Consider the following 271,242-nt stretch of genomic DNA (forward strand, 5'->3'; position numbering starts at 1 on the left):
CTACTCCACTTGCACACTTTGCAACTTGTTGTCCTGTTGTCCTGAAAACACAACACACTTCTGCTGCTCTTACATAACTTGCACCACTATGCCACTTGCTTACTTAGGTCAAACAGAACTACCTCAGCCATTTATTGGCCTGACTTTGCACTATTATATTGACTGTCTATGCACAATTGCACAATTTCAACCCAATTTTGCTGCTCTTATTTCTTCATTGTATGTGCCTTCTTATGTACTTTTTATTGTTTACTTGAATGTTATATTTGTCTGTGGACTTAATTGGTAAAATATGTCTTGTCTCCACCGTGGGATTGTGAGAAACGTAATTTCGATGTCTTTGTATGTCTTGGCATGTGAAGAAATTGACAATAAAGCACACTTTGACTTTGACTTGACAAGGTTAGGGACTGTACAATATTTACGGGGGGGGGAGAACAAGACTGTTTTTAGTGGCAGGCTAGCACATACCGTTGACTTGCGCTAGCCTAGCACCTGCGAACTCTGCAATTAGAACGATTGGATGAAACGTGTTGAAAACGGTCTCCACTGATAAATATCACACTTGCTTACTTGGAAATGAGGTCCTATGTCCAAAATCCTGAACCACCCCTTTAAGAACCAAACCAGATTTTGTTCAAATCTACACACCCATGAAAAATGTAAGGTTAATTTATCAAATGTTAATTTGAAGTATTAATTGGGCAGACTTCGGACTTGTAACCAGAGGGTTGCCGGTTCAAACCCCGACCAGTAGGAAGCAGCTGAAGTGCCCTTGAGCAAGGCACCTAACCCCTCACTGCTCCCCGAGTGCCACCACTGTTGTATCAGGCAGCTCACTGCATCGGGATTAGAGTGCTTCACCTCACTGTATGTTCACTGTGTGCTGAGTGTGTTCCACGGATTGGGATAAATGTAGAGAACAAAATTCCCTCACGGGATCAAAAGATATATACTTATACTTAATTTAAATGAATGAATGAATTTTTGAACGTAAGGGGCGGAAATTGGTGCTTTTACGATACATACGTTTCCAGCAAGTTCCTGCCTGGAGTTTTCGCGTCGCTCTGCAAATGTCACCCGGTTCGTTGGTCAGATTGGTGAATGACTATCCAATTGCGTACAGAGTCAATTGAACTATGCCCGTTGATCACGCCTCTTGTGCAGTAGAATATACATAGCAGACTTCCCAGCAGGGCTCCGAACCGGTTCAAGGAACGAAAACGAAAACCGAAAACGAACGGAATTTTACGGAATTTTACGAGGAGCGGAAACGGAAACGAAAACAAAATGGTCTTCAACTGTTCCGGAACAGAAACGTTATTCTGAAATCCACAAAACCGGTTAATAACGTTTTTTTTTTTGTTCTCTATATAACAGCTTAATAATTTGATTTCTGCAGTTTGAAATAAAAAAAACGAATAAATGGACCTTTGGTCCAAATGGGTATATTTTGTCTTGCTGTTGTAGTGTAACCTATCCGTCTGCCACTTCGGATCTTAGGCCAGCTCGTAGCGTAGGCCAGTGTTTCTCAAAGTGTGGTCCGGGGACCACTGGTGGTCCGCAAGCTATCCCAAGTGGTCCGCGAGCTGTTGTAAAAAATAATATAGATGCGTTGTTTGCAATATTGAACCAACTTGTATGTAAATCCAAAGTTCTGCAATACTGCCTATGTAAGCTATGCCAATTTAAATCATATGAATCCTCTGACACAATAAGCAAGGTGCAAAGACAATAAGCAAGGTGGGTTCAGTGAGTAGGCCTATTGTGTCTATTAGCTATGTGGTCCGTGAGGTTTTTTCTAATGGTTAAGTGGTCCTTGGTCTGTAAAAGTTTGAGAAACACTGGCGTAGGCTACTGAAACTGATTTGGAAATTGTTTGTAGCCTATGCGTAATAGCCTATTTTGCCTGTCCACGCCTTGTCGTTTTAAAGTCGGGATTTGAAATGTTTGCGCAATTATAGCCTATTCTATGTAGCCTAGAAGAGTTAAACAGGAAATTTGAGATAGGCCTTGTCAGCAACAGACAGGTTCGTTTATAAACAGGGTTGGAATTATAGCGCAAGCTTTTGAAGATCTCCATATGGATAAAACTCCAAAAGGCTACAACCAGGTAAGGAGTTTAGCACGTATCCAGAAATATTTTTGATAATAAATTATTTATAGGCATAGGTTAGGCCTACAGTAAGTCTGTAGGCTATGGGATGGATAGCCCATCTGAATGTTTTTGGATGCCGCCTGTGATTTATTATTTTTGGCCATAGCTACGGTATAAGCTAAATCAAGAGGAAATAATGAGTAGCCTACGTCTATTCTAAGGTAAAGTCCACAAAAATAGACTTGATAGGCCCGCCAAACACTGCCGGAACTTTAAGAACGAACGATATTTTGCGTTCCGAACCGGTTCAGGACCGATATGTTGGTGGCGGAATGCATGCAAGAACGAAAACGTTAAACATAGGCCTATCTGAACCATTCGGAACGGAACGTTTGAAAAATAATTTCGTTTTCAAGCCCTGCTTCCCAGACCAATGGTCAATCTTAAAAGATTGAGCTTGGTCTGGTGATAGCGAGACTAACAATACTCCAACACCCCACAAAAAAAGCTAGTGTTTGGAGTGTTTTGTAAATGTATAAAAAAATAAAAGACTGAAATATACACTTGCCATTGAGCTCTGGTGCATCCTACTTCTATCAATGATCCTTGAGATGCTTCTATAACTTGATTGGAGTCCACCTAAATGAATGCCTAAACCAATTCAATGGACATTAATAGGAGAGCCACACATCTCTTTATATAAGGTCTCACAGTTGATGGTGTACAGTATGTCAGAGTGTAAACCAAGCCATGAGGTTGAGAAAATTGTCTTTAGACCTGCGAGACAGGGTTATGTGAACACACAGATCTGGGGAAGGATACAAGAACATTTCTGCAGCATTGGAAGTGCCCAAGAGCATGGCAGCCTCCATCATTCTCAAATGGAAAAGTTTGGAACAACCAACAGTCTTCCTAGATCTGGCCACTCAGCCTAACTGAGTAACCCAGAACGAAGGGCCTTGGTCAGACAGGTAACCAAAGACCCAATGGTCACTATGAATGAGATCTAGAGTTCATTTGAGAAGATGAGAGAAGCGTAAAGAAGGACAAAACAAAGACTGAACTATTTGGCCACAATTCCCAATGGAAGAAACCCAGCACTGAGCTGCACTAATGTTTGTCCTTCTTTACGCTTCTTTACACTACCAAGGCCCTTCGTCACGGATTACTCAGTTAGGTTTTGTTTTCAAATGTTTTCATGCATGTCTGGATAACGGGTGAGGAATGTTTAGGAGACAGACTATCGTAAATCCTCAAAATATGGCTGGGGTCTTTTATTTACTTAGGTTGTTGCACAAACTAAGTCCAGGCCTTTATTTTGGGCAGGCTTATATTCGAGGCAGGCTTTATTTCTTACGTACGTTTTATTGTGAGACATGCGTTTCGTTTGGAGCGGCATACTGGTAGGCTATCAAAAGCAGAATATGTTCGGTTTGGTTTGGGATTTAATTTACTTTTGGACTGTTTGATTATATTGCTAAATGTTGGGACTGATGGGCACTGAAATCTGGGGGGTATTTGATGGTTCACTGTTAAGTTGAAAGAGTGTTGGGTATGGCTGCAGCTATCGATTCTTTTTGTAATCGATTAATCTAGCACTTTATCGATCGATTAATCGATTAATCAGATATTTGTTCTTTTTTGCATTTTTAAACAACCAAAACAAATAATGCATAACGAAAATGACATGGCTGTAAAATGATCAAGCAATTGGCACAGAGGTATTTAGGCCAATTCTAACTCCAACATTTGGCTCCAAAACTAAGCCCATTTATTGCAATTTACCCATTTAGTGTTTATAAGTGCCAGTGCCAACAATTAAATAATGTTAAAAATGTTCTCTGTAAAATTGCAGCCTCTTGTGCATGACTTAGCTGTCCATACTATGTTGTGAAGTGCTGAGAGGGAGAAGAGGGAAAGCAATTTCATGTATTAATATGCACAAGTTCCATGATGTAATCTAGACCTGACATTAAAGTAAATATCTGTTTTATGCAGATTTCTACACCTGCAGCATTTACCATTAGGCTACTAACAAATATTTTTACCATTAGGCTACAAAAAATAATTTCTGGGGTGAGCCTATTTGCTATGGTAACCTAGCAACCTGTGTGTGTGCACGCGTGAGGTGCGTGAGGGAAGATGAGGGTGCATATGGTAAGGGGTTCTTTTTTAAGCATACTGTCTTGCAATTGAACGTGAATAAGTTTACTACTTAAAAACATCAAAGCTAAACATATCACGACATCGCTACAAATACAGTATGTGATTAAAATCAGCCAACATCAATGTAGGCTATAGGCTACGCAGATAGATGATAGATAGGCTACATAGATTGATAGATAGCCTACTTTATTGACCCTTGGTGAAACAGCATGGAGTGGATGTTTTCGGTTCAGATGCTTGTTCTTTTACTTTTTGAGTATGTAATGATCCCAAAACTTTACTTGAAAACTTTAGACATTTTCTACCATTTATAGACATCTTGACTCTGCCGGCAACAATTGTGTTTAAATGTAGGCTAGTACTGCTTCAGCCTCTGGCAAGCTCAGATGGGGGCAGCAAGAGAATGCTAGCTGAGAGTGATGTTTTGGAGACCCAGTGTAGGACCATGGCTTTTCTTTGGCAACCGTATTAAACCAACCAACAATATAAAGTATTAAGAAGAGCTCTTTTATTTCATTGAGTTAAATCGAAACAATCTAGGCAATTATTAGATATAAATCGCCAAACTATGAAAAAAAGTGTGACTTTTAGTCCGGAAAATACGGTTAATCATTTCTATTTCCTGAGAAATACAACATTGTGTGACTGGCATCATAACCTTGTATCTCACTTTACGGCTTCGTAATAAACTTTTTTTCCGAAACCAATGCTAAAATTATGTCATGAGCATGCGACTTTCAATTGCACATGAGAGAAGTAACCGTATTCTCTGGATAAGAAACTCGATGGCAGTCTTTGTGAAAATCCGAGAGAAAATGCTGCAAAAAATGTAGGCTATGCTGTTAAATATGGTGCTTTGTCACTAAGGTCACTCAGTCTAAGCTTTCTCATAAAACCCTTTCTAATCCAGAAACTCTAGCCTTATTTGTTCGTGCCACATTGATAACACAATATTTACATATAATATAAGTTAATATAATGTCATGCTGTACGATCTTGTGAGGATCCTTGGCTTTTTCCGGACCTAGAGTTTGCATGGCTGCTTTTGTGCAGGCGTTCTGGGACCTCTCTGTGGACGCCGCTTGCAGGTGGCTCGAAGTGGATGAGATGAAGTGAAATGAAAGAGTAAAGAGAAGTATGAAAAGAGTTGGGTACAAGTTGGAGGGAGACAGATGGGATGATGGGAAAGTGAAGAAATGAAAGTGAAGTAAAGACGAAGTAGAAGAAGTTGAAGCCTCGATCTACAGGAAAAGTTGCCCTTTAAAGGAGGAAAACTCCTCCCCTAACAAATAATTGGCTACTTAAAATCCATAAATCACAGACATCTCTATAAATGTTGGATACAATGGAGTCAAATCAAGTCCAAGACATTTTATAGAGTGCTGGTTACAATAGAAAGAATATAAAATATAAAAAGAAACAAAATAAGATATGATTGCATACATCTTCAATTTAACCTACACACAGGATACATCATGAATGCAGGTCTAATTCTTATAAAGGTGGTTACTGTTTTTCATTTAAGTAGGTTTGCATTACAGTTCATAAATGGCATTAGCATAGGTTACACTAGTATACTGTATGCCTCAATATGAAATCCTTAAATCATTCAATTCAAAGATAAAATGCAGTACAGCATAGCATTATGATAGGCACTTTGCCTAGAACTGTAGACTTTTACAGACACAGCACATGTTCATGACTTAAGTCAATGGCATAGTGTGCGCAGGCTGAAAAGCGCATGGGGAAATTTGCCCAATAATGATTAAGGATTTATACGGACATGGACCTTTTTAGGGAATTGATCTTTGCCACTGCAGCCCTTTTGACATGAAATAGGAGGAGGTGTTGTTCGGGACACTAAGGCTCCTGCTCATTCCTACATTTGTATTCTTAACATTAAAGGAGAATTCCGGTGTGATATTGACCTAAAGTGTATTGAAACATGATACCGAGTGTGAACGTATGTCTCATAGCCCATCTCGGCTTGTCCCCTGCACTCCAAAATCTGGCGCTAGTTAGCCGATGCTACCAACAGCTTTTTCAATAGTGGTGCTTCGGCATCGGGCTAGCCATGCAAATAAATCACTGTTTTACACCCATTTACGAGGCTCAATGTATCTCCACACTTCATTGGTAGACTTCTGAGGGCCCTGACATTTAAAACGAGACATTGAGAACTTTGAAAAAGCACTGGTAGTTTACTTACAAGACGATTTATAGGCCTACAGACAGTATCTTCACGAAGTTTAGCGTTTGCAGCCATCTTGAATTTAGTCACGATAAGTCGAGCAAGGAGTAAGAATGAACAGGTATGATGAGGCATCAGATTCCACAAATAATTCAGTGGAAATGCATGGATTCCAGTTTCTTCCAGTAGCAGCAACTGGAATCCATGCATTTTCACTGAATTATTTTTGGAATCTGATCCCTTATCATACCTGTTCATTCTTACTCGTTGCTCGACTTATCGTGACTAAATTCAAGATGGCTGCAAACGCTAAACTTCGTGAAGATACTGTCTGTATAAATCATCTTGTAAGTAAACTACCAGTGCGTTTTCAAAGTTCTCAATGTCTCGTTTTAAATGTCAGGGCCCTCGGAAGTCTACCAATGAAGTGTGGAGATACATTGAGCCTCGTAAATGGGTGTAAAACAGTGATTTATTTGCATGGCTAGCCCGATGCCGAAGCACCACTATTGAAAAAGCTGTTGGTAGCATCGGCTAACTAGCGCCAGATTTTGGAGTGCAGGGGACAAGCCGAGATGGGCTATGAGACATACGTTCACACTCGGTATCATGTTTCAATACACTTTAGGTCAATATCACACCGGAATTCTCCTTTAAATTTAAAGTGGTGCTTGCATATTCATGATTACAATCTCATTCTCACACAAGCTCCCCCCCTAGCTGAAATAGTAGCTGTGAGTTCACAGTTGGTGAACTTTGCTCAATGAAGTGTCCATTACTTCTATTTGTTGAATCCATGTCTTCTATATCTCCTCCATAGACCTGCTGAAATAAAACATTTGAAATGATACTAGCAGGTTTTTAATTCATGCATAATATTTGTTATGAGCAGAAAGTTGAAATGGAATGGCCCCTGAAGTCATAATTCCTACCTGTCGGTTTGTTTAAACCCTGAGGGCCAGATGTACTAACGCTTTTGCGCCCATATCAGGCATATTTGTTTCGCAACGTGCGTGTAAAATCATTGCGAGGTATGTACAAACAGGCCACAATGATGTAAAAGCGCAAACTGCCTGTCGCTTTGCAGTTCAATGCGTCAATAAGAGAACCTTTGAAAGACAACAGAATCGCTATTTAGAGCACCAGTTTTGTAAGTATTTGTACTATCAAAAGCAACCTTAACTTTCGTTGGCCTTTCAAATGTCTTACTTTCACTTTCACGTCATTCACTTAAAGAAGCCCTATGCAGGTCTGGTTATTCCTTCGCTGTTTCTGGGTTTGGGCTCGCATTTTTCACGACATAGCTCTGAAACAACATGGAACTTCTTAAAGGTACAGCTTGAGCCCTTCTCCCTTGGTACACCAGTGTTTCCCATACATTGACTAATCTGTGGCGGGGCGCCATGAAATCAAAATCGGCCGCCACAGATTAATATTCTATGTTTAATTTAATTTAATTTAAATATAAGATCAAATCCTTGCATTGCCATTGAGCTGCGCTTTTTAAGCACGCAGCCTTTCCTTACCCTGCCCCGCTCTCTCTCGTAGCCCGCTGCCCCTCCTCTGCATACGCATTTAACAAAATATTCACCATTGTTGAAGGATCGTTGTTGCCACATAGAAGCATTGCATAGAAGACGTCTAGCTAAATTGCTATTAAATCCGCTTAGCATCGTGACCATGCTGCGCAAATTTGTTCAAAACTGCTGCATTGAAGTTAACTCTGCTAAGGTCTTATCACAACATAGTAGGCTACATTGAAGAGACAAAACTAAGTTAAGTTTTGCAATCAAGCAGTATCTCAAAGCTAACGTTAGAATACTGTTTGGATGTCGAATTTAGCATGCTTAGCCTACTTACAGCTGCTTGTCAATTTCGTTGAAGGGCTCATTTTATTGACCCTGACACTGAATGTTTGCAAAATCCCAATGTAAATGCAAAAGTGTTTTCCAAAATTCAAAAGTGCTTGTCCCAAGGAGAAGTACAAACCTTTATTTTAACTACTAGAAAACGTTATGAATTGCATCCACACATCAGCAGCCTTTTAACTGTGTTAGGCTACTCAGGAACGTCTTAAAGTGACCCCCTTCCCCCCACCTCTGACCTTGTCCAAGTCAGCTACTGCCACAAATTGAATCCAATTCAAATGTGGGAAACACTGTACACGTACATTTATTTTTTTTAAATTGCAAGGCAAGAAATTTAAATTGCAAGGCTCTCTGCCTGTGGGGTGCTTCCAGCTATGCTAGGTGCACGACTCTCCCTATTACAAGTTTGTGTACCATCAAAATTATTTTGAAGTTATTATATTAAACCAAAGTCCAAGTCAACTACTTGAAAGTCAAGTCTGACTTGAGTCTGAGTCTTGGACTCAAATAGCCTTGTTATCACACAGATCTTCACAATTATAATTGAGAGTGGGTCTGGAAAAGGTTAATTGACTTACAACCTCCAGCAGGTGTGTAACTAACAGTGAAATTTAAACTCTTACCAAAGTACGGTGTCTTATGTAATCCTGTTGGATTTTCTTGTGAAAATTGATTTTCTTTTTGCATATTTTTTCTAGTATAGTCTAAGGAACAATATATTATGTCTTCAAATTTTCACGATCCATTTTCACACTTAGATGACATCATCATTTATATAATGCATAATTAAGACTCGGACTATTATCACTTGGGGGCCAAATGTGAGAAAATGCTGGTAAATACGGTATTTTGCATAATTTTTGGGTGCTGATTCTGAATATCATATTTACTGATGTTTTAGTTTTAAACCTCCTAATTAGCATTTGTGGCCTAAAACTGGCAACATAGGCAACATAGAATAGGCAACATAGAATGGGTGAATAGAGTAAAAAATGTAACTCGTTGATATTCTTATGAAACTTCACCAGTGGATTATTTATGTTGAGACAATATTTTCTGAAGATATACAGTATGTTTATGGATGTAATTTAACAATATCTCATTAATTATGCACTAATTTGCATACATTTCAATAATATAACATCTGAACATTGCATAGTTAACAGTGGATGTAGTCAGGACGGAGACAGGCTTTTTCTGGATTCAGAGCCTTAAAAGAACGGTTTGTTCAACAATCCCCTCCAATACCTGCAGTTAGCGAACCTAGGCGCTCTCTAACAGCGCTGGGTTTCTCAGCTTGCCCTCTTCTACAACATCAAATATCGTCCTGGGACAGCTAATCGCAATGCCGATGCCTTTTCTAGGCTTCCCACAAGACCCACAAACACTTCGCGTCATCTGTGTCACACGGCCTGGACGTCCCCCTGTCGATTGCCAAAGCCAACATGCAAGCCTCGAGTACACCTATCCAAGACTCTTGGGTGGCAGAATCTTGTATGGTGGACACCATCCCTGTTCAGCAAACAGTTATTGTGTGCACATCCCACCTTCTGGCAGGTGCAGGACAAAAGAAAACTTACTTAATTGAAAAAATATAATGTCCGCAACACTGCTTTTGACTCCCATATATTTAATGCACAACAGGCAACGTTTTGACCCTGCTGGGTCTTCTTCAGGCAAAAAAAGAAAGACAGGTAAAGTTGAGTGTTGTCTGCATAACAGTGATGGTCAAATCCATGGGAGCGAATGGTCTCACCTAAGGAAGTGGTGTAAATAGAGAAAAGCAAGGGCCTGTTCGCCTATAATACCACTGTGCACCAGTCCACACAGCACTCCCCATACGAGCTGATGTTCGGTCAGAAGCCACAGTTACCAGTTGACTGCCTAATTGGAAATACTGGAGGTGACCACAGGGACAGTCCACCTACTGATTGGGTGGTGCAACATCAGAAGAGTACCTGACTTCTGTCTATGCTAGTACTAAGAGACACTTAGAAGAGGCTGCAGCATATCGTAGGCATGGTGGTCCTGACACCGTACCCATATTACCACCTGGCACTCTAGTCTTTTGCAAGAACCATTTTCACGGTCGCCACAAAATTCAGGATACCTGGGCATCCACCAAGTATGAAATTGTGGAGTGTCTGGATGGAATTGGCACACACTATAAGTATGGGGAAGAAGGCCCCTTTAAGACCATGCATCAAGATGCGTCAAGATTCATCCAGCCCACCAGCACTGGCTGCTCTACAGCCTCAGGAGGGAGCCAGGCCTCGGTAACCCTGTAGTTGGAGACCCGTTGAGGGTAGCCATAGTCCACACCAGGACTACTGCTTAGCATCACAGTGACAAAGATGGTGTCAACTCTAGCCATGATGAGCTGTTCCAGGCTCATTTGAAGGGCATACCCCCAGGTAACCCCCAACACACACACCAAGACCCCTGGCAGTTGGGTTAGCCCCTTGAGCTGTGGATCTGCCCAAGGTTTCTTCCTTGGTAAGGGAGTCTTTCCTTGCCCCTGTTGCTCTTGGGTGCTCCTTGTTGGTGCCCCCCCCCCAATCCCAATCCTCCCCCACCTTTCTTATGCAGCCCTTGCCACTTAATCTTCCAAACCCCTCTTCTACTGCACTTTTTACCCCCCCCGCCCCCCCCATAAATGCACAAATAGGCTGACACCAGACATAATTTCACTGCATTTCTTACTTCCAGTAGCTATATGCATGTGACAATAAACTTCCTTGTATCCTTGTATCCTTGTAACCCCTGAAGTTAGAGACAAGATGAGGGTAGCCGTAGCCATAGCTCTCATCAGCACTAGCACTGAGCCTCCCAGGGGCCAAGATGGTGTTAACTTTAGACTTGACCAACTGTCCCAGGCTCATTTGAAGGGTGTACCAGATGTCCAACCCCCCACAAACAGCGCCAGTCACCCAGCAGCGGCACCATTTAGCACAGACACTTCGGAAGAACCAGAGCTGGCCCCAAGCATAGCAGCAGGTGAAGATTTTCCAGTCGTGCGCCCCCTGGAGAAGTTGGGTCTAGACCCTGATCCGGTTCTATCCCTCCGACTTTCCACTCATAATACTGCCGGACAGCATTTAAACCCCAATTAAGAAATCGTTTTTGACATAGGCAACTAGGGAGGAGGTGTTTTTACACTTTTTTTCTGACACTCAAAATTTGAAAACTATGGATATTGTTTTAGAACCAACAACCTTTCTACATTAACTGGGGGTTTTGTGTGCAAAAAGTGGAATTAATTGTCAAAAAATTAGAAGAAAATGTGAAAATCACTTTTCGGACTAGATATAATTGCTTATTTTAAAACATACAGATAAGAACACTAAAGATGCATCGTAAAAATTTAAAGGAAAAAAAATCTTGTTCCTTAGACTCTATACTAGCAAAATATGCTAGTAGCAAAAAAAAAAAATTCACATGAAAATCCAGCGGGAGCCTATTTTCCACAGCGTACTGTACTAAGAAGTGTAGCAATCTTATAAACAAAGGTTTTAAATGCAGTTGTTCACTCAATTCCAAAGAAATACACGTCCATGCCAGATTAGCGATGTATTTGTGTGCCCGTATTTTAGGGACATTGGAAATGGGCTTCAATGGCCTCTTGGCCAGACAGACCTGCAGAGCAAATCCCAAATTTGCCAAAGGTTCGTATGGGACTCAAATACTACAAGCTTGTCTGATATGTTGCAAGCTAAATGACACTTTTGAAGTCATCCTTCTTTGTTTGACACCTACCTCAAAATGATGCTGTTGTTTGTCTCTCCATGGTTGAACAATCAAATATGGATGGGAATGAGCAGGTATTTGAGAAAAGCTCTGCAGGTTTAGTTGAACCTTCTCATTGGTGACCTCCTCATAGTCATGGCCAAAGGGTTCTATTCACAGTAAGACAAAAAAACGTGAACATATATTCCTCTAATATTAGTTATGCATGTCTTTGTTAAAAATAACAATCATGTTTTTTTTTTTTAGAAAACCAATTGATGAACTGGTGCGATCTTGAGGAAAAGGTAGATCAGCTGGAGAGAGCTGTGGGCTAGGTTAGAGTAGTACTGGAGTAGCTGCAGCTAATGGCCAGTACTCCCAGTGAGCTAGGTCAAAGATCTTTAATATACAAAGATAAAGCAGCACAGGCTTCTACAATGGAATGATCTATGCCCCGATCCTGCACATTACATATTTTTGCATTAGTTTGTCTCTGATGGCAAATGTGTAGTCAGGGTGGCGCTCAACGATTGTGTTGAATACATCAGTTCTGAGTAGTTTTTCTCGGATGGTCTTGCATGGTGTCCCTCAAAATAGCCGAGGGCTCAATTAAGTTTGCAGTGTCCTAATATTATTATTATTATTTTTAAAGAAATGTAGATGAGCTTCTAGTACAACTGTAATTGTGTTCCACCAGACAGTTGTAGACCAATAGCGCCAACAGCCTCACTAGCCACCCAGAGATATATGTAAGGATGTACAGTACGGGGGAGGAGGGGGCACTGTAACGTGGTCAGCTAATGGAAATGCAGATACTTATGTTTAGATTGTTAATACATAACGTTTTTGAACAGTTTACTTAATGAGCTTTTAACAAAAGTAGGCTGATATATATTTTACGTTTTGGCCCTTCAGTTGAGTTCAAAATAAAGTGGACACGTCGAAATAACAAATACTTAAAATAAATAAATATATAGATTAGTCTACTAATGAAAGATTAGTCATTAGAAAATTAGTTGTTAGTAGCACTAAAATGACCGTCATGTTTGCTAATTCTCTCCCCAGTTGCTGGACGAGCAGAAGAACGCTATGGATGGTGAGGATGAAACCGCGATGACAGGGAGGAATGAACTTGAACCTGTGTTATTCAGAGGATAAGTCAATGCTATGTTACAGTACATAGACTGTTCTGTAACTGTCAGCTCTTGTGGCCTTTCAAATGTATAGGGCAATTCCACGCAAAACTGTCATATCCATAACGGCAACACAATGCCATAGTATTTAGTTGCCATTATGGATGTGACAGTTTTGCGTGGAATTGCCCTATACAAGTTACAGACTTTCAAAGTTAAACATATCAAATATAATTTCATATAGGCTACTCACAATCAGACCTGAAGACTTCATGAAACGCAACCAAAATAAAGTTGAAACTAATTCTACAAAAGGCACTCCAAGGAAAAGCCTTTTTGGCTGCATTGGCCAACATGTTTCGACCAACAGCCTGTCACTATGAAACTCTGTAACTAGATTTAAACTTCCCTCTGTATGGAAAAAGATATCTATTATTCAACATCAGTTAACACACTGAGAATGATTTCTGCACTATATGTATTGTTCTCTAGCAACCTGAAGGTCCAAGACTCAATCCACTGAAGGCTCACTCTCGTAAGATGGTGGATCTGATGTCTGCTTTGTGGTCCTATAGGGCGACGCCATGGATTGGGGTCAGAGATGCGCCTGAGAAGTAAGTGTTTGTGTTTGTAATCAAGTGCTGTTATCACAATTTGACTGATGTTAAAACTGCAGTAGCGGATTTGAATGTACATTTATACCGTGAATTTAAGACATCAAAAAGCATGTTCATGGCCTCAAAGAAGTCAGTCGTAGTATTTGCCTCACTTGGCAGCCTCTCCAGCTATATCATAGTCTTCAGTCCTATTGTGTTATCACAGCATTTATAGTAGGAAGGATCATATTAAGCAAAGAAATGTGCAGGTGTAATAACTTAATTCCAAGAACGTAAGAACATCATTGTAATTCATGATGTATTTTTTTTTACTTTGCGGTGTTGTCTCTGTTTTAGGTGCTGTAAATGCTGGCCATATGACTTCAACCTTCATCCAACCAAACAAAGAGATCCTGCTTTCCTGCACTCACACTAATCCATTGAGGATGTTGGTTAACTACCACTCAATGCAATGCCATGTCTCAGCAGGACACATCTACTGGCAGTTGATGGAGGGGGTTTAGGGCAGTTGATTATTGTGGGAACAGCATCATCTGTAAGACGCTTTCTTGTTTGCTGTAAAATACATTATCAACAGACTGCAGAATATGGCTATGTATGCAGGTGTTAAATTGTGGGATTTGTTGAAAAATGTGGATTTCAAATAAAACCATACCATTCAAAGTTAGCCTCACACACTCCATACCCTCCTTTCCTCAGGTTTACTTGTTTGGATTGGATGGACAAGTTGGCACTCCTTATATTAACAAGCCACCTCTTTCTTCTACCAGTTCAGTAATATAGTAGCCTGGCTAGCGCCACCACTTCTCAATGAGACGTGGTCTGGGAACCAAACGTTCATTTTCTCGTATTTGAAAAAAATGCCCAGATCCGTTTATTGGGTGCCACGGATGTCTATCAAATGCGTCTGTGCATAGCTCATCATCGTCTTGCTTTCCCCCCTGTTCTGTGATTGGTTCCCTATCTCAGGCGAAAATTTGCTCCATGGTCTCCAGGCTGCCTTAGCAGCGTGAATCAAATCGCGCGCAAGGCAGCATGGGAACACCCAGGCTAGTAATATAGTATAGGAAAGAGAAATGCCAGTGTTCATCATATTATTAGCCTTACAGTATGTCAATGAAAAAATAAGTGATGTAGGCCTATTGTATTTCCATTGTAATTTGCGTGGGTAGTAGGCCTAAAGATATGGCCGTGTGGCGGCGCTGTGGGATACATCGATTGGCGCTTTATCAAACATCAGAGGCTAATTGAGAAAGCAGACATCTGGTTAGGTGTGCTAGTTAGCAACTTGTTAACCAGGGGCGTGTTTCCCATAACCATAGTTGCTAACTAAGTTAGCTACTTTGTTGGTTGCAATGCAAACTATGGTTTTGGGAAACACCCCTGGCTGTCCAGAATGATATGACCCACTGTTAAACAATAATATGCAATACTATAGTACAGTGGTTCTCAAATGGGGGTATGTGAGATTTTAAAATATACAAATAATTTGCAAAATATTTTTATATACATTTATATATACATTTAGTCATGGATTATTACAATTTAAAAATGTTCAAAATAGTTTTTTTTCCAAATGTTTGAATTTTGTAGGCCTTTGTGTTTATCAGTTTCAAAGTTTAATAAATTAGACACTGGCACAGTGCTCTGTTTTAAATCTTTATTTTTTTTCTCAACTAAAAATGCTTTGCGCTGGTTCATCACCGAAAAAAGGTTGAGAAACCACTGCCCTAGTTTATGTGTATGGCCGTCTGCGATATAGCCTATTTGAACGCAATCCAGACATCAAAAACGATGCTGATATGACTGTATGTACATGTCTGCGTCCTTAGGGAAGGAGAAGACAGAAAGGTGTCTGTTTATGCACCCAAAGTTTAGGCATTTTCGCGATTGAGTGATAAACATCGAAGTGGTAAGCAACGGTAACTTATTCCAGAGAACCTTCGGCTACCTAATAGATCGCGTGCCAGTGGGTTACAAAAACAGACAGACAAGTGGCAAACAGTCGTTTTTCTCCTTAACTGTTAATTTGAAAAACGCCATGTCGGTCTCAGAATGTAAGGAACACATGTGAATTACAGAAAATGCATTAAAATGTCCAATCTCGAACTGTATAATTAAGGGCTGGGGCATAATCTGAGAAAAAAATGATTTCTTCCATAGGGCCACAGTGTAAAGAATCTCTCGCTAGTCTCCTAAAAAGGCGTGGCGCTAGTGAACCCTACGTCATAGGGGAACAGGAAGAACCCTTCTGTGAATCGTCTCGCTTTATCAACCGTCTCTGGCTAGGTCTTGGGGCATCATCTAAATGTGCCTTTTTTCCTGTTAACAGGCTCAAAATGTCAAAAAAAGTTCTGTGCAACATGAACAGGGTAGCCTGGTCGTTACCATCCTACGTACTTCCGCCCTAAATTTGATTTAGGTCTCGCACGTAGTCTGGCCCAACCCACATTATACGGCTCGCTGGTAGCCGACCCATTCAGCGAACAGTTGAGTGATGACGTGGAACTTGCCTGCCGAATTGCTTGTAGTCCAGCGAAGCTTGTAGTTCAACAGCATAGCAACAATGGCGACGGAGGAAGAGACGCTAGACGCTATCCGCGAAGTTGTCTCAACTCTTGAGGGCATCACGCAATTAAAGCAGGAACAAGAGGCTTGTCTTGTCAATTTTATAAATGGCAAGGACGTCGTATAACTCTCCTTCCAACTGGCTTTGGGAAAAGTTTGATTTATCAGATGATCAGTGATTGATTTATCAGTGATAACTAAACCTAAACGCACAAGTGTACTACATGCATCAGTAGGCTACTTATCATGTTTTCAAATAAACGTTTGCTGCTCGTTATTCTCCCCCCTACTCTCAAATTACCGAGCGGGGCTCAAGACGAGGCGGTGTCTTGATGTGAGCTAGCCGGTTACCGAGCGAGGCTCAAGGCAAGGCTGCTGTGATTGTGCTTGACTGGGACTAGCGGTTACCGAGCGTGGCTCAAGGTGAGGCTGCGTTGTTTTATGCCGAACAACTCGCTACCTTAGAATAATAAGGTTCTATCTGCGTTTTGAGTAGTTCTGAGATATTCAGCTTCAAAGTTTTAGAATTCCATAGAGTTACATGGTAAATGGAACAAGTTCTTTTTGATATAAAGTCCAAATATGTACACAACTTTAAGAAACACCTCATCTGAACTTAAGAAACTTTCAAAGAATAAAAATATGTAAATAACTCAGATAGAACCTTATTATTCTAAGGTAGCGAACTGTTAGTTTAACCGAGCAAGCACCAGGTTAAATAACACGTAGGTCGTCAGTACAATCCAACTTATCCGAGAGTGTAGTCTGAACAGCCCGTGGAGGACAAAGTAAGCTCTGTAGCTCCGACAAAGTCACCGGGCTGCGTAGAACAACAATCGTCTGATAAGCGGCAAGAAGAGATAAGAGGAAAACTGCCGTGTGACAAGAGCTGATATAATCTCGGTGACATGAGGCTTTTGGTATACAACTCTCGGTATGTGGCTGGCGCAACAGAGATATATCCACTACGAAGAGACTGCCCTGGTGGTAGCCTACAAACTAGCCAGCGGTCTGTTTACTACTGAGAGCAGAAGTGGGAAGTGTCAAAGCCTGAACTGTAAGCGGAAGTGGTAAGCGTAAGAGCCTGAACTCCAGCGCACAGCATACGTCATTACCAAACGTTGCTGATTGGTTAAGGGAACTCCAATGATTTTAAACCTCAAAATAAGCATTCGCCCATTACGGAGACAGATTCTTTTTACATTGTTCCAGACTGTATGACGAAGAGAAACGTAGTCACAGGCAGTAAGGACCAGGCTATGAACAGGGCCCTTACGTGACAAAACGATGCATTTTCAACTCATTAATTGTGAAATTATGGTCCAAAATGATGGCCCGGTTGTAGCCACCACTGGTCACTCTGTGGCTCTGTCTCTGTCATCAGAAGACCGCAATGGGTGGTTAGGGATGTAAAGCTGGATCATAGAATTTAAATAGCAGGGAGCACATCCAGTAGGCCTAAGTATCCTATAGGCCAATGTGAGAGATTTACATTTTATTCTATATGAAGAATAACTAGGAGAAGAGTTACATGTGTCCGTTTAGGCTGATTGAAGACCATGCTGCAGTTGTAACTGTAACAGTTGTAATCAGACTGAAGTAACCTTAAGGCATGCAGAAGTCCAATGAGAAATGGTAGTGTCCTCAGGTGGGAAAGACAGGTAAAGTTGAGTATTGTCCACATAGCAGTGATAGTCAAATCCATGGGAGTGAATGGTCTCACCCAATGAAGTGTAAATAGAGAAAAGTAGGGGCCCTAATGAAAGCAGCGCTTAACAGAAAAAGCCTGGCTGGAATTGGCATAGACTTTCAATTGAGGCCCAAGCCGTTCCACCATTCTGCAACATAGTAACAGTTGTGCGGTGACGATCAACACAGTTTCAACACATTATATGCGATCTATTTGAAATATATAAATGTACAATTTCTACATATTACACAACTGAATATAAATAAAGGAGAGAAAATCATTAGCAATGTGTTAAGCCATTTTTGGTGGCATATCTCAAAATGATTAAGAAATATTTCTCTCTCACTCTGTCAAATTTACATTTGTGTCTCTATGTTTGTGACCTGATGTGTTTACACAAGTGATGATTTGTGACATGTGTTTGTATAAGTGCACGTCATGTAACCCAAAGGCAGAGTAAACCTGTGCATGTTTAGCTTACAGTGTCAAAAGAGAGAGGAAAGGAGAGGGGATAAGATCAGTTTATTCTTTACAAGAATTAAGTATTTCATTATATAATGATGTCCAATCAATTACCTTGGTGCCCTGCTCCGTCCATACAGGTGTGTAAAGTAGGATGTAGTTCTTCAATAGGATAATAATAGTGACAGCTCTCCTGTTTGAAAGCAATAATAAACAATAAATCCAGTACTCAAGAAAGCACTTTAGAATTGCCAAGTTACTAATGGCTATAGTAAGTAATCTCTTACCCCTGCATAGCTTTCATAAACTGTGCTGTTTGTTTCCATAGTACTTGCTGTTTGAGAAGTGGCTGCACTGATTAACTCTGTGTTTATGTATCGGCCAGGGAGATTTATAGACCTGCACACAGAACAATAACACACAATAGACCATGTGCATACAGTACACTATGAACTGTTCATAGTGCATACAGTACACTATGAACAGAAGAAAGACCCTGAACAAGTTCTATCTGAAAGGTGTGCAGAGAGTACACTGAAACACTCATGTATACTCATGCAATGCAAACATTTAGGTACATGAATGGATACTTTGTAGCCTAGAAATCTAGAATTACATTTGCTGCCAGGGCTAGTCTAGCAACTCTCCGTTGGCTTGTGAGCTCGAAAAATTAAACTTCTATCAGGCCAATCAAATCGTGTATAGAGTCGTTAGGCGGGCTTAACAATAGACCTCATGTATGCAAACGTGAGGGATGCTTACAGTGCCACCCTTCTTCCCCCACTGGGGAAGTCGGACCATAACCTCATTCATCTTCAGACAATGTACAAGCCAAAAGTTCAGAGGCTACCAGTTGCCACGCACACCTTCAGGAAGTGGACACCGGAAGCGGATGAGGCTTTGAGAGACTGCTTTGAGTCCACTGACTGGAGTGTGCTACTGAATGGAGAAAACTTAGAGGAGGTCACACATTGCACTACTGACTATCTAAACTTCTGTATGGACATTGTTGTTCCCACAAGGACTGTACGCTGCTATCCAAATAACAAGCCTTGGATAACCAGTAATGCCAAGACCCTTCTCAATAGGAAAAAGATGGTGTTTAAGGAGGGGGACATGGCAGAGCTGAGGCAAGTACAGGGGGAACTCAAGAATAAGCTGAAAGAGGCTAAGGAGGACTACAGAAGGAAGATGGAACAGAAGTTGCAAGAAAACAACATGAAGGAGGTGTGGGACTGTATGAAATCCATCACTGGCCTTAAGAAGAGCAGCAGCTCTGTGGAGGGAGACCTGGACAGGGCGAACCAGCTGAACCACTTTTACAACAGGTTCGATTACCCTGCATCAGCTCCAGGTACTGCTCTTGGTTGCGTGCCCGCCCCACCCCCACCTTCCAGTCTCCCCAGCTCTGCATCCCGGGGACATCCAACGATCTGAGCCCCCATCACCCCACGCCCTGCCCCTGCCTGATGCCTCCTTGCCTGTGCCTGTTGAGGTGTCCAAAACTCTGGCAACCTTGACAGGGACATCAAGGAGGTGGTCATCCCCCAGCCCCCACCCCACCTCATTACCAGTGCAACACTCACCCCCACCATCACTGGATATTGCACCCCTCTCCCACATGGCGACCACGAACAACGAGGTGACAACGACTTCAGTCAACAGCCATCAGACAAACAGACCCCAGATGCTGCCTCCCTCCCCTCCCCCCCTCCATCATCACTGCTGATCAGGCTATCGCACCTTGCCCCCACATGGTGACCACGAGTAGTGCGGCAACAATGGCTTCAGCCAACGGCCATCAGTCTCTAGCCACACGACAACCCTCTCAGAAGCACCCCTCCTCCTCCTCCCCTCCACTCCCCTCATTACAGCTGATCAAGTAAGTTATCTTTAAAAAAAACTTCATCCTCGTAAGGCAGCCGGGCCTGACAGACTGTGTCCAAGGCTGCTCAAGGCCTGTGCTGCTGAACTGGGGGAGCCACTGAAGCACATCTTCAACTGGAGTCTACCACAAGGACAAGTTCCAACACTGTGGAAGACATCATGTCTCACCCCCGTCCCCAAGAAACCACACCCCAGTGAGCTTAATGACTTCAGGCCTGTCGCTCTAACATCACATGTGATGAAAACAATGGAGCGACTGGTCTTAGGTATGCTCAGACCCCAGGTACGCCATGCACTAGACCCGTTACAGTTTGCATACCAGGAGAAAGTGGGCGTGGACGATGCCATCACTTATCTTTTACACAGGACACTTTCTCACCTAGACAAAGGGGAAAAGTGCTGTGAGAATCATGTTCTTTGATTTCTCAAGTGCTTTTAACACCATCCAACCCCTCAGACTGGGAGACAAGCTCTTGCAGATGGGTGTGGACACTCACCTGGTAACCTGGATTACAGATTACCTGACCGAGCAACCACAGTTCGTCAGACTGAAGAACTGTCTCTCTGACACTGTGATCAGCAGCACCGGAGCGCCACAGGGAACTGTGCTCTCTCCAGTCCTGTTCACCCTGTACACATCTAACTTCTGCTACAACACCGAGTCATGCCACATGCAGAAGTTTTCTGACGATACTGCAATTGTGGGGTGTATCAAGGACGAGCAAGAGGAGGAGTACAGGAGCCTGGTGGAGGACTTTGCGCATTGGTGCAAACTCAATCACCTTCAACTCAACACTTCAAAGACCAAGGAGGTGGTGGTGGATTTCCGCAGGTCTAAGCCCGCTCTGCTACCAGTCTCCATTGATGGGGTCAATGTGGAGCTGGTAAGCACCTACAAGTATCTGGGTCTCCACCTGAACAATAAACTGGACTGGTCAGCCAACACTGATGCACTCTACAAGAAAGGACAGAGCAGGCTGTACTTCCTGAGGAGGCTGCGGTCCTTCAATGTGTGCAGCAAGCTCCTCAGGATGTTCTACCAGTCTGTTGTGGCCAGCGTCCTCTTCTATGCAGTGGTATGCTGGGGGATGAAGCACAAAGAAGAAGGATGCTGGGCGACTTGACAGGCTGGTAAGGAAGGCTGGCTCTGTAGTGGGAGCTGAACTGGAGTGCATCACTTCAATATCTGACAAAAGGACCCTGAACAAACTGATCAACATCTTGGACAATGAATGTCATCCACTCTACAGCACTATTAAAAAGCAAAAGAGCTTGATCAGCTGGAGACTTCGCTCACTGCCATGCACAACTGAAAGGCTGAGGAAGTCATTTGTCCCCCTCACTAAAGGGAAGAGGAGAGATAGACTTCTGTGCGTAGTCTGTCTGCCTCTCCACCCTCTCCATGTTTGAGTACTGACTGCCCACTACTGCTTTACTACTGTTTTACTAATGTCCACAGCCTAATGTTTTCACGACTGTTTTACTGCTACACTGTTTTTCATGCTATATTAGCACACATGATCAATGGCTGCGGTCAGGCTTCTGCTACAATACTGAATGAATGAATAATAATAGTAATAACCCTATTACCTCAACCTGGTCTTGCACTGACATAGTTTTTTATATTACCTTGTCTCCTATTTGTTCATATTATTTATGCTGGTCTGTAGACCTTATTCTTTCACTGTTGCACTGTTGGACTAATGTTGGACTACTTTTTGCACCTTCACCATGACACTCACTCTCTTGAGCACCTTTCCATGCACACATAACTAAAGGACTATGGTTGGACTACTTTTTGCACCTTCACCATGACACTCACTCCCTTGAGCACCTTACCAGTCCCGGCCCTGTCACTACAAGCGTCTTATGCTTGATCACCCTCAAACACATTGGACTTTTTAATTTATATAGTGTATTTAGTATTTAGTTTTGTTAGTTTTCTTATCTTATACTGTCTGTATTGTACAGTGGAGTTTAGTTATATGTTTATACTTATACTTATGTTTACCATTTCTGCATGTTGTGTGTGATGTCTGTATGCCACTGAGACCCTTGAATTTCCCTTTGGGGATCAATAAAGTATCTATCTATCTATCTATCTATCTATCTATCTAACATAATAATTGATGGCAGAGTTGCGACGGTTTGGCTTGAATTCCCTGCGACTTGAAAACAAAGAAGATGGATGTTGCTGTTGGCGAACAGTGTGACACGAGTTAAGCTTTTTTTAAGTTGGCAAAAGTTTGAACTAGCCAACTAACTGGTGGGAAAATGCATGGGACTCATAGCGCTGTCCTATTGCGTGCAGAGAGAATTTGAAAGACAACCGATTATCCCGCCCAGGCTAGATACTTTGTCCATTGGTGCAGACTTGTCTTAAAGAGGTATTGCACAGATCTTTGTGACCTTGTAGAGAATATAATGATGAATGTGGCTTAAAAACACAAATATTTGTGTACCAAATTTGGTAACCCTTCGTTTTACAGTCCCCTAATTACTAGGTATTGACGTAGCAAGTATGTGGTAAGTTTTGGGGTAATTAGGCCTATAGGTAACATGAGGGTAGGTACAGAGAAACTACATGTGAAATACCAAGAAACACCTAAACTATTACCAACTAGATGTACCGCAGAGGGGTACAAAATATGACCGCCGCCCAGTCCAGCACATTTTTTCCACAAAAAGAAATCACGCTGAAAGGCCTATATGATTCTAACTGTCTCACTAAATTGCATTATCCACACTTAATTCTCACTGGTATCTGCTAGACAACAAGTACCAAAACATGATTAGTTCATAGATTTCACATGTAAAATTCATTTTATACAACCCCACCTCCATCTTGCCTGTTCATAATTCTGAGAAATTCTTGATTGTTTGTGTTATGTGTGTGAGTGTGTGTGTGTGTGTGTGTGCGTGCTTGTGTGTGTGCCTGCGTATGTGCCTGTGCATGCAAGCGTACATATGTCTACTGTGTGAGTATGTGTCATACGTATTATTACTGTGAATGTATGTGTGTGTGTGTGTGTGTATATCTGTTTGTGCACATGTGTGCACATGAAATGGGTTAACATGACCCCTGGAGGCAAACATATGGAAAAAAATGGTCATCCTAGGCCCTACAGTTCTCAGGATATTCACAGAGAACTGTGTCTGCCCTACCCTCCTTTCGGGGGGTCCAGTCCAGCGGGGGGGCTACAGATCAAAACGAAAAATGACGGTTCCATGCTATCCATGTGGGGGTACATGCCCAGCAAGTTTTGTGTACCCCGGTCTTTCAGTGTCCCGGGAATCCTTGTTGGTGTACGTCACTAAATGTACACATAAATTATTTTATTGTAAGGCCCCCCATGAACGAAAGTACACAAAACTTGGCATGCATTCGGAGGGTGTCATAATGATCCTACACTTTTAATTTCGTGCAGTTTGGACCTTGTCAGCCAGAGATCTTGTGATGAACACCTAATTTTTTGCTTTTTAATTTTTAACTAGGTGGCGCTATACATGAAATAAGTGGTAATGGGATGGGTTGACATGCCCCCTTAAGACCAACATACATAAAAAAGGTGGACCTCCTAGGCCCTACGGTTCTCGAGATATTCACAGAAAACTGTCTCCAGCCACCTACAGGCCAGTTCGTGTATAGTAACATAAATTAATTTATTGTGTGGCCCCCCATGAACGGAATTCCACACAACTTGGCTTGCATACAGAGGGTGTCATAATGATCCTACACTTCCAATTTCGTGCAGTTTTGACTATGTTAGGTCACAGATACCTTCAATTACAACACCTCATTTTTACTTTTTTGTGTTTAACTAGGTCGCGCTATACATGAAATGAGTGGTTATGGAATGGGTTGACATGGCCCCTTGAGATCAACATACAAAAAAAAATGGTCCTCCTAAACCCTACGGTTTTCGAGATATTCACAGAAAACTGTGTCTGCCCTACCCTCCTTTCGGGGGGTCCAGTCCAGCGGGGGGGCTACAGATCAAAACGAAAAACGATGGTTCCATGCTATCCATGTGGGGTTACATGCCCACCAAGTTTCGTGTACCCCTGTCTTTCAGTGTCCCGGGAATCATTGACGGAAATTTGGGCATGCAAAAAAAAATCTGACTAAACCTATATTTAGTTAGGCTGCGCAGCGGTCATAATAAATTACACAGCATTATTGGATGATTACTACAGGTAAGTACAGAGAAACTACAAAAACAAATACCAAGAAAAACATCCACTATTACCTATTATTACACAGCTCTCCACAATGCTAGTAGAACGCTCCATAGACTTGAATGGGATTTCCCAACGTTCTACAGTAAAAAATATTAATGTAGGGCTAATTACCGCTGAAACATAATAACCGCTGTCAATGGCAAAGGGTTTTGTGCTTTTGATTTACGTCTTTCATTTCACTTCACAAGTAGTCCGGTGACTTCTTGCAGTGGAACTTCATTCAAAAGTAAAAGCAGAGGGTTGATTAGCTGTGTTCTAAAGATTTTTTGATTCAAGTTCAGCGTGTGTTGTGAACTAGGCTATTTGTTTCTCAGCAAAAGCCACAATGAAACGGTAACAAATAAATGTAAAGAGACATATCATGTGGAGTTTATTTTTTAGCTTTGGCAAGTAGCCGTATAATAAGAGGGATAATGTATGGAATGAAAATAATTCCCTTCAGGGCCAAGCAAGTCTAGCCTGGTCCTATACCAGACTCTCGTACATTTCATAATGTACAGAGAGTCTAGCCACTTTCCATTGCAAATTGCGGTTTAACACTTTCAAGTAGCAGGCCTGTCAGACACTTTTGAGGTTGTCTGTAAAGCTTGACATTTTCACATATTTTACCTGTCTACAATCATTGACGCAAAAGTGGTATGCTCTTGAAATTTCACACACATCAGCAATCATATGAAAGTAAAATTAATGAAGCCTAATACAACACTTTATGTAAACATACACTTATCATCCAGGCTTGGTGACATGTCCTCTTTGGCTGATTAAAGACCAGGCGTGCTGCAGCATTCTGAATCAACTGGAATGGTCTCACTACACAAGCAGGCCAGCTAATGAAAAAATGCAGTAGTCCAGTTTTTAAATAATCATGGCCTGTACATGAAGTTGTGTGGCATCTTGTGGTAGGTAAGGTCTGATCATCCTAATGTTGTAAATGTTAAACTGACATGATTTTGAAATTGCTACATAGGCCTACTCAGAAAAGTTTAGTCTGTAGGCTAATGAATTATGACACCCAAATTACGTGCCGTACATTAAGATGAGCCAAGCAGCAGTGGTGGGTAGTAACGCGTTACAAGTAGCCCTAGGCCTAACGCAAATAAGTAAAAAAATACTTTTTTCGGGAAACGAGTAGCATGGGTTTCCCCATGCTGCCTTACACGTGCGATTTGGGGTTAGCCTGGCTAGGTAACAAGTAGGCTACTTTCCACGTTCTTTTTTTAAGTCTGTAATTTTACTCTAGGCTACTCGAGTAAATATTTGAACTAGAATTCCACTGTTTACTCAATTACACTTTCAATTGGGCCCTGTATATCTCTTTTTCTTCTCCATAACATTAAAAAGAATCAAACTTTAGCGATCATGAAATAATGGCATACATGATAAGATGTCAACAAGCAGGGAGATCATGAAGATCAGTAGTTCTACTCAAACTACTTGTGCATGTAGGCTATGGAAGATTGTGAAAGTTTAAGTGAATGACGTGAAAGTGAAAGTAAGACATTCGAAAGGCCAACGAAAGTTAAGGTTGCTTTTGATAGTACAAAGACTTACAAAACTGGTGCTCTAAATAGCGATTCTGTTGTCTTTGAAAGGTTCTCTTATTAACGCATTGAACTGCAATTTGGATTAACACCTGCTTTTACAAGGCGGAAGTATTTAGGCGCAGAATAGATGTACGCTTTCAGGAGCAGTCTTTGTACATACTGCGGAATACATAATTAGGCGCTTTTTACGCTTCCCCTCCCATCTCTTTATGTTAAACTCCCACTTTCCCCTGGATCCTCCCATGAATGCGTATGCATGACACGAAAAACGCAATTTGCCACGTTCAGCTCCCGCGACAGGTTGTTTGCGCTTTTACATCATTGCGGCCTGTTTTACATACCTCGCAATGATTTTACACGCAAATATGCCTGAAGTGGGCGCAAAAGCGTTAGTACATCTGGCCGTCACTCTCTTGGACATGCTGCGCGGGGCCGGTAGTTGCTAGGTGATGCTGATGGTTAAGGTAAACTTTCGTTTTGCAGGTCTGCATTACAACCAATCAAATAAGCGCATCCCTGCCTCTGATAGCTGGATACAATCAAGATAACTTAAGAAAAATAGTAGGATTGCAGGAGCGAAACGTAGGCTTTATTGAAAGTGAAAATAGGGAATACTTAAAAAAAAGTGCCTTTGCACCAAAAAACGGGACATTTGGTGTCCCGGGAAAGATTATCATTTTTCCGGGAAAGACATTAAAAAAAAGAGAGGCTTGCTCCTCTGGTGTAGCCAATGGAAACATATCTTTGCAAAAGTTCTGTGGCTATTCTGTGCTCGTCCCATACGGTTCGTGCATGATTGTTCAAGGACCGAAAAATAATTGCTTTAGGTCACGGGCCCTTTTTCCTCCGTAGCCTACTGGTGTAGCAATACCGCTGAAAATCTTGTGGCATGCATGAAGCCATATTACCTGGCGAAAAACAAAACCTTTTTTGTCAGATCATTTAGGAGGATTACCATCGCAAAAAAAGAGTGAGGGTCTGTTTGTTTCAAATGAGTAGCCCTCCATGTGATTTTGGGTCCTTCTGGTAGCACTCATTCCAAAAAAGGTTGGAGACCCCTGGTATAACTATATGCTCCAGGAAGGGTTTACAACAGAATGCAATTTGCTGAATTAATGCAGCAATTATGGAATTATGGTTGTATGGAATTTCGTACATTTTGTACAACTTAACCAAAGAACGGGCAAAACATGATAGCTAGAACAAGTTACCAACCATTGTTCTAGCTATCATGTTTTGCCCGTTCTTTCTCTCTCTCTGCCATTCTCTCTCTCCCCTCTCTCATCCCCCTCTGGTTAGTGTTTAATTACATTTTTAGTGTAAATTTGTTTGATGCCTATTGTTATTCTCTCTCTCTCTCCCTGCCCCCCTCATCCTCTGCCAGCCTGGTTAATGTTTCACTGGTAGTTGTGTTCCTACAAAGCTCTTGCCTTTTGTCATATGCACAGAGCTGAAGTTAAAGGACAATTCTGGCGCAAAATGAACCTAGGGGTTAATAACACATGTGTACCAAGTTCGTCCGTTCTCTGGGATATGTTATCCTAATCCTAATCCTAATCCTAATCCTAATTATGCTAATCGAACGTGACCAGTTTTACCACAAACCACTAATAAGTGTTTACAGCTAGTCTTCGGGGCACAAGCAAAGTCAAAATAAATCGCTATTTCTATACCAATAACAAGGCTCAAAATAGCACCAGACTTCCACAAGCATTGAGAACTTTGTAAGTGTACGGACAGTTTATTAAAAAGATAGTTTAGAAACAGTACCGTTCACGTATACAGGCTGGCGTCATCTTGGGAAAACAATCACTTGACAATTCAGCTCACGTTGCACGACGTTGGACTGGAGCAATGCGAGCTGAACCGTCACGTGACTGTTTTCCCATGAGGCCAACCATGAGGCCTAAAACTAGGGGGAAAAGAAAGAAAAATTATACCTGACACTTTAATATTCAAGTTTAGAGGTAAAGTAAGGATTTGTCCACCTACAGTGACCTTTACTTTGAAAAGGCCACTTCATTCACACATTATGTGACGTGAAGCTGCGTGAAACTGTAATATCACTTTCAGCCACTGTGCGTCACTCTGCCACTGTACGTCGCTCTGTCAGTAGCCCGCCTGCCGCCCCTTCTGAAAAATCAGGAGCCTCATGGCCTGACCACGACATATCACCCGCAGTCTAACCAGACAGAATGTGTAAACCATACAATCAAGACTGCAATCAGAGCGTATGCAGGACAAAAGCATAGGGACATAATTGTTGCCGAGAGGAATCCCAGCCTACAAATTCAATAACAAAATTAATCATGCATAATTAAAAATGACCTCGATTTAGGCTACTTGGGTATGGCATAAGGCTTGGCTACATAGTGTTAGAACTCCTACGGACTTTCCCCTAAAGATGCCAGCTGCAGCAGCAACATTTCCGGAAAGGTATCGCTGAGCTGCAGCGTCTAGCGTTTGTAGACTGTGCGCTCCTCCTCCGTCTACTGACAGCCAGGGTGTATACATTTCTTCTACGGCTGCAAACGGGATTCACTCGCAGTTGAACAAATATTTCTTTATTAGGGCAGGGCAGGCATATTTCTGGCTATTAAATTATTTCTAAACCAGTCTGCTAAAGTCTGTAGTGAAGTATGTGTAGGGTTTTCCATCCGCTGTTTATTTTGCGAGCCAATAGCCGCTTCATTCCTTCATTGAACGTTAACCTTAATGCGTAGCCAAGCCTTATGCCGTAGCCAAATAGCCTAAATTAAATTGAAACAATGCCTTCTAGTAGGCCTATTCATGGACTGATACTGTAGCTCTATTTGGGAAGGACACGGCTCCATTTCTTTTTACGAGACACTCTGCTCACAAGAGCCACCTGGTGGTTGTTTGGTTTTGCAGCGTCACTGGGGAAATACAAATTAAAGTTGCGTGAGGTCACTTTCCAAAGCTTGGCAGTGAAACCCGCTGAAGCGTTTGGCCAAGGGTGAGCCTTCAGACTGACCAAGTCACCGATATGGAATGAAATTCCTATGCGTTTCTTATCATAGTGTTTCTTCTGCGTCTTTTGACTGCTTGCCACTGATTCCCTCATGTGCTCATATGCCTCCTGCAAAGCTGAGGTAAGCTCCACCTTGTAATCATAAACCGAGTCTGCCATGCACCCAGGACTTGGTGCCAACCATAAATCAAGGGGTCCCTGCCTTACATGAGAAATGCTGGTGTGTCTACCGTACTCTGGTGTGGAGCAGTCCTCAATGCAAAAGAGATGAGAGGCAAGTGGAGGTCCCAGTCCCTATGCTTTTGTCCTGCATACGCTCTGATTGCAGTCTTGATTGTATGGTTTACACGTTCTGAGGGTTAGACTGTGGGTGATATGTCGTGGTCAGTCTGTGGTCTGAGCCAAAGGCTGAAACTACTGCTTCAAAAAAAATCACTCACTAACAAACTGAACACCCATGTCTGAAACCAGGTGTGCGGGAGCCCCATGTCTTGCACCTCTGAGACAAACTTACGTGCTGCAACCACTGCTGTAGTTTCTTTAACAGGATATATTTCCACCCATTTTGTGAAATGAAGACTAAAATGTACTCCTTCCCATGGCATAACCTGGGGAGGGGACCCATGATTGGTTGGTTTGGACAGCTGACACGCTACACAGGAACGGACATATTTCTTGACATCCCCCACATTCCTGGCCAGTAGACCCGCTTCTGTAAACACCCCAGAGTCTTAGTTATTCCCAAGTGGCCGGCCATGGGGTGGTCATGGAAGTATTTTAGCAGAGTTGCCTGCAGTACTTCTGGCGCATAGAAACGTAAATCCCTATCTGGATGTAATCGGCAGACTTGTCTATGTAGTAGACCACACCATCTTGAATGAAAAAGTCTGACGAATTCACACAGGAGCCGCTCTCTAGGTATAGCATATGGCTGAAATGACTTGGTCAGCCTGCTGGAGTAACTGGAGCTGTGTCTCGTCTTCCAACACCAACGCCGGCTGCCGCCTGAGGTTCAAAGAAGCGTCTGTAGCATAGAGTGGTAACAGGTCTACTGGTTCACTGGAACCACTGGACGGGTTACGGGATAGGGGATCAGGTGCTAAATTGACAGAACCAGGTCTGTGTATAATCTCAAAGTCAAAGTCCTGCAGTCGCAAACACCATCTGGCCAATCGGCTTTTGTGGGAGGGTCTTGTCATTAACCACCTCAAACAATTGTGGTCTGTCATCACTGTGACAATAGAGCCTTCAATGTAGGGTTGGAAATGCTCCAGAGCCCAGATCACCCCAAAGCACTCCTTCTCCGAGGTGGAATATTGGCGCTCAGATTTGTGCAGGGTCCTACTCGTAAAGGCAACAGCCGTCTCTAAGCCATCCTCTCTGACCTGAGTCAGTGCGGCTCCAAGGCCCACATCGCAAGCATCTGTGTAAAAGCCTTTTTGAAATCAGGTAACACAAGGATTGGCGCACTGACTAGCTGCTGTTTTAAGCAATCAAATGACTCCTGGCACTCATTGGACCAAACAAATGGGGAATCCTCTCTCATGAGGGCAATCATCGGCTCTGCAATACGGGCACACCCTGAGATGAACCTACGATAGTAACTTGTCATTCCCAGGAATTGGCGTACATTTTTAAGCGTCTTTGGTACAGGGAATTGTTTGACTGCCGCCACTTTACCCTCGTCAAGACCAATGCCTTCCAGAGTTACAAGGTAACCTAAATAAAGCATCTTTGGTGTACAGAAATGGCATTTAGACAGTTTTAACAGTTTTAACCCAACACCCTTCTAAGATCTGTTAAATGCTGGTGAAAGGTTGGGGAGGCCACAACAATGTCATCAAGATACAGCATGCAACAATTATGGGTGAGGCCTGCCAGGACTGTTTTCATCAATCTTTGGAAAGCTGCGGGCGCATTTGATAATCCAAAGGGCATCGCTTTAAACTGATAAAGCCCTTTGTGCGACACAAACACTGTCTTTGGTTTTGAGTCGGGAGCCACTATGAGCTACTTTGACCTGCCAGTAACCCCGTGCAAGGTCTAGAATGGAGATAAATTTACCACGTGCCAAAAAATCCAAAGAGTCATCCACTCTTGGGAGTGGGTAGGAGTCTTTCACTGTAGCCTTGTTAGCTTTCCTAAAGTCTACACAAACCCTTGGGTCTGTACCTGACTTTTCAACTATCACAATTGGGGAGGCCCAGGGCCCTGAGGTAGGTTCAATAATTCCATCTTCCAACATTTTGGTGATCTGTTCCTCAATGATTTTTCTTTTCCCAGGTGAAGCACGGTAGGGCGGAAGACGCACTGGTTTTGCCATCCCAGTATCCACCATGTGGTTGACTAAAGAAGTACACCCCAGCAGTGGTGGATAGCAACGCGTTACAAGTAATGCAAATGAGTAAAAAAAGTACTTTTTTCGGGTAACGAGTACTTTCCACATTCCTTTTTTAAGGCTGTAATTTTACTCTTACTCGAGTAAATATTTGAACTAGAATTCTACTCTTTACTCAATTACATTTCCCATTGTGCCTTCATTAAAATTAGTATTTCGATAGAAGTACACATATCTGAGGGACTTCCAGCTGATGTTCGACATGTAAGGCTGCGAGGTCCTGAGCTCTGCATACAACTTTTAATGTAATCTTTTTTTGAGCGTGCAGAATACAAATAAATATACCAATTAATCTTCCTAAACTCTTATAACTTTAGTCGAGTCACTTAGACGAAGATATAAAGCCTCTGCAGGGCATTTCGTTTAGTTTAACCCTCTATACCCCGTAACGGCCGTCGACGGCCGTTCTGTATTCTCCTGTAACGGCCGCGGCCGGCCGCAATTCTTAAAGAGACATCTGCTACAGTATAACCTTCATACATGAAATAATACAGCGTTAGTGGATAAATAAACACCAGACTTTTATTTTGACACACTTAAATGGCTAGGTCGCTATTGACATTTCTCCGGTATTTTTGAGTTTAGCCTGTTGACTGACCGGCTGAGGACTTACGGTGCCTCTGGAGTTATGGCTTCTAACAAGCGTCTGCGTCTTTTCTCATTAGATGAGATGGTATTGATGTGCATCCACCATGTTTTGATGTAAGTGACGATCATATTGATGTAAGAAAATGACAAAATAAAAACATGAAAGTGTAATAAATTTAACGTTAGCATCCTCCCGTTTGTCATGACTGACTTAGCTGCCTCTCTGGCATAAAAAAAATCGTATGGCTGTCACTGTGAAAGTCAGTTTGAGTTTAGCAGCACCAGCAAAATATAGGCATAATTCAATGATGGGTCATGGCCTAATTAACAATAAAGTTTATGATAAACCCATGCCAGGTTTATTTGCAGTTATATCTTAACACATAACATTAACATTACCCCTTTCTGGCATGTACAGTAAAGCTAACATTATCGTTATCCCACTTACAGATAGTTATTGCAAACTACTACTTATGTATGTCTCTCTAAATGAGTTTTTGTTGACTAATAACCAAAGCGGGAACCACCGTTGTGTTTTCTGCTTATGGATGTCAGGAAAATGTATTTGTATACAAGTAGGCAAATGTCTCGTCATCTTCGTGATTACAAAAAAGCCTGCTAATTTGCTACCTTCACTGATGTAACGTTAACGTTAGTCTGAGACTTGTAATGTTAGCACAGGATAGGTTGAAGGTTAGTGAACGAGTGCAACAGGTTCATTATTGTAAGAAGACGCTCATAAATGATATATATAGCCTCGGAAACATAGAGACGTCGAGCTATATCCTCACTTGAAGGAGCTTGTGTGGACAAATAGGGTGAAGAGTTAAATGGCAATGATATTATTATATACTCGTTAATCTGACTCCATTTGATTAATAATTTGTATCACCAATCAATTACCAAGTAACTAGTTTATCAGCTATGGAGGAGAATGGCATGGCACACTACGATAATTGAAGATACTATTGGTAGGCAAATGAACAATTTAATAGGCATTAAGTCTTAAAGGTAAATGTAACCCATATCACTTCAGTTGAATGTACAAGTAAACTCACATAGTCTACTGTAACAAAGTAGCAAATGATAACAAAGGAAACTTAACCAATTCACAGAGGTAAACTTGACAAGTTAAAGATAACAGATACACCAGATAAAACAATACAAACCCAGAGATAGAGAAAGGGGGAGAGAGAAAGAGAGAGAGAGAGAGAGAGAGAAAGACAAAGGGAGACAGAGAGAGAGAGGAAGAGAGAGAGAGACCCAGAGAAGAGGTCCAAGGTGGAAAAGAAGAGAAGATGGGAAAAGAAGCCCAAGATGGGAAAGAAGACAGAAGACAGAAGAAGAGAACCCCAAGATCGGAGAGAAGACAGAAGACAAGAAGAAAGAAGCACACTGTTGACCAGTTGCCCAGTTGACAGCGTGAGTCACTCATAAATTCACAGATGTCAAAATAAGACCCGTCGTCCATCTTCTCATTGTTGTTCATAGTGTCCGAAGGAGACTCTCAAATCAGTGCCATGCGTTTGGCATTAGTTATCCAGGTTTCCAGTCACGAGTCCTTTAGCTGTCACACTCTCTGGGTGCGAATGTCTTTGTCTTCTGTGTAAAGGTGACCTGGAGAGTTGAGCAGATCCTGGCAACGGCTCAAATCCATAACTGGGATTTTGAAATCAGACATGTAATATTGACATAACATCACATTACATTGTGGGCGAACAGCAACAGTCTTATTTTCTATAAGTTGGGATAGAGAGAGACAAGAAAGAGAAAAGATAGGGGAAAGAGTAGAACAGGCAAAAACAATATGCAAATTCTGGAAGAAAAGAAATAAAACAAGTTTCTGGTGTATCTCAGTTTGAAAAGGTTGTTACATAAAATAAATCATTTCTTGTTGATGAAAACATCAAAATTCAAAACCAAAAGAAAGTCAAATAAATCAAAAGGAAAGGCAAATTTTGTTTTTTCATGTATCTTACTCCCAACAATCCAAATTCCTCAATTTGTGGCGTTAATGTTAAGAAAATTCACTTGAATGTGTGTGTATGTATATGTGCTTTATCACTTCTGGACATTACAATCATAATCCTGTCGGGACTGTTAAGAATGAATATTTGAACATTTCTCCTGTCAGTTGTAAGGAATAATTTTACTACTTAGGTTATCTGTACAGTCTAGGTGCTTTGAAAACACAAAAAACCTACAGAGTCTATTGCTCTATACAGGAGCATACAACAAACCTAGTACATAAAATTGAGTGATCATTTAAATGTTAGCACTATGTGTCTGCCACACACCCAGTCAGCCATGTGTGGACGCCCTCTTGGCAGACTATTGGGCATAACATTTAAATAGAAGGCTAGTATAATCATGGAAATATCTGTTTCCGAATGTCTTTATAAATCTTATCAATTTAGAAGTAATAATCTGTGTTACCATGTTTTTGAGTGGCGAGAAGTATCAGTAAATCTTTTACATTGTCCCAGTGACAGTACACACAAAGCAATTGGAGCGTTAATACCTAGAACAATGGATGGTCTGGACTAGAGGTATGGAGATGCTAGGAGAACCACACATGTTAGATCTTTGTTAGGAATTGGCTAAACAGGCGAGTAAGGCGTGATATTTCATTTTTAACTGCTGTTTTGATCACGATTAAAGTTTCATCTTTCAGACCGTTTTGTTGTTTGTCAAGAGGCTCGTTCGTTCGTTCGCCGCGTCTCAGGAAATATGGCGGAGGTTTCCCCAGTCCAAACGTCCAACATTTTCGCTCGTCATGGCCCACTTTGTGGCACGAATGGCAGAATCTGCTGGCTTTCCTCGTCTGGCCTTTCCGCTTGTTGATCGGGCTTTGGCCGCTTGTGTCCATGCGTCGGATTGTAGCCACAGCGCATTCATCAGGTTGAGCTGTTGGCTTCGGTGCAGTGCCACTTTCAGAAAAGGTAGGCCCAAAGCTTTGGTTGCCTGCGAACGAGTCTTGCACAACATGGTCTGGAATCTCATCAGTAGCATTTCTCACATCAGAAAAAGTTTGCAAAGATGTTGGAACATCAGAATTATCAGAGGCTTCATTTGTGTTAACAGCAGCAGCATCGTCTCTCATATCAGACAAATCTGTGTTAGGAATTTCGTCTGTGTTAACAGCAACATCTTTCACATCCGCAGGCATTTTCACTAAACTGCGAAGTCTTTCAATTTCCTCTATTTTCTTTGTAAACTGCAAATATAGAATGCCTTCCATAAGTTGAAACCGTTCTTGTATTGGCTGACACGCTCCAGTGCGAAACCACCACTTATATATTTAATGATGCTGTGTGTAGTCATGGTATTTTGCACTGCTATATATTTTTCTTTTATGGTTGCTTGCTGAGCTTTGGGTCAATTTAGGTTAAGTTAGAGACCCAAGCTAGTGATTTTGAGCATTTTTCTCTTGGGGCTTATGCACTTTGTTTGGGATAGTGCTAGGGGTGGGGGGTAAGTGTCTTTTTTGTTTTTTCTCTGTTATTTTTCTTTTCACTTTGTCCACTTATGGTTGCACTTTACTTTGATTATTACTTTTGCCTGAGCCATAGCTGCCATCTGTTACAAAATAGATTGTCATGCTTGTTCAATATCTACATTTCCAAATATGGCTAATTTGAATACGCCCTATAGGGGGAGTGGGCAGTCAATAAAGTTTACTAATTGGAACGTGAAAGGACTTAATCATCCTATTAAGCATACCAAAGTCCTTGCTCACCTTAAACTCTTGAAAACTGACATAGCTTTCCTTACTGAGACTCATATACGTGGGTCTGACTATAGTAGCCTGAGGAGAGGCTGGGATTGGAAAATTTAAATTTTTCAGGGTATGGCCAGGGGTTCTGATTAATAAATCAGTACCATTCATACTATCTAAAACCAAATCAGACCCTAATGGGCGTTTTGTTATTGTGGTTGGGTAAACTCTACAGTCTGCCTGTGACACTAGCTTGTGTTTATGTCCCAAATTGGTATGACTCTAAATTTATGAGTAACTTCCTGTCAAGTATACCGTGCTTAGACACTTATCAACTTATACTAGCTGGTGATTGTAACTGTGTTGCAAAATGTCATTGTATGCTGACGTTGTCCTTCTCTATACATCTGACCCTCTTGTATCTATTCCGCATATCACTATCCTTAAAGACTTTGGCAGTTTCTCAGAGTACAAACTCAAACTTGGAAAAAGCGAGCTCTTACCAATTACTACAGCTGCCACTCAGACCTCACTTCATTCACTACCTTTCAAAGTGACTAATAGATTTAATTATCTTGGTGTGTGTGTTAAAAAGTCCCACTCTCAGCTTCTGAAGGCCAATTTTACCCCACTCCTAGAGCGTACCAAACAGGATCTCATACGCTGGTCCGCTATGCCCTTGTCTTTGGCTGGGCGAATCAGTATAATTAAAATGAATATCCTTCCCAAATTCTTATTTTTGTTTCAGTGCATCCCATATTTCCTTACAAAAACTCCTTCCTTACAAGCTTTCTTTACAAAGCTTGATAGTCTTATTTAATCTTTTATTTGGAATAACAAAACACCTAGGATCAGGAAATTGTTTCTACAAAGACCTAAAATACAGGGCGGGATGGCTCTACCAAATTTTCAAATCTATTACTGGGCTGCTAATATCAAAAGCTTATTGTGCTGGCGGTGGGATATATCACCCCTGGATTTGCCTGGCTGGTTACAAATTGAGTCCAATTCTTGCAGTCCAATCTCACTTTCAGCTCTTTTGTGTTCATCAGCTCCCCTGCCATCAGCTCCCCTGCCTTCACCCCAGTAGTTCTTCACTCCTTAAAAATCTGGTCTCAGTTCCGAAAACATTATGGGCTAGTTTCTATGTCAGTTTTATTCTCCTATTACAGGCAACCACTTATTCCCAGCCTCTTTAGATAATACTTTAAGAGGTGGCTTAAAAATGGAGTTTTAAATATCAAGATATAAGGATGGTGTTCTCATGTCATTTGATCAGGTTAAACAGGAGTTTTCCTTACCAACTAGTAACTTTTTCAGATACCTACAAGTGAGACATTTGATACAGAATCACCTCACTCAATTTCCCTCACTCAGAGATTTCAGTGATTCAGATTCAGAGAGATGTATTCATCACATACATAGTTATATTAGTAACAAGCAGTGAAATTTGTATTTGTTATTTTTTAAATGTATTTGTCATGTCTTGATGTCATGGGCACGCTGGCGACTACGCCGCTCCATCCGGCATCGTTTGTCTTGTTATGTGTCTTGTTTGTTGGAGCGCTTTGGGTTGCACATATGTGCATGTTAAATGCGCTTTAAAAATAAAATTGACTTGACTTGAAATGTAAGTCTGGTTAGCTTCATGACTGTGTAAAGTAGAAATAATCTAAGTAAACAGATAAGATTAAAAGCAGAAATTAATAATAAATCATTCAAAATAATAGAATAATAATGTGACATGAATAATAATAATAATAATAATAATAATAATAATAATAATAATAATAATAATAATGTTATTAAAATGGGATGGAGTCCATGGTGTTCATAAGAGTTGGCATGTCCATGTTGAGGAGTCTAATGGCCTGAGGGAAATAGCTTTTCCTTAGTCTCTCAGTTTTGGCCTTCAAACTGCAGAAGCGCTTGCCTGACTTCAACAAACTGAACAGACAGTTACTGGGATGGGTGGAGTCCTTTACGATTTTAGTTGCTCTGTTCTTGCAACGGCTGATGTATATATATCATGCAGGGAGGGGAGAGAAGTCCAAGAGATGCGCTCGGCTGAGCGCACCACTCTCTGCAAGGCGTTGCAGTCTTTCTCAGTGCTGTTGGCATACCACACAGTGATACACTGCGTCAGTATACTCTCTATGACCCCAGTGTAAAATGTTTTTAAAATCACTGGGGGGAACCTGAATTTCCAGAGTTGTCTTAGATGATACATTTGTTGTCTGGCCTTTTTAACCTGAGCTTGGATGTGAGTAGCCCTGGTCAGGTCCTCAGAGATGTGTACTCCCAGATATTTAAAACTACTAATCTCTACCTGTGTTCCATGAATCAAGAGAGAATTGTAAGTCTACTGCTGCCTCCTTCTGAAGTCAACAATTAGTTCCTTGGTTTTGCTAACATTCAGTTGGAGACATATTGCCTGACACCAGGCAATCAGCTTTTTCACCTCTTCCTAGAAGGCAGTCTCATCGTTGTCGGAGATGAGGCCCAGGACTACTGTATCATCAACAAACTTAACGATGGAAGTGGAGCTGTGAGATGACACACAGTCATTGGTGTAGAGATGAGCAGATGGTGTTTTTAATAAGTCTCTCAAACACCTTCATCACTAGTGATGTGAGGGCTATAGGTCGATAGTCATTCAGGCATGACGGTTTGTTATTTTTTGGCACCGGGACTATAACTGATTGTTTAAAACAAGTCGGGACCACTGACTGAGTTAAAGAGTAATTGAAGATAGATGTAAACACTCCAGACAGCTGATCAGCACAGGATCTCAACAGGATCTTAACATCAGGGCCGGCTGCCTTCCTGTTAACCTATTAACTCGTTTCAAAGCTTTCCTAACCTCATCCTCCGACACGACTCCCACCAAAATCTAGACTTGATTCAATCCTTGAAACCCCACCTGAGGCGAAGGGGACAGTGCCAAGGTTATATACAGCGATATTTGAAATGGAGGGTTCCTCATTGTCAATAATAAAAGAAAACTGGGAAAAGGATATGGATGCCAACATAACTGAAAATCAATGGTCTGCCATCATTCAAAGAATTCACTCTTCCTCCATTTGTGCAAGGCATCGTCTTATTCAGTTTAAGATTGTACATAGGCTTCATATGTCCAAGGTTAAACTATCTAAAATATTTCCAGGGGTTGACCCTATTTGTGACAGATGTAAGCAGGCACCTGCCACTCTATACCACACTCATGTTCTAGTTTAACAGCTTTTTGGTCCTCAATATTTGAAGTATACTCAGCGATTTCAGGTTTAACTGTTGACCCCTGCCCTTTCATTGGACTTTTTGGCGTTCCATCAGAGGACTTTCCTTTACAAAAGTCACAACTAAACTGTATAGCCTACTCCTCCCTTTTAGCTTGGCGACTCATTCTTTTAAATTGGAAGAATGACAAACCCCCTTCCTTTGGCAGATGGATCTGTGATGTCATGTTTTTCCATAAGATAGAAAAAATCAGATACACACGATCAATGGGAAAATGTAGTATGGCAACATTTTATCTCACATGTGGAACAACTTACAATGCACCTTGGCTCTAAATAGCGGTTGTACAAGATGACTTTGTAACTACTATGTGTAATGTATGGTTTTTATTTATTTTATTATTTATTAATTTATGTGTTTGTTTCTGGAGTTTTTGTGTTTACTGTCTTTGTGTATTTGTCTGAAACCACAATTAAAATACATTGACCAAAAAAAAAGAAGTAGACATATCTTCGTTGACTGGAATACAAACATACACGTTAGAGACACGCCTTTCCCTAGGTTGCAACATTGTTGCAATTACACAGCAGAGGAGACGAGGCGACCGTTATGTTGGGACTGAGGACTAGAAACGCCATGGATGCAGAGATGAACACAAGTAGCCTACTACCAAAAGCAGCCCCCCAATCGTGTGGTCAACCCCTGGCCACATCTGCCACACTGTTCCATCCCATGTGAAGGAAGGGAGACAACTGTATAATGAAAGGCTTCATTTGTCACCCTAAGATTAACAATATCAGCCTTCAAAATGTTGAGGTAAATTGCATTGTTTTCTTTCACTGGTTCTCGTAGTGCTACCTAGCGAGCTAGTCCTAGCTGCTTTTGACCTAGAACAAACCTAGCAGTAGGCTATTTCTTGACATAACTCTGGGGTCTCCAAAAATAGGTAGCCTGCGGAATACCTATATGGTACCTATACCTATCCTGCACTTTCTAAAAATAGCCAACAAATCGCCTGCAGATCACGCTCTAAAACATCCTCCATTATGGATTTTTTTAATAGATATTTAATTCTAGACCATACATCTGTAACATTAACTTGATATTGGCTATATTAGCTGTGTCCGTGTCCATCCCATACGGTTCGTGCATGATTGTTCAAGGACTGAAAAACAATTGCTTTAGGTCACGAGCCCTTTCTCCTCCGTAGCCTACTGGTGTAGCAACAGCGCTGAAAATCTTGTGGTTTGTATGCCAATAGGACTGTGTATTACCTGGCAAAAAACGAAACCTTTGTTGACAACAGAATGCAACTTGCTGAATAAATGCAGCAATTATTGTATGGGATTTTGTAGATTGCTTAATGAAATGTAATGGTAACTATAATACTAGCTACTAGCTATCATGTTCTGGTCGTTCTTTTTCTTTCTCTCTGCCATTCTCTCTCTAAAATAGGACCCGTTATGTCTTTTTCATTGATCCAAGCACTTTAATACAAAAATGAAAAGTAATTTGTATTTTGAGTAACTTAATAACATACTAAAGTACTTTTTTACTATTACTCGAGTAGGTTTGTCCAATTGGAATATTTACTTTCACTCAAGTAGATTTTGAAGGAAGTAATTGTATTTGTACTTGAGTATAGATTTTCAGTACTCTACCCACCACTACCAAGCAGGATGTTAATCTGTTGGGGAATAGCTGTATTAGCTGGTAACACCAAAAGCTCTGTTTTGGAGAGATTAAGATGGAAGTGCCAATCTTTCATCCAGATTGAAATATCCTTAAGGTATGCAGAAATATCAGTCCTCAGGTGGGAAAGACAGGTATCATCCGCATAGCAGTGATAAGCGAATCCATGGGAGTGAATAATCTCACCCAAATAAGTGGTGTAAATAGAGAAAAGAAGGAGCCCTAATACTGATCCCTAAAACCACACCTGTGGTGAGGTCATGAGACTTTGATACCTGTGCTTGCCAAGACACGCTGAATGAACGTCCTTTAAGATATTAACTTAGACAATGCTCAGACAATGTAGAGAGGAGAATGTCATGATTAACTGTGTCAAAGGCTGCAGATAAGTCAAGTAGAATTAACACTGATGACTGAGCAGAGGATTTAGTTGAGACATAGTTTGTACATGTGTTATTATGGTGGTTATTCTGCTCTTATAAGGTAACTGCTAATACACTACACATATTTATTGTATTTCATTTATATTACTGTAAACCACCTTCTGTAAACCAACTGTATACTACTGTCTACAATGCACTATATATTGTTCTGTCTATGCACCACCTGTCTATACTTTGTATGTCACATTTCACTTTTCTGCTTTTTTGCACTTCTGGTTAGACACAAACTGCATTTCGTTGTCTTTTTACTCTGCACAATGACAATAAAGTTGAATCTAATCTAAAAAAGCATAGGCCATCCAATCATTTAATGCGGTCAGGGTAAAATGATACAATTTGATAAAAGCTTAAGAGAACTCACCCCTCCATTTCTGTCTTCTCCCCTTTCAACACAATACCTGTAACATCTAGAGGAGGGAGTGAAAAAGAGACAGATTTTGTGGTAGGACAGAACAGCAACTAAATAAAGGAAGGCATGTACAAAAGTAAGGAAAGTAGCTGGATATCAGCCCTGCATACCAGGCTTTTTCATTTGAAAAAAAAAGCTGTCTTACCTATTTGATTTTTGTCTTTTCTCCATCTTACTAATATGAAGCAGCTCAGACAGGAAATGGTGAACAGTATGGCCACACCCGCAGCTACCATCAAAAAATAGTGCCAAACACCAAAGAATTCTGCAACCATAAAATGACACTGATATCTTTGAAAGAAAATAATGGCATTTAGATATATTTGACATAAGAATGTTTTAACAACTGTGCCAACATTCCTCAAATCTTAATCACTGACTTTCAACTCAAGGGTAATATCATAATAATTTATGATTAATTACACTTTGGATTTCAAACAAAATATCAGTGCACTCCTTAGCAATTCACAGAACTTTTAAAGGAATAATGGAGGAAATGTATTTGTATTGTATTTGTAGTGGCCATTGAGCTTAAAAAAGGAAGAAGATTGCCTTTTGTGATAAAGTTATTGTCCCCTGGAGAGTGTTGCTGTACGGTTGGGTCTTCTCCTACTGAAGAAAACATGAATATCTGTGTGAATATCAATAAGCCATGACAAACACTGCATGGAAACACTGAATCAATGGAAACTAGAATTGCAATTCCAAGGAATTACCAGTGCATGAAAATGCAAAAGTTGTGATGTAAAATATCATGTATAGTTAAAATAGATAATGCAGAGAAGGTTACTAAGGTGATGCTAGGATAGGCATGGTGGTTGCATAGCTTAATAAAAGTTGATAGTTTAAAAGTAGACAGTTTAAAAGTTGAATGTAGATAGCTTAAAAGTTGTTGACAGACAGATAGTTGTTGATGTTGATACACATAGTTTAATGGATGTTGATTGGCAGAAAGTTTAATGAATGTTGACAGCCATGTTACTTAGCTAACTTTTAGTAACAATTTTGATAACAATGGTAACTATAATAACAATGTTAACTATGCTAAACATGTTACTTAACTAACTTAGCTAATGTTTTCTAGCAGTTATGCTAACAATGTTAGCTATGCTAACAATATTAACTATGCTAACCATGTTACTTAGCTAACTTAGCTAATGTTTTCTAGTAGTTATGCTAACAATGTGAACTATGCTAACAATGCTAACTATGTCAACGATGTTACTTAGCTAATTTAGCTAATGTTTTCTAGCAGTTATGCTAACTATGCTTACAATGCTAACTAGCTACAATTGGTGGGACTCATAGGGGGCAGCCGTGGCCTACTGGTTAGCGCTTCGGACTGCCGACCAGTAGGCAAGGCTGAAGTGCCCTTGAGCAAGGCACCTAACCCCTCACTGCTCCCCGAGCGCCGCTGTTGTTGCAGGCAGCTCACTGCACCGGGATTAGTGTGTGCTTCACTTCACTGTGTGCTGAGTGTGTTTCACTAATTCACGGATTGGGATAAATGCAGAGACCAAATTTCCCTTACGGGATCAAAAGAGTATATATACTTACTTACTTAGTTGATGACATGACAACTTACAGTTGGAATGGCTATACAGTTAAAAAGCTGAAGCTGAACTAGACGCAGAAATTTGGTGGGAAGAATAATAATAACTAGAAAATGTAATTCCGAGGAATTACCAGTGCATAAAAATGCAAAACTTTTATTTTGAAAACGTTGTGGACAGAGGATACAGCTGGCGGGAGTCATAATTGATGACAACTCACAGTTTGAATGGCTGACCAGTTCAATAGTTGGATAGTTTAAGTAGTTAAATTATTTAAAAGGGAATTATTGTAGTGGGGACTTTTATTTTGAAGCAGTTCTGGGCAGAGGAAACAGTTGGCGGGAGTCACAGTTGATGACAACTGACAGTTGGAATGGGTGAACAGTTAAATAGTTGGGTAGTTTAAATTGTTAAATTATTTAATAGGGTATTATTATAGTGAGGACATTTATTATGAAACAGTTGTGGTCAGAGGAAACAGTTGGCGGGAGTCACAGTTGATGACAACTGACAGTTGGAATGATTGAACAGTTAAGTAGTTGAGTAGTTTAAATGGTTAAATTATTTAATAGGAAATTATTGTAATGAGGGCTTTAATTTTGAAACAGTTGCAGGCAGAGGAAACAGTTGGCGGGAATCATAGTTGATGACAACTGACAGTTGGAATGGCTGAACAGTTCAATAGTTGAGTAATTTAAATAGCTAAATTATTTAATAGTGAATTAATAGATTTGCATAGGTAGATAGTTTAGTGGATGTTGATAAACAGATAGTTGGTGCAGTTGTTTGCATTCTAAGTCGTTAATAGCCCTTGGAATGTGTCTTATATCCTTGTAGAATGGAGAGACACAGAGAGAGTTGGCCTAGTTGAGCAGAAAGCAGTTGATACGGGTGCAATCAGTTTAATTGGCTCTGTGAGGGGGCCTAGTTGAGCAGCTGGCAGTTGATACAGGTGCAAATCAGTTTGATTAGCCCATTGTGATGTCATAGTGCCAATGCAAAGTATATAGGGGAAAAATAAGCTTGATTTATGTTAATATCTCATAAAGTATAAAGTTTACAAAAACGAAAAATACATTCCTCAAGTGTCCTTTTCAAGACCTACGTTACAAAGTTTGAACAAAGTTTCTACGTTAAACGGTTAAAGCTGAATTAGATGCAGAAATTTGGTGGGAAGAAGAAGAAGACGACTTTGGATAACAGAACAGCAGTGTAACTAGAAAAGCATTTCCTGAAGGAAATACAGTGCATGCAAAGTTGTTGCTAGGTTGGTTGCTAGGGTAATCATGCTGGTAGCTAAATTGGTTGCTAAGTTGACATTTTGGAAGCAGTTGTTAGTTTGGTTGCTAGGGTATTTGAGATGGTTGCTAGGTTGTTGCTAGGGTAATTATAGTGGTTGCTATGCTATACAAAGTTATTTTCAAAATAGTTTAAAAAGTTATTGAAATTGGGAGAAATAGAGAGAGGACGTAAGAGAAAGTGAAGGAAAATAAGTGAAAGTGGGGATGAGAAGTTAGCTATCCAGTTCAATGGAGAGACACAGAGAAGAGGTTCCATTGAAGTTGCTGCAGTCAGTGAGAGAGCACAGTGCAGTTGATTGCATTCTAATTCTTTAATAGCCTATTATGATGTCATAAAGCCAATGTTAAGTCTATCAAGTTTTTATTTCTCAAGAAGTAAAAGTTGTAGAAATATGAAAAGTCAAATTAGGGCCTGGAATAATAATACTAATAAGAATAAGAATTTGAATATCAATACAGTGCATTTGCGTGCACTGTAATAATAATAAGAAGACTTCGGATAACAGAACAGTGCATTTTCATGCACTGTAATAACTCAGATTCTTTAGTTCAAATAATAGATGGTTATGGAATTTGGCAGACGCCTTTGTCCAAAGCGACACACAAACACAAAAACAACATAATATTTCAAATTTAACAGGGAACAGATTAAAATGTTGGTCAAACTATAATAAGGAGAATAGCAATAATAAACAACAATGTCAATTCAATCAGTAGCCTAATAAAATAAGTAATGAAAATGAGGGAAAAAGCAATAATAGACAATAATGTTCATTCAATCAATAATATAAAACAATGCCATGGTAAGACTACAGAGAATAGCAATAATAAACAATAATGTCAAATTAATCAACAGCCTAATGGAAATAAAACAATATTATACAAACCATAATGCATAAGAAGCGCTTAAAGAACTTAAAGAACTGCATGTTGAACAGGAATGTCTTTAGCCCTCTCTTAAATGACCCAAAACTACCACAGGAACAGAGAGCACCGGTCAACTCATTCCACCAACATGAGAAAAGAGTCTTGAATTAGACCTAGTGTTTATGACTGGTCGACCGCAGTGGGCGGTTGGGGATGTACGCCTTGATTATTGAATTAAAATAACTAGGAGCAGATCCAGTCAGTGTCCTATAGGCCAAAGTGAGAGATTTTTAAGACCAGGCGTGCTCCAGCATTACACAATCTTATTACACAAGCGGGTAAACCAGCTAATAGTGAATTACAATAGTCCAGCTTGGAGATGACCATGGTGTGAACAAGAAGTTGTGTGGAATCTTGTGTCAGATAAGGTCTGATCTTCCTAATGTTGTAAAGCATAAACCGACATGATTTTGCAATAGAAGCTACATGCTCAGAAAAGTTAAGTCGGTCATCAATTACAATGCCCAAGTTGGGGACAGTGAAGTTGAGTCAAGCTGGATGTTAATCTGTTGGGGAATAGCTGTTTTAGCAGGAAACACCAAAAACTCAGTTTTTGAGAGATTAAGATGAAGGTGCCTCCTTCATCCAGGCTGAAATATCCTTAAGGCATGCAGAAATCTGGTGGGAAACGCTAGAGTCATCAGGTGGGAAAGACAGGTAAAGTTAAAGGTAAAGAGTGTCGCCTGCATAACAGTGATAGTCAAAAAAAAGCAAGGGTCCTAATACTGATCACTGAGGCACACCTGTGGTGAGGTCATGAGACTTAGATACCTGTCCCTACCAAGACATGTTAAAAGAACGCCCTTTAAGGTAAGATTCAAACCAGTCAAGAGCTTTTCCAGAAATTCCTAGTTCAGATAGTATAGAAAGGAGAACTGACTGAATAGGGTCTAGTAGATTATTCTGATGAAGAAAGTCACATTGAAGACTACTTTCTCCAAAACCTTTGACAAGAAAGGAAGAAGGGAGACAGGTCTGTAGTTCTTCACCTCAGTTGGATTAAGTTTACTTTTCTTTAGCATAGGTGTAACCCTAGCCTGTTTAAAAGAATAAGGAACAATTCCAAAACTGAGTGAAGCATTAAATACATGTGTGACTGCCGGTAGAACAGCGGGTGCGATAGACTGTAGAAGAGTGGACGGGACAGGATCCAATGGGCATGTTGTTGGACGACTTCGCTGAAGCAATTGAGAGACATCATGAGGAGAGAAAGAGTCCAACTGAGCACTTATTTTAGCAACTTTTTCAGTGAAAAATGTTGCAAAGTCATCTGCTGACAGTGAAGTAGTTGATGGTGGTGGTGGAGGATTGAGAAGAGACTTGAAAGTGGAAAAAAGTTTTCTACTCTCAGTGGCGCTCTCAATCTTGCTTTGATAGAATGCCTTTTTTGCAAGTGTAACAGTGGATGAAAAGGATGACAGCAAAGACTGGTAGTTACTAAGATCATTTCCATCTCTGGATTTACGCCATTTCCTCTCAGCAGCTCTAAGTTCCTTTTTGTACTGAGACTATACTGTTCGTCAGCCATGGATGACGAGGTTTAGAACGAGTGGGTCTTGAGGAAAGAGGACATGCTGCATTCAGACAAGATGCCAGTGTAGAGCAGAGAGTCTCTGTAGCGTCATTAACCTCAAGTGCCAAGAATGAGCTAGGAGTAGGTAAAGCAGATGAATTGATGTTGGAGGTCATCTCAACAATGCCTTGTCGCTTCAAATTTGATACTAGAGTTTGTATGAAAAGCACCTTTGCACGTATCACCTACCAACCAGCTAGACTTTCATTACTTCAATACTTTAAGTTCAAACATGGTGATGTCCACTCACTGTCTTCATACTGTACATCCCACAGGATGCACAGCAAGAGCAAAATTCATTTGTAGGCAATCATTGGCACACAAAATTCCGCTGATTTGACTCTGACACATATTTATGAGGAGAACTGGACCTATGTTGTGCTTGATAACCCCAATGAATGGGAATAGGAATGTGTGTGCAAATAGTGCTATGTGAAATTGTGCAAGAAGATTGACACATTTTATCAAATGCAGTTTAAGAAAACAGCTTTTGAAAACTGTTTCTTCTACAAAAGGCAGTCATGTTATAGCACAATCACACACATGAAATGTCTCATACCTCTCATACTGACCTCTTGTAGTAACAGTGAGAACAGTATTGCCATCAGCGTAGTTACTCTCTCCCATGTTATTGACAGCATTCACAGAAAAATTATAAGTGGTTGCTGGCAAAAGGCCAGTGACTGTGTAGACTGTTGCTTTGGGTGGGAAAACATCCACATAGTGATAGCTAGAGAAGCCTTTCCAGTGATACCTGTACACAAATGTAAAATTAAAAGCAAAATATCCACTGCTTTTGGACACAATGACTTAATTTGGGTTGTATTAAGTGGATTAGCCTTGATAATCACATAAATAAGCATATACAAATGTAACATGATAAGCAGCGACAGACTGGCCGTATGGATTTTGGGCACATGCTAGAAAGGCCAGGTTCACAGGCCAATGTGGCCTTGGTGCCCCCTTCTTTCAATATTCTGCTTTGCATCCGACTCATAGCAATTTTTATTTAGCCTATGGCCTGTCAAAATAATCTTATAATTCAAAGTGCAAATTAATTTAGTCTTTTACGCAGTGGAGAAAGTAACAGAGAAACGGAGAAAGTAAAGTAAGAAAGAAAGTGCGTCCAAATTCACCCATTCTTCTCTGTTGAACTACTCCTGAAGTAGCACACAGAAATTACATGTATCACATCACATGAAAGAGCTTTTTCTCAACTTTTAAACAATGTTAGTCGCTAGTTGTTGTGGTAAACGGTTCGCGAGAAAAGTAACTTTAATTTAATCATATTATTTTACATACAGTTCTGCGCCCATCTACCCATTCATCTCGGTGGAATGCTTTACATCAGGATAAACAGCAGACCTTACCGAACTCAAAGGTGTAAAGCATTCCCCCTGTACACATTTCTACATGCATGTCTCCAACTTTGGGCTTTAAAGTTCACAGTCACAATGTGTTTAAATTGTTCAGTACATTATTTCATAACAGGCCAAATACAAAACAAATGTTACAAATATCGCCTAGATATCTGTAAATATTAAAATCAGAGGATATACAGCTGACTAAGAGTTTGTCAAAGTAGCCAATGATCACAAAATGTTAAGGATGCATCTAGGCTATTTGAGTTTCTTAAAGCTGAGCTGTGCTTAAATTGTTCAATACATGATTTCATAACAGGCCAAATACAACATGTTAAATATAGCCTAGATATTTGTAAATATTAAAATCAGATAATTCTGATCATATATCAGATGATTCTGATCATATTCTATGTAATATGTCATGTTTCATGTTTTTGTCATGTTTCATAGTGATGCAGGTCTACTGCTGTGAATAGGCTAAATACAACTTCGATCATTTTTATGTAGAATGCTGTATAGTTAAATTTGGTCTTGGTGCCCTGAAGTGTGGCCTTTGTGCCTCACGCCAAATATGCCCCTAAAATTATGAAATTCCAAGCTTGGTTATGACACATGAAAGCGTTGCTGAGACGTGCCACTTCCGGCTTCAATACTGATTTCGATTGGCTGTTAAAGGCAAATGCTTTTTGTCAATTGTTTCCAGTTGTTTTTGAATAAATCCAATATGGCGGCCGAATTACCAGACACCACTAATAAATTTTAATTCCAAACACATCAACAGCTACAGGCCAAATGTATTTTTGCTAATTGCAGCACCCCCTAGAGGTCAAAGGTCCTCCTAATGGGGTGATGAGTCCATGGACTAAGTTTGGTTTTGATACATGGAAGGGTTGCTGAGATATGAGCTCACTTCCCGTTTGCCGGCTTCGCCACCTATTTAGATTTCGGATTTCGAACGGTTTTAGATTTGAAGACAAAAAGCAACCTGTGTGAGGCACGGTCAGAAGATCATGTGTGTCAAGTTTGGTGTCGATCGGACAAAATTTGTGACTTGTGAAGCTTTAGTTTCACTTTTGATAAAATCCATCATGGCGGAAATTGACATCATAGGTTGCATAGTTGAACTCAGCTTGGTCCAAGGATTCCAATGATACCTCATTTTTGAAAATCGGCATCAGACATGAAATTTGGTGAAATGAATCATGGGACTGTCCCCAATCAGTGTGCTTAATTTCACAACTTTTTACCAGACGGTTCTATGGGCTACCATAGACTCCCATGGCGGAAGAAAGAATAATAAGAAAACATACAAACACAATGGGTGCCTACACAGCTTCGCTGCTTGGCCCCCCCAAAAACTTCTGCTGATATTGATCCTGCATATGATATGCCAACGAAAGACATGAGATCGTTAGTCTTGGAATTTTGATGTTTGATATAGAATTTTTTTTTGTGGAGATGATAAAGAACACTTCACACTTGTCACAGATGGCTCAAATGATACTGGTATGAGTTTAAAGAAGCACTATGCAGGTCTGGTTATTCCTTTGCTGTTTCTGGGTTTTTGCTAGCCTGGCGGGCCATCCTATATCATTGAAATGTATAGTCTGGAATCGAACCATTCACCTCGCTTAATCCAAGGGGCGGGCAGAGAATTGTCTTTCAAACTGCCTAGGCATGCAATAGGCCAGTGCTACGGCAAATACATCCTTCTTCGAAAGGAATGACTTAAGTGCATTGCGTTGCTCAACTTTCAAAGAAAAGCACAAGTCCAACTCCTCCAAAGTTGACGCCAACGTCAATTCAAACAACCGCTGTTCGTTCGCCATAGCCACCTTCCTTGTTGTTCACCGTCGCAGGACTGTCGTTATCCTGTTAAGCCCGCCTTAAGACTCTCTAACAAAATAGAGCGCTGTGTTTGGATGACGTCCACGGCGTCAGCCAATAGAAATCCCTATGGTTTGATACTAGACGTACAGGCTGAGCAAATTAATTTGCCGCCGCTAGGGTGCGTCTAGATTTCTAGGCTAGGTTTTTGCCTGATTTAAGCTCGCATTTTTCACTACACAGCTCCCCCTGCAGCTTCGGTAGCAAGTGACTGCTACGCTAAACCCCCACTAGCTAGCGAGCTAGCCATCAAGAAACCAAGCTAAACACATACAGGGCTCACAATAAAACCGTCAAGCAAACACATTGTTCAAGAGACTATCAAACCACATTACAAAGACGAAGTTCACCCAAGGGTCGGCTATTTACAATTTCAACAGCAACAAAGCCAAGTCAGTGTCCATTTTGCAGTCTTCTTCGAAACTACAATCTGACTACATTTTCGAGGCACAGTTGGATGCTTCCGCTGAGTCACATCCGGATTTACCCGGACCGGGTCCAGAAAGTTGCATATTCGTTTTTTCTGCGGAGAAGCGATAGGGGAAGACGAAGCACCCACCAAACGACCCAGAAAGTGTTGTAGAACCATTAGAACGACTCTCAACTTGGATAATTAAGGTAATTTTTGCTAAAATTGTTGCATAGTCCTTCTTTAACAACTACCAGTAATTCGTATTTTTATCCATTTCTAAATGCACACACATACAATTTTTGAACAACATGTAGGTTGGTGGAGTGATGCACTGATGTTTGTCCTTCTTTGCGCTTCTCTCATCCTCTCAAAGGAACTCTGAATGTCATTCATAGTGACCACTGGGTCCTTGGTTACCTGTCCAATTTTCCATTTTCAATTTCAATTTAATTTCACTTATAGAACGCATAGAACACATTACACATGTCTCATGGCGCTTTACAGAGTGTTAAAACATTCAGGCCCTTCGTCCCAGATTACTCAGTTTGGCTAAGCAGCCAGATCTAGGAAGACTGTTGGTTGTTCCAAACTTTTCCATTTGAGAATGATTGAGGGTAATGTGCTCTTGGGCACTTTCAATGCTGCAGAAATGTTCTTGTATCCTTATCCAGATCTGTGTCTTCACTTAACCCTGTCTCGCAGGTCTACAGACAATTCTCTCGACCTCGTAGCTTGGTTTTCACTCTGACATACACTCAGAGTGAAAACCAAAGAGATGTGTGCCTTTCCTAATAATGTCCAGCGTCATAACAAAGGGTGTGAATACTTATGTAAATGGAATATTCCAGTTTTTTATTTCTATAAATGTACAAAACACTCTAAACACCTGTTTTTTTGTGGAGTATTGTTTGTAGATTGATATGACAAAAAATGAATTTAATCCATTTTATGAGTCTGAAGCATAACAAAATGTGGAAAAAGTGAACCAATGTTGAATACTTAAGCAATATGACACGAGTGGGAGTGGGGTTGGTAAAGGTATCGCCACAGCTCTAAAAGGAAACCTTAAGGAGAATACTTAAGGGTGTTTGTCAAATTTGCTAACATGTTCATCTGGGTTTACCCAGGCTGGCTACCTCCTACCCCATCCTTCATTTTGTAAATCCACTAATACAAATATGAGCAGTTCAGTGTCATTATTAAAATATATAGTCAATTTAACAGCAAATTAAGTTTAACAGTTTAAAAGTTTGAAACAGTTCCATATTGGTGCTTAATTTTGTGAAGAGTACTTATCATCAGTGAGACTGTGATCAAAAAATGACCCTGGCACTTTTTTGATGTAGTAGTGTATTAAGATGATGAAAAGTAAAAAAAAAATAGATAATGGACAGAAGTTTCTGGGATTTAGAGAGATGGAATTCTCAAAAATCCACAATTCGTAAATCTATCCTCATATGCAAATTCGTTAATGCATTTGCATGCATATGCATATTAACTTTCACAAAATAATGCACATAATGCATATCTAGATTAATCTGGTGAAAGAATACCAATATTCTCTTGGATATGATGTAGAACAATTCATTCACTGATTTTCCTAATTTGCATACTGTATCTGCAATGCTACATAAAAACGCAACATTTTGTATAACCAGTTCATAAAATTCTAATGTGTTGAGGCCAAGACATGGCTCTGTCTACCTACAGTCAAATTATCAGTAAATGTCTTTGAGATAAATATCTGCTAATTTATTAAAATATGCAAATGTTCTAATTAACTATGCGTAATACAAAAATGTCCCAGGGCAAATGTCTTATATCAGGTTTCATCTCTGAAGATCGTGAGTGTATATAATGATTAAATAAATTGACATGATAAGTTGGCATACAGTGACTTTGTGACTTATTGCCAGACTATTTTATTATTTTTTGAAGGAACAAGGCAACTTTTGGGCAAATTACCTTATTTGCAGTCTACGTTAGTGTTAACCTAGCTTTGCATAATTCCCTGAAAGTAGTAAGGGTGCTAGGCTAACAGATGTAACCCACTTCCAGTGGGTGAAAATGTTCTTGTACGATTTATATCTAAAATATGTTCACAATAAAATTATGTTAATCAGTCCTCTTCCTACCTGATACGAAATTTCTGTGTCAAGCCGCCATCAAACCCTGGCTTCCACTCCAGTGTCACAGAGTTATTGCTGACATGCAGCAGTCTCAAGTTAGATGGGGGCTCAGGGTGATCTATGAAAGAAACAGAGACATTAGGGCCAGCTGTCCATTTGTGAGAGTGGAGTGCAAGTGGATTCTTGATTAGAAATCCCTAACTTGTGCCTTATGCTTATACCTGTCAATACAATTAGAGTGGGATAGGTTGATATATTTATAGATACTTTATCATCCTGGGAGAAATTTGGGGGAACAATTTAAATACTGATATTGGGACCTATAGACTAACAAACAACATTACACAATGACCCAGGGAAATACATAAAAGCCTACCTACAGACCTTTCCAGAAAAAAACAATGAAACATGTGTTGATGTCTTAAGTGTTTACAGTATAACATGCATGTTAATTAAATACAGAACCATACTGGTGCTGAGTAGTTGAATGTCCAAACTGTCCTCCCCCAAGTTGTTAGAGGCGGTGCAGGTGAAGATAGCATAGTCTTCTGTTGCGCTCACATTCTCAATGCTAAGTGTGCTTGTATGTACTGCTCCCACTCGAACAGTATGCTCCATATACCTGTAATCACAGAAAGAGAATGTGTGGTCTGTAACATACTGGCAACACTTTGACGCTGTTCCTATCCACGTACTTTAGTCAGTTCACTTTAATTTAGTACACTATGTGTGTGTTTCTTCTCGCATAGTGTGTGAATTTCAACAGGGTAGGGTCATCTCAAATCAAACACTCAAATTCTGTGCACTTAACAGAAATGACGATTGTAACATTTAAACATAACATTACTGGTGTTCAAATGCAGTTTTAACACACTTGTGCACTCATATTAGGTATTGTAAGTACAGGAGTATGTGAATTGGAACACCTAGCCTTCCTATAATGTAGAGTGGTCAGTTACTTATTACACAGAATGCAGATACCTACACATCTTCATTGTGTCATTTCAGAGAGGCATTTTTTTACTGTCCAAATACTTCATCACATCTACTCATGTATGGGTTTTTCTTTCATTTATAGGTTATTTTAATTATTTTTACATTGTAGAACAAAACTGAAGATTGAAACCTCCATATTGATAACTGGTTGGCTACTTTTTATTCACTTTTGTAAATCTAAAAGCATTCTAAGAAACTATCTTATGAAGCTGGTTATGATGATGCCAATACCATTATGAAGGTAAAGTGATGCTATTTGGAGGAACACAGAAAAACTCAAACAAAACCTTGAACATGTTTCTCCATTTAGCTGGCCAATTTGTTATGAAATTTGGTGAAAAGGTGTTGCCGGACTTAAAAAAAGAACCCATTGAATTTTGGAATAAGCGCATGGGGTGCTAATTTAATTTCACTTCTGCTAGGGTGTTGCAACATATGGCATTTGGCCATGGCAGAGGTCTGCACGCACCAAGTGACCTTCTACTGTAAATCTGAACCATGTTATGCTGAAGATGGAAGTTTTTTTTTTTTATTGTTGCCTTTTGTTCTTGAGAGGGATTCTTAAGGCTCTATTTTAACCAGAAACGCAGCGCAAAGCACAATGCAAAGCTTATTTTAAGCTTACACCCAGTCAGTGGCAGATTTTGCGCCATGCGCTTCACTTTTATTAAGACTTGTGCCCAGGGGTCTGGCAGAAGGTGTGGTCTTACACCGTCTAAAAATCATTATGCCACTGACCAAGAAAAACCTGGTCTATAGCGAAAGGCGCATGTAAAGTAGAGCTGAAGACTCACTGTCATAAGATGTAAGCAGTCCTTAGCAAGCAGTCCCAAACAACTTCAGTATCAGAATCAGAATCAGTTTTTATTGGCCAAGTATACTTACATATACCGGTACAAGGAATTTGACTTTGGTAGATGTTAAATCTCTGTACATTTAACAAACAGACATGTAGTAGTGCAACAGACATGTAGTAGTAAACATTCAATAAACAATAGTAATAAAGACACATACTGTACAATATAGACAACAATATACATGTTAACATAATATACAAATAAGCATAGTATCAATACAAGTACACATGGAGTGGAGTGGATATAAAGTGCAGAAGTAATAGTGCAAATGTATGCATGTACAGTAGGCGTTGCTTTCAAATGTCCGCTTCAGTCGCGCATTACGGGCGTGAAGCTGCGTGAAACTTTATTACCACTTTCAGCCACTGTGCGTCGCTCTGCCACTGTACATCGCTCTGTCGCCCCTTCTGAAAAAGCAGGAGGCTACCATTAAACATAATTGTTGCCGAGAGAAATCCCAGCCTACGAATTCAATAACAAAATAAATCATGCATAATTAAACATTACCTCGATTTAGGCTACTTGGGTATGGCTTAAGGCTTGACTACACGGTGGTAACGAAATAACTGTTCAGAATTAATCTGTAGCCTTGGGTAGGCTTCTGCAGAAAACAATGTTGTTGGCGATTTAATACTAATCTAGCGACGTTTTTAACAGGCTACGCTATAGAGGCTTAGACAACTATGACCCAAGTTTTGGTTTCATAAATTAATTTGCCCTACTTCTTGACTGCAGTGTAGTCAATTGACTGCTTGACATGTCATTTTTATTTTTCTGTACAATAAACAAATACATCTGCTTTATGCTGCAGAATTACGCACTTGGCCAGCCTATAGAACGGGCACATTTTGGAGAGAAAAGAGAATGTACGCACGCAAGAATCTGTAGGCTATTTGTGGCTGGTTACCAGCAAACAATGTTTAATGCATTAACTCAAGACGTCAAACGTTTTCAAAACAATACAAACAGAAAGGATGCAGCAGGCAGCAAATGTAGAAGAGTAATTTCCAGTGGAAGAACAAAATGCTGAATGAAGCCCAAAGATATGAAGGCATATCTGGCAAGTTGTTATTTTTTGAAGACGTAAATGGTTGGGCTATAGGCCTAGAAGGAGACATTTGCAAGAAGGAGACATAACGCGTGAGCATGCCACACTATCCACAGCTGTGGTAGCGGGGGGTAGGAGGATTAATGTTACCGCAGGATCAGGGCTCTACACTAACATTTTTTTTCAGGAGCACTTGTGCGCCCAAGTTAAAAAATTTAGGAGCACAGACAAAAATTTGGGCGCACAGTTAGTTCTGTACTTAACTTACACATAATCTAACATTATACTGCAGCTAACAGTTAAACATGCCAGTGCACCAATTGCGAATATTAAGAATGACTGACAACATTTAGGCTACAGGAAACAGGATTTTAAAGATCAATGCCTACTTTATTTTCAGTCTGTTCTATTTTCCTACATTTTGTTAATGTAAAATAATATAATACATTGCCATATTTGCATTTAGCCTGTTTATTAAGTATCCTGCCAAATGTAGGCTAATTTATTTATTTGTGAATCCATCTATAGCTAATCCAAATATGCCCATGGTGACCTATCTGACAGCATACTGCCTAATACTACTACTAAAACAGTCCATTTTCTCTTCCACAAAACCCAACATAGGCTAATCAAGGATATATGTTTTATACTTTTAGTTTTTATTTGAAATATCTGCATTGATGGGGCAGTAGGCAAACGTTAGGCCTACTTTCGTTTTGCACTTCAGCTTGTATTCGGTGTAAACAAACAAGCATGCGTGGAAGCCTGGAGTTGTCAGTAGCGTTCTACCTTTGAATAAAATGGGAGTATTACGGGAGGCTACTTTTGTGCCGGTTCGCTACAGCTATATTTTGCATATTGCAGCCAATATATCAACTGGGCTAAAAGGCATGTTAGGTTACCTTTGCTTCTCTCACTGCATTCTCAATATCTCATCCTGTTCCTCCTATATCGCTTTGAAGCACAAAACAGCACCTGCCCACAGAAGACCCATCCCCCTCTACATGAGCAGCCCCTGTGCCTCTCTGCCGACAGCGTGAAGAGGACACTTGCTGCTATCAACACCCGTAAGGCAACAGGTCCAGACAACATCCCAGGTCGTGCGCTGAAGGACTGCGCAGGGGAGCTTAAGGATGTCTTCACAGACATCTTTAACACTTCCCTGAAGCAAGCCATCGTCCCATCATGTTTCAAAGCTGCCACCATCATACCTGTGCCGAAGAAAACTGCTCCATCCTGCTTCAATGACTACCGCCCTGTGGCACTGACACCCATCATCATGAAGTGCTTTGAGCGGCTTGTCATGTCACATATCAAAGCCATTCTCCCCCCCACCCTGGACCCCTTCCAGTTTGCATACCGAGCCAAGCGGTCTACAGAGGATGCAATCTGCTCTGCCCTCCACCCAGCCCTCACCCACCTGGAAAAAAGAGACTCATATGTGAGATTGCTGTTTATAGACTTCAGTTCTGCATTCAACACCATAATACCACAACAACTCATCTGCAAACTTGACAAACTGGGACTCAGTACCTACCTCTGCAACTGGCTACTGGACTTCCTCTGTCAGAGGCCCCAAGTAGTACATGTTGGCAACAATACCTCAAGCAGCATCACACTGAGCACAGGGGCCCCCCAAGGCTGCGTGCTCAGTCCGCTGCTCTTCACCCTGCTGACGCATGACTGCACTGCAACCTACAGCAACAATCACATAGTGAAATTTGCTGACGACACAACTCTGGTGGGTCTCATCACCAAGGGCGACGAGACTCAATACAGGTTAGAGGTCGACCATCTGACCACGTGGTGCAGGGACAACAACCTCCTGCTGAACGTCAGCAAGACCAAAGAGATTGTTGTTGACTTCCGGAGAGGTCACACCCAACACCTGCCACTGACCATCGACGGTGCTGTGGTGGAGAGAGCGAGCAGCACCAAATTCCTGGGGGTGCACATCAGTGAAGACCTCTCCTGGACCACCAACACTGCATCACTGGCGAAGAGAGCTCAGCGCCGCCTGTACTTCCTGCGGAAACTCAGGCGAGCAAGTGCTCCACCAGCCATCATGACCACATTCTACCGAGGCACCATTGAGAGCATCCTCTCCAGCTGTATCGCTGTGTGGGGCGGAAGCTGCACTGAATACAACAGGAAAGCCCTGCAGCGCATAGTGAACACAGCTGGAAGGATTATTGGTGCTTCACTCCCCTCCCTGAAGGACATTTACACCACCCACCTCACCCGCAAGGCGACCAAAATTGTGAGTGATGCAAGTCACCCCGCTCACAATCTGTTTGATCTACTGCCCTCTGGGAAGAGGTACAGAAGCCTGCGCTCCCGCACTACCAGACTCACCAACAGCTTCATACACCAAGCTGTAAGGATGCTGAACTCTCTCCCTCCTCTCCCCCCTCCACCCTCAGCTACATAACATCCTGGACATTGGACCCAAAATGGCCGCCTGCACTACTCCACTTGCACACTTGCACACTTGTACACTTTACAACTTGGTGTTGTTGTCCTGAAAACACAACACTTCTGCTGCTCTTACATAACTTGCACCACTATGCCACTTTCTTTCTTACTTAGGTCAAACAGAACTACCCAAGCCTTTTATTGGCCTGACTTTGCACTAGTATTTTATTGACTGTCTATGCACAATTTCAACCAAATTTTGCTGCTCTTATTTTTTCATTATTATATGTGCCCTCTTATTTACTTATTTACTTACTTTTTTGTTTACTTGAATGTTATGTTTGTCTGTGGACCTAAATTGGTAAAATATGTCTTGTCTTCACCGTGGGATAGTGAGAAACGTAATTTCGATCTCTTTGTATGTCTGGAACATGTGAAGAAATTGACAATAAAGCTGACTTTGACTTGACTTTGACTTTGACTATATCCAATGAATTCGGTGGATAGAAGTACTAATTTCTTCAATCTTTGCATCTTGGCTGGCTAGTCTAACTTTCCGCCTTTTCTGCTCTTCAATTTGATAGAAGCGACTACTAGCGAGTCACAACGCGAAACTGCTAACGTTGATGGGAGGTGTAATGTTTCTCAATGTTGCGGTGTATTTTATAGACAAACATTGACACGGTTAGAAGTCATTCGCACCAGTGCGCCTAAATATTTTTTTGCACTCGCACGGCATCATTTTTACTCGCATGTGTGAGTGAAATGGGCACACTGTAGAGCCCTGCGCAGGATTTATATAAAATTCATCAACAGAAGGCCTGCCTCGAATGCAGGCTTGCCCAAAAAAAAGGCCTGTGGTTTGCACAGCCTACAATAAGTAGGTCTTAGTGAGTTAGGAGTCCTCTTGACTTCTTTTAAGCTGTCTCAGAGGTGGAAAGTTGCGTTCGTTGGGGGCAGGGCCGGATTAACAATTCATAGACTCTCGGAAACAAATGTCTGATGGCCCCCCCTGCCCCCCAGCCAACGTGAATCGGGCGGTCAGTTAATAGGCCTATATCGTGAAGGTTTTTCTTGCCATTTAAGGCACGAAAAAGTAGTAGCCCGTTTGTTTACAACTAACATTACATTTAATTAAACTGCTTATAGGCTATGCCGAAATAGTTTCAACATTTTGAATATCAGTGTCGGTTGAATTAGGAAATGTTCTCAAAGTAGCCTTATGCCTGAAAGCTGCTTGGGATCCCCCCTGTCAAGCAATATAACCATACAAATGCGTGGCCTGCTCACTCATTGTTTGAAAAAGAGTAATTTCGGCTTTGTCGGAACTGGCCATTGTAGGCTACGTAAAAATAAACTTCCAAAACTAACAAAAAAAAATCTTCTTTCAGTTAATTCAAAAGTTTCCAAAAACTTAAAAACAGATGACATAATGTGTGTAACTGACATAATGCGCAAATAATATAGCCTAGATATTCCAATATATTCGAATACATTATTTTGTTTATTTTAGAAGGGATATTCGAACGTAATTTTTGAGCAATTTTGACAGCCCTAGTCCACTGTAGGCTACGCCAATCGTCTATTAACACCTTCCACCTAACCCCGGTGAATGGGGGTCGCTATAATGCGTGTGAAAAAGCACCATTGAGTAGCCTATGCGAAATAGCCTTAAAATCGTTCCGGTGTTGTGTGCCTTTTGATTTCTCCACCTACTGGTTTCCTTGCACGTGCATGCGCTGCAGCAGTTGTCAGACATTCACAAACAAGTTGTTTTAGGCGGTTTGAAGTCGCTTTTCATACGCCATGAGTGCTCGGCTACATTACAGCCACTCAGACAAAAGACATGTAAAAAAATAAATGTTTTGAAAACTAGCATTAAACTGGATTTTCCGCAAAAGCAACACACACGTGACTCTCTCCAGCCTAATACCCTACTCCTTGAGCCAACTAATACCTGGCTGTTACGCGATACAATTAACTATTGTAGGCTACCATCAATTAATAACGTAGGCAACACCCAGGTAACATGTTGTCCAGGCTATCTGAAACAAGTGGTTGCCCTTCATCTACAACAACTGGTTACCTTGGGCTGCTACGGTTGTCAGTTAATAAACATTCTTAATTTTCGAATGTCTTTGTCAGAGAACATCTGACTTTTCAAAACCATAGGCCTGGTAGTCGCTCAGACAAGGAGTTATAAGATAAAGGCAATACCATTTGTGTCACCTAATGCAGTTCAGTGAATTAGCAAGATACCATCAGAAGCCAACAATCATAAAACAACTGTGCGCGCGCTCTCTCTCCCCTGCACATGAAGCTGTCTGCGTGTTGTAGGCTAGATTTGCGTGAGCTCTTTCTATCTGCTTCACTTTTGTGAGTTGCGACCACCTAGGCTATGTTCTATGAGGTACCAGTGTTTAGCTGTGTCACAAAACAATAAGCTTTGTCAGACTACTTTTAAAATGATATTCAGGGCTATATACATTTTAAACATTCGGGGCTGAAGACCCGACAAAGCCTTACGTTAATTCTTTAGGTGGGAAGTGTCAGGAATTTTCATACCAGAGACGCTCTCATTGGTGGTTAGTATATGGAGTAGGGGATTGATAGATAGATAGATAGATAAATAGATAGAGAGATAGATAGATACTTTATTGATCCCAGGGGAAATTCAAGGTCTCAGCAGCATACATACAACACAACACATTCTCTAACAGCAGAAAGAGTAATTAAAGTATATAATATAAAAACACAACTAAGCAATAAGGACAGTATAAGATAAAGAATATGCTAAATATACTAAAATACAAATTATACTAACTAAACTTAAATACAATATATAAAAATATACTAAAATACAAATGACAAAAATACAAATTATACTAACTAACACTTAATCTAAATCAATTTTAAAAACAGTATCCACATAGTGGTGATTAATCAATCAGAGGCGCTTGCAATGACTGAGGCAGGGACTGAGCCTGTGATTCTCTGTGCATAGTAAGGTATGGTAAGGTGCTCTGTGTGAATGAGTGTCATGGTGGTAGTGCAATGGTGATAATGGTCATGGTGATAGTGCAAGTGAGTAAGTCCAACAGTGCAACAATGCAGAAATAAAGTAAAGTAAAGTCTATATATCTATATATTTAACTATTTAAGAAAATGTATAAGAAAATGTATAAGTGTGGCCACAGTTTGGCTGTGGCATGGGGCTAATATAGCACGCAAACAGTGACAGCAACATAGCCAATCACATTATGAGAGATGCTGAATTTAACATCAACTGCGATGTTTGATTTTAAATGAATGTAAATTTAGCCGGGACTGTAAGCTGGCACACGTGGGTGCTCGATGTTTTCCACGGTATCGGCGCCTATGACAAGCGTATCTCGCGTTTGCATCCATTACAAACAAACATGCAATGTGAACGTCTGGGATTGGGGAGAGCACTAAATGCTCTACTGAATAAGCACAAAGTCAAACCTTTAAATGAAAAACACTCTTTAATAATCAAAAAAATAAACGCTAATGAAGTAAACTTGTGACCATCAAAAATTGTTTATCTCCTGTAACTCCGTGATAACAGGACATAACAGGAAGGCATTTGGCTGAGCAACGGAGGTTAATATGCTCTTTATTTTGTCCAAATGATGTCTATCATCGTTGCACTCGGAGAAAACTGGAATGTTTAATTTGTTCTGCTTTTCTTCTACGGCTGCAAACGGGATTCACTCGCAGTTAACCAAATATTTATTTATTAGGACAGGGCAGGCATATTTCTGGCTATTAAATTATTTCTAAACCAGTCTGCTAAAGTCTGTAGTGAAGTCTGTGTAGGGTTTTCCAGGCTCCATTTCTTTTTACGAGACACCCTGCTCACTTGAGACATCTGCCGGTTGTTTACAAATTAAAGTCGCGTGATACCACATGATCCCGCGCGCGGACCGCGAGGGAAGCTGGCCAAATCGAAGCACTGCCCACTGTAATATGTGCAAGATGCATATTGGGATGATAGGTATGTAATGTGAAGGATAACTGGGTGAATGGCAGGGGGATGACCCCACTTAACTGCAGTTCAGTACAGTGATGGCAGAGGGAAAGAAGCTGTTCTTGTGTCTGGTTGTTTTTGTGTGCAGGGATCTGTAGCGCCTGCCAGAGGGGAGGAGGTTAAAGAGGGTGTATGCAGGGTGTGTGGGGTCTTTGATGATGTTCTCTGCCCGCTTCCTGGTCCTACCAGTGTACAACTGGAGGGGGGGCAGGGGGCACAATGATTTTTTCAGATGTCCTAATTATGCGTTGGAATCTGTGTTTGTCCTGTTTTGTGGCGGCCCCAAACCAAACGGTGATGGATGTGCAGAGGATGGAATCAATGGCAGCATTGTAGAAGATGGCCAGCAGATCTTGTGGTAGGTCATGCTTCTGCCTTTGCTGAGCCTTTTTAAGGATAGCGTTGATGTTGGACTCCCACTTCAGATCCTGGAAAATGTTGGAGCCCAGGAACTTGAATGAGTCCACATTTCACTGGGCTGTTGGATATTGTGAGGGGGGGCATCCTGGATGGCCGAATGACAGTGGTGTCATCTGCAAATTTGAAGAGTTTGACAGCTGGGTCTTTGGAGGTACAGTCATTTGTGTAGAGGGAGAAGAGCAGTGGGGAAAGGACACACCCCTGTGGTGCACCAGTGCTGGTTGTACGTGTTCCAGATGTGACATCTCTCAGCCGCACTTGCTGACTCCTGTCTGTCAGGAAGCTGAAGATCCACTGACAGATGGCAGGAGATACAGTGAGCTGAGAGAGTTTGGTGGTGAGGATTTCAGGTATGATAGTGTTGAACGTGACATAGGTCCAGAATTCTGCAAAATTCCAGAATTGAATTGAAACTGGCTCTTAAATTCCAATTTAATTCTTGAATGTCACTTGCATTTCTATTGAGGTAGCAAACAGGAAGCAGAATTGCAATTTGAATTGTGCACAACCCTGTTGTTTACTGCATCATCTACTGACCTGTTTGCCCTGTAGGCAAATAATTAAATGGCCTTAGGATTTTTATTCAGTCATTCAAACATTATTGGGGTAACGGTTGCTTTTTTCAGGCTAGGTTTTTGATTGTAACCCCATGTCAATTAATAGTGAAAGAAAATAACTGTGCAGAACTGTTTTTCGTAAGAGACCATGGTGATGATTAGCCTGGCTAACACCAAACCCCATCTCATTGAGAACTACACATTCATTTTCTCGTATTTGAATCGTGGTTTGCAAATGCCCAGAGCCGTTTATTGGCCGTACATACGTAGCTCATAACCGCTTCGGTGTGTCATCATCGTCTTGCAATCCCCCCTCCGTTCTGTGATTGGTTCCTTCTTTGAGGGGAAAACAAAGTCCATGGAATCCAGGCTGCCTAGCAGTGTGAATAAAATCGTGTGCATAAGGCAGCATGGGAAAACCCAGGCTAGGTGATGATAGTTTCACTTTGCCTTTGAGTTCAAATAATAGGTGAGTGCAGAATGCATGTAGTCACAAACAGGTTTCAGTAAAGCAAGGTTTTGTGGAATCCCTGTGTTCTATGCACGGTTTCGCATGCAAACAGATTCCTTCAAATGCTCCGCTGACTGGCAAAATACAGATGCGCTGTTTGAAGTTGTACTGCTTGTTGTTAAAGGGAATGACAGATTTCACTTTCATTGGTTGAAAGGATGTTACGCCCAAAACACACCCATGACTGATTAAGAAACAGAAGAACAACCTTTTTGAACAATATGCACAACGTTTAATAACAAAACCACCTTGAATGTGAACTGGACAGCCCCCTAAATGTAGTTAAGCTTTTTGCCACTGACCATGTGTTTTATACCATCAAAAGACATGTAAGTGATTTTGAATTAGTTTAGATTATGCATGTTGAAACAAAGAGAATACATCCCTACCTGGGATTGCTGAAATCCATGATCATTCCATTCTTGGCCCAGTTGAAATGAACCTTGGGTATGCCTTCTGCTTGACATGCTATATCCACTGTGCTGACACCATCACCACGACTTGCAACCTTATTCCACTGAGGCCCCTTCTTCAAGTGTGGTTTAACTATCAGGTATTGACATTAAATTAAATACTTTGTTAAAATTAAGATATAAAAACAAAAATATCCTTAGCCTTACAAATTCAAATAAACACAATACAGACAAGATATAGTCCAACACATCAGTAAGGAGTTTGCATACACTTGGAGAGGAGATTAAACAAAATGTGGCCTTGGAAATTTTGAACAGCCCCATTTTCCCTCAACATACACCAATGTATTTTTCACCTAGATCTATTTTTTGAACACAGAGTACTGTCAGTATGGAAAACAATCAGTTCTACCTAGCTAAAGTTGCTGCAGCCAAAAGCTAGAGCCAGGCAGCTACAGTGCTACACTCTGGGGGCATGAACATGGGGGCAAATTAACATGCCCTCAGAACATGCCTCTCCTTTAAGGCTGCATGATTTTGGGGGGAAATATAGCTGTGTTTTTTTTTGACAGGTATTGTAGATCCAAGTTTGGTCACTTCTAATTGGCGAAAGTGCCTAGTGCATGAGGTGCACAGCACCTGTTACATGAGCTTCACTGTCTGTCACACAAGGAGAATGGCATTAATCTAGATAGATTAACAATTGGGACAGAGTTTGGGGCTGTTTGCCGAAGATCCTGACACTAACTTCATAATACTGATGCCTATAATTCCAAATTATAATTAATGACACAATAGACTGGTACTGAGTATGTATCTGTTTCTCATCAGCTTTGTCTGTGAATCTATCCTGTTGTGTTTCCTGCAAACAAACTAATTGTTTAATGATATCTTCAAGGGATTTTTCAACTAAAATTTATCTCATAATTATATGTAGTCCACTATTGCCTTTTAATAATAATATTTTTTTATTTAGTTTTATTTAGTTTTCTCCAACTTTTGCACATCTCCATAGAACTTTTTATTTATTATTTTTGATTTCTCCTCCATCTACCCATGTCCTTGATTGCCTAGCCTTTCTGCCCCCCCCCCACCCCCATCCCCAACACACACACAAAAAACACACACACTTACATCATCACTGTCATCACCTCACATACATACAGCACACTGCTTGCTACAGTAAGCCTCCTCTACTTGCTGCACATTGCCCCCCCCTCCCTACATACACAGCACATTGTCTTCAGGATCTTCTTCAACACACATCCTCTACATACTTACAGCACACTGCCCCCACCTACCCACACACACACACACACACCACACACACAGTCACTGCTACACTCCCCTCCCGCCCACACACACATCTTCATCACTCACATACATCATACATACAGTAATCTGCTTGCAATAGTAAGTCCCTTCACCATACTTGCAGTACACTGCCCCCCCCCCCCCCCCCCCCCTCTCCCCTACATACACAGCACATTATTTCATGAGGAAGCTTCTCCAACACACATATTGCACACTGCCCTCTCCCCACATACACAGCACACTATCCCACCATCTCCCTTGTCATCCCCCCAACACACACACCAAGACCCCTGGCAGTTGGGTTAGCCCCTTGAGCCGTGGATCTGCCCAAGGTTTCTTCCTTGGTAAGGGAGTTTTTCCTTGCCCCTGTTGCTCTTGGGTGCTCCTTGTTGGTGCCCCCCCCCCCCTCCCCAATTCCAATCCTCCCCCACCTTTCTTATGCAGCCCTTGCCACTTAATCTACTAAACCCCTCTTCTACTGCACCCCCCCACTTTGCACAAATAGGCTGACACCAGACATAATTTCACTGCATTTCTTACTTCCAGTAACTATATGCATGTGACAATAAACTTCCTTGTATCCTTGTAATTATTGATTATTGTGTTGTATATATTGCCATGTCATGAGAACAGCCAAATATCACACCAGTGCCGCTAGTACTATATTAGGCAGGCATACATATCAATAGTCATTACCATCATGGTACTACCTCTAAAATATGCTCCCTATTTTTACATATGACATATACAGTTAGTAATGCGAATCTTACAATAAACAATGAGTTTGACTTCTGCTACTGCAGGAGGACTGATTCCATTGTCGACATTGCACTGGTAAGTTCCAGTGTGGGCACGAGTAACGTCAAATAGGGTCAGCCATCCAGTTGTACCATCTTCATGCTGAGATTCTAGGTCTATCTCTCCATCTCCCTGCATCAAACACACACACACACGGTAACACTTTACGGTAAGGGTACATGACAGTGTTTCCTCTAGATTTTCTTTTAACAGTGGGGGCAACTTTTTAACTGTTCAGCCATTCCAACTGTCAGTTATCCGCCAACTGTTTCCTCTGCCCACAACTGTTTCAAAATAAGTCCTCACTAGTTAGCTAAGTAACACTGTTAGCATAGTTAGCTTTGTAGATAAGTTAACTTTCATAATACTGTTAGCATAGTTAGCTAATTAGCAACATTAGTTAAAATTAACTTCAGCCATTCCAACTGTCAGTTATCATCAAAGTTATCTACCTATACACAGCCATTAAACTATCTGTCTATCAACATCCATTAACCCTCTATACCCCATAGCGGCCGCCGACGGCCTTTCTATATTCTCCTGTAACGGCCGCGGCCAGTCACAATTCTTAAAGAGATATCTGCTACAGTATAAACTTCGTACATGAAATAATAAAGCGTTAGTGGAACACCAGACTTTTAATTTGACACACTTAAATGGCTAGGTCGCTATTGACATTTCACTGGTATTTTTGAGTTTAGCCTACACACACTGACTGATCGGCTGAGGACTTACGTTGCCTCTGGAGTTATGGCTTCTAACAAGTGTCCACGTCTTTTCTCATTAGATGAGATGTGCACCATCATGTTTTGATGTCAGTGACGATCATATTGGTGTAAGAAAATTACAAAAAAAAACATGAAAATGTAATATATTTAACGTTAGCATCCTCCCGTTTGTCATGACTAACTTAGCTGCCTGCCATTCGTATGGCTGTCACTGTGAAAGTCAGTTTGAGTTTAGCTAGCACCAGCAAAATATAGACATAATTCAGTGTCAATAAAGAATTATAAAAACAAAGGCTGAGCCAGATTTGGCAAAAGTAGCAGGTGTAGTATGATCCTAGGGAGACCTTAGATGTGTGGAGTAATTTTGAAAGTACTAGATTCATAAAGCTTGAAGCTACTTGAACTTGTTCCCCCTTAAAAATAGACTGAGCCAGATGTTGCCAAACTAGCAGGTGTAGTATGCTTCTTGGGAGACTGTAGATATGTGATGTGATTTTTTTCCCTCAATAAAAATATATTATAAATAGGCAGTCAGCTTTTACATAATTCACAGGTGTAGTATAGGGAGGAGATATAGATGTGTGGAGTGATTTTGGAAGCACTAGACTCAATAGGCGTGAAGCTATTTAATTTTGTCCCCAACAAAAATATTGTAGCGCCGGTGGATGTACATGTCTGATGTTGAGTGAGTGTCTCCCAGAATGCAGTGCGAGTGAATGCTATAATGTGTAATGTCGGTTATAGTAGTTGTATTTGCATTTACCATGTTGTGTATTTGTTAGCGTGTTAGTCTCTACGGTTGTACCTCATGTGTTTATCCCCGTATTGATGTGTGTGGTAAACCCTTATTGTGTGTTACATGTGCGGCTGAGACTACCCGTGTTGCCCTATGTAGTTGTCTGTGTTTTGCATTGATGCCTGTTCCAATAAATGGCCGTCCTGACCAAAGATGATTCTTGTCTGTGGGTTAGATCGCTACAATATATTATAAATAGGCCGAGACAGTTTTTCCCAAATTAGCAGGTGTAGTGTGTTGTTGTGGAGACCCTACAGTACTGTAGATGTGTGTAGTGATTTTGGAAGCACTAAGCTTAATAACAGTGAAGCTATTAATTTTTTACCCAAATAAAAATATATTATACATAGGCCAGCCAGCTTTTCCATAATTAGGAAGTGTAGTATGTTGATATGGAGGCCCTAGATGTGTGGAGTGATTTGGGAAGCATTTCAATAACAGTGAAGCTGTTTAAAAGTATCTTTGTATCCACTTTAGGTTTTGCACTTTGTAGACCAGGGGTCTCAAACTCCCGGCCCAATTCCGGCCCGCGACCTAATGTCAAAATAATAATGTAGTTCGGCCCTTGAGGATATTTTTAATTGCGACAAACAACAACACTGGTTAAAATAGACGATAGATCCACGTACGGTGACAAATCCCATGTGTACTCATCCAGAGCTTCGATTCAAGCCCAAATTCGCTGCACAGTTTTCAAGAAATACTTGTATTACACGCAAGAAACAAGAAGACGTGCATTTGTTTGTAATTATGCGGAAGCAATGCTGGCCATAGTTTTGCACAAATGGAAGCAGAAATAGGCCTACACCAAGTCTTGGGTAGGCTATGTTATTCACCTATTCTGATTCTGAAGGAGAATATCTGCCTTTTGGAGATTATGATCGCTCGTCTATTGACAGTGATAGTCACGGTGCATCTGTGAATTAAGGTGCGTCTTTGCGTGCATACGACGGTGTCCATGCTTATTTCGACCCTCTGCCCAACATAGCTGGAGGTGGCAGCGGTAATTGTGATGATAGTGTCCGTAATGGACGTGGTACAGACAACAGGGGTAGTAAAAATAGGGCTCTGAAGAACTACAAAGTCACCCACGATAGGAACTGATTTGACCAGGCTACTTTATTGTAGGCCCAGGGCTCTCAAGTTTTGAGGACAGGCAAGAGTGACATTCCCCGTCGACAATCACCCCCCCCCCCCCCCTCCCACACTGCCATTGGAGTCGAGCGCTCTAACCACCGAGCTAAAAGCCCAGGCTTCCAACTCAGCGGTTAGAAGCGTTCTTAAGGTTAGGAGTGTGAGGATTTACACGTGCAACTAGCATCACCAGCTAGCATACACCAGCTCCAGGTCAGTTACCAGTTGATTCAATATTAGTTGTGCAGAAATATAGCCCGTCTTATACACACCAATTGAATTGAAATAGAAATTGTAAAGATTTGTATTTTTTGTAATTATTCCATATTTAGTGTAGTCATATCAGAACCTGAAGTAGCCTACAATCCAAATGCAAGCATGAAACTTCAGAGTATTACCTTTCATTTGAGGCCAATATTATGCTTATGTGGGGTTCATATGCAGTAAGCATTTGATTGCCAGTATGCATTTTGGATAACCCAAAGTCCTATGGGGAGTTTTCACAGGGCATTTTACCAAATGCATGACCATACCTTGGCAAACTAGATGTACCGCAGAGCGGTACAAAATATGACCGCCGCCCAGTCCAGCACATTTTTTCCACAAAAAGAAATCACGCTGAAAGGCCTATATGATTCTGTCTCACTAAATTGCATTATCCACACTCAATTCTCACTGATATCTGCTAGACAACAAGTACCAAAACATGATTAGTTCATAGATTTCACATGTAAAATTTATTTTATTTATAATTAATTTAACCCCACCTCCATCTTGCCTGTTCATAATTCTGAGAAATTCTTGATTGTTTGTGTTATGTTTATGTTATGTGTGTGGGTGTGAGTGTGTGTGTGTGTGTGTGTGTGTGCGTGCTTGTGTGTGTGCCAGTGTATGTGCCTGTGCATGCAAGCGTACATATGTCTACTGTGTGAGTATGTGTCATACGTATGATTACTGTGAATGTGTGTGTGTGTGTGTGTGTATCTGTTTGTGCACATGTGTGCACATGAAATGGGTTAACATGACCCCTGGAGGCAAACATACGGAAAAAAATGGTCATCCTAGGCCCTACAGTTCTCAACATATTCATAGAGAACTGTGTCTGCCCTACCCTCCTTTCGGGGGGTCCAGTCCAGCGGGGGGGCTACAGATCAAAACGAAAAATGACGGTTCCATGCTATCCATGTGGGGGTACATGCCCACCAAGTTTTGTGTCAGCCAGAGATATTGTGATGAAAACACCTAATTTTTTGCTTTTTAATTTTTAACTAGGTGGCGCTATACATGAAATAAGTGGTAATGGCATGGGTTGACATGCCCCCTTAAGACCAACATACATAAAAAAGGTGGACCTCCTAGGCCCTACGGTTCTCGAGATATTCACAGAAAACTGTCTCCAGCCACCTACAGGCCAGTTGGTGTATAGTAACATAAATTAATTTATTGTGTGGCCCCCCATGAACGGAATTCCACAAAACTTGGCGTGCATACAGAGGGTGTCATAATGATCCTACACTTCCAATTTCGTGCAGTTTTGACTATGTTAGGTCACAGATAACTGCGATTACAACACCTCATTTTTACTTTTTTGTGTTTAACTAGGTGGCGGGTTTAACTAGGTTTTGTGTCCAGTCCAGCGGGGGGGCTAAAGATCAAAACGAAAAACGATGTTTCCATGCTATCCATGTGGGGTTACATGCCCACCAAGTTTTGTGTACCCCGGTCTTTCAGTGTCCCGAGAATCATTGACGGAAATTTGGCTTCGCTGCGCGGCGGTCATAATAATGGTCTAAAGTACTCATTTTGTCATTCTATATTGATCTACTTTTGCACACAGCATGACAAGACCTAATGCTAGATCTCAAGTCATATCAAGTCAAGACCTAGAGGGCTGAAATGTGGTCAGTTCAAAGATGCTTGTTATCCGATAGAAAAATAAAAGAATAATCTAGCCTTTGTAACTTTGTGACAGTACATCACACAGTTATTATGACCGCCGCGCAGTGCCGCATGCCCAAATTTCCGTCAATGATTCCCGGGACACTGAAAGACTGGGGTACACGAAACTTGGTGGGCATGTAACCCCACATGGATAGCATGGAACCATCGTTTTTCGTTTTGATCTTTAGCCCCCCCGCTGGACTGGACCCCCCGAAAGGAGGGTAGGGCAGACACAGTTTTCTGTGAATATCTCGAAAACCGTCGGGTTTAGGAGGACCATTTTTTTTGTATGTTGATCTCAAGGGGCCATGTCAACCCATTCCATAACCACTCATTTAATGTATAGCGCCACCTAGTTAAACACAAAAAAGTAAAAATGAGGTGTTGTAATTGAAGGTATCTGTGACCTAACATAGTCAAAACTGCACGGAATTAAAAGTGTAGGATCATTATGACACCCTCTGTATGCACGCCAAGTTTTGTGGAATTCTGTTCATGGGGGGCCACACAATAAATGAATTTATGTTACTATACACCAACTGGCCTGTAGGTGGCCGGAGACAGTTTTCTGTGAATATCTCGAGAACCGTAGGGCCTAGGAGGTCCACCTTTTTTATGTATGTTGGTCTTAAGGGGGCATGTCAACCCATCCCATTACCACTTATTTCATGTATAGCGCCACCTAGTTAAAAATTAAAAAGCAAAAAAAATAGGTGTTTTCATCACAATATCTCTGGCTGACAAGGTCAAAACTGCACGACATTAAAAGTGTAGGATCATTATGACACCCTCCGAATGCATGCCAAGTTTTGTGTACTTTCGTTCATGGGGGGCCTTACAATAAAATAATTTATGTGTACATTTAGTGACGTACACCAACAAGGATTCCCGGGACACTGAAAGACCGGGGTACACAAAACTTGGTGGGCATGTACCCCCACATGGATAGCATGGAACCGTCATTTTTCGTATTGATCTGTAGCCCCCCCGCTGGACTGGACCCCCCGAAAGGAGGGTAGGGCAGACACAGTTCTCTGTGAATATCTTGAGAACTGTAGGGCCTAGGATGACCATTTTTTTCAGATGTTTGCCTCCAGGGGTCATGTTAACCCATTTCATGTGCACACATGTGCACAAACAGATACACAAACACACACACATACATTCACAGTAATCATACGTATGACACATACTCACACAGTAGACATATGTACATACGCAGGCACACACACAAGCACGCACGCGCACACACACACACACACACACACACACACACACACACACACACACACACCCACACACATAACATAGACATAACACAAACAATCAAGAATTTCTCAGAATTATGAACAGGCAAGATGGAGGTGGGGTTGTATAAAATGAATTTTACATGTGAAATCTATGAACTAATCATGTTTAGGTACTTGTTGTCTAGCAGATACCAGTGAGAATTGAGTGTGGATAATGCAATTTAGTGAGACAGTTAGAATCATATAGGCCTTTCAGCGTGATTTCTTTTTGTGGAAAAAATGTGCTGGACTGGGCGGCGGTCATATTTTGTACCGCTCCACGGTACATCTAGTTCTAATTGTTTTCCAAAAGTGTCTCAGCCTTCCAAAAGAGAGCAGACGTTTGATTATTGGCTAAAGTATGTAGGAGCAATGCCCTCCTAAGTCAAAATGGGGCAAAAGTATAATTTATAATTGCTCAGATTTGCAAAAGAAATGATTTGACACATGGCACTGACAATTCAATAAAGGGCCTTTTCACCACCTCTGAGCATCCACTAACCTAGACCTTTTAGGGGGCTTTCCTCTCAGGGTGAATGAAAGGATGCTTAATTGCTTTTTACCCGATATTTTTGAATACAGATGCAATGATTAATGCATCCATGGCCAGGATATAATTATATAATATGACGTGATTTTAAAAGTGACCTATAACAATAGGCTATGCAATACACTTTAATTTGTTTAGTTCTAATAAAATGATTAAGCCTATTTGGAGAGAGAGATGTTTAGAATGTGACAATATGTCAGTCATCGTGTGAACGAAAGTATGACTAGGCATAGGCTACTTGTTCTGAGCAAGTGTTGTCAATGAACAGGCTGTGAAACTGTTGGCTAAGTTACAGACAGTCATGAACAACTGATGCTAATTATCTGGGAAACATTCTCTATAGCAGCAGTCACGTTGTCATTGTTTGTGTCAAACAAGTTGTGGATTTGTTGTAACATTAAAAGATGACTTACTCTGTGCTGAAACCATGAACTGATGCTCGAAGCTCCAAGGTGAACAAAACTTGGAAGAAGTAGGTAACAGGTTCACGTTCAACAATTCCAGGATACGCGTTTTTCATTGGTTGTTGCGTTAAATCTTACCCAGATACAATACAGTTATTTTCTGATTGGCTATTGTGTAGCCCCTCTCGTTATTTTTGATTGGCTTATAAGTGGCAGGCTCAACTCCAGGGGAGACGCGCTTGATTCCTGCCGGTTCCATAGTGAGAGTGGCGCAGCCAGAGACATTTTGGGCGCTGCCACAGTATATTAAATATATAGGCCTAAATAGTTTTTCTGCGTGAGAAATACAATGTGTGGCGGGAGAGCGTGACAAAAGACTGAAATGAGTCACTGTCACGCTCAATGCGTGACACTTGAGAGCCCTGTAAAGGCCTATAATAACGGTTTGTGGTTATAGTATTAGTTTACTTTTGTTGGTTTACATCTTAGGCCTACTGTTAATTTGTTATGTGGGTAATATGACAGAAAAAGAATAAACCTGCTCAAATATGTTCAACATCCAGTATTTACTGGAAGGTGCTGAATTTAAGGTGCATACCATCCAGTGGCAAATTAAATGGGTAAATGTACCCCCTTCATAAACTTTGGTTTATACTCAAAGATTTTTACATTTACAGTAGGACTTCTATCTATAACTATCTCTGACCACTTTCAAGTCTTTTGAAATTTTGATGTTAAAATCCATGTTGTTTTTCTAACCCTGGCGCCTAAAGTTTGCCAGGTTTAAATAAGTTATGAGAGGAACATATTTTTATTTGGTGTGAAACACACATACCTGTTTTTATGCGTTTTGTTTGTTTTTATCATTTGTATTAATATTTATTTTGCACTTGCAGTTTTGTGTAGTATTTGAGAAAAAACATTGCATTTTCAGAAATAGCCGTTCTTTTTTTGCATTATTCTTTAACACTGACGTGGCCCTCCAATCAGATGACGTTGGCAGAAGTGGCCCCCAGCTCATTTGAGTTTGAGACCCCTTTTGTAGACGGCCCCATGTCGCTCGGCTGAAAGCAGAATGCTTACAGGGATGCATTTTATTTATCCACATATTTACACGGTTCTTTCGGATGAAAACCGGGTTGTAGCTTGTTGTCTACCGTACTACGGTTAGATAGAGCTGCCTATTGACGTTATAACACATCCATAACATAGGCTAATGCGATCATAACACATCAGTGAATTTGCAGGACGGCTACTTTGAGAGGCTGCACTTTCTAATGCATAGCCTACATGGAACAAGTTTCTCCTTACCCTAGCACCTACTAACTGTGTTATTTTTACTGTGTTATATTTACTCGTGGTCTCCCCTCTGCATTCACTCATAAGTTCTCCTCATTTCAAAAGACTGTAAAAAATCCTGTAAGATTCTGGTCAACGATGTTCATCCATTCATCGCCTGAAAGTTCGGTCGAATCCATCTTGCTTGGACTTAGCGAGTTACTATGTAACGTTAGCTGACTGGTGGGGAGACCGCCACACACAATAATTCTAAATAAAACGTTCTCCCCTGCACAGAAAAAAATCCGATGTACCTTACAAAATGAATGTAAAACAAATTATGTGAATGAGTTACACAATTTATGAAATTCTAGTAAGGTCACTGAAGGCAACTGAAAAGTGATGACAAGCAAGCTCACTAATGGAGACAGTGATATCTATGGTAGTGAAGCAAAACAAAAAGTTGGTGAAGCAGTCTGATTCACTGTAATTCTCTGTTCCACCGCGGGTAGCCGATAGCGCTGTTGTCAATCACATAATTGATTTCAGGAAAACAGCTTGTGTTAGTGACTGTATTTCTGTGTCAAAGGACTAAAATTGGGATTATTGTAAGATTTTTTTTTGTTTTGTTTTTTCCTTTTGTTTTGGTGAAGCACTGCACCTGTAGTCTTAGGTATGAGCTACTCCAGGCGCGTAACTGAAGTGTTCCGTTCGCGTAGCGTCTGCTGCAACAATTAGCTGGCACTATAATCAATGGAAGTAGCTACACCAGACCTGATAGCGGCGCATACGTTCAAAAAAATAGACCATTCATTTAAAATGGATTTTACGCGTCGCGAACGGAACGCTTCAGTTGCGTGCCTGGTGTAGCCCATACCTATAGAGGCCTCCTCTGCTGGGCATGTGAATTACACATGTAAATATCATCACAATCATGATATCCACTATTTTGTAAAGTTTTAGATCAATCCATCAAAGCATTGAAAGTTGTTGGCACATTTCCTGCTTGCTTAGGTGGTGGAAATATGCCAGGCAGGCCCATTGGGTGTCTGGATGTCATCATAATCACAATATCTATTAACCTGAGAAGTTTAAGACCATTCATTCAATTTCTGGCACATTTCCTGCTTGGCCAGATGGTGGCGCTATGCTAGGCATGTGAATTACACATGTGAATATCATCACAATCATGATATCCAATATTTAAGCAGAGGTGGAAAGTAACGAAATACATTTACTCACGTTACTGTATTGAGTAGTTTTTCCTGTGTATTTTGTATTTTTTAAGTAGTTTATAAAATCAGTATTTTAAATTTTACTTGATTACATTTTGAGTGAAGTATTGTACTTCACTACATCAAAAATCCCATCCGTTACTTGAGTAAAAAAAAAAAGTTAAGACTAACGAAAACAGAAAGGGAGAGAAAAAAGCGCCCTAAACCACTAGCCTAGTGATAATGATCAGCATGTAGCCTACAACAGGACATTAATCAAGCTGGCGCCATGCAGTCTTTCTGAAAGTAATGGAGATGGAGCTGGATCACGAAATACATCAGATTACATGTGTAGCCTATAACCTATGAAAGTGTATTTTCCGCTAGGCTATTTCAATTGGTTGTCTCAGTTCATTTTAGCACTAATGATTGCGAAGATATTTAAGCAAACACCATGGGATTTCGTGTTTTGACGTTTGTGCTCTCCTTTCTTTGGAAAGAAGTTTATTAGCAGTTGTTTCCCCTTATTTTGATGTCTCTCTTTCCTGTTTTGGCCTTTGTTTTTAGTAACCTGACTTGGCTTTCTTGGAGAAAGACATTGCACCAGCAGCACAACAATTAGCGGTCCACTACTAGCGATGCTCAACTAAATAAACAAAAGATAGACTAGCCTACCTTATGAATCGTGCAGGCGGACTAAACCATTTAGCTCTCTAGCAAGGGAGAGTGAGAGTGACCTTACAGTTTTCACTGTGTTTTGTATACAAAATCCAGTCTGTCAAACTTTAAATTTCGTCTGACATTCATTTTGACATTTAATTTGGAAGTTAAAATATTCAGGTAAAATAAATATATGGTGGAAATAAGTATTGAACGCTTAAATTTTCTTTTCAGTAATTAGCCTAAACTTCCAGTGAGTCTATTCAAAATTTTCACCACACATTATATTAACACACATATAAAAAATCCAAACATAAGAGTTATGTGTATTAAAGTGGAATGACACAAGAAAAAAGGATTGAACGTGCCTACTGAAATTTCTTCAATACTTTGTGGAAAAGCCTTTGTTTGTAAAGACAGCTTCAAGATATTTCCTGTAGGCTTTGACAAAACGTATTAGTCGCAGTATCAGGTGATTTTGGCCCATTGTTCTAAACAGATTCCAGGGGTCCCTCTTGTGAATCCTGATCTTTAGCTACTTCCAGAACTGTTTAATTGAATTTAATTGAATTGGCTGCCTTCGAGTCTTTCTGGAGCTTTCTCCGAGTGGTCCTTGGCTCTTGGAATTGACTATCCTTCTGACTCCCTGGTCAGAAATATTGCGAGGAGATCCTGTGCATGGCCGGTTGATGATGCAGTGATGTTTCTTCTACTTGCAGATAATGGCTCCCATGCTGCTTACTGGAAGATTCTGAAGTCTTGAAATAAATGCATCTGTAACCAGTTTCATTGATATGTTTTGCAACAATAAGGTTGCAAAGGTCTTGGGAGAGCTTTTTGCTTTTATCCATCATGAAATGTTTCCTGTGTGACACCTTGGTAATGAAAAACATTTTTATAGCCCATCAATATGTAGGCTACTAACCAAGCTTATATTAATTTGCACAGATAGAAAGGATAACTACTCTCTAACTACTTACAGATTCCAGCTCGTTCCTTCCCTTTCCTTAGTGCTTTTTCTTAGCGTGTTCAATACTTTTTCCCTGTGTTATTCCACTTCATTACACATGACTCTACTTATGGAGTTGTTTGGATTTTTTATTTGTGGATTACCTGAGTTATTACTAATGCCTGGTGAAAATGTTGTGCCCCCCGTATTCCACTTTTCAAGGGCCCTCTCCTCAACATTGGCCTGCCTGCCTCAGCTGCCTGTGAGGGGCTTTTCAGTTGTGCTGGATTACTGTTCACTGCAAAGCGACCCAAGGATAAGTGCAACTAACTTTGAAAATCAACTACTGCTCATCAATCACTACTGCTCAACATCATTCATTTTCACATACAGAGCAACACTGGCTTGATTGGCTGTGTTCGAGTGTTCTCGTCGCTACTCTTTCATCGTATCTCGTATTAGCGCCTCTACTGGAGTGGTAGTATAATCAGTCAAACTATGATGAGCCTGTATGGCTCTGGGCCTCATAACCGTGGCTGTGAAACGAGTCAAACAGTTCGCTAGGTTCTCCGGGCCTCGTAACCGTGGCTGCCACACGAGTCAAACAGTTCGCTAGGTTCTCGGCAAGTTGTAATCAACCGATCACATAAGCCTTTCTAGTGCAAACTAGATGCTTATGTTCATGGAAATTTTATCGATGGGAAAGTATTATATCACATACCTACAAATACACATAGGCCTAATGTTATCTTAGTAGTCATGTTAAATAAATGCTTAGAAGTGAATGACTATAGGCTGCAGGCTGTCACGAGGAGACAGAATGAGACCGAATGTAACCGTGCAACAACCGCTGTAGCCTACCCTTTATCTTGCCTTGGTTCTCGGCAAGTTTGATTCATACCAGCCTTGTTAGTGCATCGTAGCCTATTATTTGTTCATGGCAATTCACACATTATCGATGGGGAAGTAGGCCTACATCTCATATTAGCCTACACGTCATATTATCTTAAAGTTATAAAGTTAAATGTTAGAGAAGTGAATGTTGCTTAGCCTCACGAAGACCGTGCCAGGCTGAACGAGACTGTAATCTAGTGTAGGTCAATATGAGTGTGTAGCCTATGTCAGCTAATTTCAGAGACATGGAGAGCATGACATTTGCAGCTTGAGGCTACATGTCTTGGAGCGATATGGCAGGGGAAGTAACGCGCGATATAACCCCCCCCCCCCGTTGCGCGAACCGGTGACCGAATCTATTAACTCGGTAGGCCAACCAACGACCGTCCGGTTGAACCGACTTGCGTATAAGAGTCGGTTGTCCCATCACTATCAGTTAAGGCATTGCCAATTTCTGGCACATTTCCTGCTTTGCCAGGTGGTGGCGCAATGCCAGGCATGCCCATTGGGTGTCAGATATTACGATTATAATTATATCCAATTAACCTGAGAAGTTTCAGACCATTCATTTAATGCACTGTGACTTTATGACACATTGCCTGATTATGTGGCGAGATATTAAAATCATAAAAAAATCATCTTGGCATCATGTTTGCCAAATTTCACATGAATCTGACAAATCATCTACGAGGAGTATGTTAAAATTGATCATGTGACATCAGTGTAATTGTCATTCTTTCTGTTGCTAATTGGTGGCGCTATGCCAAATATGCATTATGGGCATGTGAATATCATCATTACCATGGTATACTTGACATTAATTGGATCAACCTAGGAAAATGCCCATAACGCACAAAATCCCAATACCTCATTTCCTGTTGGGCATGGTTAATGCATTGTACATATGAAAGTTGTTCATCTTGGGGAGATACATACACCTACCAAATTTGGTGTGTGTAGCTGAAAGTATGTCATCTACTGGATGAGTCACATAAGGGTATCGCCCTGAGTATCGGGCGCTACAAATGACATGTGTACCAAATTTCCTGCGCTTTCGACCATGGCAACCAAAAAAAGGTCCCAAAAAAAGTGAATAAGAGAAAGAACAATAATCCTTACAAAAACAATAGGGCTTCCCGGCTCGTCCCAGCTCTGCACTGTCAGTGCTCGGGCCCTAATGACAGAACCTGTAATGATGGTTTTGTCAAGTTCAAGTTCAAATTTATTATCATGTACTCATAAAAAAGCATTAATCAGCATTGCAATTCCTTGTGCTCAAGAGTCCATTCAATTTCAAGAATACATTTAAAAAATACTATAAAAAATAGGATGGAGAGAGAAGGAGGAAGAGGGTAAAAAAGAATCCAAAAAAGTGCCATTATGTGGTGATTTTCAAGGATGGTTCAGCATCCTGCTGATTTGCGGGAAGAAACTATACCTTCATCTGCTGGTACGGGTCCTTATGCTCTTGTATCGTCTGCCAGAAGGCAGGAGGGTGAAAAGACAGTGGTTGGGATGACTGGGGTCAGAGACTATACGCTTGGCCTTTCTTCTGCAGTTCTGGCTGTAGAGGTCCTGGATGGATGGTAACTCAGTCCTTGTAATGCGCTGTGCTGATCTGACAACTCTTTGTAGCGATTTTCGATCCTGGGCAGTGCTGTTACCATACCATGTTGTTATGCCACCAGTCAGAATGCTCTCTATTGTACCGCGGTAAAAATATTTTGTTGCCAAATTTCCAGACGGTGCAGAAAGAAGAGCCGCTATCTAGCTGTCTTTGTGACCACACCAATATGATGTGTCTAGCTCAGATCCTCACTGATGTTTATACCCAGGAATCTGAAGCTTTTGACTCTCTCCACAGCTGCACTCCCGATGTGAAAGGTGTGTGTTCTTCTCCCTGCAGTCGTCTGTAATCCACTATCAGCTCCTTGGTTTATGTTACATTGAGCAGCAGACTGTTATCCCGACACCAAGATGTCATTGTTGCCACCTCTGCTCAGTAGGCAGACTCATCACCATTCTTGATGCAGCTGATTATGGTGGTGTCATCAGCAAATTTAATGATGGTGTTGGAGTGGTTAGTGGCTGCACAATCATATGTGAACAGTGAGTACAACAGGGGGCTTAACACAACCCTGTGGAACACCAGTGCTGAGTGTTAGACTGGAGGAGGTGATGTTACCTAGCCGTACTGCCTTTGGCCTGCCTGTTAGGAAGTTTAGTATCCAGCTGCACATCGAGGGACTGATGTTCAAGTCTTGCAGTTTCATGATGAGCCTAGATGGTAATATGGTGTTGAAGGCGGAGCTGAAGTTGATAAAGAGCATCCGTACGTACATGTTGTTCTGATCCAAGTGAGAGAGAGCAGTATTCAAGGCCAAAGCTACAGCATCATCTGTAGACCTGTTAGACCTATAAGCAAACTGGAGTGGGTCTAATGCAGTAGACAGACAGAATGTAATGTGGTCTTTGACTAACCTCTCAAAGCACTTCATCACAACAGAGGTCAGAGTGACCGGGCAGTAATCATTTAGACAGCTCGCTGATGGTTTCTTAGGGACTGGGATGATGGTGGCCCTCTTAAAGCATGTGGGGACGACAGACTGTAGCAGTGAGAGGTTGAAGATGTCTGAATACCGCTGCCAGTTCAGAAGCACAGGCCTTAAGAACACGCCCCGGGATGTTGTCAGGTCCTGGAGGTTTATGTGCATTCACTCTTCTGAAGGATTTGCACACATCTGTCACAGATACCTGAAAAGGGCAGCAGTCTTGCTCTAACAGTACCTCTGACCTGGTGGGTGTCCCAAACCGGGCATAGAAAGAGTTCAGCTCCTCTGCAAGAAAGACAGAGGTCGCATCTGCTCTGTGGCTCTTTCCTTTGTAGTCAGTGATGATCCTTAACCCACTTCACATATCCCTGGTGTTGGATCCCGTGTAATATGACTCCACTTTTTCTCTGTACTGTCTCTTGGCCAATTTAATGGATTTTCTTAGTTCATAACGGGCTATTTTGTACTCACTAGGGTTACCAGAATGATAGGCTGCTGTTAGGGCTTTGAGTGCTGAAGAGACCTCTCCATTCCCCCATGGTTTCTGATTAGGAAAAGTCCATACAGTCACTCGCGGTACAACATCGTCTATACATTTGCAAATGTAGTCTGATACCATTTCAGTGTATCCACCAGATGCCACCATTTCAGACATTTTCTTCCTCTGTCCCCTGACTTTGTTGGATTCACCTGTGTTTCATTTTGTCCTACTATTTTGGTTGGGTATATAAACACTGCCTTATTGTTCAGTCTTTCAGTGTTTCAGTTCTTGAGTCTGCTACCTAGTGTTACACAATGTCTCAATGTTTGTATTGTATGTTTGTTTTCTTTGAATCACATGTACCATCATAAATTATCTTAGATCAAATGTAGGACGCTACCACTGCCCCTAGTGTAGTGTATTTGCCTTGTGCATAGAATTGCATACTATGGACTTGCTGTGTGCCTGTCTTACATTGTTGGTCTAGGTAATTACAAACAGCTGTGAGAGACTGGACCATACATCCTTGGCTTAGCATTGGCGGAGTGCAAGACTGTGCGCGCTAGTTTTCATTTGGAAACGCTGTTCACATACTCTGCATTTTGAAGCATGGTGAAGTGTTTGTAAAAAAAAGATCTTATTTACAAAGGTTAGTTGGGCTATAACATTATATGCAGGCCTAAATAAGCATGGAAAGAGAATATACTTAATTTTTCTATACAATTGATTCTGAATATATCTTATTAACTACAATTAACCTAAACTGTAGTTACAACTTACAAGCCAACTCCAGGAGAACATTCCGGCGGATACAGGATTGGCTTCTACTTCACAAAGCAGATCTATGGTTCCACCAATGTCCACATACACAATATTTGATTTCATTCTGATCCTTGGTGCATCTGGAGATCAAACAAGAAAAGATACTGAATGTCAAGTCACCCTAACTCTACTGGTACACTACTCAGATAGTTTTCATTGTGAGATTACAATGCATCACCAAAAGAGGATTGTTATACCTATTTTAAGTCAAATTTATCAGGATAGGCCTAATAATAATTAGGTAACACTTTGCTTCAAGGTATCTACATAAGAGTGAAATGACACTGTCATGACACATGAACCCAAACCCTAACTCTAACCATAATGAAACCGAATATAACTTAATGACAGAAGCGTTATGGCATGAACGTATTTATAATGTTTATGATATGTTCATGACAGTGTCACGTCACTCTTATGTAGATACCTTCAAGTAAAGTGTAACCAATACTAATTCTGAAGAGCACTGTAACTTGTAAAGCTGTTACAGGTTAGAAATTACTTATAACCACTAACAGTACCTTTAACATTTCATCTCTCCTTATTCTGAATAATGGTAAAAACTGTTTATCTTCTACCATTGTACTCACAGGAAATATGTAGGTAGATTTGAGTATGGTTCTGCCCCTCGTCATTTGAACATTCAATGGCATACACTCCTGCATCATGTCTTGTCACATTTTTGATCTTAAGCACAAAATCATCATCCCAGCTGTATCGAAAGTCAATCTCTGAAAACAGAACAGCTTTAGTAAATTCTTATAACTAGAAAATAATAACACAGAAATTTCCCATAACATCCCAATCAGACAGGGCAGTTTTTACAATGAGAGACATCTTTTTCCATCTGTTTTGAGCAGCAAGTGCTATGTCCACTGAGTATGTGCCCAGGACTCCTCATGTTTTAAATGTCATTTTTGATAAACTGTTTGATAAACAGTTCTCCAAGCAAATGTGTAATTTGGCTAATTTAATTAAAATAATTAAATTTACTTATTTTTTTTGCTCCCTATAGTTATCTATTGTCCCGAGACCCTCTATCATATTTCAGATGGAACAAATTGCAAGAATTACTCAAATTAGATTTTTGTGTCACTAGACCAATTCAAGGGTATGATTGATGATATGGCTGTTGTACAATGTTCTTGCTTTGACTAATATTTAGACCTTTTATATCATTATTATTATTTATACATACATATCCCCCTTATTCTTTTCTTTCTATTCTGTTATTTTGATTATTGTTGTTGTATGTTTTGTAACTCAGGGCATTGCTGTAAAAGTGCTTGATGCTCAGTCAATTTAAACTCAATCCCTGAATAAAAAACGGTTGATGATGATGATATGTATGGGGAATGATCCCCCAGCCTGCTAAGGACTGTGGATAGACTTTAAGACACACTGGCATGCCCAGTCACGCCCACAGCAGATCATAAAGCACCTGTGTTGGCGTGCAATCACTGATTGTTTGATCTCTACTATTACGGTACCGTGTGAGGTTGTGAGTAAGAAAGATTTGTGTGGGTTTCAGTATTGTATCCGCTTACCTGTGTAAGTTTGGACATTCATTGGTATCACATAGGGTTCTGGTTATGAGCAGTACCATCTCCTTGTGGGTGTGTTAAAGAGTTACCCGTACATATGAAATATGTAACAGTGGAGAGAAAAAAAACCATCTCAATAAAAATGCTTTTATTGGCTGTTTGGCTGCATGCATCTGAGTCAGTGCACCACCATGCATAGTAGTTGGCCTAGTGGTACTAGCCTTTTAGAATGTTTTGGGGTTGTAAAGGTTTGAGAACTCATGTATAAGGCTACTGTTTGATTTGAAGGGTTGAGACTGAAAGCACATGACAGTTTCAGGTGAGCACATGAAAGTTTTACGTGAGCACATGAAACTAAACTTTAGATTTTTATTTTGCTCAAGTCCCTTTTAGGGGCTCTGTACATATTATATTAGTAGTGTGTGCAATGAATGTCCTACACTGGGAAGCATTATAGTTTGATACTGCAGCTGAAGTCAGACTTGAAGAAGAATGTGTCTGCTCCCCTGTTCCATTTTTAAACAGCCATTTCATTACTGATAAGTTGATTACATTTCTATATTAACATGTTCTATTAAAGAAAAGATAGAAAATAACTATTTGTGTGTGCTGTAAAGTGGTTAAAAGAAATGAAATCGGAATCGGCTAAAATCGGTATTGGTCCAAATAATTTCAATCGGTGCATCTCTAATGATGAGCACTGTCTCATGCTATTTTTTTTAAAGACATCCCCTTTTTATCAACCTGCCTTGATTAAACGCACGCAAATCAAAAGTGAATAAAAAGGACTTAAAACTGAATGGGAGAATATCATGGCCCAATGCCCATATAGTGCCATATCTATAACATATATATTTTTCAAAATGTACTACAATATACACTATAATTACAGTGCATGAAAATGCACTGTACTGTTCTTCCTAGGCAACTTCTTATTATAGTGCATGAAAATGCACTGTACTTTTCTTCCTAGGCAACAACTTATTTTTACAGTGTATGAAAATGCACTGTACTGTTCTTCCTAGGCAACTTATTACAGTGCATGAAAATGCACCGTACTGTTCTTCCAAGGCAACAACAACAACAACTTATTACAGTGCATGAAAATGCACTGTACTGTTCTTCCTAGGCAACAACAACAACTTCTTCTTATTACAGTGCATGAAAATGCACTGTACTGTTCTTCCTAGGCAACTTCAACAACTTCTTCTTCCGCTTACCACTTTTTCCGTACGCAATTTCTCTTGAACAGTTTAACTTAGAAACTCCGTTCAAACTTTGTAACGTAGGTCTTCAAACGGACCAAGCTGCTATGTCTTTTCAACTTTTCAACTTTTATACTTTTTAAACTATTAAAGAAAAACTTTTTAAAAATCCCCATAGACTTAACATTGCCGATTGTGACATCATAATACGGCCGTTAAGCAATTAGAATCCTATGGCAGGTGTTCAGGCCACCTGCAGCCTCAGGCTTTAAGCATACAATCTGGGTCAATTAAGACTACAGATCCTATTCAACTGTTTCCTCTGCCCAAAACTGTTTCAAAATAAAAGTCCTCACTACAATAATCCACTGTTAAACAATGTAACCCATTAAACTACTGAACTTTTTACATTCAACTTTTAAACGGTCTACTTTTAAACTATCATTAAACTATCTATCTATTAAACTAGCTGTCTATCAACAACTTTTAAACTATCTACATTCAACTTTTAAACTATATACATTCACTAGCTGTCTATCAACAACTTTTAACTTGTCATCAACTGTCAACACTTTTCATCAACTATGACTCCTACCCACTGTAGCTAGTTAGCATGGTTAACAAAGTTAGCATGTTAGCATTGCTAGCATTGTTAGCATTTTTAGCAAAACTGCTAAAAATGATTAGCTAGGTTAGCTAAGTCACATGGTTAGCATAGTTACCATGCTAACATGTTAGCATGCTAGTTAACATTTTTAGCAAAACTAAAAATAATTAGCTAAGTTAGCTAAGTAACATGGTTAACATAGTTAACATGCTAGTTAGCATAGTTAGCACAACTACTAAAAATGATAAGCTTGGTTAACTAAGTCACATGGTTAACATAGTTAGCATTGCTAGCATAGTTAACATGTTTAGCAAAACTGCTAGAAAATGTTTAGCAAAACTGCTAGAAAATGTTAGTTAAGTTAGCTAAGTAGCATGGTTAGCATGTTAGCATTGCTAGCACTACTATAAAACATTAGCTAAGTAGAATGGTTAGCAGAATTACAAATCTTAGCATAACTGCTAGCAAACATTAGAGCCATTCCAACTTTCAGTTATCGTCAAATATATACCTATACACAGCCATTAAACTGATTGAATATCAACATTCATTAAACTGCTAGAAAACGTTGGCTAAGTTAGCTAAGTAGCATGGTTAGCATGTTAGCATTGCTAGCACTGCTATAAAACATTAGCTAAGTAGCATGGTTAGCATAGTTAAAAATCTTAGCATAACTGCTAGCAAACATTAGAGCCATTCCAACTTTCAGTTATCGTCAAATATCTACCTATACACAGCCATTAAACTATTTGAATATCAACATTCATTCAACTTCCAGTCTGTCAACAACTTTTAAACTATTTACCTTCAACTTTTAAACGGTCTACTTTTAAACTATCATTAAACTATCTATTAAACTAGCTGTCTATCAACAACTTTTAAACTATCTACTGCCTATCAACAACTTTTAAACTATCTACATTCAGCTTTTAAACAGTCTACTTTTAAACTATCAACTTGTATTAAGCTATGCAACCACCATGTCTATCCTAGCATCACCGTAGTAACCATCTCTGTATTATCTGTTTTAACTATACATGATATTTTACATCACAACTTTAGCATTTTCATGCACTGGTAATTCCTTGGAATTGCATTTCTAGTTATTATTATTCCGCTTACCACTTTTTCCGTACGCAATTTCTCTTGAACAGTTTAAAGGAGCCGTATGTAAGAAAAATATTTCAATTAATCATAAAATGGCCCTGATATTTCACTAGACATGAAGAAATCATGTTCATTTCAAATACTTATATCACTGACAACAGTAGTCCGGCCAGGATATTCGTCATTTAAAAAGTGAAGTTGCAGCCCTCAACTGATGTTGATGTTGTGTTTTGTCATGTCATGTTGTGTTTTGGCCTGATGCGCCACCCTCCACCTATCTACTAATCACGAAGTCAGTAGTGTTTCGCCATCCGGGTTGGCAACCTCGAGTCAGGGGGGAGGGGGAGGGGATACACCGCTATTCAGTATTTTGAAAGTGATTGCAGTACCAGTTTTGGCCACAATCTTACATATGGTTCCTTTAACTTAGAAACTTCATTCAAACTTTGTAACGTAGGTATTAAAACGGACAAAGCTGCTATGTCTTTTCAACTTTGAAACTTTTTAAACTATTAAAGAAAAACTTTTTAAAAATCCCCATAGACTTAACATTGCCGATTATGACATCATAATACAGCCATTAAGCAATTAGAATCCTATGGCAGGTGTTCAGGCCACCTGCAGCCTCAGGCTTTAAGCATACAATCTGGGTCAATTAAGACTACACATCCTATTCAACTGTTTCCTCTGCCCAAAACTGTTTCAAAATAAAAGTCCTTACTACAATAATCCACTGTTAAACAATGTAACCCATTAAACTACTGAACTTTTTACATTCAACTTTTAAACGGTCTACTTTTAAACTATCATTAAACTATCTATCTATTAAACTAGCTGTCTATCAACAACTTTTAAACTATCTACCTTCAACTTTTAAACGGTCTACTTGTAAACTATCATTAAACTATCTATCTATTAAACTAGCTGTCTATCAACAACTTGTAAACTATACATTCAACTTTTAAATGGTCTACTTTTAAACTATCATTAAACTATCTATCTATCAACGACTTTTAAACTATCTACATTCAACTTTTAAACAGTCTACTTTTAAACTATCAACTTTTATTAAGCTATGCAACCACCATGTCTGTTCTAGCATCACCGCAATAACTAGCTCTGTATTATCTATTTTAACTATACATGATATTTTACATCACAACTTTTGCATTTTCATGCACTGGTAATTCCTTGGGAATTGCGTTTCTAGTTACAGTGCATGAAAATGCACTGTACTGTTCTTCCTAGGCAACTTATTATTATTCCGCTTACCACTTTTTCCGTCCGCAATTTCTCTTGAACAGTTTAACTTAGAAACTTCATTCAAACTTTGTAACGTAGGTCTTCAAACAGATCGGGTTGCTATGTCTTTTCAACTTTGAAACTTTTATACTTTTTAAACTATTAAAGAAAAACTTTAAAAATCCCCATAGACTTAACCCTCTAGGCGCCACAGGCGACTATAGTCGACAAGATGCGGTACTGAATAAAACGGCCGATTTAGTCAAATAGGGTGTCATATTTCGTTCGACTTCCACTCCACTAGATGGCAGACATGTCATACGTCATCCCCGAGTCGAAAAAAGGACACGCTTTAAACAAAAGTTTCTAGCTACAAGCGCATTGAATCAGTGCATGAAATACCGGAGCTAGTGTGCGTGTGAGCCACTTTGTCAGAGCGATATTGTCAACGTCAGCGAGTATTTGCATTAGATTATCGTCTAATGGCATCAAAAAAGTTTACCTGAAATGAAGTGTTGGGTCTTCTATTCGCGGACCCTGATTCTGAAGGGGAATATCTGCCTTCAGAAAATTACGGTGATTCGTTTAGTGAGGCTTCAGATGCGTCCCTGCCTTGCAATGATGCAGCTGGACAAAGTGAGAGTTTACTCCATAGTTTAGCTTACACCAAGCACAAACGTTGAATCGTTTGCCCAATGTCACTGGTGGGAATAATGTTTCACGGGTTCGGAGTGTTCATCGGGAAGTTAGCAGGGTGTTAGTGGTGTGGCGAACGAGGCTGGAGGTAGCCTAATATCCATAGCGCTAGCTTCTGTCTTCTGAACGTGTGCCTCTCCACAATCGCGGCGACAGTAACGTGGTGGAGCCTTTGTCTAATGCCACTGGGTATGTTAGACGAGGTCGAAGTGCTCATAGGACAGTTAGGGGGGAACGTAGTGGCAGTGTGGGGAGTCGCAATGAGAATGACAGTAGGCCTAGTCCGAGCTGCGCAAATTCTCTCCACTCGGCGCGCGCGAGGCAGATCTGGCCATGCTGCTCGCATGGTGGAGGTGGTGACACGCTCTCTCCCTCTCCCACACACACACACACATTAGGTCATGCATAGTCTATCACAAGATGATGGGAATGCCGGCCCTTTATGGATAGGGATAGGGAGTCATTATCTCTACAGCTAAAGGCCTGCTACATAAAAAAAAAAAGTCAGCCATTTAGTAATGATTTACACTGTTGATTTGCTATCTACTTCCCTGATCATTTAGGACATACAGTACACTATGTGTTCCTTTTTGTGTGTTCATGTCCTTGTGATGTGTGTGTCTTTGTCAGCTAAGAAAAAAAACAAAAAAACATCAACAAAAACAACAAAAAGAAAAAAAAAAATAACATTGTCTCTTGTCTTGTCTCGTCATCTCACTCCTGATCTGTGCCTTGCCGTGGCAAATGAGCTTTTGAACTAAACAGGTCTTGTCTACTTGTGTTTGTGTGTCATCTGAATAATATATATGTGCCCCATACATGGAATCAGAGTGCCTACTGTATGTAGTAAATGGAAAATCTCTACAGCAAAAGGCCAGTCTACCGCTACATGCATTTGGTTTGTTTCTGCCATTTATTAGTAATGATTTACACAGTTTGTTCACTACTTACTATTTACCTGAGCATTCAGTATTGTGCAATATAGCATACAGAAGGTGAGGGACATTTTGGGGGGAAAGAAGTGGTGCATTTTATCATTCAAACATGCAACTTTTCATGAAAATTCTATAATCCAAGATGGCCGCCACCATATGACGTCATAATATGCAAATTAGATATAAACATTTAATCTCTACATACATCCTTAATATTTCTCTAATTTACAGAAAGTCTCTATCTCTTATCACTTTTAAGATATAGCCTTTTGAAATGAAGATGTCAAAATTGATCGTTTCGGAAAAAAACCTCTGGCGCCTAAAGGGTTAACATTGCCGATTGTGACATCATAATATGGCCGTTAAGCAATTAGAATCCTATGGCAGGTGTTCAGGCCACCTGGATCAACTGCCAGTCTCAGGCTTTACGCATACAAACTGGCCCTATTAAGACTACACATCCTGTTCAACTGCTTCCTCTGCCAAAAACTGTTTCAAAATAAAAGTCCTCACTACACTATTTCACTATTAAACAATTTAACCCTTTAAACTACTGAACTTTTTAACTGTTCAGCCATTGTAACTGTTACTTGTCATCGACTATGACTCCTACCCACTGTAGCTAGTTAGCATGCTAGTTAGCATAACTGCTAAAAATGATTAACTAGGTTAGCTAAGTCACATAATTAGCATAGTTAGGATGTTAACATTGTTAGCATGCTAGTTAGCATAGTTAACATAACTACTAAAATGATTAGCTAGGTTAGCTAAGTCACATAATTAGCATAGTTAGCATGTTAACATTGTTAGCATGTTAGTTAGCATAACTACTAAAAATGATAACTAGGTTAGCTAAGTCACATGGTTAACATAGTTAGCATTGCTAACATAGTTAGCATGTTTAGCAAAACTGCTACAAAACGTTAGCTAAGTAACATGGTTAGCATAGTTAAAAATCTTAGCATAACTGCTAGCAAACATTAGAGCCATTCCAACTTTCAGTTATCGTCAAATATCTACCTATACACAGCCATTAAACTAAGTGAATATCAACATTCATTAAACTTCCAGTCTGTCAACAACTTTTAAACTATTTACCTTCAACTTTTAAACGGTCTACTTTTAAACTATCATTAAACTAGCTGTCTATCAACAACTTTTAAACTATCTCCATTCAACTTTTAAACAGTCTACTTGTAAACTATCAATCTATTAAACTAGCTGTCTATCAACAACTTTTAAACTATATGTTTAACTTTTAAACAGTCTACTTTTAAACTATCAACTTTTATTAAGCTATGCAACCACCATATATATCCTAGCATCACCGTAGTAACTATCTCTGTATTATCTATTTTAACTATACATGATATTTTACGTCACAACTTTTGCATTTTCATGCACTGGTAATTCCTTGGAATTGCATTTCTAGTTCAATATGTCACCTTTATCTAGCTTTCTTCCATGATAGATCCAGTCACATGTTATTTCTTTTGGATTGGCAGACACCATCAGAGGAAGACTGACTTCATCATTTTCTACAGCCTTCACCTCTTTGGGCTGGTCAGAGCTGAACTCAGGGGGAACTAGAAAAGAAGAAGGGGAAAGATTTACAAAAAAATCATATCATACCAAAGTAATTTTCTTGGGCAAGGGGTTAGAGATTAAACACAAACATATTCACTCACAAAGCACATTGAGTGTATAGGAAGAGCTGACTCCCCCAGAGAGCAGTTTGCTGAAAGCATTGCAGGTGACCCTCTGCTGGTGGTGCTGAGAGGTGAGAGAGAAGGACAGAGTACTTCTAAAGGACACACCACCATACTCTGCTTCTTTGCTATCTGTTTCCACCCCACTTAGCCTATGATTAAACAACAGAGAAGATGTAAAAAGAGAATGTTAGTATACATTAAAAGACTATTCTCAAGTTTCCAAGAAATTGGTGACCTAGCATGCATCACCCCCCACCTGGTCCTCTCATGAACACACTCTTAAATCATATTTCATCTCAGGAATGCTGAGATGACATACTGTAACACATGTGAATTGAGTTATCTCAAAGTTGGACAACAAACACCCGATGTTCCAGGAATGTTCCCTAAAAGTTCCCTGAAGGTCACATAAAAATAATTGTGTTTGTGTAGCATTGGAGAACGTTCCCGGAACCTCCTCTTACAGCTGTTTTTGTGCAACTGTCAGGGAACCTTTTGGGAACGTTCCCTGATGGTTATATTAAGGATACATTTTTTATCCTTTAACTGATGTTAGTTAAAGGTTAAAAAAAGAGGTTCCCATGAGGTTTTAATCCTTATTTTTGTCAAAACCATAAAATCATGTTTAAGGTACTTCCCTGAAGGATTAATTAAGGTTGAATTTTTGTATAGTCTAATCATTGAAAGTCAGCTGCCGCATTTATTATTGTTTTGATTTTTAAAAAAATATGGTTGAAACAGATTAGCCTTTTCTTGCTGGTGTTTTGAACAATAAGATGACGGGATATGCCCATTGAAAATGGTTTCGCTATCGCTGGCATGAGGTAAGCATAAACGGTAACACACAAAGAGCAGGATAAATATTAATAATGAATGAATGACTATTAGATTTAATATATGCACTTTGTCTCTCTCGTATCGTAGGCTGATATCTTCCAAATCAAATCATTAGGGGTTTGTCCGGACGTCACGTTCTGGGGGTCGTTTCTAGAAAAGTTAGCAATGACGTTGCTCAACCACCATGGTACGACGCAACTTGCGACCAAACAACAACATTGTTACACCTGTTTCCAGAAAGCATCGTACCTGTGTCGCAATTCGCTACCTCTGACGTTCGAACACTATAGTTCCAACAACGTTGTTGATGATGCAGCGATAGATATCATTGGTGGAAACAGTGGCAACGTGTAATACCCCACCCCCTAGAAATTCTCTGCCACAGCCTATGTTGACATTTTTCTCATTTAAAGGTGCCATGTGTAATGTCCGCCAAAAATCAATTCATACTCCACATTCCATAAAAGATGGGGGCAGTATACCTCCAGAAAGTGAGTTGGTCTACCCTAGAGTAACAACCAAGAAACGTGTATTGCAGTTTGGCTGGCGGTTATGTTGCCCGCATACCGCCTCCCATGGCCGAAACTGGTATTATGACACCTGTCGGGCTGTGACTAGTAATTTAGCATGCTAATTCAGGTTGATATCTCTGCAGCACTATACCTTGTCATTTTTTTAATGACATCATCACCCTTATTTCTTCTCATTCTTTTCATGTGTGTAGCTCTTTTTTTGGATATTCTTACCTCAATTCTTACACATGGCACCTTTAAACCGAGTGATTAATGCTGGCATTGTCATTGTCATCTGCAAAAACCTAAACCTATTAATTGCAAGTATATAAAACATTTTACTGAAGCCGACCAATAGCCTATGTGTCATTATTTGTGTTAAATATCTATGTTGGAAAAAATGTATAGCCTGGTCGAATGTCTGGGTATCAATTGTCTCGTGGCTTAAGGGCAGCGCGTCACTGCACTACGCGCTCGGCCGGAGTTCGGATCCTATCTCTTCTTTTCATCTCTGAGTAAGAGTAGGCCTACGAGACACAACAATAGGTTTTGACCATACATATTTATGTATATAGTTACTCTACATCGAGAGACCATAGGTACTAGACATCAGTCAAAAACAATTGAATCTACATGTCACACTAGTTCACCTGCAGGTAGCGAGAAGCAAGAGGACAATCTCACAACATAAGAAAATTGAACCTACAACGTTGGGATAATAAGTCATCTGCTTTAGCCACTACACCATTTATCACTACTGTTGTAAGGGTCTGTGAAGATTATAATACTAAAAGCAAGGCAATACTTGAATTACCATAAATAGCAAGAATGAACCAAGTAGGGGAGTCAGTGTCTTAATCAAAATTAAGCTACAGGATAGATCAATCATTGAGTCACGAGATAAATATCCACTTCGCAATTTTTGGTTAGGCGGTTGTAATTTTTGGTTAGGCGCTCCGGACACCAACAGGAACTACTGTCATGAGCTCTCTCTCTGCCTGGTAACACGTGCTGATTGAAGTCTGATGACCTCCACCTGTTCCTGCTCTGCTCTGCCTCACCCTCGTTACCTACCAGCTGCACTGCATTCACCACTCATCATGCCCTCTATATAAAGCCTTGCTTTTCAGTCCACACTTGTCAGATCGTCTGCAACCAGCACCAGTTACCTGCCTGTTTTTGAAAACGCCTCTGACTCTTTGCCTGTGATCCCGGACCCGCTCGACTACTTCTGTGTTCTCCAGCCCCGGTAATCTTGACCTGCCTTCCGTCCCTCTTCTACGAATACCGCCTAGTCCTTGACTGTACTGCTGCTTCGTTTCAATTGCTGTTGTGTGTGTGTGTTTCCCCCAGGACTTCCCGGATCATCCAGCTCCTGCCATCGCTGTTCGGCTACTGGGGGAACACACACACGCAGACTCTTGGAACTCCTGTACCCCCCCCCGGAACCCCTGAAACCCCCTTAACCCCCAACCCTTAAATAAACTTTTGAACGTGACGCTTTTGTGGTCCTCGTCCTGTTTGGTGTCTGACAGTACGATCTGACCAAACATGGACCCAGCGCACGGTCGAACCAGCATGGAAACCAACGAACCAGAACCACCCACCGCCATGCAACGCCTGGAAGAGACAGAGAGAGAGGTAAACCGCAACACTGCTGACATTGCCTCCCTACTTCAAGCCGGCTTGAGCCAGCGTCAGCAGTTCCAGCAGCAACAGCAACAACTTGCAATGATCATTCAACTTCTCACCAACCTTTCTCCTCTGCCTGCTCCCACCGGCCCAGCCCCAGCCAGCCTGCTCACCGGCCCAGCACCCGAGTCTCCTGCCCAGTCCACTGCTACCGTGGCTGCCGGAGCCCCAGAACCCAGGATCGGCAATCCAGAGCGGTTCAGCGGCGACCCAACCCAGGTACGGGCGTTCCTGACGAGCTGCCGTGTCCAGTTTACCCTGCAACCCAGGACTTTTGCCACTGAAGGGGCGAGGGTCGGTTACGTGATCACTCACCTGACGGGCCGAGCTCGACTCTGGGGAACGGCGGAGTTCGAGCGCCAGACCCCAGCATGTGCAACCTTCAACCTATTCGCAGAGGAGATGCTCAAGGTATTCGATTTGGAATCCACAATAGCCGAGGCATCTCAGATCCTGATGAGTATTCGCCAAGGCAGAAGGACTGTTGCGGATTACTCCATTGACTTTCGAACTGTGGCAAGTCGGAGCTCCTGGAACATGGAAGCATTGGTGGATGCTTTCCTCCACAGCCTGGCGGACTACATAAAGGACGAGCTGGTTTCCCATGATCAACCCCCCACTCTTGATGAAGCCATTGCTCTGGCTGTCCGCATCGACCGCAGGATCCAGGCCCGCCGTCATGAGAGAGGGCGCCAGAGTCCATCCACCAGCACACGGAGTGTCCCAACTGCCCTTCTGTCCGCACCTGCCACACCATCTAGCCAGCCGGACCAGTCTGAACCGATGGAGATCGGCCGCACCTCCCTAACCCCTGCAGAGCGCCAGCGACGCATCACCTCCAACTTGTGCCTGTACTGTGGTGGTGATGGTCATCGAGTCGCCACCTGTCCAGCAAAAGCCGGAGCTCACCAGATGTAGGAGGAATCCGGATGAGCTCAATGAACATTCAGCCCTCCATCAGCCGTAAACCCCTCATCCAAGTCTGTCTTCACCTGTCTGATTCCACCCACACCCTGGCAGCCCTGGTGGACTCTGGCGCAGAAGCAAACATTATTGACACAGGACTTGCTCGTCAGCTGGGCTTGGAAAGCCATCGCTTGTCCACTCCTGTTCCAGCCCGGGCCCTGGACGGTCACGTAATTGGCACAGTTACCAGCATCACAGCCCCCATCTCAATGATGGTGTCAGGAAACCACCGAGAGACCATCCGCTTCCACCTGCTCAGCTCTCCAGGCCAACCCCTAATCCTGGGCTACCCTTGGCTCCGTCTCCACAATCCTCACCTCGATTGGGCCTCCGGAACTGTGAAAGAGTGGGGAAATGCCTGCCACCTGACCTGTTTGCGTGCTGCCTCGCTGCCCCCCGGCTCAGTACCCCCCAGCACTGCCCCCGACATTTCTAATGTCCCTGAATGTTACCATGGCCTCCGAGAGGTGTTCAACAAGACCAAAGCCACATCTCTGCCCCCACACCGTCCGTACGACTGTGCCATTGATCTCCTCCCTGGGACTGCTCCACCCAAAGGTCACCTCTACTCACTATCCCCTCCTGAAAGAAAAACTATGGAGGATTACATCAGGGACTCCCTGGCAGCTGGACTCATCCGCCCGTCTTCCTCTCCTGCTGGTGCCGGGTTCTTCTTTGTGGGAAAGAAAGATGGTTCTCTTCGCCCCTGCATTGATTATCGAGGTCTGAATGATGTCACAGTGAAGAACCGGTACCCTCTGCCTTTACTCACCTCTGCTTTTGAATTGCTCCAGGGATCCACTATTTTCACCAAACTGGACCTTAGAAATGCTTACCACCTAGTGCGAGTAAGGGAGGGTGACGAGTGGAAGACTGCATTCAACACCCACACCGGCCATTATGAGTACCTGGTAATGCCATTTGGCCTCACCAACGCCCCAGCGGTATTCCAGGCGCTGGTGAATGATGTGCTGCGGGACATGCTGAATAAATTCATCTTCGTGTACCTGGACGACATCTTAATTTTCTCCAGAACTCTGTCCGAACACACCCGTCATGTCCAGCTGGTTCTTCGACGGCTCCTGGAGAACTCTCTCTATGTCAAGGCGGAGAAATGCGAGTTCCATGCTCAGACTGTGTCATTCCTGGGATACATCGTCGCTGAAGGCAATATCCAGATGGACCCCGCAAAGGTCTCGGCAGTTACCTCCTGGCCAGTTCCGGGGAATAGGAAGAAGCTGCAGCAATTCCTCGGTTTTGCCAATTTCTACCGGAAATTCATCCGGAACTACAGCTCCGTCGCCGCTCCCCTCACAGCTCTGACCAGCATCAAACACCCCTTTTTCTGGACCCCAGAGGCCAACACAGCCTTTCATACCCTCAAGGCCCGGTTCACCACTGCCCCCATCCTCCAGATGCCGGATTCAGACCGGCAGTTCGTTGTCGAGGTGGATGCCTCAGACGTGGGAGTCGGGGCCATACTCTCTCAACGGGCAGAGGAGGACAACAAGTTGCACCCCTGTGCATTTTTCTCTCGCCGGCTTTCACCTGCAGAGCGCAATTATGATGTTGGAAACCGTGAGCTGTTGGCTGTCAAGCTTGCCCTGGAGGAGTGGCGTCACTGGCTGGAGGGGTCCACAGTTCCGTTCCTGGTCTGGACCGATCACAAAAACCTCGAATACATCCGCAATGCCAAACGTCTTAACCCCAGACAGTCCCGCTGGGCCTTGTTTTTCACCAGATTCAACTTCACCCTGTCATACCGCCCAGGTTCTCGGAACACCAAGCCGGACGCTCTCTCCCGTCAGTTTCATAAGGATGACGCCCCTTCCCAGGAACCTGCATCAATTCTGCCCGATCCCTGCGTCGTAGCTGCCCTGACCTGGGATATCGAGGAGGAAATTCAAGAGGCCCTCCGTGACCGTCCCAGTGCATGCCCAGACGGTCGTCTCTTCGTCCCAGATAATTTGAGGTCCCGGGTCATACAGTGGGGACACAACTCCCGCCTTGCCTGCCACCCGGGCTCCGCCCGCACCTGCCATCTCCTTGCCCAGCGCTTTTGGTGGTCGTCTTTGAGAAGGGATGTCCGAGAATTCGTCCGTGCCTGCCCCACCTGCAATCAGAACAAGTCCTCCACTCGGCCCCCCGCTGGTTTACTCCAGCCCTTGCCTGTGCCCACACGACCCTGGTCCCACGTCTCCTTGGACTTTGTAACTGGCCTCCCACCATCAGGTGGGATGACTGTCATTCTCACTGTGGTTGACCGGTTTAGCAAGATGGCACACTTCATTCCCCTCCCTAAACTGCCATCTGCCAGAGAGACTGCCCAGGCTGTTCTTGATCATGTCTTCCGTCTACACGGGCTGCCCAGGGATGTTGTCTCTGACCGAGGCCCGCAATTTACCTCTACATTCTGGAAGGAGTTCTGCCGTCTTCTAGGGGCCACAGTGAGTCTCACCTCTGGGTTCCACCCCCAGTCCAATGGTCAATCCGAGCGGGCAAACCAGGAGCTGGAGAAGGCGCTGCGGTGCATGGTTTCTCGCAAACCCCAGGCTTGGGCACAACAACTGATGTGGATAGAGTATGCTCACAACTCCCTCACCTGCTCTGCCACTGGTATGTCACCTTTCCAGTGTGTGTATGGCTACCAGCCCCCCCTGTTCCCCAGCCAGGAAGGAGATGTGTCCTGCCCGTCTGCCCTCGCCTATGCCCGCCGTTGCCGTCGTACCTGGTCACAAGCTCGTGCCACGCTACTCAAGTCAGCTGTCAGCTATGCCACTGGGGCTAACCGCCGAAGATCGCCGGCACCCGCCTACCGTGTTGGCCAGAAGGTGTGGCTGTCAGCCAAGGATCTCCCACTGCGGGTGGAATCGCGTAAACTGGCACCTCGATTCCTCGGCCCGTTCCCTATCCAGAGGGTCATCAGCCCAACCGCAGTCCGGCTCCAGTTGCCAACCTCCATGAGGGTGCACCCTACTTTCCATGTTTCGAAAGTCAAGCCGACGCATGAAAGCCCGCTGGTCCCCGTGCCGCTTCCTCCTCCTCCTCCTCGCCTCGTTGACGGTGGGCTGGTGTACACCGTTCGACGCCTGCTTCGGTCCAGACGGCGAGGTAGGGGCCTCCAGTATCTCGTCGACTGGGAGGGCTATGGACCTGAGGAGAGAACCTGGGTGCCAGCCAGTCGGATTGTGGACCGGACACTCATCGCCGACTTCCACCGTCTGCATCCTGATCAACCTGCAATCCGTAGGGGCCGCCCCAGAGGGGTCCCTAACCGTCCTGCCCGCCCGGCTTCCTGTCATGTGCCTGACCCTGACCCTGTCTCGGTACCTGTCCCGTCTTCTGTCCACGACCCTCCAGCTCCCTCCGAGGATGAGGATGTTCACTCGGACCGCTCGGAGGAATTCTAGCCCTCCACCGGCTCCCCTCCGCCCTCCCGACGTGGTGTCACTCTTGGGGACTTCTGGGGCCGTCCCTTAGGGGGGGGGTTCTGTCATGAGCTCTCTCTCTGCCTGGTAACACGTGCTGATTGAAGTCTGATGACCTCCACCTGTTCCTGCTCTGCTCTGCCTCACCCTCGTTACCTACCAGCTGCACTGCATTCACCACTCATCATGCCCTCTATATAAAGCCTTGCTTTTCAGTCCACACTTGTCAGATCGTCTGCAACCAGCACCAGTTACCTGCCTGTTTTTGAAAACGCCTCTGACTCTTTGCCTGTGATCCCGGACCCGCTCGACTACTTCTGTGTTCTCCAGCCCCGGTAATCTTGACCTGCCTTCCGTCCCTCTTCTACGAATACCGCCTAGTCCTTGACTGTACTGCTGCTTCGTTTCAATTGCTGTTGTGTGTGTGTGTTTCCCCCAGGACTTCCCGGATCATCCAGCTCCTGCCATCGCTGTTCGGCTACTGGGGGAACACACACACGCAGACTCTTGGAACTCCTGTACCCCCCCCGGAACCCCTGAAACCCCCTTAACCCCCAACCCTTAAATAAACTTTTGAACGTGACGCTTTTGTGGTCCTCGTCCTGTTTGGTGTCTGACAACTACCAAGGAACGACACAAGTGCGACTGCCTAGGGGCAGTAGTTCAAACTACCAAACGTTGCGTCCTTGTTTTGCGATTGAGAGTTCGAACTACCCTTTCTAGAAACACCAAATCCAAGAACGATGGAGCCAACTACCAAGGTTGCGACGCAAGTTAGCAAACGATGCTTTCTAGAAACGACCCCCTGGGCGGTAACCCAGCTGCATGGCCATGTTGGAAGCATAAAGAACTGAATGAACAACAATGGAGTATTATGCACTTTGGATACTTAAGTGATTATAACCATGTCTAAACAACAGAAAAGTCCAAGAAACACGTCCAAGATGCAAAGGCAGGACTTGGACCATAAGAAAAGGCGCGATATTTCGAGAAATTGCGGTTTGTTGGCAGCGCAGGTCCATGTGAGTTGGGTGAGGGAGATGCAGTACCAAGTCCAACCACAAGCTCCCCCCTTCCTCTGATAACTTCTAGCATTATTTTCCTTTTGAATTGTTATTGATTTGTAATAACTTTTGGAAGTCGATACCTACTCCAGATGTTTTTGTCTGTCTAACCTATTGGTGCAACCTAAAGCACGGCAATAATTAACCATTTTCCTTGACGATGTTAGAGATTTATTCAGTGCCAAATGCTTTCTAATGCGGCGAGTATCTCCAATATGCGACGTCCTGATCTGGTGACACGGCGTGCAAACCCCTAATACTCAGTGTCTGCTTAGTAGGCTACGATTTTTCTCTGCTCGAATTTTAAACATGGTTCAAAGAACATTCCCGGAACCAAAGATTTAACCTTGAAGGATCATTCTGGCGTTATTAAGAGGACTAAGCATTTCACTGCATGTATCGCTTTGTATTAATGTATGTGACAAATATCTTGAATCCAGAGGTAGAAAAGTCTGACTCAAGACCTCAAACGTTTTCTAAACAATAAAAAGCAGAAAGGATGCAGCAGGCAGCATTTCCAGTGGAAGAACAAAATGCTGAATGAAGCCCAAAGCGATGAAGGCATATCTGGCAAGTTGTTATTTTGTGAAGACGTATGGTTGCTTTGCTTTCATTAATGGTTTAGCTATAGTCAAGTTTGCAAGAAGGAGACATAACGCGTGAGCAATAGCATGCCACACTATTTTCCCTCACGGGATCAAAAGAGTTATACTATCCAGGGACGCACTCACACAGCTGTGGTAGCGGGGGCAGGAGGACAACTGTTAGCGTAGGCTTTATATACGAAGAGTTTGGTTCCAAAACGCTATAAATCCAAAATTGTTAAATTGAGAAAAAAGGCATTTTCTTTCCCAAAAGACTGTTTGTATGAAAACTGTTATTTTCTGTTTCAAACTATAATATATCATTATGAGTTTGTAATAACATTAAAAAAATCAAATCCATATTTTGATTTTAAACATTTATTAAACAAATATATATTTTTTCCTCCAAAGTGCAATATAACCATAACACGTTTTTCCCCCAAAATGCTACAAATCCATTTCATCAACAAAAACTCACTTTCTGTATGAAATTGAGCAAAGACATAAGAATAAATAACAAGGAAAGGTTGTCTATACATATGACAAATCCCAAACTTGAACAACATCACTTATATTAAACCATTAAACCAATTTTTAAAAGTACATTCATCTAGCCGCCTTTTTCAGACTCCTACGGACTTTCCCCTAAAGATGGCAACAAAGATGGCAACATTTCCGGAAAGGTACTGGCTTGATGAAATTCATTCTGGACTCTCTATCCGACCATATAAAGACCTCGGGATACTTCGGTTTGGCTTTAGGGACCCTCTACTCACTACCACGTAAGTGTAATGTTGTTTGGAACTGTAGAAGAGGTATAAAAATAGCGTTTTGTAGCGGCGAAATAATATGCCCTTCTCACTTCCACGCTAACGAGTTTTGACTAAAAACGGTAAAATCGAACTTTCTCAAAACACATCCGAATTACATGATTTTGATGTCAACTCAACGTATGTACTCCCAATCATCCGTTAATTGATCTAAAGTGCATTTTACTCCGGATAATTCCTTTAAGCACATCTTTTCTTTTTGCATCCTTCACTGTGCTTACATTTGGGAGCTGACTCGGCTTGAAGTTTGCCCAGTTCTGTCCTCGCTTCAAAACCGAGTGATAGCAGAAGTCACTGTTGTACACAGTCTTGAATCCAAGTTTGACATTCCTCAATTCGAGCATTCTAGCATCACTGAGCTTTAATGACTTCTGTGGCTTTACAAAAACCTCTGTTGCCTTCTTGACGTTATAAGCTTGCCAGTCCTGGCCGTAGACATGGACATGCCCATGGTTCCGCAAAATGTCATAGTACTCCTCTGGCATGAGGATGGTATTGTGCTTTCGAATCTGCTGCTCAATCCTCCCGAAAACGCGGTCGACAGGAAGGAAACTGTGTCCCCTGATGGGAAACACATATTCAGTGATCATATTCGGAAAATTCTGCTTTGTTAAAGCAAACAACATTGACAGAATTGACAAAACAGGAATCACTGAATAACCTCAACTTCTGAACATTGCAAAGTGCAACATTCAATGGCTGCCGAAAACAATGGTTCAGAGCAGAAGCAGTCATATTACCGTCTCTTCTGTTCTCGTGTTCCATCCATGTGTAAAGATGGATGTCATCCTTGCTTTGCTTGCTACCTTTCCCAGCATGGACAACAACACCAAAGATGTACATGTAGAGCTGGCGGGAGTAGTACGCCTGACCAATGGGGGTTCTTGGGAGTACCAGATTCTGCATCATGTCGAAGCAGACCGTCAATGCTGCATTGTCACTTTGCCCAAGCAAATCATAAAACACCCTTGCTCTTCTGCGATGCAAAATGAAAGATGCTGATGCTGTACGCTTCTCCTCTTTGGGCAAGCTGGGGTTCTTTACTGTGAGATGAAACTTTGCACATGTAGAACACGCGTCGGTGGCTGGATGTCCAAATGCAAGGTTGAAACTGTATCGGAAAACACTGTAATAGAGAGAGTAGGTAACAGCGTCATGATTTTGCTGCTTGAACAAATCGTGCATTTTTTTCACGCTGAGGTCACTGGGAAGGTATTTCCGCCCAGGTGCTTCTCTTCTGCCATAGTGGCTTGGCCTACAAGTGAATGTTTGAATGTGATCCATCACAAGTTTCTTCTTTTCTTAATTTTCTGTAACTTTGCGAGCACCACCCCTACGTTCTGGTCTGGGTTCAGCATTCTCTGCATAATATCTTGCCACTCGAGCTACTCTATCTTTGCCAATACCTGCAACGACAAAAGTTAAAATAACATTTTATTTCTTTGTTAAGGGGAAACTGAGATAGCATAGGCTAGTGGCTCATCAGAATATACAGTGGCAGTCAACCACAAATCCATTTCAGCCTGAAATGGGTTGGCCTACAAACCAACAACTTGAGTAACTTTTTACATAATATCTCACTTTTAGCATGTTATTTATTTATCTATCTATTTGTGTATTTATCTATCTATTTATTTACTTATTTATTCAGGAACAAAACTATTATGGAAAATCACTAGGTCTAGGCTACCATGGCCTAAACCACGAATGTCTGTCTCTCTCTCTCTCTCTCACCACTCATCTGACAGACTGAGGTCTATATGAGTTTGTAAGTTTTAACCTGTGGTTGTAACAGTAACGTTGCAGTTATCTTGCTAGTTATTTTATGTTGGCTATTATGGCACCCTACAGTAGCCTACAAGCTTACTGTAGGCTAATGTTACAAGCTTACAAGTTTACTGGAATATAAATGTCTGTTTACAGTCTCCGAGCAATTGGTGGATGTGCACATCATAGTGTTATGTCCAGATAAAAAAATACCAATGTTTTGCATTCTGACATGCAGCACTAGGCTATTCTTGATAGATGTAAGGGTGTTAGTTTATGTCTGAAAGTGTAGTTTATGTCTATTGTTTTCCTCCGTTTCTTCTGGAAAGTAGGCTAATGTTCCAACATTTTCGTTCTTCGTTCCGTCATTGCTTTACAATGCTGACATGCTACAGGAGCGAATCAGAGCAACACTTAGCAACACGTTTCCTAGAATAGGCTACATTTTTGTACAGGCAGTGAACTAGTGTCATCAAATAAAACAAACAAACTCACCCAACGCTGCACAGAAAGTTGCCTTGCAGACAGGATCCTTCGTGGGATGATCCTTAGTGAGCAAGTAGTACTCGTTTGTGACCTCCCTCTCCTTCTGTGCATCTTCAATTTCCACCTTGGGACGTCTTCGCTGTACCCGTTTTACTGTTATCAGACGTAAAATTGCTTGGTCTTGTTCAGCCTTCGTTGTATGACAGTAGAGAGTGTCGAAGTTTTTAACAAGATCGTCAGCTGTCAGCATGACAAAAGTTTTTTGCTTCACTGTGAGAACAAGCAATCGCCGGTATTTTACCACCGCCTGAGTTTCTGATTTTCTTTCTGACTTCCCTATCGTGGTTGTCTTTTGACGGCTTCCGCTTCTTTCCCACAGACGACATGACCACTGGCTCCTCAATACCATCAAAGTTATTCATTTTAGTATATAGTATAAGTATAAAAACGAGTCCAAGGCGAGAGTTTACCGGCGTCTACTGACAGCGCGCCGTAATGACAGTTTGCGTCATAGAATGGTGTGCGGTGAATGGAACTGTCGGGCTTTGCGGAAAAACAGGATTGGCGTTTGTCTCTGTTTGGGAAAAAAGGGAAGGAACAGGGCAGCAAAATATGTCAGATATCGCGTTTTGTTAAAAACTTATTATCGAACTTTGAATAGAGAGTAAATGGGGAGCTTGTTTTTGCGGTAACTCGATTTTTTCAAAATTGGCGTTTATCGCGTTTTGGAACCAAACTCTTCATACATTTTTTTTAAGCCTTATGAAAAAAAGGCCTGCCTCGAATGCAGACTTGCCCAAAATAAAGGCCTGTGGTTTGCGCAGCCTACAGTAAGTAGGCTAAATAACAGACCCGCCACAATATGCGGTTTGATGATTTTTTACTAGCAAGATGTTTTTGGTGCCCTACGCGCACTGCATTTTCTTAAATAACAATGAAATATCATCAGTAATATTCAACCATTATTTTGTGATTTGCAGGGCCGTTTCAAGGAATTTGGGGCCCCCAAGCAAAAGTAAAGGCTGTTAAAAAAAGGACAAAAATCTATTATTATGCCTATGCTAATTACCTGAAAAAAACCTTTTCTTAGTAATTTCTTGGTAAAAGTCCTGTTCCCAACTTTTACTAAGAAATGCCTCTAGGATGCACATATCTCAAAAATAGCACTTGTCTAAAAAAATATTTTTATGCTTTAAATGTTTATTCCATATCGCTGTTGTAAAGGTGAATTTGGGTAATTTATTGGGCAACGTGCAATTGTTCGGTTTACTGTTACGACTGACTGTTAAACTGAATGTGTTTGTGTATTACAATATCACAAATATTCTCAGTAATTCCTCTCTTGGGGTGTGGCTGAAGTAGAGTATTGTTGTTTACAGTACACCCTACTATTACTGTAAGTTGGGTATTGTTGTGTACATCTGACTGGTTGAATATCTTTCATGCAGATTCATGCAGATCCTCAGAAATCTCTACGGGCTGTTCAAATTTTCTAGCATCGTATATGTGTATCAATACAGGTTGCCATCTCGATAGGTGTACAGTATATATAGGTGTATCAATACAGTTCATTCATCAATAGGTGATCAATACAGTTCATTCATCAATTCTGGCCACACCATATGCACTATTATTTCTTAATTGTCTTTGTATAGATGTAATTGGAATGGATTGAGACTGTTACCTGTTAGAGCCTACAGTCCAGGTAATATTAGCTTTTGGGTTGCTGCTGCCACACAAGCAGATCAGACTCACAGTTTCACCTCTGCGTAGAACTTGCGGTGTTTTTTCCTGCACCACTACTTTGATTTCTACTTTGATTGCTGCAACTAAAAAGTAAGAAAAAGGGAATTAAAATCAAATAAAGGAACATCTTATTTGATAATGCTATGGAATGTGAGTGTTTGTATGTGTGTCTGTGTGTATGTGCTTATGTGTGTGTGCATGCCTGTGTGTGTGTGTATGTGTGTGCATGCTTGTATATGATAGTGTTAATTTCGTCAGACGAGACGAGAGGAAATATGTTCGTCAACGACCTTTTTTTTCATGACTAAGACGAGACGATGACGAGACGGCAGTAATGTCCTGAAACACTGACTAAGACTATCTTAAGATGCATTATTGTTGATGAAAATAAGACTAAAATGTTTTGCATGAAATAAAAACTAAGATAAAATCTCTCTTCATTTTCGTCTACAAAATGAGAAGACAGAATATCTAGCTGTTATGTTTTCAAAATATTCCGAATGAGTTCATACGCAACAGCTTTCCTGTAGGCTAGTCTACGTGCTGTTGCTGCAACCCTGTGGCTGCAACACGAAACTACATGGAACAAGAACACTGGAGATTTCTGCCAGAGTTAGCAAGATAACTATCTAAGCTTTATGCCACAATGCTACATACCCATAACCTGACAATAGCCAGATGAATTTCGCTCCGCCTAGCTCCACTCATCCATCTGGAACCGATCCATTGAAGTGTTGCTTCAGAAGGCTGGGCCTAATCAAAAAATGCTTGCATATGATTGAATAAGCCACTTGTCCGTCATCTATTGACGTGCTACTTCAACCACTCACATCGAAGCCAACCCGTGACGCTGATAACAGTCTCACAGTCGCTTCTACGCTATGTCACATCTATGAAACTCCCGCCCTGCGTCCTGATTGGCTGAACCATAAAGTCGGTTGCAGAAATCACTCTCAATGGAAGAGGTCCCAGATGGATGGGAGTGAAGCTAGGCGGAGCTAAGCGGAACGACATTCATCTGGCTATTGTCAGGTTAACATACCCAGAAGTTGAAGCTTCTCTCATACAAATTAACATCCCCCAGAATGTCCATACGAAAATGTTCATCATGTAATGTCAACTATTTAACTAGTTAGACTGATGATGCAAAGTTTGCTAGCAAGTAAGCTAATATGGAAAGTTCGCTAGCAAGTTAGCTATGGCTAAGATGGAGAGTCTGTTTGGGGAATGTGTTGTGTTTGGACGCATATCGCCATCTAGCAAGGCGGAGTAAAACATTAATACTTTGGCCTATGACAGTGTTTCTCAAACTTTTTCAGTTTCAGGACCACTTAACTAACCCTAGCTAAAAAAAAAAAAGATTCGACCTACTTCAACAGTAGCCTATAATTAGTCTACACAATAGGCCTACTCACTGAACCACCTTGCTTATTGTCTTTGCACTTTGCTTATTGTGTGGATTCATACTGTATGATTTAACCTGGCATATCTTACATAGACAGTGTTGCAGAACTGTTTTTACATACAAGTTGGTTCAATATTGCAAACAACTCATCTATATTATATTTTACCATGTCTGCTTGCGGACTACTTGGGATAGCTTGCAGACCACCAGTGATCCCCGGACCACACTTTGAGAAACAATGGTCTACGAATATGACAGTGGTCCAGTCAAATCTTATACTGTCTATGGCCAAATCCCAGCCGAGCTATAACTATAGCTCGACTTACCTGTGCATGTAAACATACTGACTGACAAAAAATCAGAATGAGTAATTATAACAAACGAGTAGCCCTGTGGACACACAATATTGTTGGATAATTGAGATGTGTGAAACACTATTTGACTGAAATGGTAATCAGAAATAATTTGTTATAAAAAAAAAGACTAAAATGTGTTGACTAAAACTGACTAAGACTAAGATACCTTTAGTTTTCTTTTGACTAAAACGACGAGACTTTTATTAGACTAAAACTTGACTAACAAAAATGATATTTGAATGACTAAATATGACAAAGACTAAAAAGGACATTTCGTCACAAGACTAAGACTAAATTAAAAATAGTTGACAAAATTCACACTAGTATGTGAGAGTGTTTGAGTGTGTATGTGCTTATGTGTGTGTGCATGCCTGTGTGTGTTTGTGTGTGTGTGTGTTTGTATGTGTGCGTGTGTCACGGGATGACTAGGTGGGGAACAAGTTACTGGAGATTTAGTTCTCTATGGGAAAGCTGAGGGTGTGACACCAAGATGGCGGCCCCCGAGCCGTTCATTGTTTATGGGCCACAGGTGTGTTAGCTCAGTGGTGGTGGTGGTGATTGGTGCACTGTTTGTGGGATTAGCCTCTTAAGCTCATGATACAGGACGAAACGGGAGAGAGGGCTGAAACGAAGACATGCTCCGCTGAAACGGATCGAAGCCAGGGACCCTGGATGCCGGCGTACTGGATCTGGATCGACTGAACGCTGCTGTTGTGTTGACGTTACCGACTGGGCTGCGCCGCCGTGCGAAGGTCTATCTGCGTGAACGGATACGAGAGGGGTGGAATCGTCCGCCCCTCCATGAGCTAAGTGAACTCTCTAAAGCCTGTTTGTTACCGTGTAGCTTGTGCTATAACTGAGTGGTGCCCGATGTCTTAGGCTCTGGCCATTTGTATTCCTCCCTCTTCCAGAGGACCTAGCTTCTAGGTGGATACTGACGAGATCCCCGGGAGGTTTCCGGTAGCCTATACACTGCTCTGTGGACCAGGAGAGGGGTGAGGACGCTCACCCCTCACTAAGTTAAGTGACTCTTCTATAGCCTACTCCGGCTAACTGGCTCCGAAGCACACTCTCGCTCTTCCTGCTGATCCCTCCCCTCGATCGTAGACCTACTGCCTAGGCTAACGACTGGACTGTCCTTGTTTAAATCCTCCCGCTGTCATTCTAGCCCAATAGCGTTATAGTAGTGTGTTGTGTGAACTTGCTGTGCCTTATAGCCTTAATAGTGTGCTGTGTAAACGTGTGACGAGCCTATAGCTTGAATAGTGTGCTGTGTAAATTTGCTGTGGGTTGGGATAAAACAAAGAAATTATTCTCTGTCCGTATGTTTGCTACTGCATAACTCGTACTGGGCTAACTGCCCCTTAATAGGCTTACTGTGAACTTGGGTTGTGACAAGTGGGGGTGTACTGTAAAAGGGCTGAATCGCTGTGCCCCTCCATTCCTGTCGCACAGAAACCAACTCCAGTCGGAGCCCTGGGCCGTGACCGGGCCAGTAACAACATCTGCCTGGGCCTCGAGGTTGGTGACATCACAACTGGAGGTGGCTCTACCTCAAGCGCGGGCGGGTGCAGCTTGGACTGTGCATTGGACTACTGTTTTAATATATTTTTTCTATTGCATTGCCCTTTTAACTCGTGTATTAATAAATCATATATTTTTATACTGTATCTACGTATCCCCTGTTCATTGGGGCAAAGTGTACTCCCCTGGGTTCTGGTTGGGGGGAAGAAACATTTATTAGTGACCCCTGGTGGTGACAAGTGTGTGTGTGTGTGTGTGCGTGCGTGCGTGCAAGCGTGCCTGTGTGTGTACATTTCAACTTCCGGCAACCCTTTTCTCAACACCACCATCTGTAGGCCAATTTAACACATAAATTAATTAATTGTATGGCCCCCCATGAACAGAATTCCACAAAACTCAGCATGCATTCAGAGGGTGTTATAGTGGTCCTACAGGTAAAAAAAAACACGTCAGCCAAAGATACAGTACCTGCGATTACAGAGCCTCAGTTTTGCTTTTTCTTCTTTAACCATGTGGCACTATACCATAAATGAGTGGTTATGGGAGGGTTTCGAGATGGCTTCTGGAGCCCTATATACAAAAAACGGTCCTCCTAGGCTCTACGGTTCTCGAGATATTCACAGAAAACTGTGTCTGCCCTATCTTCTATTCGGGGGTCCAGTCCGGCAGGGGGGGCGATGGATCAAAGCCAAAATCAATGGTTCCGTGTCATTCTTGTGGGGCTACATGCCCACCAACTTTTGTGCAGCCAGGTCTTTCAGTGTACCGGGAATCGTTGACACAAAATTACTGAAGGAAAAAAAAGGAAAAAAATCCCCCCCCCCAAAATAATCTCTGTAATTCTGATTATTGAACTAAATATATATCATTTATTTTTGGCTCAAAATCGTGTGGATGAACAAAATAATTTTGGTCAAAAGGATGTGATGTGGTATTTAAATTAGATCTTACATTTTATTAAGTTTAATTTGTTTTAACCAAACCTTTCACTAGCTAACTTTATCACACCTTATTGTAAAACTATTAATTTCCGCCCCTTTCCTTTGAAAATTCGAAAACAAAGATGTTTTTTAATACTTCAAAATAATGTTTGATTGATGAACCTTTACATTTTTCAGTAGCCATAAGTGTGTAGATTTGAACAATTCTTAACAAGAGCTTTTATTGCCTAAATTATCCAATTTAGTTTACCATACTCAGAGTCTGGTGCTGGGCTGGTGGGTTCCCTATACACACCCACTCACTCGGCGCATCAACGGTTAGACCAAGAATTATCGTCGCAAAATAAAAATTCCACTGGAGCTACAAGCGGTTATACATGCAGCTTTACAACACTGTTTACAGCTCTTCAAGTCACTGTACAATGTCATTTAAGGTACAGAGATAATTGAGATATCTTTATGGGGTGGTTGCTTGTGTTTCTTTAGGAATCCTCCGTCTTGGTTTGTATAGAAATTAATATCAAGTCATACATACACGTAAAATGGCGAATACGGGCGGAAATAACTTTCCGATACCGCTTGCTTTGCCACACGTGCAACGCTGCACATAAACTCCCATTTTCACCCTCACATTCCGTTCTCAAACTCGGGCCCAGGAACTTTGCACCAAATCAGAGATGACCACGTTCTTTTTTGGAATTCTTTCCAGACAAAAGAATAAACAATCTTATCAAGACGCAGGAATTATGCTTTTGTTGGAGGACTAACTACATATTTATCTATTTTTACACTAAACTCTGTAAAAGTCCCCAAGTGACTTTACAATTTAGATCTGATTACTGAATTCAGCAATGTTGGGCTGGGCCTTCTCTCACTGTAGGAGTCAACCTTTCTTGAGTCATTTAAGCAGTATTCAATATTTTTCTCCTTACACTGTACTTTAAGCCTGGTCTTGACAGAAAGTACTTTCTTAGCCTTGTTGGTAGCATCACAGCGGAATGTGGCCAAGTTGTCACTGGGCTGTAGGATGAATCTGAGCTCTCGGGCAACACCTCTTTCTAAGGAGACTTGATTAGAGGTATCCTGTTTGGCTTCACCATTCTGTAGAGGAGCAAGTCCATCACTGCAGAGTAAACAAACTTTTGATACAATTAGGGTGGAACATAAAGCCATAAAAGTATGTACTTATACACATAACAAATGTGGTAATGAGAGTGCACAAAATCTTTGTCTAAATTTAATTTCAGAAGTCAAATCTCAAAATTCAAAATGTAAATGTAGCCCCTGGTATAAACCATATTGAGATAAGCTGGACAATGCTTTTAGTAACATACTAGCTAATTGACCTTTCGCGAAGTCCCGCCCCCCTTAGTTACTGTTGCTAAGTCCGACAGCTAAGACCGGCAAGTACACGTAGTTGACTAGAACTTCAATGGTAGCTGTAAGCCTGTCTGTAAAAGTTACAACCTAAGAGGGTCTTTTACAGAGCCATGGACCTGATTTCATTTAGAATCCGTTGAACAACTCCAGTATGGAGACACATGTATAAAAATTAATATCTAGGTTTGTTGGGTGACAAACTTAGACGGGGGGCGAGTGGGACTCACTGATATTAATAGCTAGCTGTGCTAGATAGACTTGCATGCATATTGCTAGGGCACCAGGTCATGTCATGTAAGGAACATGGTACTGCAAATAAACGGAAACATAGTCTACATTGCAGAGCGACTTCAACTTTATTAATTTTTGGTGAATAAATGTACAGCCCCATGCTTTTATGACGAGGCGATGCTAGCATGTTAGCAGCAGTTAGCTAACTATGCTAACCTTAGTCGTTTACGAGTCTCCTCTAAGTGACAATCATTTTATACATAATGCTGGCAGTGCTGAGAACAATAAACGATCTTCTTTATCTTACTTACATTGAGTTAACTGTTTGGCTTAATTCATAGAGTGGTGGAACACTGTTTCATTGTGGTTTGCTAAGGAGTAAGTTTAACTCTTTGCTTAAAATAGGGGAGAGCTGGAAGGAGATAATTTAATCTAATTTAACATAATAACAAAAAAGCATAATCAAGATTGAAAGCCATTATTCTGTGTATCAGTGTTGCGTTAATCCCACACATGTCGTTTGGTCGTCCCTTTTCCATTTATATCACTATACAATCCCATAAAACCGGAAAAAAATCACGGCTTCTAATGCATTTCTATGGAGCCATAAGGTGAAGCTGTCGGACTTTATCTACATGTGCGGAGCTACTGGACTGCCATTGGCTCATCCACGTTCGATGGGCGGGGCTTGCGATAGGTCAATTATTCAACCCACTTGGGCTTGATTGCATCCTGCGTTGTGTTGTGCATATTTGCAGATATTGGTGTCACTGTCTGTTGTGCTTCCCACTGCAGCAAAAGCAGTTTGTTGTGCATTTTGCAGATTCAAGTTAGGTCCCAGAGGGTGTATCTAGAGTTAGTGTTCTATTACTTAATGTTTAGTGTAACCTTGCTTGTCAGGTTACATTGTATGTGTTTACATTACATACAGTATATTTACATAGACCCACCTGTTGGCAGTGATCCTACATGTAGGCCTATGTAAATATATATTTTAATGCTTTTAAAACAAACAAACATTGTAAACAGTATCTGCCTAATTAGTTAATTTAGTCTGAGGCATAATAATGACTTTGTATGTATGTATGGTACAGTTTCATATGTATTCTCTAATGTATTTGTGTGTGTGTGTGAGTGAGAGAGAGAGAGAGAGTGTGTGTGTGTATAAGTATATAATATATACTCTTTTGATCCTGTGAGGGAAATTTGGTCTCTGCATTTATCCCAATCCGTGAATTAGTGAAACACACTCAGCACACAGTGAACACACAGTGAGGTGAAGCACACACTAATCCCGGCGCAGTGAGCTGTCTGCAACAACAGCGGCGCTCGGGGAGCAGTGAGGGGTTTGGTGCCTTGCTCAAGGGCACTTCAGCCGCTTCCTACTGGTTAGGGTTCGAACTGGCAACTCTCCAGTTACAAGTCCAAAGCGCTAACCAGTAGGCCACGGCTGCCCCTTGTGTGTGTGTGTGTGTATGTATGAATGTATTCTCTCTGTATTCATCTATAACTTTAAGGTCTCACTGCAGGAGAGAGAGAGAGAGAGAGAAAAGTCTTCAATCAGATTTGTTTCTTATGGTTGATACATTGAGATAAAACCATTGCATTGCGTTACTGTGGTGTGAATTCAACAGTGCTAGACATTGGCAGATGTTGCAAGTTGTTTACATTTGTTATGTTACATCACAGTGGCATGGTTTCAACACTACCTCACTTTACCACGCTTTCACATCACAGCATTTGTGATGTGTTGTTACTTTGACAGTCCAGCAGAGGTGGGCATTCCTTTTTGAAAATCTTTGTTGACCCATTACAGCAACATGTGTCTTGCAAACATGATACATTTTTACCTGTATTTCATACAGGGAATTTGTTAGTCAAGGTGGTAGGGTGGGGTATGCCATCGGGGGGCAAAATTATAGCAATTGACCTGTCGCTAAGCGCCACCCTTAGAGCGCTGATGAGCCAATGACAGTCCAGCCTCAACGGGACTCGGACATCAGCTCGGACAACTCCATAGGAAACAACAGGGAGGAGGCATAAAATGACAAATCATGGTTATTTGTGTTTATTAACTCAAAAAACCCCAACGGATAACCATGGTCAATCGTTTTGCATGGGGGACGTGTAATACTGATAGCCGGTACCCCAAGAGGCTAGAAAAGGGGTATATCGTCATCAACAGCAGCCTACAGGATGTCTCTCGCGTTTGCAACAGCTCAACGTAATGTAGGCTACTAAGCCAACAACGTGGGCACAGGTTCCCTGTTAAATCCCAAGATGAAAATGCTCATTAACCAACTATTATATTCTTACTACATCAAATATTAACATAACCTAACATATCTTAGCAGGGGCGCAAGAGATATTTTGAAAGTGAGGGGGACCAAATTGTGAACACAACACCCATAGTGAGATCAGATTTCCAGATATCGGATTGCCACCTCTGGCCCACTTTTGACCATAAACTTGCCATATTAAGATAATACCATTGATTGTTTTCAAAATATTGAGATGAGCACAACGCCAGATCTGCCCTTAGACCAGCTTCTTGCTATGTGCAATTCTACTTTTATTTTATTTTATTTTATTTTATTTATTTTAGATTTATTTCACACTATTTGGGCCAATGGTAGAATACTCTAAAAGCAACATGGGATGTTGATATTTTATGAAGCCATGAATGAATCATCATGCCTATCATCCAAACATAGTCTACATGATCAAATAGCCTAGTTAGGCCTATACTTAAATTGTCTGGTATAAACCAAATCAACTCTCCACTATGTGTTTTGCAGTTAATATTGATGCAACGTTAGAACATGTTGGCTTAACATGTTACCAGTCCAGAACACACAGTAAATTGCAACAGAAAGTTGACTTTATAATCAACTTCTATTTGTTCCAACAGCATTTAAACAAAGCATTTATAAAATTAAAAAATAAATACTGTTACTGTAGTAACTGTAGGCCTACCACATTATCCCAAGCTTCAAAGAACTCCCCACGTCTGTGACAGGCAGACGTGACACCAGACGTGACACTGCTAAATTATCAGCTTGTTTATACCCCACACCGAATGCGTAAGAACGCTATAGGCCCATCACTCTGGGGTGTGGTAGCCTGCTCTCTGGGATGTATGCACCAAGGTAACTGACATATCCAATTTGTGTCTTGAAATTATGTTTGAAATAAATGTCTTAGAACAAAAACGTTGAGTATAGACTTGTATTTTATAGTTAGGCTAGTAGTGAAAACGAGTTGATCAGTAGGCTAGTTTGTTATCAATAAACATAACAGCTAATGTCATGTTGAGCAGGAGACTAGGCTACCATAAATCCTCAAATTATGCCCGGGATTGATTCTATTTATAGCCGGACAAATAATGGCAGGTTCCCACATGACGGGGTAACAATTGCCTATACCAACAATTGCCATCAGTCCACCAGCACTAGAAGACATTGTTTCGATTTCAGTCAATGAAATAACACCTCTTCTTAATATTTTATTATATTGTTGGTTGGATTAATAGCCTACGGTTGGCAAAGAAAAGTCGTTTTCCTACCATGGGTCTCCAACACACGTTCTCAAGCTCACTCTCTTGCCGCCCCTTTCGAGGTAATTGCCAGACTGAAGCCTGGCTACTACATTTAAACACAATTGTTGCGCGACTCAAGGCATTCCAGCCTACGAATTTAATAAAAAGTACTAAATCATGCATATTTAAACAATAACTCAATTTAGGCTACTTAGCTACGCAAAAAGGTTTCTATTAGGCTACAGCACAACAATGAATGGCTGCCTTGTCTCGCAATAAACAGCTGCATTTGTTTCACTTCAATGTCACAATCCCAACACTTTTTCAACTGCATGAAACTTAACAGTGAACCATCAAATATCTCCCAGATTTCAGTGCCCATCAGTCTCAACATTTAGCAATATAATCACAGTCCAAAAGTAAATTAAATCCCAAACCAAACCGAAAATGTTATGCTTTGGATAGCCTACCGGTATGCTGCTCCAAACGAAACGCATGTCTAAATGCAGGTTAGAAATTAAAAAAGCCTGCCTCGAATAGCCTACCAGCTTGCCTCAAATAAAGATGCTGTGCTTTGCAAAAGACCCCAGCCATAATTTGAGGATTTACGCTAAGCAAGTAGCCTGGATTATTTTATGATAGTTGTTAGTAGACAAACTGGCTTCAGATATCCAACAGAGTGAATATGAGATTGTGCAGTCTTACACTGTAGATGGCTGTGGTTAGTGATGTGATGCTGTTAATGGGGAGTTTTAGTTAGCGCAAACCCTATAGGTTATTATTTATTTAGCGTAGGCCTACCTGTAAGGATTTTTTTCCTTATCAAAAGTGAGGGGGACGACGGCCGTCTCTTCAGCACTGCGGGGGACACGTCCCCCACGTCCCCCGTGCCTCCTGCGTCCTTGTATCTTAGTATCAATCTTCCACTAGCTAGCTAGCTAGCATTAACGTCAGTGGTTTTTGCACGGTGATTTGCACGGCCCCTCCATAGCATAATTAAAGGAGAATTCCGGTGTGATATTGACCTAAAGTGTATTGAAACATAATACCGAGTGTGAACGTATGTCTCATAGCCCATCTCGGCTTGTCCCCTGCACTCCAAAATCTGGCGCTAGTTAGCCGATGCTACCAACAGCTTTTTCAATAGTGGCGCTTCGGCATCGGGCTAGCCATGCAAATAAATCACTGTTTTACACCCATTTACGAGGCTCAATGTATCTCCACACTTCATTGGTAGACTTCCGAGGGCCCTGACATTTAAAACGAGACATTGGGAACTTTGAAAAAGCACTGGTAGTTTACTTACAAGACGATTTATACAGACAGTATCTTCACGAAGTTTAGCGTTTGCAGCCATCTTGAATTTAGTCACGATAAGTCGAGCGACGAGTAATAATAATAATAATAATAATAATAAAGCTTTATTTGTATAGCACCTTTCATACACAGAATGCAGCTCAAAGTGCTTTACATTTGAAGCATGTAACACAATAATAGTCAGTCAGTCATTATCAATCACTTTTCTTTGCTGTTTATGATCTACTCAGCAACATATCAAAAATATAGAAAATGACGTCATAAGACTGGCAGCCTTAACCCTCTTACCCCCCACAAGCACCCCATATGGCAAATGTGGCATGGAAAAACTCCCATATTCCAGGAAGAAACCTTGAGCAGAACCTGACTTAATAGGGGGAGCCCATCTGCTTCTGGCTGGCTGCGCCCTCCAATAGTAGCAGATGTAGAATAATCTGAAAATGTAGTCTACAGGATAAGATGAGTTAACTAAAAGCTTTCCTGTACAGGTATGTTTTCAGATCTTTTTTAAAAATATTTACTGAACTCGCCTGCTTGATGTACAGAGGCAGGGTGTTCCATAGTTTGGGGGCATAATGGATAAACGCAGCTTCTCCACTTTGTTTGTGGAGCACTTTGGGTACGATTAAAAGATTAGAATTGGATGATCTAAGTTTCCTTTGTGGTTGATAAGATATTAAAAGCTCAGAGATATATGAAGGTGCTATGCCATTCAGAGCTTTGTAAGTAATTAACATAACCTTAAAATCAATTCTATAGGAAATAGGGAGCCAGTGCAGTTCAGCCAACACAGGGGTGATGTGTTCTCTCTTCTTAGTCTTAGTTAAAAGTCTAGCAGCAGAGTTCTGTATGAGTGCCAATTTCTTTAGATGTTTTTTGGGAAGACCAGTGAAAAGTGCATTGCAGTAGTCTAACCTGCTAGTGATAAAGGCGTGAATTAGTTTTTCTGCATCTTGTTGAGTTAAAAAGGGCCGCACTTTGGCAATGTTTCTCAAGTGGAAATAGGCTATCTGAGTAACTTTACTGATATGGGGCTTAAAACTTAACTCTGCATCTAAGATGACACCGAGGCTTGTTACTTTTGGTTTGACCTGGTGTGCCAAGTTCCCCAGATTACTAAGAATAATATCTCGCTTTAGTTTTGGTCCAACCAGACGTACCTCTGTTTTGTCATCATTTAGTTTCAAAAAGTTTTTGCTCATCCACTGATTAATGGAGGTTAGGCATGCAGTGAGGGAGCAAAGGCCATCTGGGTTAGTTGGCTCCACAGAAAGATACAATTGGGTATCATCTGCGTAGCTGTGGAAGTTTACATTATGTTGACTTATGATGTTTCCCAATGGAAGCATATATAGAGAAAATAGCAGGGGACCAAGGCAGCTCCCCTGGGCCACACCAAAAGGCAAGTCATGTTTTTCAGATACATGATCTCCTAGACTGATATAAAAATCTCTGCCAGTAATGTAGGTTTGAAACCAGTTTAGAGCATTATCAGAGAGACCCACCCACTTCGCAAGGCGGTGAATTAGGATGCTATGATCAATGGTGTCAAATGCCGCACTCAAATCCAGAAGAATAAGGATTGAGACTTTGTTTGAGTCGGTAGCTAGTCTGAGATCATTGACTATTTTTACTAGAGCCGTTTCTGTGCTGTGATTTGATCTAAAACCTGATTGGAATTTTTCAAGGATACTGTTTTCGTTGAGGAAGGTATTTAACTGATTACAAACAACTTTTTCAAGTACTTTGCTCAAAAACGATAGATTGGATATAGGCCTGTAGTTGCTCAGATTGGTATGGTCAAGATTTGACTTTTTAAGTAAAGGTTTCACAACAGCGGTTTTAAAAGCAGTTGGAAATATACCTGTTTCTAATGAGGTATTTATTACCTTGAGAAAAAAGGGAGCTAAGCCATCATATACTTTTTTGAGGAATGTAGTAGGGATTGGATCTAAAACGCATGTTGAGGAGCCGGTTTGAGTTATAATTTTACCAAGCTCAGATTGAGTAATAGTGCTAAAGGACCTTAATTTTGGGGGGCTGTTTTTGGGTGTACTATCAAACATATTACTTGTGTTACCAATAGCCTCCCTTATAGAAATGACTTTGTTTTTGAAGAAGTCTGCAAATTCTTCGCATCTTAGAGAGGATGCCTGGCTGAGTGTATCAAAAGGTGTTTGATGCAATAGCCTATCAATGGTAGAGAACAACACCCTAGAGTTTCCACTGTTTTCAGCAATTACCTTAGAGAAGTGGTTCCTCCTCTCATTCCGAATAGCTCTATTATAATTTGCAATTTTTTGAACCTGTAACTTAGTTTTTCTCCATGTTCTCTCAGCTTTCCTACATGATCTTTTTAGATCATGGATATTTTCGTTCATCCAAGGTGTCAGAGTAAGAATGAACAGGTATGATAAGGGATCAGATTCCAAAAATAATTCAGTGGAAATGCATGGATTCCAGTTTCTTCCAGTAGCAGCAACTGGAATCCATGCATTTCCACTGAATTATTTTTGGAATCTGATTAAACGCTATATATATACACACACACTACTTTTATTATTGGGGTTTACATTAATTATGTGACAGATCTGCCAACCAATCACAAGGGATTTTTCTTGTTTGAAAGTTGTGGTTTCATCCAATACCGAGTTAGAAAATTCAAGCCTGGCCTGGCCAGGCGCGGTTTTGCTGCCAATCACGAGTGATTTTTCTTGTTTGAAAGTAGTGGTTTCATCCAATACTGAGTAAGGATATTCAAGCCAGGCCTGGCCAGGCGCGGTTTCGCTGCATTCATATGCTAATTAGAGCTATTAGCACTCTGCAAGCTCTCCACATACGTTTGTTTCCGACAATATGTGGCACAGACAAACGCGACCTTCGCAGGTTGCAAATTGTCATCAACTGCCGAAAATTAGGGAGATCTCCAGGCGTTTAGGGGGACGAAAATCACACTTTTCACGCAGTGATATCATACCCGTAAATCCTCATATTACGGCCAGGATGATAATTCCCAGTAGCCTATGGCTATCAGTCCATGTGCTCATAAAATACATTGTTTCGATTTAACTCAATGAAATTAAAGAGCTCTTCTAGGCCTGCTAGGCCTACTTGGCTATACACAAAAAGGTTTCCATTACAGCACAGTGCACGTTCAATGAATGAATTAAGCGACTGCCTATCTCGCATTAAACACAGCGGGTGGAAATCCCGACACTCAACTACATGAAACGTAATAGTGAACCTTCAAATACCCCCCCAGATTTCAGTGCCTTCAGTCCCAACATTTAGCAATATAATCAAACAGCCCAAAAGTAAATTAAATCCCAAACCAAACCGAAAATCGTATGCTTTTGATAGCCTACCGCTGGTATGCCGCTCCAAATGAAACGCATGTCTCACAATAAAACGTAGAAATAAAGGCTTGCTTCGACTAAGCCTGCCCTAAATAAAGCCCTGTGCTTTGTGCAGCCTAAGTAAATAATATAATTTTTTTTTTTATTTTGTATGCGTTCTGCAGAGAAGGGAGACTGGCGTTGGTCACAGTTTGAAATGAAAGGGAGAAAACAGTAGACCTGGAGTAAGGCGTGTGTTGCTAAGGCGGCCGCCTTAAGTGCTGCGGGAAACCTTGTTCATATATGAAGTAACCATGCTAATCAATGCACATGATTTCAGCACCACCCGGCACACATACTTTAAACCATGTGAGCTGTCCTCTAGGATTCCCTCCACTTGAAAAACACAACAGACGCAATGGATGTCCTGATTGGAGTGTTACATCCTCTGGGGGAGCATCTAGCCACACCTTTTGTGGTGGATCTGAATGAAGTAAAGAGAAAAGTGGTGAAATAAGATGTCTGAAAACAAATGGAAAGAAGTAAAAGGTTCTTATGGAACTTACATAACACATTAAGTGGCTTAGATGTGCTGCTGGAGAAGTGGGTGCCTTTGTTGAATGCCTCACATGAGAGCGGAAGACCATTCTCTTCACGAGAGACAGTATATGTAAGGTTGGACATGGTCATCATCCCCCCATTTTCACCCTGATAAAATAATATGATATATAAAAAGCGTTGAGATGGAGGAAAGTTTACTTCTCCTCATATATGGTATATGCCCCAAGTAAATTTCAAAAGCTCGCAACTTCCTGCATTTTTTTTAACTATTCATGTAGTTTACCTCTTTCAGAAACTCCAGACAACGTCTGCAAATCATTCATTAACTATGAATGTGATAGCAGGTCTTAATTGGGAACTTTGTTAATCTGGAATACCTATCAGCTATCGTTAATGTACGGTGGCCGAGAACGGTCACAACACATGCAAACACAGCAACTGCATATTCAGAAAACACCTCCAAATTCAGAAAACCTTCATTGTTTTCACAAAACGTGCGCTGCAAATGCCACAACACCTGCATATTCAGAAATCACCTGCAACTTCTGAAAACACCTTCATCGATTTCACAACACGTGTGCTGCAAGTACTTACAGCACGAGCAAATAGTGAAACCTACTGCAAGCTGCAAAGACAGCAACGGAAGTGTTTCCAGGGGGGACCATAATCAGTGACGGACCGCATCCGGTTTCCGGTCTCAAAGTCCAAGTACAATGACTTGATATGTTGAAAACACACAAAACCACTTCGGTATCAGAGCACATCAACAAGTCTGTCATAATAAAAGAGAAACATTTACCTCTTGTAGCACATACAACATACAAAGAAGTTTGTGATGGAAAAGAACCGCCAACCGGATACGGTCAAGCTGCAAAGACGACAATGGAAATGTTACCTGGGGGACCATAATCAGTGCCAGACCTGCATCCGGCTTCCGGTATCAAAGTCCAAGTACTGTAGGCCCATTCGACTTGATTCAGATCTGCTCAGATCTGACTTGATGTGATGCATGCTGAGTTGAATGCAATGCATACTGGGATGGACGCAATGCATACTGGTTAGAAATACTGTCCGACTTCTGGCAGCCAGAGGAACTTACCACCGTGTCACCATGTCACATAACCTTAAAATATCGCGGGAGTCTGCGCCTGCATCTAGTTCTTGCAGTTGTCTTTCCACGGACTGCACAAGCTGAAACCCACCCTCATGATGTCAGTTCAAAGACATAGATAGGCAGTTTGGAAGGAATCTCCCATGAGGATTATAACAGGTTTCTCATTCTGCTTCTTTATGTTGGAATGTGCAAAAATGAACATAAATCGAAGGGATACCTTCTTATATGTGATTTCTGCAACAATGGTAGGCTAGCCTACTGAAAACGTTTGGATATTCTGTTATTTTATGCTGTTGGTTAAACAGACACATACGGAAAACACTTTATTATAGATATTGAATTTATATGCTACAATGCAGGCCTGTTAACTGTATGACAACAGTGGTTTATTTAAACTACATCATAGAAATTTATTTTGTTAGTTGTCATGCTCATTTTAATGAGTAAAAATTAAAGTTATACTGTTTTATTTTTGGTTTATTATTTATTTATTGCACACAAAATTCCATGATATCTCCCACAATGTCTCCTGCGAGACACGCCAGGCAGACTGCAGCTGGTCAGGGGTGCGTTTTTAGAAAGCGTTGTTGGATAACTTGCGTCGCAACCTTGGTAGTTCGATCCGTCGTTCATGGATTTGGTGTTTCTAGAAAGGGTAGTTCGAACTCTCAATTCCAAACAAGGATGCAAAGTTTGGTCGTTTGAACTACAGTCTCTGGGCAGTCGCACTTGTCATTCCTTGGTAGTTCCAGTTGGTGTCCAGAGCGCCTAACCAAAAATCACAACCGCCTAACCAACAATTACGAAGTGGATGTTTATCTCGTGACTCAATGATTGATCTATCCTGTAGCTTAATTTTCATTAAGAGACCGACTCCCCTACTGGGCTCATTCTTGCTATTTATGTTAATTTGAGTATTGACTTGCTTTTTGATAGGCTTGTATTATAATATTCACAGACTCTTAATCAGCACAGTGATAAATGGTGTAGTGGCTAAAGCAGGTGACTTGTTGTCCCAGCATTGTAGGTTCGATTTTCTTATGAAGTGAGATTGTCCTCACTGGCTACGTGCAGGTGAACTAGTGTGACATGTGGACTCAATTGTTTTTGACTGATGTCATGTACCTATTTTTCTCTCAATGTAGAGTAACTATATACATAAATATTTATGGTCAAAACCTATTACTGTGTGCTCTCTCCAGTCCTGTTCACCCTGTACACATCTGACTTCTGCTACAACACCGAGTCATGCCACATGCAGAAGTTTTCTGATGATAATGCAATTGTGGGGTGTATCAGGAACGGGCAGGAGGAGGAGTACAGGAGCCTGGTGGAGGACTTTGTGCAATGGTGCAAACTCAATCATCTTCAACTTAACACTTCAAAGACCAAGGAGATGGTGGTGGATTTCCGCAGGTCTAAGCCCACTCTGCTAATAGTCCACATTGATGGGGTCAATGTGGAGGTGGTTAGCACCTACAAGTATCTGGCTCTCCACCTGGACAATAACCTGGACTGGTCAGCCAACACTGATGGACTCTACAAGAAAGGGCGGAGCAGGCTGAACTTCCTGAGGAGGCTGTGGTCCTTCAATGTGTGCAGTAAGATCCTCAGGATGTTCTACCAGTCTGTTGTTGCCAGCGTCCTCTTCTATGCAGTAGTATGTTGGGGATGAAGCACAAGGAAGAAGGATGCGGGGCGAATTGACAGGCTGGTAAGGAAAGCTGGCTCTGTAGTGGGAGCTGAACTGGAGTGCATCACTTCACTATCTGACAAAAGGACCCTGAACAAACTGATCAACATCTTGGACAATGAGTGTCACCCACTCCACAGCACTATTGTTAAGCAAAAGAGCCTGATCAGCTGCAGACTTCGCTCACTGCCTTGCACAACTGACAGACTGAGAAAGTCATTTGTCCCCAGGGACATTGAACTGTTCACTGCCTCACTTAAGGGAAGAGGAGAGATAGACTTCTCTGTATAGTCTGTCTGCCTCTTCTCCCCCTTCATGTTTGGTACTGTCTGTCCACTAGACACTTGTACCACTGTCTTTATGCCTCACTGTTTGCGTGCTATATTAGCACATTAGCACATGTGCATAACCCCCCCCCCCCCCCCCCCCCCCCCCCTCCATGCCACAGCCGAACTGTGGCCACACTTATACATTTTCTTAAATAGTTAAATACATAGATATATAGACTTTACTTTACTTTATTTCTGCATTGTTGCACTGTTGGACTTACTCGTTTGCACTATCACCATGACCACTATCACCATTGCACTACCACCATGACACTCATTCACACAGAGCACCTTAGAGCTTAGTCCCTGCCTCAGTCATTGCAAGCGCCCCTGATTGATTAATCACCACTATGTGGATACTGTTTTTAGAATTGATTTAGATTGTTAGTTAGTATAATTTGTATTTTTGTATATTTAGCATATTCTTTATCTTCTACTGTCCTTATTGCTAAGTTGTGTTATTATATTATATACTTTAATTACTCTTTCTGCTGTTAAAGAATGTGTTTGTGTTGTATGTATGCTGCTGAGACCTTGAATTTCCCCTGGGGATCAATAAAGTATCTATCTATCTATCTATCTATCTATCTATCTATCTATCTATCTACTCTTACTCAGAAGTGAAAAGGAGAGAAAGGATGCGAACTCCGGTCGAGCGTGCAGAGCACCGACACGCTGCCGTTAAGCCACGAGACAGACAATAAATCTAGCAATACCCTGAAATTCGTCTAGGCTATATATTTTTTTCCAATATAGATATTCAACATAAACATAATGACACATATTGCTCAGCTTAAGTAAACTGTTTTATATGCTTGAAATAGGTTTAGGTTTTTGCTGATGGCAATGACAATGCCAGCATTAATCACTTGGTTTAAATTAGAAAAATGTTGACATAGGCCGTGGTAGATCATTTCTAGGTGATGGGGTATTACACGTTGCCACTGTTTCCACCAATGATATGTATCACTGCATCATCAACAACATTGTTGGAACTATGGTGTTCGAAACCGGAGGTAGCAAATTGTGACACAGGTACGATGCTTTCTGGAAACAGGTGTTACAACGTCGTTGTTTGATCGCAAGTTGCGTCGTACCACGGTGGTTGAGCAACGTCTTTGCTAACTTTTCTAGAAACGTGCCCCTGTTCGGGATAAGCTGCCGTCTGTTGTAGCTCCTCCCGGCTAGCCTTTGAAGTTCATGTTGACGTACGAAGTAAGCCAAAGTAAGCCGCAGTTCATCTCGAATGAGGCTAATGAAAACACACAAAGCCACTTCGGTATCAGAGCACATTGACAAGTCTGTCACAATAAAAGAGAAACACTTACAGTGGGTCCCAGTTAAGAATTGACACTTCATTCACCATCAAGGTGATTCACGCAGCTGGGTGAAATGTAAGTACAACTGCAGCCGCTTGGGGGCAGCATAGTCCGCTGTGGCGTTCCACGGTCGAACCGGACGGAGCATTCGACAGCAAGGGCTGTGATTGGCCGAGTTTTCAGTGCGTTTCTCTGTGTTTTTAGCAGCCCCTGCAACATGCTAGTCCACTGTAGCCTATAAGCTTTGTACATAATGTTAAACATAGTTTTGAATTCAAGGTGTTGCTCCTGGCAATACTTGTTTATAAGACGTTTGGTGATTAGTTGATAGCTGTTTTTGGGACACGTTAAACGTTCTTTATAATGAGCGCATACAGGGAGTAAAACGACTGTTACGCGCTGTTACAACTGTAGGCTACAATGATTGCAATACAAAAATATGCGCGTGTTAGTTTAGTTAGTTTTGTGATGTTTTGCACTTCTGCCTCATGTGTTTTCAGGTTTGAGGGCTTTTTTGGCAAGATTGACCCTGGTTAGACTCTGCATATGCTATTTCTCCATATGGAAATGAAGTCAATTTTCGACACACGTCTGTTATTAGTTCAATAACAAGTGTTCCTTGTTAAAACATGTGACTAGTGAAACTGTTCGTTATACAAAAACATTGACACATCGAAACGTTAGTCAAAGTTTAATAATGTTCTGCGCCTTTACTAAAGAATAAAGAAGACATCTGAGCTGCACCGGCGTCTCTCCTTCTCTCTAAAATATCTGTCCTGGCCTGGTTGCACCGGATTGTCGCCAAACGACAGAAGCGCGGAGAACCCTCCTTTGTCTACCAAAAAGTGTTACTTTGTGCCCCGCGCTCCCCCACTGCTTGTGAAAGAAGGGGGTGGGGGAGGGGGGCTTAACGTGAAAAAGCTTAATGTCCCAAAACGGCAACAAGTCATAATGGAAGGCTACAGGAAGTGGGGGGAGGGTATGGGATGACCAGAGCCGTCTTCACTGTGCTATTCAGAAAGCATCTTGTATTGTCTTTCCAGGCGCACACAGCTCGTTACCATATAGCCTATCGAGTGCCTTAACAGATAGGCTCTGCTCTTGGGTTTGGCCTCACAGCGAACTCAACCCTCTTGTTGCTTGCAGTTTGTTAAATAAAGCGATGCAGATTATTATTATTTATTTCTGATTAATTGCGTCTTTTGATGTCTTTTGCAACATCTGCTTGTTAGGCTGAGCTACTGTCAATGTCCTGTACAGGTAAATGTTCAACAATTGCTGGTGTAGGCCTACAGGCTATAATCAGTTAGGGACTGTTTGTTTTTTATTTAAGGGGCTACCGTAGGAGTTTTGGGAGCGTTAGTCAAAAAAGACGTGACCCTCCCTGGCCCTCCAAAGTGATTGAGAAAAAACGCATGACCCTCCCCAGTCCCAACAATTTATTGATGCCTTCTGTAGGCTACTGGGTCAATTTGGGAGCTTGCATGCTACGACACCTTCCTTGAAATGCCTTGAAAAGGCTGTCGTTTGCACAATTTCACAAATAATCACCGGGACCGAAACAAACCTGTCAACTTTTCCCGGGTTTATTGCGTATTTTAACTTTTTCCTCGCTGTCTTAGGATGAGCTGCAGGGCCGTCGCAAGGGGGTGCGAGGCCCTGTGCGAACTTGACAGATGCATGCACTTACGTGCATGAAATCATGCGATAGCTTACTTTACACATAGCCAAGGCTACCGTCGGTGCATTTTAGTAGCCTAGTCTAATAAGCTACACCAGCTTGTCTTTAAGGGGAAATTGTATAGCCTATAACATTAGCTGAGTCACATATTTGGCCATATGGTGTTTATCATAGGCTACATCACGAAACCAAATAGTGTAACAAAGGCGAACACTTTAACAGGGGAAATTAATTGGGCATGAATCATTGTGCTGAACGGTATTTGTCAATGAGCAGAAACACACACGACATTCAAACTGTTGATAAGATATGCACTATGGAAACTGGTTTGTAGGCATTGGACAAATAAATGACACTGACTCGCCATATCCTGACTCTGAAAAAACATTGTCTTGCTTTGCCGCAAACTCAGCAATGAAATCATAGGCCAGTTTGCAGGTAGCATAAGGTCTTTTTCAATTCATAGAAGGGAGAGCCCAGTCTCTCCTGTGACATTGAGGTGCGCAAATAGTTTTTAATAGCCTGTTCAACTTCAAAAAGCTTCACCCGATGCCAGTCACTGATCGCAATTTCAAATTTCGGGAAGCTTCGTTCAATCTTTTTAAGTTTTAAGTGCAGTAGGCCCCTATCTGCCCCTTTTGGAATTATATCTCGAGCCTATTATAAGGTCCAGTGCGTTATGTCCTGGGATTCGGATGTGCTCAAAAAGAAAAGAAAAAACACTTTTTTATGGTTATGAGGAGCAATATGAGTCTGAACTCCGTGTCATTCAGACTCAACCCTCTTGTTGCTTTGATATCTTTTTCGTTGTCGTTTGAACGTTGGCAAGCAGGCATGTTGCGATTGCAATTTAAGTGAAATTTCTACAGTAGGCCTACAACATGCAACATGCTTGTTAGGCTGGGCTACTGTCTTGTACAGGTAAATGTTCAATAATTGCTGGTGTGCATGCTATAATCAATTAGCTAAATAATTTGTCCAGCTGTTTAAAAAAAAATCGTGCTACATTCAAACGCAAAAGGTGCTTTGATATCTTTTTCGTTTGAACGTCGGCAAGCAGGCATGCTGCGGTTGCAATGAATGAGGATAATTGGTTTTATCTGCGGATTTATTTTTTGCATTATTTTGAATATGACGCTCCAGTCTCAACAGCATGTCTACTTTTTCCACACGCATCTAAGTTCTAACACACACCCCCTCTCGCTTTCTCTCTTTTCATCCATGCGCACGGGGCTTTCTTAAAAGAGCTGCACCATTTTACAACAATTGCATCTACATTTTCATATTAGAATGTTTTGTCTGTTTAAGTGTAAGCTTAAACTACCGTGATCAATTTAAGTTCCCGTGCCCCCGCTGAAAGTCTCATGCGCTTATCGTTACACTATTACATCTATAAGTAACCGTGACAAATAGGGTATAAGATATATAAACTCACGCTATTGTATTATCATATATGTTTGGTAAGCTCACTGCGTCATGGAAGCAGTTAAGTCAAGTCGCATCAAAAATAGTAGTGGCAGAACTTCCAAGTGACACCTTGTGGTTGTTTGTGTCAATTGCAGTTTGTGCCATTTCTGCTGAGAAAATGGGGTGCATGATTTATGAAGGACTGGGACCCACTGTACCTCTTGTAGCACATTCAACACACAAAGAAGTTTGTGATTGAAAAGAACCACCACCACACCGGATGTGGGTCTGTCACTGATTATGGTCCCCCCTGGAAACCTTTCTGTTGTTTTCTTTGCAGCTTTCAGTTTGTTTCCCTATTTGCTCATGCTGTGAATATTTGCAGTGCACGTGTTGTGAAATCGATGAAGGCGTTTTCTGAATTTGGAGGTGTTTTCTGAATATGCAGTTGTTGTGGCATTTGCATGTGTTGTAAACCTTCTCGGCCACCGTATTAACTACATCCTGAGTGTAATGTAAAATGAGATCCAACTCGTAACTATGACAGGTCATAAAAGCAGGTCAACTAGTGAAAATTAATACATTGTTCCATATCAATCATTCAATGAAATATTGTCAACAACATGTAGGTTATAATTGCATGCACTTTTGCATTTCCTCACCTCTGACATAGATCTAACTGTTGTGTTAAGTTCCTTAAAGCCTAACCACCAACGTATCTGGACTGGAGGGTTACTGGAACTTGCATGGCAACATAATGTCACTGTTTTCCCCTCAATTGCTTCAAAAGTTCCCAATAAATTCACCTTGGCAGGCTCAACTGAAAGTGGAAAAATGAAAAAATGTGAAACATTTAAATTACCTGCCTTTCCCTTTTGGATCCCTGGAAATGCATATGGGACACACTTCATGATTAGCATCAAATGCTGTAAAATAGGCTTTATTTTTTAGATGAAATAAATTACCCTTCCCGTTAATGCACATAACTTTTGACCCATATGCCCTATCTATAATGAGGTAGGCCTACTGTTGGAATCCTTTTGGTGAACTGCACCTAATCTAGCCCACTCTTGCAGTTCTTCGGATATGCAATTCTAATGGGCTATTGTTAGTGGGTTTGATCAAGCTATTGTTCTTCTTAAGTTTACTTATTAGTGAGCTTGCAGCTGTAGACCATGTAAATAGGTTTTAGAGTGAGAAGCCAAACCAAACCTTGTCAATGGACAAACAGAGTTCAGGAGAGAGAGAGAGAGAGAGAGAGAGAGAGAGAGAGAGAGAGAGAGAGAGAGAGAGAGAGAGAGAGAGAGAGAGAGAGAGAGATGAGGAGACTTTAGCCATTGCAGTTGGGATAACTGCAGCCGGTTGCACCAGTTGAATGTAAGTTTCATCTTAGTTTAGTTCTAACGTAAACTGGCACTACATTGGAGTTTACGAGCTACTAAATATTAACGGGTTGCACCACGCAAAGTTATGACTTTCTTTTTTTACACCTCTCTCTAGGTGTATGATCCATCATAAATTGTTTGTTAACATACAGTAGTTTTCTCATTTAAATGGTTGGAATGTTAATTATAAGTATATAAGTAGAAGTCGAGAAGAGCTACATTATGTGACCGATTACACACTTTTAATTCACTTGAACAGTGTTTGAATCATGTTTGTATTCACTAGAAATCGTATGTACCTAGCAGTACAAATACCAAACATCTACCCATCATTAGCACACAAAGCACTACATTTAATTGTTGTTGATTGATCTGTTATCAGAGATTTCATTAGCATCTTAGAAATATGGGGGAGTGTTACCGTTACCTTAGCTAACTAGTTAGGCCAACAGTGGTGGCTGTAAAAATTCTCAAAGCACATATACAACCAAATAAAGTCTGTTTTTAAAAATACAGTGTTATTTTATTCCATACATCAAAGTAATTGCGGAGGAAGTCAAACCTAAATGGGGCTTTAGCATACAACGTTACAGCGAACGTTACCAACATGCGAAGTGCGAATCTGTGACGCTTTCAATATCATTAAGCAGTGATATTGATTGGTTGTCAACGGTAAAAACGTCATTCTATGTGACAATATTTTGATTTAGTAGCTACCTACTACGGTATACCTTAAGGACTCATTTATACATGTCTAGATATTTGTATAAACACATACTTTTGTATGCGCTTGGCCCTTTTGTTTACATGTAAACGGAGTTTTAGCTCCCTCGACGCATACTTACATAACTTATAAACGCACTCCAAAGTGAAGACGTCATTTCTTCAGAAATGACAACAATACTAGGCGGCTGAGTAACTCTGTCTGCATTTTAACACATTTTACGAATGCATTGCAAAATTCACATGTTAACTTTGACAGTATGTATGCCTAGTTATAACTAGGCTTCATTTTTGGTGTCCATAACACAATTTTACCGCCACCCAATGCTTTACTTACAATAGTCACGTTTACATGGACAGTTTTTTTTGTCATTCCGATTGAAATATTTGTGCTGTCTGTTTACATGGGGTACGTTCTATTCTGATCAGGTGCTCTCAAGCGCTTTAGAATCTTTGATCGGAGTAGCCGTTGTTGCCTACTTTTCCTTGAAAAGTTACAGCAGGCAATCCAATTGATTGAATACATGGCTGTTCAATCGGAATAGGACACACCACCTCTTTCATGCTGATTAAAATTCTAATCGGATCAGGCATTTTTATTCTGATTGAGGTATTTATATGATCATTTTTATTTCGATTAAGCCGTTATTCCATTTCTAATCGGATTTGATGTGTCAATGTAAACGTGGCTCCTGTAATGTTAACAGTCTAACTGCACTGTAATGCACCTCTATGTAATATGTAAGTTCATTGTGGGAAGTCAGCCTCTCTGGTGATGTTAACCAACTAAATTCTGTAATTGTGTACACAGGGGTGTGCTGAGCCACAACCCACAAAAGGGGTTGGATTCGATTATTGATGATTGGTTGGATTGTTTTTTTTTTGTCTTGGCAGCTAGGATTTTGCCATCACAAAAACAGTTACCACAACAAAAAGCAGGCCACCACAAAAAGCAGTTACCAGTGGAAACACACTTCATGCACATGGGCAAACTCACAGTACACAGTTAGAATATGGCTGATGTAGAGTGGAGCTAGGGACACCTGGTTGATACTTTCACACTGCAGAATGGCTTGATTATCCTCTGCAGTCACCATCAAGATTAACAGGCTCCTGGATCTTCTTTGAACAACATCCTCTTCCCAGCTACTTGACAAAAGTTTCCCATTCTTGGATGAGGGTAGGAGAAACAAAAATAACAATGAGGAATTGACTGATTTAAAGGATTATCAATTCAAAGGCAATACATTCCAGTGTTTCGTTTTTTTTTAGCAGAGGGGGTAGGCCATCCGCCATGTTTTTTAAATACTAGTTGCTTATCACACAATTTAACGTGATTTGAGAGGGACAGGATTCAGGAATAGGCTACTAAAGACAGGCCCATATTCTGTTTGACTCACGTCCCGTTACCCCATGCATTAAACCATGTCACTGTTTGAACATAGTTCACCTTGACAATGGAGAAAACGCTTTTCTTGGTTTCTGACAGAAATTACTTTCTTTGGTTATAGTCCGCGATTAACACTAGGCTATCACTGTGCATACAAAATGTTTTCCCTAAGTTGTGTGCTGTCTCCACATTTGCAAAATGACCTGCATCGAATCATGATCGAGTGTGCATCTAATGTAACAGCAGAGTCTCCGCAGAGAGATATCCACTCTCCAAATTTAATTTTCGCTGTTGTTTGCGAGCTAACCGGGCTACGATATAGTAAATACTTTGAAGTTCCCTTTGAGTAGGATCAGCTCCAGAAATTAACTGATTTTCCTTAGCCTGTGCTAGACCTTTCCACCAAGTTGTGCGAAAATTGTAGGCTACCCGTAGTTTTTGCGATGTTGACAAACATGCATAGCTGGAAGCTCTTGACAGCACATGCCACTGACCAGTGGTGGGTAGAGTACTGAAAATCTATACTCGAGTACAAGTGCAATTACTTCCTTCCAAATCTACTTGAGTAAAAGTAAATATTCCAATTGGACAAACCTACTCGAGTAAAAGTAAAAAAGTACTTCGTTAATAAAGCTGCAGTTGGCAAGTCTGACAGATTGAGGGGTCTTAGCCAAAATTTTGAATGTTTACAACTCTCATGCTCTTCCCCCACTACCACCGAGCACCCTCTCATCGAGTTTGCGCTCGTCAGTGCGCACCAGACAGTCAGATCTCACACAGCCCTGCTCTGATTGGAGCAGAAGAACTGGGAGCTGTGGATTTTTGCAAAACAAAATAACAGGCTCTAGGTGGAGGTAGAAGTGCAGGTTTTTTTCTAAAACCGGCTGATTTATGTTGTTCTGTCGGAGCATAGTGTCACATAAAAAAAACACATAATGGGCCCTATTTTGGTGATCTAACACACATGTTCACTAGCGAATAGGTTTGTCCAGTCCACATTCAGGGTGGCTTTGTTATCAAACGTCAGGCACCTGGAGCAAAAAGGCAGCTCTTATGTTTCTTAATCATATCATGGCTGTGTTTTGGGCGTAACATCCTTTAAACCAATCAGAATGACATCCGTCATTCCCTTTAATAGCAAGCAGTGCAACTTCAAACTGCGCATCGGTATTTTGATAGTCAGCGGCACGTTTGGCAGAGAGAGAGAGAGAGAGAGAGAGAGAGAGAGAGAGAACGAACGACCAGACGCGATAGCTAGAGCTAGTTACTAACCATTACTTTTCGTTAAGCAATCTACAAAATCCCATACAATGATTGCTGCCTTTATTCAGCTACAAAATCCCATACAATAATTGCTGCATTTATTCAGCAAGTTACATTTTGTTGTCGACCCTTACTGAAGCATATATTATACTAGTTATACCAGGGGTCGACAACTTTTTTGGTAATGAGGGCTACCTGAAGGACCCAAAATCATATGAAGGGCTACCAGAGGTGGAAAAAAGTACGAAAATATTGTACTCAAGTAAAAGTACCTATACTTTGATGAAATATTACTCAAGTAAAAGTAAAAAGTAGTTCATTTAAAATGTACTTTAAGTACAAGGGGGGGGGGGGGAGAGAGGGCTCTTGAAAAGTGGAATACGGGGAGCACAACATTTTCACCAGGCATTAGTAATAACTCAGGTAATCCACACATAAAAAATCCAAACAACTAGAGTCATGTGTAATGAAGTGTAATAACACAGGGAAAAAGTATTGTGTTACATGCTTCAAATGTAAAGCACTTTGAGCTGCATTCTGTGTATGAAAGGTGCTATACAAATAAAGCTTATTATTATATTAATATTATTATTATTGAACACGCTAAGAAAAAGCACTAAGGCAAGGAAAGGGAAGAAACGAGCTGGAATCTGTAAGTAGTTAGAGAGTAGTTCTCCTTTCTATCTGTGCAAATTAATATAAGCTTGGTTAGTAGCCTACATATTGATGGGCTATAAAACGGTTTTTCATTACCAAGGTGTCACACAAGAAACAAGAAGCTCTCCCAAGACCTTTGCAACCTTATTGTTGCAAAACATATCAATGAAACTGGTTACAGATGCATTTCAAAACTTCAGAATCTTCCAGTAAGCAGTTTGGGAGCCATTATCTGCAAGTGGAAGGAACATCACTGCATCATCAACCGGCCATGCACAGGATCTCGTCGCAATATTTCTGACCAGGGAGTCAGAAGGATAGTCAATTCCAACAGCCAAGGACCACTCGGAGAAAGCTCCAGAAAGACTTGAAGGCAGCCAATTCAATTAAATTCAATTAAACAGTTCTGGAAGTAAAAACTGTGTTCAGTTGGAACAGTGGACTGGAAGTGGACAACTGGAAGTGAAAACTGTCTAAGGTCACTCTCACTCTACCTTGCTAAAGAGCTAAATGGTTTAGTCCGCCTGCACGATTCATAAGGTAGTCTACCTTTTGTTTATTTAGTTGAGCATCGCTAGTAGGCCTAGTGCAGTGTTTCCCAAACTTTTTTACTGGGGACCCACTTTTTAAAAATGACAGACCATCGCGACCCATTTCACTTCAAATCTACCCTGCAACCATCAATATTGTTTTAGGCCACAGGTTCTCCAACTTTTCTATGCATTCCCCAACCATAAATTGCTATAGGATCTAGATAGATAGATCCTGCTTTGAACACGGTTGTGTTGCATTTTTAGCACCATCAGCGTGAACAGTTGGAAATGACTACTGAAAAGATACGTTTTAATGAGTTTGGGGAAATCCTCGCAATCCTCGCATGCGCAGTCGTCATTCGTCAGCATAGTAAGCTGTTCCTGTATTTCTAAAAAAAAATGTTGTAGGCTACGTTGCGTTGCAGACAAATGGGTCCATAACACTGTGGACGTCAATTCCGATGTAAACAGCAAATAATTCAAGTCGTTATATTGTATTATATTATATTGTATAGTCGTTATATCAGAACAAGAGGCTTTTGCGCAATAGCCGGAAGAATGCGCCTTTACTTTGGAGTTAGCGAGGTAAAAAACGAGAGGAATAGTATTTAAAATGTCCATTTAAATTGTAGCCTAATATAATACGAAACTATCTACATGCAAATTGAATGGCCTTATGTCCGGTCTATGGATGTCTGCTTTAGTTGACAGCACGGTCACTAGATTTTAATCGGTAAAGTTGAGGAGCTGGTATCTGTTAATGTTCGTGCAAATAGGCGGATTTATGTCCCTTGTAGTTTGCAACTGCGAGGTACATGGCAGGCGCCCCACAGAACGGTTTCATTTTGAGAGGTAGATATCCATGCTCTGGCACCTCCCTAGTTTCATGTGCCAGTTTTAACAAGCTTTTATGACAAAACCGTGTGGTAGTTAACAAACTACATCCTAATAGAAAACTGTTAGTTTTCCTGGTATAAAATGACAAATGGTATCAATTAGGCCTATAACACAACATAAATTGTGCTGGCGACCCAAATAAAATCTCCTGCGACCCAGACTTTGGGAAACACTTGGCCTAGTGGACCGGTAATTGTTGTGCAGCTGATGCAATGTCTTTCTCCAAGAAAGCCAAGTCAGGTTACCAAAAACCAAAAGGCCAAAACAGGAAAAAGAGAGACATTAAAATGAGGGGAAACAACAGCTAATAAACTTCTTTCCAAAGAAAGGTGAGCACAAAAGTCAAAACACGAAATCCCATGGTGTTTGCTTGAATATCTCCGCAATCATTAGTGCTAAAACGACAGTGCTGAGACAACCCATTGAAATAGCGGAAAATACATTCACATGTAATCTGATGCATCTCGTGATCCAGCTCCATCTCCATCACTTTCAGAAAGACTGCATGGCACCAGCTTGATTCATGTCCTGTTGTAGGCTAGCCTACATGCTGATCATTAAGTGTGCTTGCAAAGCAGCACACTTATTGTTCTTCTTAAGTTGTCTTATTATTCCTGTAAGCCCGATTTTTGGCCAGCTCCTGCTCCTAGACCTTTTGAGATATCGCCACCGGTCCAACTCCGGAACGTCCGGCCGGAACCGGTGTAGTGTGGAAATTGAAAATGATGTCACTGACCCCACTGACACTGTCATTCTTCCGCCATATTGGATTGAATAGAAAGCGAAACTAAAGTTTCACAGGTCACAAATTTGGTCCGAACTTTACGAAACTTGACGTACATGATCCTTGGACCAAGCCTCACAAAAGTTAAAGAAAGGATTTTTGATTATCAGAGGCGTTTGCCCGTCACAGCCAAACGAAATCGGCGGCGAAGCTCCGAAACAGGAAGTTGTCCTTATCTCAGGAACACTGTCACTTATCGATACCAAATTTTGTATATGAACTCGGGACTCCAATGTGAGGGTGCATAAGCTAAAAAAAGACAATATTCCAAAAGTTTCCAGCATTTGGCAAACCACCCACAGGTATTTGGTAACTATCACCTTTATCCTTTGCAGTTGCACTTCTACCACAATGCCTTCCAAGTATGCACAATGTCTCTGGCCAGCCTTGACCAATCATCAAATCCTTGCTCAGCCATGGGATAGTATGGACTTACGAACTGAAATGTTAGGGAGAACATTAGCTATTTATTGCTGACGTAGTACAGTTATTTTCACATTGACGGTATTCAAATTTATTTTTTCATTATTGTTAAATATCATGATGGGAGAGTATTATTAAAAATGTTACAAGTATGCAAATTCATATGTTTACGGGCAATTTTACTGTTGACGGGTTTTACTGTGTTGTTTTGTTGTAAAGACATGCAAGGCATTCTGGGCCATGTAATGAGTGGTGGTTGGCAGCACTCCATACGTATTAATATGAATAGTTTCTGTAAACCTAGGGACAATAAACAGCTATCTCTGTTACAAAAACGAGCTGGTAATCGCTCATTGAAGAGGGAACTATGATAAAAAGATTGTTTTCCTAAAAGCATGGAGTTGACGAAAGAATAAGCAGGAAATGTCACGTTAATGTTAAATACATCTGAACGCTAGGTGGCAACGTTGTATTTCATTTCACTAAATACGGTGTGAGCTTCACAAGTAAGGAAGGTGCAAATATTATGTAATTTATTATGGGAAATTATTGGAAATGTTATTTCTTGTTTATTCTAATTGCAAACCACACACATCCATTCGTAATCACACGTACACTTTTAATTCATGTGTTTCATCAGGTCCCTTTACACAGGTGTATTAATCAAGCACCATGCAGTCTGCATTCATAATCAAGGTGCATGATTGTATACACCTGTGGGAAGGGACCTGATGAAACCCATGAATACCTTGAAAAGACTCTCATTTCGTTTATTTGATGTTGCCTAGCAACGCAGCCTTCAGAGCAAAGATTCTAGAACAGGGCTTCAGAGAGACACGTTTTGAGTTTGTGGCCAAGAACCTAAAATATTGGTTTCGTGCTGGATGGTGTGCGTCCTTTATAAAACTAAGTGTTTTATACAGTTAACGTTACAGACATAATGAGTCATGTTGTAGTGGTCAACATAAATGTGCCCCTTCTGTTATTAGAATGCTAAGCGGAGAAGCATGCTAAGCAGAGATTTAGTATCATTAATTTCTTGTGTGGCTAGCTATAGGGAGGAGATGTATGTTGCTAATTGGGATTTATGTTGTTTAGCGTAATGCCATGGTCATTTGATATGAGCTGCTTGCACTCGTAACTTCGTCACTTGTAACTTTAGGACTGCTATTTTTTTTACAGTATTTCACGAAGCACGTTAGCCCTAAAAGTAGCACCTAAGTCTGTGACCGCTTAAAAGAAGTGGCGAGGACTCCTAACTCCTAACGCAATGTTTTGAAATGCGTCTACTATTGTCTACAGGAGCTTCCAATCGCGAGGGAACTTGCATTGTAGGCATAACTAAGGGATGCAATAACACCACCAACAACCAAAACGAGCCTACTCATTGTCAACATGTACATTAAATGTAACATTTCATGTGAATCAAATTAAAATGTTTTCTTTGCAAACGTAGGTATAGGCATATGGTGACAGATTAATTTAATAATGCTGCTGTGTGAATCACGGTAAGCACGAATGAAGTGGCCACTTCTTAATGGGACCCACTGTGGGCTAAGTAAAATAGAGATGTTTCAAATAAGATAAGGTTAATCCTTCTACGAATTCTACGATATGCCCGCTTGACAACGGCAGAGATAGAACTGGCCTTTGGCCATAGCAACCATCCATTTAGAACGATTGGCCTTAATAGCAACCAAAGATCTGAGCTGTGTTGCAATGTGAGGCACAGTATAGAAAGGTGATGAAATATACAGAGACAGGTCAAAAAATATAGTGCAATGTAGACAGTAGTATACAGTTGATTTACAGACGGTGGTTTAGAGTAATATGAAGTATTCCTTTATTCTGAGATACATCTGAGATAGGCTACATCAATAGGCTCTCAAAACAACCCCAGGCTCACAAAACAATCCCAAACAGACATAAGGTCTTTATAGAGCAAATCCATATAGATTATTTGTCAAATAAACCAGTAAAACATAATTTGTGGGATGGAATATATAAAATTCACACATATTTTTTTTAAATAAATCAGTGAAAAAGTATCCTGACAAACGGGAAATTTTATTGATTTGATCTCAGTCATAGAAGCTAAATTCGAAGGCAGGCCCAAAGGTAAAATCCAACGAACAGCATTCAACCCGCAAGCCAATAGTTGAATAGCCCTCTCCTAGAGGTTTTGAGATATTGCCACTGCTCCAACACTGGAAGGCACTGTTACAATGCCTGGATCAAGCCAGGTTCAGCATAGCATATGTCTGCTCACGTTGGTGACTGGACCAGGGCAAGCACACTTTTGCAGTTCCCGCCGGAAATGCAGTCTAGTTATCACTAGGCTAGTGGTTTAGGGCGCGATTTTTTCTCTCTCCCTTTCTGTTTTCGTTAGTCTTAACTTTTTTTTTTTACTCAAGTAACGGATGGGATTTTTGATGTAGCGAAGTACAATACATTTTTTACAGTACAATTTATTTTGTTACTTTCCACCTCTGAGGGCTACTCATTTGAAACAAACAGACCCTCACTCCTGTTTTGCGAGGGTAATCCTCCTAAATAGAAGGCCTATATTTTTTCATTTAAGTTATTAATATTATGTAGGCCTATGAGCCATATTACATGTAAGCAACTGTATTTTCATCTGATTCTTCAATACATCAATATCAATATGCAACACTGGCAACATTTTTGTTCAGTTTGTTCATTTCAAAGTTTCTATGGGGAATCTAATCTATTTTTTTAAATGAAAAAAGCAATCTTTAATGCAATTAATAATTTAGGTTACAATTTTTAACATTGCTTACCATTAAGAATTCAGAGGCGGTTTAAGTTCTGATTTCAGTGGACAATTCGGTTGTAACATTTCAATAGCAATCACCATCACCACCCTAATTTATGAAGATGCCTTTTATAGTTATTGCACATCTGAAATCTCTCCTTGATCTGACAAAAAAGGTTTTGTTTTTTGCCAGGTAATACACAGTCCTATTGGCATGCATGCCTCAAGATTTTCAACGCTACGGAGGAGAAAGGGCCCATGACCTTAAGCAATTGTTTTCCAGTCCTTGAACAATCATGCACGAACCGTATGGGACAAACACAGAATAGCCACAGAACTTCTGCAAAGATATGCTTCCATTGGCTACACCAGAGGAGCAAGCTTTTTTTTCTTTTACTGTCTATGTTTGCAAGCAGCGTGTATGCTCTCCTCTTCCATTGTTGTTTAAAGATTGAATAGGAAAGGAATTCGCAGCCAAACTAAAATTTAACCTACAATTTAAGCTACAATGTGTAAGGTATCATCACTAATATCACGTTATATATGGTCTACAAATAAATATATAAAAATGTCCACAATGGAGGCTGTCTCTCTGCACTACTATCCAAACTAAAAAATCATGGATTTGATCAACTGGGCTCTCAACGCAATTGACACCATCTTCTCGATGAGAAGCTTGGGTTCGGGGGAACCTGACTGCCCTGCCGGAACATTCGCAGCGGGCTAATCGATGGACGCATGGGAGAAGTGGCGGGTCGTGTGCCTGGCGGCTCTTTTCGTGGAGGACATTGAAGATATCTACCTATTTGGAACCATGATAACAGGTCTTTTGCTGATTGGATTAGGCATTGCCCTGGTTTATCGAGGAATTCAGAAAATGGTGACAGCTGTTCAAAGCCCCAATAAGGCTGCCCGTCATGATCGAAGCAGTGGGCAGAGCGGTCAACACTCAGACTGGGACTATTAACCGCAATATGAATTACATCATAGAGATGAACCGCAATATGGATAACATCACGGAGAAGCTCACGGCTTTGCAAAGGCAATTTGATCGATTTGGGGACCAGAATGGACTAAGAGAGTAATCGTGTAAATTGGAAGCGGCTACTCGCCCTTAAACCAAACAATCTCAATCTTATCTACTTTGGCCCCCCCCTCAACCAGCACTGGCCTTGGCCAAGGCCGCGGCTGGAACAACAACTCCCCTGGAAGAACACTGCAGTGAGACGCTCTTGCATTCCTTCCCGCACTCCACACAGACGCCTGCTAATTGTTGACTCTGTCTGGGGCCTGATCAAGGTTGTCTCCACGGCACCTTGCTGTGTTATCGCTATGACTATCCTGCGGACTGAGGCACCAAGATTATGGTGCCAGGCGAAGTGACTCTCCAGGCCTACACCTACACGAACTCATACGCTCACACATACAGATATGCAATCACCTCCCATCCCCCCATCCCCCGCCTTCGCCGCTTTGTACCCCCAGTCTGACAGACGGGTCTGTGACCAGCGTCGACAATGGCTGCAGGACCGGATGGCTGCTTGCCTGTGCTGGTTGTGGGGGTGTGGGGGTTACCCCCACACCCCTTCCCCTGTTGCAAGTCTTGTGATTTCATGTTGTAAAGTGTACTGTTTATGTGCTTATGTTGCTAAGGTGTTTTTTTCCCGTCCCCACACTGTTCTCCCTACATAGTCTGGGGGTTGCGTTTTTCTCCTCCTCTCTTTAGCGCCACCTACTGAATGCCATCACAGTAAAATGTAAAGTAGCAGAAAGTAATCTGAATGAACACCCTGAAACTTCTTAGGTTAGTAGATATTATGATTATGATAATATCTAGACACACAATCTGCCTGCTTTCCTGGCGCCACCACCTGGCCAAGCAGGAAATATGCCAGAAATGGGCAATACCTTAACTGATTGATCTGAAACTTTAAATATGGATATCATTATTGTGATGATATTCACATGTGTAATTTCCATGCCTAACATAGTGCCACCATCTAGCCTACTAGGAAGTGTATCAGAAATGTTCCTTGCTTAAAATGAATGGTCTGACATTTCTCATGTTAATATATATAATGATTATGATGACACCCAATGGGCCTGCCTTGCATTGCGCCCCCACCTGACCAAGCAAGTAAATGTGCCAGAAAATAACATGCAAAAACAAATAGCACACGTATCAAATATGTACATTTCACAAACCCACCACTGTCTCCCCTGTCTTGTCCAATCCTGTCTGTTCTAGTCACCATGCCTGTTTCTGTTCCAGTCACCGTGCCCGTCTCTGTCCCAGTCACCGTGCCCATCACTGTCCCTGTCTGTGTCTCTGTTCCCAGTCCCATCCCCAGTCACTGTCCCCGTTACAATCCCAGTCACCATCCCAGTCACTGTCTTCGTTCCTGTTCCTTCCCCTGCCCCTAAGTCTGAGTCTGTCGTGTCTGAGTCTGTCGTCCTGCCTGAGTCTGTCCAGACTTTGTCTGCTTGTGCCATGCCAGAGCCTGCCTGCCAGTTCCTACCTGTCCGTTTCTATTGGTCTGTGTATTTCTACTCCCCTGTTCCTCTGTCTTTTGTCAGTTTGTCTCTCTGTTAGTCCTGTCTGAATCCTGTTGTTTGTAAGTAAGTAAGTGAATTAGCAAGGTACTACCAGAAGCCAACAACCACATTAGAGCTGTGCGTGCTTTCTCTCCCGTGCAACTGAAAACGGTGTGCGTATTGTACATATCCTTGAGTACTTTCTATCTGAATGCCAATAGAAATATCTATTCCTATTTGTGAAGAATCTGGCAATATACAAATAATGATAGTGGCTCTATGGCTTAGCAATTGACAAAAATATAGGGTAATGCTTTAGAATAACATGTGCTTATTAGGTATTAACAGTGCATAATAAGCAGTTAACAATTCATTACTAACAGTTAGTTAACTGTTGTTATCCTTCAATAACATCAACTAACTGTTAACATGCAGCTTGTAAGTGTTAATAAGCAGCCTTTTAAGTTACTTACAAGCATATTTGTTAACAGTTGTAAGTGTTAACAAGCAGCTTGTTAATGCTTGTTAACCACACCACTTTTCCATCAGAAACATATTTGTAAAAAGCATAGCTAGTATGATATAGAACATCGGAATATAGAATCAAAATGAACATTTTCATCAGCAAATTAGGAACAATAGTGTAGCTCAACAAGTAGCGATGCACCCCCTGACGCGGGAGACCGGGGTTCGGGTCCTGCTCACTGCAACAATTTTTCACAGCTAAACCAAGCTAGATAGAGAGATACAGTATATAGAGAGATAGAAGGTTGGGCTTGTGGAACTATAGGCTACATGGTCCTCACTTTAGATTGGGGGGCTGCAAAATGTACTACAAATAGGTAAGAAAGGTCTTATAAGCGTATTAGTTATCCACCTCTTTGTCTTATACACCATTAACAAGCTGCTTGTGTAACACTTACAACTGTTAACAAATATGCTTGTAAGTAACTTAAAAAGCTGCTTATTAACACTTACAAGCTGCATGTTAACAGTTAGTTAATGTTATTAAAGGATAACAACAGTTAACTAACTGTTAGTAATGAATTGTTAACTGCTTATTATGCACTGTTAATACCTAATAAGCACATGTTATTCTAAAGCGTTACCAAATATAGCCTATATACTGACAAATATTTTATTCATGCTAAATAATTTTATTCACTGAAGTCTTCTCACTGAACCATTGGAGGAAGAATGTGCCTTATACTCCTGTGACCTGAAGTAAGCTATGCTTGCACATGTGAAGATGTCAAGTAGCCAAAGGCACAGTTGATCTGTGCATCCCATGACCGATGTTTGATTTTTTGATACGGAAAGAAAGTTCATTATTTTGGGTTGCTATTACATTAGAATTTCAGCCCAAAGTTTGGAGACCATGTAGAAATGTGCTGCAATGTCAATACTGAATTACTCAGTAATGACCTACTGTAGAGGACTGCTTTATATCCTCATATTCGTTAAAGAAGCCCTATGCAACAATTTTAGCAAAAATGACCTGAATTATGCAGGTTGAGAGTCGTTCTGATGGTTCTACAACAGTTTTTGGGTCGTTTGGTGGGTGCCTCGTCTCCCCCTAGTGCTTCTCCACAGAAAAAACGAATATGCAACTTTCTGGTCGCGGTCTGAACACATCCGGATGTGACTCAGCGGAAGTATCCAATCGCGCCTCGAAAATGTAGTCAGATTGTAGTTTCTAAGAAGACTGCAAAACGGACTCCGACTTGGCTTTGTTGCTGTTGAAACTGTAAGTAGCCTACCCTTGGGTGAACTTCGTTTTTATAATGTGGTTTGATAGTCTCTTGAACAATGTGTTTGCTCGACCGTTTTATTGTGAGCCCTGTATGTGTTTAGCTTGGTTTCTTGATGGCTAGCTCGCTATCAGAAACAGCGAAGGAATAACCAGACCTGGACAGGGCTTCTTTAAGGTCTAATATATGGTTTGCCATGTGATGAGTGAGGAGTTTGTGAGATATTCCACCGAGAGTAATGGGTGTGGAGATGGACACAGAGCTGTGTGTGTAACGGATGCCAGTTAGCTTAGCTGTGCTTATGGAACGTTGGTAAACCTCACTCCCCGACGCCTCAAAAGTGCTGCTGGCATGCGAGCCAGTAGCCTGGGCTATTGGCTCAAATGTTAGCGCGCTCGCCTCCCGATCCGAGGTGCTGCTGTTCGCGGGTTCGAGTCCGGGCGTGTGCAGGGCTGAATCGCGCAGGTTCAACACAATGCAGGTTACATGTGCAGAATATGATTACATTTCATGTAGATTGAACTTTACAGCAGTATATCGATAATATCGATTTCAGATTGAAGATACATTGTTGTTGCATTATGCATGAAGCAGTGTACAGCTATTGCAGTGTAGGCTGCCAATCTTGGAAATTTGTCCTTCATTTAGTTTAACCGAGTGGTGTCAAAATGTGGTGGGGACGAAATGAGTCATGACTAAAAGTAGTTGAATCACATCCCCACCTAAACTGATGCCTATGACCCCAATAGAGTTATAGGTCTAGTGACATCCCTGCTTTGGAATATTACTCTAATTCATATATACTGACCTTTGTCCATTGAAGGGAAGCCAGTGGGTTTCCTCCATGTGACAGGCAAACTAGTTTTAGTGTAGTCCCAGCTTTGACGGTAGTACTCTCCAGGCCTTCTATCACAGGAGCCTGGGGAGGGACTGTAAAAAGAGAGGGACAGATAAAAAAAATGTTATTACCATTCATCCGATTGATTTCAAACATGGAAGGTGTCTTGCTACGGGCATGAGTAAGTGCAGTGCCAAGTCTGACGTTGATTGGATTAGTAATGCAAAGATATCATTAAATATATCGGTAAAAAAGCACACATTGGCTATCTCCGCTCTACTGTAGCCACTCCCCCTCTCACACAGCACAGTGCAAGAACAGAGACAAAGAGGGTAAGTAGAGTTTTGGCAGCACTGAATCAGGGCAAAGCACGGGTCAAGATGCAAGATGTTTGGATGATTATCATGTCTGTTATCAACAATACATGCCAACAGATACGGGTATGCAGTGGCTAAAAAAATGACGTAAAAAGGATGTGCAATAAACTAACACTTCGAATAGCACAGGCTACTTTGGACTTGAGACTTTGAATAAACAAACGACAATTTCGATTACAAGGTCCCAAATTGAAACGAGCGATAGGCTAATGGTCCCGAATTTAAGGATGTGTCAGAATGCCACACAGCTAGACAACAAGTAGCAGACAAAGCGACATTTTACTTATGCTACCATAATGTTTATGGGCCTTATATTGGTGATTAGAAACAGATGGTCAGAGGCATAAAGTTTATAGACATTAAAGGGGGAATTCTCCCATGTGCATAAGGGTGCGTAAGTAAAAATAAATGCGTAACTAAGCGCTTTTTAGCCTGCGCAAATTCTTCCCTGCTAGTGCAGCAGATTAGTAAAAAAAATCACCATCAACAAACTCCTGAAACCGAGTGACATGATCAACAAACTGTTGCTACCCAACTTCAAACCCACCTCAACTCCAATAACCTCTATGTACCATTTCAATCCGACGTTATTTTTTGCAGTCACTTATACATGGTACCAATGGATAGCCCTGTGTCTCCTCTTTCTTCTGATATGCTTGCCATATCTATGCGATCACGGGGTCGCGAGAAATTCAAACAAGAGTAATCGGTGCACAGGTGAACGCAGAGAAGTATAGACTGTAAATATGATGCAATTTCATTTAATTTCATAATTTTTTTTTTTTTTTACATTTTCATACTTGATCATACAGAGAAGTGCGTAGTCTCATTGGAAAGCCCCACTTCTTCTCTGTAACGCAATAAAATCGCTGCGATTAACAGTTCCGGAGCAATGTAACAGAGAAGAAAGGGTGTGTTTTTTGATGCACTTTGCGTCAATCGGGTTGTAAGGGTTAAGCAAGCTCAATCAGCATTGAGGCATAGGGATATAATGGGCCATGTGCAGCATGGGTGGGGGGTGGACGCAAGTAAACCTAGGGGTGGACGCAAGTAAACCATTGTGAAGCAAGGCTTCTGCAGGAGAAAAGAAGAAAATGGTAGTGGAGGAAATGCATAGACAGGAGGAGACTGTAAGATGTACTAAAGTAGTGTCGCAGGCAAAACAAGGGCAGTGGGTGAACTGGGAAGGGGTGGAAAAAAGACGGATTAGATGGAAAGATCCCAATAACTTAAGTCAATGGTTTGGTGAGGATGATAAATGCATAAATTGATAAATTCGTGTGTGGGCAGCCTCTGCCATATCCTATCAGGGTGCAAGGTCAGTCTCACCCAGGGGCGGTATACGTGGTGTCACAACCAGGTATTGAAATGTTTGGCAGCGGCAATTGAGGATAAAAGGAGAGAAGTCAATTCATTAGCAGCTAGTAAAGGGGTCAGGCAAATTAACTTTGTACATCAGGGGGATAAACCTTGTTCTGCAAAGGCCAGGTGTAAAAGGCCAGGTGTGGGAAATGAAGGTTGGTACCTCCACATAAGTGAGTAGTAGATTAAGACTTCTGTGGTCGGATTCAGAGAAGATAGTTTACTTCATTGAACTTACTGTTCCTTGGGAAGACGACCAACCTAAGAGTATTTGGATATTTTATTGTGGTAATCTGGTGGCAACATGGGGCGTAAGTTAAGGTAAGCTAACTGGCTCATTTGTTTTGTGTTTGTGACGGACTGTGCCTAAGTTGATGGTGGTTGGCTAGGGTTTTTATGGTTATGGTTCAGTCCACATCAACGGGACGGACCAACCTAGACCATGCCTAGGCTGGTTAAAGGGATATTCCACACTATTTTGCTTTCTTTAAAAAAAAAAAAAACGGCTCCTTTCGTTTCATAAACAGACTAGCCTACAACTAGAAGTCACATGACTTTACCCTTCTCAAGGTTTGTTTATTCGCCTGGTTAGCGTTGACACTTAACACTTACTGCCAGCTCTTCATGTGAGAGCACCGCTTTCCGTCATTACAAAATCATTTTAAGCCATACGTTTTGGCCCTATTTATGTATCTAAAGGCTGGTGAAGCACTGTAGGGAGACGTTTTGTATCTTGTTCCAGTGATTGGTAGACCTCTATATCTAGGTGATGGCATCGTATATGCGTTAGCATGCACCCAACAACTGATGAAACAACGCCGCGGTCTTAAGGCCCAAACGACACAGTCTTAAGGCCCATTCACACCAAGAACGATAACGATAGCTATAAATAAATATCGTTCTCGTTAATATGAATGACTACGTTCACACATAAACTATAACGATAACGACATGAAGAACGATATCGTTGGGGATCACTTTCAGAACGATAAAAAGCTAATAGCCAATCAGAACCCATTGAATTTTAACTGTCACATTCATTAACACAAGGAGAGACTTTGTTTATCGTTCAGTGTGAACGCTTTTATCGTTATGGTTATAGTTATCGTTATCGTTCTTGGTGTGAATGGGCCTTTATCCTCCACTCCCTCACCTGTAGGCTACTACTGTAACTGACTGGGAAACCGAAGTTTTCCCAAACTTGCAATCTTAAAGAGACCTTTGTTGTGGGTCGCCACTGTCACATATGATCTAGGTCAGGGTACTATTTTATGCACAGGTGTTAATGCGCACTGGGGGGAGGTGTCGGAATATAGCGTGGGAATGATACCAAAAACCTCCCTTCCTACCAACCGGTGGATCCATCAAACGTCATGTCAAACGCCTACCAGCATGTTCATTGCTTTATCATCCAACAACAAATTTGTAGTCTACCTCTCCGGAGGTTTTATTTTTGGTGCATTTTGTCTTTAAACATAATTTTCTACTATCTTAGATTTTAGTTTCACATTGCAAGTAACGCTTAACATGACCAATAGGGCTACAAATTGTTGTACAAAACTAGTGTCGATAGCATATTGTGAGTAGTTGTGAACGATAGGAACTTTAATTGTAGCCTATAGACCAGGGGTTTCAAACTCCCGGCCCGCTGGCCAAATCCAGCCCAATCCCGGCCCGCGACGTATGTCAAAATAATAATGCAATCCGGCCCTTGAGGGTATTTTTAATTGCGACAAACAATGATACTGATTAAAATAGACGATAGATCCAAGTACGGTGACACATCTCATTTGTAGGCTACTCTCCTTCACTATTTGCTAGACATGCAGAGCTTGATTCATAACCTTGTAGCCTATTACACGCGAGAAACACGAAGACGTGCATTTGTAATGACGCGATGCAGGCTATAGTTTTGCACAAATTGAAGCAGAAATAGGCCTACACCAAATGTTGAAAAACGTTCACGTGTGATGAAGTCTTGGGTAGGCTATTCACCTATTCTGATTCTGAAGGAGAATATCCTTTTGGAGATTATGATCGATTGTCTATTGACAGTGATAGTCACGGTGCGTCTGTGAATGGAGGTGCGTCTTCGCGTGTATACGACGATGTCGACTAAGCATACCATGCTTATTTCGATAGCTCGGAGGTTGCAGTGGTAATCGTGATGATAGTGTCCATAATGGACGTGGTACAGACAGCAGGGCTAGTAGAAATAGGGCTCTGAAGAACTACAAAGTCACCCTCGGTAGGAACTGATTTGACCAGGTTTATTGTAGGCCTTGTGGTTATAGGCCAGTAATAGTTTACTATTGTTGGTATAGGCCTACATCTTAGGTGTTTTCCTGTTAATTTGTTATGTGGGTAATATCACAAAAAAGAAAGTAAACCTGCTCAAATATGTTCATCCAGTATTTACTGAAAGGTGCATAATTTGAGGTGCTTGCCATCCAGTGGCAAATTAGATGGGTAAATGTACCCCTTTCATAAACTTTTGTTTATACTCAAAGATTTTTACAGTACAGTAGGACTTTATCTCTGACCACTTTCAAGCCATGGCCTTTTGAAATTTTGATATAAAAATCCAATGGTGTTGCTTTCTTAACCCTGACGCCTATTGCCAGGTTTAAAAAAGTTATGAGAGGAAAATATGTTTATTTGGTGTGAAACACACACATAGCCCTACCTGTTTTTATGCTTTTTTGTTTGTTTTTATAATTTGTATTAATATTTATTTTATTTATAAGCTACAACTGCTAGCACAGGTGTCTAAAAATAGATACAATATTTGCACTTTCTGTTTGTAGTTTTGTGTTTGAAAATACAGTACAGTATTTGAAAAAAACATTGCATTTTAGGAAATAGACAGGTTTTTTTTTGTATTATTCTTTAACACTGATGTGGCCCTCCAATCAGATGACATTGGCGGAAGTGGCCCCCAGATCATTTGAGTTTGAGACCCCTGCTATAGACCCTTTTAAGAGAGTTCCATTATCAGCATCATAGTTGGCCCCACAAGGCTTCCGTTTTAACATTCCATATGTTATCTTAATGCAGAGGAAGTAGATTGGGAACCAAAAAGAATGTTAAAGCATTGTTTATGTTTTTATTGTTGAAAGGGTCCATAGCCAAATTGAAATAAGTGTGAATTTATGATAAGCCTGTCAGTTCGACTGGCGACCCACAGTTGGATAAGCAGGTTCCCTGAGCAGTCTGCATTGCTAGACACTGAGGGCTTCTCTGTCTGCTGATGTTTTGCTCAAAGGTCCAGGCGGTCCACAACAAATAGTCTAGGCTCCATGCCATTTCAGCTCAAAACACTTTCCATTTGTTAGCCTACTTAATAAATGTATCTTTATTAGTGGCAACATTACAGTATTTAGGCTATGTTAATCTCAAGCCACTCTAAGAAATGGCTGTAGGCCTACTTTTACAGTACAGCATAGCAAAATCTATTCAAGATGACAACAACATAACAATGCTTGTAGTATTCTTTTTCATTCATTCAATTCAGAAAGTATTTCAAAATACTCGTTCTTATAGAAACTTAATAACTAATTTTGTTCATTGTACTACATTTATGCTACACCAAGGGTTGAAATTGTGTTAGTGTATGGCTACAAATGTATTTGTGTGTCTGTGTAGTTGACAAAGTTTAGTTGGTGAAAATAATTGATGAAAACTCTTTAAGAGACCTGAAAATTACCATACAGTAGGGGTGTAACGGTACATGTATTCGTATTGAACCGAAACGGTACGGGCGTCACGGTTCATGAGAGTTACGAGAGTTCTTTAGCGACACCTAACGCTAATCTGTAGCCTCGCCTTAGCTCTGAAGCTCTGATTGGCGCCTATGTTATTTTTTTGTCAGGTCGTCGGTCGAGTCAGTCAGTCAGAGATAGCAACACTAAGCGAGTGGTGGCGACCCATAAGAGTTAGAGGACCCGCTGGTCTCTTTAAGATCGCAAGTTTGAGAACTTCAGTTACAGTAGTACAGGCGAGAGAGTGATGGATAAGACAACAGTTGTTGGGTATGTGAGTGGAAATATATATCGAACATGCAATTGCAATCCGAGGGATACATTTGTCCAGAAAACGTTGTTAAACTTAGCCTATAGGTTAGGATACATAATCACATATTTGGACATGATTTGAAGTGGGCTCATATGCTTCCAAAACGTATTGATGTAAAAAAGAGAAAATGTGATAAGGCCAGCCTATGGCATTTCTGATATCTCGCAGATATTTGGTTATAGTCCTGTTTTGCAGATGGTTATTACGCATAATAGTTTTAAGCAACAATAGCAATAGCTTGTCACTAATAACGACACAAATAGGCTAATTAATGTTCATTTAATGAAGTTTTAACATTGTACAGTATTCCTACATGTATTCATGTTCCAACACAAGCCTACATGTATCCATCATGTTCCTACAGAATAAGTACATGTTGCACCAATTCTGGGCATATGTTGGATACGTGTAAGTTCATGTAGGTATATGTAGACTGCTTATAAAAAGACAATTATTCTGATACATGTAAGTAAAGCGGGTGGTAGCCTATGACGTTTGGTTGGTCGATCGGTTGATTGATCAGATGGACGGTCGTAAGGTTTTTGCCACGATTCCTGCGCAATATCGGAAGGGGACAGCGGAAGGTGAGCCATTCACCTCCTAACAGCACACATGCTACCTTGTACTGGAGAGTTGACCAATAAAGTTTGAATAGAAACGTTCCTGTGGACCCTTGCATTGCTGTACAGCCACCACTCACCATTCCCATCCTTAGTGCTATCTCTGACTGACTCACTTGACCGTCAACCTGACAAAAAACTGTAACCTACATAGGCGGACCTTGGCTACCTAGAGCTTCACAGCATTCTCTGACAGATTAGGTGTCCCTAAAGAACTCTCGTATCTAACAGTAGTTCCTCATTGCAAGTTTTATTTATTTTTATACCTTGTATTCTCTGTGTAAATTCATGCACCGAACCGTGACACCCATACCATTTCGGTTCAATACGAATACATGTACCATTCCACCCCTAATGCCTTTGGGCAAATTCCACTCTCATGTCATGCTGCTTAAAGGAGAGCTCCAGTATTTATCAACATGGGCCCCATTGTTTGATTATTGTTGGACCAGTATTTAGATATAAGGCTAGAACCATAAACCTTTAAAAGGCTATGCAATTATATATAGCCTGAGAAGTTTACAGAAGAGGCCCTTGATTCTGTGTGGGGTTTTGTGAGTGTGTACTGGGGGTGCAAGATAACTTACTTTATAGGTAAAATACTGCCATGTTAAAAAGGTTAGACATGTAATCTTTAAATAAATTAGGGCTGTGTGAATTGAAAAGAACTTACAGTAGATTGTCATCAACTTCGTATCAATTATGGCAGCAGTTAGTGCAGAATTCATTGCCTGGCAGACCAACTGTCCTCCATGATCTGCACCTTCTGCCTTGACTCTAGAAAGAATAATTGTGGCAGATCCAAGATGACAACAACATAACAAAGCTTGTAGTATTCTTTTTCATTCATTCAATTCAGAAAGTATTTCAAAATACTCATTCTTATAGAAACTTAATAACTCATTTTGTTCATTGTACTACATTTATGCTACACCAAGGGTTGAAATTGTGTTAGTGTATGGCTACAAATGTATTTGTGTGTCTGTGTAGTTGACAAAGTTTAGTTGGTAAGAGACCTGAAAATTACCATACAGCAGGGGTGTAACGGTACATGTATTCGTATTGAACCGAAACGGTAGGGGCGTCACGGTTTATGAGAGTTACGAGAGTTCTTTAGTGACACCTAACGCTAATCTGTAGCCTCGCCTTAGCTCTGAAGCTCTGATTGGCGCCTGTTATTTTTTTGTCAGGTCGTCGGTCGAGTCAGTCAGTCAGAGATAGCAGCACTAAGCCAGTGGTGGCGATCCATAAGAGTTAGAGGACCCGCTGATCTCTTTAAGATCGCAAGTTTGAGAACTTCAGTTACAGTAGTACAGGCGAGAGAGTGGTGGATAAGACAAAACTGTGTGTCGGCGTTGTTCAACAGTTGTTGGGTATCTGAGTGGAAATATATCGAACATGCTACGCATATTCGATGCCATCACCCAGATGATGTAGGCTACCAATCACTGAAACGAGAAAAAAAAAAAAACTTCCCCTGCGCTTCACCAGCCTTTGGATTAGAGTGAGGCTACCCGAGGTTCGGACAAATATTTAGAAATTATAGTCGGGTTCGGTTTGGGTTCGGACACATGGGGGCGATATGGATTGGAAGCTTTACATTTAAAATTGCTTATTATGTTGGGTAACCAACAGGTCTGCTTTACATGATGCAAATGTTTGTTTTTTGAGAATAAAGTAAAATGTAAAAAAGACAACTTTCTTCCAGTGTGCAAGATTTATTTAGGCTATGTAGCCGTGACAACACATGTGCATTTCAGGCGGCATGTCTTGGGTGACGTTAAAAAAAAGTTGTTAGCCTATCAGGAGATTTTAAGATTATTTGCGTTGCATACTGTGGTAAAGACATAGGCTACCGGTAGGCTATAAGGGACTGTACGATATTTGTCAGGGGGGGGAGGGCCTAAGATATTTTTTTAAGCCTTAGGGGAAGGCCCAGGAGACATTTTTTGGCCTGGGGGGAGGGCCGAGGAAAATTGTTTTTTCCTGATCCATGATATTTTTTTTCCCTGATCAATGATCCGTTTTCGATATTTTAACCTGTTGAGGAGTGAATTCTTTAAGACAATGCCGTTCTGCAGAGAGTGAATTATTTTCCTGGTTCCTTCTAGAATTCTACACGAACATTCTATAGTTTCAGTGTTCTTAAAATTGATTAATGGCAGAAAAGTCCCTGAGGGTAATTGTTGCGTCATGGTATAGAACTTTTTTCAAAAACGTTCTAATCACATATTTTTGATCGTACTCCTCAACAGGTTAAAAGGTTTGTAGGCCAAAACATAATTCACGTCTCTTTGACAGAGTGGGCGAGTCCAAAAAATCGCAACCCTACCTCAATCTCCCACAACCCCCCTCGTAAGCTTGCAGGTCACCTGGGGTTATGAGTCATAAACAAAATATTTTAATGATATTCGGGTCATTTGCGGCCGGGTCAGTTAAAATTAATTAGATATATATTTTCTACAAATAGGCCTACTTAAAATATCACGAGAAGGCTAGCATCAATACAGTAAAGCATCAATACAGTAAAGTCAACAGTAAAGAAGCTGAAGACGCGAGTTAAAATAATAAAGACACCCCTTCAGGAAAAGCGATATAGGCTATGGGAAATATTGGGAAAAGTTCTTAAAGAAGATGACAGTAGGCCTAGTACAAGTTATGGTCTATGTAGGCCTACTTCTTGCGAAGCCATTTAAAAGTATGACAGCCGAAACGGGCAGCCTGCAGGAATAAATGTTATGGCACAGACTACACAGCCATATCTACGTATGTATAGGTTCGCGCATGCATAAAAGTTACCTTAGTTCGTTGTGTTTGTGCCTTTAAACAGTGGATGTGCTTTGGTAAAGCTGTGTGCTTCATTCAGCATTTTAAACCAGTTCTTACGCTAACGTTTTGACCAGCAATGTATCTCTCTTGCCTACCTTGCCTCACCATTTCTGTTTTCGAAAGAAAGATGTATGTCCATGGCCAAATCTTATCCTAGTGTTCTAATCCTTGGTGGTTGCGTGCATGCTTTGTGCTCTTATTCTCATTCTCTCCTGCGCAAACATTATGTCCTGCATGCCTACTGCGTGTAGTTCTACTGCATAAAGTTTCGCAAATAAATTAGTTTTACAGAAATGGACTACTGTCACACTGCATGCAGGCTATAACCAAAAGCACACATTTTGTAAATAAGCGGGTCGGATCGCGGGTCGCGTATAATTGTGTCCTAATTAATACTCGCAGTCCGAGTTGCGGTCGGGTTGATTAAAATATCGGGCGACCGCGGGCCGCTTGTGACCAAACCCGCGCAACACTGGTGTGTAGCCTACCCGTGTGTGTATGTGTGCTTATGGCATTTGCTGACCGTTTTAACCTTGTAAACGTCATTTTTCGACCAGTTTTATTTGATTCACGTAGGGGGGAGGGCCTAGGAGAATTTTGAGCTGGGGGGAGGCCCCTGGAAAAAAAAAAAAAATAACCAGGGGGGAGGGCCAGGCAGAACATTTTTAACCCGATCGTCTGGCGACCGGCCCTTACCCCCCCCCCCCCCCCCGCTAAATATCGTACAGTCCCTAAGGTCGTCTCGTTCAACTGGATGAGGATTATCTCGAATTGCCCCAATTAACGTTGATGCTGCATATGGATCAGTGACAGTAGTTTTCTGTCCGCGGTTCGGACAGAAATTTGCGGCCCGAACCGCACTCTACTTTGGATACACATACAAATAGAGCCAAAGCCAAAACCTATGGCTTAAAATGATTTCGTAATGACAGAAAGCTATGTAAATCGCGTGGTAATTACCTTTATGTTAGGGTAACTTGTACTTCTCACATGAGGAGCTGGCAGTGTTAAGTGCATGGACAGTAAAAGAAAGTGTCAACGCTAACCAGGTTAATAAACAAACCATGCTACGGTGAGTTAACATCGAAGGGTAAAGTCACGTGACTTCTGGTCGTAGTCTGTTTATGAAATAAAAGGAACAATTTAGTTTTTTTAAAAGAAGGCAAAATAGTGTGATATTTTCACAGTTAGTAGATTATTACTGTACACACACATCATTATTCTATGTAATTTGCACTTTCAGAAATAAGAGACGCTGTAGGCCTATTTTCAGTTTTATAGCCGATTGTCTTATTTTGTTTACAAGTTACAGATGGAGTCTGGATACTTATACACGGGTTTCCCGTTTACCAACAAAACTAGATGTGCGTGCAGCCGTGGGGCAGGAGATGCTTGGTGACCGGCCACAATGTTATAAACTTAACCTAATAGTCGGCTGCTGTAAGCTACAATCAGATTTTTTTGTATAGCCCTGTTGTCTCAATGATGATAACATCTCATTTCAGACTTTATTTCAGAGTTTGTCGTTTATTTGCATTATTTAGCCTATACAGTGGGCAGTGCTTCAACTTGGCCAGCTTCACTCGCGGTCCGCGCGTGGGATCACGCGGTATCACGCGACTTTAATTTGTATTTTCCCAGTGTGACGCTGCAACAACCCAAACAACCGGTAGATGGCTCAAGTGAGCAGGGTGTCTCGTAAAAAGAAATGGAGCCTGGAAAACCCTACACAGACTTCACTACAAACTTTAGCAGACTGGTTTAGAAATAATTTAATAGCCAGAAATATGCCTGCCCTGCCCTAATAAAGAAATATTTGGTTAACTGCGAGTGAATCCCGTTTGCAGCCGTAGAAGAAACGCAGGACAAATTAAACATTCTGGTTTTCTCTGAGTGCAACGATGATAGACAGACATCATTTGGACAAAATATAGAGCATATTAACCTCCGTTGCTCAGCCAAATGCCTTCCTGTTACGTCCTGTTATCACGGAGTTACAGGCGATAAACGATTTTTTATGGTCACAAGTTTACTTCATTAGCGGTTTATTTTTTTGATTATTAAAGAGTGTTTTTCATTGAAAGGTTTGACTTCGTGCTTATTCAGTAGAGCATTTAGTGCTCTTCCCAATCCCAGACGTTCACATTGCATGTTTGTTTGTAATGGATGCAACCGCGAGATACGCTTGTCATAGGCGCCGATACCGTGGATGCTCCGTCTCTCGGGCACCCACTGAAAACATCGAGCACCCACGTGTGACAGCTTACAGTCCCGGCTAAATTTACATTCATTTAAAATCAAACATCGCAGTTTATGTTAAATTCAGCATCTCTCATAATGTGATTGGATATGTTGCTGTCAATTCCCTACTTCATATACTAACCACCAATGAGAGCGTCTCTCGTATGAAAATTCCTGACACTTCCCACCTGAAGAATTAACGCAAGGCTTTGTCGGGTCTTCTGCCCCGAATGTTTAAAATGTATATAGCCCTGAATATCATTTTATATTAATATTTTATATCATATTTTAAGTAGTCTGACAAAGCTTATTGTTTTGTGACACAGCTAAACACTGGTACCTCATAGAACGTCTATAACATAGCCTAGGTGGTCGCAACTCACAAAAGTTAGCAGATAGAAAGAACTCACGCAAATCTAGCCTACAACACGCTTTATGCGCAGGGGACTGTGCTTTATGATTGTTGCCTTCTGATGGTATCTTGCTAATTCACTGAACTGCATTAGGTGACACAAATGGTATTGCCTTTATCTTATAACTCCTTGTCTGAGCGACTACCAGGTTTTTAAAAGTCGTTCCCTGACAAAGACATTCGAAAATTAAGAATGTTTATTGACTTGAAAAATACACTAATTTTTGCAAACTCCCTTCATTTAACCCTTGAAGACATTGCGGTCTGGTGCGCTATGTAGATCGTTTCTCGTACCATTTAATTTCTCAGAATTTAGGTCTACTAGGCCTACAATAACGTCATCACCAAATACATCTTTTATTTTTAGTTGATCAACCACAAAGAGTAGCATAGGCCTACTGTGCACAGTGTACTGACGACTGTAGCAGCCCAACGTAACCAGTTGTTGTAGATGAGAGGCAACCCCTTGTTTCAGATAGCCTGGACAACATGTTACCTGGGTGTTGCCTACATTATTAATTAATGGTAGCCTACAATAGTTAATTGATTCGCGTAACATATTAGTTGGCTCAAAGAGTAGGGAATCAGGATGGAGAGAGAGTCACGCGTGTGTTGCTTTTGCGGGATCGAATCCAGTTTAATGCTAGTTTTCAAAACATATATTTTTTACATGTCTTTTGTCCGAGTGGCTGTAATGTAGCCGAGCGCTCATGGCGTATGAAAAGCGACTTCAAACCGCCTAAAACAACTTGTTTGTGAATGTCTGACAACTGCTGCAGCGCGTGCACGCGCAAGGAAACCAGTAGGTGGAGAAACCAGAAGGCACACAACACCGGAACGATTTTAAGGCTATTTCGCATAGGCTACTCAATGGTGCTATTTCACACGGATTATAGCGACCCCCACTCACCGGGGTTAGTGGAAGGTGTTAATAGACGATTGGCGTAGCCTACAGTGGACTAGGGCTGTCAAAATTGCTCAAAAATGACGTTCGAATATCCCCTCTAAAATAAACACATGTATTCGAATATATTGGAATATCTAGGCTATATTATTTGAGCATTATGTCAGTGATGCGCATTATGTCATCTGTTTTTAACTTTTTGTATGGTTATTGCTTGACAGGGGGGATCCCAAGCAGCTTTCAGCCATAAGGCATTTCCTAATTCACCTGACACTGATATTCAAAATGTTGAAACTATTTCGGCATAGCCTAAGCAGTTTAATTAAATGTAATGTTAGTTGTAAACAAACGGGCTACTTGGTGAGGCTTGACCTCACAGATGCGCTCGTGCCTTAAATGGCAATACAAATCTTCACGATAGGCCTATTAACTGACCGCCCGATTCACGTTGGCTAGGGGGCAGGGGGGGCCATCAGACATTTGTTCCCAAGGGTCTATGAATTGTTAACCCGGCCCTGCCCCCAACGAACGCAACTTTCCACCTCTGAGATAGCTGAAAAGAAGTCTAGAGGACTCCTAACTCACTAGACCTACTTACTGTAGGCTGCGCAAACCACAAGCCTGCATTCGAGGCAGGCCTTCTGTTGAAGAATTTTATATAAATCCTGCGCTAACAGTAATCCTCCTACCCCCGCTACCACAGCTGTGGATAGTGTGGCATGCTCACGCTTTATGTATCCTTCTTGCAAACTAGGCCTATAGCCCAACCATTTACGTCTTCAAAAAATAACAACTTGCCAGATATGCCTTCATAAATTTGGGCTTCATTCAGCATTTTGTTCTTCCACTGGAAATGACTCTTCTACATTTGCTGCCTGCTGCATCCTTTCTGTTTGTATTGTTTAGAAAATGTTTGACGTCTTGAGTTAATGCATTAAACATTGTTTGCTGGTAACCAGCCACAAATAGCCTACAGATTCTTGCGTGCGTTCTCTCCAAAATGTGTCCGTTCTATAGGCTATCCAAGTGCATAATTCTGCGGCATAAAGCAGATGTATTTGTGTATTGTACAGAAAAATAAAAATAACCTGTCAAGCAGTCAATTGACTACATTGCAGTCAATAAGTAGTGCAAATTATGAAACCAAAACGTGGGTCATAGTTTTCTAAGCCTCTGCTGTGAGGCCAAACCCATGAACAAAGACGCATTGATATCTGCAATAGATATCAATTTTTTTTGGCGAAACAAGCTCACAGCCGAACAAGTCATACTGAAGGGAGAGGCAACTGGCATGTGATCTCCCCACGGGCCAATGGATGTACAAGTTTTCTCCTGTGCCTACGATATTTAATCCAGTGTTTTGTCAAGTTGCAAAATGCTATTCGTTTTAACAAATTTTTATGATAGTACCCTTGACCAATGGCTATTGCATCTGTCTATCGAAAGTGAGAATGTGGCATGTGATATACTGTGTAGGCTTCATAAAATAAAATAAACAGATTGCTAATGGCCTACAAGCTGATCTGGGGGGCGTTTCCCGTACAACTACGGAGGTTAGCTTTTTACTAACACGTGAACGGGCACCTGCACATACTTATGTGGCGCATTGCGTTAAGGCCGGCAGATGACAGCCGCCGTTGCACAGCAGTTACCAGTCCCCTGTCCAAGAGTTCGAATCTGGGTTAAGACGTTGACAACAATATTGACATCATTGTTTACCTAAGTTTATCTGTTGTGCAGATCATATTATCAAAATCAGAAGCCTTCTTGGCTTGGTTTGCGTAAACTAACAAGGACCCCCCCCCCCCCCCCCATGAAAATCAAAGGCTACATATTCTCAGCTGACTCGTCAAAAAGTGCGCACCACCTTATTATTATCTGCAAGTGTGTGACTTTTACTTCAAGGCTGCAAATTGACTTTTAATTTATGTATTTTCTGCCTTGGGCATTTTAAAAGATGGATGTATGGTGGTTAGAAGTGTAAATATCAATTAGAAACCTAAATATATTTATAATTATTAATTTGCAAACAAATAACTGGCGTCAGTGACGTCTTTGACATGAAGATCCCTGGAACTATGCTTCTAGCATTCTACCACAGGTCGAGAGGTGTAGTTGTAACTACACAACTTTACGATAGTGGTTGCGAACGTTCGTTGCTACTATGGTTTTGGGAAACACTAACGTAGTGGAACGATGCATTGGACTATGTAAGTTCCAAATATGAATGTAATTCTGCGGCATAAAGCAGATGTATTTGTTTATTGTACAGAAAAATAAAAATGACATGTCAAGCAGTCAGTTGACTACATTGCAGTCAAGAAGTAGGGCAAATTAATTTACGAAACCAAAACGTGGGTCATAGTTGTCTAAGCCTCTATTGCGTAGCCTGTTAAAAACGTCGTCAGATAGTATTAAATCGGCAACAACATTGTTTTCTGCAGAAGCCTACACAAGGCTACAGATTAATTCTGAACAGTTATTTCTCTACTGGCTCAATTATCATACCACTGTTTTGATTTCCGTAGTTGCGTTAACCCCAACACTGACAATAATGTAGACAGCAAATTTCGATTTCGATTTTCGTTACCACCGTGTAGTCAAGCCTTAAGCCATACCCAAGTAGCCTAAATCGAGGTAATGTTTAATTATGCATGATTTATTTTGTTATTGAATTCGTAGGCTGGGATTACTCTCGGCAACAATTATGTTTAATGGTAGTTCCTGCTTTTTCAGAAGGGACCGCAGGCAGAGCGATGTACAGTGGTAGAGCGACGCACAGTGGCTGAAAGTGGTACTAAAGCTTCACGCAGCTTCACGCCGTGTAATGCGCGAATGAAGTGGTCATTTGAAAGCGATGCCCACTGTATAACATCGTTTTTTGGTGTTTTTGGCGAAGACATGCATTCCGTTAGGGATATTGAACATATTGAACATTCTCTAACCATCGTGATTTCGAATTGGTGCAGGTTTCAGCACAAAAACTTAAGGTTACTTTCGTAACCCCGGTTCTTTGAGAATATGAGTGAGGTATCTCACATATAGGAATGCGCTCCGCGCATGCCCAATCACAGAAGCTCCAATGACACCACGTCTGCCTAAGCCAGACCAATGGCGTGCGCCGTGCTGGGGCCATGCCCCGGATATATATCTACACGCGCACGTCCATCTCGCCTCATTCTGTGAACATATCTCTTCTCGTGCGCAGCAAGGCGGGCTGTCTGGTGAGATACCTCACTCATATTCTCAAAGAACCGGGGTTAAGTAACCTTAAGTTCTTTTTCAAATATTCACTCGGTATCTCACATATATAGATATAGACAACTCCCGCCTTGCAGATACGCTCACCGAAGCAGCTCTCCCACAGACAGATCACAAGGTCACCTAGGTCCACCACTCCTAGAGTGTGCATCCTATCCCGGCTAGTTAGATCCTAGAACCGGATTCACAGTTAAAACAGACTGTGCCAGGGAAGGCCTAGTCACATCAAGTCTGTAAAATCTCAAAAAAGTGTCTGGCGAAGCCCAAGAGGCATAATCTCCTGCAATGATACACCCTTGAATAATGCCCAAGATGTAGCCATGCCCCTGGTAGAGTGCGCACAAACCGCCACCGGAGACTGCAAGCCACTCCTTACATAAGCCAATCCTATAGCGTCCACAAAATTTTGTGTTAACATTTTGAATTTGTATTTTCTGAGATAACTGTTCAATCCCCTTAAATCCAAAATAGGCCGTAGCCGGCCGTCTTTTTTGGGAATCAGAAAGTATCGGGAGAAAAACCCCTGAGTGCTTTGTGACTCTGACCACTCCTTTGCGTAACAGCGACGCAATTTCTTGCTCTAAAACGTGTTCCGTACCCACTCTCGCCACTTATTGGCGAATGCCGTTGAAGGGAGGTGGTTTCCGAGCAAACTGGAGTCTGTATCCCCTGGTGACGGTTCACTGCGCATGCACGCAGTGGCGAGCCTCGGGCTTGACTCTTTGAGCCGAGAGCTATTCCCGACTGAGTTTCGTTTTGAAACTTGTGTGTGGGATGCTTTATTTTTATTTCGTGAACAGGGAGGGTGTACGTGGGGAGTACAGTGCTTTTGCCACTTAACATCAACAATTCTTTTCCCTTTCCCAGACTGAACTTGAGCTGGGGATGGTACAATGTGCGAGGCACCTGAACATGTGCCTCTGTTACACAAGCATGTAAACAAACATTTACAAACATTGTTGAGCAGTCTTCCCTCCCTCGTTTGAGGGGAAGAGGTGAACAGCCCTCCTCCTCCTCCGAAGCCAAAGAAACGTCAGGGCTGTCGTTTGCGTTTCCCTTCGGCGGCCGGGGGCTGGGGTTTCTTCGCTGTAGCAGCCGCCGCTTCTGCAAAGGATTGCTTGCCCCAAGGCTTCGCTCCTGCATGACTGGGGCCAGGGCGCGGTGCCTCCTGCTGCCTAGGCTGAGGTTTCGGCCCGCGGAAGCCCATAGCGGCCGGCCTATTAGTCTGAGCCGCTGGGATGCGATTCACCTGACGAGGCTGCGGTACAAACTTGCGCGGCAGGTTGAAGGCTTCTCTCTCCTTATTTTTATCCTCCGACCGTTTCTGCATTTGACCCACTGCTTCGCCAAAGAGGCCTTTGGGGTCCACTGTGGCGTCCATGAGCTCCGCCTTGTCTTTCTCGGACAGGCTGGAGTGGTTCAGCCATAAACCCCTTTCTCCAGTGACTGACAGTGCCATGACACGACCACAGCCCTGAACACCTCCGCGCACCGAGCGCAAGATGAGGTCGTTGACCACCACAATCACCTCGAAGAGCTCAGGCGTAGCATCACCCTTCATGAGCCGCGACCCCAGTTCCTCCAGCTATTACGCTTGGTATGCGGCGAGGAGCGTAGAGACATTGAGTGCCCTCGCACCCTGGGCTGCAGCCCGATAGGAATTCTGGTGGATAGTGAACCGCTCCATTTTCCCAGGGAGGTTGGGCTCCTCCATTCGCTCCACATCATTCCCGTGGAAAGATCTGGCCGAAACATTCGTGGAGAAGGGGGTCATCCTCTGGTCCTTGAGGACTTTGAGCCATGAGGGGAGTGTGGCTTTCTTCTGCGCTTGGCGGAGAGGGAGCCGCTTTCCATCATACAGATCCCGTTGCAGGCCCAGTTCGCCCTGTGGGGCTGGCACAGTCGCGCCGCTGCTCATCGGCAGACCTCCAGGGTGTCGACCTCTGGGACTTTACTGGTGTCACCACCGCCGGACCCAGAGTTCGCTAAGCGTGGGCGCTGAGTGAGGGGGAGGAGGTTGTCCTCCTCATTTGAGCCTCCCAGAAGGGCTGAGGCGGTGAGTAGCTCGGAGACGCTATCATCATTGCCCTCTTCGTCACCTTCCTTTGTCACCTCACCGGCACATATGCTGGGAAACAGCTCCCGAAGGGTGACGTCGGGGGAGAGGGGGTCGTCCTCTTCCAACGATTCAGCCCATGACGCCTTGGCCTGCGGTTGCTGGGAAGCTTCCACGGCCGACGCCTCCATGAGGTTCGGGTCGGAGCCGGTTGAGGCAGCCACCTTAAGGCGCCTTCGCGGTCAGCGAGCGGCAATCCTCGCACCCTTCCGGAGAATTCAAGCTAGCTTGCACATGCTTAACTCCCAGGCAAGCGATGCAGTAGGGATGGGTATCCCGAGCCGATATAAGGAAACCGCAGCCCGATGGGCAATTGCGGGATTCCTTCTTCTCCTCCATGGTACCACGACTGCTGGAAACCACGCGTAACCACAGAGGAATGTCGTGTAAACGATAACTGTAAATGCTAGCTGGGTAGCTAACACTGAGTAACCGTATAGCTGGGAAGCTATTTGATTTTAGCTCAATTCCTGCGAGTGGTAGCTAGTCCATGTTCGGCGGAGGCTATCCTTAATGGGTCCTCCTAGGAACAGTTCAGTGGTTGCCAGCTAGAATCCACCCAAGAGCTGAAGAGGGGAGCTTTCTTGCGATTGCTCGTGAGAAGAGAAGCAGAATGAGGCGAGATGGACGTGTGCGTGTAGATATATATCGGGGGCGTGGCCCCAGCACGGTGCACGCCATTGGTCTGGCTTAGGCAGACGTGGTGTCATTGGAGCTTCTGTGATTGGGCACGCGCGGAGCGCATTCCCATATGTGAGATACCGAGTGAATATTTGAAAAAGAACTCATTGTATTCTTTTCATGACGAGCACTGCTCTATGCTGTTCTATGGTGCTTTCTGCACCTTAGTTGCGCACGCATGTTTTCGTGACGTTGCATAGAAATCCATGTATTGCACTGTTTACATCTCACACACTTCAGGCTGTTGCAGATAGCTCAGGGGAGAGACTCTATGACACTAGGTGATAGTACAGCCTGAGACATGCACAATAAAAAAATTGCTTTAGCATTTTTGTTTTGCTTTTCCCTCCATTGTACCGAACTCGTACCCAGGGCTCGAAATTAACTTTTTTCTCAGGGTCCTGCAGCTGTCCTGAATTCTACTTGGCACTGTCCCGGACTTAAACACCAGTGTCCCAAATTCAAGTTCTTGTTTGTTCCCATTCTACATAATAAACAACATAATGATCAGTAACTTGCATCACTTAATTAACTCGTTCTGGTCCACCATGTCAGTTCTGAACAATTTATTAAAGACCATTTTTATTAACATTAATCAACTGCTGTTTCACGCAACACTTATTTTCAGAGATTGCGCTTTTGGCTCTTTTTTGAGGTTGCACTAGACGTTCATTGTCCATCGTTTTGACGGACAGGGTTGTAAAACATTCCGTCAATAATCTATTTTCACGTGTCTTTAATTTCAATGTCAGTTTGGTGTGAGGTCATGGCCACAGATCTCAGTGAAAACAATAAGTAGCGTGGGAAATTACCACAAAGCTGTCAGATAGGCTACTCTCCTGCCACGCTCTCGCCCTCTTGTGCACACTCAAATGCGTTCCCAATTAAATTAAGTAGCAAAGCGTAGTTAGATCTGCTGCAACTATGTATCTCGATGTAACAAGCTGTTTTGACATTGTAAACGTTCTCTAAGAAGAGTGTAAAGCAGTTTGCAGTAGCCTAAAGTTAACCACAACGTCGTCTATTGCTGGAAAAAATAGCGAGCGGCCTGGTTTAAAGTGCGTGGCGGGCCGGATCTATGATAAACTAATAAATGCTCGGCGGGCCGGATTAAAGTGCGTGCCGGGCCGTAGTTTGGACACCCCTAGCCATAGAACTGCCACAGCGAAATGTCAAATGCTAACTTAAATAATTGTGTTCATTGTTATAGGCTACCTTGCAACACTATCTTTTTGTCAAATCGCAGTTGCGGTAGGCCTAGGCTATTTAGCTCAGCATGATATTGGTGACGTTTGTCTTTCACTGACAGAAAACACGTAGTCAGAGAGGGCTGTCACCTCGTTTTTTTAGAACACCAGTGTAACCTTAGGCCTGCACTATCAGTAAAAATGTTCACAATGTCATGAAAACAAATTTACCTGCCTGCTAGTTAGATAAGTTAACCTCTATATCGGAAAGTGACCCATTAGGCCTACCGCCCGTGCCCTATTTTTGTGTCGGCCTATGAGTCACTTAATATTCATTTAACCAATACGGCGGATTCCTAAGGAAACGCAAGCACCCAGCCCATTTGGGTATCTTACTATATTTGTACCAAAAATAACATTGTAGCCAACAGTGATTTGAAGAGCAGTAGCCTAAACAGTGTTGTAAGGCTGCGTGTACAAAACCGCTTCTTTACAGATCAGATGGCTAACGCTGCTTTTGCCAGCTGCCCGTCACGCCAGGTCAAATTTTGTATATTTTTATTAAGACGAGAAAGATACGTTTAGATTCCCATGTTTAGGAAAAAAGTACCTATTTTGAAATTTGCTTTGCCATTTTTTCTACTGTCCCAGAGTTGTCCCAGACATCATTCTATTGTGTCCCGGAAGCATTTTTTATGGTCCCCGGGACGTCGGGACATCGTTAATTTCGAGCCCTGCTCGTACCGAATCGTGATGTTCGAACCGAGGTATGAACCGAACCGTGACTTCTGTGTACGGTTACACCCCTACTGTACAGGCAATGTATGCTTGTTGCTTTCTGAAATTTTACTAGCTCTGTACACCTTTGTTTGGAATTTTATTCGCCTGTCTGTTTTTGCAAGTTAGTCTGCCTTGCTACAATTTATTGATTTATTGATATTGATTAAATTCCCAAAGAGGCAGGCATATGTTTATTTTTAAAGGCCAGTTATTTCATGGATCACATACCCTTCATCATACCAAGAGATTGGCATGGTTTTATTTCAGTTAGCCTAATAGCTGGTTTGATTTGCATTGAGAGATGATCTTATGGAAAGTACCCCATACATTTGTAACATTAACTTGATATTGGTAATACATTACAAATTGTAGCAAAAATAATTCAGTGGAAATGCATGGATTCCAGTTGCTGCTACTGGAAGAAACTGGAATCCATGCATTTCCACTGAATTATTTTTGGAATCTGATCCCTTATCATACCTGTTCATTCTTACTCGTTGCTCGACTTATCGTGACTAAATTCAAGATGGCTGCAAATGTTAAACTTTGTGAAGATACTGTCTGTATAAATCGTCTTGTAAGTAAACTACCAGTGCTTTTTCAAAGTTCTCAATGTCTCGTTTTAAATGTCAGGGCCCTAGGAAGTCTACCAATGAAGTGTGGAGATACATTGAGCCTCGTAAATGGGTGTAAAACAGTGATTTATTTGCATGGCTAGCCCGATGCCGAAGCACCACTACTGAAAAAGTTGTTGGTAGCATCGGCTAACTAGCGCCAGATTTTGGAGTGCAGGGGACAAGTCGAGATGGGCTATGAGACATACGTTCACACTCGGTATCATGTTTCAATACACTTTAGGTCAATATCACACCGGAATTCTCCTTTAAGTTCTGTGACCAGTCTGTGTTCGTGCCATAGGGTTTGTGCATGATTGTTCAAGGACTGAAAAACAATTGCTTCAGCTCATGGAGCCTTTTCTCTACATTGTAACCTAAATTGTTCATTGCACAAAAAGGTTGCATTTAAAAAAAATTAAATGAGATTAGATTCCCCATGCAAACTTTGAAATTAACAAACTGAACAAAAATGTTGATAGTAATGCATATTGATATTGAAATATTTAAGAATCAGATTAAAATAAGAGTTGCTTAATACATGTAGGCGTATAGGCCTACATAATATTGATCATTTAAATATAAAAATAACATATTTAGGAGGATTGCCCTCGCAAAGAGGGGTGAAAGTCTGTTTGTTTCAAATGAGTAGCCCTCCATATGATTTTGGGTCCTTCAGGTAGCCCTCATTCCCAAAAAGGTTGGAGACCCTTGGTGTAGGCTATTACTGCTTTAATTACTGTTTCAAAAGGGTTATTTAGGTGTATTAAATCACTGTAATGCTGATTAAATTTCACCTAAATATTGATGGGTATTCTTTTTTCTTACTTATTAATCCTACTTATTTTGTTTTTAATATCTTCATATTATCTATGTTTAGGTCTATATTTTCCCAAGAATAATGTGATGTACTTTTGCCTATATAATTTGCTATGTCAATAATTGTTATCCTTTCTACCACGAACTCATCTACAGAGAGCCTGTTCACTTCCTATTAAGCCCCATTGTACCGAATTTGGTTGCAGTTCCACCAGAGTTCCATTGAGGGTGATCGCAGGCAAGTGTCAAATGAATGGGGGTCTATGGAGCTAGACGGCTAAATTTGTCTCTTTCACCTGATTGTCGTTGAAAAATTGCAGATTTTATTGTAGTTTTTGCAAGTTCAATATGGATTATAGGTCGAAAGTTGAATCAACGAGTACTTATGTCCTTTCAATTTCTTACAGGTTGGGTCTTTTTAGAACTAATATGTTCATTTTAAAAAATATAGTACTCAACAGTGTGTATTTTTTGCCTCCCCTTTCGAATGCAACATTCAAATTACTAGACAAAAAATTGTATCCCGAGAAAAGTGGATTTTTCTGCACTCGCCCGCGAGTTCAGGTGTGTTGTCGTTCACATATATGACTGCATAATGTCCGCATGTGTAAGCATCATATTTGAATCACCCGAAGGGTCGGACATCTGTTTGACAAAGATCCGCATATAGTGCAGAGGATGTACTGTATCTGAAAGCAGCTAATAAAACAGTTCAGTTTCTGCTCTAACCATCTCCAAACGCACATACCTCACTTCTGCTTCAGTGTTCATGAGCTTATCCTCTGAGCCAGGCATGGTGTCTATGTCAAGGTCTGTAAGTTGTATTCCATCTAAATCAGAGATAGACAATAAGACCATTATATCATTTAGGCCTATAATTATGTCAAGGCAACACCAACTCACTTTGTCAACTTTTGATAAAGACAACACTTTAAAAATAATTTTTTGGATTGTTAAAATAAAAATGCATTGGATTGTTATTGGAAAATTGTGGACTGGGTGAGATACACATAGCTTACAAATTAAACTACATGAAGTGTCTACTGAGTAAAGTGTTAGACATCCCACATATTTCAGATAGTTATGATAACAGTAGATGCCATCTACAATTGTTTCCAAAATAACCACTATTAGTCTGGTGCACTTCCCTCCGGGGGGCATCGAAAAGGCCAAGCACAACCACAAGCTAAGGATTGAGGATCACTTCACCCCCGACACATGTGGCAAGGCATCACAGATTACAAAACTACTAACCCCACCTCCTTGCCTGATGAGCTGAACCATTTCTATGGCCGCTTTGATAGGGACAACAAGGAGGTGGCTATCAAGGCTGTGGTCTCTGCAGATCACAAGCCCCTCACACTCTCCACCACCGATGTGTGTGTGGCCCTGAGCAGGACGTAGGACTAATGAACGTAAGGCTGCTGGTCCTGATGGTATCTCTGGACCTCAGGGCCTGTGCAATGCAGTTGACTGAAGTTTGGACTGATATGTTTGGACTGACATATTTAATCTATCACTAGCCCAGGCAGCTGTCCCCGCATGCTTTAAAACCATTGTGCCAGTCCACTGCAACAAGCCTTAATGACTTCCGTCCAGTTGCACTCACCCCTATCATCATGAAATGCTTCGAGAGGCTGGTCCTGGCCCACCTCAAGACCTGCTTACCACCCTCACTGGACCCCTTCCAATTTGCCTACCATTAGAACAGGAGCACAGAGGATGCCATATCTACAGCACTTCACTCTATCCTGTCCCACGTGTATGTGAGAATGCTGTTCATTGACTTCAGTTCAATATCATCCCATCCAAAATGATCACCAAACACAGTGAACTGGGCATCAATACCTCCCTCTGTAACTGGATTCTGGACTTCCTATCTAACAGACCTCAGTCTGTTAGGTTAGATGACCACACCACCTCAACCATTACCCCGAACACCGGCGTATCACAGGGATGTGTGCTGAGCCCTCTCCTTTACTCCCTCCTCAACTACCTATACCTGTACATGGCTCTAACACCATTGTCAAGTTTGCAGCCGACACTACGGTGATTGGTCTCATCAGCAACAATGTTGAGATGGACTACAGGGAGGAAGTCCAGCACCTAACATCGTGGTGCAATGACAACAACCTGGCTCACAACACCAAGAAGACCAAAGCTAGCACACACACCCCCATTCTCATCAACGGGACTAAGGTGGAGCGTGTTACATCACGTTTCTGGGTGTCCATATCTCTGAGGACCTCTCTTGGACCCTCAACACCTCTATCCTGATCAAGGAGGCTCACCAGCATCTCTTCTTCCTGAGGAGATTAAAAAAGGTCCACCTGTCTCCCCAGATCCTGGTGAACCTTTACCGCTGCACCATCGAGAGCATCCTCACCAACTGTGTCACAGTATGGCATGGCAACTGCTCTGCTTCTGACCGAAAAGTACTGCAGAGGGTGGTGAACACTGCCAAATGCATCACCGGTTCCTCACTCCCCTCCATCGAGGCCATCCAGGGCAAGAGATGCTTGTGTAAGGCGCACAGCATCATCAAAGACTGTTCTCTCCCCAACCACAGACTGTTCACCCATCTCCCCGCCGGGAGGCGTTACAGGTCTCTTCCCACGAGAACCAGTAGGTTCAGAGGAAGCTTTTTTCCTGCGGCTGTCACCCTACTGAACTCTAGCTCTGCATCCAGATGATAACCAACCAAGTAAGCCCCCCCAGCCCAGTGCCTGTTGAAGTGTCCACGACCATGGCAACCTTGCCAGGGACAACAAGGTGGCGGACATTGTGCAGACTTTTGCCCCTCAACAGACCCCCACCCCGCTGGACAATTGTACTGCCCTATCCCACCCATAGTGTTCTATTTATTTATGAATTTACATACTTTAATTGCACTTAAAGATAGCCATATTCGACTGCTCTTCATACTATTCACCCTGCACATACACTCACACCATATTTGTTCTGTTTTTCTTATAATATATTCTGTTAAAGCTGCAGTTGGCAAGATGTTTTTGATCATATTCACTGAAACCGACACAATGCTCCAACAGAACAACATAAATCAGCCGGTTTTAGAAAAATACGCACTTCTACCTCAACCTAGAGCCTGTTATTTGTTTTGCAAATATCCACAGCTCCCGGTTCTTCTGGTCTAATCAGAGCAGGGCTGTGTGAGATCTGACTGTCAATCACAGTCTGGTGCGCACAGGGGGTCAGGATTAGAAGGGTCAGCCACTTCGCATGGCATTTGGCCGCCGACATTTTTGAAAACATGGCGTTTCATGGTTGCAACTTCCGGCACCAGTTTTTACATGCTGATTGGTAGATGACAGCTCATGCACGAGTTTAGTGTTGGGCACGAGCGTCCTCGTGCGTCCACGTTGGTTTGCATTTCTGGAAGACGACAAATAAAATAACTACCTACTTGAATTAAGCTACTGATACTTGACTTAATGCCTACATGGTTAGGCTGTATTATATCGGTTTTTGTGGTAAATAATATCCTGATATGACATTTACTTTTTCTTTTATTTGCCTTATGTGTGGGTTGACAAGGTAACTGACTATGACCATTTTAGCAGATGCATAGCAATGACCTATATCCAATTATTAGCCTACTCATTGTGTTCTGTATGAAAACTATTTTAAAACGCACAGACTTAGTTCCTACCTGTAGTCCATGACAATGCAACGTCTTGATCATGTAACCTACTGTATGTCTCCCCAAGTGATTTAAAACGAAACAAATGTCAATGACTTTGAATTTAGTTTGCTTTCTTGCAACATTGACATGACTAAGCTATGCATTTGATTTAAATGGCCAGGCTTCCAGTCGAGGCAAAAGCCAAATATCCAACAACAGTTGCAGACTCTTGAAATGCCTGCTCGAACCACAATACCCGAGGGATGTGCGCTTCTATCGGTAAGTTTAACTTGCGTTGGCTTAATTTCGTCTGCCTGCAAATGTAGCCTAGGTTTAACGAGCTGCAAATTCACACTGGTTGCAGCAAAAATCCCAGCTATCCACACGTTTCTTACATCACATGTCTACTTAATTATAGTCATTTTCGTTGGATAGCCTATTGCGTAATAGGCCTACAACCTGTCCAAATATAGCATTTAGGAATCATTATTTGTGTAGCATAAAGTGACTCAATATTGATTTGCATTGTTTATTATCACATATGAACACCACATTAAATAACCTAGGACTTCAGAGACAATGCAAACTTCTACCACCATTCACAAAATGTTATCCCAACCAATTAAATAAATTTGCGCTCATAACAAGGTCAAGTGAAGCGCGTTCCCGAACAACTTCCTCTGAGGGAATGTCCAATCTTTATCAACGACATACCGTTGTACCTTACGTTGTCTCTGTAACGTGGAATCTAATAGGTTAATTCTAGCTGGTGCCGGAAACGAACACCCATGAAACGCCATTTTCATAAAGATGGCTGCAGTCAATTTCAAACTTTTTTGGCTGAAGTAGCTAGCCTAGCATGGGCCATTGAAATGAATGGGGGCGGGACTTAGTCACTCTCTCCAGTTATATATAATACCTCCATGGGTGCGCACTGATGAGCACAGACTCGATGAGAGGGTGCTCGGTGGTAGTGGGGGAGGGGCATGAGAGTTTGAAAATCAAAATTCTAAATTTTGGCTAAATCCCCTCAATCCGTCAGACTTGCCAACTGCAGCTTTAATACACTGCATCTATATTATTCTTACTAATCTTATAACGTTACTGCTACTACACTGCACATATCAGAGTTTCCGCTAGAACAAAAATGGTTCGTTTTCCGGACATTTTGACGATATGCCGGTTAGTCAAGTTGAGGAAAACTGGAGACAGGCTATGTAGCTTAAAGAATGACATAATCAGGCCGTATAGAATGCAACATGTTCATTAGCCTAACTTATACATGCCTAAAAAGATCTAGCCAGTATCTATGTTTTCATGGACAGCAAGAATCCGCTTCGTTCGTTGTTTTAAAAAGGCTACGTTGTTTGTTGCTGCTACCCAAGTGGTTCAACTGTTTAACTTGCACAGATGCGCACACACAAGAATGAGCGCTCACACCACTACCCCCTAAGGTTAATCTCCTTTATTTGATAACAATAAATTAAGAAATATTTCCTATTCTGGGAAATGTTTAGTTTCTTTTTCTTTCGGTCCGCGGTTCAATGATATTATTTGATTGTGCCGGAAATTATCCGCGGACCAGCAATCTCCTCGTCGAGGAGGCCCTAACCCTGCAGATCATAGACAGAGAAAGCATAGACCTACTGTATGCTTTGGGTACAGAACACAGTTGGATGTCCAGTGTACCATGGGTGTGTCTACACGGAGAATGACAGTGTCTTGGAGCAGCCACACCCCCCGCAACTCCATTTCCAACGTCACTGCTATGCCCGACACTTCTGCTTTTTTATCTGGTGGTGGTGGAGCTGACCGGACATCTGAGGCTTCAGACGTTACCAATTTATCATCACCAATTTACCATTTTAAGCGTGCGCTTCCTATTTGAAATGCAGCATACTTTCAAATGGTAGAGCCTGTTCATTTAAAAACATAGCCAGAGGACGTATTGCATTAATATATGCTTACATTAGGCTTATTCTCAAATTCAGATTGCTTAGGGGTACAGGATTATTAGCCAATTTCAATCGGACAATTTGACCGGGGAGATTTAATTTCTTTTTTTTTCCGGCCAATGTCCGGTAATTACCGGACAACGGCAACCCTGGCACATATCTGTACATGTTGCTCATACATTGTTCATACTAAATAGACATTCATTTTCTCGTATTTGAAACGTGATTTACAAATGCCCAGAGCCGTTGATTAGGCGTTATGAATGTCTATCAAATGCGTCTGTATGTAGCTCATAATGGCTTCGGTGTGTCGCCATCGTCTTGCTGCTCTCCCTCCGTTCTGTGATTGGTTCCTTCGTTGAGGTGAAAACAAAGTCCATGGAATCCAGGCTGCATAGTAGAGGTCTGCACTCCCGCGGTAGACCCGCGGGTCTCGACGCAAAAGAGTGCGGCGCGGGACAACTTTTGAAAGCTCTTTGCGGGAGCGGGCGGGATGAGAGAGGTGCGTTCGCGGGTGCGGGACAAAACCGATGATTCACTGCACTCCCGCAAATTAAATATGTACGTAAAATTAAATATGGAAATGATTAAAGTACTGTTCATAACTATAGTTCAGCTGGATGTTCTGTTAGGCAGCATTAAAAAACGGGGTTTAAGCATAACTGAAGGATAGCAGGCCTATAGCCTATATTGTCGTTTACGTGGGTTCAATTTGTTCCTGCTGCTCATTGTCAAAACTCAAAAATCGAAATCAAAGGAAGAGGGCACCAGACTAGGCCTACTTCAGTTGTTAGCCTACATTCAGAACCAAGAAACTGACATCTGGAGTCTTTCTCAGGTGTGTGTGCTCCTTTCGTGAGACAGAAAAAAAAAACTGAATAGACTATCCCTCCTGCATGCGGGCTTTAGCGGGCGGGAGCGGGACATCATGTTACAGATGCGGGCGGGAGCGGGACTAAAAATGACACATTAATGCGGGAGCGGGCAGGAGCGGGACAGAATATTGCGGGAGCAGGCGGGAGCGGGACTGAAAAATCAGTCCCGCGCAGACCTCTACTGCCTAGCAGCTAGAATAAAATCGCGTGTAAGGCAGCATGGGAAAGCCCAGGTTACTTGTAGTCTGCACAATGACACTAAAGTTGAATCTAATCTAATCTTGTGTATTCCCACTGGATTTGATATTAAAAATTTATTTTCTTGCTTTAATTGATTTCACTTTGTGTATATTGTTAATATTGTTGATTGTACTGAATCACTTTGTCTATATTGTTAACATATTTATACTCCATTTTCACAATTTTGTGATGTCATGACTTAGACGCTGCATAATTTGCATACCATGAACACACTAAGTTGCCTATTATGATTTTACAGTGGTGTAATGAATTTAGAGGGCGTGTAAGATAGCGATTTTTGGATCATGCACCAGACCACGCCTTATGTCGCTAATTGCCACACCCCTGGGCGCAAGGTTTAATAAACGTGGAGCGCAAAATCCTTCACTTCATTGACTTCATTAAGATAAGAATAAGCCTTGCGTTGCACTTTGCGCCACCTTGCGCCAAGTGCACAATAGGGTCCCTTGTCTCTCTCAGACAACAGTTCAGCGAATATTTTCCTGTGATGCAGAAGTGAACAAGTTATACTCAGAGATATAGAAACATGCCCCCAATGGATGGAAACGTTGACATGCATCAAGATAAAAAGTTATATGTCATCTGTTATATTTCAAATGTCACATGTCACGCAGTTGCACTTTCTCATCACAATATTTCAGTCACTGAAAGCTAGTGTTGCATCAATGTCATTTGGTGACACTACACCATGACCACTAAGATGAGTATTGAGTTATGGCTTCAAACGAAGTCCTTAATTACAGTGCATGAAAATGCACTGTACTGTTCTTCCTAGGCTTCTTATTATTGTTCCGCTTACCACTTTTTCCGCACGCAATTTCTCTTGAACAGTTTAGCTTCAAAACTTCATTCAAACTTTGTAACGTAGGTCTTCAAACAGATCGGGTTGCTATGTCTTTTCAACTTTGAAACTTTTATACTTTTTAAACTATTAAAGAAAAACTTTTTAAAAATCCCCATAGACTTAACATTGCCGATTATGACATCATAATACGGCCATTAAGCAATTAGAATCCTATGTCAGGTGTTCAGGCCACCTGCAGCCTCAGGCTTTAAGCATACAATCTGGGTCAATTAAGACTACACATCCTATTCAACTGTTTCCTCTGCCCAAAATTGTTTCAAAATAAAAGTCCTCACTACAATAATCCACTGTTAAACAAGGTAACCCATTAAACTACTGAACTTTTTACATTCAACTTTTAAACGGTCTACTTTTAAACTATCATTAAACTATCTATTAAACTAGCTGTCTATCAACAACTTTTAACTTGTCATCAACTATGTCAACACCTGTCATCAACTATGACTCCTACCCACTGTAGCTAGTTAGCATGGTTAACATGTTAACATTGCTAACATTGTTAGCATTTTTAGCAAAAATGATAAGCTAGGTTAGCTAAGTCACATGGTTAGCATACTTAGCATGTTAGCATGCTAGTTAGCATAGTTAGCATAAGTACTAAAAATGATTAGCTAGGTTAGCTAAGTCACATGGTTAACATAGTTAGCATGTTAGCATTGCTAGCATAGTTAGCATGTTTAGCAAAACTGCTAGAAAACGTTAGTTAAGTTTGCTAAGTAGCATGGTTAACATAGTTAGCATTGCTAACATGTTTAGTAAAACTGCTAGAAAACGTTAGCTAAGTTAGCTAAGTAGCATGGTTAGCATGTTAGCATTGCTAACACTGCTATAAAACATTAGCTAAGTAGCATGGTTAGCATAGTTAAAAATCTTAGCATAACTGCTAGCAAACATTAGAGCCATTCCAACTTTCAGTTATCGTCAAATATCTACCTATACACAGCCATTAAACTATTTAAATATCAACATTCATTCAACTTCCAGTCTGTCAACAACTTTTAAACTATTTACCTTCAACTTTTAAACGGTCTACTTTTAAACTATCTATTAAACTAGCTGTCTATCAACAACTTTTAAACTATCTACTGTCTATCAACAACTTTTAAACTATCTACATTCAGCTTTTAAACAGTCTACTTTTAAACTATCAACTTTTATTAAGCTATGCAACCACCATGTCTATCCTAGCATCACCGTAGTAACCATCTCTGTATTATCTGTTTTAACTATACATGATATTTTACATCACAACTTTAGCATTTTCATGCACTGGTAATTCCTTGGAATTGCATTTCTAGTTGGGATTGCTGGTGTTACCAAGATAACTTACCTTTGAACAGAGTAATTTCTGCTGCAGGTTTAGCATCAGTAGCCATGCACTTCACTGAGTACTCTTTACCTGCAACCCATGTCTCAGATGACTCCAGTTCAATTTGTAGCTTTAAGGGAGGAACTAACAAACAACCAGCAAGAAAGTAAAGACGTGGTCAGAAAAAAATGTGTATTCATTTTTAATGTGACAACAGGGATGTTTATATCACACAAAGCTAAGAGTATTTTGCACATCTGTAATCTGGTGGTTTAATACAATGTTTTGCTATGTGAGAAAGGCAGGGACCAGTCCGTTACAATAGTCTGCCAGTTTTGCTAATGGGTTTTAGAGACGGCACTGCTGTGTTGTATTTGTTAATAAGGGATGGGATATGATATCTGGGTGATATTTTTCTGCAGCTGCTGTGTCTTGACATGTTAAAGGTTGTATCAGCGATAGCGGGGATACGTCACTTCTGTTGATGTTCAAACAAAACAGAGAGCTAGCTCGCTACTCCCTCCCCCTCCCTCCTATGCAATTAAAACTCCTAAACTCCTTCGCATCTCATCGGTTATTGGTTGAAACACTTTATTTTGCTTTTGAGGGGTTGGCAACCCTTGTTGGTAGCAATTGTTTTTGTGTACAGATCTCGAGCCTAGGCTGCCTACAGAGACGCATTTTTTTGACAGCCTTCTTATGGGGCAGGCAGCTAGCGGATCGTTAGGAAAGATTAGATAAATGTGATAATTTATGTTTGGGTCTTTTTTTGGGCCTGAAAGCACAAAGAACTGCTTAACCTTCTTTTCAGCTCAAAAAAGTTTTAACCTACACACAAAACTAGACCATCATGCCTACTGTATTTTGATTGAATTTGGAGCATGCAGTAGTAACAATATTCTGCTTACCCTGTACATTTAGCCATACAGTTTGTGAGATGATTGCTGGACTGCTCTCTGACTGTCCAACTTGGCATTCATAAGGGGCATCATCCTCCAAGGCCACATCCTCAATCAGCAAATGGTATTCCCCTTTAAAGTTAAGGCATCTAGTTAAAGTCTAATCATACCAACAAACAATCATTACACAACCGACAGTTGTCATGTGATATTTGCATACATTTTATCCTTTATTCTGTGTTTTGTAAATGCTACTCTAATTCAGACCATAAACATGTTATGTCATGCTATGCCTTTCAAACATACTGTATACAGTATAGTTATTGAGAGACAGATCTAAATCAATCAAGCATCTCTCTACATTGTTTTATCACCATGCATATGTAATTCAACATGTTGAAAGCAAGTCCCCCGCAGTGTTGAAGAGATCAGTCGTCCCCCTCACTTTTGATAAGGAAAAAAGCCTTATAGGTACGGCAAATAAATAATAACCTATAGGTTTATGCTATGTAAAACTCCCCATTAACAGCATCACATCACTAACCACAGCTAAGACTGCACAATATCGTATTCACTCTGTTGGATATCTGAAGCCAGTTTGTCTACTTAGATACTGTAAATCCTCAAATTATGGTCGGGGTCTTAAGACAAAGTACAGGCCTTTAGGGGCAGAATTGTATTCGAGACAGCCCTTTATTTCTTATGCAAGTTTTATTTTGAGACATGCGTTTCTTGGAGCGGCATGCTGGTAGGCCTTCAAAAGCATCACATTTTCGGTTTAGTTTGATATTTAATTTACTTTTGGACTGTTTGATTATATTGTTAAATGTTGGGACTGATGGGCACTGAAATCTGGGGAGGTATTTGATGATCACTATTACATTCCATGTTGAAAGAGTGTCGGGATTTCAAACAAACCATCCTGTTTCATGCGTTCATTGAACGTCTGTCGGTGCTGTAATGGAAACCTTATTGCGTAGCCAAGTAGCCTATTAAGTTATTTTTAAATTATGCATGATTTACTTTTTATTAATTTCGTAGGCTGGAATGCCTCGAGTCGCGGCAACAATTGTGTTTAAATGTAGTAGCGTGTTTCAGCCTCTGGCGAGCTCTGGCAAGGCGGCAAGCGACTGAGCTTGAGAGCGACATGTTGGAGAACCAGCTGGAAAGTCAGTGGCCGAATGCACGCAAGAGTTGTATACATAAGAAACACCCAGAGTTTGGGGGTGCCAAAACGGGTAACTCTCCCCCTATCGCGCATAAATGACACGGGGGAGAATTCTGGCAGGATGAAATATGCGTATTACACGTTTTTTGACTTTACGCACACACTTGGGTTAATTCCCCTCTTAGTGTATTGTTGTGCCTATACAGTGTTGGGAGTAACGCGTTATAAAAGTGGCATAATGTAGGCCTAATAGGCCTGATTTGCTGTAACGTGGTAGGCTAATGTAATGCATTACAAAAAAATGCATTTTAACCCGAAATTAAGTGGTATTTTGTTTTTATAAGCATATACAAATTCGGCAACAATGTCGCGAGATCAACAGAGGAGAAAAATCGGTGTAAATTGTAGAATGTTATCTCCTGTCAGGCCTAGGCTAAGCTACTTTCAAGATGATTGTGGCTGCAGCAAGTCGGACTCTACATTTGCTACATGGACATAAAGGCCTGCTTGAGCATATGGAGGCAGAACATTCATTCATATCACAGAGGGTAGGCCTCGGACTCTGGGTGGACTGGGTGGAATGCCGCCTAGATTAAAAAAGTTAAAGCAGATAGGCTACACACCTTCCAAAATCGCCTATTTTCCGTTGTATGTTGACAGCTGCTGGACTGGACGGTGGAAGAATAACGATTTTTTTCTCTCAATTAGCCTACTGTAACTGTGTGTCAACCTGGCGTTCGTTAGGACCGCACCACTGTCGGAGGGACCGCTCATAAACTCCCCTTAATTGCTGCAAATATTGTAGATTATGTTGATGGTTGATCTGGCAACCATCCCTAAATCCTAAAAGGAGATGACGTTAAGGGGCCTGGGGGAATTGTGGGTAGAGGTCTGTGGGATGTAGAGCTACCTGCATGTTAATAAAAGCTACTTCGCTTTTACAGCGTATACGTTAAGTGTCTGTTTCCACACATCTACATGGTGTCAGAAGACAGCCTGCATTTAAAATGACTCAAGGTGTTGCATGAACGACGACACAAGAGTGCTGGTGTACTTGACTATTCATGTTAATCCTTGGGTGTAGTAGTGCATACACAACCACTAGGTGTAGTAAAACATAAACAACCACTAGGTGGCAGTACATCCTGTAACATCTTCCTTTTACATAATACAAGTTATGCTACCTGTATAACTGAGGCATACTGAATACAAAACGAAATAGCATAAGGCACAGAACTTAGGCCTACTGAATACAACAATACAAACCGAAATAACATGTTCCACCACACTGGCAACAAACAGAATACAGTTGTACACTTGTCTCTCCTTTGTTTTTTTTTTATATAGTGTACAAACAAACTATTCAAAGATCAAGTCTGTTTGGACGGCTGGGCTGTCGACATGCCTAGGTGGGGAAGCGCATGGTGTGTGACCACCAGGCTCCACGATGGGTGACTCTGGCCCCTTTTGGTTCATGGGGAGCTCCTCCCTCAGCTCCTTCAGTAAGCTTCTCTGCAGATGACTTTCTGAGTGTTGTGGTGTAGTTGGCTCTGCCGGCCGCAGATCTACCCTGTTTCTGTGGTATCGCGATCCCTCTACCTCGACCAGGTAGGACCGTGGGGCGACCCTCTGCACGCAGGATCCCCGTCTCCAGATGCCTGTCCGATCACCAGGCATTGGCTTCATTCGTACCCCTTGGCCTACCGTGAGCTCTGGTAGGTCCTTCGCTGAGCTGTCATAGCTGGCTTTGGAGATCTGCCTCCTGTGACACAGCTTTTCCAACACAGCTTGTTGGCCACTGGTAGCGCTGTCTTAAGACGCCTTGACATCAGGCGCTGCGCCGGACTACTGTCCATCCCTTCGGTCGCCGTGTTGCGCCACTGCAGGATCGCTTTTCAGGCTCATGGTGAGCTTTCTTGCATAAGTTCTTTGCCATCTTGACTGCGGCTTCAGCTTTGCCATTGGCCTTGGGGTGATGCGGAGATGACATGATGTGCTCAAACTCGCAGTCTTCTGCAAACCGCTTAAACTCGAGGGATGAAAACTGAGGACAAGCCGATCAGGCCGCCCATGGCGAGCGAACTGTGCTTTGCAGCGCTTGATCGTGGTTTCAGCCGAGAGATCTGGGAGGAGATCAATCTCCCAGAAGTCCGAATAATGATCCACTATCAGGAGAAAGTCTTTGCCATTCTGTTGAAAGAGGTCAGTGCTAACTATCTGCCATGGGCGTGTTGGCAGTTCGTGGGACATCATAGACTCTTTCTGCTGGGTAATGGCATACTCATTGCAGACTGTGCACTTGCCTACAAAGTCTAAGATTTCAGCTCGCATCCCTGGCCAATACAGCGTGTCACGTGCTTGCCTGTAACAGGCCTCACCCCCTATGTGGCTTGAGTGTACCCTTACCAACATCTCATGACGCAGGGCTTTAGGGATAATAACCCTGTCTGAACAGCACTCCATTTTGAACACTGAGCTCCTCCTTGTACGCCCAATATTCTCTCACCTTCAGTTCTGCATCTTCTTTGAGGTCAGGCCAGCCTCATGGCGACTGGGACGTTGCAGGGGGCACTCTGAACTGGCTGAACTGCCGTAATTAGCTGAAAGTGCACCACCCCTGGGACGGATTCTACTGGAGCAGTGAAGACCTCCCGATACCTCTCAATGAGAGCCTCCCTTTTCAAAAACCCAGCATGGGTGCTACTGTCCACTGTGTTCAGGCTTGCTGGGATGGTGAACTGCATAAGTCTGAGGCACTCGCATGTAGACCCCGAAAGCAGGGGCTGCTGACTGGTTTCGACTATCTCAAACTGTAGGGCGTGTTTGCAGCCTCGCACAACACACTCATGGAGGTCATCAACTGACCTGAGTAGAGCTTGAGCTTGGTGCTGCTTGGCATGAGTTTAACTTGTGGTGCGATTCGCATCTTGTCTCTCAGGCTCATGACGTCACAGGTGGCTCCCGAGTCTAGCTGACATTTTTGCTTAATGCTATTCAATAAAAGCGCAGCAAACCACTTTTTTCCTTTGGGCCCAACGGCCCCAATGCTTTCTGTTGAGAAGAGATCATCTCCACTACCGTCTGTTTCCTGGGATGCTATTGGATTCTCCATGGAGTGAACATGAGCAGGTGCCTCCAATCCCCTGGTTTTCATGCACACACGAGCAAAGTGGTTAGCTGTACCACAGGCTTTGCACACTTTTCCATTAGTAGGACAATGCTCTCGCCCTCTCTGATGATGCACACCACAGTATCTGCATGCACAGACACTGCCTGTGGCTGTAGCTGCGCTGTATTTCTTCTGCTGCTTCCCGGTAGCATAGGGAATTTTCTTTGATGACTGTCTGAATGCTGCATTGACGCTATCTGTATGTGGCCTTTCTTGTTCCATGGACCTCAATGTCATGTCCGTCAACTCTGCAGCTCGGCATATTTCTATGGCTGTAGTCAGTGTCAGACCTTTCTCTCTCAACAACCGTCTACGCGTGCCCTCATTGGTAATGTCAAGTACTACTTTATCCCTAATCACTCGCCCCTGAGAGCCCCATAGTCACAGGTTGCTGCCTTTTTTCCTCAAACGGGTAACAAAATTGTCAATGGACTCACCATCCTCCTGTTTGCAACAGCCGAGAACATATCGCTCATATATTACGTTCTTGGCCTGTTTGAAGTACTCCCCTAATTTATCCAGAATGGTCTTCACATTGCCGCGCTCGTCCTCTGTTAACTGCAGGTTGTGCTTGTATGTGTGAATGTATGTCGCCATTCTGGCCCCATTAGACTCCTCAGAGTGGCGGCTTGGAATGCTGAAGTTGCCTCTACCAAATCCACAGCCAAACTGTAATCTTCAAATTCAGCCCTGAAGATGTCCCAGTTTCTGCTCCAGTCTCCGCTGAGCTTCATTGGACTGGGGGGCGGGATCGGGTAGTTGTATGCCATCTCATTCACAAATCTTCGTTATCCACGGAGCCAAAACTAGCTCGTTAGCCTGTAACGCTAGCTAGTAATACTGTGCTAAACTAGTGAAAACAAAATACGAAACGAAATATGCGTGTGCACTCACGGCATAATTGTACTGATGCACCGTCCATTAGCTGTCAATTCGTCGCTTTTATTGAAAGCTATCCCACTTCTGTCACCATGTTGCATGAACGACGACACAAGAGTGCTGGTGTGCTACAAGAGTGCTGGTGTGGTGACTATTCATGTTAATCCTTGGGTGTAGTAGTGCATACACAACCACTAGGTGTAGTAAAACACAAAACAACCACTAGGTGGCAGTACATCCTGTAACACAAGGACTTTGCCGAATTGACCCCCTTGTCTTCGACGAAAACATTGCCGACAACTGGATAAAGTTTAAACGTGAGTGGCGCGTCTACAGCAACGCCGGTTTATCAGCAGCAAGTGAGAAAGTGAAGCCGTACACGTTCTTCAACCTCGCTGGTCCTGATGCACAAGATAAATATGACACCTTCACTTTTGAGGGAGAGGAAGATGCGGAAAATTCCGAAACACTGGTAAAGAAATTTGAAGAGATTTGCCTGTCTGTAAAGAATGTTATCATGGACAGATACATATACAGATACGCATACAATATAACGAATCAAAGGCCGCATGAGACTATTCAGTCATACGTAGCCACGCTAAAAACACTCGCCAAGAAATGTGAATTTGGCACGTTGCAGGATGAATTGATAAGAGATCGGTTAGTATGTGGCGTTCAAAATGACAGCATCCGTGCACAGTTGTTAAAAGAGAAGAAACTAACTTTGGACTTAGCCATTGAAATGTGCATGCTACATAAGCAATCAGAAAAAGGCAATAAAGAACTAAAACAGGGAGCCAGCAGTAAAGAACCACACAAGGAAGAGGTTTGTGCAGTACAACATAACACCTGCTCGAACTGCGGTGGGCGACACACATATGACCGCAGCAGCTGCCCAGCCTTTAACAAGCGCTGCAATGCATGTGGCAAATGGAATCATTTCTCTAAATGATGCAAATCAAGTGGACCACCTGCTCCTCACAGGGCGGGAAACATGCACAAAATCAATGAGCTCGAGACACAATTTGCACATGAGCCAACTGATCTGTTCTTCTGCGAAAGTGTGGAGTCGTCAGCAGAGAAGGGTGAAATATTTGCTGTTCTGTCAACATTTCACACTGGTAAGCAACTGAAAGTAAAGATTGACACAGGAGCCCGGTAATGTTATGTATTATCCAGGGCTATCCTCCTAAACATTGACCGAAATGCCCACATTGACAATAGCCATGTAGTTAATCTTGTGGCTTATGGCGGTGAGGTTATAAGAACTATTGGCATCACTACTGTGAATTTCCCGTGTGGAACACTACAGTTCCATGTTGTGGACAGCAACGTGAAACCTCTACTGGGTCTCATTGATAGCGTCAAGCTAAGCTTTGTGCATCTCGGACCAAATGTGCACACCCTCCAACAGCCGCACCCTCCAACTATGCCTGTCAGAAATTCCACGACTACATATATGGCCGGTCGAGTTGAGTAGGGATCGACCGATATGGATTTTTTAGTACCAATACCGATACCGATTTTTTTCCATCAGCCTTAGCCGATGACCGATACAGGCTGCCGATTTTCTTGAGCCGATATTTGGAGTCGATACTGCTTTTATTTTGCTCCCTCAATTTACATCATACAAATGACACATAATTACACAAATGATGTTAACAATTTAAGAAAGTCTCAATTTAAAAAAGGAACATTTATTGAACTTATGGATGGGTGCACTGGATATGGTTAACTGTGCAAAATGCTTTCATCAAAATCTTACAACACAGCCTTGATGATGCATTGCTTGCTGACTATTAGACATAATTCAGGTCATCACAAAATGTCCTTTGTCAACACATTTAAATAATTTAAGAAAACAATAAGCCTGAAAAGTATCTATTGAAATAAAGTGCTTCATTTGTAATTTAAGAATGCATGGTTTCAATTTTTCTATGTCTATATTTTCCTAAAAAAAGCTGCCAGATTTGTCAAACACAGAACATATATCAGCAGAAGAAAATAACGTGGTGTCAGACGTTTCTGTTCTAAACGGCATCAACGTCAAAAGGTATAAATCATATCTCTCAAAGTTTTAAAATCTCTCCTTCTGGTAGCGCAGTACTCTCATATCGCTGTGATGCGTGTGTCCCACTGAGTGAGACAGACCAGACGCACAGACAAACTTCTGTTTGGTAGCTGACGAACCACCATTGAACTGGATTGATAATGATAAGGTTAGCAAACGGCTCTAAACAAGTAAGGCATACACGGTATGTCTGGTACATGGTAAACGTTAACACGAATTAATAGGAAACTACATATAACACGTCTCTCATTATTAAAGCTCTGATATCACTGCGATGGCAACTCTGCCCAGCTCGAAGGGAGAGGGGGAGGGAGACGCACACACCACACGCGTCCAAAACTCAGCCAGGTGGTCGCTGAATAAAACTCCCACAAATATCACGGAACAACGTCGGCATTACTTAATCATATGATTGACCAGTGTTCGTAACAGCTACCGCTACTGCATGCATACAGATAGCCTACAACTTAGCTATTCAGCTCCCTAAATACAATGGCAAGCAGTTTTATAGAAGAGGCATTCAGGGAGGGAGAGACACACACACACACACCACACGCGTCCAACACTCAGCAAGGTGTTCGCTGAATAAAACTACCACAAATACCATGGAACAACGTTGGCATTACTTAATCATATGACCAGTGTTAGTAACAGCTACCGCATGCATATGGATAGCCTAGCCTACAACTTAGCTATTTGCAGCTCCCTACAATGGCAAGCAGTTCTATAAACGAGGCATTAGGCATTAAATAAAGTACCTATCTATCTATTATTCTCGTTTTCCATTTGGACCCACAAACTTGCTTTCACCTTCAGTGAATGGCACTGAAGTGTATGGCAATATTTCAGCTAAGTCAAACAGTTAAAAGATGCTTTGAAAGTTTAAAGTTTACTGTTGTCTTGAAGAGCAGGCTTTCAGCACTCTGCTTGTGGGGGAGGGGCAGTCTGCATGTAAATTGCAGTGTCTCCAGCAACACAGAGCTGCCTGTGGATGCCTGTATGTAAATAACGCGGGGAAAAACTATCGGCGAACGCAACCGCTTATCGGCCGATGCAGATACACGTAAAGAACGTGTATATACGATATACCGGTCGATCCCTACTGTTGAGACTGATCATCAGCCTCTCATCACTATCTTGCGAAAACCGCTACACCTAGCATCTGCACGTCTTCAAAGGATGATGCTTAAACTACAGCGCTACAATCTCAATGTCATTTATAAAAAGGGCAAAGAGCTGTATGTTGCAGATGCACTCTCCCGTGCATACCTGCCCTCCACTGACCGGGCTGAAATGGATGAGGACTATGATGTCATGACAGTGGAGACTGTACTCTCATCAAAGACAATTGAGGAGCTCAGACGTGAGACATTGGCAGACCCTCTGTGCAGGCGCTTATTAGATGTCATCAATACCGGCTGGCCTGACTCATCAAAGACATTGTCGCATGATTTGAGGCAGTTCTACTCCATGAGAGATGAACTCACAACTCACAACAACCTGTTGCTCCGTGGTCAATGTTTCATCATTCCCCATTCATTGCAACGCTATTACGTCAAACAGCTGCATGAAGGTCACCCGGGCCTCGAGGCTACAAAGCGCAGGGCCAGAGAAACCATGTTTTGGCCCAGTGTCTACCAGGACATTGAAAGTGAAGTCTCTAGATGTGCCCCATGCAATGCCCTTCGACCACACCACACAAAAGAGCCCCTACAGCTGCATGAAATACCCGACCTGCCCTGGGCTCTCATGGCAGCAGATATATTTGACTGGGGGGGGGGAGAACATCTCGTGCTTGTCGACTCCTACTCTGGCTGGTACGAAATAGACCAGCTCTCTAACACAACCAGTGCAACCATTATAACCAGGTTGAAATGCCACTTTGCCACCCACGGAGCACCTCAGCAACTTATGACTGACAACGCGACAACATTCACAAGTAGAGAGTTCCAGGAATTTGCCAGCACATAGGACTTCTGCCATGTCACCAGCAGTCCCCACTACCCCCAGTCAAATGGGCTGGCTGAGAGGGCTGTGCGCTCAGCCAAACACCTGCTCGAGAAATGCACGCGTGATTGCACTGACATGCAGCACTCCTCAACCTCCGGAACACCCCAAGAGATAGACTGCCATCACCAGCCCAGCGCCTGCTTTCCCGACGCACTAAGACTCTTATCCCCATGACCAAGGCCATGTATGTGCCCAAGGTAGAGACGCAGATCCACACAGCTCTATCTCGTGCTAGACAGAAGGGAAAGGCTTACTATGACAAGTCGGCACAACCACTCGTTCCACTGCGAGCTGGACAAACGGTAAGAATGCAGACAACCAGGATACGACAGGCTAGGAACAGTGCTAGGGAGAGCACAGCAGCCCAACAGTTATCAAGTCCCGGCTGGAGATGGCACGTATGTGAGGAACAGACGCCACCTGCTACATACACCTGAGACCTACACCCCTCCCACGACAGCGGAGGCGCCACCATGTACCACAACTGAACCAACACCAGACCCCCAGCCTGATATCATCCAGCCGGGGGCGGCACAGACACAAGAACCTCATCACCCGTTCAGGGAGGTTGTCAAAGCCCAACTCTTTATAAAGACTACACTAGTCTTATTGCACACACCAGACAGATTTTCCTCAAAGTTTCATTTTTATTTTTTAGTTATAGGCCGTTCATGTACCCCTCACAGCAGCCTGCAGCCCCTTTTGGCTGTTAAAAAAAAAAAAGAGGAAAAGGATAGGGGTCAGCCCATACAAATGTATTTCTGTTGATATTTTGGGCCTAAGTTATGCATTGTATGCTTATGCACCCCCATACATTCTGGTTACAGTAGATAGCCTATGTTAAAAGCATACAAAATCGGCTATTCTAACCATAGTTATTAGGAACATTCTTTTGACTGCTTTCTGTCTTTAAGAAGGGGGATGTACAGTGGGCATCGCTTTCAAATGGCCACTTCAGTCGCGCATTACGAGGCGTGAAGCTGCGTGAAGCTTTAGTACCACTTTCAGCCACTGTGCGTCGCACTGACACTGTACAAGGGGGATTATGTTTTTGTGAGTGCTACTTTGTTAATTGTTAATATTTGGGGAAACTGTGAGTAAGGGGCTGCGACCGTTCTACATGTAGGCTGCTGAAGTGCCGCGAGGGCGCTTCAAATGAACTTCAGAAACAATATATTTAAGCTCACGACATTCAGACTGGCACAAAAAGTTAACGGCCCACCGGGAATTAGGGATCGACCAATTATCGGCCGGGCCGATTATTAGGGCCGATATTTAGCATTTTTATAATAATTGGTATCGGTCATTTTTTCCACTGATAAGCCAATACTGAAATGGATAAAGAATGAAACACGCTACTTTGTCTGTAAAGTGTCTCTCACTCCCTGCATTTTCTACTCTGTGGTCGAGAGCACTGTCCCGCCCACTACACCGTCTGATTTGTTAGTTAGCACGAATGCAGCCAATCAGGATCGAAGACTGAACACGGAGAAAGTTTAGAATTCTCACTGAGGCTTACTGTAGACTGGGCTTCAGCTGTACGGAGCTATTTTTCGAAGGTAAGGAAGGTAGGCCTACAAGGATACAAGGAAGTTTATTGTCACATGCATATAGTTACTGGAAGTAAGAAATGCAGTGAAATTATGTCTGGTGTCAGCCTATTTGTGCAAAGTGGGGGGGGTAAAAAGTGCAGTAGAAGAGGGGTTTAGTAGATTAAGTGGCAAGGGCTGCATAAGAAAGGTGAGGGAGGATTGGAATCTACCTTACATTGCTGAAGTTGCAATGAATCACAATCATCTACTACACTGAAGTTACAAAAACACCACTTTGTAAGCTATTGTCTCTTTGATCCGGATCAATAGGTAGCCTAAAGCACCCACCTCCTTTATTTAGCGAATTCCCGATTGATGCACGTTAGTGATAGCCTACCGTTTACTAGTTGGCCTACAAACTCGGGTGCTGCGCGTCGGGAGTTCTTTGCATGCGCCTCGTCCATTAATTGTGAATAACGGGACACCTCGGCGGACGTTATCCCTTAGGCCTACACAGTAGTCCTAAATTATGCGATAGCGAACGTCAAAAAGTCTAGTTGCTGCTTTTTGACGGACTGTCAGAAAAGACTACAGGCACCCAGGGTCAGCCGTAATTTAATCAGACCTGAACTAAATCGCGTCCTGAGCTGGCAATTACGTGCCTTTTAGGTTCACAGAAGTGTAGCTTATAGCCTACATATGGACACAAATTGCATGCTTAAATAGCCTAATTACTATTATATAATTATAAAAAATTATTTTTTTTAATGTTATATTAACAAATCTAAAAAGGGCGTGTTTACACCTATGATTGACAGCTGGCTGGCTGCAGACACGACGCTTTGTCCATTATGTTTTACCGTCTAGGCTGCAGACACTACCACGTCATCGCTCACTTATTTTAACGACACCTGATTTCGACACATAATCTAAAGTGTTGCTCTTATTATCATTAGGCTATATCTTAAACCATGTACAATCAACAATATTAACAATATACACAAAGTGAAATCAATTAAAGCAAGAAAATACATTTTTAATATCAAATCCAGTGGGAATACGCAAGATTAGATTAGATTCAACTTTAGTGTCATTGTGCAGACTACAAGTAGCCTGGGTTTTCCCATGCTGCCTTACACGCGATTTTATTCTAGCTGCTAGGCAGTAGAGGTCTGCGCGGGACTGATTAACACGCTCTAGAAATTCACAATTTCGTTGCCGTAGTAGTCCAGCATAGTCCAGTCCATACAACTTCATTTCAATTTCAAAAGAAATACTGGACTATGTTTTTTTTTTTTTTAAACGGCGACGAAATTGTGAATTTCCAGAGCGTGTTACTCCACACTCGGCAATCGACACAGACTTTCCCCTAAAGACGCCAGCTGCAGCAGCAACATTTCCGGTAAGGTACTGCCTTGATGAAATTCATTCTGGACTCTCTATCCGACCACATAAAGACCTCGGGATACTTCGGTTTGGCTTTAGGGACCCTCTACTCACTACCACGTAAGTGCAATGTTGTTTGGAACTGTAGAAGAGGTATAAAAATAGCGTTTTGTAGCGGCGAAATAATATGCCCTTCTCACTTCCATGCTAACGAGCTTTGACTAAAAACGGTAACATCGAACTTTCTCAAAACACATCCGAATGACATGATTTGGATGTCAACTCAACGTATGTACTCTCAATCATCCGTAAATCGATCTAAAGTTTTAAACATTTAAACATTTGAAAATGGTTAACAGTTGAAAACATTAATTGGAAATATAGAAAAGTAATCAATATGTAATTAAATGTAATAACTTACATTACTTTGATAAAGTAATTGAAATAGTTGCACTATGATTACATTTTAAATAGGGTGACTTCTAATCTGTAATCTATTCAAAAGTAGTTCCAAAGTAACCTTGCCAACACTGAAGTGAACACATAAGTGAGCATGACTGTCCAGTAATTACATTCTAAAATGTCTCACCTCTCCTCTCATCTCCAAAGATGCTATACCGTGGAAAGCCTGGCAAGTTTCTCTGGGGCCCCAGTAGTAGACCATCCTTCACCCACTGGACTAGTCCTGTTGCCCTCAGTACGTGACAGTTCAGCTGAGCCTTAGCGCCAGCCTGCACTGTGACATTCCTGGGTTGGGTCAGGAAAGCTTGTTGTGCCTGTATACTTTTCACTGTAGGGAAACAGCCAAGCAGTGGTAAAAAGTTAGCAAAAAATGCAAGTTATATCTTGTGCTGTATCAATGATTTTGTCAAATTAAATATTTGCTGTAACATGTGTGGCTAACACTTGTTTGATTCCTACACTTGTTTATACCAGCATTGGTTACGGTTATTGAAACGGCGCTAAAGAGTTTTTACAAAAGTACTAAGCTAACTCACTTGCAATGACCAAAAATGGTGCAATTAAAAGCCAGCTATGATTTTGGCAATATTCAGGGTTGGGGAGTAAATTACCTGTAACAAAATTAAAATGTGTAATTACATTTTAAAATAAATAATTGCAATTGTAATCAGTTACAGTTAGTAAGATTACTAAAGGGAATCTTACTAAAAGGGAAAATTACAATTACAAATAATAAATCATGCTAGTCAATTTGTCTCCATCTCCTGCTCCATCCCCTACTCTTGCAACTTTTGTGTATGTAAATGAGTGTGTGCACATGTGTGTTTGCGTTTGTGTATATGTGTGTGTGGGGGGGGGGAGTAATGGTGTGTGTGTGTGTTTATGTGCGTTTCTGCGTGTGCATGCTTGTGTGGGTGTTTGTGTGTGTGTCTGTCTGTGCGTGTGTGTGTGCATGTGTACTGTGTATGTGTGTGTGTTTGTGTGTTTATGTGTGTACCTGCGTGTGAGTATGTGTGTACCTGCGTGTGTGGATGTGCGTGCGTCTGTGTGTGTGTGTGTGTGTGTGTGTGTGTGTGCATGTGTACAGTCACTAAATGCACACATAAATTAATTTATTGTATGGCCTCCTATGAACGGAATTCCACGAAACTTGGCATGCATTCAGAGAGTGTCAATGATCCTACACTTCAAATTTTGTGCAGTTTTGAACATGTCAGTGTGGTAAATTTCATGAAGACTAATGTATGGCTAGGCAGCCACCAAGGGATGATGTCATGCACATCCATGAAACAGGCCTGCTGTATGTAATCTAATAGACTTGCCCAGTACCAAATAAATGGTGCACATTCATTTTATGGACAATACGGTAAACTGATCCACCAATATAATTAATTGAGTATGCGCTGATTAGCTAAAAAGGTGTCTTCCATTTGCGTAAAGGGCAGGCTATGATTGGCCATATTGCAGAAAGAGGTGGAGTTTGAACACCAGCTCCGAGAATAAAAGCTGACTCCCAAGGGAGTGACGGCAGAATTTGTGCATCTTCTCACCAAGGCCTGGTTCGTGGATCAAGCGGTAGTGGCCACTCCTTATCTTTTCTTCTCTGTGGCATTCCTTTAGAGCTTCTGGCGCCCAACAAAATATCCTTCCTTGCTCTTAAGGCCACTACTTCACTGCATTCTGTGACATTCTATGCATAGGGGACGCTACAGCTGCCACATGTCAATATCTCATGAACCGTTTGATGTAAAAGAGAAAAATAAATGACAAAAAAAAACAACTATAGCAAAGCACAGATGACGCACAACACAAGAAAATACTATGGGCCAGATGTACGTACATTTGCGAACGTAGTGTTATCAGCGTCATAGACAAACCGCACATTGCGAACGCTGTCAGACCCAAGTTTCCGTCGTATTTATCAATCGTTCAATCCTTAGTGTAAGTTATCTGCCTTTCTCCGCCCATAAACGCAATTTACGAACGTCCACAACTGAATGGCAGCGCCTACAAGCGCAGTTGAATGAAGTTAACTGATGACAACATTAAAAGAATCAAACGTTTAGCGATCATGAAATAATAGCATACATGATAAGATGTCAACAAGCAAGGAGATAATGAAGATCAGTAGTTCTACTCAAAATGCTTGTGCACGTAGGCTATGGAAGATTGGTCAAATCTAGCAAGTAGGAAAGTTTAAGTGAATGACGTGAAAGTGAAAGTAAGACATTCGAAAGGCCAACGAAAGTTAATGTTGCTTTTGATAGTACAAAGACTTACAAAACTGGTGCTCTAAATAGCGATTCTGTTGTCTTTGAAAGGTTCTCTTATTAACGCATTGAACTGCAATTTGGATTAACACCTGCTTTTACAAGGCGGAAGTATTTAGGCGCAGAATAGACGTGCGCTTTTAGGAGCAGTCTTTGTACATACCGCGGAATACATAATTAGGCGCTCTTTACTCTTCCCCTCCCATCTTTTTACGCTAAACTCCCACTTTCCCCTGGATCCTCCCATGAATGCATATGCATGACATTAAAAACGCAATCTGCCACTTTCAGCTCCCGTTTCAACTCAGTTTGCGCTTTTTCATCATTGCGGCCTGTTTGTACATACCTCGCAATGATTTTACACGCACGTTGCGAAACAAATACGCCCGAAATGGGCGCAAAAGCATTAGTACATCTGGCCCTATGTGTCAGGGCCCAAAGTATTGTAAAGGACTCGTCACATCCTGATCATGGACTTTTCAAAAGACTGAGGTCAGGCAAAGGTCTCTGCTGCTACAAGACCAGAACAGAGAGACTGAGGAGGAGCTTCTATCCTCAAGCAATCCGTATCCTGAACACACACAAGACTATATAAACTTTTTTTGTTTTGTTTTCTTACACACTTGCACATGGACTGTACGTACACACACTGCACTTTTTATTCTCTCTTGGTATTTATTAAAATATTTCTTGATCTTTCTTTCTTCACACTTGCACAGAAAAAGCTGAACACCGAATGTCATTCACATTAACGTAAAGTCATTCACAGAACTAACATCACCCAAAGTAAAATGTTCAAAATGGGCCTAGCCAACACAGGTATCTGTTCACAATGCATTTTAGGTAGCACGTCTATTTTTGTACGCCATGTGGCTCTGTCAACCAGTTCACTCTTTCTGGATCACAGTCACTGAGACACTGTCCACCATCCTGAGCTACAGAATCCCATCATCCCCAACACTCTGTCTCCTTGGTGACATCTCCGAAATCCACATCCTGCAAAAATTCAAGAATCCATTGCTCATCTCTCTAGCTGTCACTAAGAAAGTAGTCCTCCAAAACTGGAAATCTTGCCACATCAATCACTGGACAAATTTAATCTCGGAACATATGGAAAAATACAATGCACACAGAGGGAAGCAAATGTCAGCCTTTGAAGACACCTGGACCCCATTTTTAACATTTATAAATTCAACAAAAACATAACTTCAAGCCTCCCTCTTCTGTTTTGTAAAGTTTATTTATTTATTTATTTTCTTCTTTTTTTTTTCTGAAACTTGTGAAATGATTCCGTTAGTGGTAATGGCCCTGGGTGATGTGTACAGTGTTTTAATTCAGTGCATGAACGACTCTCCAAAACCAAACTTGTGAAGTATATTGAATAAAAATTACCAGTTTACCTTAACGAAAGCTTTTTTCTGCATCAAGTGAAATGATAATGATTTTCTGTTGTCTTTCTTGTGATATATTGAATAGTTGAAAAGTCTGACATTATCTGTGGCGTGTTTATTTTTAATGAAACCTGTCTGATCTGGATGAATGAGAGCGGGAGTGACTGTTTCTATTCTGGTTGCTAGTGGTGATAATTTTCAAGTCACTATTCAATAGTGAGAGAGGTCGGTAGCTAGAGGGGTGAGATGGAGCTTTGTTGGGTTTTAACAGTAATATCATGGCTGCTTTATTCATGTGTGTGGGTATGGTGGAAGAAGTTTTAATTTCTATAATTACTCTCTTGAATAGTAGTGATAATATGTCCCAAAAGTGTAAGTAGAATTCGGCTTGTAATCCATCTGGTCTGGGAGATTTGTTGCTAGGAATTTTATTGAGTGCTTTGGTAAGTTCATTAAGGCTAAAGGGTGCATCTAGAATGTTTGTTTGTTCTACACTTAATTTTGGTAATGTCAGACTGTTGGTGAGTGGGGGAATAGAGGTTGCTGTAGAAATTCTGAAATATGTTGTTTATATTCTGTGGATTTTGATTAATGTTTCCTGTGGAGTCCAAGATGGTTGGGATGATTGATTTATCTTTCTTGTGTTGGAGTAGATTTGCTAAATATTTACTGTTTGCTTTATTACTGTATTGAAAAACATTATATATCAGTTGCTGAATTTGAAATTGTGTTTTTTTCTGTATGATATAATCAAGTTGTGTCTGTTTTGGTTCACTGGGATGGCGGGATATTTCATTTGTTAAGTGATTTTTTGTTCTAATGTATTTTCCAGTTGTTGTTGCTGTTTTTTCCTGTATGAAGAGTATGATATGATTTTTCCTCTGATTACGGCCTTCCCAGTTTCCCATAGCAGTAAAGGTGAGGTGTCTGGAAAGTCGTTCATCTCCAGAAAGAATGCCCACAGGGTTGTAAAGTTGGGGTCTTCTAACAGTGAGGTATTGAAGTGCCATGTAGTTGAAGTTTTAGCATGTGTTTGAGTGTTTAGAGACTGGGGCTTGATAACTGATATTAATTGGGTGGATTGTGTTGCTCCTTATCCACTATACTGCCCAGTGGAACTACAACACAATTTAAAAATATAATATAGATATGCCTGTTTACTATGAACAAACCATTTTCATAATTTATGTAGGAATGTAGGAATAATGCTTTACAAACGAAGAATACAGCATTTAATAATAGTTGACATGTTTAATAAATGCTCAGGGCCGGAGCCAGAGGGGTGGCTCCGGGTGGCACAGGCCACCCTTGAGATTCGATTGGCCACCCCAGGTGCCACCCCCAAATCCTAGTCTACGATTGGCCATTAACATGGTCTAAGGCGGGACCTTTCTTGATGCACTTGCAGCAGTTTGAAGTCAGACATCAGAAATGTAAGTGGCAAACACGCTTGCAGACCGAAAGGTTTCCCCGATCAGGAAGTACTCCTTAATTCGCAACTTTGTGTAGGCTTAAAAGAGGTAGCCTAAATATCGTGCCTATGGCGATAGCTTAAAAAAAAAAACATTTATTTCACTTGTCTCGCTGGATTGAAGGCAGAATGTGAGTTGTTGCGCAAATAGATGAATGAGGGTCAGGAGATTCCATTAACAAAAACCTAAAGGTTTGCTAACATTTTCTCCATTATTATCGTAAAATATGTCTCCATGCAGGGCAGGGCTGGTTCTAACCTAGGCTACTATATTTGGGTGGGCTGGTAGAAATTTTGGGTGGGCAACATAGCAAAGCTGTCAAATTGGATCAAAACTAACATAAACAATCAGTACTACCTAGCTTGAGTTGCTGCAGCCAACAGCCAGGGATCGGCAGTATGTCTGATATATGTATTTAAAATACAAAATAGTATGTTGTCATTTGTATTTTATTTAGTTGGAAAAAAATGGCATCATATTTTGTATCAAAATACTTCATAGGTTTGTAGTTTAAAAATACTGCCAAATACTTTTGGTAAAACCAGTAACCTACTTTTGGTGATGTGATTATAAAAGTGCAAAACAATGAATGCAGCACTAGTGCTGACTTGTAATTTGCCCAGAGTTGTTGTGATCAGAATATTGAGATTCAGGCAGATAAGTAACATGTAGGTTGCTCACACACTCCCTAATACCAACCTCAAGTTTCTTGAGAACTTTAGTCATCCAATTCGAACACATGGAACCGGTTATGTGGTTGCCCTGCAAGAAGTTGCACCATGTGCAACGTGAACAATGTTTGCTCACATCCACAATACGCTCCTTCATACCAACCTCAAGTTTCTGAAGAAACTGATCATTAATCATCCAATCGGAAGACATGAAACCGGTTATGGTTGCCCTGCAACAAGTTACCCCACGTGAAAATTTAATTAATAATTTGTCCAGGGCCCAGTTTCCCGATAACGACAGAGACACGCTCTAAAGAGGGCTTTTTACGATTCATTTTACGATCGTTCGTTTGGTTTTTCCGACTGTTTCCCGAACATGCTCGTAGCGTGAACGCGCATGCACTGCTCTTAAGATGCTCTTAAGGGGAGCTGTCCACGTTAATAGTTCTGAAATATCCTCTGATTTGATGGTGATGTCAGGTGACTGCACGTCACAGTTATAGGCCTACCATTTAAACTTCGGATCTACACATTAATTCACATCAATACGAATATAGAAACACTTTGACATCTGCATGTAAGCATCCCAAGTAGGTTATACCACACACAGACTGACAAATCTGATTCATCACAGGTAAACACAATAAAGAATGGGAACGTAAGTTGGATTATGTATTCTAATTTGTAATTCCTCTGTATGTCCTGTTGGTGACCTCAGTGAGAAGTACTGTTAAGACGCTCTTAGCCGGTAACGAGAACTCTGGAGCACTCGTAGATCTACGAGTGTTTTCACGACGCTCTTAAGCTACGATGGTTTCGGGAAACAGTGGGCAAATCTTAAGACGTTCGTAAGAGGGACTTTACGACGCTCTTAGGCTTAAGATGCTTTCGGGGCTTGTGACTATAATATTGAGATTCAGGAAGATGATATTGCTCACATACAAAATACACTCATTCATACCAACCTCAGGTTTCTTGAGAAAATAAACAAAAAAAGAAAAGACAAAAAAGCAGGTCAAATTATTTGGTAACACTTTATAATAACTTCACACAATTCATCATTTATTAAACCTTTGTTACTTATTAGTTAATGATTTGTTCATCATTAGTAATTTATAATTTGTTCACACAGTTATAAATAGTTTGTTCATAGTAAATAAGCCTATATCTTAAATAGGTTTATACATTATTGGGTAACACTTTATTTGGTAACACTTTATTTTAATGTGTCGCTGTTACAGTGTACCTACCTAATTAGGTACAGTGGTACAACCTGTGTAACAACATGTACTATCAGGTACTATCATTGTACTTGCATTATGTATTTGTGGGTACCTACATATAGTTGTTACATTGTAATATTGAGTGCTTTTACAAAACTTTGCCAATTTGTCTAAATTTTCATCAGAGGCAAAGAGCTGACCTGAGACCTGCTGGATGGGGTAAATCTGGTCATGATAGATTTGATATACAAACCATTCTTAGCTCCAACCTGTGCTGCTACAACCTTGTTACTCTTTGATACAGTGGAATAAACCTATTAAGTGTACTGTCACAGTGAATTTGTTCCGGCCAGGGAAAAAGTTCCGGATGACGCAACAATACCGTTCTAATCAGCTGTCTGATATGGTGTGCGCTCGTGAATATGCAGTAACAGTTAATTACTTACATGTACAGTGTACATATGACATGTATGTTGTGTTGTGTCTTCGATGTCTTGGAACAGGTCTACTAATTCACTACATAGTACATATATCAACTGTGTTGGTACACACTTATTGCTCTTTGATACAGTGGCACAAAGCCATTAAAATGAAGTGTACCAGTGAAGTACTTACAATTACATATTACATGTATGTTGAGTCATTGGTGTCTTGGAACATGTCTGCCATTACCCTACATACTGTAGTACATGTATCAACTGTGTTGATACACATTTATTACTATTTTGATACAGTGGAATAAACCCATTAAAATAAAGTGTACCAGTTAAGTACTTACATTACCAGTTAAGTACATACATATTATATACATCCTGTCAATGATGTCATGCATCCTGTAATTGATGTGTTGAAACATGTCTGCTGTTACACCACACAGTACATGTGAATTAGTAGACCTGTTCCAAGACATCGAAGACATAACATACATGTCATATGTACATGTAAGTAATTAACTGGTACACTTAATAGGTTTATTCCACTGTATCAAAGAGTAACAAGGTTGTAGCAGCACAGCTGTTACATGTACACTGAAGACAATGAGGCCTTGACTGGAGCTAAGAATGATTTGTATATCAAATCTATCATGACCAGATTTACCCCATCCAGCAGGTCTCAGGTCAGCTCTTTGCCTCTGATGAAAATTTAGACAAATTGGCAAAGTTTTGTAAAGGCACTCAGTATTACAATGTAACAACTATATGTAGGTACCCACAAATACATAATGCAAGTACAATGATAGTACCTGATAGTACATGTTGTTACACAGGTTGTACCACTGCACCTAATTAAGTAGGTACACTGTAACAGCGACACATTAAAATAAAGTGTTACCCTCAGAGGTGAAAAGAAGAGATAGGATGCGAACTCCGGCCGAGCGCGTAGTGCACTGACGCGCTGCCGTTAAGCCACAAGACAATTAAAAATATATGGGATACCCAGACATTAATCCAGGCTATATATTTTCTCTAACATAGATATTTAACACAAATAATGACATATTGGTCGGCTTCAGTAAAATGTTTTATATTCTTGCAGTAGGTTTAGGTTTTTGCAGCTGACGATGAAAATGCCAGCATTAATCACTCGGTTTAAATTAGAAACATGTCAACATAGGCTGTGGCAGAGAATTTCTAGGGGGTGGGGTATTACACGTTACCACTGTTTCCACCAATGATATGTATCGCTGCATCATCAAGAACGTTGTTGGAACTACAGTGTTATATATATATAGAACGTTGTTGGAACTACAGTGTTATATATATATATATATATATATATATATATATATATATATATAACACTGTAGTTCCAACAACGTTCTTGATGATGCAGCGATACATATCATTGGTGGAAACAGTGGTAACGTGTAATACCCCACCCCCTAGAAATTCTATATGTATATATATATATATAGATAGATAAGCTCTCATTAAGCAAAATAATATAATGTAACGTTACAGTGTCAGCTACACATGTTAGCAAGATGCACATAACATCAGCTATGTTATAGTTATGGAATGTAAATTGACCGTTTTTGTTTAACAAATACATATATACACTGTAACGTTACACTACATTATATTCCAAAAATAAGTCAGTGGAAATGCATGGATTCAATTGCTTCCAGTAGCAGCAACTGGAATCCATGCATTTCCACGGAATTATTTTTGGAATCTGACCCCTTATCATACCTGTTCATTCGTACTCATCGCTCGACTTATCGTGAATAAATTCAAGATGGTGTCGAACGGTAAAATTCCTTAAGGTACTGTCTGTATAAATCGTCTTGTAAATAAACTACCAGTGCTTTTTCAAAGTTCTCCATGTCTCATTTTAAATGTCAAGGCCCTCGGAAGTCTACCAATGAAGTATGGAGCTACTTTGAGCCTCGTAAATGGTGTAAAACAGTGATTTATTTGGATGGCTAGGCCGATGCCCGAGGCACCACAACGAAACACTGTGGGTAGCATTGGCTAACTAGCGCCAGATTTCTGAGTGCAGGGGACAAGCTGAGGTGAGCTATGAGACATACGTTCACACTTCATGTTTCACTTTAGGTCAAAATCACACCGGAATTATCCTTTAATGATGATTAATTTTCCATCTGGGTCCATGATAGATCGGTTTAGAACTGAATATCTTTATTTATTAAAATTAAGAAACCTCTTTGTTTGCTGTTATATGTTGAAGAGTATATTTTGTCAAATTATCTAAAGTTAAGATGCTGTAATTCTGTGTCTGTTCAATGTGTTTCTTGTAGGAAGCAGATATCAGCCCTTATGGTTCAAAGAACGCTCTGCGGACATTCCCGGAACCAAAGATTTACCCATTCACCTCTGGACCAAGTCTACCTACTGGAGCAGGTAAAAAGAGAATATATCACAACTAACGCAACTAGAAATTATTTCCGACGAACTGCAAAGTATGCTTGCTCAGGTGCGGTTCACCAACGGGAGCAGATAGTGGAATAGGCTACGTTGAACTTGGCTTGATTCAAGGATTCCAACAGTACCTATATATATATATATATATATATATATATATATATATATATATATATATATATTTAAACTTAAAAATGTATTCTGACTCATTTAATGGATGAATCTCTATGCCCCCCTCCGCTCAGGTCTAAGCAGCTAACAGGAATGTATACCTGTTCATCACCTGTGACATATTGTTAAATTGACAAACACCATCGTTAAGTTTGCTTTTGAAAGCACCATAGTCGGCTGTATCACGAGTGATGATGAGTCTGCTTACAGAGCAGAGGTGGCAACCCTGACATCTTGGTACCAGGACAACAGCCTGCTGCTCAACATCAGCAAAACCAAGGAGCTGATAGTGGACTACAGGAGACTGCAGGAAGAGGAGCACACACCCATCCACATTGGGGGCACAGCAGAGAGAGTCAGCTGCTTCAGATTCTTTGGAACTAACATCAGTGAGGATCTGAGCTGGTCACACCATATAGGTATGGTCGCAAAGTCAGCAAGACAGCGGCTCTTCTTTCTTCTTTTTTTCTCTCTCTCTATCTCTCTTGCCACTTGCCCCCACCCCCACCCCCACATACAGGTACACCCCTCTCACTCACACACACCACTACACCCCCCTCACACACACACACACACACACACACACACGCAGGTAACAGTGAGAGGTTTAGGAGGAAAGTGTTAAATACCATAACAATAAGGTAAAAGTAATCTTACCTAAAATAATTGTAAAGAGGAGAAGAAAACATCTGGATCCTTGAAGCATTGCCAGTAAAATCATGCTGCTCCTCTTTCATGTGTTCAGTGCCTGCCAAACATAACATCATTATTAAGTGTGCTTGCTGAAAGCAGCACACTTATTGTTCTTCTTAAGTTTTCATATTATTATTCGGTAACACTTTATAATAACTACACACAATTCATAATTTATTAATCCTTTGTTACTTATTAGTTAATGGTTTGTTCATCATTCGTAATTTATTGTTCATACATAACTTATCATCAGTAAAGCATTAGTTCACACAGTTATAAATGGTTTGTTCATAGTAAATAAGCCTATATCTAAGTAAGTATAAGTATACTCTTTTGATCCCGTGAGGGAAATTTGGTCTCTGCATTTATCCCAATCCGTGAATTAGTGAAACACACTCAGCACACAGTGAACACACAGTGAGGTGAAGCACACACTAAGCCCGGCGCAGTGAGCTGCCTGCAACAACAGCTTGGGGAGCAGTGAGGGGTTAGGTGCCTTGCTCAAGGGCATTACTTCAGCCATGCCTACTGGTCGGGGTTCGAACCGGCAACCTTCCGGTTACAAGTCTGAAGCGCTAACCAGTAGGCCACAGCTGCCCCATCTAAAATATGTTTATACATTATTGTTAATACTTAATAAATGATGCAACTAGATGTACCACAGAGCGGTACAAAATATGACCGCCGCCCAGTCCAGCACATTTTTTCCACAAAAATAAGTCACGCTTGTCAAATTGTGTTAATTTCCTACTTTGTTCCTTTTTTATGTGTTTGTAATTGAGTGTGTGCAGAGTGTGTGGTTGTTTTTGTGTATATGTGTGTGTGTGTGTGTGTGTGTGTGTGTGTGTGTGTGTGTGTGCTTGTGTTTGTGTAGGTGTGTTTGTATGGGTGCATGTGTGTGTGTGTCGAAACCAAACTTCGGACATGAACTCGAGACTCCAATGTGAGGATGAACAAGATCTAAAAAAAATAAACATTCAAAAATATCATTATTTGACAAATGTCAAAGGAAATGTCACGTTAACTGGAATATGCAGGAGAGTTCAGAACAGCTATCAGAGCAGCTAAACTGGTAGGAAAACTACCACTTACCACTGTTTATGGGCTAGGTTTGCCCAGGTTGTTTTTGTTGCCGTTTTTGGAGCCTGGGCTGTCCACAGAGATCACGTTTTTTTACAGTGTATTCAGGACACAGACAGCTGGCGGTTGGTTAGGTATTGTTTGCAGTAAGTGACATAAAATGTTTTAGCCTAAAAAATGTGTGGCATCGCTTAGAACACCTTACTGTTATTTCTGTAATACTGTTATTTCTGCATGAAGTCGAAATTTAAAGGTTAAATATGCTTTAGATTTGTTATCGTATAAATCGTGATTAGCATCATGTTATTAAAAAAAGCAATTGAATGGGCTAACTTTCATTAGCTAGCTATGGAGTATGTTTAACACTTTGACTGCCACACTGTTTTCAGAAGCTTTGGCCCAGAGTGCCAGCAATCATTGTTGACGATTTTTGTAGAGCCACAGCGTATTCTGTTATAGCTATGGAGACATACTATGGCTCGTTTGAAAAGTGAGACTTTAATCTCTCAGTGAGTACAAACCGCTTATTTTGTAAATGCCTCTGTTCCTCAGAAATCCCAAGCTAAACAGTGGCTAGTTTTCATCAAAATCCCTGTTTTTTTTTCTAGAAATGGAGATATAGCGTCTTTTATGAAATATGCGCTGTTTGAGCCTATCACTCTTCTGACACTTACATTTCTGGGTCAAAGGACTTGTGTAAAATAAATATAGTTTTTCTGTTCACAAAACCACCATTGAGGGGGGGGGGGTTAGCATTGCTGATGGAGTTGATGAAACAAGACTTGACCTGTTTACATGGAAGCAGAGGTCCTATGAAGCCATCCCACCAGCAAGGGCATTTCTTAAAATACGTATTTCAAATACAAAATACTATTTTGTAATTTTGTAGTTGAAACACTTGAAGCAAAAACTATCACTTGTTCAGAAAATTTAAATAGTCTGGCGAGGTGGCGCCACAGGTTGGCACATTCCCAGGATTGACCTGCTGCATCTTCATCCATTGTTTCGTCCATGGTTTCGTCTCTTATCTAAATTTGACCATGGAGTTGACTTTGGCGGAAAGCTCAAGGTGATTGCTGATAGGCTGTCCCAATCAGCGGCGCCTGCACAATCCAATCACGTTTGGGAGGGAAACAACAAATTGAGGGTTTCCGAGATTTTTCTTTTTTCCTTTTTTTTTTAGAAGTAACGGGTACTCACGGTTATGGATAGAAATGTAGTGAAGTAAAGAGTACAATATTTGCCTCTCAAATGTACTTGAGTAAAGTCATGAGTACTCCCCAAAAATGATACTCGAGTAAAGTACAGATCTCTCAGAATTGTACTCAAGTACTGTACTCAAGTAAATGTACTCCGTTACTGTCCGGCTCTGGTTGTGTGCCTGCAAATGCAATGATTACATTAATTTGTAATGCAGATACTCTTTTGATCCGGTGAGGGAAATTTGGTCTCTGCATTTTATCCCAATCCGTGAATTAGTGAAACACACTCAGCACACAGTGAACATACAGTGAGGTGAAGCACACACTAATCCCGGCGCAGTGAGCTGCTGCCTGCGCCACGCTTGGGGAGCAGTGAGGGGTGTGTGTGCTGGTGAGGGGGGTGAGAGAGAGAGAGAGTGGGCTGCTGGCGTTTAGCTTGACTGCTTGTTTTTAATTACTATGGCCATCATGTCATCTATAGTCCTGTTTGATTTCTTTTTAAAATTGTTACTTTTACATACCTGCCCAGGGACTACAGGTGGAAATTAGCAATTGTTGCTCTAACCTGGCCAAACACATATTATCTTGTATCACAAGATTAATGTTTATTTGTGCATTGTCCCTGTTTTAAATAAATAAATGTCCAATTCCAACTCCAATAGACCTCTGAAGTTAGCCTACAAAAAGGAACCAAAGCTGCCATCTTTGCCCATATAAGGAGATCCAGGTGTTAACTGAAGCTAACTACCTATGGCAAGCTGCATTGCACGTTCGCAGCTCTGGGGTAGCAAAAATCTAAGTTTGCCATCTTAACATACTGAAGATCACAGTACCCACTCGAAGGCAGAGAACAAAACTGTGTTCAGGAAAACCTCTACATTTCAGACCTCTTCGTCCCCGCGAGAGTTTTTGACATCCCCATGTTATTTTCCCATAGGAAAAATTGCAAGATACCAGATCTCAAAGATGGCTGCTTTTTTGTAGGCGAACTTCAGAGGTCTGTGGTAGCCAACCGTACCCCACTACCTAAAATTGGGGAGCAGTTGCACCACTTCCTGTTTGCCAGTGGGACAGCTTGGACCCCCTCCTCAGGTTGGCTACTCTTCTATTTGGAGGATTATTTGATTATTAGTTATACACATAGTGGTGTCAAATACCATGGCACAAGACCACTTGAACGCACTGGCTATACTCTCCACGGAGAAAAACCTAATACATGCTATCAAGCATGAGTAGACATACACTAGGCCTATACATACGTCTCACAATGGCCCCTTTTCAAATGAAAAGTCCCCATTAAGAATATAGCTACCCCTGCCTGACAGTGTTGCTTTGTTTAGGCTATAAGATATTTCCCTACTCTCAGTAAATGTCATGTTAGGTGAGTTTAACAGGTGTGACCTTTACCTTGATGTAGTAGCCTCTGTGATGAGATCAAACTCCCAATAGACTTGCTTAAAATGAGTTGAATATAACAACCTGTGTAGGTTAGAATAGAATAGAATATAGAATAGAATATCTTTATTTGTCATTGTCACAGGTACAACGAAATTAAGTGCATTCCTTGTTCAGTGCAAAAGTAGCAATAAATAAGTAAAGAAAAGTCACTATGTACATAAAAGGACATACAAAAAGTGCATAAAAACTTTACACCCCACACATATCCCACCCATACACATCCACATTCATAAAATGTAAAACATAAAGCTATGCTTTGGTAGCACCGTTCAGTGAGATTATGGCTGTTGGGTAGAAACTGTTTCTTAGTCTATTTGTCCTGGTTTATATAGACCGTATTATGCTTTCAATGCATGTAATATCTTAAGTCAATTTATCAATTAGTTTCCACAAAATTCACCAGAAGTCATCATTTAAGGGGTTATTTTTCAAAAATTTCGTCATGGGGGAGCATGCCCCCGAACCCCCCTAGCATTTGGGAGACCCAAAAGTATTTTATGTTTTGGGGTCCAAATTCTCCAGCAGCAAATAATTGCCATTTTTGTACATAATGACCACCTATTTCATTTTTGAATCACAAAGTATGTGAGACAGAAAGGGACAAGGGTGTGTGTGTGTGCGTATGGTAGTGGGCCTATTTGGAAGAAAGTCCAGGGCCTTTTTTTAGTCCCAGTCCATCCCTGTTTGGGATGGTTACAGAAACCTACTGGCACAAGCAGCCCCACCTACAATATTTTTCACCAGCCCCCACTGCTGGTGGCCGGCAGTGTTTTTTAAATACTATAAAGATGCTAATATTAGGAAATGCCCTGTCATTACAGATCATGAAGGACAGAACAGCTTCTGTGGTGTTGAATTTTAATTATGACTTGTTACACACAGCATGGAAAGTGACACTTGCTCAGCTGTGGATACGTATCTGGCGTAAAAGTTGTTTTGGTTTTGAATTCTGTCTGATGCCTCAGTTGGTTCAGCAAAAATCTGCAAAACATGTCTCAAACTGCCAAGCAAGGATGTCTAAAATATGAAAATAAAAATGAAAAGCTGCGCAGATGTTCAGTGATTCTTTTTGAAGATAGATTGATAATACTTGCATGAATTTGAATTCAAATGTGTTTGTAGATCATGCGCCTCAGAGGCTGCTTTGGGTGAAATGAGGTTGTGTTCTTGTATCCTCTCCAAGGCCGCAAGATGCAGGTAGACTTTCACCACCTTGGTGGCCTGCGTCCTTTCTAGCTACATGTTGGCCTGTTCCTCCTCTAGAATCTTAAAGTATGGGAGGATGGAGGTGAGGAAACAGTAAAGCGATTCAAGTGTACCAAAAATAGTTGCGGATTGCGCTACACAAAGAACATGCTGCACCCAGGAGGATGAGGTTAAGATAGTGTGCACAGCAGTGCACATAAAATGCTTTCTGGGAGCGCTACTCTTTCAAATTAAATTTCTGCATCACTGCCTGAAAGCTACAACTATTAGTTGAGTTTCTATAGCATCTACATCCATTCATTGTCATCTTAATTTAGCTTAGTTTACTCTGAAGTGCGAACGCCTTCCATACAGGGAAATATGCAGATACACACGTTGTGACACTTGTGAGAAACGGGTGAAGTGAGCAGGTCAATGTTGTTTGAGCAAGTAATCCATTTCACTTTTGGCCCAGTAGAAAGTCTGTTTTCTCATCAAAATCTCCTTTATATTTTAAGAACGGACTTTTCCTTAATGGTAATACTGACCATACTCTGAAAATCACCTACACAGTCACTTTGCTCATTAATTGTTCTACCTTGCACATATCTAAAGAAGCCACAATAAACAATTATGAGAAGAAAAAAAAACATTACAAACAAGAAAGTAGCATTTACCCATAGTCCCTAGAAGCAACTCATGAACATCACTCAGCTTGAGCATTACCATCATCATCACACGGGGGTCATATATCCAGTTTATAGCCACCTCCGTTCTCCTACTGGTGTTGGGCAATTCCATGGAAAATGGACTTTTTGTCACATCCATAACGCCAGTGAAATGCCTTGGCATATGTATGATGTTTTCTCATGTACATTCTTCTCATTCTCATTTTCTCATTTTTTCTCATGTACATTCTTCAGCCAAAAATAGCAATTGCTCAAATTTCATGTAATCATTCACATCATACCATACCATCACATTTTATTGGCGTTATGGATGTTACAAAACACATAATTTTCCATGGAATTGCCCTGTAAAATGTCCCTTTATTTGCTTGTTCTAAGTTAGCCTCAATTTGAACAGTAAGTAAACTCTCTTATCCGCCCTGCTAGTAACTAACGTATTACAGCCTATTAAGAAGTGCATTTTCTTGATGACTAGTAAAGTCAGCACAATTATGTAAGTCAGATGAGATATTCGAATTTACTGTGACATTACCCAAAAATACAAGATTGCAAGCAGATGTGAGAAATCACCAGTCAATTGATCAGTCAAATGTCTTACCAGTGGAGTGTTGCAAACAATGGCAGCAACTACAGGTCTTCTCTGGTCTTGAAAGAAAACTTGTCTCAGATGAGCTGATGGAGAACCTCAACCAAATGAATGTGAACTCTACTCTAAGAGGGTTATGAGAAAGGAGTTAACAAGATGTGTAGGAGCTTGACAGAGGGGAGGGCTTGGGCACTTTAATGAAAATAAACAAAGCCGTAGGTTGCATGTGTGGGTAGTGGCTGAAACAACATTTAATGATGAGGCACTACATTCTCTGTCTCATTCACAAACAGTTACTCATAACAAACAAGTAGCATGTTTGGCCTGATAGATAATTGTTCAAACAAAAAATAATGAAATGAGCTGTTGAGTACATGGTGCAACCACAAGGGAGTCAAAAGATCCTATAAAGTAAAAAAAACACACATACAGTACACACACAAAAAAAAATATGCACAGTGGCTATCTCTGTAAAAAAACAACAGTTAGCAGCAGAATGGTTTCTACAGTGTGTTACAATGTGTGTGACAATAGAATGCATTACATTGAAGACACTAACTTAGGGCCTGAGTTTGGCGGCAATATAGGTAGTGGAAAGCTACGTCAAGGTGGTGACTCTGAAATGGGCGAGACCTCTGTGGTGAAGTGAAACTGAATACACCAATCACATGTAACCAGTGTTAAACTCTATCTATCTATCTATCCCTTTATTTTGGTGTCACTCAATCCACTCTATCCCGACTTCAGATGGTGCAAAATGCATACATTTTTCTCCAGTTTTGAAATCTCTGCAATGGCTACCATTGAAATTTAGAGTAGATTACAAAATTCTTCTTTTTGTCTTTAAAGCTTTAAATGGACAAGCTCCCCAATACCTAAGTGAGCTTGTAGTGAGTTGCTAGGTTACGGGGACGCTGGCGAGACACGCCGCTCCGTCTGGCATCATGTTTTTGTTTGTTTTTATGTAATGTTCGTAATTTTATGTAATGTCATGTTCATTTTTTGTATTGTTTTGTATAGTTAAATGTATTATCTCTTCATTTATGTTATTTTCAATAGTTGTCATGTTATGCTTAGTCCCTTTTACTGCTTCCTAGTCGGCTGATGTCGTTGATCCATTGGGAGCTTGCTATGGCTAGAACTAGCTTTTGCCCTGGACTGACATCTTTCCATCCATCCATCTGTGAACGGTGCTGCACTTCACTGTCTGGTCGAGTTTTATCGGGACAGCTGGACCTGGGCCTACTCTGCGAGGGATCTGCCGTGGCCGCCGAACTGCTGCTGACCTGCAAGCTGCCATCTGCCTTATTGCCTGGAGTCTGCTTGTGCAGACCAAAGTTTTTCGTGCAGACTAATGTTAACTGTGTCTGGATTGAGCAGACTAGCTTCTAGCTAGCAGCTACTAACGTTCGAAACTACCGTTGACGTTGGGGAGCTCTGCAGTCTCTCTGAGCATCAGGCTGTCTGTCGGGGTCCACCGAGTTGCTGATCTGCGGGATCGCCAATGACTTCAGACGGTTAGCTTCTATGCTTCCAGTGATCTCTAGAATACAGTCTACTAACGTCACTCACAGAAGGCATGTTAACGTTGGATCCTCCGGGTTGGTCTGAAGACGCAGCTGTGCGCCATGTCATTGCCATTGGACTGAGTTGGACTAAGTTAACACAGACTTTTCTTTATTTTAATTTCTTATTTATTTATTTTATTACTTGTTCATTTTTGTTTGTTGTCTGTCTTGTATGTCTACCGTTAGGTGTCTCGGGTACGCTGGCGATTACGCCGCTCTATCAGGCATCTTTGTTATTTTGTAAATTTGTTTGTTTGTCTTGATGTCGCGGGAACGCTGGCGACTACGCCGCTCCGTCCGGCATCTTTTGTCTTTTTGTTATGTCACTTGTTTTGTGGAGCGCTTTGTGTTGCACTCTGTGCATGTTAAATGCGCTATAAAAATAAAATTCACTTGACTTGACTTGTACACTTTCACTGCCCTCCCAGAACTCTGAGGTTTATCAGATAAACTACTGCTCTCAGTACCTCAGAGTCATCTAAAAATAAAGGTGTATGGTCCCTTTGGTGTTGAGTGAATGAAACTTAATCTACGCGTGAACTGAATGTCAATAATCCATACCGGTCAATTCTTTTCTTTGTTTATTCCAAATAGGTGCAGCAAATTGTACGATAGCACATACAAAGACATGGGTAGGCACTGCACGGTAGAAAAACTGTATGCCTCTCCACTCAACTAACAAGCACCAGGTGAACAGAAGGGGCGTGTTTTTATACTAAATTACAAAAAGCGCCCTCTACTGGCATGTAACAAAAAACAGACGACATAATGCTAACCCAAAATATACATAATACAAAATACAGCTACTTGGCCCATACATTTCCGGCCCCTAATTGTTTAATTCATTCTTCATTTTTTTTTTTTTACTTTTTTTTTTTTTTTTTGGAACCTGCCTCCACCTGCGGCGAGCATAGAGATCTTCTTCTTGGAACACGCCAGGGGGTAATGATGGTTTTGACCTTAGCAGCAGTAGATGATTTGGAGTTAGTGCCTCTACGTCATTTGGATCGTTGGAAGGGGTGGTGATGGGACGACTGTTGAGTATTGCTTCGGCCTCACACAGGAAGGTTTGAAGGCCCTCTTCATTCAAACTTTGGGTGCTTAGGGTGGCATTGAGGATCTTTCTTACGGATCTGATAAGTCGTTCCCACACTCCACCTTGATGAGATGCCAATGGAGGGTTGAAGTGCCACTGGATTCCTCTTTGTAGCAAGATGTGCTCTATTTTTTTGCATCTTGCATTGCCTTCTTCAGCTCGCGCTCGGCCCCCACAAAGTTGGTTCCATTGTCACTGCGCATCTCCAGCACTTGCCCCCTTCTCGCTATGAACCGGCGTAGGGCATTTATGAATGAGTCTGTGTCCAAGGAAGCAGTTACTTCTAGGTGCACAGCCCGTATAGCCAAACAGGTGAAGAGGACACCATACCTTTTGACAGTTGATCTTCCACGCTTGACGTCAAAAGGACCAAAGTAGTCAATTTCAATTTCAATTTATTGTGCTTATAGAGCGCCAAAACATAACACATGTATCATGGCGCTTTACAGAATGTAGGCAATCAGAGAAAGAAGGGAAGAAAGGAAGAAAAGAAAAGCAAGAGAGAGGCCCATGGGTAACAGGGGCGAGGAAAAACTCCCTAGAATTGGAGATATATATAGGAAGAAACCTCAAGCAGATCCACGACTCAAGGGCCTGACCCATCTGCCTAGGGTCAGTACATGACAGTAAGGTCTGTATACATGACAAATGCATATGATAGTCGGGTGTATAGAATAAGACATGGTGTTAAAAGCACTTGAGCTGAAAGTTACAAGAGGTGGGATGATTACGTATCCGTTATGGTAATTTATTATTCCTGATTTAGTGACAGAAAGTTCAATAGTCCAGCGTTGGAATTGTCCAGGGGAAGGGAGTTGTCGAGGGGCATGGGGTGGGTTGGCAGACGGGCCAGTAATCCGGGCAGAGTTGCCATAGGCTGGTGGTGGGTCGCTAGGCTGTACGGGCCAGGAGTCCAGATAGGGGGCAGTAATAGGGCAATCGGGGATGGGACTTCAGGTGAGATGGGTGAGAGGAGGGCCAACACACGGATGGTTGATGACTGGTGATGATATACCTCACAAGTGAGGTACAGTAAGGGGGAAGAAAGAGAGATGTAGAGTGGGTTAGTATTACTGAAAATCAGAATGGTTAATGTCAATAAGTAATCAGTAGTACTATATATTGCTACAGTATACCATGGTGGGAATAGGCAAGAGAGGGAGAGTTGAGAGAGAGAGAGAGAGAAGGGGGGAGAGGAGAGGGGGGGGGTTGTACGGCGTGACACATGAAAAGTCCATGACAGCACTATGCTATAGCAGCATAACTAAGGAATGGTGAGGGGTAGTTGACACCAGCGCAGGTATGGTCAGTGACCACCATCGCATGGCCATTAATGGCTTTGTATGTTAGAAGTAATATTTTGAAGTCAATGCGACTTCTAACAGGCAGCCAGTGTAGAGATGCCAGGATAGGGGAAATATGTTCATATGTTTTAGTTCTAGTGAGTGTGCGAGCAGCTGCATTTTGTATAAGCTGTAAGCTCTTTAGACAGGTGTTATTGCAGCCAGCGTATAGAGCATTGCAATAATCAATCCTTGAGGTGACAAAAGCATGGATTAATTTCTCAGCGTCTGGTAGGGATAAAGACTTCCTTATCTTTGAAATGTTCCTTAAATGATAAAATGAAGCTTTGGTAATCTGTTTTATGTGATTACTTAGTGATAGGTCTTGGTCAATTGTAACTCCTAGATTTTTAACACATGTGGATGAGGATAGTCGGAGATCAGTAAATGTAGCTTGTGATGAGGATAGGATATCCCTCATCTTTTTAGGACCTAAACCATGACTTCTGTTTTATCGGAGTTCAAAAGCAGGAAATTGTTCGTCATCCATGTCTTTATGTCTCGTATACATGTGTCAAGTTTGGCTAACGGAGTCAATTCGTCAGGTTTTATGGAAAGGTATAGTTGTGTATCGTCTGCATAAGAATGAAATTTAATGCCATGTTTCCTAATTTCTGAGCCTAGAGGAAGCATATAGAGAGAAAATAACAGGGGCCCTAGTACTGAGCCTTGAGGCACCCCATATTTTACCATAGTCTGGGTAGATGGTTCATTGTGAACCTGTACAAATTGTCTGCGGTTAGAAAGGTATGAGTGCTGAGTCTTTAATGCCTATCGAATGTTCAAGCCTGTGGAGTAGTATGTTGTGGTCTATGGTGTCAAAGGCAGCACTGAGGTCCAGGAGGACCAATATTGATATATGTCCATTATCGGCAGCGATGAGGAGGTCATTAAAAACTTTAACTAAGGCTGATTCAGTACTGTGGTGAACTCTGAAACCAGACTGATATAATTCTTGGATTTTATTCATATGCAAGAAGGTACCAATTTGTTTCGACACTATTTTTTCAAGTATTTTTGACAAAAAAGGGAGATTAGATATAGGCCTATAGTTGGCCAGGTTGTTAGGGTCAAGGGTAGGCTTTTTGAGGGATGGCTTAATGACAGATAACTTAAACGACTGTGGTACATGGCCTGATAGCAGTGAGTTATTTATAATCTGGAGCAAAGCATTGTCCAAGAAAGGGAGAGCAGTCTTCAGAAGATGAGTAGGAATAGGATCTAGTAGACTAGTTGTAGATTTTGATGAAGAGATTGTGGAAGTGAGGTCTAATATGTCAATAGGTGTAAATGAATTCAACGTTGTTCGTCTCATCTGTGAGTCAATTATGTTTTCGCTACCGTTCAACAATGGAGTATGAATATTTGGTGAGACTGACTGGATATTAATCTTATCTCTAATTGTTTCAATTTTGTCATTGAAAAAGTTCATGAAGTCATTACTGTTTAGGCAAATAGGGATAGATTCGGTTACTTCGGTGTGGCTCTTCGTCAGGCGGGAGATTGTGGTAAAGAGAAATTTTGTATTGTTTTTGTTTTCTTCGATCAGCGAGGAGTAGTAAGTTGACTTGGCCTCGTTGAGTGCTTTTTTGTAAGTGATAAGGCTATCTTTCCATGCTTGGCGAAAAACTTCCAATTTAGTGGTACGCCATTTTTGTTCAAGTTTACGCGCTGTTTGTTTGAGTGTTTTTGTCTGTGTGGTATACCATGGAGCACGCCTTACTTGTTTTCTCATTCTCTTTTTGAGTGGTGCTACTGAATCAAGGGTTGAGCGTAATGAGTTCATCACATTAGGGAAAACTTCTGATTTCGCAAGAAGTTCCTCACCCTCACGATCCAAGCCACCGCCCTCTTCAGCTTGGAGCTGATGGAGCTGACTGTCGAGAGAATGTTTCATCTGGTAGGTGGTCTGTCTTGGATGATGAACTTGAACTTGAATTGGTCCGTCTGGACACACCACTGGACCCCCAACACTCTCTCAATAGGAAGACGATCTCGATCCAGGTCCAGTTCCGACGCCTCCTTTGCACTCTCCACCTCAGGTATGGCTGTCAGCACCGCCCGACTATTGCTGATCCACTTCATCAGCTTGAAGCCTCCCCTCAGACAGATGGCTTTGAGGTCCTTGAACAGTCTTACAGCCTCCTCCTCCGTTTCAACAGACTTTAGGCAGTCATCTACATAAAAGTTCTTCAACACTGTATCTACTGCAGTGGAATCAAACTGGTCTCTGTTGTCTTCTGCGGAGCGCCTGAGGGCATAGCACAGCTTGGAGAAGATGTGCCACCAAATATGGGGACAACCATTCTGTATACCGACAGCTCTCTCCCAAGGTCACCGTCGGTCCACCACAGGAAGCGAAGAAGGTCAGCATCTTCGGGGGGAACCTTTACTTGGTGGAACATGGCTTCCACATCGGCCATCAGAGCCACTGGTGCTTGGCGGAACCGGAGGATGACGCCAATCAAACTGCTGTTGAGATCTGGCCCCTGCAGTAACTGTTCGTTCAGAGAGGTCCCTTGATAGGAGGCACTACAGTCGAATACCACCCAAATCTTGTTTTTCTTGGGGTGGTACACGCCATGATGTGGGACGTACCACACTTTCCCATCATCCCAAGCAAGGTCTTCTGATGGAACTTTTACTGCATAGCCTTTACTTATAATGTCTGCCATAACTCTGATGTAATCTTCATGGAAATATGGGTTCTTGAGTAGCTTTCTTCTGATGTTTAGAGCTCGCTGTTCAGCTAGAGTACGGTTGTTTGGCATGTAGACGTTACTGTTCTTCAGCGGCAGACGAATGCAGTAATGTCCCTCCATCATCTGGGTTGACTGTGTGATGCTCTCCATAAACTGAAGGTCCTCTCTTGACATCTCTAACTCTTCCTCTTGTTTACTTTCTGGGAAGTCGTACTTGAACTGTTGGTGCCACAGATCGTCCAGCTTGGCTACAGATATTCTGCTTGATGAAACCGCCACTGTAGTCTTGCTCTTCGTTAGGGTGCCACCCTCTCGCAGTGGTCCATTAATGAGTTCTCACTGCGTACGGCCCATCCTCAACGCTCCTGATGACTTCTTTGGGCTCCATGGCCTTTGGAACGTTCGTGCCAATCAACAGCTCGATGCCCGCATCCAGATCAGGAATTTTCAACCCTTTCAGATGTGGCCATCTGTCAACGTTGGCCTGCTTGGGGATGTTGTTTGGATGTGCCGGTATAGTCTTTGGGTGAATACTTCTGGCAGCTGGATGAAGTTGCAATCGTTCACACAGCTCACCTCCAGCCCGGTCATCGCATGTGTTGGAACAGCTCTCTTACTCCCCATTGTTGTGAGGAGAATGTCCATCCTTCTTCCTTGTAGCTTTAGGTTATTCATAAGTCTCTCTGAGCAGAAGGTGGCTGTACTACCTGGGTCGAGGAAGGCATAGGCTTTGACAACTTTAGTTCCTTTGGCAGCCTTCACTTGGACTGGCACAATGGGAATGATAATGTCCGCACCTCCGGCCCCAGTACAGTCACACAGCTCACTTGTCGTTCCCACAAAACCACTTGTCACTGGTCGCTTTGCAAAATCTTTTGTTGTTGGCCGATCGCAGGTCTTCAAGTGAAGAACGGTAGGATGAGTCTTCGAGCATATCTCACAGCTCAGTTTCTCTCCACATTGCCAGCTTGTATGCCCAGATTTTAAACAACTGAAGCATAGTCCATTGTTATGAAGAAAGTCTATCTTAATCTTATTTAGCGTTCGTCTCATCTTTTTACACTCTGTCATGCTGTGGTTTCCCTGACAAAACAGACAGGGCTTGGCAAAGGCATCACTGGCACCAGAGTCTGGGAGCTCTTTATCTGAGCATTTTCTGGGGCCTCCTTTAACATCAGGAGGACGTGCAGGGAAGTTCTTTGGCACAGCAAATGTTGCAAAAGTGGACTTGCTTGTTCTCTCTGATGTAGGGTGTGTTGAAGACCTGAGATTTCCCCTTGATTTCCCCTTGTGCCTTCTTTCAGCTCACCAAACAATGGATGCCACCTTTGCTTGAGTAGTGATGAAGTGAACAAGGTCCTTAAACTTTGGTCTTCGCCCTTGCTTCTCCTGGATGTCATATGCCATACTCCGCCACCTCTCTCTCAGTTTGTAAGGAAGCTTGTAAATGATGGCTTTCATGTTGGCCACATTATCCATCTCCTCCATGAACTCCATCTCTGTCATGGAGTTGTTGCAGCTTGCCAGGAACAAGGCGAAAGCGTTCAGGGCCTCACCGTCTTGTGGGCCAACTTAAAGCCTTGTTGATATACGCTACCGCCACGCTGTAGTCATTTCCAAAGTGCTCTTTGAGGAGACTCATGGCCGTTTGATACCCCAACGCTGGATCCATGTGCAGGCCACTTCGTATTAGTTCTTAAGGCTGTCCGCTAGTGTGCTGGCTAAGAAGTACAGCCGATCTGCATTGCTGTCGGTCTTGTTCTCTAGTGTTAATTTCGTCAGACGAGACGAGAGGAAATATGTTCGTCAACAACCTTTTTTTTCATGACTAAGACGAGACGATGACGAGACGGCAGTAATGTCCTGAAACACTGACTAAGACTATCTTAAGATGCATTATTGTTGACGAAAAAAGACGAGACTAAAATGTTTTGCATGAAATAAAAACTAAGATAAAATCTCTCTTTATTTTCGTCTACAAAATGAGAAGACAGAATATCTAGCTGTTACGTTTTCAAAATATTCCGAATGAGTTCATACGCAACAGCTTTCCTGTAGGCTAGTCTACGTGCTGTTGCTGCAACACGAAACTACATGGAACAAGAACACTGGAGATTTCTACCAGAGTTAGCAAGCTAACTACCTAAGCTTTATGCCACAATGCTACATACCCAGAAGTTGAAGCTTCTCTCATACAAATTAACATCCCCCAGAATGTCCATACGAAAATGTTCATCATGTAATGCCAACTATTTAACTAGTTAGACTGATGATGCAAAGTTTGCTAGCAAGTAAGCTAATATGGAAAGTTCGCTAGCAAGTTAGCTATGGCTAAGATGGAGAGTCTGTTTGGGGAATGTGTTGTGTTTGGGCGCATATCGCCATCTAGCGAGGCGGAGTAAAACATTAATACTTTGGTCTACAACAGTGTTTCTCTTCTTTTTCAGTTTCAGGACCACTTAACTAACCCTAGCTAAAAAAAAAAAAAAAAGATTATACCTACTTCAACAGTAGCCTATAATTAGTCTACACTATAGGCCTACTCACTGAACCACCTTGCTTATTGTCTTTGCACTTTGCTTATTGTGTGGATTCATACTGTATGATTTAAGCTGGCATATCTTACATAGACAGTGTTGCAGAACTGTTTTTACATACAAGTTGGTTCAATATTGCAAACAACTCATCTATATTATATTTTACCACGTCTGCTCGCAGACCACCAGTGATTCCTGGACCACACTTTGAGAAACACTGATCTACGAATATGACAGTGGTCCAGTCAAATCTTTTACTGTCTATGGTCAAATCCTAGCCGAGCTATAACTGTAGCTCGACTTACCTGTGCATGTAAACATACTGACTGACAAAAAATCAGAATGAGTAATTATAACAGATGAGTAGCCCTGTGGACACACAATATTGTTGGAAAATTGAGATGTGTGAAACACTATTTGACTCAAATGGTAATCAGAAATAATTTGTTATAAAAAAAAGACTAAAATGTGTTGACTAAAACTGACTAAGACTAAGATACCTTTAGTTTTTTTTTGACTAAAACTAGACTAAAATGACGAGACTTTTAGTCGACTAAAACTTGACTAACAAAAATTATATTTGAATGACTAAATATGACAAAGACTGAAAAGGACATTTCGTCACAAGACTAAGACTAGGACTAAATTAAAAATAGGTGACAAAATTAACACTATTGTTCTCCACACCATGCTCAAAGGCTCTAATGAAAAGTCTATAGTCCAAAGGATCTCCCTTGAATATTGGGATGCTTTGTGGCGGTAGCATAGTAAGTCTTTGTTGCTTCACCAGAAACTCTGTAATGTCATTTTGGCGCTTAAGTACATTGAACAACGTTTCTGAACCACTCATCTCTGCCTGGAGCTGATGGGTGACGACTGGCGGCTGCTGGAGCTGATGGGCGGCGACTGACGGTGGCTGGAGCTGATGGGCGGCGACTGTAGCTGATGGGCGGCGACTGTTGGCGGCTGGAGCCGTGCTTTTTCAGTAGCTGGGCCCAAGTTGTGGAACAACCTCCCTTTTCACATTAGATCTACACCAACTATTGGTGCTTTTAAAGCCAAGTTAAAGCTATTAATGGCTTTTAAATTAATTGTGGAATGTAATTATAGGCTATATGTACATATTATTTTAGTTTTATTTTCCTGTTGTGCTTTTTTTGTGTGTCTTGATTAATTTTGTCTTATATTATCTATTTATTTATCTGGTTTTTTTTGTTTTTTTTTAAGCACTTTGGTCAACCACAGGTTGTTTTAAATTGTGCTATATAAATAAACTTGACTATGACTATGACTATCTTGTAGAATTTTGGGGTATTCACATTGTATTCCGATGTGTTCATACTGTATGTTACGCCTGTGTGTGGTATATAATGGGGAGATGTCCATACCATTGTATACTACCTTGTTTTGACCAAAAGCTTGACCAAATGTGGACACGAGTCAGGGAGGCTTAGGCCTATGTCACAAGCACGTAGGATTTACCATCGAGAGTCATACTGCCATGTAGGTCGGAGACATTTCTGAGGCCTCAGCCATAACATGAGCCGAATAAGATATCATCTTGTTGTTCTAGTCCGGGGTCAATATTTTTCCATCTGGTCATAGCCGGTTTTGTGCAATGGTTGGTACCTGCCACGTTGCCATGATTTCAATTTGTATGTTTTAGTATAACAGGCTTTGTCTCAGGTTTTGACTTTGAGACAGATCGAGGAAGCGATGCTCTAATAACAACCCTGACAAGCCTGTTTTCTGTTATTCATTGCTTTACCATCGACAATAAATGAATCTAATCACCGATCTTGATCCAACCATCAAGCCTTATTGAGACCATCTTCAATACCGACATTAGTACTAAAACACAATGCAACATTTTCCTATAGGGAAACCAGAAAATCCAACAATCTTTTACTAATTAACTTTGGCCTCACTCTGCCAACGTGCATCAGATGTGCATCTGACTTTGCTCTGGCCACAGTGCGCTTGCACTGGCAAGTAACTAAGCTTTCAAGCGAGGAAAATGTTGTGCCTATGGATTGTGTTGCAAATCTGATACCCGGTCAAAGAATATAGAAGTAACAAGAGGCGAACAAATAGCAACAAATGTGTCCATGACCAAGCTGCGCCTCCACCGTCTTGGACTGAACCGCCATCTTGGACTGAACGCAACACAACTATCAGAGAACTTAATGATACCGGTCCAGATTAAAAAAGTGTCTTTACTGTTTTAAAACCAAATTCTCTCTAACATTTTCTCATACCCTTAACTGACATAATCCGTGTTGAAAATTGTAAAATATGATGAGTATACAAAAATTTTACAGTTAAGAAAATGGATGGTATGGATGTCTCAGAGGAATAAAGCTGGTATGTAAGATTAGCCTATGTACCTTTTCATCCAACGCATGTCCCTCATCATGAAATTATTGAATTATCGTTTTGCCACATGCTGATAGCCTAAACAAACAGACTTCTACAAACTCCTTGAATCTGTCTGTTGTAAAAGCAATGTATGCCTAGAGAAAGAATCCATCATATGGGTGATTTTAATACAAATGTATTATTGTATAGCCTGAAAGAGTCTCTATCTTGTCTCTGCATTGTGTCTGGTTTACAGCAATTAATTACAGAGCCTAGTAGGTTGTCTATGTGGCAAGTGGTATATTTTTTAGGGGGCTTTAGGCCCCGATAGAATAGCTGACTACACCACGATGGGACTTGCACTCAAAGATATAATTCAGATATCAGTATCCTTAAACCAGTAAGGCACTCGGGTTTGTAGAACTGACAGACATGGTTCCATAAAAAATTATTTATTTTCACACTGTAGATTGTACACATAAAACAGAAAAGGGGCAGGGTTGAGGCTTACCGGTGGGATGGCAGTGGCTAATGAATGAGTATCCAAAGGAGGCACCCCAATCACATGTGCTTGGTCACACCCACACACAAGCAAGGCAATGATAACACTCAGTGAGAGACAAATGTCAGCACATAAAGATGGGTACCCTTCACCAAAAGATACTGCTCCCACTTTCAGCTCTCAGCACCTAAAAAGAGGGGGACGGACAAGGGTAAGCCTACAGACAGCACACACTCACACATATACAAAATGTAACAAAGTAAATCACAAACAAACAATAAAAGAAACAAACAAACTGCCACACTAAGTATCCACAGCTTCATAGCCTCCTCTTAGTGAGGACAAAACAAATTAACAAAAATTGAGTGCAAACAGAATGACAATCACAAAACAAAGAGGTCAACACTTTGGCGATCAGCAGCAGGGAAAAAGGCCAAAGAAGTTTGAGAGGCAGAATTGTAGGCGACAAAGCAGCAAGGAGGCGTCGTATGATCATTTAAATTAGTTTTATGACGAGGTCGGTGAGGATGGGGGAAATCTTATGGTTCTGTGCAAACTTTGCCCTCAGGCTTTCAAAAAGAAAATCCCCATTTCAGTCACATCCATAGCAAACCTGAAACGGCACATTGAACTGAAGCACCCGGCTAGCCTTTCAGGGTATGTGCAATCCAATAAAAAATCAAAAGACAGTAAAGACAGATCCTTGACCCTAATCCCATTAACTGCGTTCTATATGGGCTCTGGTAATAATTTGGAAAAATAATAGTTTGCAGCAACATATGAAAAAAATAACTATGAACTAAATTTTGAATATTGAACTATGAACTGAACTAGTTCATTTTAAAATGTGTGAACTGAACTTTGAACTAGTTCACGTAGAAAGTGAACTTCCCCAACACTGGCCATTTATATCGAATTATATAATGTTTCTATAGTTCAAAATGTTATTTCACTCTGTTTTTACGTGGTTAAAGCCACCGCACATCCAAATAAGTGCCCTTCATGACCCACAGGCAGTTCTTCTCCATACAGTAGGTTAACATAGCAAAACTGATAGCCCCTATTTGCATCTTTCTAAAACTGCTTTTCCATGTCTCAGCTGCATAAAATATAGTATAAAAACAGATGTGTGTGGATTGACTTAGAATAAATGGGGTTTACTGCCTTCAACTCCAACTTATATTTTACTGTACACCCTACTCTAGAAACATGGGTGTCATCTTTGCTTTAACAATCAAATTGCTGCTTTGGTCAAGAACAGCTTTTTACCAGCTCAGTCATCACTAAAATGAAACCCTTTCTGTCATTTAACAACCTGGAGAAAGTAATTCACGATTTTATTATATCAAGGCTGGATTACTGTAACTCAGTCTACCTGGGACTCCCTTAATCACTGACCTCTCGCCTCCAGCTGGTACAGAATGCGGCAGCAAACCTGCTGACTGGATCCAAAAATTATCACCCCCATCCTAGCCTCTCTCCACTGCTGGTTGTCTACCCAACACAGAATGGCCTGGCCCCATCCTACATTGTAGATTTAATTTACTGTATCACCACTCAGCTCCCAGGTCCCTTAGATCCTGCTGTAGCATGGGTCTACCTGCATGTTCCACGTACCAGACTCAGGCAGAGAGACGATAGAGCTTTTGCTGTGGCTACGCCACGCTTATGGAATCAGCTGCCACCTTCCATCATAGACGCTCCCTCCATCATTAGTTAAATCTAGGCTCAAAACTCACCTCTTCTCCCTGGCTTTTCCTGCTCTTTTATGATTGTTATTTCTGTGCTCATGTATCGTCCTTTTCTGTAACTTAGCTACAAAAGCGAGGGAAAAGTGGTAGTGTCCTAGGCTATCACGCAAACACAGGGGAGAAGTGCTAATAGCGATTAGGTGCTCCACCATATATGAAAACAGTGCACGTCTGTTTTGCGGTGAAAAAATTAAATCCAAATTCCGGTTAAATGCATCAATTAGGCTATAGAAACTTTCAGAGACGGCTGATTCAGTATTCAGAGCATCCGTTTTCTTCATTGTAGGCTACTATGTCAAAAGCAACTTTAACGTTTGTTTGCCTTTCTAATAGGCTATCGTTTGTTCACTTTCACGACATCCACTTCTCAATCTGCTAGACCAGGGGTCTCAAACTCAAATGAGCTGGGGGCCAATTCTGCCAACGTCATCTGATTGGAGGGCCGGCTATTTCTGAAAATGCAATGTTCTTTTTTTCAAATACCACACAAAACTGCAAACAGAAAGTGCAAGTGTTTTTATCTAGTTTTAGACACCTGTGCTAGCAACCTTAGCTTATAAATAAAATAATGATAAAATAAATATTAATACAAATGATAAAATAAATGAAAAACATAAAAACAAGTATGTGTGTGTGTTTCACACCAAATAAAAATATTTCCTCTCATTACTTTTTTAAACCTGGCAAACTAGGCATCAGGGTTAAGAAAGCCATTGCCAACACCATTGGATTTTTATATCAAACTTTCAAAAGGCCATGGCTTGAAAGTGGTCAGAGATAAAGTCCTACTGTAAATGTAAAAATCTTTGAGTAAAACAAAAGTTTATGAAGGGGGTAAATTTACCCATCTAATTTGTCACTGGATGGCAAGCACCTCAAATTATGCACCTTTCAGTAAATACTGGATGAACATATTTAAGCAGGTTTACTTTCCTTTTTTCATATTACCCACATAATAATTTAACAGGAAAACACCTAAGATGTATACCAACACCTAAGATGTTGTGGTTTAGTAAAATATTACTACAATATAGGCCTACAATAAAGTATTCTGGTCAAACAGTTCCTATCGCGGGTAATCCGCAGTACCCAGAAGTTCGCATCATATTGCGGGTGACTTTGTAGTTCTTTAGAGCCCTATTTCTACTAGCCCTGCTGTCTGTACCACATCCATTACGGACACTATCATCACGATTACCACTGCAACATCAACCGCTATGTTGGGCAGAGGGTCGAAACAAGCATGGTATGCTTAGTGGACACCGTTGTATACACGCACCTCCATTCACAGACGCACCGTGACTATCACCGTCATAGACGATCGATCATAATCTCCAAAAGGATATTCTCCTTCAGAATTAGAATAGGTGAATAACATAGCTTACCTAAGACTTCATCACACGTGAACGTTTTTCAACATTTGGTGTAGGCCTATTTCTGCTTAATTTCTGCAACACTATGGCCTGCATCGCTTCCGCGTCATTACATATGCACGTCTTTGTGTTTCTCGCGTGTAATACAAGTATTTCCTGAAAACTTTGCGCAGCGATTTTGGGTTTGAATCAAGCTCTGGATGTCTTGCACATAGTGGAGCAGAGTAGGCCTACAAATGAGATTTGTCACCGTACCTGGATCTATCGTCTATTTTAATCAGTATCGTTGTTTGTCGCAATTAATAGCCTCAAGGGCCGGATTACATTATTATTTTGTCATACGTCGCGGGCCGGAATTAGGCAGGACGCGGGCCGGATTTGGCCCGCGGGCCGGGTGTTTGAGACCACTGTGCTAGACTATACTAGGGTATTTTAAGGCATAGCCCTAGTCTACGTGCAGTAAATAGTTCGAGGAGTAGAACTACTAGGGCTACTGTATGTCGCTGCTTGTTGACATCTTATTATGTAGCCTATGATCGCTAAACTTTGATTATTTTTAATGTCGCAATCGGTTATCTCCGTTCAGCAGTGCTTGTGGTTCAGCTGCGGGCACGCAATTAGCGGCAGTGACGGGCGGTGATGAGCGATGTTTACGTAGCCTAATGAAGTGACAGCTTAGTAAATTCCACGCAGTAGGCCAATGGCAAAGCACAGCGTTTGCTGCATAGAAAAACTCAGTAGCCTATTAGCGCTTTGTTTGTAGCCCTACATCCAGCCCTGAGTGTTGGCCTGGTTGCTAGCTTCTTCAAACTTTGCAAACTCAGCTAGGTGTTGTTACAATTGCGGCGCACGAGTGCATTTGACCGGCATAAAATCGGCATGTCTCAGACTGACCGGCCGGTCGCTCGTCATGGCCGATCACGTGAAAATCGGCCGATTCCGGTCACCAGCCGATCTATCGGTGCATTTCTAATGTCTGGTCAAAGAAAGCATCCGAGTGGGGCTAAAAAAAGAAAGTGAAAGGATCTAAAGGATGTAAGAAGATTATAATTGCTAAAGAAGACACCAAAATTAACAAATATGTGGAGTGCTTCCACGAATCCACAAACTAGCCAGCCTGCTGAGGATGCCCCCCCCCTCACCACCACTAGCCATGACTAGCCAGACTTTGCAGACACAACTGATGCTGATCGAGAAGTGGAAGAGCCAGGTACCAGTTCACAATCACGTTTGCATATTGGTTCTATTGCTTTGGACATCAAAGCGCTGATGTGTTAGTGCATGTGCCTTCGAGTGTTCGTGTGCGTGTCATGTGCGTCTAGGCCAGAGTTTCTCAAACTATGGGCCGCGGAGCCGCAGTGTGAAATTATGCCCGGTGCTTCGTCTGATAATTTGCTGTGCAAATGATCAAAGAACTGCGGATCGACATAAAAAGAAAACAAACGTTTTTGCAATCAGGAGGAAATACTTGCTAATTTGGTGTCATCAAACATAGAGGCATGCAATTAAGTGGTGGTATGAGCATTCATTCAATGCATGCGTGTGCGCGTCTGCGCGAGAGAAACTGAAACCACTTGATAACGTTGGTAGCAAAGCTCTGCTTCAACCTGTTGGAAAGATATTTAATTATGTAACTAATGACATTTAATAGAACGATGTGGATTCTTGCAACTTCCATAAAAACAGAGCAGAGACTATTTAATACACTATCTAGCATTGAGTATAGTATAGGGCAATTCCACAGAAAATTGACTTTTTGTCACATCCATTTCCATTTCCTTTGCAGTGAAATGCCTTGGCATTTGTATGATGTGAATGATAACATTCATTTTTTGTGCATTTTTTCTCATGTATATTCTTCAGCCAAAAATAGCAAATGCTCAAATTTCATGAAATCATTCACATCATACCATACCATCACATTTTATTGGCGTTATGGATGTTACAAAAAACATAATTTTCCATGGAATTGCCCTATAGTCAAATTTGAATATAACGTGGCCAAAAGCTATTAATTAGTCTTCCTGTTAAATATCTCCAGATCAGTGATTTATGCCTATGCTCCACCATTTACCATATACAAAAGCTGGTATTGTGTTTCCTGAATCCTTAAATTCAGGCATTCGAATGAAATGTCATTGAAAAGCATGTCAGTATTTTTCTTTTTGCCAACCAGTGTATGATGCTTGCATAAGGGAAACAACCCAAAACAATGGCACCCATATAATTGCTGTTGTTTTGAGAAGTATTTCTCATGCAAGCATCATACTTCAACATACTACAATTATGTTTTACATCAGTAAAGCAGTCCTCTGATGTGCATGTTTTCACAAACTTTTTGTGAACAAATGTTAGCACAAACTGTTTGAAGTGCATGCATAACAATATAGCATAACAATAATAATTGTGATAATAATAATCATAATGATAATTTGAAGGTCTGCCATGACCGGGCCTCAGATCAAAGAAGTTTGAGAAAGGTTGGTCTAGGGCCTCCTCCTGGCACATAGCCCCGGGCCTAACAACTCTTTAATATGGCACTGCTCGTGGTGTGAGCTGTATTGGAGCGAAATTAGAGCGGAACAGAGCAACCACTCCAGCTTCTAAATGAAAAAGCGCTTCGCGCTCCAACAAAATTCCATCCGGTCTGGTCCTCGCGCTCCGCTCACTAGCTCTGATACACTACGGCACTCTATATATCTACGGCACTTAAGTCAGTGTAAACTGTATTTTAAATGTGCTTTATAAATAAATTGTACTTACTTGCTTTGGATTGGAAGTGCAGATATTTTTATCAATGTCTGTCTTATTTTTTAACCTTTTACCTTTTTACTACAGTACATACCTGATTGATAAAACAGATGCAGGTGGTCTAGAACATGGCACCATGTCCATCGATATGCAAATTAAGGTGACACATCGACTGAACCAGGGGTTCATTATCCTCTGGTGGCCCCCAGTGGCTACTCACAGCTAACTGAAATGGACAGAGCCAGGGCCATGCCAGGGGCGTAGCACAAGATCCTGGGCCCTATGCATAGGCAGTCCTGATGGGCCCCCAAGATCCTGGGTCCTCATGCATATATTCCAGACTTTTCAAGGGGCCTCTCCCCCCTTGGGGCCCTGGTAATCAGTCCCACTTTTACCCCCAGTTTGACGCCCCTGGGCCATGCACAACCTATATGAAAATTCAAAATAGACAACATATAGGAAAATTTAATTCCTAGGTAAATCAGTAATTTCCAGAACTAGTACTCATTTGCATATTTAGTGATGTCATACCTATAAATACACATGTATTACAAATACAAATATAATATGTTTGATGGATGACCCATTATATGGCAAGGTCACAAGCCATAGCCTACTTGATCCTATTTTTCTGGTCCCATCATCATGTTATATCTTGCAATTATGACCAGCAGGTTGTCAGTTATCCTTTCTCCAATCTACCAGCAGCTGTTCTAACAGCAACTGAAATGCGTTATTACCCCCCAAAGCAGCACATACTGCAAATGTTTCCCATCACTAATGCATGGTCAACAAGCAACTATGTGTCAGCATATGAACCATTATCCATTGCCTCTAAGGAAATCCTTCCAAACACCAGCATTTGAGAACATTATGAAAGTGTTATTCACAAGTGTATATTTAGTGGATATAATGTTTTTTAATGTGATATATATGTTTTTTTAAATAGAACACATATGTCAAAGACAAATCATTTCAAATCAAAGACACTGTTCTGTAAGTGTCACTAGATGACTTTTGGTTTGCTCTTCAGTACACCAGATAATTTCATCAGGGCTTTTTGCTTTACAGATTAGTAATATGACAGATTAAATATGGATTAAAAGCGATACTGATGACAGGGATCAAATTACTGCACTACTGGAATTCTGGTCAGACATAAACTGAGCTTTAGTCACTTAAATAATTTATCACCATCTGAGCATGTTTTTCCACTGGCTCATGACCCATTTATGATAATTCCTCTCATCCAATATGCACATTATAGAATCTCTCTCTTTGCAGATAATTTCAAGCATGAACCACCAAATCAGTGTGCTTTGCTTAATGGCACTTCAGTTCTTTGAATTGTGTTTAAACATCTTTCCTTTTTAGATATATGCAATGCAATTACAGTAAAAATGGTATTGCAGTGGACGATGGGTAATGGTATTGCAGTGAGCGTGAATTGGTTACTCGTGCTGAAATATAGGCCCACATGTAGGCATACGAAAGGAGCACTCCAACAATGTTCGCTTTGAAGCTTTAATGCTGGCTACTACAAAAAGGGATGGTTGTACTCTTGCTTTCCATCCATGTCTGTTCACTACTCTCTCCTGCTGTTCTACCTCCATGCAACAATATCTCCTGCTTCAATAGGCCTTAAGCATTCTTTCTATTCCATTGTACCAAACAACACAAAGAATAGAGAGTGTAGTTTTGAAAGAATTTTGAATGGACTGATGGAAAGGCTTGCCTGCATGTCGTGGACCTGCATTACCATAGGCTAGCTTTACTGGCCTTTAACCACAAGAGCTCCAAACACATTGTGCAAGGTTAAGTAAATTATAGAATTATGATGACTCAAAAGGTTTAAACAGGAACAAACATGTTAATTACATCTCATTGACATAGCCTCTGTATGCCGTGTGAGATAGAATACCAATGTCATGATGATGAGCCATTCACAATGGGAAATACTGGCTTTTGCTTGGGCTGCTGCCAATAATTTGAACTATTTTGCACCTCTCACGGAGACATTTTTTTCTGGAGACAAATTTGTTTGTAGTTTAGAATGTGAAGAATAGTAGCCTACTTTCAAATGACACCAAAATATTTAGTGAAGTTAAGAAGTGAAGAAATAAACAATTACAAAATGGATAAAATAACGGAAGAATAGGCTACCCTACTTTCAAATGACACCAAAATAACTAGTGAAGTTAAGAAGTGAAGAAATAAACAATTACAAAATGGATAAAATAACGGAAGAATAGGCTACCCTACTTTCAAATGACACCAAAATAACTAGTGAAGTTAAGAAGTGAAGAAATAAATAATTACAAAATAGATAAAATAAAATAAGAACAGATAGTAAATAAAGCTGTATGATTTAAAAATAAATAGAACATATGAAAATGACTGAAGTTAAAAACTTTAGGTACGGAAGGAAGAAGACATGAATCTATTCGATTCTTCTTCACTGACTTCTCTTTACCGATTTCTTACAATCTATTCTCCCTCTGCCAGAAAGCTGGGAACTCTTCCACATGTTGCCTGTCTGGGTTGTAGATGGGCAACAAGGGGGTGGAGCAAGCATAAATGGATAAAAGGTTCATTATTCTCTTCGCTCCACAGGACTTTCCTCTTTATGTCAGTAAGAAAAGAGGTTTCTAAAGCAACGAGGTAAAGTCTCTTCATGCCGTGTGAACTGACAGCTTGTTTGGACATTTGTTCCTGAAAGTGGTTAGGTCAGTGTGTGAGAGAGCAGAACTAAAAGAAAAAAGATAGAGAGACAGCAGAGGGACTAGATTCGGGTTGGGATTGCTCTGATGGAGTTCCTAATTAAATCCAGTTATCTCTCTACCCTTTTTACCATATTTGACAGTTATTGAGTGAGAAATGGGTGAATGTGCAATTTAGCATGTGACGTATGGACAAGCAAGTTATAGAAATTATTGTGGGCACTAGTGCATAGCCTCTCATTGAACTTGGCTCTCAAGTGATATACTGTGTTTCTTGATAACAGGAGATGCTGAGACTCAGTTTGAAACAACATTTTGGGTGGAGGATAAACCAACAAAAATCAGAATAAACTGTTGAAAACACTGTATAACTGCTGTATAAACAGGCAATATGGCACTCTTGATTGTGCATTTGGTAAAGGATACATGCTGTAGGCCGAATGACAACAGTGTGCATATCCTCAACAACCCCACAATCATGAATGCCATATTGCTGAAGTATTTTGTGAGGCTGACTTTGGGTTGTCTGTAGGGACCTTCTCCACAGTATCACATAATTGTGATAATATTTCAAGCCCTGGCTTAAGGTAGTGATTTACACATAGCTAGCTTGCCCAAAGGCTATTGCTATATGCTATTTCAATGTAAATCCATATTCTGGTCTTACTCAAAACAACTTTGATTAACATTGTTTTGGTCCCGAACGAAAGCTTACACTGGTTATCATCCAAAAATAGACCCTAGGTTGTTCTTAGACCGGAGTTGTCCTTTATCTTACAGTCCTGCAAGACCACTCAGATCCCCAGGCTCTGGCCTCCTAGCTGTTCCAAAGTTGAGAATCAAGGTACAAGGGGTTAGGCAGCGCTTAGTAACAGTGCCCCTGGCTTTTGGAACAGTCCAAGTTGAGAATCACAAGCATTTTAGACCTATTTTTCTTTTTACTAGTTCTTTTCACCTGTAGGCTGAGAGAAAGTGGAATAGAACATTATGTCCAATATTCCAATATGTGGTTTAATGTTCTGCATTTCTCATTAGTGGGTCACTTTGATACTAAAAGTATGATTCTATGTAATGACTGTATGATATCTGTACTGTCCCTGTGTATATCTGTGTGTGTATTTAGAGATAAGCGGGAATATTATGATTCAGTGTAGTCCACGTGAGATGGGATGACCAATGCCATCTCCCATCAGCCTGGAAGGATACTTAAACCCTAACTATTTCCTTGTCTAGTTAGAGCAGCTGATGGATCTTTAGGTGAAGTCATGCTGTCTCTCCCTTGATGCGCATCATTGTAAATGTACTCTGTTCCTGATTTTTCGTACTATTGGTCTGACTGGGTCTCTATTAAATCTATGGTATCAAAGTTACCATCAAGGCTTACCTTTTTTTACCATATTATGTTACCTTTATTTATTTTTGTTTTATGGTGTATTATTTCTACTCTATCTATTCTTTTCTTTTATATTTATTTCATTGTCCTTTGTTATGATCTATATGTTTTACCATAATTATTCCCTTAGCCTTTTAGCCTGATCTATTTATTTCATGGTTATTTTACTATGTTTCATCATATTTATATCTTGTCATTAATATTGCATTTATGTATTTCATAATACTTTTTACTCATTTAGTTTATTTGATTATTATGTTTTTATACCATAAGTCATGGTCCCTCCATTTGGAAAGCACCTTGTATCTACATTGCATGAAAGGCGCTATACAAATAAAACATGATTTTAATAATAGCCTGCAAGCACTGGCAAACTGGGTCAGACTGAATTACTATTTGCATGCATTCTCCAGATTCGTATGCAGCTCAGCCAATCATAATCAAACTATCAGTTACAGTATAATAGTATTTTGAAACTGTTTCTCTTTTATGTTGAGTAAAGTGTATCTTGATCCAATTTAAATATCTAACCAGTCATGATGGCACCACAAATGACAGGCTAAATACAAGTTCATGTTTTGGCTTCCCCAATTTTGAAAGTCAGGTGTCGCTACTGAACTCATCCCTGCCATATTGCACTTTAGGTATGTACATGTAAGCCTATGTTTGTCTGTAACCTATTTTGACTGCTTTGGCAAAAGTAGGCTATGGGTGGTGTCTGATTAATAAAGTAAGAACATAATGTGTCAAGCTATTTATTTGTGCAGCACTTTGCAAAATATAAAACTTGTTTTTCGACTGAACTTGGTAGCTCCACCTATTTCCCTGGTCACGGGCTGCCAGGCCTTTATGCAGCATTCTCTTTTCTCATACAAAACCTTTTCAGACAGCTGCAGTTCAATCCTTGAAGCACAGCTGCAAGGATTCTCACAAGGAACAAAGTAATCTTTTTAACACATTCTGAGATCCGCATAGTCTTTCCCAGTCTTCTGCAGATTTTTAAAATAGAACTGCTTGCAGGTGAATCTGAACATGTTAGGACATTCTTACCACAACAATCTCCTGCTTATAGCCTCACCTTAAACCTTCACTTTACATTTAGTCAGAACATTTAAACTTCAATCAATTTTTATGACTTGACTGCTTTTAGGCTATTTAAACATATGCATTCAAATTATATTTATTTATTTGGCAAACATTGTTATCCAAAGCAGTGTGTGTGTGTGTGTGTGTGTGTGTGTGTGTGTGTGTGTGTGTGAGTGGCTTGCGTATTTCCGTCAATGATAGATTATTTCAAGGGCCAGAGGTCCGAGATCAGACTACAATTAACACGCCTATCCTACCCTGCTCTCCTTGTCACACCACCACACATCTCGTCAACTCAGCACTGAAAGAGCAAGAAGTTCGATTCTCGGCCAAACCGCATAATTCAACGTTCCACGTTAACCGCGCACTTCAGAACAGATTATTCTTAGAGTGAATCAGTCGACGAGGGGAAAAAATACGAACAGTAGACAGAGGAGAGAGGGGGGATTTCATGGCCATTTTCGCATCTGGTGCAGAAATAGTAGGGTTTTCCGCACTGTAACGCATTGCAGGATGGAGGACTGAAGTGGGAACAATCAGGAGGTATTCTCCGAATAGTTGACAAACCCTACAGCCTGAGAGTGAACTGTTCGAGGAATATAGCCTATTAGAAAATTATAATCGATCGCAATGGCCTGAAAAGTTATAATAGACGTACAAGAAAGCATTAATGGTAGCCCGATGCTAAGAGTTCGTGAATGCCATAGACTGATCATTGCCAGCACCCCACTTGCACTTGCCGCTCGGACAGTCTCTGAATTTCAACGGAGCATACATTTCATTGCTGATTAAGCGGAGTGGAAATTATGAGATTCGGTCTAATTATTTGCCTCTTTGGAACAGGTAAGATATATTCTAGTTAGCTAGTTAGGCTATGATGTTAATATCGCAATATAAAGCGTAATATCATTGACTGCTCTATGGATTGCGGTAGGCATATCAACATCAACATTTGTTGTGGTGTGGATATCTATAAAAGACGATAGCGCATAGGCCTTTTGTGTGTTCGTAACTTAGAGGGATGTGAACAATAACATGTAAAGCTTGTATTTTGAGTTTCCTTGAAGTTTGCTCTGCCACAGCCTGCTCACGAGGACATGGGCAGCCTACGACCTCGCGATTGGTCCCGGTACGGACCGGTAGGATATTTCTATTCTGGTCGCGTTTATCCAAGGCTATTGAAAACAATGAAGAGAGATCCCTGCAAAAGACGCGCTCCTGTTTCATTAGCTGATATCCCTCCTTTTTAGTAAACACTGCCTCCTGACCTAAAATTAAGATTTATCTTAATTCTTAGAGAATAACAACACTGATTACTAATGGTGCATATATATCTTTTTTTCCTTAGACCTTATTGTGATTAATTGTAGGCCCAGATTGCGTGAATACAATTAAACCCCCTGCAACAATAAATCAAATAAGGATAATGCAGGCTACAAAAATATTATGTGTAGACTGTTGACTCTTCACATTACAATAGGACAGGCCTACTTGGTGTAAGCTTTTTTTTTATCACCTTTTCAGCGCTGTCATGCAGTTTTTTTTGTTTTGTTTGTTTCACTGGTGTGGACCACCCTGTTCAGGCCGACACAAGTACTGGCGAACATATCATTATTGATAATAAGGGTCTGTGGATATTAAAAAAAATATGGAGTTTTACCATTGAGTTTGTCATTAAGATTTGCTCTTTTGGGTGAGACATGAATAGCCTAGTAGAGCGAGATGGAGCTGCCTCATAATTATATTATGTTTTTATTGATTCAGTTTTTATTTCTTTTTTTATTAGCTTAATGTGATAAGTTTATTATGAATGCTGTAGCAGCTGATGTGCTAGAAGGTGGGATAGCCTATACTGCACCTGGTCATTTCACACACAAAATTCTGCCTTGATGTATTTATTTTCTCTGTCATTGGTTATCTAGCATTGTAGGTAGGATGTGTGCTGCATTCTTATTATATGTATGTATGTATGTATGTATGTATGTATCATGGGCGTAGGTTTAGGGTGGGACGCTAAGGACTAGTCCCCACCAATATTTTAGCGAACTCCTCTGTGCTATTTGGACCTTTCCGACGGCCAGGACGTCAGTAAAATTTGATTGGCTGAAACCGAAGGGGGGTATCTGACACGCACAACAGCGTGTCAGATAATCTAGGTCTACTTCACTTTGTGGTGACACTGCCAGAAAAGCGAGAGAGTGTGTTATCGGAGATGTCTACCAATACATAGCCTAACCCAAAAAAAGCCAGTGTAAAACATTTTAATATTCCCTTTGCTCTTAAGCATGCACATTTTGCCCCCTTTCGTGCTTTGTAGATCAGCTGTGCAAAAAAGATAAGGCACATTCGAAGCTTTTTCATTATGCAGAGTCTAAATAGGCAAAATAACTAGACATAGGCCTACAAACTGGCAACTGGTGACCAGGCTTTTAAATGCAGATTTTATTGTGCTGTTAGCTGTTAGGTTAGGATATTACCCAGGATATTGTCACAGCTAAACCTAGTTTCTGTAATCTTTCAAGCAAAGTTAGGAGTCATGTTGAATAAGGGTGTGCCGCACAGACAGTGGCACAGACAGTCGCATAGCATCAAATAGAAGAGACCATCACTAACTGTTACAGTAATTGGGCTACCACTCTTGCAGTCTCAATAAACAATGGATCCGAGACATTTTCCTTATCCTATATTCTGTTTATGTAGGCTAATGTATTTGTGAATGCACAACGCAAAGAAATAAAATATAAACTATGGTGCATTTCCATACTCATATAAATGAACATTGCAGACACATCTCTTCTATGATCTCATCCCAGAAAGATTTTCTTTGTCTTGTTAGTTTTTTGAACATTTATTTTATCTAATGACATACCAAACATAATGAATTGAATCCACATATCCTTGCACTTGCAAAAACGATTTTCCACAAGCCTAAAACTGTGAGACTGAAAGCTAATTGCGTTCACGTTCTTCTTAAAGTGACAGACGCTCAATTATGATTTTGATGATATTAAAGACAAGTAAAGCCTTATAATTTAAATATCAATATGAAGTATTCCAATTACTAAATATGTTTAGCTATTAGTAATTATGCAGATCATAAAATACTATAAATAATTAACAATATAAAGTTTATGAATTCAAAAAATATTAAATAGAAACATATGACAACCATCACTTTGTGTGTGTGTGTGTGTGTGTGTGTGTGTGTGTGTGGAGGGTCAATCGAATTCTATGATTGCCACTGATGTGAATGATCACACAAACCAAATCAAATTTTGAAAAATCGCAAAAGTATTGAAATCGAACATGTTGTAGATTTTTATTTACATAATTACAATGCATGAAAATGCACTGTTCCGCTATCCGAAGTCTTCTTCTTCTCAACTATGACTCCCGCCAACTGTTTCCTCTGCCCACATCTAAATAAAAGTTTGTTTTGCATTTTATGTTCATATATGTTTTGCATTTTCATGCACTGGTAAATTCCTTGAAATTACATTTTCTAGTTACTAGGTTGTTGCCTTTTCTATCCAGAAGGTGGCAGTTCAGGATAAGAAATTAAGCAGTTCAAGTTTGGGTAGAAAAATATTAAACTAAACAGTAGGAAAACGAGACAAAGAAAAGCAGCATAGCCTACAAGTGCAAACGGAAATGTAATGTGTGAAGTTATTGGAATGGAAATAAATGTATCCACCTTCAACATAGTTTTGAAGACATTTTGTTTCAAGTGTGCAACAAATGTAGTCAATTTAGTAAGGGAGTTTGTCAGTTAGTTAGTTAATCGGTCATAGGGTTGGCTAAGCAAATACTAGGCTACGTTAGCAAAGTTAACTTTGACCAGGCTGGCAGCTAGCATTATTATCATCAAGAGGTGTGCTGCTAACTTGTACCTCCATAATTGCTTTGCATTGAGGTGATACTTCAGACTTGACGAACTCCTATGGTAGGCAACGGAAATTCCTTACTGCAGACATAGTAGATTGATGCTCCTGTCAACAGGATTGGTCTGGTCGTTGTTTTTAAAAGGTAGCCTATAAATGCTAAATGTTTTAATCAAGGCAGTGCTTTCTCGTCTGCCTCCTTCACTCATATAGCACTGTGTTCAGACCGCACTGTGTCAAATGTCACTATGAAATGCGATTAATCAGTGTTAATTTTTTTAATGTGTTAATATTTCTGTAATTAATTAAGCGAAATGAACGCGTTATTTTGACAGCCCTAATAGATCATTACTATCCTCATTAAGCATAGGCTAATGGTAATAATAAATATTAGTATCAACATAAAATATACATATGAAAATAATTCAGTTTCAGTTTCATATTAACAAAACCATGAACATCGACATACAAACCATACCTCTGTAAGAAAATGAATTCAATAAATATAAGGTGAACAGATCAGTCTTTAAACATTTCTTGAAAGTCCCCAAACTATTGCAAGAATGCTGAACACTAGGCAATTAATTCCACCAATAAGGAATCCGAAAACAGTCTTGATTGTGACCTCTTAGCATTAAAGGAAAATTTCGGTTAATTTTCGCTTGATCCTTGTTGATCGAGGTCACTGAGTAGGGCTACTGTGGGTATGAAATCAAATGAAAACTAGAAATGCAATTCCGAGGAATTACACGAGGGGATGCAGTCTGCTGGTTAGGGTGTTGGTGGGGCTGTTGAGCTTGCTGCTAGCTGGTTGGTAGGGTAATTGTGATACATGCAAAGGTGCTTTTGGAGTAACCAAATTTGAATCTTGTGTGACATGGCATTATTCAGATATCACACTCAAGGTGTTTTTGACCTTGACATTTGACCTTCAACCTCCAACTTCAACTCACTTCATCTTTGAGTCCATAAAAACACTCGTACCAAATTTGAAGCATGTACGCCAAGCTGTTCTGGAGATATAATGCTGAATGCATGAGATATGGCTGGGACTTTTATTTTGACACACAGGAAACACTTTAACAGGATGTGTAGTTCAGGTAGAGCTAGATTGTATGCTTAGAAGCTGAGACAGTTGGAATCCTCACAGGTGACACCTGTGCCAGTGTTCTGATTAGCCTGGGAACTGCTCTGAGAACTACTTAACGAGCGCAGCTGGCTCTATTATGACATCACAGCCCCCATTCAAGTCTATGGGGGAAAAATACACTTTTAATTACAAATATCTCAAAAAGTATAAACTTCTCAAAAATGAAAAACGGATAGGACGGTAAAGCCTTGGAAGATCTACGGAACGGTGTTCCAACCAAATTTGTACGTTAAGCGGTTTGGGCTGAATAGCGCGTACAAAAAGGTAAAAAGAAAAATAACTAGAAATGCAATTCCGAGGAATTACACGAGGGGATGCAATCTGCTGGTTAGGGTGTTGGTAGGGCTGTTGACCTTGTGATACCTGCAAAGGTGCTTTTGGAGTAACCAAATTTGAATCTTGTGTGACATGACATTCTTGAGATATAACACTCAAGGTGTTTTTGACCTTGACATTTGACCTTCAACCTCCAACATCAACTCACTTCATCTTTGAGTCCATAAAAACACTCGTATCAAATTTGAAGCATGTACGTCAAGCCGTTCTGGAGATATAATGCTGAATGCATGAGATATGGCTGGGACTTTTATTTTGACACACAGGAAACACTTTAACAGGATGTGTAGTTCAGGTAGAGCTAGATTGTATGCTTAGAGGCTGAGACAGTTGAATTCCTCACAGGTGACACCTGTGCCAGTGTTCTGATTAGCCTGGGAACTGCTCTGAGAACTACTTAACGAGCGCAGCTGGCTCTATTATGACATCACAGCCCCCATTCAAGTCTATGGGGGAAAAATACACTTTTAATTACAAATATCTCAAAAAGTATAAACTTCTCAAAAACGGTAAAGCCTTGGAAGATCTACGGAACGGTGTTTGAACCAAATTTGTACGTTAAGCGGTTTGGGCTGAATAGCGCGCACAAAAAGGTAAAAAGAAAAATAATAATAACTAGAAAACGCAATTCCAGGGAATTACCAGTGCATGAAAATGCAAAACATATGGTGTGAAATATATTGTTAAAACAGATGATGTGCTAACTGGCAACCAACATGATGAGGTTTAATATAGTTCAAATGACTGAACTAGGTAGATGAGGTTTAATATAGTTGGAATGACTGAACTAGGTAGATGAGGTTTAATATAGTTGGAATGACTGAACAGTTAAATAGGTGGATAGTTTATATAGTTAAATGATTTGCTTGGTAGATAAGGTTTAATATAGTTGGAATGATTGAACGGTTAAATAGGTGGATAATTTAAATAGTTAAATTATTTAGGTAGATAATTGACGATAACTGACAGTTGGAATGGCCCTAATGTTTGCTAGCAGTTATGCTACTATGTTATCAAAGATAATAATGTTAACCAAGTTTTTTTGCTAAAAATGCTAATTAACATGCTAACTATGCTAGCATGCTAACTATGTTACTTAGCTAACTTAGCTAATAATTTTTAACAGTTTTGCTAACTATGCTAACTAGCATGCTAACATGTTAGCATGCTAACTATGCTAACCATGTTACTTAGCTAACTTAGCTAATCATTTTTAACAGTTTTGCTAAAAATGCTAACTAGCATGCTAACATGCTAACCATGCTAACTAGCTACAGTGGGTAGGAGTCATAGTTGATGACAAGTAACAGTTACAATGGCTGAACAGTTAAAAAGTTCAGTAGTTTAAAGGGTTAAATTGTTTAACAGTGAAATATTGTAGTGAGGACTTTTATTTTGAAACAGTTTTTGGCAGAGGAAGCAGTTGAACAGGATGTGTAGTCTTAATAGGGCCAGTTTGTATGCTTAAAGCCTGAGACTGGCAGTTGATCCAGGTGGCCCGAACACCTGCCATAGGATTCTAATTGCTTAACGGCTCTATTGTGATGTCATCAGCCCATGTTAAGTCTATGGGGAAATTTTGAACAGTTTTTAATTAATAGTTTAAAAAGTATAAAAGTTACATAGCTGAAAAATACATAGCACCCATGTCCTAAGTAAGACCTACGTAACATAGTTTGAATGAAGTTTCTACGTTAAACGGTTGAAGCTGCATTAAATGTGTTAGAAGAAGAAGAAGAAGAAGCCTAGGAAGAACAGTACAGTGCATTTTCATGCACTGTAATAAGAAGCCTAGGAAGAACAGTACAGTGCATTTTCATGCACTGTAATAAGAAGAAGTTTTCGGATTTCAATAGAGGGGATGCATCCCCTCTAACAATCGGTTCAACCTAGCTCAAGTTGCTGCAGCCAACAGCTAGAGCTGTGAGGCAGCTCAGAGTTCATGCCCCCAGAGTGTAGCACTGTATCTGCCTGGCAGCTGTAGCTGTAGCAGCAATTCGAGGTAGGTTGAACCGATTGTTTTCGGGGGGTTTTCCATACTGACAGTACTCGGTGACCCCGAGAAACAGAGACCTATGAAAAATCGCCAGAATTCTCATTTAATAGATGATCAACATAGCAGACACTTGACAGAGGACTGCAGTGGACAGTTGAGGATGTAGAGCTGGATCATGGAATTCAAGTAGCAGGGAGCAGTGTCCTATAAGTGTCCTATAGGCCAGAGTGAGGGATTTGACTTTAATTCTGCTCTGATATAAAATGAATGGCAGCTGGTCGCCTTGCCTCTGTCTCTTGTACCTAATGTGACCAAGGGGACAGTCAGCAGTGTTGGGATCGTTACTCAAAAAAGTAATTATTTACTTACTTCTTTAAATTGTATTGAAAATACTTTACATGTTACTCCTTATGGAAAGTAATTTGTTACTTGTTACTTTACTGCAGAGTTGGTTTATATAGCCAGGGTGCAAAATTCAAAGGCTTAGGCCATGTTGTTAATAATTTTAGGTTCAGCATTGTTCACCTACAGTAAAAGTAGCCTACGTCTACTTTCACTCCTAACATAGCCTATATTAATTTTGGCACCTTTGCTGAATTTACCTTTAGTTTAGTTTTATTTGACTGTTGTGTATGACTTTAAACAGGGTGTGTACTGCTTTAACAATAGTAAAGTACTGGGCTTCACTCAGCATGATAATCCAGCTTCTCTAATGCTGATGTTTTGACAAGCATATTTTGTTCTTCCATCGCAAATGACTCCTCTACCTTTCCTGCCTGCATCCTTTGTTTTTGTTGTTCAAAAGCCGTTTTATACTACTTCCTGCGATTGACAACTTGATTGACAACATTGTGATAAGTAGGCTAATAACTTTGCAGAGTTAACTTGAATGCATCAATTTTAAACAAAGTTGTGTACTGTAGGCTATGGCACACCAGTTGTAGTCTGCATGAACAGTCCACTAGTGTTTTGATTTGCGAAGGGGAGGTGCGGGCTGAAGCCAACCTGCGGAGAGTGATGCAGGGGAGAGAATGCATGCTCTCCCCTACCCACATCTCTACAATGAAATAATTTATCTAGGCTAATCTATATTTAAAATTCAGTTCAGTTATTCAGTAACTGTAATTAATTACTGAAATTTGAATGGTTACCTTACTTCTTTAGCCTACCCAATTAAGTAATTAAATTACAGGAATGCGTTACTTTGTAACTTCTTACCCCCAAAACTGTCAGTTAGTGTAGCAAAAAGCAAGTATGTTGGCTTTCTCTGTAATGACCCACTGCTTAAAACATTTTTGCTTAGCTCAAGAGATATGTTTTCCTTAACCAAATAATCAGTGTTGATATACACCAATGATAACCCAGATAACTTTCAATCATGTAAAGGTTCTCAGCTACATTACCCCCTCTCCCTCACCTCTCTGTTTGCTTGCCTTTACATTCTAAGCTGTGTGATTGTTCTAAGCTGCTTTTAGTTTGAAGGAATTGGGGTAGGGGTGGGGGAGTGGAGTCCATTTTGATTAGGATTTAAAGAAATCCTCCCAGCAGATTACAGAAAGAGTAGTTTTAAGACATGAACACTGCTTTCTCTTATACACTATAACGGTTGAAGAGATTTACTATGTCAGATGGATCACAGACTTATAAAAAGGAACTGTAGAATATGTTTATTACAACGAAAGAGAGGGGAATATATGTCTAAGACCCAAGTGTTTCCAGGTACATTGATATGAACAAATTTCAGTGATGACAAATTCAAACATCCAGGGACCCTTTCCCAAAAGCAATATGAATTTATAGTCCACAGAATCCAGCTTACAAATCATTACAGGTTTTTTAACCATTTCTTTAAAAAGCATCTAGATAGATCTATTAGGTACTAGGAGTAGTTTTAGACAGCTTCAGTCAGGTCCATAAGTAGGCCTATTTGGACACAACTTTTGTAATTTTGCCTCTGTTTAACCCCACAGAATGGAAGTTAAACAAAGCAATCAAGATGTGATTGAAGTGTACTTTTAGCTTAAACAGCTAAGGCCAACAGTTAAACAGACTGTTGGCCTGGGTGCACAAAAGTTCAGGAGGATTGAAACATCACAATCAAATATGAGACCCTTATCAGCATGTAGGCTACAAGAGAAGGAGTAAACTAAAAGAGCACAAATAGCCTTGGACACCACACAAACACACACACACTAACCAATAGCCTACTGGTTCTTACCTTCAGGCCAGTGATACAGATCACTCACCTTCAGGACTAAGAGACCATGTCAAGTTTTGTGCCTGCATCCACCAGACTCATGAATGTTTGAACACTATTTTTTAACTGTTATTTTTGTTATTAAACATGGTGTGGTCAAAAATTCCAGGTACTCTCAAGTGTGAGAAAATACTGCAGGTTTATTCACAACGCCAGGGGCAAGTTAGTCTACCAGCAACAGCACATTACAGTAGGCCTATCAAACCCAAAGCCCCATATAATACATGTTAACTTACCAACTTACTTAGCCTGATGAGCCAGACCCACATTAAAATGTAGGGTCTGGGCACTCACCGTTCGCAGCGCTCAGTCCGAGGGGCAGGATAATCGGTTGTCTTTCAAATTCCCTCTGCACGCAATAGGACAGCGCTATGAGTCCTATGCGTTTTTTCCACCAGCAGAGCTACAGTAGTTGGCTAGTTGAAACTTTTGCCAACTTAAAAAAAGCTTAACTCGTGTCACACTGTTCGCCAACAGCAACATCCATCTTCTTTGTTTTCAAGTAGCAGGGGATTCAAGCCAAACCGTTGCAACTCTGCCATCAATCATTATGTTAAGCCCGCCTGACGACTCTATACACGATTTGATTGGCCTGATAGAAGTTTAATTTTTTGAGCTCACAAGCCAACGGAGAGTTGCTAGACTAGCCCTGGCAGCAAATTTAATTTGCTGCCACTAGGGTGCGTCTAGATTTCTAGGCTATTACTTACTGCTATTGCATTATATTTTGTTAATTATCCAAAAGTTCTACCACAGTGGTATGTTATATGCATGTCATTCCCTATGGAAAAATGTCAATGACTGTTGCCTCACGTTTAGATGAGCAAAGCACAAGCAGAAAAAAGTGAGGCTTCTAAAAATGCAAGATGCTCAGAGATAAGAATAGTTCTTTTGAGGTTGTGTTTTTTTTTGTTTTTTTGTTTGTGTTCAACAATGGGTCAGCTAAGCTAAGTAAGGGAGCTAGCTATTTCGCTAAATATACTGTATCATAGCAACAACATGTACAGTACTCACTCAGGGTACATTTGTAAATTCAATCTGACACTCTGAAAGTAGAATAACGCTCTGAAGTTCGAAAAAGATGAGCGTTCTAACTCCCTGTGAATTTACAAACGGTTATTTGGGATTACAGACAGTATGGTTTAAAATATGGACGCCACTACAGCACTTGTGAAGCAGGGTTTATGTGTCATTCAGAACTAAATTCCACTAATGCAAGAGCTTCTTGACAATGATGATGAGGAACACTGTGTGAGCAATTATTTTAACCTACTAAATAACAACAGTTAGCTTGTAATGTCAACTCGAAAGCATTAGCAGTAGCACTAGCCTGCTACAATCTATTCTCTTTCAACCTATGGTGTGACATCACGCTCTGCCACTCCGTCTCTTCAGCTGGAGTGTCCAGAGGAGAGTACGTTCTGGACGCTCGAGAGTGTGATGCTCTGAATAAAAGAACGATAATTCTATCCACTCTCCGAATTTACGAACGGTTAAAAAGATTCAGAGTGTGCTCGGAGCGCTCGGGGTGGCAATTTACGAACGCACCCTCAATTTCCATCTGGAATATTTGTAACACTCACTAACTTGTGTTTTGGAGATGAAAAAAGCTTGTCAGTGGCATATAGTAGGCCTATCAATTCTCAGTGCAGCAAAGATAGACGTTGACTGGACAATGCTATTTTAAAATGTAATTTCCTGGTGGCTGTTGTATCCCAAGATCTTTGGGTTCTGAATGAATATGGTTACATACCTCACATACATTCTGGACTTCTGGTGTAGTAGGCTGTTGTAAACTTATGGCAAACTATTGGTTCTTTTGGTTTTTATGGTTCTTTTCTTTGCTACAAGTTTGCCCGAATGTGTGCTGTTTGTAGCAAGTTTGCTGCAAGTTCATATTTTTTTTACATTTCTGAATACAGGAACATAAGCTACATCAAGTAAAACAGTTGAGTAATAATTGTAATTATAGAAATATCAGAATTAGGCAAATTTGTCACCAGAAGTTCACTAAAAGTTTGCCATTACTGGCACACTGTGATGACAAAACTGGCGATTGCCACTAGGCCTACTGGCAAATTTGTCGTCAGAGGTTCACTGGAAGATTGGCTAACTGGCTAACTGTGGCAGCAATTCATTGGCCAACATTTTCCAGTGAACTCATTTGTTTGTCACAAATCACCCACAAGTTTGCCGCAACCATTTTGTTTTTGCAAGGGAGTGTGAATGGTATGAGGAGCTTTAGTGCCTTTTGTGGCATCTTCTCCTTGGTGAATGTATAATTTCCAATGCCTCTGTCTCTTTTGCCACTTTCACTGTTGTGAGTTGGTTGGGCAGATCTTCTCTGTGGGAGGATGTTTGGCAGCACAGGGGGATCTGGACTGACCTGAGAGGGGAGTTTAGTTCTTTTGTGGTTCTATGAGTTCTGTGAGTGAGTACAACTGCTTTTGAAGACACTGTAGTGTATTGTCTGTTACTGTCTCTTATATCTCCTCTGACTGTTGAGACCTTTCTTTTGTAGCTGTCCCTTTCCTCTTCAGCAGGTCAGCTGAAGCAGTAACTTTCTAGCTGCAAGTCTTTGATCAACATTATAAAATATGCCATTTCTCTTGTATTGTGCCTCATTCTCTGCGTGTTGCTTTGAAACAAGTTCTCTGAATTGGATTGAATAACTCAATCTTGGAAAAGTGTTATTTTATAATATCTAGCAAGAGTTGTAGACAGAGGCTGGACATGCTTTGATGGACAGAGGTAATTTTCCTAATGAAGGGCATTCTCCTCTGAGGACTCACACATATTGTTTCTTCTATGACTCTTCTGTATGTTGATTCATGGCCTGTGTTTTAAAAGTAGGGAAGTTTGCTTGAAACGGTCTTATTTTATCTGGATGGATTTGCTATATTTCATATTTAACTATACACATTCAGTAGGAATACCCGTGGGACCAGTGTAACAGCAAGAGTAGAGGACACTGATTACCAGGTATAGCAAAGCCAAAGCTTGTGTTAGTTTCTGCATTTTATATTTTGTATAATCTATTGCTTTTGTTAATGTTAAGGTCTTGTTTTAACCCTGCTTGTCTTGTCATGATTGGCCACTGAATTTAGCAAGTGGAGGACATCTAAGTTATACAGAAAAAGACAAGTAAAAAACACACATGAGGGTTAATGGCAGTATTTAATATGGCAGTATTTAATATGGTTAAATGCAGATTTAGGTAGAACATTATTGAGGTGGTGTACATTAACTGAGTGATGTTGATTGAATGAATCTATATAAACTTGGAAAACCCATTTTTCACAAAAGTGAACAAAAATAAGCCAAGGTGGATTGTCTGAGAAAGAGGGTGGCCCTGCTCGAGAGAAAATATCCACCTCTTGGGGCCATAGACAAGCAGCTTTTAAGGGGCTGTTAATCTTGCATTTAGTGGGATTGGTTGGAAAGGAACATGCCTATTAAAAGGACAACACAGGGTGACAATAGTCTTTGACACAGCACCATATGTTACTCTACACCCTCCCCCTTGCTTGCCTGTTTAAAATGCCCCCCTACTTCTGGGGGGATCTGAGAAGCCCTTTTCATCTGAAGTTTCAACCATCATTACTGATACCACTCTGATAGCCTACTTAAATACATTCAAAGTGACGTAGAAAGACAGAGCTGTTTAGGGACATTTTCAGAAATGGTTCTTATGAAACAACCTGTCCCCAAAACCCATTATCTTATACACTGTGACACTACCAGAATATTTCCAAAAATACTTTGTCACTTGGGAAATATTACTGTGTACACACTACACTCTTATTAAGTTGTCCAGTCAAGCAGTACCTAAGAAGACAGGAAATATGAGCACTCACTTCACTATGTGTTTTGCATCCCTGTGCAGCAAATTAAATTTACATATAAATTAAGATTAGATAAATTTACACTATAATGTCCCCTGGATTAAGATCCAGGTTTAACATTAGAATAGATTGGTGTACAAAATGTACAAAATGACCTGATGGCCCAGGGAAAGAAACTGTTTTTAAAAGCCTGTTAGGGGGCAGAGGTTGATATTCTTTGTGCAAAACATGCAAGGTATCATATGATATGGTTAGGGCTGGTGTTAAGGGTAGACGTGGTCGAGGCGTTGTGAGGTGGATGTTAAAGCACTCAGAGATCTCAAGTAGCAAGATGGTTATTTATTTTTTCCAATTAAGGCCGATGGGCAAAAATAATTCATAAAAGGTTTAACAAAAACAAAATAATAATAAAAACTACTTTCAATAAACAAAGCAAACTGACATGATAGTCAAAAACAATAATTCAATACCAAATTGTCGACAATAGACTAATTGCAGTCAATAACAGTTAGAACACTAGACTTACGTCTCTTCACCATTCCTTCCCCAATAGATTGAATCCCCCAGTATAAATAGTTGAACATTACCTTCCAATTGGACCAATCCAATACAATAAAAACCATCAGGGGTGTTTACAGGCCAAAATATAACTAAGCTAAAAACAGCACAAAATAACACATTCTAACTAACTAGAAAATAAATTAATACATTTAAACTTAATTGCTCATGTTTGGCATAACCAAACAGTACCCAACAGCTAAATAATATTTTATTACATTTTAATTACAACACGGGTGAACCCAGGAAGTCTCAACGTGTTTTTAAACAGTGTAAACACGGTGTCACTCCCTGATGTGAGTCGCTACCGGATGTGAGTCGCGCATGCGTCACTTTGCTACTTTGCGACTACCAGTGCTGTTAGCCACAGAATAATGACATTAGCCTACACAACGTTTGCTAACGTTAGCAATCAAACAATCTTAGATAGCTAAAACATTTTTTAAACAGAAAAGATTGTTTGATTGCTAATGTTAGCAAACGCCATTCAAGTGACAGCCTTTGTTGTGCTTGATTGCTTACTTAGCCTAGCAGCTACTTGCTTACTTGCCAGCAGTGAACAAACTTCATTATGTAGGTCAATTTTTATTGATATTACAGAAGTCTCTCGCTAGCAGGCTACTTCAGCCTCTAATCTAGAACTGACATTAGAGATCATGCCGTGAAAATGTGATGCCTTACGCTAAATAATACATTACTGCTGTGTAGGCTAATGTCATTATTCTGTGGCTAACAGCACTGGTAGTCGCAAAGTAGCATCTGGTAGCGACTCACATCGGGGAGTGACAATGACTAAAGCTAAATAAACGGAACATTTAAGACATGACATAGTGTGATTATTTTAACAGACGTAACGTGATTGAATGGTGAATGTTTTAAACTGTAGGGAGTTGTGGTGTTGTGTGTAGTTTTAGCGCATAGCTCGCCGTAGTGTTTGTGTTTAACTATAGGCCTATATATAACAACTACAGGGGAGCAACGGGGGAAAGGTATGATGAATGACATGTTTGACTGATGAATATAGACGGTATAAGTGTAAACCGAAAACACAGACACATTCAACAAACATACATGTATACATTCAAGCAGACATACATGCAGTGTTTTAAATGAAGGCAGTGCTATGCTGCCGTGACGGTGGCTTATCGCCCCGTCACAGCTGGCCTGAGCATGCTTCTAATAGGGTTTCCTGAAAGGAGTGGGCCACAGGTAGGCCAATACTCTTTTAGCCAATTTTTATTTGATTATATAGTTAAGTTTTATTTTTCATAGATACAGTAGGTTGCTGCCGTACAGCACTACACTCTGAAAACAAGGGCATAATCTGGCTACTGGCTCCAAAAGACCTACAAAGAAAATAAATTTGCTGCTGTATTTTTTTGCAATTTGCAAATAAATTCTATATGAGGGACCAACTAGAGATTATCGTCTATCATGACACCCAAGTATTTGTATAAAGAGACTTGCTTGATTTCAACATTATGAATTGTCAATGGGGACAGCTGTCAGTATAATATAATTGTTTCTGTATTAACAGTGTTAATGATAACAGTGTTTCTCTTCTCTAAGAGAAAATTAAAAATAACACATTGACGAGTCTCAGAACTTAGTCACAAAATAGGTACTAACAAAATAAGAACATGATGCAGCAGATCAAGACTCTCTGAGTTTTTGAAATACAGTATCTAATTTGTCTCTACCAATAGCAGTGTTGGTAACGGATACCTGAGTACCTGATACCTACCTGAGTGCTGGTCTCCATGCCATGGTATATACACCCAGGTATAGTCAGGTTGATATAGGGGCTTTTTAGATGTCATTTCAACCTGTGTCAATGTTAATGGCCATTGAGGGGTACCTGGTTTGCTTCTTCTGATGGTGTGCCTCTGAGTTTCTCATTTTGAGTTTCTCTACCCCCAGCTACCCATGCTGCATACTTCTCTCAGCAACCACAGGATGAGATTGTGGTTGCTGGCCAGTCTGTGACCCTTCCATGTGTTATAGTTGGATATCAAGGCATGGTACAATGGACCAAAGATGGACTTGCCCTGGGTGGGGAGCGAGATCTGCCTGGTATGATCTAATTATCTCATCCTCATCAAAACAGCATTTTAGAGGTGCAAGCTGGCCCATTTATATTATAATAATGTTGTAATGGACTTACACATTTCTTTCTACAGGTTGGACAAGATATTCCCTGATGGGTGACCCACTACTAGGGGAGCACAGTCTGTTAATTCACTCAGCGGACCTGGCTGATGACGCAACTTATGAGTGTCAGGCCACACAGGCAGCAATACGCTCCCATAAGGCAAAACTCACTGTCATAGGTAAGAAAACTTTGATGTTAAAAAGGTAAAAAGTGTTGGCATTTTATCTGAGTTTCACAATGAAAATAATGAGGAAAATCCGATGTTGAGGGGAAACAAGCATTTATTCTGAGAAGAAAAACATATTCTGAAAAAAGAAATATTCTGAACAGAAACCCATGTGCCACAATTATTGGGCTGCCTGTATTTAATTATTTGTATAACTCAATAATGTAATAATTTCCCAATAATGCAATAACTTCCTATAATGTAATAAAAATCTTCTCTTTAATTCCATCAAAAATATAATAAAACCTGATAATGTAATGATATCCCAATATTGTAGGTAATAACTTGGTCAATGTTTTGGCAGCATGTCACAGTTCTGGCCCATACATTGTGTGTCTACCTTTTCTCATGAGGGCAGAGAAGTTGTGTACAGTAGGCCTAGCTTGGATGAAAGCCTAGCACAGCTAGTAACATAGCAAGAGGCTAAAAATAATAACATTTAATTAACATTAGCCTATTTAATTACATGTGTAGGCTAATAGGCTACTCATAAACAGACACCATAGCTGCATTAATCTTTTACTTCTCTCTTCCCCTTCTTTGCTCTTTTTCCTACCTGATGGCTTGACCCTTTCTTGTCCCGTGTTTATTTGGCAATCCAGAATCAAATCACCTATCCCTCAACACCGTCAACAAATTGTCAAAAGGAAACATTCATTTTGGTGTGCAGATTCGTTTTGTATTATTAAAGTGCATGAAAATGCACTGTTCTGTTATCCAAAGTCTTCTTCTTATTACAGTGTATGGAAATGCACTGTACTGTTATCACTGGACTTCGTATTATTATTACAATGCATGAAAATGAATTATGGTTATGGTTCTGGGATTTGGCAGACACCTTTGTCCAAAGCGACATAGAATGCAAAACAATATAATACTTAAATTTAACAGGGAACCATTGAAAATGTTGGTCAGACTACATTAAGGAGAATATCAATAATAAACAACAAATGCCAATCAACAGCCTATTGAAAATAAACAATACAATACAAAACCATAACAAAGAAACGCTTAGTAAACTGCTGAACAGATATGACTTTAGACCCCTCTTGAAAGACCCAAAACTATCACAGGAACGGAGAGCACTGGGCGACTCATTCCATCAACAAGGGACCACTAAGGAAAACTTCTTGTTAACGTTAACTTGTCTTGTGAAAACGTCTTGAATTTGACCTAGCGTTTATGGCTGGTCGACACAACATGCGCTCATCAGAAGACCGCAGTGGGTGGTTGGGGATATACATCTTGATCATTAAATTAAGATAGCAAGGAGCAGTCAGCGTCCTCTAGGCCTAAGTGAGAGATTTACATTTAATTCTGGCCACTATAGGGAGCCAGTGGAGTAACTAGGAGAGGAGTTACATGTGTCCTCTTTGGCTGATTGAAGACCAGGCATGCTGTAATTACTACAACAGAATCCAAACCTCAGACATCCCAACCTCAGAGTCATGCCATGTACATGTACACACACACAGTCCCACATGGTGTACAATAATATCCTACTGAAATATGCAAGGTATTCTGTTGACATAGAACACTTCTGTGTCCTGTAGTGCCACCAGCAGACCCAGTAGTGGAAGGAGCCCCTTTGCTCAGACTGAAGGCCCATACCCCATACAACCTCACCTGCCGGGCCTCAGGGGCCAAACCTGCTGCAGAAATCACATGGTACCGAGATGGAGAGATCCAGCACACCTCTTTTTATTCCAAGGTAAAGAGCTATTCTGCAATTGTATCAAAGTATCACATCACATGACACTAAATGAAGGCGCCTGAAAAGGCAATGCTTGCTAGAGGACTACAATCACTAGGTTTGTAATGGTAGAAACATCGTCGGGACATATCTATTTCTTCCAGCAAAAGGTTACATTGATTATAGGATCTGTTTCCTATATTGAATGGGCATTTAATGACCACCTCTAATAGGTCAGTCCCTCCAGTATTTTACGATATCGCAATTGCAATAATTAACACAAACCAATCCCCACAAATTGTGGGTGACTTGCCGCTTTCTCCAACCACCACAACTTTTCCACTAATTTGGCAAATGACCAGCTTCCTCAGAAATTTCTTCAACCACAGCAGTCCCTAATGCAAAAGTTACAGCCAGATGTCACCACACTCACTTCCATGTTTACGGATGATTCAGACTGGAAACGCTTCCAACACGCTTGTGTGTTGCGAGAAAAATTTCCTATTTCCAGCATGCACACATTTTCAGCGCGGCTCGAACCGCATCCGAGACGTGTGTGTCATGCACGCAGTGTGCACGCTCCAACCTGTTAACATGGGCGCCGAAATGAAAACGGACAGGAAATGCAGCTGACACGCCGTCACCACACATGCGGTGTGAATCAGCCGTTAGTGTTGTGAAGAAGATGCAGACATGGGACACAAACACCTCAGTCTACCAACAAAAATAGATCCCATGCACTTTTTTTTATTCTGCTGACTTTATGTTTCTGTTTATACAAAGTGACTTACATGAACACTACATTAGTTAAAAATAATAGTTAACAATAATTAACCATAATAGTAATAGTAATAATAACAACAATGCCAATTATAATAATACCAACAATACCAACATATCAACAATGGAAACTAGAAATTCAATTCCTAGGAATTACCAGTGCATGAAAATGCAAAACATATGGTGTAAAATATAGTGTTAAAACAGATGATGTAGAGATAATTACAGTGGTTTTGCTTAGGTAGATATGGTTGATGCAATGTTAAATAAAGCTGTTTCTATGGTTGCTAGGGTAATCATGTTTGTTGCTTTGGAAACTGAGGTAGATGCAATTTTAATGGTTGCTATGTTGCTAGGTAGGTGGTGGTTAAATATAGTTGGTTGGAGGCATAGTTAATGATAACTGGCTGAACAGTTAAATACATACAGATGGTTGAGAGGTTCGGAAAGGTTACCGGTAACATGGTAACTGCCCATGATAGCGCACGTCTGTTTTGTGGTGAAATATTTACGCCTGATAAAAGCAGGTGTTAATCCAAATTACGGTTAAATGCGTCAAGATGAGGAACTTTCAAAGACAACAGAATTGCTATTCAGAACACCAGTTTTGCGTCTTCGTACTTTATCCAAAGCAACCTTAACTCGTTGGGCTTTCGAAGGTTTTACTTTCGCTTTCAAGTTATCCACTTAAACTTGCCTGTTTGCTAGATTTTACCAATCTTCCATAGCCTACCACAAGTAGTTAGAGTAGAACCACTGCTTTTCATTATCTCCCTGCTTGTTGACATCTTATCATGTATTGTATTATTTCATGATCGCTTGATTCGTTTTAATGTTGTCATCAGCGAACTTCATTCAACTGCGCTTGTGATTGAAGTATGCCTTTCAGTTGTGGATGCTAGTAAATTGCGGTAGAGGATGGAGAAAGGTTAGTTTCCAGATGAGCTGCTGGTTTGATAAATACCGCGCACAATGAAGAAGCGCAGCGTATGCTATTACTGAACTCGCATAAACAGACGCAGCGTAAAGTGCACTAGTGTTAGTAAATCTACCCCTTAATGTCTTATACAAGCAGGCTGTATGAAACATTGGCTAATTATCTTCAGAATTCTACAACTAAACAATTAAATCTGATTATGCCTCCACCGCCATTAACAACAGTGACATAAAGGTTCCAGTCATTTAACTTTGTACAGTTTTTGTACATCTTTTTCCTGTTTTTGAGTTGTCATACTGTATACTTTTTGACAGTTTTGTTTTCTATGCGTGCTTGAGTTCTAAAAAAGCGCATTCTTCTTTGTAAATAGATACCCCAGCTACAGGACTTCTTAAAATGAGAAAAAATCCAACCTTTAAACAAATAAATGTTATTCCTTAAAATACAGGGGGCATAAGTACCTATGTTAAATTCGCATAGAGGCAGGCAGATTTTTATTTTTAAAGGCCAGTTATTTCATGGATCCAGGATACTATGCATCCTGATATACTGTAGTTCCCTTGGCCTTTGAAATTAAAATAGCCCCACCCTTCACCCTAGAGATTGACATGGTTTTATTTAAGTTAGCCTAAAAGCTGGTTTGATTTGCATTGAGAGATAATCTTATGGAAAGTACTCCACCCCATCTCTAGGGATGGTGAAGGGTATGTGATGATGTGGAAGCAAATGCATGGTGGACATTAGATGGGCATTAGCTTGCCAAAATCTGTGGCAGGATAGAATACAGAGTATGTAAGCATTCAGCATGTAGGTCAAAGATATCATCAATGTAACTGTTGTTAACATAATATTTATGTATTTGACATTGTTGTAGACCTTCATGGATGATGGAAAAAGGGAAGTAGCGATTAGTCTACTATCCATCACACCTGAAGATAAGGATTCTGGACGCACCTACACTTGTCGTGTGTTGAACTCTGCAGCACCAGCTGGACGACAGACTTCGGTCACAATCAGTGTTCAGCGTAAGTTATGTTTTTGACCAAATGGCAAGTGCCTTCACATTGAAACAGCAGTTAGTGCTTTCAAATTAATTCTAGTTTGGACATTTCCTTCTCACAGACCCACCATCAGTGACATTGTCTGTCCAACCACAGACGGTCTTAGAGGGAGCTAAAGTTATATTCATTTGCTCTGGATCAGCTTATCCTGAAATCACTGGATACAGGTAAATACAGTATTTAACAGCAATCTGTATGCTAATTATATCTGAACTCAAACTAAAGATAGTGTTGTGACTTGATTGATATCCATGCAAAACATGTCTGAACCACCACAATCTTGAAAAACAATCATAAACATAAATACTGACAAACATAAATATTGAACCATCTTATCTTCGGCCACAGAAAATAGTGCATATAATTATATAATCTATGTAGTTTTAGTGTAGTTTTTGAGTACCTAGATAAACATGAAGTGGTACATTGCTTTCCAAAAGATATTAGGTATTAAGGATAAAGAATTATAATAAATTCATCACCCCAAGCTGTGAGAAATTATTGTACATTTAGTTTACGTGTTTTAATCAACACCTGGATCAAACAGTGTTTAATCAGTACCTGGAACTGGTCTCGGGAACAAATCAGTGTGTGCTAAAAAAACTGAATTAATTAACTGAAACTAAATGAATCATGAGGCTGTGTTATTAGCAACAGTTGTTAGAATAGTAACTGCTCTACACTATTTAATGCAAAGCTGGCAAGGTAGTGGAATATACATATTGTACCAGCATCTGATTAAATAGCCACTTAATTTAGAAAATGGGTAATACTTTACTTGGACAGTCCGCCTTCAGAGACTTAAGAGATCATCTGTTAAGATTCAAGTTTGGTATGTAAAATTGTTGAGCAATTACTTTACATCACCTTAACCAAATCCAATTCATAAACTTAAACTTAACCATAAATTGAAGTGTCAACAGATAGTTTGGTGATAATCTGAGCATCTGTAGATAGTCTGTGGGTGGACTATTCAAGTAGAGTGTGACCAGAAAAGGTTTTTCTCTTGACTGTTGTGTCAGATTATGCTGATTCAAGTAAAAATGCAAACAATGGTTATTGTCTAAATAAATTAGATGGTCGAAAGCAGGCATTCCTATTTCTGAGGCAAATGGAGACAGCCTGGAGGTGACAGTGGATCACTCCTTTTTCACTGATCCTGTCTCTTGTGAAGTCTCTAATTCCGTTGGCAGCACCAATGTCAGCACCCTGGTAGATGTCCACTGTGAGTTAATATTTACTATTGATCTTTTGTACATACCATGCACGGTAACACTTTATTTTAAGGTTCACATGTTAGCCACTAATACATACCTAATTACTGTAATGTCTGTATTAGTGACTTGTACTGTAAGGCAACATTAATCATTTGTTAGGCGTGTATTCACACATTTCTTGTTCATGACGAATTAGGCCTTTATTCTTGATATAATCTTAATAATGACCTAGTAAGCCTTGATCTCTACTTACTAATTAATAGTAAGTACCAAAAGAGAATATGTATAACCCACTAGTATACTGTCTGAATAAATCCGGAATAGTGGGAGAACAGTTGTAGAATAAGCAAGGATATGGCTCAACCTCATTGCTGTATTTCACTGCCAACTACTAGCAATGAAGGGTAAAGAATGTTTGTATTGATCAGGGGTTATAGTCTTTAGATTGTTCCCAACATGTCATTTTTATCAGAGGGAGAGCAGAGAGCAATTCATGACTAGTAAGTACATACTGCAGAGGTATTACTGATGATAATAATAATGTGCTTGCTGCTAAGGAACCAGTTTCCACTTTAGAATGGGAGCCAATCTCTCAGTTGTTAAGTGCTGTTTGACACAGCAACATGGGCAGTGAAATACAGCAATGAGGTTGAGCCATATACTTGCTTATTCTACAACTGTTCTCCCACTATTTGGGATTTATTCAGACAGTATACTAGTAGGTTATACATATTCTCTTTTGGGACTTACTACTAATTAGTAAGTAGAGATCAAGGCTTACTAGGTCATTATTAAGATTATATCAAGAATAAAGGCCTAATTCGTCATGAACAAGAAATTTGTGAATGCAAATGATTAATGTTGCCTAACACATGCCTTACAAGTCACTAATACAGGCATTAATTAGGTATGTATTAGTGGCTAACATGTGAACCTTAAAATAAAGTGTTACCCAATGCACATGTTAGCCTTTGAGGTACATTTATTTAACCTGTTATGCTTATATTATGTTTATATATAACAAAATATGAGATGGTCAACAAGATTCCTCAAATTCCTAGGTGATTTGACATGGATTGACCCAATGTAAATCTTTCAGTCGGCCCCAGGCTACTCTCTGAGCCAAAGCCCATGATTGTGGACATAGGAATGGAGGCAGCCTTCACCTGCTCATGGACTGGGAATCCACCTCTCACTATTGCCTGGACTAAACGAGGATCCAGCGTGGTATGTTTATGTACTGAAATGTCTTTATATTAATTTTGTGACACACCAGCTGTTATATACCATTATAACCTAATTCAAATTTATATAATATGACGTTTCCAAGGCAAACGGAGCTTCATATAAGGAGTGACTCATTACATATTGTGTTTGCACTGCACTATTGTCAACATTTGCCCAGACTTGTTCTTGAATAGGGGGCAGTGCTTTAAAATTCAGTATTGTGGGTTATAGTACATTATTTTTTGTATTTGTTAAAGAACTGTAATGAACCTAGTCCTAACACATTTATGTTCTTGTTGGTTACCTTATATACAGGTCCTCAGTAATAGTAACACGTTGCATTTGAAGTCAGTCACTCAGGAAGATGCAGGAACTTACACATGCAAGGCCATTGTTCCTCGTATTGGTGTGGCTGAAACAGACGTCACCCTCACTGTCAATGGTCTGTAGGTCTAATGGTACTTTCAACTATCCCCTTGTGTTGCTTTCTGCTGTCTGTTTGTAATTATGTATCACTTAAAACATAATTGTGTTTGTGGTTCATTGCTGTGAGAAAACAATAGGCTATCACTGATAATATGCACGTTTTGCTGCCAGTGTGATTTTGGTCCTATCATTTACAATATTACATAAAGGCAACAGAAAAAGCTTCATATCTAATTGTATTAACATTATTGAAGTGACTTTGACTATGAAATCTGCTGTGAAGTGACTCTTGGGTAGACTGCAAATAATCTAATTTCCCCCAAAGTTGTTGTGTTCTTTTAACTTCATGTAAATGAAAACAACTCAAGAACCGTTCAATGTGTGTGCTTGGTACGCAATATTGATGGTATAGGCTGGGGAACGCTGCACCATCAAAACATTGATATGATTAAAATGTGTCTGGGCTGCCATTGTTGCCCATACAACATGGATAGCTGTTTATGTTTCATGCTATGTTCTATGTGCTATGTTCTATGTGCACAGGTCCACCTGTTATCATAGCTGATGCTACACAGCGTGCTGTGAGGCACACCAAGGGCAAGCTGGAGTGTTTGGTGAAAAACAGTCCCCCACCAGAAAGAATTGTAAGTTAGTCTAGTATGCATGTATATACTTTGCCCTGTAGTGAAAACAATTTTCATTTATTTATAGACAATAAGACACTTTGGTAAACCACCTTCACCCTCATTTGGTAGGGAATGTCAACAATGTAAGTATTAAAAAGCTTGATTCAGGGGTGATTAAGTAGCTGCAGCACACTACTTAACATGAAAATGTGTTTTTGTCAGACCTATGTCTTCAGGAAACAAGGAAAGGATACACATTTACTCATCCATTTTCACACTTCTTGGTTGAATAAGTCAAAGAGTAACCTGACATCATGGTTCTGATGTTTCCAAATACCAGATAAGCTCTCCCTATTCAATTATGATTGCCACCATTTAAAAAAAAGAACAAGTTAAAAAAAATTCCCCCTTGACTTAAAGGCTAATCTAAGAATGTGGTAATATTATGATATCAAATAAAACATAGAATATGTCCTACACTGAAAAAATAGATAGCCTATACATGACCCTTCAAATGATAAAGATAAGTGTTTAAAAGTAAAGATAGTGAATTTACCTGAATATAGCCAAGGGCCCGTAGGGTAAAGCTCATGGTGCAGTCATGGAATCTCAGTCAAGTTTGTAACAGAACTAGATACAAATATCTAGTTCATAATGATTGTTTGACACACTGCGGACTATTCATGTTCCAGCAACATGTTTTGGTCCAAAACTAGCGAGTTAAACCATAAAAAACCCATACAAAATCTTAAAGAACCATCAACAGCAGCACAGTTGCCACTGATGAAAGATTGCTAGAATACCAACAGGTGCCTTTTGGCAATATAGTTGGCTGTGAAAGCTTTTGTTACATTTTTGCAGGGTGGTCCATCCTGGACCAAAGACCTACATAATGCATAGCCTGGACGGCTATTGGTAAATACACATGTGTTTATCTGTCCTTCATATGGCCATATACTATCAAAATAATTTTTTAGTGATACCAAAACTAGCGTAAAAAAACACATCAAAGTGGCAAATTGCATACTGTTGTTTTAGTGTTCTCTTGTTTCAAATGTATTAAATGCTATTTACAATAATTCTCAATTAATTAATGTATCTCTTATAGGTATGGACATTTGGAGATTTGAGTCTTGGACCAGGATCTTATGACCGATTCACGGTGCAGACATTAGAGAGGCCAACTGGAGTTCTTTCTACACTGGTCCTGTCAGAGACCCTTGCTACAGATTTTCAAATACACTACAACTGCACAGCTTGGAATCGTTTTGGTATGGGTGCTGCAGTGGTCACACTTGAGGAGCAAGGTAGATGATTCTTTTGAGACCAAATTCAATTTGAAATTATTTTAGCCAGACTCACTCTAGTACTCTGACTCTTGGCTTTAGACCATCAAATGAAGAATTTAGTTGTGTAGAAGATACTGTTCTTCACAGCACCAAACTTCGTTTCACATCACTTGTTTTTAAAAATGTTGTGTTGATATATGCTTTGTGTGGATTGTGTACAACTTGTGATCTTGCTAAAGCATTGAATCCCCTTGAAATGAATCAACATTTTCTGGATTAGAAAGCATATTAACAGATTTGCCATATCAACATTTATGCTTCAAATGCTTAATTACATCTACAAAGAGACAAAGTGATTCAATACTTTAGGAAAGGCCACTCCTCAAAACACAATCTTTAGGATTCAATACTTTAGGAAAGGCCACTCCTCAAAATCACTCAACCCATGTAAAATCAATGGTTCTCCACTTTATACAGTAATTTGTAATCCAGAAATGTGATTACAGTGATCATTTTAGGGGGGTTGCATATGCTTTCTGCTTTGACAATTAACATCTCCAACTTTCTGACAGATGCCTTCCCCATGGTCATTATGATTGGGGCATTAGTAGGTGGGAGCTGCATCCTTATCATCTGCTCAATCACTCTTCTCTCAATTTGCTGCAAACGCTCCATCACAGGTAATTCAAACTAAGTGTTATAAACATGAATGTTCCCATAATGTATGCTTTGCTGATATTTTCCTTGCATAAATACCTTTTAAATATCATATCTTTGCCCAAATTTATTCAACTATATCTCAGGCCAAATGAGTACACAACTTACCAAAACTGACCTCAGAGTCCAGATAGGACATAACGATGACATCAATGCACGAGTGAATGGAGATTTGAAGGAGCCCACAGTGAGTGTCGATCTTGCTGCATTCTTCATACCAGTGTGCTTTATGCACCTCATTCACTTATGGTATTGTGACTAGTATGATTACAACCTACAGCACTGTTAACCCTTGTGACATTCCTTTCAACCATACATTCTTTTCCAGATATCTTTATTTCCTCTTGCACTGTAGTATGATGTTCATTGTGGTATTACCTCCTAGGCTCCACTCAGCAGTGAATCTCCTGCAACATCTCACACTGAACACAGTGATCTGCTGGATGAGGATGACGAAAGATTTGACTTAAAGGTAACACAAATCAAATCTCTAATTTCGTAAACTTTATACTTTTTGAGATATAAAAAAAAAACAAGATTGTTTTTTCCCCATAGACTTTGTATTGCCCATTCTGACATCATAATAGGCCAATTAAACTGAGTTGCACCTATTTCAACTGCCAACTGCTCAACATCTAGGCCCCCTTTCTTTCTGTCTCAACTAGGAATATTGATACAAAACCCCAATTCCAACATTTCATCCAACATTCTCTCCATCCATCGACTTAAAACCATTCATCCATCCATTAAACTATCTGTCTATCGATATCTATTAAGCTATCGGTCTATTAACACCCATTAAACTAACTGTCTATCGACAACATCCATTAAACTATCTGCCTATCATCCATTAAGCTATCAATCAACATCCATTAAACTATCTGCCTATCGACATTCATTAAACCATCTGTCTATCCACAACCACTATATGTCTATCAACATCCATTAAACTATCTATTAACATCCATTAAACAATCTGTATAAACATCCGTCCACTTAAATTCCTATCTAGCAACCTCCATAGCAACCAACATAATTATCCTAGCAACAACCTAGTAACCACTACCATGTCAACCTAGCAACAGCTATAGCAACCAACATGATTACCCTAGCAAGCAGCATATCAACCACATTATGTAGCATAGTAACCAACATATTTACCCTAGTAACACCATAGTTTATCAAAATGGGTTCATAACTTACATCGCTGAATGTAGGGATAATGGTCATACTAATCCGATATAATGCTTGGTCAAGGGCTAGCACTCCACCAATCAGATTGGTCATTGAGGCCGATTGACACTGGCCGATTCGACATGTCAAATCGACCAAAATGAACGCCGACTCCGACTGACGACGGCACGGGACACACTGAACCGACTCGAGTCACCAACCTTGCCCGACTGCCAATAATCTGGTTGGTGTGTCTGGGCCTTAAAGGACATTTCGGCAATGTATTTATCATTACTGAAAACGTTATACTTTTCGAAATATTTGCCATAAACGTGCGAAAAGGTCCCATTGAAAATTAATGGTGGAACTTTCATGGCTTTAAAATAGTGGCATCATAATGCTGTGTTCTCAACGGCCCCTTTTCTCTCTCCCAGCCCCTGGAACGGGACACAGCTTCTGTGTATCTCACTCTGTTCAACCACATTAAAGGAACACGCCACCCAATGTCAGTAGTAATATATGTTCTTACCTTAACTTTCACGAGTTGAGTCATACCTCTCCCGTGTCGGTACGTGCACTCAAACGCTCTGGTCCGCGGACCGAATGTGTTAGCATGTTGCTATGCTAGCGGGCTCAGACGTAGCCAGACGTAGAAGTAATCAAAAACATCCACGTTTTCCCGACTTAAATACAGTTACACGAGTAGTTGATTAAAATGTCTACGGTCAAACAACATGAAACGTGACGATTTTCCAAGCGAATAAACAGGAGAACTACAATGTGTGGCGCAATAGCACTTGGGAGTACTTCGACCTAGCGTAGTAATATTAATTAACACCTAATTGTAGATCCTATCCACCACAGAGTTTAGAATCCATGCTTGATCGGCCTCCCCCTCCCCTCTGAGCGAGAAAGAGGCACACACACACTAGAGATGCACTGATGGGCTATTATTTCAACCATAACTGCATAGCAAAACTTATCATCCATATGCATCCATCAGCACCAAAGTTTTTTGACCAATTTTCAAAACCGCACCCGCCCACCATCCGCTGGTTGTTTTAATGTATATGGGTGATGCAGCGCTGCTGACGTGAGGCTAGAAAGCTCTTGCCTGTTCTAGAAAGACTGATCCAATGCAGCAAATATATTAAAAGGCTAAAGTCATACATTGGCTATGTTGTAGCCTATCCCCAGAATATTAGCAGCAAACTCAGTCTCTGTCTCGCAAAACAGTCTCCAAATAAAACGCACATCAGCATGTTGCCTATTCTGCCAGCTTGTGCAAATATATCATCCAAAATGCTTGATTGCATTGCATTCTCCACATTTTTAGCTACATTTTCATGTACCACATCAGCATTTTTGTTCAGTGAATCTTTTGTAAATTGCTTTACAATAGCGTCATCTTGCCTGTTCATAATTCTGAGAAATTCTTGAATTGTGTGCATGTACATGTTTATGTTTATGTGTGTGAGTATGTGTCATACGTATGATTACTGTGAATGTATGTGTGTGCGTGTGTATCTGTTTATGCACATGTGTGCATATGGAATGGGTTAACATGACCCCTGGAGGCAAACATACGGAAAAAATTGGTCATCCTAGGCCCTACGGTTCTCAAGATATTCACAGAAAACTCTGTTGGTGTACGGTCACTAAATGTACACATAAATTATTTTATTGTAAGGCCCCCCATGAACGAAAGTTCATGAAACTTGGCATGCATTTGGAGGGTGTCATAATGATCCTACACTTTCAATTTCGTGCAGTTTTGACCATGTCAGCCAGAGATATTGTGATGAAAACTCCTAATTTTTTGCTTTTTAATTTTTAACTTGGTGGCGCTATACATGAAATAAATGGTAATGGGATGGGTTGACATGGCCCCTTAAGACCAACATACAAAAAAGGGGGTCCTCCTAGGCCCTACGGTTCTCGAGATATTCACAGAAAACTGTCTACAGGCCAGTTGGTGTATAGTAACATAAATTAATTTATTGTGTGGCCCCCCCCATGAACGGAATTCCACGAAACTTGGCGTGCATTCAGAGGGTGTCCTACACCTCCAGTTTCGTGCAGTTTTGACTATGTTAGGACACAGATACCTGCGATTACAAGACGTCATTTTTACTTTTTTGTGTTTAACTAGGTGGTATACATGAAATTAGTGGTTATGGAATGGGTTGACATGGCCCCTTGAGATCAACATACAAAAAAAAATGGTTCTCCTAAACCCTACGGTTCTCGAGATATTCACAGAAAACTGTGTCTGCCCTACCCTCGTTTCGGGGGTCCAGTCCAGCGGGGGGGCTACAGATCATAACGAAAAACGATGGTTCCATGCTATCCCTGTGGGGTTACATGCCCACCAAGTTCCGTGTACCCAGGTCTTTCAGTGTCCCGGGAATCCTTGATGGAAATTTGGACGTGAAAAAAAAAAAAAAAAAAAAAAAAATTCTGACTAAACCTATATGCAGCGCGGCGGTCATAATAATAGCCCATCAGTGCATCTCTAGTGTGTGTGTGCCTCTCTCTTGCTCAGAGGGGAGGGGGAGGCCGATCAAGCATGGATTCTAAACTCTGTGGTGGATAGGATCTACAATTAGGTGTTAATTAATATTACTACGCTAGGTCGAAGTACTCCCAAGTGCGATTGCGCCACACATTGTAGTTCTCCTGTTTATTCGCTTGGAAAATCGCCATGTTTCATGTTGTTTGACCGTAGACATTTTAATCAACTACTCGTGTAACTGTATTTAAGTCGGGAAAACGTGGATGTTTTTGATTACTTCTACGTCTGGCTACGTCTGAGCCCGCTAGCATAGCAACATGCTAACACATTCGGGCCGCGCACCAGAGCGTTTGAGTGCACGTACCGACACGGGAGCGGTATGACTCAACTCGTGAAAGTTAAGGTAAGAACATATATTACTACTGACATTGGGTGGCGTGTTCCTTTAAGGGCTTGTGAAGTAGTATAATATAAGTATATTACACCTTCCATAACATCTGTCTGGCTACATCCATCTCTCCATGTATCTATATTTATTCACAAAACTTTATCCCTCCTTGCAACCAGTACGATTTTATCCAGGATTGCTCATTACAAACAAATATGTTTGACTGGTCCAAATGTAGGCTACTTCTGGTAACTAATAGGCCACATCTGGCACAATAGTCCACATCTGGAACAAAGGGCCAAATTCTTTAATTCACGTGTAAGCCCTTTTTTACGCACTTCAGTTACACACTTTTCACTTATGTGCATTGTCCCATTCCCGCTTCTGTCACACCCAGAGTGCGCAAGTTCGAAATCAAGGTGGCCTTATGAAAGAGGCATGATTTATTTCAAATAGAACCAAACTGACCCACCACCTCGTTAATATAGGATGATATGAAAACGTGGAATGTGGACTCTCATTGACCTTCTGAATGCCATTTAAATCCAGAAAGAACACAAACCAGTCTTTGATTTTGAAAATGTAAGCATGGTGAACTGAATAGTGAACGGCCTACAGTAAAATGGTGTGTCATCACATAGCCTAACAAAGAATTGACTTAACAAAATTTCACTTTTGCTTTGAGGTTTGTTTATAAAGAGTCAAGATGTGCTTGAGGTGTGTAGATACATAATTTAAAAACTCACTGTTGAGAAAGAAAGTTTCAATGGCAGCTGCTTCTCATAATCAATTTATCTATGCTAACCATGCTGTAGACAGACACCTGCAGTTTCGAATACAGTAGAGAGACTGGCATATCAATACCAACCTCCATTACAAACAAATCAAGAGACAGGAGAATATTCAACGATGCTACTCGACAATAGTGCAGGCGATTGTGCAAATGTATGGAGTTCTTCGGTCAAGTAGGAAAGAAATGGACAGATTCGAACGAGGTAGGCTATTGGATTATGAATTCATGTTAAAACTGAAGGTGCACAGGCGGTAAACTCCAATATCCAAAGGGGGTGATTATAACAGGGTTTTCCCTACTTGACAATGTAGCCTCATGGATAAGGTAATGTCGAGAAAATATGCCATCTTGTGACACTGTAATGGGGGGAAAACATAAAGTCGTATCAGCATATTAAGCACCAAATTTGATACTGTAATGTTAATTTGTAACATTCTGTGTAACCTACATGTATTTAGAACTGGGTCTACTGCCAACATCAAACAATATGCTGTTTCACCTTGTAGTGGCGCTCAACCTTAATACAGCCCTCGGGAGCGCGTAGCTGAAAAGGTGCTTAAGTCAGTGGTAGAATGCGCGCAACAGTTGGATACAATAAAAAAGCCCAGATTTTGGGGTTGCTCCTCTCAAAATGCGTAACTCCCTCCACCGCGTGTACATTAAGGTAGGGGAGAATTCGCACAGGCTTATTTACACGTTTTTTTTAACTTATGCACCCTTATGTACATGGGAGAATTCGCCCCAAAGTGATTAAATCAAATACTAAATAATGCTACTAAAACAAATAATGTTATCAAGACAGGCATTACTTGATACTTGAATGAAAATAACGTTAACCGCCTCAGGAGAGACCTATATACACTGCTCAAAGAAATTACAGGAACACGTCACAACACAACACTTCACATAATCTAATCTACACTAGACAAACACCGGTATGCAGTGGCTATTCAAAATTACGTAAAAATTATTTGCAATAAACTGACAGTTCAAATAGCCCAGGCTACTTTGGACTTGAGACTTTGAATAAACAAACAACAATTCCGAGAGGAGAGGAGATAGAGATGGTTACGGAATACAAATACCTCGGTCTTATCATTGACCATAAATTATACTGGGATCAGTGTGCTGATGCTGTTTTTAAAAAGGGTCAACGTTTGTATTTTACGGAGCCCGGGAGGTGACATGAAAAAAAAAAAAAACGAAGGTTAAAAAAAAAAAAAAAAACTGAGAAAAGGTATGTACTGGGGACAAACACTGACTAGGTTTGTGAGATCTTGAGTTTGTTTTTGCGAGATCTTGCGTTTGTTTTGTAAGATCTCGAGTTTCTTTTGCGAGATCTCTAGTTTCTTTTGCGAGATCTCGAGTTTCTTTTGTGAGATATTGACTTTCTTTTGCGAAATCTCGAGTTTCTTTTGCAAGATCTTTACTTTTTTTTGTGAGATCTTGAGTTTGTTTTGCGAGATCTCGCAAATCCATCAATGCATATGAGAACCACTAGAAATGTTCCGGAGAGCTTTAGCCACTGAAATTAGGTTGAAGTTCCTTATTTTTCCATCTGCGTTGGTCTGAGGACTGACAAGCCAACCTAGTCAGGGTGCGATTTGTGAAAAAATCTGAGGGGGGATGGGATGCGTCATCGCTCCTACACATCACTCCACCATAAGCCTCGATTTTAATAGTCAATTTGATTTTAGAGGCTCTAAAAATATGAAGTTTTGTTTCCTTTTCTTTAACTTGTTTAGCTGGATTCTCCAGTGCAGTGAACAAGCCGCTGCATTCTGCAGTGAGTCAAGACCAGAAGTTAACGTTACCACACACGCACAGTGATATAGTCTTTTGATTTTAGACAGGGCCGGTCCTACGTTATTCTGGGCCGCCAATGCGCTGAGGCTCAAGAATCAGTCAAATCGCGAACAGCCGGCAGCTAATTGTCAGGTGTGATGAAATGCGTTCATATTCCACTTTTTATGTCATAAACATTGCATGCCTATGGAAAGGCTTTGCAGTAAGATTGTCCGATGGTCAAGCTGTTGCTTCAATTTGTGTTTTAATTTATGCGACGCACTGATGCTGGGCCGACTGCGTAATGTATCATTTTTGTTCAATAAGTTCCACTTTTCATGTCATGAATGTAACATGCCTATGATAAGGCTTTGAAGTTGTCCAATATGGTCAATCTATTGTCTCAATTGTGTTTCATGTGACACACCGAAGCTACATTGATGCATTGTTTTGCTCCAGTTGAAAATGTTTCTGCGTAATTTGTTAGCTGTGATCAAATGCCTTCAATAGATTTCACTATGATTAATGTTTGTATGGCCACCCATTTGAACATTTCTGGCTACGCTACTGCTACCGAGAACAGAATCTCTTAATCTCACATCTGACACTTGCATGGGCTAACGTAGCCTACTACTCCCCACGGGGGAGGGGTAACTTTTGACTTTTTTACATTTTTAAAAATAAATCGTTATCAGCCAATATAAGACCAGAAACAACAAGCAACAACGCTTTAAGCTGGTAAGTGAGACACATCAATGAATGCAGAATCACCACAGAAAGCGTTTATTTGATTATTTATTTTTCTGCCCCCCGCCCCTCCCCCCTTCCTGTCCAGGCCCGGTGCGGTTGCTCCCGTTGCAACCCCCCCCCCCCAGAACCGGCCCTGACTTCAGAATAGCCTTCCAGTCGGAGCAAAAGAAAATAGCCTAGGCCTACTCTTAACTTCAATCTTTGAATTAACATAATGTAGCTATTGAGCCCCATCTCAAAATAAATTGCTATTTGTCGATCTATCACTAACATATGTAACGTAAGCGGTACCACTTCTGAGGTCTCTTTCAGTGATTTCGCCGACAATGACACTGCAGCCTGGCCTGCATTTATGCGCGCAGCTCGTTAGTTTTGCTCTTGTTCGCCTCATGCTGGCAAAATAAGGCACTGCAACCTAATTTCAGTGGCTGAAGCTCTCCGGAATATTTGTGATTCTCATATGCATTGATGGATTTGCATTGATGGAGATGGATCTCGCAAAAAAAACTCAATACCTCGCAAAACAAACTCAAGATCTCGCAAAAGAAACTCGAGATCTCACAAAAGAAAGTCAATATCTCGCAAAAGAAACTCGAGATCTCACAAAAGAAACTCAAGATCTCGCAAAACAAACTCAATATCTCACAAAAGAAAGTCAAGATCTCGCAAAAGAAACTCGAGATCTCGCAAAAACAAACTCGAGATCTCGCAAACCTAGTCAGTGTTTGTCCCAAGTACATACTGTACCTTTTCTCATTTTTTTTTTTTTTTTACCTTCGTTTTTTTTTTTTCATGTCACCTCCCCGGGCTCCGTAGTATTTCTTAGGAAACCTAATTATTTTAATGTTGATAACAACATTTTTACTCTTTTTTAAAAGTCCTTTATCAAGAGTATTCTCTCCTATTGTATTGTATGCTGGTATGGACATTCAAAAATCACACATAGTAACAAATTGGGGAAGATTGTTAAAACCTGTGGAAAAATCATTAGTAAGCAACAGGTAGACCTGTACCAACTATATCTGATCAGATTGGCACAGAAAGCAGACAAAGTTTGCATGGATACAACCCATCCACTTTCAGTGGAGTTCATGCCGCTCCCTTCTGGTCGTAGATATAGATATCCTAATGTCAGAACCAACCAAGCAAAAAACTCATTCATTCCAATGGCAATAACCCAATTAAATAAGATGTGGGGAGGGGTATGACAGGAGGAATATATGTGAAGTACTGTGCAGTAGTTTTAGTTTTATTTATTTATGACATTAGGCCTTTTAGGGAAGTGCAATATACTCTTTTGTACTGTATTCTATCTATTGATGTATGTATGTTATGTAAGGGATAATGTATAGAACGCCGGTCATTATTGGGAAAATAAGTCCCGACAGGGCAAACCAGACCCCGACGCGCCAGCGGAGGGGTCTTGCTTCGCCCTGAAGGGACTTATTTTCCCAATAATGACCGGTGTTCTATACATTATCCCGCTTATTATACGGCTACTTGCCAAAACTAAAAAATAAACTCCACAATATGTCTCTTTACACTTATTTGTTACCGTTTCGTCGTGGCTTTTGCTGAGAAACAAATAGTTCGCAACACACGCTGAACTTGAATCAAACATTCTTTAGAACACAGCTGATCAACCGTCTGCTTTCACTTTTGAATGAAGTTCCAATGCAAGAAGTGACCGGACTACTTGCGGAGTGATATGAAAAACGTAAATCAGCAGCACAAAACCTGTTGCCATTGACAGCGGTAATTATATGTTTGCAGCGGTAATTACATGAAAATATTTTACCGTAGAACGTTGGGAAATCCCATTCAAGTCAATGGAGCATTCTACTACGGTGCGGTGGTAGTGTAGTAGTGTGGTAGTGTAGTGGTTAAAGGAGCTGGGCTAGCATGCAGTAGACTGAAAGTTGTCGGTTCAATTCACGGCTTCCACCGTTGTGCCCTTGAGCAAGGCACTTAACCCCAAGTTGCTCCGGGGACAATGTGATTCCTTGTAATAAAGCTGACATATGTAAGTCACTTTGGTCAAGAAGTGTCTGCTAAATGTAATGTAATGTAATGTAATGTACTAGCATTGTGAAGAGCCGTATAATAAGTGCTAGATAAATAATGCTGTAGATGTCTGGTTCAATGTTTGTGTTGTGGATTATGTGTCAACATGCCTGCACTGTAAAACAAATTGCCTCTCGGGGACATTACATTTTTCTAAGTCTAAGTCTAAGACTGCAAGGTCCCAAATTAGAACGAGCGATAGGCTAATGGTCCTGAATTTAAGGATGTTTCCGAATGCCACGTAGCTAGACAACGAGTGGCAGACAGAGCGACATTATGCTACCAAAGACTTTTTTTGAGTCACATCGTTGCAAATCTCATATGATGCATCTTTCTACAAAATGGTTTGTCTTCTCTATCAGGAATTTATTCAATACACTTAATAATAAACATATAGCCTTAACTCCAAACAGCTGTTAGGCTTATGTCATTTTGATCTGTAAAATGTTCACATGTATAGCATGCATAGTAACCACTATGATTACCCTAGCAACACCCTAGCAACCATCTCATTTACCATAGCAACAACCTAGCAATCGCCATAACAACCACTTCATTTAGCATAGCAACCACCATATATACCCTACCATCACCCTAGCAACCATCTTAATTACCCTAGAAATATTGATACGAGGTCTTTCCATACAACTTTCTTACTTCAAACCAGTCATCCATCCCTTAAACTGTCTGTCTATCAACATCCATATTAGACTATCTCTCTAAACTAATATGAACATCCATCAACCTACATGTGTAATTCAACTACTACCTAGCAACGTCCTTAGCAACCAACATGATTACCCTAGCAACCAGCATACTAACCGCTTTAATTAGCATAGCAACCACCTTGTCTAGGAAAGTTTTCAGACCCTTGCAAGTTTTCCACATTTTGTTATGTTTCAGACTCATCTTAAAATGGATTCAATCAATTTTGTTCCTCATCAATCTACACACAATACTCGTGTATAAAAAATAAAAGACTGAAATATTCCATTTATAAAGTATTCAGACCCTTTGATTTGAGGCTTGCAATTGAGCTCTGGTGCATCCTATTTCTATCAATGGTCTATCAAGTTGATTGAAGTCCACCTGTGCCTGGATCTCATTCATAGTGACCACTGGGTCCTTGGTTAGCTGTCTGGCCAAGGTCCTTCGTCCCAGATTACTCAGTTTGGCTGAGCGGCCAGATCTGGGAAGACTGTTGGTTGTTCCAAACTTTTCCATTTGAGAATGATGGAGGTTACTTGACCGTATTTACAAACCCCCCCCCATGTTGAAGACACAGTAACGCCCCTGGTAGTGGATACACAATGGGGGTAGGAAGTGATCAGGAAAACAGAGGCAGACACAAAGAATAAATGCTAAACTAAAGTATTTAAAGAATGTGTTGTTTTATAGTTAAAAAATAGTATGGCCTGCAGAGAAGGTCTAAGCAGGCCCTGATGGTCCACCCCCACTGCTGATGATTTGCTTTCACCTTATCATTATTGTCTACTTTTGCTTCTCTCAAAAAACAGGACCCCACAAATGGTTATTACAATGTCCGGGATCATGATGACATCAAAATTCACAGCAGCAACTTCTCGGAGTATTCCTCCACCCTGCAATCTGTGTACCCTTCAATGCCCTCACAACCAACTAGTCTGATGTATGGCCAGCAAGACATCTATGACTACTCTCATCAAGGCACACAGAGACCCTATAGGCAGGTGTCTGTGCAGAAGACACAGAATAATGCAGAGTCTAATGTCTTTATCACTGATCCCCTGTGCAATGGTTCAACTTTCCATCCTGCTACAAATGGGCGAGCTTTCACTAGCTACATGAAGCCCAACATTTCCTATGAAAAAATAGATGTCTATGAACAATCTGACCAAGCCAGTAAAGTTTCTAGCTCTTCACACTTATCATATGCTTCCTCGCATATTTCTTCACAGCAGTCTGACTACAGTAGACCCTCACAACAGCACCAACGCATGCAAACACATGTGTGAAATTTGTATTAGTGTCTCCCTCAAAATATGATTGTGCTGAAGAAGTTGCAGTTGACTGAAGAATATGTCATCCTTAATTCAAATGGATTACTAGGATACCAGGGGAATATGAAAATATGTACATACTGTAAACGAAACTTTGAAATAAATGAAAATTGACAACAGGTATCAGAGTAAGAGAAGTAAGAGAAGAATAAGAAAGTAAGAGAACTTGAAGCGCTTAATATAGTTCTAGAAAGAATGTTCTTTTTGGCACAAATTGGATGAAAGTGGCCCAAGCCTGTTGTACATGTTATGAACTATCAATGCTTTGTTCTCCAATGCATAAATAAATAACTATTGATAAACTATTGGCTTGAGTTTGAATGTGTTATGTATAGTTTATATCTAAATTAAAGATGATGATGTTTCTAAATTCAAATTAATACTTGAAAAATATCAATAAACAGCAAGGTGCCCTCATCAGGGTCCAGCAATGTTGTGTACAGTAGGTGGCAGCAGAGACAAAGCTACCATTCCTCTTTACAAAATCATCATCCAGAGGTCCTAGGTCCACACTCATGCATTCTCCTCTTTGACTCATCCCACTATTTTTCAGATCAGGGGACTGAGATGGCCATGGCAGAAACTTGATTTTGAGTTCAGTAAACCATTTTTGTGTTGATCTGGACATGTGTGGTTCATTGACCTGTGGGATGATCCAAATCATGACCATATCTTGGAGAGACTGAGAGATTTGTTTTGAAGATTTTTCTTGGAGTTCATGATACCATGCACCCAACTGAAGTTCCCAGGGCTATTCGTGACATAGACCCACAATATCACAGACCCTCTGCCATATTTAACATTAGGCACAGTTGTTCTTTTCAGTATAGTCATTGTACACCAACCTTGAGTGTTTGTTGCCAAATATCACAATTTTCATTTCATCTGACAATAGAACGTGATTACAGAAAATGTTCCTGTTGCATGCAGTGACTCCAGCAATGTATATTTGTAATTAAATGACAGGAAATGCTTTTACCTGGCATACCGTACATAATCTATTAGTACAGATGTCACTTTTGAAGATTATTTGGAGACTTGGTGACTCAAAGATCTTTTTTCTGTAACTCTTCAACAATGACCCTTATGGAATTCTTTGCCTCTCTTACCATTCCTGTCACTGTACATGGGGGCAAGATAAACATGGGTCTTTGTTCAAGCAGATTTGTCACATTTGATTGGAACTTTTCAATTATTGTTTTAACTGTAAATATGGGCATTTTTAACTGAGTACCTACTTTTTTTGTAGTCATTGCCTGACTTACGAAGGTCAACACACTTTCCTTTTATTTGAATTGGGTGTTATAGAGGTATTCTTTTTTCTCAGAATAAAATTATTTCAGCAAAAGATGATTTAGATTTTTTGATGATTTTATACCTGTGTTTTGTCAACTTAACCAGAGGTGCCAATAAATGTGGAGAGCACTGCAAGAGATGGCACTGTAATGAAATAAAAAAAAGAATTTGCACAGCTATGTGAAATTTTACAAAAATGTGTTACCCTTTACAATATGAGGTGTTACTAAATGGTTAATTATATATTCAGTATCAGCCATCAGATAACAATAATTAAAGGCTAATATAAGCGATGGCACACGTTTTTTAGGCATTTTATGTCACTTACTGCAAACAGCACCTAACTGTCCTGAATCACTGTAAAACAACGCGATCTCTGTGGACAGCCCAGGCTCTAAGAACGGCAACAAAAGCAACCTGGGCAAACCTAGCCCATGAAAACATAACAAACTGTTCCAGCAAATCACAGACGAGATGCACGTTTAGGAGAGTTACAATTGCACGGGAGCAGCATGGGAGGGAGGGGGAGGAAGTAGCGAGCTAGCTTTCTGCTTTTTTTGAAAGTCAACAGAAGTGACGTTGCCCAGCATCGCTTAAATTAAAAGAAGTGACGTTGCCCAGCATCGCTACAAATAGTTTATAAGACACTCAAAACGCATTGTATGCACTGTGTAAGTTATGCCGTACACAGTGCATACATCGCTGACCAGGGTTGGGTAGTAATGGATTACATGTAATCTGGATTACGTAATCAGATTACAAAAATCAAGTAACTATAATCAGCCCAGATTACAATTAAAAAAATGTCAGATTACAATTACATTGTTGGGGATTACCTGATTACATTTTATCATGCAAACAATGCAACTTTTTTATGATAGCCTAGCTATCTTTTAATTTGACAAGCTTCGGGCTTGCCGGTTCGATCCCCGACCAGTAGAAAAAATGTGGGCAGGGGAAGTGGTTGAGCACTGCTCTCCCATGCCCACATCCACGGCTGAAGTGCCCTTGAGTAAGGCACCTAACCCCTCACTGATCCCCGAGCGCCGCTGTAGCAGACATCTCACTGCTCCGGGTTGGTGTGTGCTTCACTAATTTACAGATTGGGAGACCAAATTTCCCTCACGGGATCAAAAGAGTATCTATACTTACTAACTTATTTACTATTGGGGCAGGTCTCTCAGCACACTGCCTGATCTTTTCCTTCTAATCTTAATGCAGCCTCTTGTTTTAGTGTTTTAGTGTTTTAGCGTTTACTTTGAGAAAGTCACCAGGTCCCCCTGGTTGAAAAACATCCCAAACGAATAATTTTCTCACCCCCACAATTGAAATGGACATGGTGTCATTCAATCTCAGGCCATGTCCCTGGGTCAAAAAAATCCAGCGAAACCTAAATTCATTGTCCAGGTGTGCCCTGCTGAGTTGTGCATGTTTGAAGAATAGTGATCCATGATCACATCCATGATGACTAAGTGATACATTTTGGGATGGGGTGAAAATTTCAACCACCAAAACACCACTGCCAAAGTGGAGAATAGCTATAGAAATGTATTAGTGTGGGGTGTTTTTCAGACAATGGGACCTGGTGACCTCAAAGTAACACTAAAACAAGGGGGCTACATTAAGATTTTTGGAGGAAAAGATCAGTTAATTCACACAGGAATGCTTTACTCAGAGCAAAGAGATTTCTTAGATGTAATGAAATAATAAAGAGAAAAATAGAATGAGAATTCTATCATCAATTCAGTGGTGGTGTATTTTACTTAAGCAACATATTTATTGAAGTAATCTAAAAGTAATACTAAACTAATCAGATTACGTTACATGTTTTTGGTAATCCAACTGATTACGTTACTGATTACAAAAATTGCCATGTAATTTGTAGTCAGTAATGGATTACAAGTAATCTGACCCAATCCTGTACGTGACTTACAAACTAGTTGTATGACCTACGAATGAATATTAAATAGTTAACTAACCCTTTAATAATACCTTGTAAATGGTTTGTTAAAACACCTTATTATTAAGTGGTACTCAAAAACATGCTAATTCCAAATCCATGCAAATTTATTAAGACACTGCGGAACTCTTGTAGACTCTTGTAGTTAAGAGCATTCCTAATTCTCTGCTATCCACCAGCAGAACATCTTTTTTTCCTGTACCCTCTTCCTTTACTTCCCTTTTCACTTTCCTTTCCATTACATTCTACAACTGATATCTTAATACCTAATGTATCTTGCTTAGATTAGTATTTATTAGGCTCACATGTATATTTAATCATGTCACAAGTCCAGTAATCTATGCATTTCAAGGTTTTGATTGTGCTTGGTTGTTGTTGATTAATTGCTATAACTTAATACAATAATGCCGTTTTAAAGAGTATGTGATTGTTAAAACAATCAGGCGTGAACTGTTAATCAATGCTACAGGTAGATTAAAGTCGATATAGGACCACAAATGTCTGCTGATTGTGTTTTTTTCCACTGTTGTCATTAGCCAATCATTGATTAATACATCACTCCGTGCCATGGATTGTCTACCAACAGTTTACCAACCATAATTCAAAAAAGTTGATGTTTTGCTGCATGTCTTGGTGTCGGTTTGTGTTTGTTGTCAGTGCACACCACATTTTTTTGCCGAATGTACTATAATGTGGCACATGAATAAACAGCATTTTTCTTTCAGTTTAAAGAAATTATTTAGGTCTCATGTAAAACAATCAAAACTCCAGCAACTTCTTCCAATAATGGTTTTAATTTAGGTTACATGAAATGCAGTTTTTTATTATGAATTATTCAACATGATACTGTTATGCAGGTTTGATAAGCAGGCACACAACCAGCATAATTTTATACATATATAAAATTTTGCAATGCTACTTGTAACTAGATCAGGGGTGGGCAAACTTTTTGGCTGAAGGGCCACATTGGGTTTCGAAAATTGGCCGGCGGGCCGCACAACAACCCCCCCCCCCCCCCCACGCCACACGCATAAAAAAAATACATTTTTTATAGCCTATAATTTAGTATGAAAAGTATTTGTTTTAAAATATTAATTTCTTAAAAATACTGCTAATTTTATGCTGTTTAACAAATGTATAAATTGTGCACTGTTGCTTTAGGACAGTCACTTTAATTCACGTTTATTTCTCAATGATCTTCTGCCTGCTCCGCTATGGTTAGTGCTGTAGCCTACCTATACGGCTGGGCCCTCTCACAGTTTTTAAATGGTCAGTAGTGGGAACTACTGTTGCCTTCATGATTTCCTTTTAAAACTTTCTTATAAGAAGGAGATATCAATTATCAACAATCACAAGCCAGCTGGAACCTGCGGCTCTCTCTACCTCTCGTGAGTGCAGACGCGTTCCCAATTAAATGGATTGCATAATGTTCACGTTAGATCTGCTGCAAAGGAGATAACTAAGAGTTAACTTAGTTTAACATGATGTTATCTCTATTTAACATGATGTTTTGACATTGACATTGTAAACGTTATCTAAGGAGAGTGAAAAGCAGTTTGCAGTAGAGCTAACCAACGTCGTCTCTATCGCAGGAAAAAAATAGCGAGCAGCCTGATAACTAAATGAAATGCTCGGCGGGCCGGATGAAAGTGCTTGGGGCCACAGTTTGCCCACCCCTGAACTAGATCAATATACTGCAATATCACTGCTTCAAACAATGACATGATCTAAATAAGCCGAGCTGCAATATTTAGAGACATTCATTACACTGAGAAACAGTCAGTACGTTTACATGCACAATTAAGCCAAGCTACAGTTATAGCTCGGCTAGGTGATTTGACTGAATTCATATATGGACACTCTGGGGGATGTAAATTCATGAAAGAAGGTTCAACTTATGAGTATGTAGGTAGTTAGGTTGCTAACTGAACTAAAAAGACTGAAGACAGTGCCAACTGTAGTGTTAGCCAGAGGAAGGCATGCTCAGAGTGCACAGGCCAAATTGAGTCCAATTGATCGTATACATGCATGAGTTATTCAACCGTCTATCGCATTATATCTGGGTTTTTAAGTTTGGCTGAAAGAACTTCAATCGGACTAACATATTTACATGCATGCAAGTCCGGTTTTGGTTGGACTAACACAATAATTCAAGTAAACGTACTGAGTGTTATCAATACCGGACATGTTCATGGTATGCATGAATAATAAGGTACTGCACAGTTCAAAGCAAAGACAAACAAAGACACTAAAGT

General features: G+C 41.0%; 2 protein-coding genes across 2 annotated transcripts; one reads left to right on the forward strand and one right to left on the reverse strand.

Annotated features, from left to right (window-relative positions):
• Window positions 1–42,114: 42,114 nt before the first annotated feature.
• nphs1 (NPHS1 adhesion molecule, nephrin) lies at window positions 42,115–198,503 on the reverse strand. Its single transcript, XM_042107343.1, has 24 exons — window positions 198,435–198,503; window positions 187,822–188,022; window positions 175,027–175,149; window positions 174,140–174,262; window positions 165,959–166,040; window positions 150,040–150,143; window positions 142,904–143,025; window positions 130,084–130,255; window positions 127,641–127,798; window positions 119,441–119,582; window positions 119,234–119,358; window positions 110,006–110,174; window positions 104,786–104,930; window positions 90,912–91,084; window positions 90,669–90,809; window positions 82,478–82,618; window positions 81,846–81,967; window positions 66,168–66,327; window positions 64,060–64,216; window positions 53,286–53,437; window positions 52,822–52,933; window positions 47,596–47,777; window positions 42,222–42,281; window positions 42,115–42,125 (listed from the first exon to the last, which is right to left on the reverse strand). Exons 1-24 carry the CDS (start codon window positions 198,496–198,498, stop codon window positions 42,115–42,117), a joined length of 3,141 nt encoding a protein of 1,046 aa, XP_041963277.1. The 5' UTR covers window positions 198,499–198,503.
• A 29,594-nt stretch (window positions 198,504–228,097) lies between these two features.
• On the forward strand, window positions 228,098–266,000 carry kirrel3l (kirre like nephrin family adhesion molecule 3, like). Its single transcript, XM_042107501.1, has 15 exons — window positions 228,098–228,693; window positions 243,794–243,946; window positions 244,054–244,203; window positions 245,805–245,962; window positions 248,536–248,686; window positions 248,784–248,889; window positions 249,799–249,947; window positions 251,039–251,166; window positions 251,482–251,608; window positions 252,136–252,236; window positions 253,327–253,525; window positions 254,080–254,187; window positions 254,311–254,411; window positions 254,610–254,696; window positions 265,210–266,000. Exons 1-15 carry the CDS (start codon window positions 228,657–228,659, stop codon window positions 265,684–265,686), a joined length of 2,232 nt encoding a protein of 743 aa, XP_041963435.1. The 5' UTR covers window positions 228,098–228,656; the 3' UTR covers window positions 265,687–266,000.
• Window positions 266,001–271,242: the final 5,242 nt, after the last annotated feature.

This window comes from Alosa sapidissima, chromosome 10, assembly GCF_018492685.1.
Source record: "Alosa sapidissima isolate fAloSap1 chromosome 10, fAloSap1.pri, whole genome shotgun sequence".
Lineage (NCBI taxonomy): Eukaryota > Metazoa > Chordata > Actinopteri > Clupeiformes > Clupeidae > Alosa > Alosa sapidissima.

Coding starts and splice junctions, on each gene's coding strand:
- nphs1 (XM_042107343.1), bottom strand. CDS start 198,498: ATGATTTTACTGGCAATGCTTCAAGGATCCAGATGTTTTCTTCTCCTC. Junction 143,026..150,039: donor GAAGTTGATGACAATCTACT/GTAAGTTCTTTT, acceptor CTCTTTTTACAG/TCCCTCCCCAGGCTCCTGTG. Junction 52,934..53,285: donor CATTCAACTACTCAGCACCA/GTATGGTTCTGT, acceptor TTTCTTTCATAG/ATCACCCTGAGCCCCCATCT.
- kirrel3l (XM_042107501.1), top strand. CDS start 228,657: ATGAGATTCGGTCTAATTATTTGCCTCTTTGGAACAG. Junction 245,963..248,535: donor ACACCTCTTTTTATTCCAAG/GTAAAGAGCTAT, acceptor ACATTGTTGTAG/ACCTTCATGGATGATGGAAA. Junction 251,167..251,481: donor CTAAACGAGGATCCAGCGTG/GTATGTTTATGT, acceptor CCTTATATACAG/GTCCTCAGTAATAGTAACAC.